Genomic DNA, 286,500 nt, shown 5'->3' with positions numbered 1-286,500 from the left:
CAGTTAAAGCTGATGTAATGTAGACTACAAAACTCTAGTTATTCAAAAAAAGATATTCTACAAAAGGAGTTCTTTATATAAAAAGTTTTTCCTTGTAGTACATTTAAAGTTTAAATTCACTCATAGGTCCTTATCCTGTGGGCCCTTTTTAGTCAGGGGACGTGTAGCATCTAACACATGACCCAGTAAGTGATTATTACTTCGAAATCAACTTTTCTACTTTAAAAAATCACATATGCCATAGGATAAAGATAAGAGAAAAAAATTGTCAGCTCTTTTTAGTTTGTTATAACTATGTCAATTTTTTTTTTTTTTTTTTTTTTTTTTAATGACTACCTATTGTGAGCTGTGCTGGGCATTGAAAATTACATCAATCTTCTCAAGCAATATCTGTTTGTTCCCAGGTAGACTTGTCACTGGAGAAGACTAGGTTTGTTGAAAGGCACAGGATGCTATGAGTTGAGTGGATTTGTTTACTTAAACAATGGTCCAAGTTTGGGGGCATATCATACATCATGTTCATAAGAAGCGAAATGCTTGTGCAGAGTGAACTGTGATCACAGGCTATGAACTGTATGTAGTCATTAGTACACAGGCAAAAAACAGTTAAGTGCTCCTGCTCCTCAGAGGGAACTGACACAGGGTACAGTGCAGATGGGTTGTTGGTTGAGAGCTAATAGAAACATTTCTCTTTAGAAAGCTCTCTTAGGTTGTTTCTGAGATACTGTCTTCTTTTAAATCCAGGTCTCTTGTCCTGAATGAGTTCTGAGGATGAGAGGAAAGGAGCCTATTTTGGGCTCATTGGTAAAATTTCTCTGACATTTATTCCATTACTCTTCAAAGAAGGAAAACCAGCTAAAGTGTTTATTTTAACAAGCATTTTAAGTCCTTTGGGAACAGCTTTTTCTCTTTATCTTTTTTTTTTTTTATAAATAGGATATTCTATAGCAATAAAAGAGAAAGATTAATGTTAGTTACCTAGTTATTGAATACTACAACTTAAGTGATTTTTCTAAAAAAAGCACAAAGTCATTGAAAAGTATTTATTGAAAAATAATTCATAGTTCACATTGAATTTGTGAAGGCCAAAGAAATTGAAGAGAATGATAAAGATATTTCATTTTGTGAAATCCACATATTTAGTAAATTTTGTGTACAAGAATGCCAGGCAGTGTTTTATCCACAGAAACAAATTTCAATTTTTACTGTTAAGAATCTCAAGTGTAGAGGTTTTAACAATAAATCTGTTTTTACCCACTGTATTTCAAGATTGTTAATATACATCTCAGTTATCTTCCTAGCTTGATGAATTTAAACATATCTTCAGATAAGGACAAAGACAGTAAGACTGATCTTATTAGCTTCAAACCAATAATATCCAGGGTTAAAATTATAGTGAGCTAGAAAGATTGTTAAGTTATGCCATATTAACTTGTAAGTCTGTAATAACTTCATGTGAAAATGTTATATAATACATGATAACTAATGGTTAATGAGAACATCTTAGAAATTCTCAAATTACCTTGCTTTCTATACTAGTTTTCAGAATGAATATAGAAGTGATCCTGTTAGCTTTTTGGATGTTCTGTGGTTGAATGTGTTTTTGCCTAAATAAAACTTTTGGTATTTGTTTAAATTATACTTCTTGTGAGGGGATGGGTTAGAATCGTTCTTGCTTTGTTTCAGTTTTGTGTTGTTTGAAATGAATGTTTAGTTTTCTGAGCCAATTGGTCATTTCATCTTCATGACTCGTATTTCAGCAACTCTAAGCTGGAACTGTGAATAGATTACCAAAAAGTTGCTGAGAATTTCATTTTGAAGCAGTCTGCCAATATTTGAAGCATATACATGTATGTAATTATTTTAAAAATTGTACTGTACTAAGAAATGTAGGCATTGTTTTACTTTAGTTGTAAGTAAACATTTATGATGTTAAAAGTTTACTCATTAACTTTTAAAAATAAGAAATGATTGCATAAATATCATCAAAAGCCACATTTTTCTATCCAAACTTCCCAATTGTTTTAAAAAGAATCATTAGATAAAACATAGTCTGTATACTCTTTCTGATATCACACTCCGTAAATAATATACTTTCTCAAGTCACTTTAAATTTTTTGCAGTAAACTGTTGTTTGTTGCAAATTTTCAGGATTTGTAGTAATCAGAAATTTTGAGTGAATTGATAGTTGCAAAGTAAGGATATATAAGGAAAATGAGTGACAAGACAATCTCAAGTTTCTGTAGTATCTGTCAATCTGTTAATTATAGAACAAAGATTCCCTTTATAGAATTCTTTTTTTTTTTTTGTGGTGCTGAGGATTGAACTCAGGGCCTGGTGCTTGTGAGGCAAGCACTCTAACAACTGAGCTACATCCCCAACCCTACAGAATTCTTTTATATACGGCAAGCTGTATGCTTTCTCCACTGCTCACAGCACTTGTGTTTCACAGGAGATTGCAAAACCGGGGTGGTTTGAATGAACAGATATGTGGAGTCTGTGAACTCTCCCTCCTCCTCCCTTCTCTTGCTCTCATTTTGTAAAACCTAACTTGCCTCATCAGCATGAATCATTTTTTTCAAAGGACTACCCTGTTGATGTAAAATTCAGCTTTACTTCTATGTGAACAATTTTCTTTCAGTTCTTCTCAGTTGACTATCAGTATTTACTGAGACTTTACTGAAGGCCTGGAAGTAATTTCTCTAAAAATTAACAGGGTACTTTTCATTAAATTGCATTTGGAGAAAAAATAATTCTTTAACTTTTTTGGATGAAGGAAAAAGTAAAGGCTAAGTTTCAATCATCTGAAGATAAACATGCTTCTTTCATTTTAAAAGATAATATAGGAGCTTTATTAACCTTATGAGCATCCTGGAAATAGAAACTAATCTTGTGCTAAAGCACAGAAGAGTTATCAGAACAAGTCATTTAATCAGCTGACTCCTTCCCAGGTGCTATATCTGTGATGAGTTCATCATTCTCTTTTTTGTGAGCATGTATACAGTAGATTATTTCCAAGATTGAGAGGTACTTTGTGAACTTATGTTAACATGCTTCATTGACTTGAAGTCCAAGTTTCACTAATATATTTTCTAGTAGAGACTGCTGCTACTTATTCATATTTTCCTTTTTACAGGAGATTTTGAATATGAACTTTGGCTGTGTAATTGAAAATATGGAATAAAAAATGAAGCTTTTTAAACAATTAGAGAAGTACCCTCTGGATAGAATTTTGTTCCCATTCACTTATCATTCTGTCTGTTTGTATAAACTTAAAAAAAAAAAAAAAGACTCTTTTCACTAGTTTGAATAAAAACAAGTGGTGTTATTTCCATGTTTTTAATTTATGCAGTATACCAGGTGATTTAGAAGCATCCAACAATTAAAAACCAGAGCTACCACATATGAGTTTTATCTTGGAACTCATAAACATGTAAAAACTTTAACAGCTCTTATGCATACTTGGGATCTTTAGGAGTTGATTTTTATCTCTGTCACTCAGCTTTGTATGTCTTGAGATGGAGATAAATACAGTGAGATCATGGGAGGAAAATTGCCAGAATTCCAAAGCACATAGTATGGTATTCATGGAGAATTCCAGATATATTATACCTAAAAGACAAACAGTAACTAATTAACCCCTTTGTTCTTAACTTACACACTCTTCATTTGTGAGACCTAAAGGTTGCTATTCATTAATTCTAGAAACACCCAGGCTGCAGAGACCTAGATGTATCAGAATCATTGCAGTTTGTTTCTGGCAATAACTCCCTTTCAGGTGACTTTGTTGTCCTTATTCTAGTGTGGCCTCAGTCATTGATATTTTACTATGGTGAGGTCAGTGTGAGATGAACCCATTAGAAAACTTGATCCACTGACTTCACATAATGCCCCTAGTGGATGGAAAATATCTGAGACATTAAAGACTTAATTTCTAGGCAAGAGAAATAAAATTGCATTACATTTGAGTTTGTTTCTGTTAGACTTGAATGTGTCTAGCCAGTTTTGATTTATGGAGGCTTTTAAAAATCATATTTTGTTTGTAGAATTATCTTAAAGTACCAAGCATATTTGCTTTGAATTTTATTGCCTTTCTTAATTTTTTATTCTTTGAATAAATGTAAACTAAATATTGATTTTTAAAAAAATTAATTTACTTTCACTGCTGCTATGTAGAAACCTAGAAACTGTGGGAAATCTTTGTAGGACTTCCATCTTTTGTTCTTAGTTGTTAACTTGGACCCATGTGTTGTTATTAAAGTTTAAAGCATTTCTTTGAACAAATCCAACAAATTAAATTCGAAACTTCTTTACATATGTAGTCTTTTTTGTTGGGGGGGGGTTGCTTTAAGTGAAGTGGGAAAACTATCTATGAATACAGAATTGACTTCAATGACACAATATTAGGAACTTAAATACATTGAATTATTTTGTCAGCAGGGACAGTAATGAATTTACACATTCATGGTTCTTCATGGAACAGGACACAGAATGAAGGAAAGTGACAGGTTCCCGAGGATGAAGAAAAGCTAGCTGATTTAGAGGCATGGTTCTCCAAAACTTGACCTTCCCAGCAGTGTGATGTTTCTAAGTAAATGGTTCTCAACTCCTTTGAACCGAGTATGCTGAAACTAAGTAAGAGCAGTTCTGAAAATGTTGAAGTCATCCTATTAGAAAATAGAGCTGATTTTTAATTTTATTATTTTTTAAATTAAAGAACTTAATCTTGACTTGGCTTGTGCCCAAATAGAGTGCCTCAAAACCTGAGTCATTATTTAAGTGGAAAATTATTTCACAGAATTTAGCAAATCTTGTTTTTCTATTTTCTTTGTGCTACCAGTGTACTGAGTACAGTGAGTACACTGGTCATCTGATAAATACAGCAAAACAATGGACTTTGGTTGAGCAAACAATGTAGTTCTCAGTGTCCAGGCATAAAGAATTTGCAATAGTAGTTGGATAATAAAATACTTGCTGACCTTGCTATTTAATAGTAATTACCATTTTATTATTTTTTTTTTCAGTAACTTCACCTGTTATGTGTTTGATCAAGAAATCAGAATTCTCTGAGGGAATTGCCAGTAGCAAAGAACTTAATAGGAGGAGAATTGGTCTTGCATAACTTAGAAAGCCTGAGGAAATGCAGATCAGGGAGGCCAGTATGAAATCTGCAACTGTAGGGATTACAGGGAGCTACCTGCCATGAGCGATCTTGGCTCCTGTGGCACCAAGTGTGAGTGGCTTTCAGAAAGATGCCTGGAAACGACCAGCAAATCCCACATTTAGCTCTAATGCCCATTAGCCTGATTGCAGTTACCACTGGAGAATATTTTTACCTTTCTTTACCTTCTGAATTGGGTACAAATGACTCTCATTGGTGAAATCGAATTGAATCTCTGTGGACAAGTATACAGTAGCAGGGTGAGAACAGTACAGAACCTTCAGCAGATATTGTCAAGCATGATTCACCCTTTGCAATACATAGAATCTACACTTAACCCTTGTATCCATGTTAGGTTTCCAAAGAAGAACAAAGACTATCATGATTCTTCCTCATATCCACTTACTTCCCTGTTGAAGACACACCAACCCTCTTTCCAAGAAGAGATAAGTTTCACAAGTTACCCATCCATCTCTATGATATTCCCCTTGCTTGATCACAATCTTCCTTGTTATAAAAGTCTTATATAATGTTAGATGAAATAATTGGAGGACAGGAGAGGGGGAAAGATAAATATATCAACCTTAATAATATAAGTATATAATATTTTGTATATGTGTATAAAATAAGGAAAGACTTATACATTGCTACTAAGATCCTAGTTTTTCAAGTGTGCATAGTTTATGTAAATATGTACATGAACAGCTGGGTGTGGTAGCACATGCTTATAATCCCAGTGGCTTGGGACGTTAAGGTAGGAGGATTGCAAGTTCAAAGCCAACCTGCACAACTTAGTAAGGCTCTGAGCAACAGGTAGACCTTGTCTTGAAAATACAAAATAAAAAGGGCTGGGGATGTGGATTGAACCTCTGGGTTTAGTCCCTGGTACTAAAAAATAATAATAGTAAAAAAATAAATACATATATGAAAATACATACAAATAAGTACATTGTATATACATCTATGAATACAGAATTGACTTCAATGACACAATATTAGAAACTTAAATGCATTGAATTATTTTGTCAGTAGGGACAGTAATGAATTTGCACATTCATGGTTCTTCATGGAACAGGACACAGAATGAAGGAAAGTGACAGGTTCCCGAGGATGAAGAAAAGCTAGCTGATTTACAGGCATGGTTCTCCAAAACATGTATATACAATGTACATAGGTTAAGCACAGAATTATGTGGACCAGCAATTTCAGTCCTATATAGAAAACAGGGACTCTGATACTTGTATACTGTTAATAGCAGCACTACTCAGAATAACCAAGAGGTGAAGCAATGCATGGGTCCATCTCTTGGATAAACAAAATATGACATATACATGCAATATAACATTATTCAGCCATAGAAAGGAATGAAGTCCTTTGCTGAGAAAAAGCTCTTTAGTTTGAATCTATCCCAATTATTGATTCCTGCTTTTATTTCTTGTGCTTTGGGAGTCATGTTAAGGAAGTCTGGTCCTAAGACAACATGATGAAGATTTGGACCTGCTCTTTCTTCTTTTTTAGGTGCAGGGTCTCTGGTCTAATTCCTGGGTCCTTGATCCATTTTGAGTTGAGTTTTGTGTAGGGTGAGAGATAGGGGTTTAGTTTCATTTTGCTGCATATGGATTTCCAGTTTTCCCAGCACCAGTTGTTGAAGAGGCTATCTTTTCTCCATTGCATATTTTTGGCCCCTTTGGCTAGTATGAGATAACTGTATTTATGTGAGTTTGCCTCTGTGTCTTCTATTCTGTACCATTGGTCTATCTGTCTCTTTTGGTGCCAATACCATGTTGTTTTTGTTCTCATTGCTCTGTAGTATAGTTGAGGTCTGGTATTATGATACCACTGCCTTCGCTCTTCCTGCTAAGGATTGCTTTGGCTATTCTGGCTCTCTTATTCTTCCGAATGAATTTCATGATTGCTTTTTCTATTTCTATGAGGTATATGATTGGGATTTTAATTGGAATTGCATTGGACAATGTGAAGAGAGAGCCTACAGAGTGGGAAAAAAATCTTTGCTACACACACTTCAGATAGATCACTATTCTCCAGAATCTATAAATAACACAAAAAACTTAACACCAAAAATACAAATAATTCAATCAACAAATGGGCTAAGGATCTGAGCAGACACTTCACAGAAGATATACAATTGAACAACAAATATATGAAAAAAAATGTTCAACATCTCTAGTAACTAGAGAAATACAAAACTAAGATTTCATCTCACTCCAATTAGAATGGCAATTACCAAGAATATAAACAACAATAAGTATTGGTCAGGATGTGGGGAAAAAGATACGCTGGTACATTGCTGGTGGGGTTGCAAATTGGTGCAGCCAACTCTGGAAAGTATGGAGATTCCTTAGAAAACTTGGAATGGAACCACCATTTGACCCAGCTATCCCACTCCTTGGTCTATACCCGGAGGACTTAAAATCAGCATACTACAGTGACACAGCTACATCAATGTTTATAGCAGTTCAATTCACAATAGCTAGATTGTGGAACCAACCTAGATGCCCTTCAATAGATGAATGGATAAAGAAACTGTGGTATATATACACAATGGAATATTATTCAGTCATGAAGCAGAATAAAATTATGGCATTTGCAGGTAAATGGATGAAATTGGAGAATATCATGCTAAGTGAAATAAACCAATCTCCAAAAACCAAAAGACAAAATGATTTCTCTAAGTGGATGATGATACATAATAGGTGACAGGGAGGCAAGAATGGAGGAAGGATGGATTGTACAGAGGAAAATGAGGGGTGGGGGAAGGAAAGATAATAGAATGAGACAAACATCATTACCCTACGTACATGTATGCTTATGCAAACGGTGTGACTCTTATTTTGTGTACAACCAGAGAAACAAAAGTTGTACCCCATTTGTGTACAATGAATTAAAAAATAAATAAATAAAAGGAATGAAGTCTTGATACATCTTTAAACATGGTTGAACCTTGAAAAAACTATGCTAATTGAAATAAGACAAACCCAGAAGGAAAATATTGTATCATTCCACCAATGTGAAATGCATAGATTAGGCAAATCCATAGAGACAAAGTAGTTTAGAGGTTAGCAGGTGCTGGAGGGAGAGGGGATGTGTAGTATTGTTTAACGGATAGAGAGTTTTCATTTGGAATGATAAGAAATTTTGAAAAAGTGGTGTTGACTACATAACATAATAAATAATTAATTCCACTGTATATTTAAAATTGTTAAAATGGCAAAATTTGGACTGGGGATATAGCTCAGTTGGTAGAGTGCTTACCTCGCAAGTCTAAGGCCCTGGGTTCAAATCCCCAGCACCGCAAAAAAAAAAAAAAAAAAAAAAAGGCAAAATTTGTGTTATATATTTTATCACAATAACATTTAAAAAGTATTACCAGATATAAAAATTTACAAAATTTATTATATCACCATGTAATGATAAAAATTTCAATTCAATAGATAAAATTTAAATTTTTGCCATATAGTGGATAAAAGTAAATTTTAAGAATTAGATGATCTTTTGTTTAATTTGTAGGGGTTATTTACATATTCTGGATTCCAGATTTTTATTATGTGTGTTGCAAATGTGCTCTCTTTGTGATTTGTCTTTTCATTCTCTTTTTGGTATTGTATAGAAATTCCTAATTTTATTATTTTTAAAGTTTTTGCAAGTGTATAATCCAATTTCCTGTTTTTTTTTTTGTTTGTTTGTTTTGTTTTTTTTTTGTACCAGGGATTGAACCTAGGGCACTTAACCAACTGAGCCACATCCCCACCCTTTTTATTTTTTATTTTGAGACAGGGTTTTGCATAAGTTGTTTTAGTGTCTCGCTAAGTTTCTGAGGCTGACTTTGAATTTGTGATCCTCCACCTCAGCCTCCTGGGCAGAAAGGATTACAGGCATGCCCCTGCGCTTGGCCCAGTTTCCTAGTTTTAACATGTTAAATTTATCAGCTTCTTCCTTTCATGACTGGTACTTTTATGTGACTTGTGATAGTTAAATCTTGGTTGTCAATTTGACTGGGCTGAGAAAACCTCGGAAAATTGGTAAAACATACTTCTGGGTGTGTCTGTGAGGGTGTTTCCAGACATAATTTGTGTGTGAGTTAGTGAACTGAGTGGGAAAGACCCACCCTGAATGCGGGCAGCACCATCTGTAGTCTGAGGGTCTGGATGGAAGGAATAATCCATAGGGGCCAACTTGTAAGCATGAGCTGACCCTTCTTCTGTGGGTGTGATTTTGGCACTTGTTAACATCAAACTCCAGATTCCTCAGCCTTTGAAGGCAGGCTGGCACCTGTGACTCTCCGGGAAGCTTCCAGGCCTTCAGCCTCAGATGGGGGCTGCATTATTGGTCCCTCTAGGCTTCCAGACTGAACAGTTTCTGTTTTCTCCAGTTCTCTGGCCTACAGGCAGCCATTGTGGTACTATTCACCTGATCTTGTAAGTCAGTCTAATCTACTTTAAAAATTATATATATTCTGTTGGTTCTGTTCCCCTGTAAATCCTGACTAATCCATGGTGGCAAAATCCTGTAATCCCAGCAGCTTGAGAGGTTGGGGCAGGGGGATAACAAATTCAAAGCCAGCCTTCAGCAAGTTAGTGAGGCCCTAAGAAACTCAGCAAGACCCTATCTCTAAATAAAATATAAAAAAGAACTGGGGATGTGACTCAGTGGTTAAGTGCCCCCCGGGTTCAATCCCCAGTACCAAAAACAAACAACAACAACAAAAACACCTTTCTTCCTAAGTCTTAAACATTCTCTTATAGTATCTTCTAAAAGTCTTGTAGCTTTACCTTTCATCCTTGAGTTTTTTAGTTTGCCTGGAATTGATTTTAAGTTTGGAGTGAGGTAGGGATTCACTTTAACTTTTTAAAATGTGGACACCCTATTTCCCAGCACTATTTCTTTAAAAACCCAGTCTTTCCCATTTTCTGTGCAGTGTCTCCTCTCATACCAAGTGCTTACATGAATGGATCTATTTCCTTGGACTATTTGTCTCTGCACCGATTTAACACTGTCAGCCATTGTAGTGGTTTGGATGTGAGGTGTCCCCCAAAAGCTCATGTGTGAGACAATGTGAGAAGGTTTAGAGGAGAAATGATTGGGTTGTGAGAGCCTTAACCCAATCAGTAAATTAATCAATTAACTGAGTGGTAACTGGAAGCAGGTGGGGTGTGGCTGGAGGAGGTGGGGCACTGGGGGCGTGGCTTTGGGGCATATATTTGTATCTGGCAAGTGGAGATCTCTCTCTCTTCCTCCCTCCCACCCTCTCCCTCTCTGTCCTTCTGATCACTATGTGGGCTGCTTCTCTCTGCCACATGCTTCCACTTGATGTTCTGTCTCACCTCTAGCCCCTAGGAATGGAGTCAGACTTCTATGGACTAAGACCTCTGAAACCGTAAGCCCTCAAATAAACTTTGCTTCCCTAAAATTTATCTGGTCAGATCTTTTAGTCACAGCTGGGAAAAAGTTGACTAAAACAGAAATTATATAACTTCATGAAAAATCTTGATATCTGGCAGGGCAGCTCTCTTCCTCTCATTGTTCTTCAAGAATATTTTGATTTTTGAATTTTTGTAGGAATTTTGTAAACAACTTGCCAAGTTGCACAACTGCTGAGAATTTTATTGGGATTGCATTAATTTTGTAGATGAATATGAGAATTGACAGTGGTAAACATTGAGTCTTCCAGGGTATGTACATGGTTTGAGTATATCCCTGCTTATTTAATTCTCATTCATAACTATGTTTCTATAATTAATCCACAAAGACTGTAGGAGACTAAATAATGACCTCCAAAGATATCAGGTGCAAATCCCTGGCCCTATAAATGCTACCAGAGTTTGAAGTCTTTTTACATATGTTAGAGTTAAAGATTTTAAGATGAGTATCCTGTATTATTTGTGTGGGGCCTATATGTATCTTTATAGAGGAGGCAGAAAGATTTATACAGAAGAGGAAAAGGCTATTTGACCATGAAGGAAGAGATTAGAGACCACAAATTGATCCACAAATCAGCCACCAGAAGTTGAAAAGACAGGAAATGAATTTCCTTGTAGAGCCACTAGAGGGAGTGGGGCCCTGACATTACCTCGATTTCTACTCAGTGAATACTGATTTCAGACTTCAGGCCGCCAGAACTTTGAAAGAATAAATCTTTGTTGTCCTTAACCACTAAATTTGTGAGAATTTGTTAAAAGAGACACGGGAAACGATTCTAAAACTTTGTCCATCTTTTATTGTATTTATTCCCATCCGTTTGATACCCCCCTCCCCCGCCCCTAGTACTGGGGTTAGAACTCAGGGCCTCAAGCATGCTAGGCAATCATTCTTCCATCAAGCTACCCCCCCAACCCAATTTGATGCCTTTTGTTATTTTTATAAATGATATCTTTTAAAAGACGCGTTTTCCAGCTCTTTGTCTCTGGTATAGAAAATGCAATGAAAATTTTAAGTTGATTTTTATTTGCTCCAATTTTACTAATCTCACTAATTGTATTTTTCTATGTGCAGAATCATACTACCTGTGAATAATAGCAGATTTGTTTCTTTCCTTCTAATCCTTACACATTAAAAAAAAAAAAAATAGTAAAAACTGTGCTGCCAGGGACATCCAGGGTGAGATGATAATGAAACTTCCTTGTTTTGTTCTTGTTCTCAGAGGAAAACTCTCAACGTTTTAGTATCAAGTGTTATATTTGCTGTAGGCTTTTGTAAATAACTCTATCTGGTTGGAGAAATTCTTTATTGTTAATTTGTGGTGCTGAGGATCTAACCCAGTGCAATCCATGCTAAGCCCCTGATCTCACACTGAACTACATCCTCAGCCCTAGAAGTTTCTTGGTTTGTTACTGTTTTAATCTTTTCCTTTTCATTATTTATGAGTTAAATTTTTTTCTTTTGTAAATTCTTAGTGACTTCTTAGTTTCATTAAAAACTTTTTCTGCATTTATTAAAGTGATCATATGATTTATCTCCTTTAATCTGTTAATGAATTGAATCACATTGCCTTCTTGAGATAAACTAAATTTGGTCATATCTGTGCTGCAAATTTCATTTTATGAGTTGCTTTATGTTTGATATATAATATTTGAGCTACTCAGTTCAAAATATTTTCTAATTTTCATTTTGAGTTTTTCTTTGACTCATGGGTTACTTAGAAGTGTTTCTTAATTTTTAGACACATAGTTTTAGTTACTTCTTTGTTACTGAACTCTAGTACGGTCAGAGAATATGTTCTGGATTATTTTAATCTTTTAAATCTCTTGGATACTTGCTTTCAGTGTGGTATGTGGTCAGTTTTTTCAAGTTTTCTCTGTGTATTTGAATTTAATATGGGTCTTTTTGCTGATGCTGAGAATAGTGTTCTGTATATGTCCATTAGGTCATTTTGCAATTGTGTTCTTCAAATCACATATATCCTTATTAATGCTTTTCCTTGTTCTATCAGTTACTGAGAGAGGTGTTTTAATATCTTCTATTATGATTATGGAATTATTTTTTCTTCTCTTATCACTATTTTATACATTTTCTCTGCTTTAATACTTTAATATTATATTTAGGCACATACACACTGAAAGTTGTAATTGATGATTTGGAAATTTTTTCTCATAAAGGAACCTTTTAATTCACTAGTCATAATTTTTACTGAAGGCAAACTATTTTTACTTGCTCATATATGTCTTTATTTTAATGGACTTTAAATTCCAGGTGGAAGTTATTTTCTTTTAGCATGTTGTCTCTTGGTTCCCACAGTGACTATTTAGATATCAGACTTTTCTTTTTCTTTCCCAACACTAGGGATTAAAACCAGGGGTGCTCTACCACTGAGTTACATTCCCAGTCCTTTTTATTTTGAGACAGGGTCTTGGAAGTTGCCCAGGTTGACCTTAAACTTGTGATCCTCCTGCTTCAGCCTCCAGAGTTGCTAGGATTAGAGGCGTGCACTATTGTGCTTGGCTACACAGAGTTATTTAAACGTCTGTATTTGATATTTCTAATATCCAGGTTGTCTGTTGTTTCTGATGACATTTATTCCTGGTGCCTTGTTTCTTTGTGTGCTTTTAAAATTTTTCATGGTGAGTTCTGTGGTAAATTACTTTGGGAAATTTTTTGAGGCTTATGCCCCTTTCTTCGGAGGGAGTTTGTGTTTGTTTCTGTGAGGAGCTTAAGCCTCTTACTAGTCAGCACTGCTTTCTGCATTCATGGTTTGAGGTTTGATACCATTCAGTATACGGATTTGTGATTAAATCTGCACAACTATAACTCTTAAAGGATCTTTTTTTTTATTGTAAACAAATGGGATACATGTTGCTTCTCTGTTTGTACATGGCATAAAGGCATACCATTTGTGTAATCATAAATTTACATAGAGTAATGTTGTTTGATTCATTCTGTTATTTTTTCCCTTCCCCCCACCCCTCCCACCCCTCTTTTCCCTCTATACAGTGCTTCCTTCCTCCATACTTGCCCCCCTCCCTAACCCTAACTCTAACCCTAACACTAACCCTTCCCTCCCCCCATTATGTGTCATCATCCACTTATTAGTGATATCATTTGTCCTTTGGCTTTTTGAGATTGGCTTCTCTCACTTAGCATAATATTCTCCAATTTCATCCATTTGCCTGCAAATGCCATAATTTTATCATTCTTTATGGCTGAGTAATATTCCATTGTATATATATACCACAGCTTCTTTATCCACTCATCAATTGAAGGGCATCTAGGTTGGTTCCACAGTCTGGCTATTGTGAATTGAGCAGCTATGAACATTGATGTGGCTGTATCTCTGTAGTATGCTGATTTTAAGTCCTTTGGGTATAGGCCAAGGAGTGGGATAGCTGGGTCAAATGGAGGGTCCATTCCAAGTTTTCTAAGGAATCTCCACACTGTTTTCCAGAGTGGCTGCACTAATTTGCAGCCCCACCCGCAATGTATGAGTGTACCTTTCTCCCCACATCCTCGCCAACACCTGTTGTTGCTCGTATTCTTGATAATCGCCATTCTAATTGGGGTGAGATGGAATCTTAGGGTGGTTTTGATTTGCATTTCTCTTATTACTAGAGATGTTGAACATTTTTCCATATGTTTGCTGATTGCTTGTAGATCTTCTTCTGTGAAGTGTCTATTCATTTCCTTGGCCCATTTGTCAACTGGATTATTTGAATTCTTGGAGTAGAGTTTTTTGATTTCTTTATAGATTCTGGAGATTAGTGCTCTATCTGAAGTATGATTGGCAAAGATATTCTCCCACTCTGTAGGCTCTTTCTTCGCATTGCTGATAGTTTCCTTTGCTGAGAGAAAGCTTTTTAGTTTGAATCTATCCCAGTGGTTGATTCTAGCTTTTATTTCTTGTGCTACGGGAGTCCTGTTAAGGAAGTCTGGTCCTAGACCAACAAGGTGAAGATCTGGACCTACTTTTTCTTCTATAAGATGCAGGGTCTCTGGTCTGATTCCGAGGTCCTTAATCCATTTTGAGTTGAGTTTTGTGCATGGTGAGAGATAGGGTTTTAATTTCATTCTGTTGCATATGGTTTTCCAGTTTTCCCAGCACCATTTGTTGAAGAAGCTATCTTTTCTCCATTGCATATTTTTGGCCCCTTTGTCTACTATGAGAAAATTGTATTTATTTGGGTTTGTGTCCGTGTCCTCTATTCTGTACCATTGATCTACCTTTCTATTTTGGTACCAATACCATGCCGTTTTGGTTACTATTGCTTTGTAGTAGAGTTGAAGATCTGGTATTGCAATACCCCCTGTTTCACTCTTCCTGCTAAGGATTTCTTTAGCTATTCTGGGTTTCTTATTCTTCCAGATGAATTTCATAATTGCTTGCTGTATTTCTGTAAGGTATGTCATTGGGATTTTAATTGGAATTGCATTGAATTTGTATAGCACTTTAGGTAGTATGGCCATTTTGACAATATTAATTCTGCCTATCCAAGAACATGGAAGATCTTTCCATCTTCTAAGGTATTCTTTAATTTCTTTCTTTAGTGTTGTATAGTTCTCATTGTAGAGGTCTTTCACCTCTTTTGTGAGATTGATTCCCAAGTATTTTATTTTTTTTGAGGCTATTGTGAATGGGGTAGTTTTCCTAATTTCTCTTTCTGAAGATTCATCACTTATGTATAAAAATGCATTGGATTTATGAGCATTGATCTTGTAACCTGCTACTTTACTAAATTCACTTATGAGTTCTAAGAGTTTTCTGGTGGAATTTCCAGGTTCCTCTAAATATATAATCATGTCATCAGCGAACAGGGATAGTTTGAGTTCTTCTTTTCCAATTCGTATCCCTTTAATTTCTTTGGTTTGTCTAATTGCTCTGGCTAGAGTCTCAAGAACGATGTTAAATAGAAGTGGTGAAAGAGGGCATCCCTGCCTTGTTCCAGTTTTTAGGGGGAATGCTTTCAGTTTTTCACCATTTAGAATGATATTAGCCATGGGCTTAGCATAAATGGCCTTTACAATGTTAAGGAATTTTCCCACTATCCCTATTTTTTCTAGTGTTTTGAGCATGAAGGGGTGCTGTATTTTATCAAATGCTTTTTCTGCATCTATGGAAATAATCATGTGATTCTTGACTTTAAGTCTATTGATATGGTGAATTACATTTATTGATTTCCTGATGTTGAACCAACCTTGCATCCCTGGGATGAAACCCACTTGATCATGGTGCACTATCTTTTTAATATGTTTTTGTATGCGATTTGCTAAAATTTTGTTGAGAATTTTTGCGTCGATGTTCATTAAGGATATTGGTCTGAAATTTTCTTTCCTTGATGAGTCTCTGTCTGGTTTAGGTGTCAGTGTGATTCTTAAAGGATCTTATTGGTATTCTGATCTTCATTGTTTCCCAGCAGAGTATAACCTTGCAAAAAAAGCTACTCTGTCTCCCTTAGTTTCCTTTAAGACCTTGGTGAATGCCGGGGTCCAGCCCTAGCAGCAGTCGGGGGTCCAAGGTGGATGAGAGGCGTCGGCCAGGAGGAGAAACAGCACACACAGACACCAAGTGTTCTGAGGCTGAGTCTGAATCTTTATTGTTCACAGAGTCTTTTTGTGTGTTTTTTCTTTGGTATCGATTATATCATTTCATGGTTAATACAAGGAAATGTTAAGTAAAAAACTTCAAGAGTATAATTAATGATCTTATTCAATAAACATGTTTTTACTGTATGATAGCTTATAAAAAGAAAAACACTATGCTCTATTTAGTTTTAATTTCCCTGAAAGAATATGACATTAAGATTCTGTAGAAGTTACCTCTTCCAAGAACTCTAATGTTAGTTATTAACAGTGGAATGTTTTTTGTTATTACTAACAGAGAATAGAGGAATCAGCTTATAGTTAATATTTATTCTATTTCATGTACTCAATGATGGACTAAAACTCTAACTAGACATAGGAAGAATACAAATTGTACCTATGATTAGCCTATTTATTTATTAAGTGGGAAAAATATCCCTAAACTTAATCATAAACACTAAGAAAGCAATGAAGACCAAACACCACATCAAAGCTCAGAGGAATACTCTCACATACTTATATACAACTTTTAGAGAGTTTTTACACGGAAAGAAATCACAGGCTCCCTACAAATTTGAGTAAATCATAATTGCTTATTTATAATTTCATCTAAGTATTAATATTAAACTTTATTTATGTTATTTTGTGTCCCAACACCATGAAATCTCCCCAGTATTCTCTATAATCTGAATCTAAGGATATATTGATTATTAGTATTAAAAGCAACTGCACATGGAGACATGCCACACCTATGGCCCCTAAGAGGGAGGATGATCTTTCAACAGAACTGTGTCAAGTGTTGAATCCTCTGCTCCAACAGAACCGTGTCAAGTGTCGGAGTGGTAGGAAATAGAAGTAGCTGTCAAATAGTAATGTGCCAGAGGATTCTGCTAAAAAGGAAAGATTCTTCTGAATGTGATGATGCGTACCTGTAAATCCCAGCTTCTTTGGAGACTGAGACACAAGGATTGAAAGTTTGAGGCCAGCCTGGGCAACATGGTGAGACCCTGTATCAAAAAAAAAAAAAAAAAAAAAAGGTAAAGACTCCACAGTCAAGCTCATTGGATTAGACAAAGGGGAAGAAAGGGAGAGTAGGGGGAATAAAGAAGATAGTAGAATGAATAATGAATTGGACATAACTTTCCTAAGTTCAAGTATGAATACGCCACCAGTGAAACTCCAAATCATGTACAACCACAGGAATGGGATCCTAATTAGAATAAGTTATACTCTACGTATGTAAAATAGGTCAGAATACACTCTGCTGTCATGTGTATCTAAAAAGAGCAAAAAATGTTATATGTATGTACAAATACGCCGTAATGAAAGTCACTTCTGAATAATTTGCACGCACTAACAAAAATTAAAAAAAAAACCACGAAAATAAATACTCTACTGTCATGTATGTCTAGAAAGAACAAACAAAAACAAGAAAAAAGATTCCCTAATCCACAAAGAGATTATGATTCAGTTGACGGGTTTGCAGGAATACACAGTTTTAGCAATCACCAAAGAGAAGCTGGGTGTAGGTGACAGACCTCATCTTGAGATCACATAGCTTCATTGGGCTGTGCACAACTTTAGGCGAGAAAGTGTAGGAGTCACAACTCTTGGTCCTCCTGTGGGGAAATGTATTCTTTTAAATGTTCAGGAACCATTGATCTCTTCAGATGCATGGACGGAAACTGCTCAGGGGTGTAGTTGAAACTGCACGTGGGACCCTGCAGATCTGGGTCTCAGTGAAAGAGGAGCAGAGTCCCTTAAACAACACTTGGAAGAAAGTAGCGATGTCGAATGGTGGATCTGTGCTCCTTCCCCCTGCTCCTCAGCTGGTGCGAAAACAAAAGAGAGGTAGCTGTTTTTCCTGGGATGCTGGGTTCAAACAGCAGGTAAGTCAACATGCTTTTCTCCAGAAGTCATTTTTGCTTGCCTACTACCCTCAGTTATATTGGAAATCTGTGAATTGAATCCTGAGCTGATTTTAAAACCGATAATGAACTGGGGCCTTGGAGCTTGTAAACACTATTACCTGAAAGAATACTTATAAATGGACCTTTAATGTTCTAATATGTGTAAAATATGGAAGCTATCACATGAACACAACAAAACCAAACCAAATAAAAAAAGACATCTCAAAAAAAAAAAAAAAAAAAAACAAACCAACAAACCCCAAAAACCAACAACTCAACGGAACTGAATGGGAAGTAGGTAATTGAGAGAGAAGACCTTATTCTCTATTAAATGAAGAACTTTAGAAACTTTTAAAAAGAAAGTAAAACTATAGCAAGCCAAGTAAGAAAAACGGAGAAATCCGAAATCTGACCCAACTTAATAAATAACTTGGACTTGATTTATTGCCGTGTCGCCATATCCCTGCGGGTCTGGTTCTGGGCCAGGCAGTTACCCTGGTGTCTCTAAGAGAACATGTCAGGTCAAAGCCATCCTTGATGCTCGGCCATAAATCTCAGGCTTTTTACACTTGCAAATAATAAAAGTTCTTGATTCCAGTTAATTTCACTTCTTTCTTTTATTAACGCTCCCATCCTTTTGAAAATTGGCATGTGGAATGCAATGTGGCAAATATCAAGAAGTGGGAAAAGCTGTAGGAAAACAATCTGATGTCTATTTGCTTTTCCCCTGGAGTGGAGCCATCCTTTCCCCCAGTGCTCAGACCCAGGTCTTCTCAGCTGCTTCAGACGGCCACACAGAGAGGGTAGCTGTTACTGCTGCATTCTCTGGTGGTCCCTCTCCTCTCATGGACAAGGGATCTCTGCCTGAGGATAAGTGAGTGGGACAGACCTGTCTGAATGAGGCAGCTGGGCTATCTAGAAGGTTCCTTGGGTGAGGGCATGAATGGTCATCTGAGGGGCAGCCCTGATGCACTGGGCCCTTAGTTGCTGAGGTAGGATTGCAAACCTGAGCAGGCACCTGGACTGGCCCCTGGGTTCACGATGGGTTTCTTGGTATGTGAGTCAACTCAGACCTCCTTGTGAAAAGACCAGTAAGACAGGAGGCACCACTGGCCGGGGCCTACTGAGTGTGACACAAAGGGAAGAGAAGCTTCGTTAGGCTGCCTCACACCTACCGTGTGCCCTGACTGCTGGGGAGAGCTCAGAGGGCTTGGAGGAGCCAGTGGACATCTCTGCCGAGCTAGGCCTTGGCGTAACTGGCAGTCGATATGGTTAGGCTGCGTCTAAGCACAGCCCCTCACGTACTCAGGAGCATTTGTGAGCAGGTGGGAGAAAAATCTAGAATGAACGGAATACGAGTTACCATTGCTCATATATTAATGTTATTTCATTGACCCTGCAACCTTATGAGGCCCAGGGAAATGAGGGTTACGTAAAAAAGGAAAAGCATACTGTAGTTTGGCGAAAACATGGTGTGTGTGTGTGGGTGTGTGTGTGTGTGTGTGTGTGTTGTGTGTGTGTGAAATGAGCTTTCATTTAGAAGCTTTGGCAGAAGTTTCCCCCAGTTCCCCAGTACTTTTTAAATGATATTTTCTGAGCTTGGAAACCAAGCAGGCAGATCATGGAATTTTGGCTAGAGATGTTTTTTAAAAAATGTAGGCAGGCAGAGAAAAAGAAGGCAGTAATTTGGCTGTGAGACCTGACTGGGCTGCAGAGCAAACCAAGCAGCGTTACCATAGTGGCACTTCTAATGTTTATATAAACAAAGGTTTTTTTCCTGACAAACATATTTCATATTTAATAATCCTCAATCCACAGGGGCCTCTTCTCTCTTTGTGTGGAGCTGGTTCATGCCATTTGGACTTGGGTAGAATTTTTTTATTGTGTGCAGCTCTTTTCTGGCACCCACAACACTTCAAAATTGAGTGTTAAGTCCTGATATCTTGAAGGGCAGAATGAAAGTTACTTCTGCGTTTGGGAGGTGATCAACCTGCTGTGTAAAAATGCAAAACAGGCTTTTCACTAATCCATAGTCTACCGGACTGGACCACACTGAGCATTTAGAAGGACAGATTTCAGGATCTGGGTGTGGTGGTACATGCCTGTAATCACAGCTACTCGGGAGGCTGAGGCAGGAGGATCACAAGTTTGAGGCCAGCCTCAGCAATTTAGTGATACTCTGTCTCAAAATCCAGATGGTTGGGGATGTAGTCCAGTGGTAGAGCCCTTGCCTGACATGTGCTAAGCCCTGGGTTCAATCCCCAGTACTGCAAAACAAACAACAAAAACAAATAAAAAACCGAAAGTATAGAAAGAGTTCCATTTTAATTCAGTTTGCATGCCAGATCTTCATAGCTCTGCAGCCTTTGTACTGCCACTGCCTGAGAGGTCACCCTCTTGCTAGCTCATATCCAATTATTGGAAGTTTTAACAAGCACCCATATTATAAGATGACTCATTTGGTTATGAGTAACAAAAACCCTGATCTTTTGAACTGAAGTACAAAAGGAGATCTATTATTAGGTCATGCAACTGGAACAAGGTTTATTTTTGAATCATGTAACTAGAAAGGCTGGGGAAGATCTGGTTCGGGAATCACTGGATCCAGCTGAAGTACCCGTATCTCCAGAGTCCTAGATTCTAGCATGTTTGCATTGTCCCTTTGTCCTTCCCAACCAAGGGAGTCTTTATAAAGACTGTTTCCTTCAGCCCCTTTCCAAGCTGGGGATCAAACCCAGGGCTTTGTACGTGCTAGGCAAGTGCTCTACTACCAAGTCACACACCCCTAGCTTAGAAATTTTGTCAGAGGGAGGGAATTTCCAATGCTACAGGAATCCTTTTCTCAGGAACATGAAGTGATCAGATAAAGTTGTTTTTATTTTTCCCTCTTGCACCCCCGCCACTTGTCTAGACCTGCCCAGGAGGATCTCCTCGGTTGTTCCATCACTGCCTCTGGGTCAGCTCAGGGCACCCAGGGTCCACTTCCATCTGCAAGCACCAGAATTCACTGATGCCACTTCAGGGTCTCAGAGCTCTTTGGTAAGCACCAGGCCTGCGATCTAAATGTCCTCATTCTTTGTCTTTTTCTTTTATACCCAATCCTTTCTCTGTCAATACAATATCTGAAAGGATTGGGTAAAAAACCAAAAACCAAAAAATCTTACCCTGAAAATAGAGCAGGAATTTTTAGTCTTGAGTGTCTTTAGTCCCAGACGTTGGAATGGGGGGTGGGGATAATACTGACAGGACTGTTTGCCAGAGGGGCTGAGAAGCCTCATGGGAAGAAGCTACCCAAAGAAAGAGTCATGTGTTGGTGGCACCAGCTTGAGCTAAAGAGAGTCACCTGCTGTGAGATGGAAAATGGCAGCAGGACTACGTAGGAGGGCCTTTGACAGGGGCCCCGGAAGGAGCAAGGAGCGCAGAACTGGGAAGAGGGGGAGAGCAAGAGGCAGAGAAAGGGTCATCTCAGCAAATGGTGACTGTCAGAGTGGCCATTCACGTCCTCATGGAACTCCCTGGAAATTTTTGAACTAATTGGTTGGAACTCATGGAGGTCCTCGGAACCCACAATTCCCCAAGTGAGCCTAATCATAAAAATGCTATTTTGTGAGTTCTTTTGACCGTCTTGTACCCACCCTCAGGTGGTTGCGACGGTGGGTAGAGAGAGGGTTGCTGTGCGGGCAGAAGCCACCAGGGGGCAGTGCCTCATCGCCCTGTGGGCACCACGCTGCGGAGCCCCGCCGGAGCCGGGAGGAAGAGCGGTGAGACGCAGCTCCAAGCCAGGCCCTCGATCCTTTACTTTTCTTTCTCTGCGAGGAGCAAAGCGTCCGCAAGAGCGGGCGTGCATGGCCCTGGGAGTGTGTGTGTCTCCCGAATCTACCCGACGCGGTCTTCAGGTCTCAATGGCACCTCATGCTGCAGACCCGGAGGCCCGCGGCTGGTCGCCCCTGAGCCCTCTGCCTGCTTCCTGAGCGCAGCCGTCCGCCATCCCTTACTCTTTGGGAGCAGACCCTGGGCTCCGGGCACTTCTCTGGGCCATGGGCATCCAGCCGTTCCGAGCGTCCATTCTGGAGCGAGAGGCAGTTCCTCCTCCGTGGCCACCATCTCCGCCTGTGCCTGGAGCCCCCGACCCAGCCGTCCGAGCCCACTGCGGAAGTGCTGCAGTCTCCCAGACCTGCTTTTGGGACGAGGGGTCCTAGAGGGCCTCCAGCCCCGCAGCATCTTTTGTCCGCCTCACCCCGGGTGTGGCTGGGATCACCCCCAAGGGAATGGTGGAGCTGCGGGGCGCGCGGCGACCACTAGGGGGCTTCCGGGGCACGAAAGGGGCCGTGATCTCCCGGACCAAATTGTTTCTCTGAGTCCACAGTAAGGTCACCTTGGCAGGGCAGGCACGGCTTTTCTTTGAACCAGTCCCTCCCCTTCCCCTCTGGCTCAGAACATTCTCAGGAGTACTCCCCAGCGACACCTGGCCACCCTACCTCCCACCAGGGGTTGGGAACAGGAACGCACGAGTGTTGTCTGGGGAGCATATGCACCTAGAGTGGTGGCTTCCCCTCCTGTCCTTTAGGTTTCTGTGGTTTCTCTTTCTGGCTCCTTAACTGGAGCCAGGAAGTGACTGTTGCCTGGGAGAGATGGGTTCCCAGTTCCAGCTTCTTGTGGGAAGACCAGCCGGGAAGTGCGGTTCTTGGCTGCGGCGCTGCAGTCGGTGGGCGTGTGGAATTAGGTGCCGGATTTACACACAAAACGTCCTCCTACAGCAATGCTCGTGGCCCCCTCTTTCCTGGTTTTTGATGGGTAAACCTATCTCTTGCTCACTATTTTAAATCTCCACGGGGTTGATTTTTAAGAAGAGAATTAAGGAAGCTGGCAGGACTCCATCCCCCAGCCAGAAGATTCTGTGTCTGACATCTGCTTACAAATTTGCACATTTCCAAGGCTTTAGAAAACCAGTGAGCCTATCTGTAAATAACATTCTCTTCAAAATTTGTTCTGTAGCTCTTTTTCTTTTGGTGCCTTTGCCTTCTCTGGGCATAAGGGATATAGCTGAGATCAGTGAGGTGAGGGGATATTTCCAGGTCCACAGCACATTAGGAACTAGCCCAGAATGTTGGTATCTCTAAGGTAAGTAAGCAGTTGGTTTCAGGGTCCTGGGCTGGGGCCGACCCGGACTACCTTGAAACAAGGGCTCAAGGTGAGTGGAATTTTTTGCCTTGATTTAAAAGTTGACGTTGGTGGAAACGATTCTGAATTCTTTGGTATGGAGGTTGCTTTGGCAGTCTAGGTCCCATTTAATGCTTGCTTATTCTCCCTGAGTGATGGGCTTGGTGACGAGGATCTGTCTGCCTGGGACACTTGAATTCCTGAGAGGGACAGCTGCCCACTTGTGCTCTGGTTGCAGGCTGGGTGGCACAGAGCTGCCACACTGTGGTGCACCTGGGATCCCAGAGCCCATCCAGCTCTCTTCCTCATGCGTGCCCACGAGATCCACATTCAGGTTCCCATGGCTTCCTAGTGCCCTACAGAGAGAACAAGTTGGACATTTGTATCATGCAACATGGTTTTCCCAGGAAAAGTCCAGTCTGACTCTGGGGTGATTTTTATAAGTATCAACTCCTTTTGTGGACAGAAACTGCTTGCAGCCTTGAAGTACAGCTTGTGCAGAGTTGAAAAACTTCTCCAAGCTCAAGTCCCAGCTATAGCATGACTTTATGTGAGTTTCTCTGCTCACATCTGTCTCTTGTTCACACCAGCTATTTTAAAGCTCTTTGTTCTCAAGTCTCCTACATCATAGCTTGTCCCTCTCTCCCAGTTCTTGGTAGCTGCTCTAATTTATGGAGAAAATGGAAGCCAGTGGTCCACCACCCCTCAGCTTCCTGTTGACATACCTGTGCAGGTAGGAGTGGTGCTCCCAGCCCTTTCTCCTTTCCTCCTGCAACACTGAACAAGGCTTGTTGCTCCTCCAAACTGGCTTTTCCATATTCTGGATGATGGCTGCGGAGGCAGCCTCTACAAGACTCTGGCTTTCATCTTGCTTGCCCTATTTTGCTCTTTGGCTGACTTGTTCTGGTGGAAGCCAGCCTTTTGGAGACGTAAGGTAAGGAACTGAGTTCCTTAATTCAAAAGATTGCAAAACTGAATTGGAATGAAGCTCAGTGGTAGAGCACTTGCCTAGCATGCATGAATCCCTGGGTTTTATCCCTAGCAGTTCAAGGGAAGAATGAGTTTTGAAAGCATGCAAGAAGCCAAATCTTGCCAACACTGTGAAAGAACCTGGCAATGAGCCCTTCTTCCTCAGCTGAGTCTTCAGATGAGACCACATCTAGCCCACACACTGATCATACCTCACAAAAGGCCCTGAGCCAGAGGACCCAGCTATCCCAGTGCTGATTCCCACTCACAGGAACTTTGAAAAAAGAAATGTTTATTATTTCCAACTGTCAAATATGGGAATCATTAATTATACATCCATAGATAACTAACACGACGGTTGTCAGACTTGCTAATTTCGCAGTCCTGAAAGTTTTGGAAAAATTTGGAAATTTACATAAGATTGCCATCTTTTTATTTTACCATTCGGTCTTGAAAAATGACAAACACTTTGACACTCCTTATTTTGTAAAAGAAACACTTTTTCATTTAGATTATCTTTTATTAAGGTATTATTTACATATAATTTATTTTAGATTTGAGGAATTTTCATAATTATAAACAGTTGAATTAGCACTTCCATAATCAAGATAAAGAATGATTTCCTCATTCTAAAAGATTTCCTTATGCTCCTTTACTGTCAATCCCCTCCTTTCAACCTGAGTTCCATATAACCCCTGATCTGCTTTTATTCTTTGCAGTGCTGGGGATCAAACCTGGGGTCTTGTGTATGCTAGGCAAGTGTCTACCCCTGAGCTACACGCCAGCTCCTGTCCTGCTTAAAAGGCAGAATATTTTAATATAAAAACTTAAGAAAGACATAATCTCAAAATGAAAGACAATCTTTGGATCAAATATATTTAAATTTTTAAATAAAGCTTTATTTAAACATAGCCTTATATATTCACATACTGAATATAATTTAGCATAACCAATGGAGACCTGAATGCAACTAGGTGTTACTAAGAAAGGAGGGGCAGACAAATGGGGAAGTAAGTAACAGGGCACCGTGCATGACTTTAATTAGCTGCAGACAGTTCAGAAATCCTGGTCTTTTAAACAAATGACCAATAAGTGCATGAAATAATGCTAAACATTACTCATCATTAGGAAAATGTGAATCAAAACCATGTTGGGCGCCAGGCATGGTGGCCCATGCCTGTAATCCCAGCTACTCAGGAGGCTAACTGGCAGGAGGACGGCTTGTTCAAGGCCAGCCTGGGCAAGTTAGGGAGACTGTCTGAAAATAAAACATAAAAAGGTCTGGGAATGTAGCGGTGTGGTAGAGCCCTTGAGTAGCATGTGTGTGACCCTAAGTTTCATCTTCAGTACCAGAAAAATGAACAAACAAATAAACAAGCAAACAAACAAACCATGTTCCACCATGGTACTTGGATTTTAAAAAGTGATGAAGGGAAATTGGAACCCTTGTGCATGGCTGATGGTAAGGTAAAATGATGTAGTCACTGTGGAAAAACAGTCTAACGGTTCCTACAAAAATTGAACATGAATTATCACAGTATGCAGAAATTACACTCTTAAGTATAGACCCAGAAGAACTGAAAGCATGGATTTGAATAGATATTGGTACACCCACATTTATAGCAGTATTATTCCCAATAGTCAAAAGGTAGAAACAGGAAAAATATCGATTGACAGATGAATGGTTAGGTACCATGTCATCCGTGCAAACAATGGAATATTGTTCAGCATTAAAAGGCAATGAAGTTGTCGTATATGCCACAACGCAGATAAACCTTGAAGACATTAAGAGAAATAAGCCAGACTTGAGAAGGTAACTATTCTATAATTCCACTTATGTGAGGTACCTAGAATAGGCAAATGCATAGAGACCAAAAGTAGAATAGAGGTTACCAGGGGCTGGGAGGCAGAAATGGGGAGGGGCGATGGTAATAATGAGGAGAAAGCCTTGTCAAGCATCCCAGGATCTTGCACAGCCCTTCCTGGGGACAAGAGCTTCCCTGGGTAGGACCCAGTAGCCAGGGTCCCTGCAGACCAGCTGTTGTTGAGTATACTATTACCACCACCCAGCCCCCGGATGTGGGTGCTTACTCTCTGCATGTTTGCAAGCAGGCACCTGCTGATGCCTATGAGAAGAAAGAGCTATGCCAAAGGGACTCTGCCTGTGTACAAGAGCGTGGTGTCATGTAAAAGTGTCTGCCTCACCCAGCACTTCTGCCCACAAAATTAAGGTGGTTCTCAAGTTGAACTGTGAGAAAACCTTGTTCTGAGCTCACTGGGAGACATTTTCATTAATAGGGAGGGTGGAAGAAGAGTTCAGATTCAGGCTCAGGACATTTCTGGTTGTATTGGACTTGGGCATGCGCATAGGCCTACACATGATCTCGTTTATTCTACCCCAAAGCCCAATTGGAAATTATACTTGTTATCTATTGCTGCAAAACAAATCATCCCAAGACTCAGGGGCTCAGAACAACCTTTATGATGTCGATTTCTGTGGGTCCAGACATGGATTGGCTTGCAGGATCCCAGAGGACGTGGTCAGGTCCCAGTGGGGGCTGCTGTCATCTCTGGACTCACCTGGGCAGCCTCCTCTTCCAGGTGCTCACCCTGGGTATTGGCTGGAGCCAGCTCACGGCTGGCTGTTGGCCAGCAACCTCTTCAGTTGCTTGCCAGGCAACTTCTGTATAGGGCAGCTTCAAAAATGGTAGCTGCTTCCTCAGAGGAAGTAAGCTGAGGAGCCATGTGGCAGAGGGAGAAGCCACGGGCTTCTGTAACCCAGTCTCAGAAGTGACATCCCATCACGCTTACTGTGTGTCTTCATTAGAGGCTCCTAACCAGGTCCAGCTACACGCAAGGGGAAGACCCAATGCCGGGGTACAGAGATGGGAAGTGGGGAATCATTGGGGACCCTTTCAGGAGATGCCCACCACAAGCTGCTAAAATAACCACTGAGTATTCTTTTGACTTGGAATACTTCATCTTGCAGGGAGCTCTGATCAATCAATCAGTCAATCAATCAATCAATCAGAGGTTAGGAGGTGGAGAAGTAAACTGACTGGCGTTTGAGCAGGAGTCCCTCTCTGCCCCCGTAGCTACCTTTCTCACTGGTGTCACTGTCAGTGTATTAAGACAGACGGGACATCGCTCATGGGTCCAAAGGCCAGGTGTCCTCCTCGGACATTTCTTTATTGTGATTTATTTATTTCTTTATTGTTGTTATTTCTTTATTTTTAGTTATACATGACAGTAGAATCCATTTTGTAAGAGCATGGATTATATCTTATTCTAAGTTAGTCCCTAGTACCTCTTGCTTTGCACTTTAAAGGAATAAAGTGCAATGGTTCTAAGTTGCCTTTCCTCTCCTTGGTCTGAGCTATTGGTGGTTTGGTCTTGCTCTATGGTTTGTTTTCCTAGCTGGATAAAAAAGATGAGTTAGCCCATCCAGGTTCCTAAGCTGCACAGAGCCCTGGCAGGGCTGATTTCAAAATGAATCATCCATCAAAATAAGCCATGACCAGTGTCATGAGCAGAACCCAAGTTGCAGGGAGAATCTGTCTTCCCTGCAGATCCACCATGACCTTTACCCATGCTGTCCCTGTCTGAATGCCCTTCCTGCTGCCTATGCCTCCTTCCTGTTCCCGCTTTGGGAACCTTCATGACCAGTGCTATGTACACATCTCTTTCCCATCACCCTCTGCGGTTTTAGAGTAGAATGTGTCCGTGTCTTGCGTTCAGGTCCTGTTACATCCTGCCCTTGGGGGGTTCTTCATTTTCCTCCTGTGGACCTTTGTAATGAGACAAGGAAATAACAGGAATTGCTATAGTTGTGTGTTATGCAGTAATAATAAGCTGTATTTGGTATTTGCCTGGACTTGTAAAACTAAAATAAAGGTGCCTGGTGACAAACTTGCTGTGAGGCAGGATGACACTCCTGAACAATGCCGATATGAACCTTTATCTATGATCTGAGTGGGGGCTCCTAGTCTAGTCGTGTTCTGGTCTTTATCAATGAAGACCAGAGCATGACTGGGCTGAAGATCACCACTTAAACCCCTGGACTTCTGGAGCAAACTGTCAGCAGCACTGCGACCAAAGGACTCCATGTCGCTCTTGACTGCTCCGGCTGCTGTCCACTCTATTGCTGATTGCTGATCAACCATTGTCACCGAGGCCAGACAACTGACCACCTCTCCCACCGTGACAACTGCCACCCAGCCTCCAGCTTATCGGACACCCGAGGACATCCAAAGACATTCTAGGAACTGAGAGAGGCTACTGCTGAGAAGAATCCCCTCGGTCTTGCTGACTGACTTCTTGGCTAAGAGACGTTGCATTGAGTAAGTCCATGGGGATTGGACTCTAGGTGAACAAGGGAATGAATCTTCAGTGTATACGTGACTTGCTATTATTAGGAGTGTTAAGTTGAGTGTGTGTTGCATGAATAAAATCCACTTGTTGGAACCAAACCTGATTCCTCTTTTACTCACTGCTCGCCACAGCCTTATGTCCTGCCTCTAAAATGAAGCCTCTCTGGGCAGGAACTTCTGTTTAGTTCCTTGAGACCCACCAGACTACCCAATCCTGAGTGCAGCTCATAAACATTTAAGGGTAGCGGCCAGGCAGGGCTTTTTCCTTCTAAAAACAGCATAAGAGAGTTTCTGTTCCTCCCTGTTTTACAAGGAAAACTGAGGCTCAGGAAGATACAAATCCTGAGTAGATTTAATTGGGCATCATATTTCTTTATGGCAAATATCACCAGGGACATTTTCAGATGATGGGCTTCTCATCTTGAATACCCAAAATTGTCTTTTTTTTTTTTTTTAATCACAAATAAAGTGATCTAGGTGCCTTTTGTGCTCCTTTGAGAATAATGGCACAAAGGATTGAGGAGACAGGCCAGGATTTTTTTTTTTCCATTTCTACATTTATTTTTATTAAAAACATTTTTTTACAGACTGCATTTTGATTCATTGTACTCAAATGGGGTACAACTTTTCATTTCTATGGTTGTACACAATGTAGATTCACACCATTCATGTAATCATACATACACATAGGGAAATACTGTCTGTTCATTCTACTATCTTTCCTTCCCCCACCCCTCCCACCCCATTTTCCTCTACACCATCCAAATTTCCTTCATTCTTCTCTTCCCCCTGCCCATTATGTATCTTTATCCACTTATCAGACAGAAAATCTGGCCTTTGGTTTTTTGGGCTTGGCCTATTTCACTTAGCATGATATCTTCCAGCTTCATCCATTTGCCAGCAAATGCCATAATTGTATTCTTTTTATGGCTGAGTAATATTCCATTGTGCATATATACCACAGTTTCTTTATCCATTCATCAGTTAAAGGGCATCTAGGTTGGTTCCACAATCTAGTTATTGTGAATTGATCTGCTGTGAACATTGATGTGGATGTGTCACTGTAGTATGCTGATTTTAAGTCCTTTGGGTATAACCGAGGAGTGGGTTAGCCAGGTCAAATGGTGGGTCCATTCCAAGTTTTCTGAGGAATCTCCATACTACTTTCCAGAGTGAAGGATTTCTTAAAATCATTAGATGTCCCAGTCAAGTCTACAATTGCATCAACCTGCTTAAGGGAAGGTCCTTTAAGGCAGGTCCAAAGCAGTGAATGAGGGTAGTGGAGAATTCCACAGGGTTTCCCTTTGTTGCAGCATTGACTTCTTTCTGTTTTAATATCAAGTCTTCAAGTAGAATACATGTTAACACAATGTTAAAGGGAAAGAATTGGTTGTAACAGGTTTTATAAATTAGCATGTCTAAATTTTAGTGTGCATACAGGCTACCTGGAGATCTTATTGAAATGTAATCTGATTCAGAGTCTCGACAGGCTGAGATTCTACATTACTAACAAGCTCCCAGGAGACATCCCTCCTGCAGGCTTTGGACCACCCTTTGAGAAGCAAGATTGTAAAGGAAATGGAGAAGTCAAAGGTGCCTGCTGTTAATGACAAGTTGAAGAGAATGGGTTTTGTTTGGGATGCATTGCACTTGAGGCACTCACATTCTTCCTGTGGGAAATTGTGTGGGGGTGACCAATGGGTTTAGTGTATAGTGAGATGTCAGCAAAGGTCAAAGTTCAAGGTGCAGGACTGGGTCATCATCACCTTGGAGTTTATGGATACCTTGAGGTAAATGAAATTGCAGAGAAAGAGAGAGAGAGAAGGAGAAGAAAGGAGGAGGAGGAGGAGGAGGAGAAGTTGTTTGTGAGAACCCAAAATTAATAAGGTCCAAGAAAAGATAGAAGATGCTGGTGGAAGACGAGAGAGGGGTGAGATTAGAACATCAGGAGGACAAGGAGAACAACCCGGTAATAGGAGCTTTGTAAGAAGACTCAGGAGGGGGGTGGGAGTGCGGGGTCCTTCTCTTTGACCCTGGACCTTCCATCTCATTCATTCTCACTGTGCTCTGTGCCAGGAAGAAGTGCGCATCAGGATTGCCAGCAACGGACTCTCTTGCTTGTGGACTCTGGTTGGGGTCCGGCCATTGAGGAGCACTACAGGAGGTTGGTGGAAAGGAGAGGCTCACCTTGGGGTATTTCTCCAACTCTTACCCCCTACCCCAGGCCTCATGTTGGGCAGTCCTCTGTTCAGAGCTTGCCCTCTATGGTTCTGGTAGTTCTCCTCTCTGTCGCTGGCCCAGTATGCTGCATTATTCCTTGTAAATAAAGAGTCTATTTATAGAGGTCTGTGCTGGTGTGGGTAAAGTAGCCAGCTTGTGCCATCTGTGTTCTGTTTGGGCTGTGACCAATAGAGGGGAGATGGTTTGCAGTGCTAGATGATGCAAGAGCAAGACCGGATCCAGGAAGGCAGATTTTGCAATTGAGAGCTCTCCTTGTTCCCCCAGGCAATTTCCCAACATGATGGACACAGACTCAGACTTGAGAAGGTATTAGACTATTTCTGCAAAAAAGTTTGGCTGTAAAGAAAACAAAGGAGGCAGGGCAGTAGGCAGAGGGAATGCTGGACTTGAGGAAGGGGTTTAGAATGGGAGACCCTGGAGCCCAGTCACACACAGAGGAAGGCACTGCCGGAGACAAAGATGGAAGATACAAAAGGGAGAGGGGAAGATGGTGGAGGAATCCTGGAGGTAAAAGGAGGAGATATCTTTGTAAAAGCTTTGTAAAAGGAGGAGACATGTTTCTTCTGTAACAGGAAGGAAGGACGGGGAAGTTGAGGGATGAAACAAAGACTTTGGAGACTGAGAGGCACTGGCAGATCTCTTCTTGGGTGATTTCATCTCTTTAGTGATGAAGGAGCAGATCTTCACCTGAAAGTGAAGGAGAACATGGTGGGTAGGGAGCTTAGGAAAAGATACTGTACTGAAAGGAATTAGAAATCTCTGGAGAAAGATGAAAGGCAAAGCAATAGCCAGGTGGCCTTTCCCAGGCGCTGCGGTCTGAATAGCAGTGCCCTGCCCCTTGAGCAACTCATGTTGGCACTTAATACTCAGTGGGATAGTATGAAGAGGTGGGGGCTTTGGGGAATTGATTAACATGATCTCTGCCCTCATGAACAGAACCAGTGCTTTTATAAAAAAGGTCGAAGAGAGCTGCCTGACCTCTTCCATCATGTGGTGATGCAGCAAAAGGTGCCATCTTTGAAGCAGAGAGTGAACACTCACTGGACACTTACTCAGCTAATGCCTCCATCTTGGCCTTTCCAACTTCCAGAATTGTGAACAATATATTTTATCATTTATAAATTACCCAGTCTAAAGCATTTTGCCATAGTAGCTTCAATGGACTAAGACACCTCATGGTCCTTAAGCCCTCTCACCACGCGGCTACCCTTCATGTATTTACCCGTTCTCTCTCTTCTCACGATGATGTCTGTGGCAGTATTCAAGACTAAATGCATTGTAATTGTGAGGGCTTTTGCTTCTGAGTGGGAACTACTTGTCCTTCAGAATTTCTTCTCCATCCCTCCTCTCTACCAACCTGGTATCTGAGTGCACGGAAAAGCACACAGGTCCTCATGTAGTTTGCATGCTGCCTCTGTCTGACCTTAGGGTGAGGGTGCAGCCACCTTCCCAGGTCTATGGGCATCTGTCTGCATCTTGCATTTGGCTCAGTTCACCCTGGCACAATTCTGGCCTGGTCTGGAATCACAGGTCCAGTGCCTAACTCCATCTAGTATAACTGCTGGGCCCCTCTCTTTAGAGAGGGAGTCTCTATCTGGTTCTGCCCAAGCTATGGATTGGTTTCTCTTAGGCCAAGTCTCCACTCATGTTTCAGTAAGCTCTGGCCAAGGTGTAGGATCATGTGTCACAAACATTGGCCCACAGACCCACTTGTCAAAAGAATTTACGAATAGTGTTCGAATAACCATAGGAGAGACTGTTATTGGGATTAACACCCTCAAAAGAGTGTAGAACATTGGGCTTTGGATTTATGGGAATGAAATTTTTAAGAAAATCCCTTTGGTTATTTCTCTGGGATGTCGAAAGATTCCTAAGGGATATCAGGAATTGGCTGATGACTCACCAAAGACACTTCACTATGAGGTTGAACTCCCTAACAGAAAAGAAGTGAATTTCCTCATAATTCATAATTTCTTCATAACTCTACCAGGCAGATGTGACTCGTGGGAGATATGAATTCAGAGACCAAAGTGGCAGAAATAGAAGATGGCATACTTATCATCACCGCCTGCCCAGAGCCGCCATACCCATAGGTAGAGAAAGCAGGAGATCACACATCCAACTGGGCCACAGCCCAGAGAAGAGGCTCCATCCCCTTTTTCCTAAGGAAAGAATTTGGGATTTGGAATTCAAAAATCTTGTTTGAGTCCTTACTTTGCAAATCTCGACTCGCTGAGATTATAATCTTCGAGATTACAGGCTTGAGGTGGATAATAGCTTGGGTTAAATTCACAAAAAGTGTGGATGACAGGTTACTCAAACTTTTCCTTTGAGCAACTTCTTACTCTAAGGAAGGTGTTCAAGACCCTTTGAAAAATATTTTTTTCTGCACCAGTTGGTAAAAATCAATCGGTAAGTCTTCTTTAGACTATTAATATGACGGATGACACTGATTAACTTCCCAACATTGAACAGTTTTATATGGCCACTATAAACTCCACTTCATCATAGTGTATTACTGTTTTATATATTGAAGGATTTAACTTTTTAATGTTATATTCAGGATTGTTGTACTTAGGTTCATGAGGCATATTTGGTGTAATGTGTTCTTGAGATTTTCTTATGCTGTCTTTAGTATCTGAGTAATGCCTGCATCATAAATTGAGTTGAGATTGTTCTTATCTTCTAATTCCTGGAAGAGATTACATGGAAATTGTGTTAATTTTTCTTAAAGTATTTGGTAAGAAGTTTTCAGTGCAGCAATTTGTGCCTGGAAATAGATTGCTGTTTTGGAAACTTAACTGCAAATTCGATCTCTTTAACAGGAATACAATTATTTGAGCTATCTATTACATCTTGTGTACATTTTGGTAGTTCTAATAAAAGGCATTTGGTGGCCCTACAAAAAAAAAAAAAAGAAAAATAGGTCTATTAAAATACCATGGAGGGAAGATGTCAATAAATTCAAAGACTAGGAAAGCTATCAAGGACATTTCTACACATTTAATGTTTTACTGATTATTCTCAAGTTTAAGTGCATAGTCATGGTGCCATTAACTGTTTGTAAAGGGTATGTCTTTCTCATGAATTTTAAAATCTGAACTTTGTGTTTCATAATTCTCCTTTCCTAGATACTTACTTTCTTACTTTTTTTTTTTTTCTTGACTTCACATAACAAACCTATTTGAGAGAGACAATTTTGGACCTGTCAGTGTGTTTAGCTATGACCCTTCACCCTGCTGACCCATAAGGTATATGTTTGCTCCATACAGGGCCAACCTGACTCATTGCTATTTTTCTTAAAACAAACAAAACAAAAATGCCAACAGAATGAAAACCTGAGGTGCTTCCTTCCCAAAGCATCCTCCTCCTCCTCATCAGCAGCAACAACATCAACAACAGCAACATCACCTCATTGGGTATTTCAAAGCAGAGGATCCATTCCCGAGTTTCCTTAAGTCTCACATGCCACATGCATTTCCTTTGTAAAATATTTCTGACTTAATACCTCCCCAAGGATCTTGTAAGGATGATCTCATTCCCTGAAATTGGCAGAGAAGAAGCATTCCGATTCTGCTCCAGCACAAGAACAGAAAGGTGGTTGTTAAGCAGAAATTATCCAGTCAATAATCAGACAGACTCAACCCTTTCTTCCCAAAAAGATTCTAGCCAAATTCTGGAGATGCTTTCTGCAGGCAGAATTTACCCCAGACCCCCCAGTCATCAGAACCTCATTTCTATTAGAGGTTTTAAGGTTTGGTTGATTCCAAGGGCCTCTGTGGAGGAAAAGGGACCTCAGGAGAAGCAGAATCAAACTGAACTTCCCCACTACAAACACACATAAGTGGAAGATGAAAGGAAAGCAAATTAGCCCTGTTGCTGAAACTGAAGAAGAAATGGGAAAACACGGTTGGAAGTGGCGAGCAGGCACCACAGCAAACCTGGAGTGTGCGTGTGTCTGTCTGTGCTGCTATTAGGCTAGTGTGTAGGGTGCAGAGATGAGGGGTAAGACACTGGGTTAGTGCAGTGCAGAAAACCAAAACAGAAAGCAAAAAGTTGGGGTAATTGCAGGTTTGAACCTCAATGAAAGGATGAGGAAAAATAATCCCCCCACTGAATTGGGAAGATGGCAAGAAAGTTTGCATCTGACTCAGTTTTTGGTGCAAAAAAGTTCTCTTGTTAGAAAGTAAAAAATTCCAAACTTGTATTGAGAGAGGTTTCAGAGAGTGAGTTGGTATTGTCCCTGAGTTGTGAACATCCTAAATTAAGAAATCCACATTAAGAGTGATCTTGGCTATGTTACTGCTAGGATACATGCAGACAGGTTGAAAAATCACTCTGGTCATAAGAGATTCCCACTGAAAAATAAAATCTCAGTTGAAGATGAGTTTTCAGTAAAAAATCACAGCATACATGGTAGAAGAATCCACCATGGAAAAGAGTTTGCAGACACACCAAATAGAAGGGTCAGTGACTCCAAACATGAAATCATGGAAAACAATCTGAAAGAGACCTTAAGATATAGGAATGTTTAAGTGATGAAATAGATAAAATGACAACAAAAAATAGAAGCTTCAATAAAAGACTAACATGTTGAAAATTAATGGAAATAACACTAACAATAAAACGTTCTTGTGTTCATGTTCAGATTTTAGAAATAAATACACTAAAATTGAAGAAAGCAGGTTGGCACCCTCAATAAAAACCAACTCCCTACCCCTCAAAATCCTCAAAGTACAAAAAAATTCCAAAAACCAGTCCTTCGAAAAAAAATAGGAGGCTCACATCTTGTTCTTGAGTACTTCAATCAATTGAAGTTCAGTGAGATTTATGTATTCTTGTAAAATATAGCAGCTAGCATTAGGTTTATCGTGAGGGAAAGAAAATGCAGACACCAAATTTGGTTGCCTAGGACATCAAAATAATCTTTCTGTTAAAATGATATGATAATGGAAGAAACTAGGAAGAATGAACCAGTAGCATTCCTGGATGAGGTAATTAGGATCTGTGGTAGGAGGTAATTAAATGAAAATTTGATTGTAATATGACATGGAAAAAGGATGTTTAAAAAATTAAAAATTTGTTCAAGTGTGTACATTCAAGCAGATATGTTGAAGAACCTGGGCCTGAACATACCTCATGATCAATCACCAATGATGTCATGAATCAGTACTAGCTTTATTTCCTCCATTCTGGCATTGCTGTAGAGTCACTTTTTCTTTAGTTCCTGTGAGCAGCACAGGAGAGATTGAGATGGAGATTGAGATTGTTGTGGTTATAGGAAAAAAAAAAGAAGTAAAAGTTTGGAAAGGAAAAAAAATTGTCATCATTTGAGATTATATGAGAAGCAACATGGAACATCTATGGGAAACTATAGGCAAAATTGTAGAAATAACAAGAGAGTTTAACAAGGTTGCTGGAAACAAGATCAATATACAAAATCACCAGTAAAAAATTTAAAAGATTTGGTTAATATCTTTATAATAACAACAACCAAACTCACAGAATTCTAGAAATGAATATATGAGTTTAAGACTTTTGTGGGAAAACTCAAAAACAATTATTAAGAGACATAAACCAAGATCTAAGTAGTTGGAGACAAAATACTATATTCATTGATAGAATGATTTACTGTTAAAGGTATCCATTTTATTAAAATTAAATTAAAATTAATTCAATTCTAATAAAATTCCCGAGAATTTTTGACAGAACTTGACAAAATAGATCCAAAAATTCACATGAAAGAGGAAATAATAATATAAAAACCTTAATCATAATGATGATGATGAGAGATTGTCTTATCAGATTTCAAAATTTTTTACAAAACTATAGTATTCAAAAATTATTTGAAGGGGATGGGGTTTTAGCTCAGTGGCAGAGCAATTGCCTAACGTGTGAGGCACAGGGTTCAACCTTAGCACCACATAAAGAAATAAACAAATAAAGGCATAATGGCCATCCACAATTATAATTTTTTTAATTATACAAAGATATAATAGTGTGGTATTGACATAGAGATAGAGAAATCTGTCAGTGGAACAGAATGGAGAATGTGGGGACAGACTTAACAATTATTAGGGATTTATGACAGAGGTAGCATTAGAAAGAAGTAAAGAAAGAACAGACCATAAATAAATTGGTCTTAGACAATAAACTATGGAAAAAGATAAATAAGATCCCTCGTTCACTCTACACACACACCCCTAGCTGGATTATAATCTAAGGGTAGAATGTAAAACTTTAAAAATATTAAAAAGATAGAAATAGATATATGTATATATATGTGTGTATGTATGTGTGTGCATATATATAAAATCTCCCACCCTACACACATCTTCCTTATTCTTTTTTGCTGTTTTTTAAATTTCATTTTATTGTTTATTATTAGTTTTTATTTGTTCTTTTTAGTTATACAGGACAGTAGATTGTATTTTGACATATTATATATACATGAAATATAACTTCTCTTTTTTTGTACATTAAAGTTATTTTTTTTTATTGTAAACAAATAGGATACATGTTGTTTCTCTGTTTGTACATGGAGTCAAGGCATACCATTTGTGTAATCATAAATTTACATAGGGCAATGTTGTTTGATTCATTCTGTTATTTTTTTTCCCCTTCCCTCCCACCCCTCCCACCCCTCCTTTCCCTCTATACAGTCCTTCCTTCCTCCATTCTTACCACCCTCCTTATCCCTAACCCTAAACCAAACCCTAACCCTAACACTAACCCCTCCCACCCCCCATTATATATCCTCATCCACTTATCAGCGAGATCATTCGTCCTTTAGTTTTTTGAGATTGGCTTATCTCACTTAGCATGATATTCTCCAATTTCATCCATTTGCCTGCAAATGCCATAATTTTATCATTCTTCATGGCAGAGTAATATTCCATTGTATATATATACCACAGTTTCTTTATCCATTCATCAACTGAAGGGCATCTAGGTTGGTTCCACAATCTGGCTATGGTGAATTAAGCAGCCATGAACATTGATGTGGCTGTATCTCTGTAGTATGCTGATTTTAAGTCCTTTGGGTATAGGCCAAGGAGTGGGATAGCTGGGTCAAATGGTGGTTCCATTCCAAGCTTTCTGAGGAATCTCCATACTGCTTTCCAGAGTGGCTGCACTGATTTGCAGTCCCACCAGCAATGTATGAGTGTACCTTTTTCCCCACATCCTCTCCAACATCTATTGTTGCTTGCATTCTTGATAATCGCCATTCTAATTGGGGTGAGATGGAATCTTAGGGTAGTTTTGATTTGCATTTCTCTTATTACTAGAGATGTTGAACATTTTTTCATATATCTGTTGATTGCTTGTACATCTTCTTCTGTGAAGTGTCTATTCATTTCCTTAGCCCATTTGTTGATTGGATTATTTGTATTCTTGGTGATTCTTGCTTTATTTCTTGTGCTATGGGAGTCCTGTTGAGGAAGTCTGATCCTAAGCCAACAAGTTGAAGATTTGGACCTACTTTGTCTTCTATAAGATGCAGGGTCTCTGGTCTGATTTCAAGGTCCTTGATCCATTTTGAGTTGAGTTTTGTGCAGGGTGAGAGATAGGGGTTTAATTTCATTCTGTTGCATATGGATTTCCAATTTTCCCAGCACCATTTGTTGAAGAGGCTATCTTTTCTCCTTTGCATATTTTTTGGCACCTTTGTCTAGTATGAGAAAATTGTTTTTTTTTGGGCTTGTGTCCATGTCCTCTATTCTGTACTATTGATCTACCTTTCTATTTTGGTACCAATACCATGCCGTTTTTGTTACTATTGCTTTGTAATAGAGTTGAAGATCTGGTATTGTGATACCCCCTGCTTCGCTCTTTCTACTGAGGATTGCTTTAGCTATTCTGGGTTTCTTATTCTTCCAGATGAATTTCATAATTGCTTGCTCTATTTCTGTAAGGTACATCATTGGGATTTTAATTGGAATTGCATTGAATCTATATAGCACTCTTGGTAGTATGGCCATTTTGACAATATTAATTCTGCCTATCCAAGAACATGGGAGATCTTTCCATCTTCTAAGGTTTTCTTTAATTTCTTCTTTAGTGTTGTATAGTTCTCATTGTAGAGGTCTTTCATGTCTTTTGTGAGATTGATTCCCAAGTATTTTATTTTTTTCGATTGTATTGTGAATGGGGTAGTTTTCCTAATTTCTCTTTCTGAAGATTCATCACTTATGTATAAAAATGCATTGCATGTATGAGCATTGATCTTGTAATCTGCTACTTTACTGAATTCACTTATGAGTTCTAAAAGTTTTCTGGTGGTATATCCAGGTTCCTCTAAATATATAATCATGTCATCAGTGAACAGGGATAGTTTGAGTTCTTCTTTTCCAATTCATATCCCTTTAATTTCTTTGGTTTGTCTAATTGCTCTGGCTAGAGTTTCAAGGATGATGTTGAATAGAAGTGGTGAAAGAGGGCATCCCTGCCTTGTTCCAGTTTTTGGGGGGAATGCTTTCAGTTTTTCACCATTTAGAATGATATTGGCCATGGGCTTAGCGTAGATGGCCTTTACAATGTTAAGGAATGTTCCCACTACCCCAATTTTCTCTAGTGTTTTGAGCATGAAGGGATGTTGTATTTTATTGAATGCTTCTTCTGCATCTATTGAAATAATCATGTGATTCTTAACTTTAAGTCTGTTGATATGGTGAATGACATTTATTGATTTCCAGATGTTGAACCAACCTTGCATTCCTGGGATAAAACCCACTTGATCCTGGTGCACTATCTTTTTAATATATTTTTGTATGCAATTTGCTAAAATTTTGTTGAGAATTTTTGTGTTGATGTTCATTAAGGATATTGATCTGAAATTTTCTTTCCTTGATGTGTCTCTGTCTGGTTTAGGTATCAGGGTGATATTGGCTTCATAGAATGAGTTTGGGAGGGTTCCCTTCTCTTCTATTTCATGGAATACTTTGAGGAATATTGGAATGAGCTCTTCTTTAAAGGTTTTGTAGAACTCGGCTGAGAACCCATCTGGTCCCGGACTTTTCTTTGTTGGTAGGCTTTTGATGACCTCTTCTATTTCATTACTTGAAATTGGTCTATTTAAATTGTGTATGTCCTCCTTGTTCAGTTTAGGCAATTCATATGTCTCTAGAAACCTGTTGATGTCTTCAAAATTTTCTATTTTGTTGGAGTATAGATTTTCAAAATAGCTTCTAATTATGTTTTGTATTTCAATCATGTCTGTTGTGATATTTACTTGTTTATTCCGAATTTTAGTAATTTGAGTTTTCTCCCTCTTTCTCTTTGTTAGTGTGGCTAAGGGTTTATCAATTTTGTTTATTTTTTCAAAGAACCAACTATTTATTTTGTTAATTTTTCTGATTGTTTCTTTTGTTTCAATTTCATTGATTTTGGCTCTGATTTTAACTATTTCCTGTCTTCTTCTACTTTTGGTGTTGGTCTCCTTTTTCTAGGGCTTTGAGCTGTAATGTTAAGTCGTTTATTTGTTGATTTCTACTTCTTTTGTTGAATGCGTCCCATGAAATAAATATTCCTCTAAGTACTGCTTTCATAGTGTCCCAGAGATTTTGATATGATGTGTCTTCATTGTCGTTTACTTCTAAGAATTTTTTAATTTCCCTCCTGATGTCTTCTGTTATCCATTCATCATATAATAGTGTATTATTTAATCTCCAGGTATTGGAGAAGTTTCTGTTTTTTATTCTGTCATTTATTTCTAATTTCAATCCATTATGATCTGATAGAGTACAAGGTAGTATCTCTATCTTCTTGTATTTTTTAACAGTAGCTTTGTGGCATAAAACATGGTCTATTTTAGAGAAGGATCCATGTGCTGCTGAGAAGAAAGTGTATTTGTTCTTTGTTGGATGGTACATTCTATATATGTCTGTTAAGTCTAAATTGTTGATTGTGTTATTGAGATCTATGGTTTCTTTATTCAATTTTTGTTTGGAAGATCTATCCAGTGGTGAGAGAGGTGTGTTAAAATTGTCTAGTATTATTGTGTTGTGGTCTATTTGATTTCTGGAATTGACAAGGATTTGTTTGACGTACATGGATGTTCGGGGTATAGATATTTATGATTATTATGTCTTGCTGATTTATGCTTCCCTTAAGCAGTATGTAATGTCCTTCTTTATCCCTTCTGACTAGTTTTGGCTTGAAGTCCACATTATCTGAAATGAGGATGGATACTCCAGCTTTTTTGCTGTGTCCGTGTGCATGGTATGTTTTTTCCCATCCTTTCACCTTTAGTCTATGGGTATCTCTTTCTATGAGGTGAGTCTCTTGCAGGCAGCATATTGTTGGATTTTTCTTTTTAATCCAATCTGCCAGTCTATGTCTTTTGATTGATGAGTTCAGGCCATTAACCTTCAGGGTTATTATTGTGATATGGTTTGTATTCCCAGTCATTTGACTCATTTTTGTTTTTTGACATGACTTGGTTTCTCCTTTATTTGGCTATTCCTTTAGGCTAGTTCCTCCCGTTGCTGATTTGCATCGTTGTTTTTCATCTCTTCCTCATGGAATATTTTGCTGAGAATGTTCTGTAATGCCAGCTTTCTTTTTGTAAATTCCTTTAGCTTTTGTTTATCATGGAAGGATCTTATTTCATCGTCAAATCTGAAAGTAAGTTTTGCTGGGTATAAGATTCTTGGTTGGCATCTGTTTTCTTTCAGGGCTTGGTAAATGTTGTTCCAGGCCCTTCTAGCTTTTAGGGTCTGGATTGAAAAATCTGCTGATATTCTTATTGGTTTCCCCTTGAATGTAATTTGATTCTTTTCTCTCACAGCCTTTAAAATTCTGTCTTTATTTTGTATGTTAGGTATTTTCATAATAATGTGCCTTGGTGTGGGTATGTTGTAATTTTGTATATTTGGAGTCCTATAAGCCTCTTGTACTTGGTTTTCCATTTCATTCTTCAGATTTGGGAAATTTTCTGATATTATTTCATTGAATAGATTGTTCATTCCTTTGGTTTGTTTCTCTAAGCCTTCCTCAATCCCAATAATTCTTTAATTTGGCCTTTTCATGATTACCCATAATTCTTGTAGATTCTATTCATGATTTCTTACCATCTTCTCTGTTTGGTCAACTTTGTTTTCAAGATTAAATATTTTGTCTTCAATGTCTGAGGTTCTGTCTTCCAGGTGTTCTATCCTATTGGTTATGCTTTCTATGGAGTTTTTAACTTGGTTTATTGTTTCCTTCATTTCAAGGATTTCTGTTTGTTTTTTTTTAGTATCTCTAACTCTTTATTGAAATGATCTCTTGCTTCCCATATTTGGTCTTTTAATTGTTGAATGGTGCGATCATTTAATGCCTGCATTTGCTCTTTCATCTCCTCCTTCAATGCCTGCATTTGCTCTTTCATCTCCTTATTTGCTTCCCTGATTGTTTTAGTTATGTACATTCTGAACTCTCTTTCTGACATTTCTTCTGCTGTGCTGTCATTGGGTTTTATTGATATAATATCTAGGTTTGTTTGGGACATTTTCTTCCCTTGTTTTCTCATATTGGTCAGATGTCAGTGGGACTCTGAGATATTGGAGATTTCCTCTATTGGCTTATAGTGTCTCTGTAGATTTCCAGTGTATCACCTCCCAGCCTTCAGTAGCCTGAAGTCTTGGAGGAACTTGATAATGCAGTGCTTCCGAAGAAAGTTGCCTCTAGCCCACTACTGGTTCCAGGGCTTGGAGCTGGCTCTGTCGGAAAGGCTCTCACTGGGCAGTCTGCTCTGAGAAGCTGGCCGTGGAAGGAGCCTGCCACTGGATGGAGCCGGGCTGCTTAGGGAAGTCCCTGGCTGCCCTGTCCTGTTCCCTGAAGCTGCCTGCAGGCCGGAGCTCGCCGCTGGTGGGTCTTGGAGCTGGTTCCGTGCAGAAAGGCTCTCACTGGGTGGCCTGCTCAGAGAAGCTGGCCGTGTGGGAGGAGCCCACTGCTGGAGTGAGCAGGGCTACCTGGGGAAGACTCTAGCTGCCTTGCCCTGTTCTGATAAGCTGCCCTTATCTGGGCCTGCCACCCAGGCTGAGCTTCACCCCGTGGGGGAGACTTACCCCGTGGCTCTATTTTAGTCCAAGTCTCTCAATCCCTCCCCTTCTTGAATCCTGGGTTCTGGAGCGACTGGAGATGCAGTCACCCTCTAGTCTGCCATCTTGGATCACCCCAACTTCTCATTCTTGTGGTTGTACATGATGTGGAGTTTCACTGGGTGTATTCATATTTGAACACAGGAAAGTGATGTCCCATTCATTCCACTATCTTTCCTGTTCCCATTTCCCCTCCCTTGCCTTTGTCTAATCCACTGAACTTCTATTCTCCACCCTCCACCTTATTGTGTGTTAGCATCTGCATGTCAGAGAGAACATTCTGCCTTTGTATTCTCTTGTATTCTTAAAATCATCTCTAAACTACTTAGAAAATCTAATACAGTATGAACGCTATGTAAATAGTTCTTAAATTGTATTGTTTAGGGAATCGTGATGAGAAAAAGTTTGTCCATGTGTACAGGCACAATTTTTTGAATGTTATCTATCTGTGTTTGGTTGAATCTGTAGATATGGGACTTGTGGATACAGAGGAGGCCAGGGGCATGCATATGTCTGTGTGTGTGTGTGTGTGTGTGTGCACGCGCACGTGTTTATGAGGCCAAATTATAAATGTATTTGTTAGATTGAATGTGACAAAAAAATTGAAAGTCAATGTTTTACATGCATTAAAAATGCCCAATAATGTTCTATGTTTATAAATTCAAAAGAGTGAATAAATACCAATATTGATGTAGTGGTTCCCTCTGAAGCGGGGTGGGAGAGGAAGAGATGCGGTCAGTGTGGTGAGGATTTTGCTGTATATTGATAAATGACAAAATTCATATGAAACTACATTCGAATGATGTTGACATCTAAGTCTAGTGTGTTCATGGGTGTCTGTTATAGTATTGTCTGTACCTTCCCAAATACTTATACTCTTCTACAATTACAAATAAGAAACTTTTAAACAAAATTTAACTAATGAAAAAAGACGTGGAATCCTGGTGAGCGCAGGCAGGGATTCATCTACTTCTCCAGACTCGGCGTTCAGTTCTCTGTGGGAATGACCTCGCAGGCTCTGGGCCAGTGGGCAGATAATTGGGAAGCTGATTGCCACATATCAATCTGGCCCTGCTGCTGTTGCTTCCCTCCTGCCTGGCATAGCCACTGATTTTATTCTTTTCCAATCAGGTCACAAACCACTTGAGAGCGTCAATTGATCTTAAAGTTCTCATTTTTCTTTTAACTCCCAACACCTGTCAGGCTCACGACTCTAAAGACAGGCAGAAGTTGATGCTTGCTCTTAACTTGCTTTCCTCAGGAACCTACTGTGTGTCTGGCCCTATAATTCTCATTAGAAAAGCTCTTACTTTTTTACTGTGAAACATTCCAGACTTATTAAAAGTTTAAGAAATAATTTAATGAATATCTTCTAGCTTAAATTTTAAAACAATACGTTTGAAACCTCAAATTTAAAAGCATACATATGAAACTGCCCCCCTCTCTGATGTTGGTTTTTATCACAGTCCTGCATATATTCATAGGTTTAGTACACATTCTTAACTCTAGACAATGCATGGCATTGTTTTTACACGCTTATAAATTTTATATAAATAATGAAATGAATGGCACGTACATCTTTCTATAACTTATTTATGTATTTGTGGTACCAGGGATTGAAAGCAGGGGTGCTTCACCCCTGAGCCATATCCCTAACCCTTTTTATTTTTTGAGACAGGGTATCCCTAAGTTACCTAGGGTCTTGCAAATTGCTGAGGCTGGCTTTGAACTTGCGATCCTCCTGCCTCAGCCTCCTGTGTTGCTGGGATCACAGGTATGCGCACTCATGCCTACCTTAACTTGCTTTTAAAACTCAGTATTGAATATCATGCTAAGTGAGATAAGCCAATCTCAAAAAACCAAAGGACAAATGATCTCGCTGATAGGCGGATGATGACACATAATTGGGGGGGTGGGAGGGGTTAGTGTTAGGGTTAGAGTTAGGGTTAGGGAGGGGGGCAAGAATGGAGGAAGGAAGGGCTGTATAGAGGGAAAAGAGGGGTGGGGGGTGGGGGGAAGGGAAAAATAACAGAATGAATCAAACAACATTACCCTATGTAAATTTATGATTACACAAATGGTACGCCTTTACTTCATGTACAGAGAAACATGTATCCCATTTGTTTACAATAAAAAAAAATAAGGAAAAGAAAAAAAAAACCCTCAGTATTATGTTTACAAGATTCATCCACATTGATCCCAGTGTCTCTAGTTAAGTATTATAGACATGCCACTATTTGTTACCTAGCTAGGTGGTTTTCATTTTCTACTATTACCGTTCACGTTGCAGAGCACGTTTTGGCTCATGTCCCCTGGAGCCCACTTATGTGCTTTTCAGGGTGCATCCAATGCATGTGGATTGCTCCGTTGAAGGGTAAGGTCACATTTCTTGTAACATCATTGTGCAATGCAAACGTTTTGTGATCTTACATTTCTGGTGGAGGCCTCTGTCTGGGCCCAGTCTTTTCTGATAGGCTGTTTTCTTGCTTTTACTGAGCTGAAGGATATGTATTTGTGTATTTATTTATTTGGATACCAGTTCTTTGTTGATCATACTCACTGCCAATGCATTCTGTGCTGGACTTGACTTTCCTCTTTGTTCATTTCTTCTACTTAAAAGAATTTTAAAAGCAGTTATCAAGTCAAATTTATAAATCTTTCCCTTACATTTGTGCTTTTTCGGATTTTGTTCATTAGAATTTCAAGAAACCCCGTGTAAGGGAGAGATTTTTTTCTCTGACTCCATTCTACTAGTTAAATTTTGGTGGCATAAAAGGTGTCACGTCCACAGCCCAGTTGCGCCAAGGTAATGGAGTAGGTGGCAGAAAGGCCAGTGAAAGTGCTGAGACAGTGCGGGAGGCAGAGGACAGAGTGGGGAAAGCCTACCAGAGAGTGACTGCTCCAAGGAGGGGTCACTGGCAATAGGCTGAACGGATGGGAAGGGATGGCATCTCTGTCCCTCCAGATGCGTTGCCGAGCAATGCCTGCTTTCCCTTGGGGAATTTTGTCCAGTTGGATGAATGACACATATCCTTCCCACACTGCCCTCAGTTCCTTGCTAGTCCCCACGTTGAGAGGGGTTTCTGTGCTAGGCTGCAGAAGCAGTGACATCATCTGCATCGGTTCCCTTAGTTAGCTTGTCTGACCAGCATCCTGAGGAGCAACCATCCTGGTGAACATGCAAGAAAGCCGCTTGTCCTTCAATTGATGAGTGGATAAAGAAGCTGTGGTATATATATACAATGGAATATTACTCAGCCATAAAGAATAATAAAATTATGGCATTTGCAGGCAAATGGATGAAATTGGAGAATATCATGCTAAGTGAGACAAGCCAATCTCAAAAATCCAAAAGAGGAATGATCTCACTGATAAGCGGATGATGACACCTAATGGGGGATGGGAGGGGGGCAAGAATGGAGGAAGGAGGAACTGTATAGAGGGAAAAGAGAGGTGGGAGGGGTGGGGGTGGAGGAAAAAAATAATGGAATGAATCAAACATCATTACTCTATGTAAATGTATGAATATGCAAATGGTATGCTGTTACTCCATGTACAAACAGAAACAACATGTATCCCATTTGTTTACAATAAAAATAAATAAAAAAAAAAAAGAAAGAAAGCCACTTGCTACAGACAAAGCCAATTTGCACTAGTTCCCAGCATGAGAGAGAGAGAGAGAGAGAGAGAGAGAGAGAGAGAGAGAGAACGCTCGAGTCCTTCAAGAGAATATGTTTTTGGACTTTCCAGCTCAGGCTTGCTCTGATTGTTTCCTTAGGTTGGCTGGGATTTTGGGAACAGAAAGGGGGCATTCAGGGACATGGTGTCTTACCGTCCCCCTTTTCTTGAGGGATGATACAAAAGATTTTAGTTCGCATGCTCTAATAGTGTCCTCTGGCCAGGCCCGGCTCTGTTATGCGCATGCAGAGTGTACTCAGGCCTGCAGAGACCCAAGATCTTTGGGACCCATCTGACCCGTTTCCATCTTGGGGATGGAACCATCTTCACCTGTCTGGCATCATAATCCTCCAAAAGAACGGCCACGGTCCCATTAGTGAGCTTGGATGGAATTTCTTCAACAAAGGCTTTTTGGCATTCTTTTTGGAATGGAGTTAAAAGGAAAGGAATAAATAGAAATTTGGGGTAAGTTCGGTATGGATTTTGGAGCAAGATGGAACTGGTTTTGGAATCCCAGTTACAGCACCAACTTTGAACCTTAGTTTCCTTTCCGCAGTATGGGGATAATGATAACTAAGTTGAAGAATTTGTGATGAACATTAGGCTCATAATGCTGGATATAGAGCAATCATATGAAATAAGAATATTTTGTTTAACACTTAATACATGCTTGTAATAAAGCTAAACTTTTAAAATGAATTGTCTCATTTGGTCCTTCTGAGAGTCTTGCAAACTTTAGGTGAAGGAGGTAGAAACTTAAAACCCTCAGGGGTGGGGTGGGGAAGGGAACTGAGGATGCTGACCTTTCTCAGTTTCCCTTTTCTGCCAAAGCTCCCCTGCCTGCCCAACATATTTGACAAACTCCTCCCAGGATGTGCCCTGCTGAACCCCGTAAAGCTCAGACCCTTGCTGTAGCCAGTCGCCATTTTCCTCTTGAAAATGTGCCCCTCCACTGCCTCATGAAGCCTCGCTGACCTGCTGAGGTCTCTGTCCCTTTTCTTTTCTTTTGATATTCTCTTTCACTAAGTACCACTGCCCTGGCAGTACCATGGTAAAGAAGGGATTAAGGTAAAGGTTTCTACTGGGTTTAATCGTCAGCTCAGCTCCTTCCTGCGTGTTTGGGTTCCATTGGCTGAAAGTCCAAGATCAAGGCGTCAACAGTGCCAGGCTTCCTCTGAAGGCGCACGGGAAGGGTCTCTTCTTAACTCCTGGGAATTCCTTCACATACGGCATTGTGACTCCAACCTTCACGTGGCATTTTTCCTGTAATTGTGTGTTTCTGTGTTCAACTTTCTCCTTTCTATAAGGATTCACAGTTCTTAACACGTTGGAATAGGGGCCTAACCTGCTCTAATACGATGTTAACTCGTTATATCTGTAGTGATTCTGTTATAAGGTCACACTCTGAGTCCTTGGGTTAGGACTATAATGTATGAATTTTGGGGAAATGCAATTCAGCTCATAACAATATAGACGAAAAGTTTGTCACGAGGATGAAAAGAGTTGACATATGCAGAGGGCTTAGAACATTAGTACGCAGAAAACGATCAAATAAGTGTTAGTTCTTATCACTACTTAACTTCAGCCAGATGGAGAAACTGGAGTTCAAAGAGATGGTGACTTTAGGGTTGGGGTCACATGACCAATGAATGGAAGGGTCAGGACTTCAACCCAGATATGGCTGATTCTAAAATGTTTGCACTATATATCCTCATTGCCTAAAAAGGAGAGAAGAGAGAAGTTGATATTTCAAGGTTCCATTTAGAGGAAGAGACTCACCTGAGCATAAAAAGGCAGAAAAATGCCCTAAAAATTATGCCCAAGACTTCAGGTGCATACTTTCATTATAAATGAATTTTCTTGTTCTCCAGTAGAATGGCTATAGATGAATGAAATGAAATAGATTAAAGGAAAAAGTGAATATCATGGCCTCATTTTACTTATATTTTCTTTTTCCCATCACTTATTTATTGCATCCTATCATGAATATTCCAGTTCCCTTCTTGTCTTCCACCTTCAGCCTCAACTCTTAAGTCTGCTGGGTAACTAGTCCCACTTCTCCATCAGGATCCCACCACAGGGTCTTCACCCTTGGGGTTCACTTATCCGGTCCCATTTGAAAAGCCCTCTCCCGGTGACAACATGTTTGGGGTCCACAGAGGAAGGTCTGGCTTTAAGTTTAGATGCTGTCAGGCCCTGAGGAATTAGGGTCTCCTTTTCCTTTTTTCCAGCGTGGTTCAGTGTGGAGCTCATTCTCACGGGTTCTGCTGAGCGAGGATTCGCTGGGATTTGGGGAGGAAATGTCTTCACATTTTCCATTCCTTCCTTCCCAGAGACATGGTGCTGGCAGAGCGACAGCCACTTTTCCCTGAAGCCAGATGAGAAACAGAGCTTCAGGCAGAGGCGGCGAAAACAGTGTTTATGTGGCCAGTGCTGTGTCGTGGCATTTGAAAAAAGCCAGTCCAACTCGGGGTCATTTTTCTGAAAAGCAAAAAGGAAAATGTAAAAAGAAAAAGACCTAATCCCCAGAGGATCGCAAACTGCCGTGTGGGGAGAGGTGCTCGGGCTGGGATGATAGGCGGCCGCCGCGTTTCTCTTTCCGCCTGGTCGCGAGCCTTCCTGCTGAGCCCTGGCCGGGGACCCTGGCAAGGATGCCTGTATGCTCCTGTGACCGAGGGCTGGTCCTCTGCCGACCTTCACAGAAGACCGATTCCCTGGTGCGTGCACCCAGACGGTCCAAAGAGTGCCTCTGTGGGCCAGCCCCGACTCACTCGTGGGTGGCGGCCACACTTCCAGCAGGTGTCACCCGCCACGCTGCGGCCCCTGACTTTGTGCTGTCCTCCCTCACCCAGTCCTGCCGTGCGGCGGGAAGGATCGTAGCTCCTCAAATATGCAGGCGCTTTAGAGTTCCAAAGGGCTTTGCAAGTGCTGTCACAGATACGACCCTGCCTTGCACTGTTTGTGTTCAAGGAACTGTTAAAACTTTTAAAGAAAATTATAAAATCGAAACAGTACATCTGTGTATAGACCACCTGAAAATGTTACAGAAAGGCTGACAACGAAGGGGTCCCAGCTCCCACGCCATGGCCACCCACCCGGGTCTTCTCCAGGGGGGTCTTGAGCTTATTTTGTTTGTCCATCTGCTGTTTAATTTCTGAAAATTTGTGACTCTTCCCTGTCGCACATTTTTTTCTTTTCTAGAAACAGATTTGTTGAGATGTCATTCAATACCATACAATCCACCCGCTGAACACACAATTCACTGGCTTTGAGTGTGTTCTCAGTTGTGCATTCACCACCACAATCAATTTTAGAACCTTCTTTTCTTTTCTTTCTTTCTTTCTTTCTTTCTTTCTTTCTTTCTTTCTTTCTTTCTTTCTTTCTTTCTTTCTTTCTTTCTTTCTTTCTTTCTTTCCTTTCTTTCTTTCTTTCTTTCTTTCTTTCTTTCTTTTATTTGTCTCTTTCTCTTTCTTTCTTTCCTTTCTTTCTTTCTTTCTTTCTTTCTTTCTTTCTTTCTTTCTTTCTTTCTTTCTTTCTTTCTTTCTTTCTTTCTTTCTTTCTTTCTTTCTTTCTTTCTTTCTTTCTTTCTTTCTTTCTTTCTTTCTTTCTTTCTTTCTTTCTTTCTTTCTTTCTTTTTTTCTTTTTGTATCAGGGATTGAATCCAGAGCCCAACCTCTGGGATCCACTCCTTCAACCTTTTATTTTTTATTTGAGACAGAGTCTTGCTAAGTTGCTTAGGGCCTCATTCAGTTGCTGAGGCCGGCTTTGAACCTGCAATCCTCCTGCCTCAGCCTCTAGAACTGCTGGGATTACAGGTGTGCACCACCACACCTGGCTCATTTCTTTTTCTTTGTGAATCTATGCCTTACTAAATTCATTTCTTGTATCTTTGGATTTCAGGAGGTTGTTGAGGCTGAAATTTGTGTCTTTAATCTGGCATCTTTTAGAATTACTATTATTATCATTATTTTTTAATTGGTTCTATTTTAGTTATACATGACAGCAGAATGTATTTTGATTCATTGTACACAAATGGAGTACAATTTTTCATTTCTCTGGTTGTATATGATGTAGATTCACACCGTTTGTGTAATCATACATGTACATAGGGTAATGATGTTTGTCTCATTCTATTATCTTTCCTACCCCCTGCCCCCTCCTACTCCTCATTTCCCTCTACCCAATCCATCCTTCCTTCCTTCTTCCCTTCCCCCTTCCCCCTTTATGTATTATCATCCACTTATCAGAGAAAACATTTAGCCTTTGGTTTTTTGAGATTGGCTTATTTCACTTAGCATGATATTCTCCAATTCTATCCCTTTACCTGCAAATGCCATAATTTTATTCTGCTTTATGACTGAATAATATTCCATTGTGTATATATACCACAGTTTCTTTATCCATTCATCTATTGAAGGGGATCTAGGTTGGTTCTACAATCTAGCTATTACGAATTGAGCAGCTATAAACATTGATGTGGCTGTTTCACTGTAGTATGCTGATTGTAAGTCCTTTGGATATAGGCCAAGAAGTGGGATAACTGGGTCCAATGGTGGTTCCATTCCAAGTTTTCTAAGGAATCTCCATACTTTCCAGAGTTGGCTGCACCAATTTGCAACCCCACCAGCAATGTATGAGTGTACCTTTTTCCCCACATCCTGACCAATACTTATTGTTGTTTATATTCTTGATAATTGCCATTCTAATTGGAGTGAGATGAAATCTTAGAGTAGTTTTGATTTGTATTTCTCTAATTACTAGAGATGTTGACATTTTTTCATATATTTGTTGATCAATTGTGTATTTTCTGCTCAGATCCTTAGCCCATTTGTTGATTGGATGATTTGTATTTTTGATGTTAAGTTTTTTGAGTTCTTTATAAATCCTGGAGATTAGTGATCTATCTGAAGTGTGTGTGATAAAGATTTTTTTTTTTCCCCACTCTGTAGGCTCTCTCTTCAGGTTCTGATTGTTTCCTATGCTGAGAAAAAAATATTTTTGGTTGGAATCCTTCCCATCTATTGATTCTTGATTTTATTTCTTGGGCTTTAGGAGGCTTGTTAAGGAAGTCTGGTCTGAAGCCCACATGATGAAGATTTGGGCCTGCTTTTCCTTGTATTTGGTGCAGGGTCTCTGGTCTAATTCCTAGGTCCTTGGTCAACTTTGAGTTGATTTTTGTGCAGGATGAGAGATAGGGGTTTAGTTTCATTTTGCTGCATATAGATTTCAAGTTTTCCCATCACCATTTGTTGAAGAGGTTATTTTTCTCCATTGTATGTTTTTGGCCCCTTTGTCTAGTATGGAATAACTGTATTCATGTGGGTTTGTTTTTGTGTCTTCTATTCTGAATCATTGGTCTACCTGTTTTGGTGCCAATGCCATGCCATTTTTGTTACAATAGCTCTGCAATATAGTTTAAGGTCTGGTATTGTGATGTCTCCTGCTTGACTCCTCCTGCTAAGGATTGCTTTGGCTATTCTGGGTCTCTTATTTTTCCAGATGAATTTCATGATTACTTTCTCTATTTCTATGAGGAAAGATGTTGGAATTTTAATTGGAATTGCATTGAATCTATAAAATGCTTTTGGTAGTATGGCCATTTTGACAATATTAATTCTGCCTATCCAAGAACATGGGAAATCTTTCCATTCTTTAGGTTTTCTTTAATTTCTTTCTTTAGTGTTCTGTAGTTTTCTTTGTAGAGGTCTTTCACCTCTTTTGTTAGATTGTGTCCCAAGTATTTTATTTTTTTGAAGCTATTGTGAATGGTATAGTTTTTCTAATTTCTATTTCAGAGGATTCATCACTTATGAAAAGATATGCATTAGATTTATGGTGTTGATTTTTATATCCTGCTACTTTGCTCAATTCATTTATTAGGTCTAGAGGTTTTCTGGTGGAATTTTTTGGATTCTCTAAATATGGAATCATGTTGTCGGCAAATAGTGATAATTTGAGTTCTTATTTTCCTATTCATATTCCTTTAATTTCTTTGGTCTGTCTAATTGCTTCTGGCTAGAGTTTCAAGGACAATGTTGAATAGAAGTGGTGAAAGAGGGCATCCCTGCCTTGTTCCAGTTTGTAGGGGGAATGCTTTCAGTTTTTCTCCATTAAGAATGATGTTGGCCATGGGCTTGGCATAGATGGCCTTTACAATGTTGAGGAATGTTCCTAATATCACTATTTTTTCTAGTGTTTTGAACATGGAGGGATGCTGTATTTTATCAAATGCTTTTTCTGTATCTATTGAAATGATCATATGATTCTTAACCTTAAGCCTATTGATGTGATGATGAATTACATTTATTGATTTCTGGATGTTGAGCCAACTTCACATTCCGGGATGAACCCCACTTGATCATGAGACAGGGTTTCACTATCTTGCCCAGGCTGGCCTTGAAATTCATGATCCTCCTGCCTCAACCTCTTGAATAGGGGGACTTGCAGGCACACATCACTATGTCTAACTTATTTCTGTTTTTAGTTCCTTGATGCTTATTGTTAAATATATTTTTACCACTATTTCTTGATTTCTTAAAATATTAAATGTAGACATTATTTAATGGCTTCTTAACAATAAGAAAAATAGAAGAAGATTTAATTCATCCATACTCTTCCACTTTCATTATAGTACAATTTTTGGTTCCATCGTGAACTAACTTTGCAACTTTATTTATTTGGTACTGGGTACTGAATCCAGGGTCTCTTTATCGGTGAACTACATCCCCAGTTCTTTTTTAATTTTTATTTTGAGACAGGGTCTTGCTAGGTTGCTGAGGCTGACCTCAAATTTGTGATCCTGTCTCAGCCTCCGAAGTCACTGAGATTACAGGTGTGGGCCACCCTGCCCCTATGATGGTCACCTTTTAATTTCTCACTTTATCAATTATAGATAGCATCTCTTAATACCATAATTTTTTATAAGAACATCTACCTTTATTCTCTTTCATATGTGAAAGCCACCTCCTGACCTCGTCACCTGTAATTTTTCATTTGCATACACATGCAAAGTATATTCATAACCATAATCATAAGTGTTGTGCTTTGCTTACATGTTGGAACAAAAGTTTAAAATCAATAATAAAATTTATGTTATGAACAGGCAAATATTTTCATTGCATTATTCAAGTAGAGAATTCTGATTATATTTCATTTCTTGTCCAGTTTTAACTTTGTCCTGCAATTTAAAACTGCCTTCCTGTTTTTCTTGCATTATTTGCCTGAATTACAAACTTAGATTTTTTAAAACTAATAAGGAAAAGTCTCAAATCTATAACACCTACCCTTTTTCTCAACTCTGCTTATCTGGAGGCCTCTCATCCTCACCAATCTGGTTGATTCCTCTCTTACCATACTGACAGCTTTTATCCTGGAACTTCTGTGGACTGGGTTGAATCCATTATGTCTTGGATCTTGTGTCTTTTTCTTTCTTTTTTTTAATCTCTTATTTTGCTGGAGTATATTCATGAGTATATTTGTTAAAAAATATTACATTTTTTCATTCCTTCCAGATCCCAAAATGCCTTTGTCCTAATTTTGCATTTGATTGAGAGTTTGGCAGAGTATAGAATTCTGTGCTGAAATTTTTTTTTTTTTTTTCCTCAGAAATTTGAAGCTTTGTTCCACGGTTTTCTAAGAACCTAGTATTTCTGGTGAGAGATCTGATACCAGACTGGTTCTTCTTCCCCTGCAGACAATTTCTTTTTTTCCCTTCCTGGAAACTTTTAGTGCTTTTCTCTTTGTTCTTGAAGGTCCTGCAATTTCACAATCTGTTTATATTCATTTATTATCTCTATCATCTATATATCTATTCTTTTGTCTAATGCTCTTGGTTGAGGCTTTAATGTTTCTTTTAATGCTGGGATTTTGAGGTATCATTTTAAAAATAATTTCCTCCCTATGTTTTCTATATTTTCTTACTCCACAAAACTTCTACAAGTCAGATGATGAATTTTTCTGAATGGATCCTCTAGGTATTTTATCTTTTTTCTTCTATTAAATATTTTCCTTTCTAAGAAGTTTCCCTAACTTTATTTCCCAATCATCCTGATAATTTTTTTTATTTCTTCTTGGGCTATTCCTGTTATTCATAGTGTTTTGTTGTTATTTTGTGTGACACTGTGTCAGATCTCTTTGAGGGGATGGGTTAAAGCCCCTCTGCCTGAATTATTCACTTCTTGCTGTTTGCATGTGTCTTTTTCTTTCACCATGTCGGCTTCCCCAAAATGTTCAGTGACTTTTAAGTTGTTCTGTTCTATGTAACCCACGTAATCCCAAGTTTTCCTTTCTGCAAATATAATACATATTCAAATATTATTTCAAAGTTACCATAAGTGGCATATTTGTTGCTCAGTTTAAGTTTTTTGGGAGTGTTCCCATCAGGGATAATGGGACAAAGTGAGGTGAGGTCCGTGTATGGGACAGAGCTTACTGACTGGCAGGCAGTCTGCTTTAAGGACCTTGACCTTCACCAAGGAGACGCCACATGCCCTTTGCTGACTGCTCTAGTGATTTCATTCTTAAAAGAGAAGAACCTCTTCTCCGTTTGGGGAGGACAGGGTTTATTACAGAATTCTAGACTGCACGGCAGGAGATCAAGTGTGGACAGCAGCTCTCTGTGCAGACTCTCCAGTAGGCTCCCTGTGCTTGGCCCTTCATCTTACCCCCACTCTCGAGCACCTGGCATTGCTGAGCCAGGAGCCTCTGGGGCTCCCCTCTTGGGCTGCAGTCCCCTCTGTGAGTCCTGGAGGCTGCAGCATCCTCTACCCTATTTCATCCCTTGCCAGCTCCTTATATATTCTATTTTTCAGAAATATATTGAGTATATTGTACATTGGTGGAGACTCAATTACTTATTATTATGCACTTTTAAGCACTTTTACTGTTAGTTTTAGTGGGGTCTGGATTTAGGAACACTCTGTTAGTTTCAGTGGGTAGAGTGGAATGGTCTTGGGTTTGCTGACCATTCAGGGCATTTTTATACCCAGCATTCCTTTTGGCTGTGGCATTGCTAGTCTGTGGGAAGACTGGAGAAGCACTGGGAAGAGTTAGTCAGACACTTCATCTTTCTGAGGCCCAGTCCCCCACTTTTAATCCTTTGTAGAATTATCTACCATGCTCATGGGTCCGTGCTAAATGCTGGAGAAGCAGAGATTAAACAAATCATAGTCTCTTCCTGTCAGGCAGTTGGAATAGGGGTTTCAAGTAGAGACAAAACAGTAAGATCTTCTGATCCTCTGGTGAGTGCTGTGTGCACACACAACAGATGATGTACTAGGATAGAAGAGGCTGTGGCAGGGATTTTTTTTTTTTTTTTTTTTTTTTTTTTTGAGTTGCAATTTGTTCCTGCAAACAGATTTAGAAGAGGAAGGAAAGACTTTCCAGGCAAAAGGATTAGCAAGTACTGAAGCTCAGAGTCATGGCAGAACTTGGTGATTTCAGGAAACATCTAACAACTGGATAGAACAGAGGGCACTGTGGAGGCACGGGGAGACTTTAGACTGCAAAGCTAAGGGCAGCTAATGTGTCTCACATGTGCTGTCTCTATTCACATTGACAGATGAGAAAGTTGGGGCACAGATTTACGTGATCTTAAGGTCCCTTAGCAAATAGGTGGGTGAACTGGGATTGGATCCCTAGAAGTCTGGCTCCAGAGCTCATTCTTTTTGTTTAGGGGTTAGATGAACAAGGGCTTTAAGAAATTTTGGGTTTTTTCCTGCAAACACGTTTTGAGACAGACAAGTGACATGATTAGTGTTGTGTTTTAGAGACATAGTTCTGGAGTCACCCTTGGGAAGAATGTTAGCCTAGAGTCAAAGATCTCAGAGAAAAACTTAGGAAATGATTGTACTATGCATCAGGCAATAGGTAATAACTTCTGAATTTAGAAGTGGAAATGGGGCTGCAATGGAAGAGGACATTATGAGAGTGTCTTCAGAGGTAGAATCAACAGAACGTAGTCACTGATTAGCCATAGTTTGGATAGATATTCCCCACAGGCCCATGTGTTAACTATTTGGTCCTCAAAGTGGGGCTGTTGGGGAAGGTGGTGGAGATTTTAGGAGGCGGGGCCTTATGGGAGGTACTTAGGTCATTGGAGATGTGCCTTTTAAGAGGATCATGGGAACTTGGTCCCTTTTTCTTTTTTATCATTTTTGGTTCCTGGTCTTCAGGTGAATGGTTTTGCTTCACCATAAATTTCTGCCATGATGTGCTATCTTGTCACAGGCTCAAAGAAATAGAGCTAATTAATGATGGTCTGGAACCTCCAAAACTGGAACTCCAAAACCATTTCTTTTTATAAGTTACTTATCTCGGGTGTTGTGTTATAGTGAGGGAAAGCTGACTCATTACGAAAGTTAGGAGAGGATGGGGTCAGGATTATGTGGTGGTGTCACTGGTGGCTTCTGTGGTATATTTGAGAGTACATAATTGAGCATGCTTGGGAGAGAGGAGAGAAGGAGGACGAAGGATGGTGGTATTGAGGTAGAATTGAACATGGTAGAACTGAGGAGACTGCATCATATCCAGGTAGTTAGGTCCAGAGTCAATTGAGAAGCTGGGTCTGGAATGCGGGGAAGATATCTGTGTTGGAGGTACAGATTTGGGAGTCACTGGCTTATAAGGAAAACTGAATTGTGGGAGTAGATGGTGAAGAGAATATGTGGCATGAAAAGAGAGCCAATGTGCAACCATAAAAATGGGAAGTTATATTCCATGTGTGCATGATATGGCAAAGTACATTCTACTGCCATGTATAACTAAAAAGAACACATAAAAAGATGGTCTCATCAACATATTGGGCTATGTTTTATAAAAATGTTTTTAGTAGTGCATTGTAGTTATATGTAATGTTGGGGTTCTTTTTAACATAATTCTATGAAATAAAATGAAATAGAAGGGATATAAAAAAAAGAAAAAGAAAAGAGAGCCAAACTCAGTGCCTGAGAATTCATGAGAACTGTGCCTGGAAATTTGGCTGATGGTGTTCCTGAGGCAGGGTGGAGGGCTTGGATGGTGGGAGGGGTGTGGAGATTTTCAGTACCTCCTCCAGGCCCAGGCTGTGAGGTTCAAGCTACTTGGGGCTAAGAGCTTTAAGGGAGGTTGCCCCAGGCAAGAAGCAGGTCTCAGGAGGAACTGAGGATCATTCTCAGCAACAAGGACTCCAGGAGGAACAGAGGACGGGGTGGCAGGGAAGGTGGCATGCAGGAGTGTTGGGGTGCAGAGAGGGCACCTGGCTGGTTGGAAGGTGGGCGAGGAATGGGTAGGAGCCACTTCCAACTGGCCTGTCTTCTCTCAGTTATTTCCAGTCACTAATCTGCTCTGTGGGCTGCCTGCCCCTGCAGGTGGTGGGCGGCCCTGATGGATCTGCAGGGTGGAATCCGGGTTCCTGAAGTGCTGATGTGCAAGAACTGTGGCTCATGTTTACATCGGCATAGTCTTGCTTCCCCTGACCTGTGGACAGATGTGGAAACAGCAGGCCTGGCCAGCCAAAGTAAGCAGAGAGGCTTAAATTCAAACCTTCCTCCTGTTTTAACTGGAACATCAGGATCCAGCTTCACTTCTCCAGTTGGTTCCAGTCCAGAGGAAAATGGGTCATCTCCAGCCTGTCCTTCAGAGCAAGGTGTGAGGGCTGTGTGCCAGGTCTGACTGATTGATCGGGATTACCGTACCTGATGCCCGGGACACACCCGAGGCGTCTGTTCCAGAGGCTGATTCCGTGACAGGGTCTTTGCCGAGGGTGTCACTTCTCCCCTGCCTTCACAAGAGCCATTCGATAGGTATCATATTGGTCTTATTTGCAATGAGAAGGAAAGGAAGCTCAGGATCGTACGAATACTAAGTGAGAAAAGTAGGATTTGTTTTATTAAAATTTTCTTTTGTTTCAGAATATTTTAACCAAATCGAAACACAACACCTCTGTACCCACCAACAGCTCCCAGACTCTAACACGAGGCTGTCCCTGCATTAGATTTCTAAAAGATGAAATATTTACACACACACAGTTGAAGCTCTGTGTCTGTCTTCCTGATGGCTTGCTTCCTCCTCCCTCTCTTCAAACGTCATTACTATTCTTTTTGTGATTCTGGGAATCGATCTCAGGGTCTTGCATATGCTAGGCAAGTGCTCTACTCCTGAGCTACCAGCCACACAACCCTAGAGGTTACTGCTGTTTGAAGTTGGTGTTTATTATTACCATGCAAATGTTTATATTTTTATTAAATATACTACCGATTATTAAAAAAATCTATGGTATTGTTTGCATGATTTTTTTTTTTTTTTTTTTTTTTTTTGTACTGGGGATTGAACTCAGGGGCACTTAACCACTGAGCTACTTCCCTAGCCCTATTTTTGTATTTTATTTTGAGGTAGAGTCTCAACGTTGCTTAGGGTCTCACTAAGTTGCTGAGGGTGACTTGGAACTCGCAATCGTCCTGCCTCAGCCTCCCAAGCTGCTGGGATTATAAGAGTGCACTACATGCTTTTAAATGTTGCATAAATAGTATCATACTCTGCATCCCCCTTTCCCAGTCTACTTCAGTATATTTAGGACATGGGTGATCGAAGTTGGTGTTAACTTCAGCTTGAAGTGGAGCAATTGCTTGTCAGTTCTGACATGAAGTCATCTGAGGCTCTGGAAGGTCAGTGTCTCACAGTTACCTTCCAGTCCTGATGACTCAAAGTTCCAAGTCCTTAGTTCCTAATGTGGATGTTTAGGTCAATATCCTTACTTCCTTGGATAATATTACAGGCTTTATTATTGGAACTTGGTCTTGGTCAAGAATTATTCCTGCCAAACCATTCTGCATAATGAATGGAACATGACCAGTATTTTCCACAGTGCAGAGGCGGGTTGGAGGGTGATGGAAAATGTAGATCAACCATAAAGCCAATATGACTTTAGAGGACATAGGAATATCAGGGTCTTCTCCACAATGTTTGCCACAATCTCAAGGTTTTTTTCACCCTTATTTCTTCCTGATGAGTCTCTTCTATTTGACACAAAGAACTTTCCCAGTATTGCATCCAACAGGAAGTGGAATGTTTGGGTTTTATTGAAGTCTATTTCCCACGTTTTCCCTAACATTTCCATGAGTCAAAGTCTATGAAACAAGAAGTTACAGCTATCTTTATGAATGATGAGCTCTTTGGCTTTTAGAGTTGTGATGTCCAGTATTTTCTGCAGAATTCTAGAATGTCCAGAGTTTTCTGCAAAGATAAAAATGCAGTAATGTCTTCAGTGGCCATTAACCACGTGTGGCTATTGACCATTTGAAATGTAGCTACTGCAACCGAGGAACTGATTTTAAATTTTAAATAATTTAAGTTAGAATAGCCACACAGCACTAGTGACTACTGTATTGGACAGCACAGAGTTGCAGGATTTATAGCAATGTGTGTTGGTGGAAATTCAACAAGTTTTAATAAATCAAATGAGTTCACATTAAACTGTTTGATTTGTTTGCCTTTTCTTTCCCCAAATTCAAAACTGACCTAAAAATCTGGACAGCACATACTGCTTTGCTTGATCAGGATACTGTTGGACAGAGTATTGCTTCTGCATAAGCTTCTGCCCCTCTCTTCTTTGTAACCAGCCTGACCTTGTGATTTTGAAGGTGCTGATGAGCACGAGGTATTGACGGTACACCTGCCTGCCCCCTGTTGTGACCCATTTTCCCTCATTTCACAGCTCACTCGGTCCACAACCTCATTTCCCGGCTCTGTTGGTTCTGGTCCCTTTCAATTCAGGCTGCCCTTGGCTCTTTCCACTCTGGACCAGCCTTACTCTGGGAGAAGAGCAGGCGTGGAGATCAGGACTGATCTGATTCTAATTCTGATTCTGGACTTTGTCTAGTGCAATTTTAATTTCTTCAAAAAATTTTTATTTTGGAATAATTTTGCACTTACAGAAATGTTCCAAATAGTAGAACAATACAAAGACTCCTGGAGTCTCTTCTCCCAGATTCCCACATGTGTATGTGGTTAAAGTTCCACTGTAGGTGTCACTCATCTTTATATCTACATCTGCAGCCCTCTGTGTCTCTACCTACTTCTATGCCTTTCTACCCCTACGGTTCTCTGTATCTGGGGATCGAACCGTATCTACATCCATCGCTTTCTCTCTGGGTGTGTATGTGCGTGTGCATGTGTTTGTGTTTGTTCTCTTATATAACTATAGTACAATGATAAACTGGTATATTCTCTTATAAAACTACAGTACAAAGATAAAATTCATAAAATTAACATGAACGCACTACTCTTCTTTAATCCATAGGCCTCATTCAAGTCTTTCCAGTTGCTCCCATAATGCCCTTTGTAGCCATAACAACCGAATGTTTCTTTTTCTTCATGTTCCTCCTCCTCCTCTTCTTCCTGTTCCTCCTCCTTATCTTCTTACTACAGCATTTGGCATCTTTACTGAAAGCTTTAAATTTTAGGGTTAACTTTCTCAAAAAGTCATCTTTAAGAAAATGGCAGTGTTCATAAATACAGATATTATTTTATCTAGCAAATGATATTCTACATAGTCAAGATAATGAGAGAAACTTTATAAGTCAAGTTAAAAATGCACACTGTTTTGATAATTAAAAGACTAAAGTCAGAAAAGTGCAGAAAATAGAAGTATTAATTGCTTAATACTTTGTTTTGAGAAAGTCAGAAATTATTCTTTTCCAAGAAATAAGCAATAATAATAAAAGATGTGATTAATATACTATCTCTCTTTGAAGTCAGGCTCACTTTTCATGTCAGAGGACAATTCTGACTTTTATACTCTAAATTCCCTTTTTTCCAGAAAGGAGTGCATTTAAAATTATTATTTCGATATTGCTCACAAGCTCCTCAGTTTTTCCTCCTTAGGATGTTTCATTTCAGTACAGAAGCTGCGGAACGGCAAGGGACTAAACCAGTTACGATGATTTTGTAGCGTATTAAATGCTAATTTAGCAAGCTCTCAACAGACCACCAACAAACTTCCACACCCAAGCCAAAAACTCACTACAGCATTGAGACCAGAACACGATTCATCCATACCCAGATTCTATTTACCAAAAAAATACAGTCATGAAATCCAAAAGAGAAATCTTAGTGGGTCTTTCTGGAGCGGCAGAATTTTCTAGACGATTCTCTTCTGGTTGCAGAGCCCGTTCATTCTCTTAATGCTGTTTTAGTCGTTTAACTTTTGCAATATTTTCTTAAAGTTCTTTTTTCTTTTACTTCTCCGCCTGAGGTCCATCGTCTAAGCTGATTTCCAGGACATTACAGTACTTCCTAGGAACAGGGGAGTAAAGGTCAAATATTCCATAATGTGCTCAGTTCAAGCCTTCACAGCAAACCTTCTGGAGTGGGCTTTGAAAACTGACCTTGTGTCGTGATCTCTAATTTGTCCTGCGGTTGTTAGCAAGCCAATGACAATGGTGGATAATGCTCCATGTTGGTCCTCTCCTTCTATAGTGCTCCTCTGAGAGAATGTTGGAGTTCCCACTTGGGTCACTGCTCATGGAGGCCACTTTCACTTTGCCCCTTGCCTTTGGCTGCTGCTAGCCCCTTGTCTGCCATGGACTTGGTGGGGCTCGCCAAGTGAATGGTCCCCAGGAGTGCTGGATATGTTCTGCTACGATTTATGCCTCCAGTGCAGTGGCTGTCTTCTCCGGGCACCTAGGTAAACCCATAATAACAGCTGCCACCATCCTCCCCTATAATTGCTCTGGAACCCCACTTCCCACAACAGAACTCTCTGATCCTTTTTTATATTCCAGGATCACTTGCTACGTTTGTCTTAGTGCCTCTTTAATCTCCTTTAATCTGGAAGATTTTGTAGTTTTTCTTTCCATGGTCAGCTATTTTATAGACTTTCCCTTGATTCATGCTGGATGTCTCCTCTTGATTGGATTTAGCTTGCATGGTTTTGAGCAAGAATATTACAAAAGCAACATTGTGTCCTTTCACTGGGTCATCTCCAGAGCACATGATTATCACTTTCTCATTTGCAATTACTTGCTGTATTCAATAACAAAGTACCTGAGGCTGGGTACTTTATAAAGAAAAGAGGTTTACTCAGTTCACAGTTCTGGGGGTTCACAGACATGGTGAGAACACTGGCCCACCTCTGGTGAAGGCCTATGGTGGATGGCAGCATACCAGGAATATGTGCAAAAAAGATAGATCATGTGGTGAGACAGGAAGCTCAATAATGCACTCGTGTGGAACTAGCTGAGGTCTCACAAGAACTTAATTATTTCTGAGGACAGGTCATTTAGTGACCCAATTGCTGCTCAGTAGTCCTTCCCTCTTAAAGATTCCGTACCACTATATACACAATGGAATATTACTCAGCCTAAAGAAGAATAAAATGGCATTTGCTGGTAAATATATGAAGTTGGAAAATACCATGCTAAGTGAAATAGGCCAAGACCCCAAAACCAAAGTCCGAATGTTTTCTCTGATAAGTGCATGACAATATATAATGAGTGGGGGTAATGGGGGGAACAGAAGAATGAAGGAACTTTGGAAGGTGTAGAGGAAAAAGGGGTGGGAGGGGGTGGGGATAGAAAAACAGTAGAATGAAACAGACAGTTTTACCCTATATATATGTATGATTACATGATTGGTGTGAATATACATTGTGTACAAGCATAGAAATGAAAAGTTGTACCCCATTTGTGTACAATGAATCAAAATGTGTTTGTAAAAATAAAAAAATATTTAAATTAAATAAAAAAAAGATTCCATAGCACTCCTCAACATAATCACACTGAGGACCAGGTTTCTAACTCACAAACCCTTGGTGGATACAACCAAACCACAGGCAAACCATAGTGCTTGCTCAAGGCGGATCTGCCATGTCTCTGCATGATAAAGTCACCACTTTTCCTTTTTGATTAATAGATATCTCTGATGAGATGCTTTGTATTTTAGTTTTTATTGCAGTAACCAAAATACCTGATGTTATGGTTTAGATATGAGGTATCCCCCACAAAGTTCATGCATTAGATAATGCAAGAAAGTTCAGAGGTGAAATGATTGGGTTTTGAGAGTCTTAACCTGATCAGTGCATTAATCCTCTAATAAGGATTCACTGGGTAGGAACTGCAGGCAGGCAGGGTGTGGCTGGAGGAGGTGGGTCATTGGGAGTTGTGCCTTTGGGGTATACATTTGGTTCTTGGTGAACAGAATTCTCTCTCTGCTTCCTGGTACCACGTCCTGAGCTGCTTTCCTCCACCACACTCTTCCGTCATGATGTCCTGCCTCTCTTTGGGCCCTGAGGATTGGAGTTGGCCATCTATGAACTGAGAACTCTGAAAATGAGTGCCACATAAACATTTCCTCCTTTAAAAAATTGTTCTTGTCAGGGCTTTTGGTCACAGTGATGAAACAGCTAACTAATACCCCTGACTAGAACAACTTAATGGAGGAAAAGCTTATTTTGGCTCATGGTTTCAGAAGTTCAGTCCATAGTTGGCTGATTCCATAGCACTGGGTCCAAGGTGATACAGAACATCATGGTGGAAGGGTATGGTAGAGAAAAGCAGCTCAGGACATGACAGCCAGGAGGCAGAGAGGGTGAAATCTCTGCTCACGAGGGACAAAATATAAACCCCAAAGTCTCACCCCCCCATTACCTACTTCTTCCAGCCCTATCCTGTCTACTGTTGCCAATCAACTAATCCATATCAGTGGATTGACCCAGTGATTAAGTTATAGTTCTCATAATATAATTTCACCTCTGAATATTCTTGCATTGTCTCACATATGAGTTTTTTGGGTACGCCGCATATGTAAATCATAATACTTTAGGACTATGTAAATATTCTGTTTCTTATACCTTTGCCCAGTGTTTTTAATGTCTGTTTGTCATTCTTACTTGAGGCAGTCATTACTACACTGTGGTTGTCAAAGGGTGATTTTAATTCTATTATTTTCTATTTTTATATCATTTATGGACATTCTACTGTAAGGAAGACTTTTTTTTTTCCTATATATCACCTGCATATCTATCTTTCTATCAATCAATCATTAGTCACTATGGACTCGTGAATTCTTATTTCTTTCTGCAAAGTATATTCTATCACTATCATTATTTAGTATGTTGTTAGGAATTTCCCAAATATGAGAAACAAGGGCTGTTTTTATTCTGGTCACTTGGTCCTTTTATCATCACCCTAATTTTGAACAATTTCTTACTTTCTGATAAAACAAAATATTCCAGTCTTATCTTGTATTTTGTGTATTAACCCTGGAATCAATTATTTCTTCAAGGAGTGACTTTTATTTTGATGGTCACCTATCAATAAGTGAACTGGAGGTAAAAACTGGAACAAAAAATTCCATAGATCAGAAAAGTTTTTAGATTTGGAAATTCGCAAATAAAAAATTTAAATTAGACATGCCTAACACTAAACAGAGAGAAAAATGGTGACTGAAAATTTCAGGTACAAGTGATTATGAAAGACACATCATCATATTCTAAAGCAATCAATTTGATTTTTTTATAAAGACAAATATAAATATTGAAACTAAAGTCTGAACTGATAGCTTAAAACTAAAAGCAGACAGAGTGATAAACTCACAAATAGGAAGATAGATCCAGAGTGTATAACAGACAATGAGGTAGAAGTAAGAAAGGTCATGAGCCAGGGAAGATAGATTGAGAAGGTCTAACATATGTCCAGTCAGAGCTCAAGAAGAAAAGGAGGATTGTGGAGAGGCAATTTAAAATTTTTAGAAGTTTTTATTATTAATGGATACATGATAACTATAATATTTACAGGATACAGTGTGATATGTCATAAAATATGATGATCAAATCAGGGTAATTAGCATATCCATCTCCTTAAACATTTATCGTTTCTTTGTGTTGGGAACATTCAAAGTCCTCTCAGCTATTGTGAAGTACACAATGTTAGTTTTAATTATAGTCACCCTGCTGTGCCACACACTGGAACATACTCTGTGTACATAACTGGTTTGTACGTGTTAACCTTCCACTATGCCTGCGTTCTCCTTAACCTCTCTAGCTTCTCCTGACCACTGTTTTACTTCCCACATCCATGAGATAGTTTTTTAGATGGGGAGAGGCAGTTATTGAGGAGATAATGAATGAGTTTTTTTTTTTTTTTTAAAGAACTGATGAAATTATACTTGCATCTTCAGATTCAGGAAGCCCAAGGAAATTATAGCACTACAAAGAAATTCCTTCTTAGTGAAACTGAAGAACATCGAAGACTTTGGAAAGGTCTTAAAAGTAACCAGAGAGTAAAGATGAATTAATATGAAGTCAGCATTTACAGTTGAATTTTCCACAGCAAGATGATATCCAGAGGACAACAGAACAAAATCTTCGACATTTTGAGAGAAAATAAGAGTCAATCTAGAATTATAGGGAAGAATTTTAGATGAAAATACAAAAGAATATCTTAATCCTGGGAAAGGAAATATTTTTAAAAAAGAAACAAAAAGCATGATTCATATGGGGAGAGATTAATATATTTGATTAAATTAAAAATCAAGGACTTTTCTGTTGATTAGAAGAACCTTTTTCCACAAATATTCATTTTTTTTTTTGAAAGTCATTATAGAATTATATATTTAAATTTTCTTCACACATAAGATCATAGCCAAGGAGGTCCACAATTTAAAATTTTATCACAAACTATTTTTGCCATTATTCTCATAACTGAACATTTTCATGCTTACTATTTCATCTCAAACGGTGACCAGTAAAGCTGTTTAGACAATAATAATAAAGTACTTTTTCTCTTTTTTTTCAGGATAATGAAATGAAATTAAGTAACATGCTAAAGATACTACTAAAGAGATTTAAGCCTCTGATTTTGGCCTCTGAAATGAAGATCTGTAGGAATTTTTCTAGTTAACTTTCAGATCTTCCCACAATCTTTCTGTTTAAAGAAATATCATCTTTGAAATAATCTGGACAAATACTCTTCAAATCAAAAACTGATTCATAAGACCCTAAATGCTAGTCTCTTCAATATGTCCTGTGTCAGTTTTCTTGATTATGTCAAGAACATGGAGACATTTTTAAAATAACAGAACATTTAATTACATCAGTTTCCCATCAGCCCGCAGAAGACATTTAGTAATTATATTGGCCATTTCCACTGGTTGGCAGGTGGCTCTTCCACTAATGGCTCCCATGGTTTCCACTGCAGCATTTTTCTTGCCAGACTTAGTTCATTTTCAGCCTGAAGAATCACCTCTTCTATTTGGCCAAGTTGAAGTTGGTCTTCTAATTTTTTAACATCTGATTCCGCTTTAACCATACCCAGTTTCTCATTTGTAATCTGCTCTGTATATTTTCTATATGCTGCATTTTTAGGGATATGCTCCAGAACATCAAGAATCTTTGCATACAATATTCTTAGCCTCTCGTGTGGATTCTCACTTACAGCCAACCCCACAAGGCCAGTGGTCTTCTTCAGCACACCCGCCATGACAGCACCGAAGACCCGACCCCGCGCAGCCCTCTGGGAACCTCCCAAATATTCATTTTTAATTAACTGATTCTTTTCTGCAGTGTTGGGGCTTGAACCCAGAACCTCATACATGTTAGGCAACCACTTTGCCACTGATTTATATACTCCAGCCCCATTTTTATTTTTAATAGACATAGTAATTTTACACATTTATTGGAATGTACAGTGTGACATTCCAATACATGTATATAGTAGATAATTATCAGATTGGAGAAACTGGCATATCTATCACCTCAGATATTTGTCATTTCTTTTAACCCCCTTTATATTTTATTATTATTGTTTTTTAACATTTGAAATACACATTTATTTACAAAATAGACAAAGATTAGAAAACGCAACAATCAGCAAATAATGCAATTAAAAATTAATAAAACACATAAAGGGGTATTTCACTGAAGAGGGTAATCAAATGGCACATGAGTATATGAAAAAATACCCAGCATTATTTACTGTTAGAGAATTTCATGTTAAAACCACAATGGGATACCTATACCTAAGAGATTGCCTATGGTAATATATATATATATATGTATGTATATATATTATATATAATTACATATATATGTAATTTCTTATTTGCAAAGTAGAAAGTATTAAACAATAAAATAAATCTGTTGCTGTATACCTTATGATAAATGAAAGAATGAACAATTGCAACAAAAGCATTCCAACAATCTTCTCTCTGAGCCTGACAGCAGGACATTTTCCCAAATAGTACATCATCAAACGTATCATTTACCCAGTTTCCACTGACCTTCATACAGGTGTTCTTTTTTTTCAACAATATTGATAATTAATTTAAATATAAATGATCCACATATTGTAATTAAAAGTTATAAATATTCAACATGTGTAAAAAGCAAATAATAACTATATGCTCTATACAATTGCCACACTGTAAATATCAATGCAACAATAGGTTAAAAGCAAAAGAAGAGGAAAATAAGCATGGGAAATCTGAAGTAGAGCTATTAATATAAAATAAATTTCAAGATAAAGTATTTCCAGAGATAAAGGGAAACATTTCATACTCATAATAGGACAACTTCTTCAAGAAAGTATAACAATCCTAAATGCATATGTACATAAGAACAAAATTTCAAAATATAAGAAGTAAAAATTAATAAAACTAGAAAGTCAAGTCCACAATCATATTTGGCAATTTTAAGACCCCTGGCTTTGCTGGAAGGAGTTTGATCTAGAAGGCTTAACAACATCATCAGCCACCTTGACCTATTTGTTATTTACAGAGAACTATACACAAAAATGACAAGTAGAAAATTAAGAGGGATAGACAATATTCTGTCATAAAATAAGCTTTGAGACATTTAAAAAATTTGAAATCATGCAGACTATTTACTGCATGATTTATTACATTAGAAATCAATCATCTTAATATATGTAGAACCCCACACCCACGTCTCAACTACTTCAAAATTAAATAACACACTTATAAATATCTCACAAATCAAAGAAGAAAGTCCAAGAAAAGTAAGTAAAAAGTGCTTTGAATTAAGTGATAATAAATATTTAGCATATCAATATCTGGGATGATATAGTACTCAGATGAACACTTATAACTTTAAGTATTTGTATCAGAAAGAAGCTAGATTAACAATAAAATTATTTTCAAATTAGGTAGTAGGAAGAAAAAATAGGAGCAGAAATACATGAAATAGAAAAGAAATGATACAGCTAAAAGTTGATAAAAATCTAAAAAGTCTAATCAAGAAAAAAGTAAGAAGAAATACCTGTGGAAAGGGAGCTATTGAAACAACCCTACACATGCTAAAAACATATTAAGATAATATTACAATTGTATAATTACAATTATATGGCTTACATAACTTGGTCTGTTTTAGAGGACAGAAACCCCTGCTTGTTTATGAGATCCATATGAGTGACTTTTTCTCCCATCCTTTCCCCTTCACTCTGTGGATGCCTTTCCCTATGAGGCGAGTCTCTTGGAGACAGCATATTGTTGGGTCTTGTTTCTTAATCCAATCTACCAATCTATGTCTTTTGACTGGATTAGTTTCTCCTTTGATTGATAATTCCTTTAGTTCTTCCCTTGGCTGGTTTTCACTTTTTTTTTTTTTTTTCATTTCATCTTCATGAAATGAAGTATTTTGTTGAGAATATTCTGAAGTGCAGGCTTTCTGGTTGCAAATTCTTTCAATATTTGTTTAGCAAGGACAATTTTTATTTCATCTTCAAATCTCAAGCTTAATTTTGCTGGATATAGGATTCTTGGTTGGCATCCATTTTCTTTCAGAACTTGGTATATATTATTCTAGGACCTCCTAGATTTTGAGGGTTTGGGTTGAGAAATCAGCTGAGATCCAAATTGGTTTCCTGCTATACATTATCTGATATTTTTCTCTCACTGCCTTTAAAATTCTATCCTTGAGGATCCAAGATGGCGGACTAGAGGGAGGCTGTGTTCCTTGTCGCTCCGTAACTCCAATTTCAAGCAGAGGATATCTGTTTCTTGGTGAGGCAGTTTTTGCTGCTTATCGATTCCCTGCTGTTTATCCCATTTGTTTACTGTGATCACCTGTAGTCTGCCAGCATATCGACACCATTTTGAGTGCAGATTGCTCACTGTCAGGTGCCTATCATCCGCCATTTATCTGCCTCTGGCCAGTCCATCGCCTGCCTTACACGTATCCATCACCCAACGCAGGAGGTTCACCTCCCGATCGTCCGACAATAGTCAGCAAACTGATCACCGACCACCAGTGGAGCACCAGCTGCCTGCTGTTGCCTGGAAGTTCTCTGTCACTGTACCTGCAGGTTTGATTACATGTGGTTGCCACCATCTTGAGACAACAGCCAGTTCCTGTAGGACCCCTGGCCAGACTGACTAAGCCCTGTCTCCAGGATCCCTCACCCCGACTGATCACTCCCTGCCTCCAGGGCCCTCACATCGACTGATTGCTCCCTGCCTCCAGGACCCCCAGACCAACTGACTGTGCCCTATCACCGGGAACCCAGACTGACTGATTGCACCCGGCCTCCAGGATCCCACAACCACACCAAACACACCCGACCTCCAGGACCCCTGGCTGACCAACTGCATCCCGCCTCCAGGACCTCCAGCTGACCACATCCACACCCTGAGCTGCATATCCCCATTTGCCAACACACTTGGAAGCCAGAGTGGCCATCTTGGATAATCCTGGAAGCCGTAGCTCTGATCTTTACATGGGGCAAATCCCATCCTTAGACGCCTGCTGGAGGCTTGAAGCTCATTGTCAGGTACCTCTCATGCATCAGGCTATTGAAGACTGGGAGGTTTGAATACAATATGACTGTTATACTGTAGATTTTCTTTCTTCTCCTTATTGAACAATTTTAAGTTTTTATTACTTTATTTTTTTGGCTCTCTTTTCCTTTTGTTTACCTGTTCCCTCAGAGTCTCTTTCTCCCTTTTTTGCATGCTAACATCCAATTTCTTTTGATTACACTCTTACACTTTCTATTATCTAGAACTTCTGTATAATCTTTTCTTATCCCATTAACAGCCACATTCTACTTCCCTCTGCATCCTCTTTGTCCTCCATTAGAAACTGTAGACCTTATTGCAAATATGTTTGTTTTATTGAAGATAATATTTTAACGCATTCTGTTTATTATGACAATTTTGTTATTGTCCTCATAGGGGCTATTTGGTCTAGGATTGCATAGTGTCTGATTTGGGCACTGCTAATATTGATCTCCCCTTAGAGAAAGGGTTTTGGAAACCTATAGGGCCATTATAAGCCTATAGGGGGAAATCTGCAATACCCCAGATCTGCACTGCTAGAGGGGAAGATACATGAACAACATGAAAAAACAAGGGAAGAAAATGATCCAAACAAATCTAGATTCTATATTAATAGAATCCAATAACAGTATGTTAGAAGAAATGTCAGAAAAGGACTTCAGATTATACATGATTAAGATGATTCACGAATCAAAGGATGAGTTAAGAGAGCAAATGCAGGCAATGAATGATAATACCAATAAGCTGAAAGAGCACATGCAGGAAGCAAAAGATCATTTCAACAAAATGTTTTTTTTTTTCTAAAAAAAAACCAAACGGAAATCCTTGAAATGAAGGAAACAATAAACCAAATAAAAAACTCAATGGAAAGCATCACCAAAAGACTAGACCACTTGGAAGACAGAACCTCAGACAACGAAGACAAAATATTTAATCTTGAAAATAAAGTTGCCCAAACAGAGAAGATGGTAAGAAATCATGAACAGAATCTCCAAGAACTATGGGACATGATGAAAAAATCAAATTTAAGAATTATTGGGATTGAGGAAGGCATAAAGATACAAACCAAAGGAATGAACAACCTATTCAATGAAATAATATCAGAAAATTTCCCAAACCTGAAGAATGAAATGGAAAATCAAATACAAGAGGCTTACAGAACACCAAATGCACAAAATCACAACAGGTCCACACCAAGGCACATTATAATGAAAATGCCTAACATTCAAAATAAAGATAGGTTTTTGAAGGCCATGAGAGAAAAGCATCAGATTACATATATGGGGAAACCAGTGTGGACAGCAGCCGACTTCTCAACCCAGACTCTAAAAGGTAGAAGGGCCTGGAACAACATATTTCAAGCTCTGAAAGAACATGGTTGCCAACCAAGAATCCTATACCCAGCAAAACTAACCTTCAGATTTGAAGATGAAATAAAATCCTTCCATGATAAACAAAAGTTAAAAGAATTTACAAATAGAAAGCCTGCACTACAGAATGTTCTCAACAAAATATTCCATGAGGAGGAAATGAAAAACAACAATGTAGGTCAGCAAAGGGAGGAACTACCTTAGAGAAAAACCACTCAAAGGAGAAACCAAGCCAACTTATAAACCAAAAATAAGCCAAATGATTGGGAATACAAATCATATCTCAATAACAACCCTGAACGTTAATGGCCTAAACTCATCAATCAAAAGACATAGACTGGCAGAATGGATTGAAAAGAAAGACCCAACAATATGCTGCCTGCAAGAGACTCATCTCATAGAAAAAGATATCCACAGACTAAAGGTGAAAGGATGGGAAAAAACCTACCATGCACATGGACTCAGTAAAAAAGCGGGGGTTTCCATCCTTATATCAGATAAAGTAGACTTCAAGCCAAAGTTAGTCAGAAGGGATAAAGAAGGACATTTCATACTGCTTAAGGGAACCATAAATCAGGAAGACATAATGATATTAAATATTTATGCCCCAAACAATGGTGCATCCCTGTACATCAAACAAATCCTTCTCAATTTCAAGAATCACATAGACCACAACACAATAATTCTGGGCGACTTTAACACACCGCTGTCACCACTAGATAGATCTTCCAAACAAAAACCAACCAAAGAAACCATAGAACTCAATAACACAATCAATAACCTAGACTTAATAGACATATATAGACTATTCCATCCATCAATGAGCGGATTCACTTTCTTCTCAGCAGCACATGGAACCTTCTCAAAAACGGATCATATGTTATGCCACAAAGCAGCCCTTAGGAAATGCAAAAAAATAGAGATACTGCCTTGTGTTCTATCAGATCCTAATGGACTGAGAATAGAAATCAATGACAAAATAAAAAACAGAAATTACTCCAACACCTGGAGACTAAATAATATGCTATTGAACGAAACATGGATAACAGAAAACATCAGGGAGGAGATTAAAAAATTCTTAGAGGTCAATGAGAACCACAATACAACATATCAAAATCTCTGGGACACTGTGAAAGTGGTACTAAGAGGAAAATTGATTGCATGGAATGCATTCCAAAAAAGAATGAAAAGTCAACAACTAAATGACCTAACATTACAGCTCAAAGCCCTAGAAAAAGAAGGACAGAATAACAGCAAAAGTAGTAGAAGACAGGAAATAATTAAAATCAGAGCTGAAATCAATGAAATTGAAACAAAAGAAACAATTTAAAAAATTGACAAAACAAAAAGTTGGTTCTTTGAGAAAGTAAACAAAATAGACAAACCCTTAGCCACACTAACAAAGAGAAGGAGAGAGAAAACTCAAATTACTAAAATTTGTGATGAAAAAGGAAAATCACGACAGACACCACTGAGATACATAACATAATTAGAAGCTACTTTGAAAATCTGTATTCCAACAAAATAGAATCTACTGAAGACATTGACAAATTTCTAGAGACATATGCTCCTCCCACACTGAACCAGGAGGACATACACAATTTAAACAGATCAATATCAAGCAATGAAATAGAAGAAACCATTAAAAACCTACCATCCAAGAAAAGCCCAGGACCAGACGGATTCTCAGCCGAGTTCTACAAGACCTTCAAAGAAGATCTCATTCCAATACTTCTCAAAGTATTCCAGGAAATAGAAAAGGAGGGTACCCTACCAAATTCATTCTATGAAGCTAATATCACCCTCATACCCAAACCAGGCAAAGACACATCAAGGGAAGAAAATTTTAGACCAATATCCTTGATGAATATAGATGCAAAGATCCTTAACAAAATATTGGCAAACCTTATCCAGAAACATATCAAGAAAATCGTGCACCACAATCAAGTGGGGTTTATCCCTGGAATGCAAGGATGGTTTAGCATCCATAAATCAATAAACGTAATCCATCATGTCAATAGACTTAAGGATAAGAATCATATGGTTATTTCCATTGATGCAGAAAAAGCGTTCGACAAAATACAACACCCCTTCATGCTCAAAACACTAGAAAAAATAGGGATACTAGGAACATACCTGAACACTGTAATGGATATTTATGCTAAGCTCATGGCCAACATCATTCTTTTTTTTTTTTTTTTTTTTCCCAACTCTGGCATATTTTTATTTATTTATTTATTTTTATTTTTTTTAAATTGTAAACAAATAGGATACATGTTGTTTGTCTGTACATGGGTTAAAGGCATACCATTTGTATAATCATAAATTTACATATGGTAATGTTGTTTGATTCATTCTATTATTTTTTCCCTTCCCCCCCACCCCTCCCACCCTTCTTTTCCCTCTAAACAGTCCTTTCTTCCTCCATTCTTGTCCCCCTCCCTAACTCTAACCCTAACCCTAACCCTAACCCTAACACTAACTCCCCCCACCCTCCCCGTTATGTGTCATCATTCACTTATCAGTGAGATCATTCTTAATGGAGAAAAACTGAAAGCATTTACTTTAAAAATTAGAACAAGACAGGGATGTCCTCTTTCACCACTTCTATTCAACATTGTCCTAGAAACTCTAGTCAGATCAATTAGACAGACTAAAGAAATTAAAGGGATATGAATAGGAAAAGAGGAACTTAAGCTGTCACTATTTGCTGATGACATGATTCTATATTTAGAGGATCTGAAAAACTCCTCCAGAAAACTTCTAGACCCCATCAATGAATTCAGGAAAATAGTAGGCTATAAAATCAACATGTATAAATCTAAAGCATTTTTATATGCAAGCGATGAAACATCTGAAAGGGAAATGAGGAAAATAACTCCATTCGCAATAGCCTCAAAAAAAAAAACAAAAAAACAAAAAAAACAAACAAACAAACTTGGGCATCAATCTAACCAAACAGGTGAAAGACCTCTACAATGAAAACTACAAAACATTGAAGAAAGAAATTGAGGAAGACCTTAGAAGATGGAAAGATCTCCCATGTTCTTGGATAGGCAGAATTAATATTGTCAAAATGGCCATACTACCAAAAGTGCTATACAGATTCAATGCAATTCCAATTAAAATCCCAATGATGTACCTTACAGAAATAGAGCAAGCAATCATGAAATTCATCTGGAAGAATAAGAAACCCAGAATAGCAAAAGCAATCCTTAGCAGGAAGAATGAAACTGGGGGTTCATCGCAATGCCAGAACTTCAACTATACTACAAAGCAATAGTAACAAAAATGGCATGGTATTGGCACCAAAATATACAGGTAGATCAATGGTACAGAATAGAGGACACGAACACAAACCCAAATAAATACAATTGTCTCATTCTAGACAAAGGTGCCAAAAATATGCAATGGAGAAAAGATAGCCTCTTCAACAAATGGTGCTGGGAAAATTGGAAATCCATATGCAACACAATGAAACTAAACCCCTATCTCTCAACCTGCACAAAACTCAACTCACAATGGATCAAGGACCTTGAAATCAGACCAGAGACCCTGCATCTTATAGAAGAAAAAATAGGTCCAAATCTTCAACTTGTTGTCTTAGGATTAGACTTCCTTAACAGGACTCCCATAGCACCAGAAATAAAAGCAAGTATCAATAACTGGGACAGATTCAAACTAAATAGCTTTCTCTCAGCAAAGGAAACTATCAGCAATGGAAAGAGGGAGCCTACAGAGTGGGAGAATATCTTTGCCACTCATACTTCAGATAGAGCACTAATTTCCAGAATATATAAAGAACTCACAAAGCTCTACACCAAGAATACAAATATCCCAATCAACAAATGGGCTAAGGATATCAACAGACACTTCACAGAAGAAGATCTACAAACAATCAACAAACATATGAAAAAATGTTCACCATCTCTAGTAATAAGAGAAATGCAAATCAAAACTACCCTAAGATTCCATCTCACCCCAATTAGAATGGTGATTATCAAGAATACAAGCAACAATAGGTATTGGAGAGGATGTGGGGAAAAAGGTACACTCATACGTTGCTGGTGGGGCTGCAAATTAGTGCAGCCACTCTGGAAAGCAGTGTGGAGATTCCTTAGAAAACTTGGAATGGACCTACCATTTGACCCAGCTATCCCACTCCTTGGCCTATATCCAAAGGACTTAAAATCAGCATACTACAGAGATACAGCCACATCAATGTTCATAGCTGCTCAATTCACAATAGCCAGATTGTGGAACCAACCTAGATGCCCTTCAGTTGATGAATGGATAAAGAAACTGTGGTATGTATATACAATGGAATATTACTCAGCTATAAAGAATGATAAAATTATGGCATTTGCAGGCAAATGGATGAAATTGGAGAATATCATGCTAAGCAAATCTGAAAAAACTGAAGGATGAATGATCTCACTGATAAGCGGATGATGACACATAATGGGGGGTGGGAGGGGGGCACAAATGGAGGAAGGAGGGATTGTATAGAGGGAAAAGAGGGGTGGGAGGGTTGGGGGTAAGGAAAATATAACAGAATAAATCAAACACCATTACCCTATGTAAATGTATGATTACGCAAATGGTATGCTGTCACTCCATGTACAAACAGAAACAACATGTATCCCATTTGTTTACAATAAAAATAAATAAAAAAAAAGAAAAGAAAAGGAAAAAAAAAGATTAAAGAAGAGTGGAGAGAGAACAATAGAGATTGTTAGGAGAAGAAAATAGAGCATCAAGGGGAACTGGAGAAAAAATATATACAAAGCAAAATTTTAAATAAAAAAATTAAAAATAAAAATAAAAGAATACAAAACAAACTAAAATATACAAATCAAATATCCTAGTTCACAAAAAAACTAATCCATGTAAAATAATTGGATTTAAAAATGCTAGAGATGAGAAGAAAAAAATGTAGGAAACTATATAAATGTCCATGTACCATTAAGGTCCTGATTAAACAGTGAAAAAGAATCTTAAAAAATCTTGATGAAAAGTTAAAGACTTCTTTCCGTTGGAGTTCAAAAGATTCTCAGTTTCTCTTCTCAGCAATTTTAGGTGGGGTCTTCTGGAATGGGATGCTCCCCGCTCTGGATTGTTGGAATGAGAAAGGTGATATTGCAGGTAGAAGTAAGTCCCGGAGGCAGGGTGTAGGCCTCGGTGGGCACCAGGTTCTTTGCTGAATGCCAGCTGGTCTGGAGATTTTAAGTCAGTGCACCTCCAGAACCTAGTACTTGCTTGTCCATGCTGGAGGACTTTACCCCAGGGCTTTCCTGGGTTCCACTCATGGTGGGGGAGCTAATTCTTAGTCCCCTACATCACCTGCAGACCCCACATTTCCTGACCTTGTGTTCAGTCTGCAAACAATCTCTCCCACCCCTGCCCTTCCCAGGTCCAGCCAGATGCATCTCTCCCAGCCCAGCCTGCAAGCAGTTGGATTGGAGGGGGTGGGTAGAGCTGGGTGGAATTCCTCGGCCAGTCGTCCTCTGTATACACCTCTCTCCCTGTTCGATTTTCTTCTGGTCACTTAAGCACACTCTGTGTTGTGCAGCGTGTGTTTATTGGGCCTCTATTTTGGGCCAAAGTCGGGTTTGCCAGGAATCGGCTTTCTCTGTTGCTGGCTCCCGTGCAGCTGCTGCAGAATGGTTCCTTCCTTTGTCCTCCACAAGCTGCCTGGAGAGATGGCGGCTTCTGTCCCCAAACGCAGGTATCATGCAGTGAGTCCTGCAGGTTTGTTGGGCAAAGTCCTTGGTCTTTAAACGCTCTGTACCCAGACACACCTTGGGCCTCCCAAAAATGGGGGTTCAATTCTTTATCCCTCTGCTCTGCTCATGGAAGGACCCCTCTGGCTAGCTTCTGACTGGGCTGTGCTGCTGAGGACTTCTTCCTTATTTTGTTGTATCCAACCTCCTGTGTCCCCAGTCTGCTTCGAAATGTCCAGTTTTAGGTTCCAGTAAAGCCTCCCTCCCTTTTTTGTTCCCCACCTTGTGGAGAAGCTGCCTGTCTGCTTTCTCAGCTCCACGCTATGGGGCAGCCAGTTACACATTCTCCTCTATTCCGCCATCTTGGATCTCCATCATCATTTTTTTTTTATGTTGGGACTATTCAAAATCTTCTCTTCCAGCTCTTTTGAAATATTCAGTAAATTGCTGTCAACCATAGTTATCCTACTGTGCTATAAAATGTTGGAAGTTAGCTGCTAACCATCCTCTTTATTTCCTCTCCCCTCTCTTCCCAGGCTCTGGTAACTACTATTTTATTCTCCACTTATCAAAAGAATCTCTTTTAAATTAAATCTTTATTGGTGCATTATAATTATACATGCTAGTGGGATTCCTTGTGGCATATTTGTCCATGTTTATAACATCATTTTGTCAATTTTATTCTCCAGTACCTCTCCTTTTCTTTTGCATCTACCTATCCCTCCTTCCCTTCATACATTCTAATGGTCTTCCTTCTAATTTTGCAAGACCCTGCTTTTTATTTGCCATTTTTCCCTCTAACTTCTACCTATGAGAGAAAATATAAGACGCTTGACTTTCAGAGTCTGATGTATTTCACTTAACATAGGCTTTCAAGTTGCATTCACTATACTGCAAGTGAAATAATTGTTTTTCTTTATGGTTGAATAAAACTTTTATAAATATATGTACATTAAAATTTTATCATATATATAACATAATAATTAAGAATTTATATGTGTATATCATATGTTCTTTATCCATTCATCTGTTAATGACACCTAGGCTGTTTCTTTACCTTCACACTGTGAATTGTGCTGCTATAAACATATATTACTATAAAACATATATCACTATAAAGCTGACTTTCATTCTTTTGGATAAATATCAAGAAGTGATATAGATGGGTCCTATGGTGGTCTCATTCTTAATCTTTTGAGGAACCTCCATACTGATTTCCATAGTGTTTGTACTAATTTACAATTTCACCAACAGTGTATAAGTGTATAAGCATTTATTATTATTTGTATTCTTGATGATTCAAACTGGAGTGAGATAAAAATTTAAGCGTAATTTTGATTTACATTTCCCTGCTAAAGATGTTAAGAATTTAAAAAAATATTTGCTGGCCATTTAAAATTCTTTTTCAAAAGGATCTGAAGGAGAGTGAAAAGACAATTCACAGAATAGGAAAAAATATTCACAGCCCTTGTAACTGTGAAAAATTAGTTCTGGAACATATAACCTCCCTTAAAAATGTGTACTAGAAATAAACAACACTATACAGAAAAAGAGCAAAAGATCTGACAGACATGGTAATGTAGAAGAGGAACATATATAACCAATAAACATTCAAAAAGATTGTAGATCTCACAAAAAACCAAAGAAATGCAAGTTTAAATTACAATGAATTGTCAATATGTACCCACAGGATTGGCAAAAATCAAAGGCCTTGTTTTGACAAGGGTATGGAATGACAGGAACTCTTAAAAAGGTTTTTTGGTCAAAGTGTAAATTGGTACAATAACTGGAAAAAAATAGTCATTATTGACTGATGTTGAAAATGTGCATATCTTCTGACTAGCAATTCTACCTTTTGGCATGTACTCAACTGTAGTGTTGTGTAATGCTGTAGCCACTAGCCACAGTGGTCACTGAGCCCATGAAATGTGTCTAGACTGCACTGAAATGTGCTGTAAGTGTAAAATACCCAGTGGATTCTGAAGATTGAGTATGGAAAAAGTTAAAATATTTCACTTAAATTTATTTGAATTTATTTATTACATGATAAAGCAGTAACATTTTGGATATGTTGGTTTAAATTAAACATAGTATTAGAATTAATTTTGCCTCTTTAGTTTTACTTTTTAACATGTGACTAATATACAATTTAAAATGACATTTGTGGTCCTCCTATGTGATTCATCTTGTTTTTCTACTGAGGAGGGCTGCTCTAGAGACATTCTTGCATGTACATACTTGGAGACAAATATAAGATTGCAAACAGCAGCATTGTTTGAATTATAAATTTACACAAATGTTCATTGAGCCAAGAGTGGAGAAATATATTGTCATTAATCTGGTGATAATGAACATATATATATATATATATATATTTTTTTTTTTTTTTTTTTTTTTTGGTGGTACTGGGAATTGAACCCAGGATCTTGTGCATGCAAGGCAAACACTCTACCAACTGAGCTAGATCTCCAGCCCCATAATGAATATTTTATTCATTGAGTGCCAGTAAATGAAACATGACCGTTTCTTAAGAATATCATGTGAAGGGGATGATGCAATACTTATGGTGCAATTCCATTGATGTAAATTTTGAATTAAATGCAATATTGCAAATCTATTATTTAGAGATATGTCTCCAAGTGGTAAAATTGAAAGTGAAGGAGGAAGGTAGATGGAAGGGGAGTGGCAGCAGGGGGGCTACTTCCAAGGAACTGAAAATCCTGTTCTCCGCAAGGCGGGGTGCAAAGTCTACCTTGTAGCCACGTTCTCGAGTTAATCTATATTTTATGAACATGACAGCTGGAGAATGGACATAGGAAAATGGCTGATGTTAAGCCTGTCACTGTCACAGCTCTGCTTGTTAGTGAAAACAGCCAGTGAGTTTGTGGAACATGGCCTCTGCTTCATTTCTATATTCTGGCTTTTCAATTGTTATAACCAGATGTGTACTTAACTTACACAGAGACTCTGGGAAATTCTGTTTCCAGTATTCTAGCATATTCTAGCATCTCTAATCTTTTTTTTTTTTAAAGTGAAGAACTTTTAATTAACTAAATTTGTATTTGTACAGTTAAATATCTACTATGAATTTTTTTGGGGGGTGGGTACCAGGGATTGAACTCAAGGGCACTCAACCACTGAGCCACGTCCCCAGCCCTATTTTATATTTTTTTTATTTAGAGACAGCATCTCTTAATCTTGAACTCTTGGCTTCCTCATTTCCTGCCTTCTGTCAGACTCATAAGATTATGTCTCTTTGTTTTTTCTTTGCTAATTTGGAAGGTATAGATTCTAATTCTTTTCTTTCATGGGTATCTTAATTTTTTTCGTCATTAACTTTTTTTTTTTTTACAATTTTTAAAAAATTTTGTACACAAATGGGGTACAACTTTTGTTTCTCTGGTTGTATACGACACAGAGTCACACCACTTGTGTAATCACACATGTACATAGGGTCATGATGTTTGTCTCATTCTATTATCTTTCCTTCCCCTCACCCCATCCCCACCCCTCATTTTCCTCTGTACAATCCATCCTTCCTCCATTCTTGCCTCCCCCCATTATGTATCATCATACACTTGCATCAACTTTTAAAAAATTTGTTCTTTTTAGTTATACATGACAGTAGACTGTATTTTGACATATTACATGTAAGTGGAGTGTAACTTCCCATTTTTGTGGTTGTGCACGATGTGAAGTTACCCTGGTGGTGTATTCATGGGTGAACATAGGAAAGTTATGTTGCATTCATTCTACTGTCTTTCCTGTTCCCATCCCCCCTCCCGTCTTCACATTCCCTCCATCCAATCTGGTGAACCCCCCTCACCCCCACCTATTGTGAGTCAGCATCTGCGTATCAGAGAGAACAATTGACCTCTAGATTTTGGGAGTTGGCTTATTTCACTTAGTATGATAGTCTCCAGTTCCATCCATTTACAGGCAACTACCATAATTTCATTTTCATTTATGGCTGAGTAATATTCCGTTGTGTATATATACCACATTTTCTTTATCCATTCATCTGTTGAAGGGCATCGAGGTTAGTTCTATAGCTTTGCTATTATAAGTTGAGCTGCTGTAAACATTGATGTGGCTGCATCAATGTAATATGCTGATTTTAAGTCCTTTGGTTATAAACTGAGGAGTGGGATAGCTGGGTCAAATGGTGGTTCCATTCCAAGTTTTCTGAGGAATCTACACACTGCTTTCAAGAGTGGCTGCACCAATTTGTGGTCCCACCAGCAGTGTGTGAATGAACTTTTCCCTCACGTCCGCGCCAACATTTATTGTTACTTGGATTCTTAATAATTGCCATTCTGACCAGAGTGAGTTTTAATTTGCATTTCTCTAATTGCTAGTGGGGTATGTTAATTTTTAAAGTTAAGTTTAATTATTTTAATTCTTCCAAAGTTACTTGGTATGTAGCTCATATTTATAACAAAGGCAAGAATTTTACCATGGTTAATGACGCACTGAATAACTTTTCCCCCCAATTTTATTAGTGTTGTAAAATTTTATTCTTACGTTTTTAACTTTTTTTTTTTTTTTTTACACTGAACAGTTGATTAAATTTACACTGTTTTAAAATATGCTGTTTTGCTCACCATTGTTTATGGTAAACTGTGCATTTACTTTTCTTTCTACTGAGTATATGCTTTAGGATCCCCAGGAAAAGAAGCCAACATGCTGCAGAAGCTGTCCCTGGCCATCTGTATTTGCTCAGTTTTCATTACTGAAATACCCAAGGCTGGGTATTCATACAGAAATGAGGTTCATTTAACTCACAGTTTTGGAGGTTGAAGCCCAAACAGCAGAGTGCTGGCTCTGGTGAGGGTCCAACTCATGGTGGATGGCACCACAATACTCACGGTGCATCAATATTCACGGTGGATGGCACCACAATGACAAGAGATCACATTGACAGACAGGAAGCCGAAGCCAGGGGGAAGGGCCAGACTTGTGACTTCCCCAAAGGCCCCGCCTCTTAAAGGTCCCACCACCTCTCAACACTACCACCTTGGGGCCCACGCTCCCACATAGGAATATCAGTATATCAGTGATGAATTTTTGAGACTATGTCCCTTGGGGGACTCAAACCATATCCAAACCATAACATAGTACCAAACATTTGTAACTGGTATACTGACCTTGCAGAGTTATTGTGAAGATTTAATGAAGTAATAAATGTTCAAGAGCCTGGGATGGTTCTTAGGACATAGTTAGAGATTAGCACATGTTCAGCTGTTGGAGAGTGAGTCTGTGTTGTCGGTATTAATAATTTTACAAATCATTGCGAATGTTTTCCCATACTGGGGACATTTGGTTAGATTGAGTTCTTTGGAAATAGAGTTGAGTCAGATGGTTGCATGAGGCAACTCATTTCTTATTAAGCAAGGAAGTGCGAAGGCAGACCTGCCATGCAGTTGACACAGAGGTCTCAGCTGATCCTATAAGGAGCCCTGGAGCTGAGATAATCCTTCAGAGCCATCCCAAATCAAGGCAAGTGATCAGGTCTGTATCCTTTCATCACCAGGCCATGGTCTTGGGCTGTCCCATTGGAGGGGGCAGTAACCTTGGCCAAAGCGATCCTTTGTGGCTAGGAGGATGTCTCAGAAGAGGGTTAGCTATGAACCATCAGTAGCTGATACGGTTGGCAGCCTGGAGTTGGCCTTCGAGAGGGGCTCTGAGCAGAACATCCTGGTGTTCACCACTGACCACCCTTTTGGGTACTCAGATCCACTTGCCACCACATTTGGGTACCTCTTCTCCAGCTTTCTGGTTTGTCTCACTTTCCGGGGAACTTGGAAGGATGATGGAGGAATGGACTACAGCTGCTGTGGCTACGATTGATCTCAAGCCTGAATGGATACACCCCATTTCCTCTTTTGCTACTCGTTCTACATACTTGTTCTGCCTTCTCACTCTCAGTCAGTATCTCTACCGGTCTCCATGGTAGATGGGGTGATCCAGCTGCTTATTCCCATGGTGCCCAAGCCCTGCTTCTTAAGCCCTCGCTGCATTTCCCTCCCACTTACTACTAAAAGTGGATACAGGAAACCCTGAGACGCACCATGGTGGATCATTTGAGCTTCCAATGTGAAAACCATGCCCTACCTCTTCCTGATGTTTAGTGGCAACTACCTCTGCCAGGCTTTCTGGCTTTGGAACTCCAGGACTCTGACCAGCAACTCTCTCCCTAGGTTCTCAGGTTTTTGGTCTTGGCCTGAGAGTTATACTCCTGGCTTCTCTGGTTCTGAGGCCTTCTGACTTGGACTGAGTCATACTGCCAGCATCTCAGACTGTCCAGCCTACAGGTGACCTGTAGTGAGATTTCTCAGTTGTCGAAATTGAGTAAGTTGATTCCCTCATACATCCCCTCTCGTGTATCTATGTGCATAAAGATATGCACGTATATTGATTTTGTTTCTCCAAGGACACTACTGCACAGGGGTGTAAGGGGTGAGGGAGGGGAAGAGGGATGGATGGGTAAAACCCAGGGGATTTTTAGGGCTGTGAAACTGTTCTGAATGCTCTTGTATGGTCATGACGGTTACATGCTCGAGTGCCAAAACAGGCATATTTCCCATAGAACTGTAGAGCACAAAGTGCACCCTAATGCCAGCTGTGAACTTCAGTAAATGAGGTGCCAGTAAGGATTCATCAAGGATAACATGTACTCATGGAAGCCGTTCATGAAAGGGAAGACTGCGCGAGCCGGCGTGGGAATATACGGGAACTGTCTGTATCACCTCCTCCCTTTTCTGTGAACCAAAAAGCATCCTAAAAATAAAGTCTACTAATTCAACAAGAAAAAGGGAAGTAAGCATCTGCTTTTGTACTCTATCAGAGGCAATAACTTTAGCAGTAGCTCTGACTGAATTAAATGGAAAACGTGCTCAGCAGGAGAAGAAGACCTCATCACAGTGAGTGAAGCCCTTTGGGGCAGTTTTGAACGATCAGAGCTTCAATCTTCAAATAAACAGCTGCTTTATTTATGGATGCATTAATAGGTGCATAACAACTTGACCCTTGGTTCTGAATCCTCGTGTTTGTGCAGTGAGCCAGAACACAAGCATACTGTCTTGTTCTACACGTTCATTGAACGGCAGGGGCTCTGACCGTTCAAATGACAGGACATTTGATAAACAAACAAAGCAAATTGGAGTTGATTCTTCTGATGATGGCCAGTGCTGGTGTTCTTTCTTCTGGCATCTACCCTAAGTTCCTGGCATCTACTGTTATTTTTCCTTCAAAGTCAAATGCAAAAAGGACCAGACTTCAACTGACATAGAATGTGGGAGAATGTGCACACATTGAAAAGTCATCCAGTAAGCTGACAGAGTTAAAGAATTTTCAGAGGAATTCATTCAAATACACCAGGGAGAGTTCACACTTTGACTTTTTTTGTTTGTTCTAATTAGTTATACATGACAGTAGAATGCATTTTGACACGTCATACGTAAATGGAGTATAACTTCTCATTCATCTGGTTGTACATGATGTAGAGTTACACAGGTCATATAAGCATGTATACATATAGGGTAATAATGTCTGATTCATTCTAATATCATTCCTACCCCCATATCCCCTTCCCTCCCTTCACTCCCCTCTCGTTAGCCCAAAATACCACTATGCTCCTTCCCCCTTATTGTGAATTAGCATCCGCATATCAGAGAAAACATTTGGCCTTTGGTTCTTATGGATTGACTTATTTTCCTTAGCATAATATTCTCCAGTTCCATTCATTTAGCAGCAAATGCCATAATTTCATTCTTCTTTATGGCTGAGTAATATTCCATTGTATAAACCATAGTTTCTTGGTCATTCATCTGTTGAAGGTACCTAGGTTGGTTCCATAGCTTAGCTATTGTGAATTGAGTTGCTACAAACATTGATGTGGCTGCATCACTGTAGTCTGCCACACTTTGAATTTTTGCTCAAAGGCTATGGGGAAATGAGAACTAGTTTATTACCTCTGGTTCTTGAAAGAAAACATCGTCTCAGATATAACTTCTATGTCGATTGCTGGTTGATGAGAATATTTGGATACATGGAGATTCTTCATTTACGTGTTTACTCAACTATCATTGGTGGAGTAACTACTGTGTGGCAGGCAGGCACTGTATGCATGCAACAGTCAGGGGACAGTCCCTGCTAACACGTGTCCTTCTGCAGTACCAGGTGGGGGGGCAGTGAGAGGACCCTTTCTCTTCTCCTTATTCCTACCTCAACCATAAAGAGGTCAACTCATTCCTGCCCTTGCACTTCTATCTCCACCCTTTCGTGCTCCTTGCTGGGAGATGAGTCCTGTCTGGTTAGCAAGATTATGAGAACCTTCCATTCGCAAGACAGTATTACTAATGGACGCAGTTACTCTTAATTATAAGCAGGAAAATTTCTCTTGAAATCTTTTTAAAAAATTCATCTGGAATTTATTTTTCTATGTAGCAGAGGACTTCCACCTTATTTTTCCAGATTAGATAGTCATTTTTAAAGAATTAGTCCTTGGCAATGCCACCATTGTCTTAAACTAAGTTTCCATATATTTACAGTCTGTTTCTGAATATTGTTCCATTATATTACCATATACTGAGTGTATTTGTCTACTTTCTTTTTTGATTAAAATTTAGAATCAGCATTTGAGATCACCTAAAAATCTTGTAGGTTTTTTTAAAATTGACATTGATTTGAATTTGTAGATTCTAGAGAGAACAGACATCTTTTCAACATTAAGTCTTCCTTTTCAGGAATGTAGCATGATTCTTCATTTATGTGTTTTTTCATTTATTTGTTATTCTTTATATTAGTATGCTTACACACACACACACACACACACACACACACACACACATTCATGTTATGAATGGCCAACTTTCTTTTGTTTTTCTAACAGGTCATTGCTAGTGTTGACCATGTCCTAGCCAACCTGCTGGTCTTTTCAAATTTGTATTAATAATACTTTAATTACTTCAAATACTGAATTCTCATGGAATTTTAGGTAGTTTATTATTTAAAATTTTTTTTTTTTAGTTGTAGGTGGACACAATACCTTTATTTTATTTATTTATTTTTATGTGGTACTGAGGATCAAACCCAGTGCCTCACATGTGCTAGGCAAGTGCCCTCTCTTAGGCAGTTAATTATATTGTTTCTAAATAATAACAACTTTTCTTTCTCATTGTTGTCATTACTTTTTAATATTGATGGTTTTATTGCACAGGGCAGGACCAAATGTAGGTGAGCCTCACAGTAATGGTTGAAATCTCTTTCTTGTATTGATTTTAAAGGAATACTTTATTTATTTATTTATTTATTTTTTGGTATTTGGGATTGAACCACTCAGGGACACTTTACCACTGAGGTATACTCCCACCCTTTTAAAATATTTTATTGGGAGACACAGGATCTCCCTAAATTTCTGAGACTTGCCTTGCTCTTGGTATGCCCCTTCCCAAGCCTCCTGAGTTGCTGGGATTACAGGCATGGGCCACCACGGCTAGCTTAAAGGAAATACTTTTACTATTCAAATGTGAAGTAGAATATTTTCTATCCATTTGTGGTGGCTACTTTTTATGAGGTTAAGAAGTTTTTTTTCATGATTTCTATCTTGCTAAGGAACTTACAAAAATTTTAGGTCAATTTTGCTAGGACATAATGCCTAGATAGAGTACACCACCAATTTTTCTTTTTTTTTTTTTTCACTAATGGTTCAAGATTGGATACTTATTTTTTAAGGATAGCCTAAAAGCAAATACAGAAAGATCACATAAAAATGCTGATCACTGCATTAGAATGCTGTGTAAATCAGCAGACACAACAATAACAGGTAGAGAGACCAGGGCTCATTAAAACAGCACTTATTTCAGTAGGTCAGCCCCCCAACCCCCACCCCCATCCCAGGGTTGAACTCAGGGACTTGCAAAGGCAGACAGACGCTCTACCATGGAGCTAGGTCACCTGCCCTATTTCAGTGTCTTTGACACGGGTAGTGAAGAGATCTGAGAAGTCCCTCTGAAGCTCTGCAGATCTTATTCCTCATAGCAATGATGTCACTGAGACAGATAGAACATAGACACCAGCAATGCCCAGGAAATATTCTTTACACCCATGTTGCCCAGAGAGGAAAATTCATCTAGGGTTTGGCATGAGAACGGATTATTCGTTGCAAACATATGCATGCTTGAAGGAGTAAAGAAAATTTCTTTTCCTGAAAAGAGTTTGGGACCTACATAACTCCCCTTCAGAATGGGTTTGTTGACTCAGGGTGTGAAATCCACCATCTTTGCCACCATTTGGAATGCGAAGAAGTGAACAGGATCCAGCCCAGGCAGGAGAAGCCCGTTCCTGCAATTTCGGATGAATGGGAATGTTTTTATATCTCCCAAGAACTGCTCTTTGAATTTATATGAGATATTTATCTCATATAAAGAGCTTGGTTGGAAATGTGGATTAATTTCAAACTTGTCTTTTGTAGTATTTATGGGTGTTCTGTAATGCTAAGAGCAAAAGATATGAGCACTGAATTCTACAAAGTTAGAGTGGCATTCACAGGGACAGAAATGTTGAAATGGTTGTATTTTAAAGATATGCAACAGTAGGGACTGAGTAGATTTGCATAGGCTATTCTTGGGGGTGGTTTATATTTTTGGAAAGAGTTGGTCACGGGCGGTGGACAGTTCTCTTGCTTTATATCTTTTCCACGAGAAGAAAGTCAGCTGTGCTCTGTACTCTTAGCATTCACAGCTAACATTTCTGTACTTAAAAAAAAAATCTTTTGCAAGAATGTAAACTGCTTAACCACGTTTTTTATGAGTTATATTCTTCTTAATGTTTACAAGAAAATCCCAGCTAAAGATGACTGGTGAAGTACTGACTGTGCACAATTAATTGAACATCTTAGAACAGAGTTTTGCTTGGGGCTCTAAAGTGACAGACAAAATTTTATTTGCTGATGTCACTTTATAAGTACACTGTGAAATGGCTCTTAAAAGTAGTTAAAGGAGGTGCTGCACAGTTTTGAACTCCCCAAATTAAAATAAAATGTCCCAAGTTAAGTAGGAAAGGAGGAAGCTATATAACGTGGTGGCCATTTGATTGTTGTGGGCAAAGGAGAGACATCCAAGATGATACCAGGTGGGAGGAGAAGACTTCTGGTTTATTTAGCTAGAATTTACTTCAGGATGGGGGTGCAATGGTTCCAGTGAACGCAACACAACCGCAGTCAGAAGAAAAACCATCTGTTTTGCACATGCCAACTCTACACCCTTTTATCAAGTGTTTACTTGCTGTGAACTTGACCTTGTTGACAACGTGTTATTCTGATTGTTTTATATCTAAGTGATCAGCCACAAATCACAGATTTATCTGAAGACAGAAAATGGGGGTCAGTGATGAACAAGTGTGGGTCCCAGACTCTGGCTCACCGTGGGCAGCCAGGAAATGATCTTATTCCTGTCACTGGTGATCTTTTCTTTAACTTCATACATTGGCGCACTACTCAGGGTATTTAAAGTGATTTCATAAGAAAGCTAATTGGTCATGCAAGCAATATGTGGAATTTCAAAATTTGTACCATAGACAAAACATTTTTACCACTTCCAGAGCTTACTTTCCTGGTGTGGTTACACTTAAATATAACTGGGACTTATTTTGATGTAAGGAAAAGGCTAGGGCTCCAGCTTTTGTTTTACCTTCTAAGTTGCTAGCTGATTATCTCAAAAATGTATATTAAAGATGTCATTTAATTGCAAATGAAAACCACCCTAAGATTTCATCTAACTCCAAGTAGAATGGCTATTATCAAGAACACTAGCAATAATAAGTGTTGATATGGATGTGGGAAAAAGGTACACTCATACATTGCTGGTGGAGTTGCAAAGTGGTGCAGCCACTCTGGAAAGCAGTGTGGAGATTCCTCAGAAAACTTGGGATGGAACCACCATTTGACCCAGCTATCCCACTCCTTGGTTTACACCCAAAGGACTTAAAATCAGCATATTACAGTGACTCAGCCACATCCATGTTTATAGCTGCTCAGTTCACAATAGCTAGATTGTGGAACCAACCTAGATGCCCTTCAGCAGATGAATGGATAAAGAAACTGTGGTCTGTATACACAATGGAATATTATTCAGCCTTAAAGAAGAATAAAATTATGGCATGACTTTCTGTTTACAGATAGTTTTATTCCAAGTAAGATGAATTCGATGCTTAAGAGCACTTTAAATAAGTAAATTCAGGAGCTAGTAAGAAATGTTCTTCCTATGAAAAATTTGAATGGAGGAGCTTAAATAAAGCTGCTAAGAGGAATACAGTTAGGTTGTATCAGAAATGCAGAAACAATAAAAATATTTTGAGTATTTATTACCACATTATCTATGATGCCATGTTGCTTCTTGGGCAGCTGCAAACCTCTGGACTCTGCCCCGTCAGTAGAACCATAGCTACCTTTCTGCCACCAAACATAATCCTAACAGACACGGTACATTTTTTTTGTCTGTGTTTCTCTGTCCTCACTTTTTATTTTTATTGTTTCATTTAACAAGCATTCCTTTTTAAATTTGGAAATCATTACCATAAATAAAGAATATTTTAAATGTTGAAAGAAATGACTAATCAAGGTAGTTAAGTTTAGAGAAGGGTATAAAATTATTTGAGAAATGTAATTTAATGTACAAAGTGACAATTATTTTATTATTATGGCTGCATTTTATTTCTTTTAACACACAAATAACCAGCAAAAGAGTTGATTTTAGGAATTTATTATTATTGTTTTTTTAAAAAAGCAATTTCCAGGGTTTGTCACTATACAAGTTCAGCCCAGTCTCCTACAGCATGGTACAGTGATAACTTTTTTTTTTTTTTTTAATAACAATGACACTGAAGATCCATAACTGAATGATCACAGAAAAAGAAAGAGAAGAAGAGTTTAATGTTAAGTGTATTTAAAAAAAATCATATTCTAATTCTTTTAAATTGGTTATCCAAGTATGATAATATAGCAGAGCTCAGATAATTAGGAAAGGCAATTGACTAGAACACTCCATTCCCACCTGGTGTGCATTAACAGGTTTTTTTGCTGTATATGTATTTATATAGTTTGCAAACTAATTCAACCCATTTTACACAGCATTAATTTTTTATTGAATTGGCACTGGGCCAAACTGTTGCTTATTATCTCATAATCATTGTTATTTTCTATTTCTTTGACAGATTATCCCCCATCTGATAAATTGCTTGCAACTTAGTATACACATGACAATTCAAGATCTTTCTGCTCATTCTAATCACATTTACAGTGACATTACCCATGGCTAGATATCAAGACTATTAATTAATTTATCCACCAACCCTGTTCTTGACCTTGTGTCTCACTGAAGTGCGTTACCCAGTTCCAGGAAGAAACTGTGAGCTGGATGTCAGCAGAAGGGACCACGCTTCTTAGCAAGATTCTTACTAATGCTGTGCAAACATGGGTTTCGTCATGCCAGTAACTATTTGTACATTTATAAAAGCAATACGGTCATGGGAAAAACCAACAAGCACAGCTTGGTAGAAAAACCTGCCATGAAATATCATTGGCTTTATAATAATTTACTACAACTGTTCTTTTTATTCACACTGGATAGGAAATGCTTCCATCTAACACATGGAATACGAATATGTACAACAAAAATTTGGCTTTTATATAAAAAAGAAACTTCATAAGGACAATAACACGGGGGTTGAAAATAATAATTTTGTGCAGTTTCCTGATCACAATCATAAGTCTCCTATCTTTTACAGGGACTGACACAGAACTGACAGATTTTGTAAACCAGTTAAAGAATTTTCCTGCCTGGAATAGCCTATTACAAGAATATTACCTTGTTCATACAGTGTATAGAAATTTCTCCTTCCTAACTGTAATTGTGAATGACTAGGGATGATTTAATGGGTCTGTTTTCAGAACAAACCCTGCTAATTCTTTTCAAAATCATCATATATTTGCAGTTCCCTATTTCATCAAAACAGTTTGCCACGACCTCTTGGAAACTGCACGGGGCATCTGACTAATGCTGTTGAGATCCTGAAAGTCGCCTTCTCCCCTGAGGCCCGCCATCTTGATGCACAGCAATGTCAGCTACTTGACTTGAACTTTCTGTTGGCCGCGTGAGTCACGCGGTAGTGGTGTGGGGTGGACTGTTTTGTACTGCCAGCAGTCAAAACAGTTGCCGTGGGCTCAATATCTTTATGCTGTGAGCCCAGGGAACCCATTCTTCTAAGGAATGGTTTTCTGGGGCTCAGTCATGTCTCTGCAGGTAGCTGAGACATTCTGACCCCTGTTTCACCAGGGACTATCCTAAGAGAAAGCCCTGTGCTCTAAAAATAGACAATGTGGTAGGGCTGGATGACGGGAGAGGGTTTGCTTTCCTAAGTCTTGAAGATCACCTCTGATTTTAATTCTGTGAGAAGGCTGAGAGGTTCTCTGGAAGTGGCAGCCGTGGAAAGCGACAGGGTCTGAGGTACAGCTTGGAGGTGTCAGTTTGGTGTTGGCCCTTCAGATTCACTCTGCTAGGCCTACTTTTCCTGACTGTACCTTTTAGGCTGGTGGGCTTCCGTTTTCCCCCACACAATCCCTATTTGTTTTTGCTTTCCAGGGTAGGAGTGGCGAGTAAGGTTTCTCTCTCTCCATTCCGCCTGGCGAGTGGCAGGTCTTTAGCGTTGTGACTTGAGAAGGATTGTGAAGAAATCATTACGTTTAATGGGAAATCATGCTGTGATGAGCAACGTCTTGGTGGGCACAAGAATTGCTGTTAATGGGAAGCCCACCCCAGCCTGACACCTCTGTTCTCCACCAGGTGAGGGAATGAGGCTGGCTTGATGAGTTCTCCAGGGATCTCTGGAGACCACAGCCCAAGGCACTAATTTTATATTCTGTTTTGTTCCAGAGAAGTTTTAAGAATTTGAGGGCATTGGGACAAAACTTTAAGGACCTGTGGAAAGCTGGAGGGGGAGATCATTTTGAGCAGGCTGGCACAAAAGGCCTTTGACAATGACCTTTTTTTTTTTAACTCTGGGTGATACAACTTCATGTTCAGCAAGTGACTCCAAGACTTACAGATTAAACAGATTCCAAAAGACTTGGAGGAATGGGTGAGTCCCAGGCATGGTGGGTGTTGGCAGGCAGAGTGACTCTGCGTTGTATACCTGCTGTTTCTCCTGGCTTCGCGGTGATATTATTTGTGAGCATATTGAAAAGCCAAGGAGAAATGGATTTGCATCTACACACGTCTTTTTTGAGAATCTGGGAATAATTCCCTTATGTCAGGACTGTTGTTTCTTAGCTCTACCGCGACATCTCTTTACCAAGAAATAAAAAGTGAAAAAAAAAGAAAAGAGAGAGAGAAAAATTGGTGATGTCATGTGCGGTAGGTGCTAATGATGCTGTTTTGGGAAGATCAACTCATTTGTCTCTGGAAAACAGGTTCGATCACTTCATCCTATCTCTAGTGATTTAAACCAAAGCCAAAGCTTGATTTTCAACATGAGTCATTAACAGGTTGCTCTGTGACATGCCATAGTTTGTTGATTTAGGGGGTCACCTCTGGCCAAAGCCACCCACCTGCAGCTGCTGCTGGCCTGTGGGTTTTAGAAACTGTCTGATGCTCCCATTGATACTTCCCTGTCAATGCACACGACTGATTTCACTTACTCAGCAACATGGTAACATACCTTTCCCATCCATAAACACCTGCTCCCTTCCTCACCTGGAAACCGGGAGAACTTGAAAGAACAGGGCATACGTCTGTATACGTCTGCGAATCCCGGGAGAACATCCTTTAGGATGCCTGTCCGATGTTGAGTTTCTTGCCACCCTGGGGACTCCATACCAAGTGTTTCCAAAGTTGCAGGCAAACACGGCCACCTTCCAGGGTGGTGCACAGGGGTGAGGGTTCCTTGGTTCCTAGGCCAAGGGTTCAGGGTCGAGTCGTTGAGGCGGAGTGGAGGAGGGAAGGTGGCGTTTAGAAACCCAGCAATGTCCTTTCCTATCTGACTCTGCAGTTCACTCAGCATTTTCTTACTGGTCTCCGTGAGACATAATCCCGCTGAGAGCATCTTGGCAGTTTCACTGCCTCTGGAACCTTCGAGAGGCGATGGGTGGCTGGCTATAAATGTGGCTGCGTGGCAACATCATTGTTTTCAGGCAATCAACATTTCTATTTCTTTCCGCTGATCACAATTGTCCGTGTGTTGGCATTGCCAACCGATTTTTAAAGTGTGTGGGCATCAGTGGGCTTAATCACCACTCTCTCCTCTAGCTGGAAAGACTTGTTCTAACAGCACAGAGGAGCCTCCTCCCTGAAGTCTCTGAGACAGCCCAGAGCATGGACTTTGGGTCCTAGACTGAAGGCCTTGGAGGAGGTCGGGAGGGGGGTGGCGCCCTGTTGGGAGGAGGAGCCTGGGGAGGGGGTGGAAGGGTGGAAGGGGGGGATGGGATGGGAGGGGTGGGGGCGCTGGGGGGAGGGGGAGGGCAGTGGGGAGCAGGGGGTGGGGGCGTGTAGATGGGGGCAGGGGGTGGGGAGGTGGTGTGGTAGGCGTTGTTGAGGGGGTACTTGGCTGGCTGGTTGTTCTTGACTCGGGTGAAGTTGATACAGCGACCCTAGAAGAGAATTGGAGAAAGATGTGTGAGCTGATGGCCTTTCAACAGGGCAGGTGGGAGGCAGCTTGAAACAAGTGTGTCGGTAGAAAGAAGAGCCGCTGTCAGTGAGGACGCTCCACTCGCTTATGCTGGAACTTAAGACAAAGTAGTCTCCACCCCCCAGTTCCTTAGGCTGTGTGGCAAAATTATTTGTTAAAATTCATTTTTACTTGGAGTCTTTAACTCTCTCAAGGTGGTGGTGGGGAGGAGGGGAAGAGGATTGGCCTTAATTGGATGCAGGGGGGTCAAGGTGCATATAGAGGTCTCAGCAACCTTGCCAGCCAGCTGTTATGATCAAGTGTCCCATTTCATAGATGAGGAAGCTGAGGCTCAGAAAAGTCAGGCCCCTTTCCTAAGGCCACACAACCCCAAATAGACTCCAGAACCTCCATTCTTCCTGTTATACTATATTGCCTTCTGAGGAGGGGACCCTAAATTTTACAAACAAAAGAAACTCTAATCACACTCCTGGAGGCAAGAGAAGCCTCCTGAGTAGTGGAGTATTACTCAGCCATAGAGAAGAACGACTTTATGACATTCGCTAGTAAATGGATGAAACTGGAGACTATCATGCTAAGTGAAATAAGCCAGTCCCCCAAAATCAAAGGTCGAATGTTCTCTCTGATATGTGGGTGCTAACCCATAATCAGGAAGCAGGGAGAATAGAAGTTCAGTGGATTAGACAAAAGGGAATGAAGAGAAGAGAGGTGGGGTGGATAGGAAAAGGAAGACAGTGGACTGAATCTGACATAACTTTCCTGTGTACACACATGAACACGCCACAGTGAATCCCCATGCTGTACATCCACAAGGCTGGGTCCCAATTAGGATATGTAATAATATATCAAAATGGACTCTATAATCATGTATGAGTAAAAAAAAAAATTAAATGTTCGAAGTCTGAAGCCACCCCTAAGTTGCCCTGTCTTCCAGGGGTATCACTTTCCACCCTCCCTCACCAGGCGTTCAGAGCCTTCTGCCTAAGGCTCGCTCGGCAAGGCGGGTGTCTCTGGCTCACTGTGCTTTCCTTTTAGGGTGCAAACTCCCTTTTCGTTCCCCCTAAGGCTCTTCCTCCTTGCAGGAGCAGGATATGTCCACCCTGTGGGCTCCTGGCCTCCCCTGGCTTCTCAGGCTTATGGGGAATCAAACTGTTGTCTCTTTGGTGTGTCCTGGATGCTGGCAGAAGCCCTCCCATGGGGGCCAGTTGGGTCACAGCTCTCTGAGACTGTGTCCCCTCTCTCCTTGTCCTGATCATTTAAAGCTCGTTACTGTGATGGAATACGTCAGAGTCTGGGACCGTTCCTGGTCTTGTCCTCTAGATGGATGCTCATCCTGAGGTGGGGCATGTCCAGAGAGCCCAGAGGTACCCTTTTAGGCCTTGGAGAAGTGTCTGAGGAGAATGAAGAGAGAGGCTGCAGAATTGAAGGAACAGAGGGACACGCGGGTGTATCATGGGAGACTTGGCTCAGGGTGTGCCACAGCAGAGTCAAGCTGCATGCCTGCGGGAAATGACAGGGTTGAGCAGACCCTCCCTCACCAGCGTCCCTCCCCACTCATCCTGCAAGTCACACGCCAAGTCCCTGGTCCTCCACACTCTTCCCCGAATAATTCTGGCTTCCACTGACCCTTTGCTTCCTTGAGTCCTTCTCTAGGTATCATCTACACCACAATTTGTGGGGTGGACACTCTAGTTGTTTTATTTGCAAATGCCTTGCCTCCCTGGCCAGGTGGGAAACTTCTGGAAGGCAGTGGTCTTGTTTTGGACTTTGATGCTCTTCATGGTAGGGAGACTTCATCAAAATGGAGATGTTGGAGGAGACTTGGGAAAAGCAGGGGCCTGGGCGGCACAAGCAAAGAGCTGAGCCTTCCTTACCAAGACACAGGAGGAGTCCGAGAATCTTGGTGAGGAAGGGCCAAGCTTGACTGGGCTGCAAGTGGCTTGGGAATTGCGAGTCCCTGTGTGGATGTCAGCACCCTGGTTCATGAGATTAGGCCAGGGCCTGAGCTCGCCGGGTTCTGCTTGGGGGTCCACTAATGGCAGAAATACGTTGCCATCACCTTCTCACGGCTTTGCCCAGAACTCCCAGCTCAGCTTCAACTTTTTTGGCTTCACATTGATTTTGTAACCAGGAGTATAAATTCCCGGCTGTCCAAGCAGCCGTCTTTCATAGCTTTATAAATCTAAGCCATGGTTATAGTTTATTTATGATGCAGGATAAGCTCTTTCCTTCAAGATGTTACTGTCTGATGGTTACCATCTGTGATAAATTCCTGTAATGACAACTCAGAGTGGGGATTTACTGTACTACCTATTCTGTCCTTCATTCCTAGACATATAACTTGTACCAAGAGGCTCAAGAGATTCATTTCCTTTAAGGATGAAAGGAAATTCTGAGTCTGGGGAAGGAACTACCTGGGGTCGGGTCCCCATCTGGCTGCAGATCTCCTTCAAAGCTGGTGACTGGGCTGGGACAAGCAAGGAGGCTGACAGGTCCAGAAGCCCAGTTACCTGTTCCATGTGATTGTGACCCTTCTCTTTTTACCAGAGGCTGTTTTGGCCATAGACAGATAAGGAGCTCATAACCCATGTTAGGATCCCCTAAAGGATTCACAAAATAAAAGATGAGCTCTCTTATCTGTCGTCTGAAGATGGAATGACAGAGGGCTGTGGGAACGGGGGCACAGGAGAGGCACGGGTCCCCCTTCCTACATCCACAGGTTCTTGCACCACACCACTGGTATGCTGGTTATTACAGACCCTAGGTCATTAAGCTGAGTGGAAAAGCCCACAGCTCCCACGAACAGATGGGGGTGGGTGGAGACAAGCTCACAGCCTTGCTGCCTTCCCTTGGGGGACACCCCGCAGTGTGATGTGGGTGGGGGTCACCACACCACCTGACACTTGCAGACATTCTGAGGGCTTCCTAATCACTGCTGGTGAAGGGTCTGGAACAGTGCCCTGCACCTCATGTTTGGTAAATGCAGTCGAGTCTGCATTTGCAGATGCTCAGACACAATAATGACTTTGTTTACAGTAGACAGCCAGTTGGAGGTCTTATCAGGCGTTCTGATTCCTAGACTCAGCAGATGTGCCCCTGGGGCAATTTAGCACTTTCTGAGTGATTTGCAGTCTATAGTGTCTGCACCCTGCACCTGGCTTCTCTAGTAAAATTGGTAAACAGGAAAAAACAAGTGGCGTGGATGTGGCCGAAGCAGCCCTGGAACCTGCTTCTTGTGCTCCCCTTCCCCGCTCCTGTAACTTAAGTCTTACAGGACCTCCTATAGTGCTTTGCTCACGCAGTTGAAAGGATGACACATTTGCATATATTTATCTTCCTGAAAAAAGGTGCAGACTCAGTAGATGCACCCCTGGGGCAATTTACAGTAAGACACACGGTCTCCATAAGAGGGGTGTGGCTACAAATTAAGTTCTTAAAACCTGGTGCCAGAGGCGCCAACGCGAACGCTGTAACACTTAGACCATATAATTGGCCTAAAGATCAGTTTACACGACATCATTTTTTGCTTGTGAGAGGATAATAGAAAGGCCAGATGTTCTCGGTGTCCTATATGCCAGCAAATCTGCACCAGTGTTTGGTTAAAAGGTTGCTAGGATGATTGGAGCGCTCGCTGCACAACACTGGTCTTTGGAACCCAGTTAACAGGACTATTTTTGGGTGGTTTGATTCAGATCCAAGATTAGGCTCTGACCTCAGTTTACCCTGCCTTCCTCATTTACAAAGCACGAATGTTGATTATTTTCACACACTAGCAACAAAATACTCAGATAAAATTCTAAGGAGAAAATGCAGTATCTCCTAAGAGGTCAGCAGGATTATTAGAAATGCCCAGATACACCATCTTCTTTATTATCAAAGCCATGTGTGCTGAGCGTCATCCTCTTTATTGTACAGAAGGAAATATGCCCCATACCCAATTTAAATAACTTGCCAAAGACTACACAATGTCAGAGGTTGAGTGGGATTAAAACTTAGCTCTACTTGCCTTAGGAACTCATCTTCTTCTTAACTGTATTAACCTGGCTATTGATGATAAGTGCAAATAATTTCTTGAAGGACTTGTAGATAGTATCACACAACATAGCACTTAGCCACAACTGATCAGCTCTTGACACAGCTGTCAAGAGAAATTTCCAGAATGCAAGTCTGTAATTTACTCTGTAGCACAAAATTCTTCAATGACTTTCCTAACACCTTTAAAACAAAAGGCAAACACCTCCAATAGCACATGTGACCTTTTTGTGATCTGGTCCCTGCTTACAACTTTCAATTAATTTCTTACTCTTTTACTATAAGATGTCCCGCTGGGCCTATCCTAAACCATCCGCAAACACTTGTTCAATAGAAGAATGTCGCATGGCACTTGATACTATTCTCTGGCTGTTTATGACTATTAGTGATTGGTGAACATCTCTGAGGCTCAAGGTCTCCTCTTGAATCTAGTGCTGCTATAAACATTGCAAAGTTCAAGTTTAAGTTGGCACTTAACAAACGATGCTCACAGACCTGCAGGTCTCTGAGTTGGAGCAAGATTTCTTAGAAAGTTCGGATTTCCTCTGTAAGTTTATGTTCTTAAAATTTCAAGGGTCCATTAACAAGATTATGAGTTTAAAGACCCTTAAGTTACCTCTTAGTGCCCTCTCTGAACATTTCTAGGCTCTTAGGGGAGGAGGGCTAAGGATCCTAGGTGCTCCTTTTGTTTTTCACATTTCAAATGTTAACATGTTACCTTTAAAAGTACTTTTTGGATTACTTTTTATTGATATACCAAAGAAAATAGCCCTTCCACAAAATCCTGCTCCCAGATTGGAGGGGACACACTCTGAAACCAGTACGGCAGAGTTGGGATGCAAGATCTTGTTGGCCAGGTTCTGGCTCCTTCCAAGTTTGGACTGCAGGCACTGAGGGTCCAGGGACACAAAGGAGACTGACCGTGTGGGACTGTGGTCTGCCTGAGGGTTGGCTGCGAGGTGATCTGCCAGTGACGCCCATGGGAACCTTGGGCAAGACACTTCTCTGTGGGCCTCACCTCCTTCATCTGCAGAATAAAGTTGTTGCTCCAGTTAAATGGTGTCCAAGGCCTTTCAGCTCTAATATTTTATGATTTCATCAACATTCGAGTGGCTTTGGAACCCTTAACTTGGGTATGTTAATTTGAATTCTTCTGGGGCCGCCAGTTTGCACATCTTTTTGTATTACTTAGTTTGGCTAACTCTTTGTATTGCATATTTCCCAGTTGTTCATTTGATTTGGGAAATAGTAATAAATTGGAAATTCAAAATTGGAAGCTTCATCTTCTGCTGTTATGTTACTGTAGTGAGGTTTGAGACTGACCGTGAGCTCTGAATTGGGGTTTGTGGGACGACAGGGGCATGTGGGGAGAGCTTGGGGGCCAATTGTGTGCAAGGACTGGCCAGGGGTGAGCTCATGTGTGCTGAGTGTTATGAAACATCTGTTTGGGGATCAGGCACGCTCAGTGGAGAGGGAGCTGGCCTTTGGAGATGGTAAAAAATATGCCATGGCTCCCACAGATTAAACCAAATAGTTTCCTATGAACAGAGGTCATTTAAGGAAATTGGATTGCATGGGAAGAATACTAAAATAATCAGATGGAAAAGGCATAATATATATGCCAAGTTTCCTCTGACAAATACCTTTTTTTCTCCTTGCCGAGTTCTCCCATTGATTGTCTTCTTTGGAGGGCTATAGGTATTTCTCAAGTTGCAAGGGGATGGGGTTTCCAAAGTTTGTTAAGAAGCCAGTTGTTTGAAATTAGGAGCATAGTTCCTAACTTAAATCACTCTTGTAAGTGGGGCGCAGTTCTCAGGCTAGACCACAAAAGCTCATTGGTGTATGGAAGGCAACTGATGTAATCTGCTGAAGTTGGTGCTCTAGTGATGAATTAGGCTCATGAGAGGATGGAGGGATGGATCGGGTGACTTAATAGTGCTTTCTCACCTGCATATAATTCCATGTTTGGTTTTTTTTTGTGGTGCTGGGGATTGAACCCAGGGCCTTGTGCATGTGAGGCGAGCACCCTACCAACTGAGCTATATCCCCAGCCCCCTACCTGCATATAATTCTCTTCATATTTTAAGGCAAAGTGCCCTTTGATCAATGGCTTCCGAGTGTCAACTACGTCCTAGATACCTCATAAGTTACCGTAGACGGTGATGAGAAGGTGTCATTGTTCTTGCCCTCATGAAGAATATAGTCTAGAGGTGGAAACAGACAGTAGTCAAATGATCTCACAAACAGATAGACCCCAGCAGCCATATTTGTGATCTGTGACCCTGATCTTGGCCATAGTTGACTGAACCAGAGGTAGACACCTAACCTGAGCTGGGCCCAAAAGAGGCTTTAGAATGACCACAGCCGATAGGCAGGAAGGCAGTTAGAACTGACTTTTTGAATAGAGGGAATGTAATGGGGACTGGGTGTGTGTGCGTGGTCTTCTGCCAATCAGGGAGAAGCCGAGAAAGTTCTGATTCTACCTCTAAAAGATCCTTCATTCCCACTGGCTCCCCTCTCCTCTCACTCTTGCTCATCTTCTGTAACTGAGGCCACCAAGAAAACTGCTCTTCCTGCCCTTGGCCTTTCCTTTCTACAGTGACATTTTGGCTTCTATGTAAAATGTACACACACACACACACACACACACACACACACACACGCACACACACGCCCTTCTCTCACACTCAAAGCTATTTTCCTGCTTAAACCCCATCCTCTGTGGGATAATGTCCAACTTCCTCGGCCTGAACTGGCCTCTTTCCCCTTGCACTTCTCTCAGCTGTCCCCTGTTCTTTTCTTTCTTTGAACCCTACACTTTAGCCTCAGTCCATCATTTGAAAGCAAGCCACCACACTCTGGCTTTTCTTGCAACAGCATTCATGTCAGAGGCCCAATTTCATGACAGAGACAAAATGGCACAGACACCTGCCTTGCCTCCTCCCCACCACCGAAGCTGGAGCCAAGGCCGAGAGATGGTGTGTTGTGAGCTGTGATGCCGGGCCCTTCCCTCCACTCTCTTTTCCCCACCTCAAACTTGGCCTTTCTGTGAGCCTCCTATCTAGCTCGCCTTTTATGTTCTGTCCATGGAAAAAGATCCAAGGGCAGAGCTTTGGTTATTTGATTCATTCTGCTGACACACACGCTGGCACGCGCTCCGTAATAACGTCTTTGGATGCCAGAACGAAGGGCAAGATGAAAGCGCAAAGGAAATATTTGGTAACATGAGGAAACTAGAAAGATGAAGGAAAGGGGAGAAATAAAAATGGCTTGTCTTTAGTGGGACACATATAAACATAAGGTTTGTCAAGACTTGCTCCTGAGCCATGTCTTAACAATAAAATCCCCCTTTTTCATCTGATTACAAAGTTTCTTATTTGTTGAAAATTTGGAAAATGCATCAAGGAAAGAGGAAGGGGAGGAAAAGAATTCTAAGTAATAGCACAAAGATTAACATTTTGTGCTTATTTTTTCAGAACACGCACATATTGGCAAAATGGGGATCATCCTGCATAAAAATTAAAAGAAAATATGCTATGACTATGTCTCCCCTGCTGTTTTCAATGGTTGCATAATCTTCTATCACATGGAAGCACCAAATGCAATTATTAAATTTTAATTGTTAGACATTAAAAATGTGATTTGTCTCTATTATAAACAATGCTATGATAAAGTCACACACACACACACACCTATATACATATATATATATATATAAATATTTTCATATTTAAGGTAGAATTTTGGATCAAAGTTTATGAACATTTTAACAGTTTTTGATTATACTGTCGAATTTTCTTCTAAAAGAAAAAAAAATATTCATTCATTGCTCCAATACTATTTATGACAGCTTCTATTTCCCTGAAGTTTCAATGATAGTTTTCTAATTAAAAGTTTCTCCAACCTAACCCTCAGAAGGGACGTATCCTAATGTCCACATTTGTTGTGTTGTTATGAAATGCTGTTTACATACCTGCAGGTTAATCCTTTGTTATTGACCTTTAATGGCTTGCCTAAATCTTTCAATCTTTTTTTTTTTTTTTTTTGGCGGTGCTGGGGATTGAACCCAGGGCCTTGTGCTTGCAAGGCAAACACTCTACCGACTGAGCTATCTCCCTAGCCCTCAATCTTTTCTTGTTGATTTTAAGAGCTCTTTATAGAATAAGTGAGAGTAATCATGAAACCTTACTATGTAAGCTATTTTTTTTTGGCTCACAATTTGCCTTTTAATTTTGTTGATGGTGTTTTTTGATATATAGAGGCCAAACATTTTTATAGGGTTGGCCATTTGTATCAATCCACAGAGTCTATTTATCATATCCAGAAAGGCCTTCTGGAGGCTGGGCTATGGCTCAGTGGTGGAGCACTTGCCCAGCAAGTGCTAGGCTCTGGCTTCAACCCCTGAGATTGAAAAAAGAGGCCTTCATCATTCTTTTTCCTCGTAATTTTACAGTTTCACTTTTCTGTTTGTAGAATGTAAACTCTAAAGTCAAACTACTAGGATCCAAAACTTGTGATATCTTAGAAAATTAATTAACCTCTCTAATTCTTTTTTGTTGTAAATTTTTATAAATGGGATTAAAATAACTGGTTCTATCTCATAAGATTATTGTGAAGATTAATTGAAATTATGAATAACTCTGAACAGTGTCTGACACATAAAAGTACTCATTAAATGTTAATTATTATCATCTAGAATATATTTGAGTAAAAGGCAAGAGATACAAAGTCAATTATATTCCATCTTGTTCTAAATGGTAACCAACTGTGCCAATCACATTTACCATCTTCCAACCAATTTAATGTTACCCTAATCAAGTGGCAAATTCTCATTAGTTCTTGCATTTGTTTCGGTCATCTCTGTTCCATTTTTCCAATGTATCTATCCATACCTATAGCAGCAGAGTTCCAATTATTATAGTTACACACTATGTTTTAATATTTATAAGAATAACTTTATTATTTTTCCTTTTCAAGATTATCTGTACTATTCTCAGTGTTCATTCCACCACTTTAGCTATTCAGAATAACTTAATTCATGGATTAAGTTAGATAAAGGGGACTTTTATATTATTATATTTTCTTGTCTATAATGAAGGAAAGATGTGTGGTTTCCTTCTCTCTTTCTTTTTTATTTTTTGGGGTACTGGGAATAGGATTCAGGGTCTTGTGTATGCTCTACCACTAAACTACACCTCCAGATGCTTTTATTTTCTTCACAACTAGGGATTAAACCCATGGGCACTCTACCACTAAGCTACATCCCAAGTCCTTTTATTTTGAGACAGAGTCTAAGTTGTAGAGGCTGACTTTGAACTTGAGATTCTCCTGCCTCAGCCTCTTGTTTGCTGGGATTACTGTTGTGTGCCACTGAGCCCAAGTTCTGTGGTTTTAAAAATAAGGTCCAGACTACTTTTTTTTTTTTTAAAATAATTTGTTCCAATGTCTAAAAAATCTAAGTGCACAACTTTCTGCATAGGCACATCCAGTTTTTAAGTCCGTTACTATTTGGTCAAGAAAAAATATGCTGCATCATAAACATACCTTGGAGAAAAGAGCCTCTTCCACAAATGGTGCTGGGAAAACTGGAAAGCCACATGTAGCAGAATGATATTAAACCCCTATCTCTCACCCTGCACAGAACTCGGCTCAACGTGGATCAAGGACCTAGGCATTACACCAGAGACCCGGTGCCTACTAGAAGAAAACGGAATCCCAACTCTCCATCATGTCATCTTAGGAACCAAATTCCTGAACAAGACTCCTAAAGCTCAAGAAGTGAAATCAAGAATCAATAAATGGGATGGTATCAAACTAAATCGCTCCTCACAGCACAGGAAACAATCAAGAACATGAAGAAAGAGCTTACAGATGGGAAAAAAATCTTTGCCACCTATACCTCAGAGCATTAATCTCCAGGATATACAAAGAACTGAAAAACCTTAACACCAAAAAACAAAACCAAATAATGCAATCTCAAATGGGCAAAGGAACTGAACAGGCATTTCACAGAAGAAGAAATAGGAATGGGCAACACATATATGAAAAAATGTTCAATATCTCTAACAATTAGAGAAATGTAGATTAAAACTACACTGAAATTCCATCTCACTCAGGTCAGAACATCAATTAACAAGAATACAAGTAACAGTAAATGTTGGCGAGGATGTGGGGAAAAATTTCCCTCACACATTGCTGGTGGAACTGCAAATTGGTGCAACCACTCTGGGAAGCAGTATGGAGATTCTGGGAAGCAGTATGGAAAACTTGGAATGGAACCACCATTTGACCCAGTTATCTTATTCTTTGATATATACCCAAAGGACTTAAAGTCAGCATACTATACTGATGCAACCACATCAATGTTTATAGGAGCTCAATTTACAATAGTTAAGTTATGGAGCCAACCTAGGTGCCTTTCAGCAGATGAAAGGATAAAGAAAATGTGGACTATATACACAATGGAGTATTATTATTCAGTCAGAAAGAAAAATGAAATCATAGTTGCTGGTAAATGGCTAGAACAGGAGACTATCATGCTAAGTGAAATAAACCAATCTGAATGAACCAAAGGTTGAATGTTTTCTTTGATATGTGAGTGCTAACACACAATGGGGGGAGGGAGGAGGAAAGACTAGAGGTTCCTTGGATTAGACAAAGGGGAATGGAGGGGGGATGACAATAGGAAAGACAGTAGAATGAATTCGAAATAACTTTCTATGTTCATATATGAATACATGACCAGTGAAAGTCCACATCCATGTACAACCACAAGAAGGGATCCTAAGTTATACTCCATGTATGTATAATATGTCAAAATCCACTCTACTGTTATGTATATCTAAACAGAACAAATAAAAAAAATGCTGCAGCTTCTTTTTCTTGGAGACTTGCTAGTTCTATATCTTAACATATTTGAAAGCAAAGGTTTTGATGTTCTTACTACCCAATTCCCACCTTACAAGTCACTGTTCCTCCCATCTTAGTAAATGGCAATCCTGTTCTTCATGTTGTTCAGACAAAAGATCTTGGTGCCTTTCTTGTTTCCCTTCCTTCTCTCCACTCAACCTTGAATTCATCAGCAAATTCTGCAGACCTACTTTAAACATATATCCACAATCTAACCTCCTTCTCACCATTTCTTCTGCTACCGAATTGGTCAAAAATGCTGTTATTTCCCCCCGGATTAGTGCAATAACCTTATAACTGTAGGAATAGTGCTAAAAATGGAGGAAATCAAATATGATGAAATCCTCACATGGAGGATTTCCACTCTCATGGGGAGGCCAAGGTGTAAGTTAGTAATTACAGTGTGACACAGCACAGGATGTAACAGAGAGGTGAAGAACATGCTATGACACAGAGGGTGGAGAGGTAATTAATGCCAAGCAGAAGAGAAAAGAACAGGGGTCAAGGAAGACTTCAGAGATTCTTTGGTTTGGGATTTTTTAAATTTTTGAAAAATTTTTAAGATTTTTTGTTTTTGGTACCAGGGATTGAACTCAGGGGCACTCAACCACTAGGCACATCCCCAGCCCTATTTTTTTGTATTTTATTTACAGACAGGGTTTCACTGAGTTGCTTAGCACCTTGCTTTCGCTGAGGCCGGCTTTGAACTCTCAATCTTCCTGCCTCCAGTCTCCCCAGCTGCTGGGATTACAGACACCACTGTGCCTGGCCTGGTTTGGGTTTTGATGGAAAGAGCAAGGTTTTCCAATTAGAGAAAAAAAAAAAAAAAAAAAAATGGAAAAAGGTCTTTCAATGCAAAAGTGACAACACTTACACAGGTACAGAAATATAAAACAACAAATGTGATAGCTTAATAAGAAATGTGGGAGGGTGCCAGACCCAGGATGGGGTGCCTGGAGGGACATGGAAATGGGTAAGGCTGGTCATCACCTGGAGTCAGATAGTGAAGTTTGATGTTGTGATTTAAGTTCTCCCCAGACAAAAACTTCAGAAAGTCTACAATTCATTAATGTTTTGTTTGTGGAGTCATTGGCCTGGTCAGCCTACCTTTAAATTTTTATTCCTAGACTTATTTTTTTTTGTTATTAAATTTAACTTTTATCTATCCTGGTATCCTAGTCTTAGTATATTTATTTTATATTGAAAATTTTATTTTTTTTGATATAGTCATTTAATTTCTAACATTCATCTCTTATTTTTCGTGTCTTATTGCATAGGTTAGAATGGCTGAATTTTGTTAATAACAGAAGTGATGTCAGATGTTCTCACCTTATTCTAGTCTTTAGTGACTTCATAAATAAAGAAGCTATATATGCATACTTGTGTTAAGCACATATTTCAATTCCTAGTTTGAGTTTAAATAATTAAAAAGATCAAACAACGTTTTGATATAAACAAAATAAACATTACTTTTAAAATTCATGTTAAAATTTTCTACTCACAGTTGACAGTTTTGAAAAGTAGCATTTTAAAATTCATTGGACATTACTTATATCAATGACGATCATCATATTTTTCTCTATTTTAACCTACTTTTATGCTGAATTTTATAAATTTTTGTATTAAGAATTACCTGCACATTTTTGAAATAAGTTGAAAAGTTCTGAAATCAATCATTAATCTTCAATGTAGGATTTTTTGTGACCAATGTCATAGGTGAGATTGGCCATTTTCTTTTTGTGGTGTTCTATTTGTCATCGGGGTTATGTTAACTCTATAAAACAAATGGGAATGTTTTCATCTTTTAATGTTATATATTTCTGAAATAGCAAGAATTACTTTTTCATTAAAAGCATAAGAGAACTTTTCCAAGAATTTTCTAAATAGGCTGTTTTTCCGGATTGTAGTTCTTTGATGTCTTTAAAAATTTTTGTCAAAGGTATTGCCCTATTTGGGTTTTGTATCTTTTCTTGGGTTTGTTCCCATAATGTATTGTCTCTTATAAAACAATTGCATAGATTTGTATTTTGTTCACAGGTAAACAAATCTTTTTACTTGTGGTAATACTCCTTTTGACAGTCTTAATATTACACATATTATGTTTTAGATTTTTGATCTGTTTTTCAAATATCTATCAATGATATTGCTCTTTCCAAAGAAGTTTTAAAAGACTAATTTCTCAGTTCTACCGATTTTGCTTTGTTTTCATTAATTTGTTCCTATATTTATAGATTCTTTGCTTCTGCTTTCTTCATACTTGTCTTATTCTTTTCTAAATTGTAATTCATGCTTACTTCATTTGTTTTCACTTTTTCTTGTTTAATAATGAAAGAATTTAAGACTATGACTTTTTCCAAATCCCACAAGTTTTTATTATGGTGTTCCAATTGTCAATATTTTTTAGAATCTTAGTAAATTGCAGTTTTGATTTCCCCTTAGACCTGACAGCAATTTATGAGAGTGTTTTAAGACTTCTAAGTCCTTTTTTTTTTTTAAAAGAAGAATTTAAATCTCTTATTGTTAACTTGCCACTTCTTTGTGTGTGTGTGTGTGTGTGTGTGTGGTATGATGGGAAAATGTGGCCTGTAAAAATTACACTTTATCCTTTGTTTTTCAGGTTTTCTTTGTGGGCTGTTATAGTCAATTTTTACAAATTAAAAAAAATAATGCGGATTCTCTATTTCAAGTTTTCTTCTAACAACTTCTCCATTAATCACCTTTGGATTAGGTTAAAACCTCTGTGTCTTTATTTTTTTCACCTGTTTGATTGAAGTCCAAGGGTAGGATGGGTTTATTAAGTTTTTCCCCTAATATTTTACACAATTATATTTGCTCAAATTTTACTTTGCTTTTTCAATAGTTGGGCCACCCAAGAGCAGCAGGGAGGCACCTCTCTCAGAGCCAACTGGGCAGAGAGAATTCCTTCTGTTCCAAAGAATTCTTGCTTCCTGTATTGGTACCTTGCCCGCAAACATGGCTGCCTTTAATTCCTTCCCTCTTGTGTGCCCTGCCACTGCCCCATGGTGAGGAGGAATCTATGCCTCTACTCCCTTAAATTGGGTTGGCATGTGATAAGTTTGAATAATGGAATATGATGGGAGAGATGTGTGAGATTTGAGCCTGACTCACGGAGCCTACCATTTCCTGCTTCCATGGAAGAAGTCCAGGTTATTCTAGAGAGAGGTCATGTGGAGGATCCGTGAAGGACAGACAAGTGAGTGAAGAAGTTCTCCTGGATGTCTAGCCCAGTCAACCTTCGCATGACTTCAACTCCACCCACTATCTGCTGGTAACTCCAAGAGAGACCCCAGAGGGCAACTACCAGATGGAACCCGGTCAATCCACAGAACTGGGAGAAAAAAAATAACAGATTGTGGTTTAAGTTACATGTTGGAGTGGTTTGTTATAAAGCACAACTGAAACAAGTAATAACTCATCTCTTTGCCTTGTAGGTCCACTCATGGTTTGTGGAAGCTGGAGGGGGGGACCCCCCCTTTTTTTTTTAAACAGTCTGAATTTGGCACTTTTCCAAATGGTGCTGCTAAGGATTTAGATGTGTGCTCCATTCACTGCTTGAGTGGCTAGGACTTTGCACCTCTAGATCGAAGGGCCCCCAGGAGAAAGGTGAGGTCCTTGGATGACAAAAAGCTGTAACTCCAAAGGTAACCATCACAAATTTCCCTTTCTGTTCTCCTGATATTTGCCTTTAGTATTCACTTTGAAATGGAGGCTGTCATGGTAATGATAAACCTGAGCTGAAGACAGACAGGGAAAGGTGTTGCAGTATGGAAAGGCTTTTCCCTGTTCACAGTTGCACATGCTCACTCTTGTGAACTGGGTCTCTGGCATTCTACCCCCTCCTTCCTTGCTGCGGTGGGCAGCTCAAGGTTGAAAAGGCTCCCTTGATTCTACACTCAGGTGAAGCACATATTCTCAAATTGCCAATTTTACCTGAAATTATGTAAAAAAATTTTAATAAATAGTTTGACAGAGAGGAAACAGTAACCACTCCAAACAGGGATGAAAGAACTGTGTCCTTAGGTTATGTGACTGTAAAGTGCCATGTCTGACTTATGCCTCAACTTACAGTTAAGTACTTCTCATAGTAACAAATATAAACATAAGTTGAGAAGGAAGATCAATGAGCCACACTGTGGCTAACAATAAAAAACTTCCTGGGTGACATAAGAAACCATTTTCCAAATAAAACTTCCCTGATGCCTAAATCCCCCCTTTTAAATCTCATCATTATACAAAATGATGGTATGTTATTTTATACTTGTGTAGTCCTGACAAATCTTAAAAAAAAAAAAAAAAAAAAAAAAAGAAACAAAGTAGATTTAGAGAGAAGAAACCCAGAAAAAGAATCAGGTGACCAATTTGTTATCACTAAACAGGAACTAGATTTAAAAATTCAGACCTTTCAGGGTAGCAAGACGAAAACTTATGCAGAGATACTTGGGGTATCCATTTAAAAATGGAAGGTTGATAACATTTGTTGGTTCAAGAGCAAGAAAGTCATGCTGAATGGTGACCTGGTGTGGCAGACCCTGAATACTGTTTCATAATTTTGTTCTTCTAAAACCCAGCCATTGGCATGGATCACCTTCTCTTCATTGGTGACATGAAATCCAACGTACACTCTGTGGGTCCTGCCAAGCAGCATAGCAATTACTTCTCCAAAGAGCCTGGTTTTAATCGACAGTTTGGATAGGTCTCAGCAAAACTATTGCTTTAATGCACTTTTCTAAGATTTAGAAAAAACACTGTGGCATGGTCGTGCTGAGTGGGTAAAAGTCTGACCCAGGACGAATTAATTTTATCCAGTCTTCCTTTTCTCCCTTTCTGTCTCTCCCTGTTAATAATCTAGAGGGTATTTTTTCTGCCCTCATTCATGTCTCCAGTTAAATGACTCTAACTACTTAGAACCATCATTAGTGTAGACTTTCTATTTATTATTTCATTTATGTTGAGGTATTTGCCTTAAAAAACTGGTGCCAGAAGATAAACTGACTAAGATCACTTGGCCAAGAGTATTATTTAGCTTGGATGTGAAAAGGTAAAATTATGAAATTACTTATTCATCTGGTACTAGCTCAAACCTCATCCTATTCCTTACATACAAGATCATGGATGAAGGTTTGTTTCCTTTGCATGATGTGGAGAAAGCCATCTTCAGGATGAATTCTTTTCCTATCCCTGTAGCTGTCAAAGTGCTTTCCCCAATGGAGATAATACTAATGACAAAAAATAATCATTCTGCTTTTGTGATTTCTACATTGTTGCCAATGGGTGGCTCTGTTATGGACTATATTTTTGTGTCTCCTAAATTCATATGATGAAGCCCAAATCCCCAATAGGATGGAATTTGGAGATGGGGCCTTTTGGAGGCAATTAGGATCAGATGAGGTCATGAGGGTGGAGCCCTCGTGTTTAGGATCCTTGTTAGAAGAGACACCGGAGAACTTGCTCTCTTTCTTCATATGCACGCACTGAGAGAGGGCCCTGCGAACACATGGCCTAGGAGACAGCCCTCACCAGAACCTGACCATGCTGGCACCCAGACTTTGGAATTCCAGCATCTATAACTGAGGACATAAACATCTGTTGTTTGGCCACCTAGTCCACAGTATTTTTTTATGGCAGCCTGAGCAGACTAAGACAGGCACCCCAAGTGGGGGTGCATCTGCGAGGTCCTCAGCACCTCACTTATGACCATTTTCCCATTCTCTGACCTTTTCACACTGGCCGAGCTCCCTGCTCACTCATTTAAGGGACAAATGGCTTGCTATGAGGTAAAAAGTTTCATACTAATCTCATCTACCTTTCACTGGGTGCTTACAGTAGGCCAGGCTTGGTACCAGCTGCTTTGCATACATCATCTCATTTTGTCTTTCTAACAGCTCTGGTGGTTAACATTACTATCCTATTTCAAAAAATGTAGCAACAGGTTCAGAAAGGCTCCTTTGTCCAGCATCTCTTTATAAGTGAGTGACAGTAGAGATCGAAGTCCAGGTCTATTTATTCTCTATGGTCTTTCTTTTAAGTAACATAAGCTTTTAGATTGGAATTAATATAGGGCAGAATGTATCAAAGAAGCACAGCTACTTAGAGTTGGCCACCAAAATTTTGATGCATGCGACAATGGCTTTGGGTTCCAATGCTTCTCAGCTCCTGTGTTTCTTGCCCAGATTTCCATGCCTCTATTTCTTTTTTTCTACAGAATTAGTGCCCTCTGGTTTACCTTCCTGGAGAAGGGCCCTGGGTATCCCTATCCCTCCTTCCAATCCTTGCTTGTCCTTGTACCTCTCCTTTACAGTCCTTCTCTGTGCTAAGTGACAAAATGCTAATCTGGCCTGTGAGCCAGATTCACTAGGGTAGTCTCTTTCTTTTCTTTTTTTCCTTTCCTTTCTCCTTCCTTCCTTCCTTCCTTCCTTCCTTCCTTCCTTCCTTCCTTCCTTCCTTCCTTCCTTCCTTCCTTCCTTCCTTCCTTCCTTCCTTCCTTCTCTCTCTCTCTCTCTCTCTCTCTCTCTCTTTCTTTCTTTCTTTCTTTCTTTCTTTCTTTCTTTCTTTCTTTCTTTCTTTCTTTCTTTCTTTCGGGGGAGGTTAATTTTTTGAGAGGCTCTATCTTCCCATTGATACAAAAGTATACTGGGAAAAGGTGGATAATTATCTCTTGTATCTATTTTCATTTTCTTCCTTTGATAGTAGAACCTGAGTTTCACTGGACCATGGCCATCTAGTATGACTACATTCCCCACTCATAAGGTGGTTTGAGAGGCAGTAAATGATGCTAAAATGCCTGACCTCATTGGTACCTGAATTGCCGATGGGTGTGGCCTTTGCATCAAAGTGTGGCCATGAACTCTATTCAGGTTAGTTGGATGTGAGCAGAAGTGATATGTACAAATTCTAGGCTGTGCCTTTCAAGAAAGAGGCATATCATCCCCTTCTATTTCCATTGTTGGAATATACAGATAAGGACCACACTCTAAAGATGCAGGAGAAATAAGACAGAAGTAGCCCGGGTCTCTGACAGTGCGGGGCCACCATATTGACCCTGCACAGCTTACATTTGGAGGGTCACTTTTGTGAGGAAAAAAAGTTCTACCTTGTTTAAGCTTATATTATTTTGAGTTTTCACTAGATTAGCTGATCTTCTAAACCAAAATCATATAACTCAGGAATAAAATACCATTATAGATGGTGTTTTATTCTAAAGGAGTGGCTTCCATATTGGGCATCTGGGGACTGCGGCAGGATCTTGGAAGCAAGTGGGCTTTGAGGTGCCTTCTAATTTTGACCAGGTAGTTGGCTGCCCACTTCAACATGAAATAAGTGACAGGGTCCAGCTGGCCCCAAGGAGCCTGTTGATTGTTTCCTGGATTTGTCTGCTTTTCAGGTAAGGGCTACGAATTTCAGAAAGCCTCTCAAACTGAAATGAAAGGAACACAGTAGCCAAAGACCTGAGCTATGATGGCTGATGCCTGCGATCAGTCAGTCGGAGCAATGGAAAATCTATAGCCTCACAGTCTGGGATTCATTTAGGAGTAAAAAGCATTAATTTAAGTTATCCAACCTCAAAATTGTTTTCAGACCTCCACTGGGCCCCAGTACTCTTCCTAATTATGAAACCATGTAGAGTTGGATCTGAAATGAGACCGTGACCCAGTATAAAAAAGACTTCGTTTCTATGGGGCAGGAAACACCTTGCTAATTCAATATTTGTGATACTCCAGCCTGGGCCGGGCTTATGTTCTGTATGATTTGGGAAGAAGTGGTTTATTATACTCAATACTATATAGGAGGAATCTTTAAGAGGGAAAATGTACCATAAGTCCTTTGGAAAGAAGCAAGGCGTAAAGACAGTAATGGCTTTTTAAAATGAGGAATAAAGAATGTTGCTAAATTAATTTTATTTGCTCAAGAAAATGGACTCAGCAGAGAGTTCCACTTGGAGAGACTATGAGTGGTGTTGCCTACTTCATTTATATTTCAGTGGTCCCTCCTGGTTATACGAATTCTTTCCAGGATGGCTAAAGTCACAACAGGTGCCTGTCTGGGCTTTAGCCTCCCCTCACTGGTTATGTGACTGCTCTTGACTTTCAGCATTCCTTATTTCTTGGCCACTGTTTTGAGTCCCAAGTTCTCCTATTCCTACAGACTGATGAGAACTTTGGAACTATCTGGACCTTTATCTATTTATTTATTCAGACATGGTCTTGCTAAGTTGTCCAGGCTGGCCTCAAACTTGCAAGCCTCCTGCCTCAGCCTCCTGAGTAGACAGGTTACAGGCATGTGCCTATGCTCCCCATGGGACTAGTTGGATCTTTGCCTCTTCACTGGCTTCATGGCCTACTCTGTGTCTTTCTTCAATTGACTGGCTCTTTACCAGCCCCCAACCTGCAGGGGCCGGGAATCCAGCTAGTCTCCCAGGGACTGGTCATAGAAATCAGCCCAGGAGTGAACACAGCGAGAGAACCAAGTCACTCTGCGAATTCAGGCAGTCCAGGGAGAAGAAAGGTGACCTCATGCTTAGTAAGAGCAATCTTTGTCCAGCCTTCAAAGACCCTGCAGTGAGTGGGGGGTGCTGGTGGTTTGGCACAGTCCCCCTTCCAATGCCACAGCCGCCTGCCCCCTCCCAGTTCACTGAGGGAGAGGATTCATGAGGCTGAGAGATGTGGCTGGGACAGAGGTGGAAGAATGCAGCTGTGAGGCAGTGTGGGAAGACACCACAATCCTGAACCACTCATTCCAACGTTCTGGGAGCTATAGCTGTGAAGTGGTAAAATCGCAAATAAACAATCAGCCCAACGGCAAGAGCACTATGTCCTCTTCCTGGACATCACCATTTCCACCTGGTCCTTGCATGTTTCCAAGCCTTCTTTCTTTGAAGCCAGAGGCTTTGTTGTATTATTTGGTCTAAAAGAAACTTGTAGAATAGCATGAGACCCTTGCTAGGTGTTCAATACATGGGCTGCCGACAGGGGCTGAAAAACCACATTGCAAAGCTGCAGATGCAGCTCTGGAGTTTGTGCCCTCACTTTTTCTGAACTCCTTCCTTTTTCTCTGCTCAACTCTCTCCTTCATACTATCTCCTTCTTTGCACCTCCCCTGCCCATGGGGTTAATGTCTCTGGGAGTGACCTCAGTAGAACCCCAAAGCTTCCCTTACCTTGAGACATCCTCTCCCTACTTCCTATACAACGCTAGGGTCTTCTGTGGGCATCTCACGGAGACCCCTCTTCAAATGTCAGTTCGTCACCCTGGAGGGAAAGTTCCTAGTCATGGACACTGAGCAACATGTGGATTTACTCACATAATCATCTCTCTTTCCGAGGTCAGGGAAAACACTGTTAAAATTGGGGTTGATGGTGGTCTGGAGAAAAGGATGCAGGAAGGTCAAATTTTCATGGTGTTGGGGAAGCAAAAGAATCAAAGAAGAGGCTGGAGGGGCTGGCTGGGGGGTTAGCACAGGCGCTCATCTACTCAGATCAGGAGAAATACAGAAAAAGGAGGGAGGTGGCACCAAAGATCTATGCAGGCCTCCTCTGGCCTGGGGCTCGCCTTCCCACATTTGTGCAAGGGGCCCAAGAGAGACTTGTAGAATCCCCATGTAGATTTCTATTCACATAATATGTAATGTGGACTAATCACAAGGTTTTTAATGTTCTGGGGAATACTTTCTTAAAAGATAGTGGAGTTGAACCCCTCTGTCTCTTGTGTCATAATCAGAAGAAAAGATGTTTTCAAAGTTGCTGGAGACGCAGATTTACATGTTTGGGGACAGGGAGCAGCTGTATGGGATCTGAACCAAGAGGCATGCGTCTGAGGACTGCTCTACAGGACCATGCAGCACACCTGACACTCCTTTGCATTCTTGTGCAAAGAGTGCCCAAGCGAATGGAAGGCAGGCATGGCGGGCACTTGAGAATGGGATGCAAGCTCTCGTGCAAATCTGAAGAAGGACAAATCCCTACATAAGTAGGGATTTGGGGCAGGAGAGGGGTGTGGAGAGGGAAAAGTTGATAAAGCTTTAGCAGTAAAAGGACTCAGTCCTTCATTTTTCTTATGAAGAGAATAACTTTAAGGCCAATTGCCATCTGAATTACCTTGAGTCCACTTTCAAAGTGTGCTGACACCATCTAAAGTCAATCAAAGCCAACAGGTACAACCTGACAATTGACAAGGGCAATATCTTTTATTGGAATAAAAGGAAAATCCCCAAGTCTTAAGGCCTTGAAAATACATTCTGAGTTTTTTTCCCTCATGCTATAAATAACCTACTTAGAACCCATATTGATACAGGTCATCTCTCAAAGGCTATGGGCACAGTGGTTTTTAATGCCGATGCATGGCCGATGCATGGCCGTGTTGCTACTGTAGAGAACTATCTGCAGGACTAGTTGGAGAGTAGAACAACATTTATGTTCCAGTGTTTAAAACTTGAAGGGGATGAGTAGAGAGATGTGTCTTTCTCACTACATACCCAGCGGTTAACTGAAATTGAGTATGCAGCTACATCTGAGATGAAACAAATCATCTAAGTTTTAGCTACTTTTTCCTCAAGGCAATTTACGTTTCCCTAGGTCTTGCTTGATATGCAAATATTATTTCTTGACCATTTCAGTTTATGGTTTGGTTTAAAGGGTGCAACCCACAATCAAAACATTAAGGTATTTTTCACGTTAGACGAATCTCAAAAATTAAAACTGTTTTTGGTCATTTTGGTGGTGATGATGATGGTGATACTACAAGAAGTGCTGGACCTTGTTTGAACGAAGCTTCAGTGGTGGCCTTCCTGTTTGGACTGGCCTTACTGGAGCTCCAGGATACAATCCTGAGTTGTTCTGCTCATGAACTGAGAGCTGTCCCCTGTCCCTGCAACAGTAGCTTTCCTTAGGTACTTCTATTTGTGTAATCATGAAGTGGGAAAATGCAGAATTTTCATCTCTCCAGGTTGGTAAATTAGGAGAAAGAACATTGACCAGAGGGAAGAGAAAAGATCAGGAGAGGAAGGCAGCAGGGGACCTGGAAAGGGAATGAGCTCAAGGCCCAGGAGGAAGATGTCATCTCAGGAAGAGGAACGGCTTTGAGGAGGGCATGGCATTTCCTCTGCCTTGCTAACATGCCAGTTGTTGGTCACATGGGACTGTACAACTTTCCTCCTTATTCATGCACCCTTAAAGCAATTCCAGGTCCTGGGCCATCTTCCAACAGGCTCCCAGGGGCCATCAGAGTAGAGGTGGCCTGAGGTCAGCTCCGAGCTGCTCTAGGTTAGAGGGGAGACCTTCCCTTGCTTCTTCACACTGGAACCACAGGGAACTCAAAGGTGTGGCATATACTAAGGCTGCAGTAAAGGGCAAATCACCCTTTTGTCAAAGCAAATTACCAAGGCATTCATTCATTTTTCTTTTTCTTTTTTTTTTTTTTTGGGTGCTGGGGATTGAACCCAGGGCCTTGTGCTTGCAAGGCAAGCACTCTACTGACTGAGCTATCTCCCCAGCTCCTCTTTTTCTTTTTTAATTGTTAATTTTATTTATTTATTGCTGAGGATCGAACCCAGGGCCTCATACATGCTAGGGAAATGCTCTACCACTGAGCTACAGCCCCAGTCCAGGGCATTCCTTCTTTAAATAAAGGGATGCCCCATTCCCCTTCATATCTGAACGTGTATTGAAGAGCACAATACGGAACATAAAAGGCATAAAAATGATTATGAAACTGTAATTTATGCAAAATGCAACCTCATAGAAGGTTCTGGGCCATGCAAAAGTGTTTCTAGAACAAAAATGTCAGAATGTAACCACTCCAGAACACAGCCCTTCTTGTGAACGAGGAGGAAGCTATGGATTTCTCATCCTGTTGTGCCAGGGCCTGCGTAGTGGCCCTGGTATGCAGGGCTCTAAGGAAGCCTAGTAGAGATGCTTCTTCCTCCAGTCCCCATTCTCCCTTCACCCCTCTCCTAATCATCCAGTGCCTTCAAGATCATTCCTCACTCCCTTCTGGCTGGCTGATAATCCAGTTGATGCCAGAGTAGCCTCCTAAATAGTCCCTCGGGGAAAAACAAGTTTTCTTGGGTTTTTGTTTATAACTAGAGAGTTATTACTATCATTATAGAGAATGAGTAACTCCAACTTTGCAGCAGAGACAGATGGGGGCAATGATGGACCTGTAACTTTGGAATCAACATCTGGGATAACATCACCGTCCAATCAAGTCATTGAAGGAATACTGAACACGGGTTTTTTAAATTCTCAATGTTTTTCACTTTTAAAGTTCCAAATCTTGCGCTAGTCTGCCAGAAAACATTACCTCACCATCCTCTGTCACTGGGTAAAGAAAAAAGAAACATGAACCAAATGAAGATTGAGTTTCATACCAAAGGTCTGAGTCTCAAAACCCTGGGAGATCACTAGACAAGGAGACAGCCAGAAGATCAGAGAACTTTTTTTTTCTGTTTTTAAACAACGGTGAGTTTGCAAATGGGTGTCGTTGGAGACCTAGGCTGCAAAGGTGAAGGTGATTTGGACATAAGAGAAGCAGAAGTGGCCACTGCAGAGAACTCTGTGTCCCTGAATGACCAGCCACTCACACCTCCTCACTTCACTTTAATATAATGAGCCAGAACATTTTCCCACCTAACAGGGAGTCTAACTCAGACACCATTGATCTGGTTTTAAAGTCATATTTAAAAGTGCACATCTGCTTCTTTTTCTCTTTTCTTAAACTACCACTTCTTTCATTACATAAAAGCAATTAGGGGTATTAAAACATTTGTGGGAAAAAAGAAAAAAGAAAAGAGAAACCTGTTGGCTCACTACCAACAGGGCCATGGTTAATATCTGGAAACCATATATCTATTTCCACATTTTACCATTTCCACATTTTAGTGGGTTCTCTATTATCTCATGATTTGATAGGAAGTAGGGTTGTCCTCACCTCAGGCAAAGTTTAACTGACTCTTCGAAGAGTCTTTGAAGAGTTGCCCCATGATCGGAATTAAGACTTCACTGAATTCCTTTTATTTCATGCATAGATCTGCTTTTACTCTCACTTACATTGAAAGTTGAATTATGTGAGAGGGTCAAAATGGGGTTTTGTCTAGAAAACTGAAAAGAAATAATCTTCCACATTGGTATGTGAGCTAAAATATCCCCCAAACTCTAATATCACTTATGTGAAATATTACTGTATTTAAGTGCATAAAATTATACAGATTTTTTTGAAAGGTGTCTTTAAGTGGGTCTCAATAGAAGGTGAGTATTTTGGAGAACTGCACCCACTGGGTTCTGAGCCTCTGTAATTGGAGGGCTCTTACTAACTCCTGGTCAACACGCAGCTGTTACAAATGTGTGGTGTAATTTAAGAGTTCCACACTGTTGCAAAAAACCAAATGTCTTCCCCTATGTTTCCACTTTGCAGTGAATAAATGAATATTGATAAAGTCTTTTCTGTGACATTCCATTCATCTCCTTTTATTATTTAAACAATGTTTTATTTAATAGGCCTTCACTTTATTTAGATGGTTCTTATGAACTGTGTGCTCAGTACACATCAAACAAATTCACCTTTTATGTTTGAGGTAATGATGATCTTTTAAAGAGATTCAAAACAAGTATGATAAAGGGAAGGGAATCATTGGAATGTGGGGACATCCAGGAGACAAGCTATAAGCCAGGACTGCCCTCCAGCAAAGTCCACTCAGAAGGAAGACAATGGAATCTGTCTTTATAGTCCAGCAGGGGAGTTGACACGCTACTTCCATCCATCCTAAGAAGTATAGTCAACTTAAGCTAAGATGTGGAATATGTGTCCCAAAAAGTTAGAGATAAAGAATAATACATGCATATCTGCTTTATGAGCAATTATCATAATTCGTCATTATTATATGGTGCAAAGAGCCTTTTATGCTATATATAGGCTGTAAGTTTACTAGAATCACAGGCTCAGAGACTTCCAAGTGATAATTTGGTGCCCTACTCACAACACAGAAAACTCAGTATTGCTCCTGCCACAGATGGACAACAGGGTTCGTGGGCAGGTTGTACCTCACATTCTGATGACTCCTAGCTGGAGGGTGCCTGACAGATGCATGGGAGTGTGGGGTCAGGGTGGTAAGGAGAACTGGATAAGCTGGAAAAAGAGCTTCCATTAAATGAGATGGTACTTAGGATTAACAACCAGGTCTGGCATCTAAATAAAGAGAATCAATTGAGGCACTACTGAGCTAGCGTGGGGGAGCCCTGGCCCAGTTACAGCCTATGTGAACAGGACTGGAACCTACAGACCATCTGACCAAAATGAGGTAGCTGGGTTAAGTGAGGGCCCAAAGAAAGCAACTGGGTTCTCTCCATCTTTAGTGGCCAGCTCCTCTCTCTCAGTGGGGACACCATAGTCAGTCTTTGGAAAACCAGGAAGACTCTCCAGACAGTAACCTGAGAATCAGTCTCAACTAGGCTACTTGCTAAAAATAGCTGACAAAGTCCCACTCTGCACCTACTGAATTAGGGTTACCAAGAGAACCTGCCATTTTAATATATGCTGTAAGTGGTTCTCAGAATCAGAGAGTTTGGGATATGTGAAGATAGTGCCTGGCTTAGGGTGAAGGACCTACTTATTAGCAATATGAATAATAAAGAACTTAAAAGATCTATAGAATAAAAGATCTACTCCTAGCCAGCAGGTTAAGGGAGACAGATATCTTAATTTTCATCAATGGTGTGTGTGTGTGTGTGTGTGTGTGAGAGATTCTCCTTCTGGTGGGTGCTAGGATATTAACTAGGTGTCAAGGTCCTTAAATCAAAAGGATGAACCTTCCTCCTCTTAGGAAATTTCTGGCAGGTAGGTTGGGGAGATACTTATTCCCAGAGAAGTCTTTCTAATCACAGCAAAGAACTACAGCTCATTTTTCCCAAGCATGCTCTCAATGAGCCCCAAATTAATAGTAGGATCACCAGACCCTGATAAAACTCTGGGGACTTCTTTCCAATAGACGCTGGCTTTGGGAGAAGATGTCTACTCGTGGCAGATGCAGAACTTGTGATGTTGGGTCTTACTGTGATTTAATTCTTTTAAGCATTAAGTTCATTAAATATAAATATATATATATTTAATCATAGCCATCAGCAAAAAAAAAAAAAAAATATATATATATATATATATATATATATATATATATATATATATATATATATATATAATCATGGTCATCAGCAAAAACTATGGTTTTCTGATGTCGAAACAGAGCAGCTATTAAGGCTCCTGGCTTGTTTTGACTGGACCTGAGCCTTTCAGAGCAAAGTCATTCTAGCCTTTGGCACCATGTATATTCCTTCTGCCTTGAGGCCCCCACCCCAATGAGATGGTGAGTCTAGGTGGGGCAGGGATATTTAATAGGCCTTTGGTTTTCTGTAAGCCTTTTATTAATGCTGTAAGTTACAGCAGCCAGATGCTCTGGGCCGGGTTTCGCCTTCTGCTGCTGGGTTCCTGGCCGTCCTGGTTTTGTTCCCAGGGTGATTTCTGACTCCTGCTGAAAGCTGGTCAATGTGAAAGTGGGACGCGCTACCCTGAGGGGGATAGGTGCTTTATGAAAAAGTGGCCTGGCTGCACCCTTGCCCTTCAGGGCTCTTCTCTGCAGCTTCCTGCTTTTTATTCACCGTGTCACTATCATCCAGAGAGGAGAGCCAGATTCTCTAGATTCTGATTTTCTGAGCAGTTTGAATCTGTGACTACGGCAGGTTGGATCTGTTATTTTCAGACCAACAAACACAATGGAATCTCCCTAATGACTTCCCTTTAGTATGAAAATATAAAAGTATACTCAATCTTTACTTTTTTTTTTTTTTTCAGAACTGAAAATAAAAGCTGTCACTTAGTGCTATTGCCTTTCAGCTCAAGCACTCTGAAAAGATACTGGCTTTCGAAAGTGGTCCAGAATATCTAAAACCCACTACAGCTGAATCTGGTCAGTTTAATTTTAATCAACAAAGGCATGGGGGTGACATTTCTGCAGTTTTTACCTGAGGACTGGGAGCATGAAGTCTTTGCCTCCCGGTTGTATTGTTCTTTTGAGGGGCCTCCGTCTGTCCCTATCTCCTCAGAACAGGAGACTTAAGGAGACTCTGAATTGCTTCTAGTTAGTTCTCTGCAGGTGAGGAACCACCTCAAGGAAACTGGCCATGAGATAACCTATGTGAACTTCTGTAAAATCCTTCCACGAGGAGAGGACCAGCGTGGGGGCCAGTCCTCTAAGGCTTTGGTCTGACCTGGGGCAGCAGATTCACAAACTAGGTGACTGAGAGGGGAAAAGCATTCTCTCATGACTTCTTTTCCATGAGAATTCAAGCTCTATAGGGAAGGGACTCTTTTCTGTCCACCTCCTAGAACCTAGAAAAGCCCTCGTACTGTGTGTGTGTGATCATCTCTCTCACAGACCCGCCCTTCATCGAGGCCTGCTCTCTGCCCATTCCTCCCTTGGCTTGCAGTAGTGGATCGATGAGGTCATTTTCTTATAACAACAAACATGCTGATATGCATCAGCCACAGTGCTGAGCACTTCACGCACAAAACTGCCTGCAATCCTCACAACTCTCTCATGAGCTCGTTTTCCAGGTTCAGAGGGCAATTAGCCTACACTGTGAGAGGTAGGGCTGGGTTGCAAACCCAGCTCTGCTTCACTGTAAAGTCTCTGTTCTTATACTCTGAGCACTGAATAGGTGTGACTGATACAGAAATAATTACACTGTATTGTGCTTTCAACAGTAGAGTGGCCTGTATCCTTTGATAAAACCTAAAGGGATTAGGGACCAAGGAGTCATTTCTGTGACCTGGACACTGGCCAGCAGCAGGGATAGGAGACCCTGAGGCCCTAAGCATTTTTGGTGGGAACTGCTGACTGGAGAGAGGCATGTCAGGAATTGGCAGGAAGCAAGGACAAATTATTAAACAGATGGCTTCTAAGTTCCAAAGACAGGAAACAGTGGTCATCCTTGTGAGCAAAGGTTCACAGTGAGTGAACTGTGCCAAACCTCATTTTTTCTGCAAGTCTTACTAGATTCACAGAGGAGGGCTGACAGATGTAGTTTGTCTACATCTCAGCAAATCATCTCAAACAATGTCTCAAAGAACATGCAGGGGAAAGATGGAACGATGTGGATTGGATGTTTAATTGTGATTTAGAAGGCTCAGAGAGATTGAATGAACAGCACCCTAAGGGTTGGTTAAATGTAGCAATGACAATGGTCATTTGTTCTGAGTGCCAAAAACAGAGTCAAGGACACAGCAAGGACTGAGGAAATACTGGTTGGTGGTACTGAACTCATGGGGGAGTCTTTCATGGCCCCATGAAAGGGTCTTCCTTTGATTTAGCAAATGTTTACAGAATAGACGAAGAGTTGGGGAATAGAGGGGACAGTCTGTTCCTTGATTGAGGGAGGAGGAAAGAGTGCCTAAAGTCCATCTGTGCTGACCTCTGCAGCCCAGTCTCTTAGGCATGGAGATGGTTGGGGATGACCATGGGTCTTCCACAGGACACACTGTCACATGAGCACTTAGGAGTTTTGAAGAGGACGTTTGGAAACTATTGTGGGAAAACTGCGTTATGTGAGTACATGTGTGCAAACGTGTGCATGTATGCATGTGCGTATGTGCATGTGTGTGTAGTATAGTGGGATATGGGTATGTTTGTATGAGTGTGTGTGTGTGTCCACTGCCCACCTAGGGCCAGATCATCTCCACTCATCTGCTGGGTTTCTGATAAGATCTCATTTAAACAAAGATTCTTCTTTTTGGCTCAAGCTGTTTGAAAACCACAGAATTTGATACTATTTAAGACTCCCTCTAGCTATAAAAATTCACTGATTCTTAAAAATTGCGTGGGAGGATGGAGTGCTAAAGGCCAACTTTAAAAATTACTGGCCATATCTCCCATTTCCCTGTTACCTCCTGACACACACGCTGTCCTCGGCCAGTCCTCAAACTGCGCCCGTCGTGGTCCAGCGTCTCCCTGCCTGTCAGGGCTCCTTCCTAGCTCCCTTCAGGCCCCTGGCACTGGTTTTCCAGAACCTTCCTTGTATCCAATTGCCTTATGTGCAAATGGCTTCCATTTACCCAGTGGAGATGTGTGTCCAAAAAAAGACAAACAGGCAGAGAGAATCTGCAGGTGGCAGAGTTGTACGCAGTGTGGCCAGGTGAAGAATTAGAGGGAAGGTGGAAGGAATGCTTTGGGCCAGTGGGGCCTCCTTGAATCCTGCCTAGAAAAAAATGGGGTCTTTTGCTCAGGTTTATTAATTCGTTAAGAACTATTTTTTTGGAGCTGAAGAAATAGCTCCTGTTGGAGAGCGCTCGCCTACCATGTGAAAGGACCCCGATTTGAATCCCCAGTCCCTCAGTGGGGAGAGGAAAAAAAAAAACAAAAAGAACTATTTTTTAAAAGTACCTACTATGGGTCAGCATTCTACCAGACCTTGGGGAGAAAAGGAGTAAAAATAATCTCAGTTCCTACTCCTAAAGCTTACAGATTGGGGGTGAAGGGGCTACTTTACTTAGTAGTTAATTCATTAACTTGATATTTATTCAGGAAGTGCCTACTATGTGTTAGGATATAGTAGTGAATATACCAGATGAAGTCTGTGCCCCCGTGAGGCTTATGTTTAAATGTGTAGGTCATAAAAATTTGAGATCTGTGTTCAATGAATGTTTGTTTGGTGTTTGCACAAGAACAGAGGGCTGGGGACTCGAACCTGGGCCTCCAGCATGAGAGTCAGGCACTCTACTAGATGACCTATATGGCCGGCACTTCAATGAATGTTAAAATGGAAATTTTGACTGGACTCCAGGATGTAAGAGATTCTAATGAGTTGCCTAACCAACCAAAGCAGATTTCTGGGGTAACATCTACACAATGGTTCCATGATGCTTCAACTTCTCAGTCAGATGAAGTTTGTATAAAGGGCCAGGACAGGAGAAGGATCTATGAAGGACCCTGGGAGAAAGGATGCTCTGTGTTCTGCGTCTCCAGTGGCCCTCCCACTAGGGGAAAGAGGGAGGGTCTATAGACTTCACCTCAATAAGGAGGGCCTCTCCATGGGTTGCTTGCAGAGCCAGGAAATGAGTCCCCTGAAGATGGTGAACATAGAACCCCATGCCTGAGAGAGTGAGCTGGCCTGTGGGGCTAGGATCAAGGTGGCTGCATTGTGGCTGGCTGTTTCTGGGTTATAAGAGTGACTCCTGAGGACCGGGTGTGATCCATGTAGAAAGGGATCCTTAGCGGGGGTCACCTTTGATCCGCCAACGAGTCTTTCAGTAGGACAGGGGGACTTCAGGAGCAAGAGTCTGGGGGTGATGGCTAGACCCTGAGGCTGTGGAAGCAAACACTGGGAATAAAGCCATGCCTTTCCATGTCAAGGATACTGCAGGAAGGAGGAACCCAAAGATGCTTCAAAGAGCAGCCTGTGGGGAAAAACGAGGCAGCATTAGGCCTGGCAAGGGCCCTGTTCAAAGAAGATCCTCTGCCCACCTGGCCCTGCCTGGGAGGGGTGATAACTTGGTTCACAGGCAGTGGTGGGGACTGGGGAGAAGAGCAAAGTAGAGAAACAGAGGAGACAACCCCACCCTCCCTCTTCACAGTGTGGAGGGTCCAGTTTGGCTAGGGGCAGAGTGAAGATTTAATTCTGGATCAAGTTTGAGGTTTTGATTTATCTCCTGGCTTGGACTTGCTAACAGCTGAATTCAGAGTGTTTTTGATGTAGGACCTGCCAACAATCTACAAGAAGGCCGAAGAGTTCTGGGGCCTGCTGTTTGTAACTGGTGGTAGGAGAAAAATTCCTCTCAGTGAATACAATTTACAAGGAGCCAAGGGAAGCACAAACTACAGCCACATTTTGACCAAGTCTTCTTGTCCCATAAACTTGGGGACAAGTGATGTGGAAGCTGGGAACAAAGGAACTCTGGGCAGGGAGAGCTTGGTTACCCTAAATCCCCAATCCCTGGGGATTCCAGGGTTGCTTCCTCTTCTTCCCCACACAGATCCCAGGAACACTCCTGCAGCAGGCTGTCACCCACACTCAGTGCTCTGTCCCCTGTTGGGCTGGCTGTAACTCGGTGTGGAGTTGCTGCTGTTGCTCTGGCCTCAGGCCTGCCCTGGCCAAGCCTGCCTTGCTTTGGGCTGCTTTGTGGACCAGAAGAGCTGGGCCGGCCTTTTCCCACGCCCATGCTGGCTCATTATGTTTGTCGTTCACTGCTGGCACCTGGGACACCGTCATCCGCTCACAGCTTATAAAAGTCAGAGGGAATGTTGACTGGAACCCAGGACTCCTGGCATCCAGGCCACCGGCTCTTTCCATGAACCACATTTAGGAGACCGATTTAGGTGTTGTCCTGACACTTTGAAATGGAATTTATGCACAAGCATGAAAGAAATACATCTGGGCATTTCACAGAGTGTCAGAGATGGGAGTCTGATGAACCCGCCCAGTTGTGCTTCCATAGGATGAATTTTTCCAGGGTGGAGCTCTGGCGAGGCCTTTGCAGAAGGTAACCAAGTCAACAGAAATGCATTAACATTCCACCTCTTACAAAGAAAGGGCTCGTTTGGGAAATGTCTGCTTAATCTTGTTGACAACATGTGCCATTTTGTTTTGTATTTTTTAAATACACAGGGAAAAAAAAGAATTCTAGTTCCTTCAAGAAAACAAGTATGTTAAAAGGGGTGGCCATTTTGTGTGAGTTAGAATAATGAAGTGGAAATGTTTCTCTGGCAACTGGCCATCCGCCTGAGAATAAGATTACCTACTGCCCAGAGTAAGAAGACAAGCTTCAAAGAGTTCACACGGGGAGTGCACTGGCCTGAAGCTGCTCTGAGGGCTTTGGGTCTCTCCTCTGCAAAAGTAAGGCACTGGCTTTGGAGTTGGGCCTCTTATAGCAATAGCTTGGGGCTTATTTAATTTGTACTTTGTAGATATTAATTTTAACATTTAGTACCGCTGTATAGTACAAAAACCAACAAAGAAATGAATACGAGGTGCTGTTCTCTTAATAATGGAAATATATAGCTGTTACAAGGCACAGCTGGGTGAAGGGTCACTGTCCATACCTGCTGACCTGCGCTTAGTGGACCTACCATTTAGAGTTGGTGCCCTGCAAATGGGTACCACCCTTCAACCAAGTACCACACGGGGCTGGGTCCACATGATGAGAGTCACCTTGGCAGGTCCCGTAAGAAGAACTTTATGAATCTTCTTTTTCAAAAAGTAGTCGATGGGGTTGGGAAGATAGCTCAGTTGGTAGAGTGCTTGCCTTGCAAGCACAAGGCCCTGGGTTCAATCCCCAGCACCAAAAAAAAAAAATGGACTGGGGTTGTGGCTCAGTGGTGGAGTGCTTGCCTGGCATGTGGGAGGCACTAGGTTCACTCCTCAGCACCACATATAAATAAATGAATACAATAAAAGATCTATCAACTACTAAAAATAACATTTTAAAAAAAGTGTTGAGGCTGCTTCCCCTGGTGTTTGCCTCCCACCTACACTCAGCAAAAAGCATCATGTCTAAGATCCTGTGAAATTCTCTCTGCTTATCACCTCCCTGGTTTCCTCTCCTCTTCCTTCTTCTCTCCTACCTTTCTTGGAACTCCTTCTCCTCTACCTCCTTCCTGTTTCTCCTCTTCTTTGATAGGGAATTTACTGAGCATCTACCATGTGCCACATATTAGAGATAGAAAGGGGTAGAAATCAGATATCAAATGCACGTGACATTAAGCAACGTCACAATGGTTCTGAGGAGGGAAGCATCTCGAGCTTTCGAGTGAGGGGGGAGGAAGGGACATGGTAACTGGGCTGGGGGACGATGTGAGCAAAGTGCAGAGGCAGGAATAGATAAGATGTGGGCTGGAACAAAGCTTTGAGGACTCCGAGAGCCAGAGGGGTCTGACTGTCTGGAGGGCACCAGCAGAAACACTGCTCTGCTCAGCATTTCCCATACTGCCTCCCAAAGGACATTAGTCCTGAGTGACACTCTATAAAAACAGATGAATAATTTATATATTTGGGAAAAGTTGTAAAGATTGAGGCATTCCAATGCACACCAGCTTATTAAAGCATCTTTGAAGTCCCACAGTGAGAAAAACCCACTTTACATTGTGAGTGCATTTCCCAAATTTACCTGATACTCATGAACAACTGTGGAATGAGTGTCCTGCAAAACACACCTTGTGTGGGCAGGCCGCGGGAGCCAGTGAAGGACTTAGAGGGAGTGTAGCTTATTGATGTGAAGGAGTAAAAAAAATCCCTCATGCCAGAAAGAGGTGGGTGTGGAGTGTATGCAGATGTGCTTAGCACCTGTTATCATGGCTGATCTCTCTGTGTTCCTGGGAAGAAACTGGCTGTGTCAGTAAATGAAGGAGGGCGAGTTCTCATTCCTTAGCACTGACAGCATTTATTGCCCTTGGGGTATTAAGAACCTCAGGGGCTCATGCCAAGAAAAAGTTTTCGCTGGCTGGAGAAGGAGCGGCACATACATCTGCATGCACATGTACACTTTTGCTGACTGGTAACCCGTTTTGATCTCATACCCTTCCTGTTTTCATTGTTTAGCCAAGGTCTGAGAGCATCCTCTAAGGAAAAGCATAAGTCACACCTCTTCTCTACAGTCTTTTCAGATCAACCCTGGCCTCCAGCTTGCCCTTCCATCCATGAGCTCTCTCTTCATCTTACTGTCAGCAGCAATAAACAAACAATCACTTAATGACTCACCATCTGGTTCTCTTTCTCTCTTTTTAATGACACTGGGTCTGTGTTAGGTTGGCCTCAAACTTATGATCTTTCTGCCCCAGCCTCCCAAGTAGCAGGGCCTATTGGTGTGTACCACTGCACCTGGCTCCTCATATGGTTCTTAAATACACCCCCTCCTTATTTGCTGTGTGCCAAGCTGTGCCTAAGGATGCTTGGTCCGTTTGCAGATGACTGGCATATATGACACTGCATTCCTCTGCCTTCTCAGTTTCCCAATGGCAGCAGGGCAAGTGAATGTACCAAGAGCTCATCATCCTTCTAGCCAAAATGAGACTGAAAGGACGAATCCCTTTGCTTTAATGTCCATCAAATAGATTTGAGAATACACCAAGGCCTTATTATTTACTCTGGATGTGTTTCTAAAGGTCAAGAGGAATAAGAGGCTAATAGCTAGGCAGGACGATGAGTTAACAAAACAAAAGGAAAGGGTGATAAAGAATGACAATCTGCCCAAGATGCATTCTGCTTTCTGAGCATTAGTATGGAGTGTTTGGGGAAAGACACTGCAGGAGGTGAAGTAGGTGTCAAAGGGATGCAGTGTCTGGCAGCCTTGGCTGTCTCTCCACATGCTTTCAGAATCTACCTGCTTCTCGCCACACTGGCCCACTGCGTAGCCTCCACCCAGGACTGGTGCATCAACCTCCCCACGGATCCCCCAGCCTCCACTCTGGCCCCCTACAAGATTCTTCCCAGTGCTTCAGTGTCAAGGGCCGTCTTTGTAGAACGAGCATTCGATCATGTCTCTCCTCTACCTGCCCCTCCACTCTAGAAGCTTTCATTTACATTCAGAGTAGAAGCTCAATGCCTTTCCTCAGTTGAAAAGCCCTGTTGCCTCCCTCTCTGTGCCCACTGCCCACCTATCTCCACTGGCCTGGGCTGGCCTCCGCATCTCCAGCACACCAAGCTCTTCCCAGGCTTTCAGGCTTTGCCTCACCGTCCCTTGATCTTAACGTGGCCAGCTTCCTCTTGTCATCCAGATCTCATGTTCAAAGTCACTTCTTTAAAGACTGCTTTTCTGATCACATAGGCTAGACATCCACCCTGTTCCTACTCACTGCCCTAATTTTACTCAGTGGAGCACTTGAGGCTTGGATGCTGTGGATCCCAGGGAGCAAACTCTATGAAAAGACACATCATCCTTGTTCATCGGTGCTCAGCACAGCAAATAAATATGTATGGAATGAATAAATGCTAGTTTCTCCACTGATCAACTGTGAGGCCTGAACTCTGGAGCCCTCAGTAAAGAATCCCTCCTGTATAAAGTGGGAACGAGAATACCTACATCGCAGGGTTATCAGAAGAAATGCATTTGAAAATAACTGCAGTAGCTGGTGCAGGCCTGTAGTCCCAGCAGGTCAGGAGGCTGAAGCAGGAGGATACTGAGTTCAAACCCAGCCTCAGCAACTTATCAAGGTCCTAGGTAATTTAGCAAAACCCTGTCTCAAAAATGAAAAGAGCTGTGGATGTGGTTCAGAGGGTACATGCCTCTGGGTTCAATCCCTGGTACAAAAAAAAAAAAAAAAAAGGAAAATGAATGCAAATCATGTGGCTCCTGGGAAACACTAGCTACCATTAGTGCTCAAGTCATTTTTCCTTTTTTGATGAAATGGAGATAATCACATTTTTGTCACTGCCATTGATTAATAACTTTGACTTTTAAAAATTGTTTGAAAATAAAAATATTAAAAAACCAACTCTCTGGAAACTTACTAGCCTCATGTTAAGCAAATACCCTAAGAATGAATTTGTAATTAGTGTTTTTCCATTTTTTCCTTTTGAGAGGAAAGTTATGTTCAGAACCCACAGCTGCTCATAACATTTGCTTGCTTTCCAGGAATTTTTCAGATAAAGTAGAGCATCTAATCCAATAAATATACAATTATTTAGAACAAAGTTTTCAATGCTACAAGCCCTTTTTTCTCTAGGGTGGTGTAGGAAAGAAGCAATAGAAAGACTTTGTTAAGTTCTGTTTCCTTGAAACAAAACAAAATGAGCCCTACCATGCTAGTTTGGAGCATGCAAGACCTCTGGCTAACAACAGAAGTTTGGGGTGAGAATTGCTCAGAAAGGCAAAGTCACAGAAATCCAAGAAGAGCGGTGACCATAAGTTCTGGAATTCTTATTGCATCCACAAAACAGAGATGGTTGGAGGACCCAGCATCATGTCATCCCCTTTCTCACAGGGTCTTCAGGCAAGTCCTCTGGACCAGCGCTGTCCAACAGAGACATAAAGTGAACCACATGGGTGGTTTAAAGTTTTCTGGTGGTCATATTTGCAAACAGGAAAAGAAACGGGTGAAATTAATTACAGTAGGAGATCTTGTTTAACCTAATCTATCCACCCGATGTGTTCATCTTGGAAAATCCGGATGGGGTTTCGAATTTACAGCACCTGTCCTTCCTGACTTGCCACATTCAAGGGCCCAATACCCATATGGGACTAGTGGCTCCCTCCTTGGATAGTCAGCTCTAGATTTTACTTTTGAGGTGTTCTGGATCTGAAAACCTCTTTTGATGCTTGTGGGAGAGGAAAGAGAGATCACAAATAAATTTTTAAACCATGAGTTCATTTGTAACCACCTCAGGTTGCCTAGTGTTATACTACATACCAAAGGACAAAGTCCTGGCTGATGTTTCCATTGGCCAGTGGAGAGCCTAAAAGAAAGTTCTTTTTAAGACTTTAAATTCCTATCATGGAAATAATTGTATCCTCTGGTCTCCACAGATTCATGAAGACATGTAAAACTGTATTTGGAACTGCATCTCATTTTTATCTATCTATCTATCTATCTATCTATCTATCTATCTATCTATCTATCTATCTATCTATCTATCTATCTGCCTGCCTACCTACCTATCTTCTAGAAGTGATAGTTAGGAAGATTGATCATTTAAAATCAAATCCTGTTTCCCTCCTCTAATCCTAGTATTTCTGAGGAAGATTTATGAAAAGCTCTGTTTCTTCATAGAGGAGCAGTTTTTGCCACAGTTTACAAACTAAAGAGTTTCAATACTGAAAGTGTTGCCATTAAAACAAAATCAAACTTGGAAATGGATTGGAACTAAACATGTTATCAATGGAATGGGCTTGAGAATGCAAGAGAATTATCATGGAGTAAAGTGGTCCAAAAATTATGTCCTCTCCTTTGACTCATAAATCCATTATCAGCCTAGTCTTGGACTTTTTTTTGGATATGGATTGGATGAGTTTTAGAAAGGACAGGCATCAAAGCCTGGCTGTGGATGACACTCTGAGGGTCAGAACATTCAGTACAGTACTGGAGTCTCCAGTTATCTGGGCGTAATGTTGCTTGGTAAAACTGGAATTTTAGTACAGGCAGGTTACCTCTTTTACAAGCCTCCATGTTGCTTATGAATGTCCTGGTGTGGGATGTTGGCTTGATGCTAATTACCTGTAAGAGCCAGTTTTTGCCAGGAGATTCTCTTTTGATCTAGTATTAAGCTCATTTGCAATTTCTGTGAGTTCTTGTGTGTTTTTTTCCCTGGTTTATTTTGGGGGATGGTATACTTACTGTTTATAAGCATAGAAGATAGTCCCAAATCTGCCTTGTCTATTTCTGGAGGATTCCATGGAATCCCCTAGGCCTATGGACAAGATGAGGGACTGAGGCAATGGTCTCTTAAATTCTGGTACACTTGCTTTTACTTCTCACCCTCCTTTCCATTTCTCTCTACCACTATACCTAAGAACCATAATCTGGTCTTAACTACTTCTCTTGCTAGAAAAAGAAAGGAGGGAAACACTTTCTGTCTTATGCAGCAATAGGGATGACTCTACTGTGGACTTTCCATTGGGGCCATTTTATTAGTTATACCACAGAAGGGAATCTTTGGTTGTCTGTTATTATGTTCAATTTTCCAGACTCTGACATTTAGAGTTTCCCTTTATAATTCACCTTGGGTAACAGGAGAGTATATGGAAAAACTTATACAAGTTTTACTCTCATTTAAAGCTTGTATTCAGATTGAAGCTTAGAGTCCTCAAAAAAGGAGGAATGCCAGTTCTTGACACCAATGCTTGGTGTCAGCTGCTATGGCCACAATATTCAGTGGGGCAAACCAATCCAGATGTGGAGTGAAATCTGGAAATGGACAGGGGTGCTGAAGCCTAGGTAGATGGAATGAGCACCCCCAAAGCTAACTCTGTCATCACTGTGGGCTCTGAACATGACTTTGCTCTCAGTGGTATTAGCCAAAAAGAAAAATGGAAAAACACTTAATATTCCAAATTCATTCTTAATGATATTTACTTGAAGTGAGACTAGTAAAGTCTCAGAGGGTTATTTTATGAATTAACTTTCTATTTTCAAACACATTTTTAAAAAGTCCAAGTTATTAATAAGTGGCAATGAGAAAAATATGAACAGCAATTGAAATGAAAGTTTCGTGTTCTACAAGCTTCCATCAGCCCCATTTTACCTACAGGTGCCCCTGTAGACTTTGTGACCTTCTCTCCTTATGAAAAGACACAGGATTTATGATATGTCTTTTTTGCCCACTACCATAATAGAGCTGCCTGTGAAGGTACCACTCTAAAAGTTTACCAACCGCTTGACCTGGGAGTTGCAGAAAAAGTCACAATCCCTGAAACAAGGAAACAAACAGGTACATTCTCAAGGTTGTGAGAAAAATATATGAGCTATAGTCCTTTCCCTCAGATTGTTTTCAAGGAGTGAAAAGTCAGTGTTAGCTAACATTAATTTGGTGCTAACCTTGGTGGCACTAGCTATAAGTGTAGGAAGAAGGAGCCAGACAATGAGCAGCAATTAGACTAGGTCTTGGAGGAAGTGGGACTTCAGCTGAGTACTGAGACCTGAAGGATGTGACGGGACAAATGGATGGAAAAGGCAAAGGCTGCTCTCACCTTCCTCTCTGGAGTGTTGGCCTGTGCCTTCTCTCTGCTCCTCTCCCATTTGGACCCTCACACATGCTGTTCCCTCCAGCCATAAGTCCTTTCCCTCACCAAGAGAGCTCATCCTTCAGGTGTCAGCTGAATAGTCTCTTCTCTTTCAAAGTCTTCCCTGAAACCCTGGCATGGGTTAAATATCCTTGCTCTATGTTCCCATAGAAGCCCAAATTGTCCCTCACATCACTTACCACATAGAATTATAATTTATATTTTTATAACACATGCTTGGAAAATACTTTACCATCTAGGTACATCCCTAACCCTTCTTACTTTATCATGAGACTGGGTCTTGCTAAGTTGCCCAGGTTGGCCTCTAACATTTGATATGAAATTGTAATTTAGTGATCTTTCCTGACTACTCCAATGTACACACCATAAGGCTTTGCTTGCTCATGTCAAGTCCTGTCTGCCTAACCTGGTGCCTGATGAAGAGGAATTAATGAATTCCTCTTCACTGAATGAATGAGTGTACTCTATTGTAGACACAGTGTGGATGGTTAAAGTGGAAATCAGGGAGAGGTGAAATCCAGGGAAAGCAAAAAGATCATTAGGTAATCTGAAATCACAACACACAGTGCAGAAAAGCAGGCCAATGTGGAAGGCCTTCAGCAGATAGGGCATGTTGGGCAGGGTATAAAAATGGGAAGGTATTGGAAAATGGGAGAAGGGAAGAGGACAGGAAGGGAGGTGATTAGGTGGCAAGGATAGCTCTGCCTTCTCAAATTGGATCTGGTCCTCTCTTCTCAAAACATCAAACCAAAACTCAACTGCCCTTTTATCCCCAGGTCTCTGGTGAGGACTCAACAAGAGACAGGCAGTGTAGGGTTGGTGGGTTCTAGACTTGCCACTTTCACCAACCCCCTCTGTGATCTTCAGCAGTGCAGGAAACTTATCTAAACCTCATCTTTTTTAAAAGCAAGAGAAGGATAAACTAAGGTGTTGATGGAGAACAAATGAGATAATGTACCTGGGAGGGCTGGGGGGTCTCCAGATGTTGACTTCCTAACTCCTAAAACTAAGGGACTGGGATTATGAGAAATTGCCAGCCAGTTCATCCATGGGGTTGTGGGTCAGGATGAAGTGAGGTGGTCATAGAAATGTCAAGACAAGATGCGTACATGTGGAAGAGTACGGCAGGACGGCTCTTTCCTACATGGCTAATTCCCAGAGTTTCTCTCCTGGGTCAGGTCTTGAGATTTATGATTCAACCCACCATTTTCAGGCTAGAACAGAACTTCCTTCTAGCGATGGTTATAACAATTCTCATTTGAGGCCTGTCACTGAGTAACAGAATGTCCCTAGAGATGATCTTTTTCAATGCCATCAGCTGAAGGAAAGAGGCCCACAGAGGCCAAGTGGCTAGACATAAGCATTATGTTTGGATAAAGTAGCAAACTTCTTAAAACATTATGCACTTGGGTGAATTTTTTTTTCAATTTTTTTTTTAGTTGTTGATGGGCTTTCATCTTTTATTCATTTCTTTATACGTGGTGCTGAGAATTGAACCCAGTAACTCACACATGCAAGGCAAGTGCTCTACCACTGAACTACAACCCCAGCCCAGCCCCTTGGGTGAATTTTTGACCCTAGAGTCTGACTTCCCTCAGCCCTGATTGTGTTTGGAAGGAAAAATAAAATAAGGTCAAAGAATTTGAACAGGATACTTTATTACCCAGCCCTTTCTTGTTCGGCCTCTAGCATTTACTTCTCCCCTGTTTGCTATTTGCAATTTGATACCAGAACTTGACCTTTCCTTATTGCAGCTGCTTGGGAGATGAGGCAAGTTGAAGTTAAAAGTCCTAAGAGAAGCTGCAAGATGATGATGATGGTGAGGAGGAGGAGGAGGAGGAGGGTGTGTGAATGCATATGCCTGTAGAAAAAGGGAGTTTGATTATGAGGCTTGGAAGAGAGGGAGAGAGAAGGTGGGGAGGGAGGGAGGGACGCAGAGGAGAGAACATTGAACACTACCCATTACCCACACTCAGACACACGTCCTAGTATGGAAGGAAATTGGTACAAGAAAAAAAAATTGCAAGATGTTGTATTTTGCCACATCAATTTTGGGTTTGACTTCTCTGAAATAAGCTAAGGTTAGCAGGTTTGGGGTGTATTTGGTTTTTGCTGTGGACAGAGGGTATTTTCATCTTGTTCTTTTCAAATTCAGGAAACCAAGCCAAGAATTCTAAGTACTCATCACTCATGTTCCCCTTCCAATGAGACAATGAAGGAAAGATTTCCAGGGGTGAGAATCGAATGAATACTACTGAGAATTCAAACATCCAGAGAAGGTGCTGTGCCAAAGTAAATCACACCCTCTAGGAATATTTCCTATAATTTGCTTTTTTCTTTCCTTTTAGTTAAATGACCCACTTGTTACAAAAGTTTATAAAAGGTCAAGAATCAGTGGCCAACAAACTGGACTTCCCCTCCAGATCTGTTGGGGCCTTACAGCCTGGTGTTAGATACCGACAGAACTTCTGAAGATCTCTGTTTATTCAAAGCCAATATAAACGTATTATCTTTTGTGCAAGAAAAACTTGACCTTAACACAACAATTTCAATTTGAAGATAACTTGATTGTTGTCATTATCGCTGATTTGAACATAAGAAAATAATCCTGGGAAAAAGTTTTTCAAGTGTTGAGATGTTATTAAGTCTCTGAGATCAATTGCCCTTTTTAGGGGGAAGGAAGGGAAGAAACGCCCACATCTATTTCAAAGTCCTTGTGTGGAATCCAGACTATACCATGTTTCCTTCATACAGTGGAGATGTCTGCTCTGACAGGTTCCAGGCATGGCTGTTTCCCCCTGTTCTCCCTCCTTAGGTACTCTGCTCTAGTTGTCCTGTGCCTCCAGTCTCAGTGCAGAGATGGATGTGACAAAGGGTCCCCTCTGCTCCCTGTGCCCTCATCCATACCTGGGTTCTGCCACTGAGGTCACTAAGGAAGATGGCACTTTCTGGCTGCAGGATCTTTACTTTCTCCCAAGGCCTCCTGCATGGTTTCCAGGAGCTTCTGTCCTCAACCCCTTCCTCTGCTGGCATCTGTCACCAGCACTTAAGCACACTCAGGTCTCCCCATCCTAATTAGATGAAGGACCCTTTCCAATCCAGACCTCCTCCAGTTCCTGCTTCGGTTTCCTCTGTTCTCTGCTGCTAAACTCACTAGGACAGCAAGATCATCATGACCTCCTCACCGGTCATCTCCTTAGAGGACTTCTTTCAGTTTGCATCTTAATTTTCCATCACTTGACACTGTTGACTCTGACCTCCTCCATGATGTATCATCTTCCAAAAGCTTCTATGACACCAGATTCACCTACTGCAACTTATCCTTCCTTGGGTGGACCTTCTTACCTCTCCTTCTTGCTCCCCTTTTCCTTTCTCCACTCCACTTAGAGGATGTGACCTTTGGAGTTCGAGGTTTAACCCGGTTCTCCTTTCTCTGTCTACTCTGCCTGGTTTCCCGTCAATTCACATTGTTCTCCACTACCATGCGATGACACCCGGATCTGCACCTCCTGCTCAGAACTCTCAGGGGAGCAGAGCTGCTTCCTCCACAGGGCAGGGTGAGGGCGAGGCATGTGGGTGTCCAAGGAACAACATGCAAGGAAGTATTTACTCCTAGGTCCCTGTTGGTGCTGACCCTGAATATGCATGTCCCTCAGAGTGAGCAACTCAGAATTCCAGCTGTCGATGCCTCCCACTCCTCACCCCAGTCCTGGTCTGCTCTTGGCCATCTTTGTTGAATGTCCCACAGGCATTGCCAACTGCAAAGTTAAAAAGCAAAGTCTGCTTTGCCCTTCCAACGCTCTCCTCCCCTGGTGAATCATAGCATGGCCGACTCAGACCTCCTCCAACAGACCTCTGACGTCGCCCTGAAGGAGCTGAGAGCAGATCTTTGCTCAAGCTTCCCTCTTCCTAGAATACTCCCCTTCCCTGACTCCCTTCTGGTCTCAGCTCAGATGTTACTTTGAGAAGCCACGTTTTACTCCAAGGTTGGTAAGAGGACTTCTTGGGAGTATCTCTCACCCCCCAAGTGCTCTGTTCCATCACAGCACCTGTCAAACTGAGTAGTGCTTGGGGACTTGCCTGTCCCTACTCCTTATTCATCACTGAACACCCAGCACTAACCTGGTGCTCAGCTCATGGAAGGTGCTCAACATGTGTCTGCCAAATGAGTGAAGAAGTGTAGGAATTCCCCTGCAGACATTTGAGTCTGGAAGTCCTAAATTCATGCCTCAGATTCTCCTCTTACCAGCTGTATGTCCTTGGAAAAGTTAAGAACCTTTTCTGAGCTTTAGTTGTGATCCATGAAATGGAGATCGTAGTTACCCCCAAAGTTATCATGAAGGGGTCTGTGCTTCTGGAACTGCTTGCAGTTAATAGAATGCTTGACTCTCTTCTCATCCACACCACACACTGAACTCCAGGAAGCCAGATTTAAGTTCTATGCTAAGGGGTATCCTAGAGCCCAGCCCAGAGATGGATTCTTAGTGGGAGTGCAAAATATGTTTGGTTGTTTGAAGGAAGGTAGCTATGGCAAGCCTTAGAAATTGACAGTGAAGAAAAAAAAAAAAAAAGTTAAAAGGAAGGAAAAAAGAGGGAATGCCGGGCAAAGGAAAGGGGAGAAGAGAAACAGGGTGCACCCGCTTTCCCTGAGGCCTGCACACACTCCGGGAGGCCCATCTGCTTTGGAAGGACCAGGCTAGGGATGCTCCCCTGGGAGATAACCTGCTCAGGCCTATTCTCGTCTCCGCGACAGCCGGGCGACAGGGTGCCCATGTGACTGGCCTCCTTCCCTTATTAGAAACAGCTGTGCAGAAGGCGGCCCTGGGGCTGGAGCTCGGGGAGAGATTTCACAACCTCTGGGGCTGTGCTTCAGTTGCGTTTCAAACATTGTTTATGTGCATTTATGTGTGTGTTTCCTCGGGTCTCTTCTGATTGCGAGGAGACTCAGCCTTGCAAAACAAGCTCAGAGTGTGTCTTGTGTTGTGTGTGCAGATAGTAATGGAATGTACCAGCTTCCTGATGCCAATTCTGAGAGCAGCTAAGAAGCTGAAAACAAAAGAAATCCAGCCCCAGGGGGTCAGCCAGGAGCATGCAAAGGAGGTGGAGTTCAGGTTGGAGCTAGAAGACTGGGGAGGGCTTAGGCTGGTCTATAGAGTCCATCCAGAAAGGACATAAAGGAGAGTTGTTTTCCCATTTTTATCCTCTTTCCCCAAGCAGTAGCAATAAGAGCTGCCAAAATCAAGGTTAACTATCTTCCTTAGAGGAAAAGGGCTGCTGATAGCACATGCAGATTACGCATATCCATTTCCCTCATGCCTTTGAGACTCTTAGGGGTCCTGAAGGAATGTCAAGAGTTGCCTTTAAATTGTTTCAGGGAGGAAAGAAGAGATGCTGCCTGAGTGAAAAATTGGGATTTGGACCAGCTCACTGGCTCCCAGGTCTTGCTGCCCCTTAGAATCCCTGGGGAGCTTTTAAAACTCCAATGCCAAGACCTCATTCCAGACAATTCAGTAGACTCTGTGGGTGGGACCTATTCATCAGTGCTTGAAAGCCAGGCTGAAATCACTGGAGTCCATGAACTCTGATCTCTGAATTTCCTGACCTTTCTGTGTCTGAAATTAGTCATCTACAGGACTCTCTGCAACTGGGAAGGATTTCACTGATTGTGGCTTAATATTTAGAATTAAGCTAGACTACTCATTTTCCAGACATGTCAATAGGTATTCTATGGAGAAATACAGGAGAACAGTAACTTAGTGGTCAAATGAGCAGAGAAATGTTGACATAGAAGCCCAAGCTCTCAGGCTTAAAGGGGTCTTGAAGTTCATCTAGTTCCACCTATCTCATTGGTTCTTGAAGTGTGGTCCTCAGGCCAGCAGCATCCACATCACGTGGGAGCTTATTAGAAACTCATGCACAGGCTCCACCCCAAAATATGAATCAGGGGTCTGAGTTTTGACAAACTTCTCAGGTGATGCTGATGTTCAAGTTTGAGAGTTAGCCACTGATCTGCTATAGGAACTGCCTACTATACCCCGGTCTTCTGGTCGAACTTGTGGTGGTAAGGTTAGTTACTAGGGCACTGGTCTCTGGTGTAGCCCGTCTTTGTTAAAACTCACATTCTTCAGTTCCTTAAAATGAAATCTGCTTTGCTAGAGCTTCTACCCATAGTGCTGGTTCTGTCTATTGCAATGACTGAAAGTAAGTCCTTCAACACATCTAAGGTATAAGGTATTGTTCTGGTTTGGCATAACATCATTCTATTATGGTTTCTAGTTAATATAACTAGGACCTCTAGTTTAACATGACACATAGCAGATAGCTCTCAAATTTCCTCTAAAACACTCAGGAAGATACAGAAGAAGTAACAACTTACATTATTGTCCCAAACTAATACGGAGGGGTAAGTGTAGAAGAAAAATTTTGTGAAAATATGTGTTCAAAATTAGAGTATAGAAGATTATTTTAAGTTTGACATCAAAGGTGGAAATTACAAAGATTTATACATTTGATGAAATTACTAGATAACTTAAGAATGAATTTAATTAAACTATCAGATAAATTATCTAATATTTTATTATCTACAACTTTAATGTAGTGTTAAAAAGTTAAAAGATAAATGACAGACTAGAAAAAAAATGGCTCTGTCTCTATATAATGCTAGACTTTGTTTCATAAGTAAGCAACATATACTTAATACATAGCATAGGATCTAACACACAGAAGGCCTTCAAAATACTTACTGTATGAATGAAGATGAATTAGGAAAATAACCATGTGAAAATCAACCCTAAAATATCTAATAGGAAAATGGGCCAACAGCATATATAGGCAATTGATAAAAGAGAAAAAAAAATTTAAAAATTATTCCACTTTACTAGCAACAGAAAGTGAAAAATAAATGAGCATCTATCAAACAGCTATGTCTAATAATGCTGGTGAACATCTGTGGAAATGAGTTTCTTACAGATGCTGGTGTGAAGGTTAATTTGTATAATCTTTCAGGAGGGCAACTTGGCAATACATATAAAAGCTTTAAATTTTTCCACACCCTTTGATCCAGTAGAAAGCTGGACTCTTACCTAAGGATACATTCATGAATGTGTACAACAATTTGACAATAAGGATACTGACTGTGTCTTCCTTTACAAAAACAAATACTTGGAGATAAATATCCAAGAAAGGCAGATACACAGTGAAATATGAGCCCTTAAAAATGACATTAGGTGAGGACATGAGATGGTGTGAAAGCTTACTCCTTGTATGTGGTGAAGTGATTAAAAAACAGGGTTGAGTTGGGAGGTCTAACATGACCACCAAGAAATCACCAATCAAAGAAGTTCTCATAGTTCCTTTAACTCTGCTTTCTCAGATTGGATATTCTAAATTTCTTCAATCACTTGTCCTTGGAAGGTGGACACTTTTTCTAAACTCAAACAGTGGCCCAGGGGTGTAGGAAGCCTTGGGGACCATCCTGGAAAGACACTTCCTTGCTTAGTCTCTGTTCAGTGTGTTCTGCCTTGGCATAGGTCTAGCCAGCAACTTTAAATGTTTACAGAGACACCATGGAAATGGTGAACAATAGTACCAAGTTAATAGAAACTCATTAAGTGGAGAGAATTGCAAAGAAATTCCAAGCAGAAAAACTGGAATATGAAAAGGTACAGAGACATGCAAGGTCTGGAATGTTCAAGGCTCGTGAGCAATTAATCCCTCCTAAGGAGGGTACCTGGGGTGAGTAGCAGACTAAGTAGAATGGTAGGCCTTTCTAAATCAAGTTGAGGATTTGGGGGCTTTTCTCAATTTTTTGCAAGTCTGAAGCTGAGAAGGGCTTGTTGAGATCCATGTTTTAGAAAGAGTACCCTGTGGCTTTTTATTGGAAGCAGCGGGATGTTAAAGGACACCATATGCTTGGTAAACTTGCAAAATTTTAAACTTGGTAAACTTGCAAAACTTGGTAAACTTGAAGAGATGTGTTACTGGTTTGCTACTTAAGTAACTCCACTTAAGTTTCTCCTGGTGCTTTCTCTTTTATGTTGGCTCTGGGATTTCCTGGTGGGCTCTAGGAAACACTGGGGCCATGAGCACACCCAGCTGAAAAGAGGAAAACAGGTGATGTAGAGGGGAAGCTGTCACCTCTTCTGCCCTTGTCCCATTCATTCTTTCCCTGACATGGGGCTTGGTCCACTCTGAGGAGGTGGGTGCCAATCCCAGGGAAAGGCGGAGGCTCTGGGCTCAGGCCTCCTCAGCCCCCTGCTCTGGGGTGGGTGCTGGCGACCCTCAGGCCTTTGGGCTGTCTCAGAGGCTCTGTTGGTGGACCGGGCCCACATCCATAGTTCGGGTGTGTTAGCTGGGAGGAGGTTGGAGCAGACAGGAACTGAGGAGGAAGAGCTGCCAGGTTTCTAGGAGGTCAGCATGTGTTTGAAGCAATTGGGAATGTCACTGAGAATGTAATTAGGTGATTTTTGTTTTTGTTTTGTTTTGAAGGAAAAATTCAGAACCTGTGACTCTTGTTCACAAGCACGTGGCTGGAAGTAGTCATTGGAGTTTATGGAAAATGTGGTCAGCCCCATAAATCAGAGCTGAGGAATTCTTCGAGTCATCACCCTGTGTGACATGCAGGTCTGTAACAAGTCTCCTGAACTTATGTAAAACAAAGCAGAGGGAGTGTGTGGACCAAGCTGTACTGTGGACCTCCTCGCCCCTGAATCCTTTCCTGTATAGCCATATGGCAGCTTTGAATTCCTGCTCCTACTTCCTCCGTGACTGACCTTGTGTAATTCCCTGTGCCCATAGAGAAGTCTATGGCAGTCGCCAAGAACACATGGACACAATTCTCTGCATCTGTTTCCCCCATGCATCTTGCAATTTTGGCAGGATTCTATAAAGAAAGCCCATTTTAAAGTAAACTGGACAGTCATAAACTGTGAGAGTGCTAAGAATAGGTTCAAATCTATCCTGGTTCTTAGACTTCCTGCTTCAAATCTATTATTTTGTGTGACTGGGAATGAGAATTCAAGGTGGTATTTTGTTTCTCAAAAGCATTTGGAATGCATTCAAATGTTAATACAGACGTTCATTCAGAATTAGTAAAGAAGAGATTCAATTTAGGTGTGACTCATTAGAGGAAATTTTGTTTTCATTTCATTGTTCTTGGATTTACACGATCAGTCTTGCGCCCTAAACACTGTTGGTTCTTATATCCTATTAGTGATATTTCTTCTTATCTTTCCTCTTTCCAACACTCCTTCCACTTCTTGACCCAGTTTGTGGATTTGTTTCTGCCAAACTGATCATTGGGGAATGGAATGTTTACATATTTTAGGGGAGATGTTTTTTAGTTGCTCAAAAAGAAAAAATAAAATAAAATAAAAAAGGACTGTGCATTAAATCAGCATGTTTTGTCACAAAACAGTACTGCTGAACCCTCAGGTATTTTACTATTGTTTTTCTTAATCTGTTAGATGAGTCTCACGAATGCTAAAAATATTTCATTTTCCACAGAAACTAGATGCATCATTTATAGGACCAAACTCTTCCCTGAGTACTAATGTTTTCACCTATGTACATTTCTGTTAATTGTAGAGTTTTCACTTTACAATTTGCTATAGAAATTGGTTCTTGTTGACGTGCACAGAAAAAATACAAATTCCATATGCCACTGAAGGCCAAGTCGACCCAACACTTATATAAACTGGTTTCATAACACCTTCCTGTTGTCCCAGTTATAACTTGGAGCATGGACAGTTAGCTGGTGAGTAGCTTGCACAAACAATGAAACTTCAGATCAAATTCCTTCAGCCTCAAACTGCCCAATGTCACCAGGGGCAAGAGACCTGTCTAGTAGGCTCCACCCCACTTTGTTGGTGATGTCATATTGAAGGGGGCAAGACAATGATGTGGCATATCTAATATACACCGAAAGTAACATGGCTGGAATTTGTGCATCAAGCATCCACAGACAGCAGAAAAGCACACTATAAATAATCATAATAATATTTGTCACCCATGGAGAGTTTTTGGATGCTCATCAGGGGGCCAAATGCATGACACATCTGCCACACTAGGAAGCAGTTATTGTCATCTACTGCATAAAAATGAAATACAGAGAGGCTGGGTGATTTGCTGGAAGCTTATCCGTAAGTCAGGAAAGAAGTGATATTCAAACCCAAGTTTGACTGATTTGGAAAGGGTTCAAAGTTAGACAGCCTTATTTTGCTTTTGGGTAAATGGGCCTGATTTCCAAGGATGAGGATGGAAGGTGCAGGTTGCTGGCAGTTGAGGAGTTTGATCCCAAGCCTCACTCTCTAACAGTTATGGAGGAGAAACTAGCTCTTGCAAGAAGAAATAGCAATGGTATGATTTCAATGGAACTGAGTTTGTTTCCAGCATTATTATTTACTTTCTGAACCAGTACAAGTTATGTGAGTTTTCTTGTCTGTTTTCTCATTTCCAAAATGAAAGCATGGGCTGGATGGTTTCTAAGGTCTCTCTCTGTCTCCTCCTTTTAAAACACTTCCTAGTTGGAGACACTCCCAGTTTAGCCCTATCAGTTCTGGATGAATCCTCATCCAGGGTATTAGACCCCTCTGTAGGCCCAACACCTGCTGGAAAGTGGCAGGAGTTCTTTGTGGCCCTTATTCCCTCACCTGTCTGTGTGAGACTGTCACCCTGTGCCTCACCCCTGGCCAGTGTGGCTCAGGAAGCAGGCTTCCATCCTGGGACAGCCCAAAGTGCAGGCCGGCCCTGCTCCATCACTCACTCCCTAAAAACTGAGAAACTCAAGTTCTAGGAAGATAAACCCAAGATATTTCTGTCAAAATCCTTTTCAGAAAAGTAAAGCAAAATTCGAGGTCTCACAAAAACCAGAATTTTGAAAATTGGTATCTAATTTGTCACAATTTGAAGTGATAGTTGGATTAACATACATGGAGTTCTAGCTGTACCAAGACAGAGGAAGAGAGGGGAAGAAACTGTGCGTGCATGGGTGTGTATGTGTGCGTGTGTGCATTAGGACTAAGGAATCCTACCGTGTCTCCTGGCTGGGGCCGCATCACAGACACACGATCATATCCTTTTCTTAGGAGGACCCACAAGGCATCGAGTTTTCCCTGAAATAAAACAAATGCACGAGATTAAATATGAAACCAGATGAGCAGCCTGCTCCTGTAGACACACAGGCCCTCCCCTGCTTCTTGTCACATGCACAGCACAGCTCCAGCAGCATGGTTGTGACAGGACTAGTGACTCTGGTTCCTGAACACAGGATTCAGGCTCCGTAAATGTGGGACAAGAGACACACGGAGGACCCTGATGCTCGTGAGGGATACACCCTGAGACCTGGGTGTAGCCTTACACTTGCAAACACAAAGTTCCTTCAGGTTCTTGGCTTTTGTCCTTCCACATTTCTGGGCATATTTTCATATCACAAGTCAGTATTTTCAACTTGCATTAAAATTTCTTCTTCCCACTCGGTGTCTAGAGTTCATAGATGATGACAAATTCAGGAAAATTCCTAACCATAAGCATGGACAGGACAGAGGCCCAGTGGAAGGCCCTTGGGGTACAGATTCCCTGCTATCTGCTAGACTCACTCATCAAGGACAGTGAGTTCAGGAGCCCCAGGCTCCAAGACAACCCTTACGGGGAGGCATGGAATTAGTTCAAACTGGGAAGAACCATGTCAGGGTCATTTTCAGTTCATGATAAAGCACACCCCTAAAAGTGACCCCTGCTCCTTGCAACCTGTGAATATGAAGATGAAGATGTGGTTAAGTTAAGGATCTTGAGTAGGAGTTACTCAGATGGGCCCAATGTTGCCATATGGGTCCTTCAGAGAGGGAGGCAGGAGGATCAGGGATGTGCTAAGAGAAGCAGGCAGCGCCCTTCACTGTGAGAAGGACTCAACCCAGTGTTGCCAGCTTTGGGGATGGAAGGGACCATAAGCCATTGAGTGTGGTGGCCTCCAGGACCTGGAACAGACAAGGAAATGGATTCTCTCTATGGCCTCCCAAGGAGCACAGCCCTACCAACACCTCGATTTTAGCCCAGTGAGACCTGTTCTGAGCTTCTGCTCTCTAGCACTGTGAGATGGTGACGTGTGTTGTGGTGAGCCTCTGTTTGTGGTAATTTGTTACAGTAATGACAGGAGGCCAGTGCAGCCCTTATCACTGAAGCTAATATGATTAGGGGTGGGGAGTACTGCGGATTGAACCCAGGAGAGCTCTACCACTGAGTTGCACCCCTACCCCATTTATTTTTTATTTTGAGACAAGGTCTCACTAAGTTTCCCAGGCTGGCCTGAAACTTTCGAGACACTGGGATTACAGGTGTGCCCCATCAGGCCTGGAGCTTATACACTTTCTGTTTAAACCAATTTGCTGATTCTGCCTCATACAGGTCTTCTGGCTGGAATGCTTTAATATAAGCCTTTAGAACAGGGTTTAGAACAGGGTTTCTAAACTGTGGTTTGCCTCCCTTTTAACTCTCATGAGATCAGTTTTGTGTGTTAAGACTAGAATTTTTAGGAACTAAAAAAGAATATGAGGGTTAATTGCACAGAGTGAGAATAAATATTGTTTTGGGATGATTTTGCTTCCTCTTGTGTGTGTGTATGTGTGTGTATGTGTGTGTGTGTGTGTGTGTGTGTGTGTGTGTGTGTGTGTGTGTATGGGGGGGAACTGAATGGGCATATTCTGGATCACAATGTAAAATATCTTTCCTATGGGGGTGTTAGGAATGTTTGACAACACTAATCTGGAAGAGGTCTTCCTGTGGCAGGGCTGGGAAGCCTGTGGATGTCTTTAGAGTTCAAATTCTACAACACAAAGCAATTACAGTGGCAGCATTAACTTCTGAATCATCTCAAAGACTTGATGTTCTGAAATTATTCTCTGGCAGGTTCTACACACATCTGAAAATTATACTCTTGAAACCTATCAACTGTTCTTCAAGCCCCTGTGGGTTAAACTTCACCTTGCCAAGTGTAGTGTTGTGTTTCTCATCTCCTTTGGCAAGGAATTTACAAAAGCCTTTGAAAATATTTTGAAATGACTTTAGAGCCCAGGCTGGAATTGTTGCCGTGATAGGCATGGTTTTCTGCATTAAACAATTTCAATCATCAGCTGAATGTTTTCCTCCAAGCTTCTTTGGGATAAGCATTTATAGTTCAGGATATAAGCAGGTGGGTTTTCTGGATGAATGCTTCCCCCATCCCCTTTTTTGGCAGGGGCAGGAGGGACTCCCAGTATTGGACTTTGTGAACCAGCCCACCCACAGTGTTGTGTGCACTGCTCACTCAACTTCCTGACAGAGGAGGAGCGATGGGATGGAGCTGCAGGAAGACAATCTGGCTGTTGAAGAAGCGTATTAAGTAACTCAGCAGAAATTTAAACCGATACGCACAGCGGAGGAGCGGAAACCACTTAGATGAGCGGTACCAGGAGAAAAGGCAGTGAATTGTGCTCAGTGGTTAAGAGCCCCTGGGTTCATCCTGGTACCAACAAAACACAACAAAACAACAACAAAAAACCAAAAAGCCTACACACCACATATTGAATGAACTTTTTTCTCTCCCAACCTATGCTTGCTTTTGCACACCCTGCCTTGGTTCATGGACGTGAAGTCTGGACATCAAAGGATCACTCTGACCTCTCTGACACCTCCTCATGTCCAAAACAGACTAGGTCTTGGGGATGGTCTCTCTGTAGCACCTCTCCAGTCACCTCTTCCTGTCCAATCCCCCCCACTCTGCCTGGACCCAGGCCCTCATCACCTGTCACTCATTCTGTGAAATATCCTGATTGGTCTTTTACCTAGTCTCCTTGTCCTCTCTTATCTATTGATTAATATTGGATTTCATTGCTAGCCCAAATGGATGCTTTGCAGTTTATAAATAAACCATGAACTATTACTAACAGTGTGGATTTGGGCAAGTATTTAACCTCTTCATGTGCAAAATGAGAGGAGTAATAGTTTCTACTTTCAAGGCTTATTGTGAGAAAAAAAAAATAACTTGTATTTTGAACTGTAGCATTTGGAACTGCAGCCCACCTGCAGTGTGTACGTCAGGTGAGCCACTGTCGCTGAGAATTCTGGCCAAAGGGAGACTAGCTAGTTCCATTGCATCTTTGGTGTTCTGACTGTCCCACAGATTAACCCCAGATTCCCAGTCTGTGCCACAGAAAACAATGCGGGTAGTCTACTCCTTCATCAGATAGGAAGTGAGCTTCAGAGAAAGAGGGATACAAAAAAGAGGGTAAAAATAGTTGACTAAAGTCAAGGAGAGGTGCACCACAAAGGCACTTGATTTTCTGAATGAAGACAGAAGTCTGTCATTTAATGACAGGAGCATTTAAAGTAGCAAGTGGGCTTGTTCATAATATCCGTTTCAGGCCAGAAGTGTCTCAGGGGATTTTTCCCACTGGTCCCCAGCTTTCCCTATAGTCTGGAAGGAGCCTTCTGGGTTGACGCCACTTCATTTCTATAGGTCTGGGTGCAGACCCTTCAGGATCCTCTTCACAGGATGTGTTCCAGACACTGGTCCTTACTCACAGGCGAAATGCCCAACTGCTTCTGTGACACTATGGCAGAGCTTTGTCCACAGAATCCGGAACCCTCTGCCAGAGTGTATTAAGATGACATTTAAAAATAGCTTTCTTTCCTATGAGGTTGATACAGTTTGACTACAAAATGAAAAATTTACCCATCCCAGACTGCCATGCTGCTTTGCACTCAGCTTCAGACAATAATTTCACAAAGACAAACTGGAAGTTGTATATAAACTCTGGCTTTTGCCTCTTTCTCCACAGTTAGTCTGGACTGGAGATGTTTATATGGCTATCATTCAAAGCGCCCTGCTGCATGGGTGTTTGTGGCTGGGTTTTTTTTCTTTCTTTCTTTCTTTCTCCAGCCCAGCAACATCTGTGTCTTCTCTTCTGGTGCGTCTGCCTTAGCTAGTTGGAAGTTAGTCAGACATTGAGAATTTTGAGGGTAGTTCAACTAGTAGGCTCACTATTGACAGGCACCTGAATTTTTATACTCTTGAAACAAACACCTGATAGATAGTATGACCCAGGCTCAAATGGAATTCATGAATACATTTAATGGATTTAAGTTAATGGCTAAAGTTGGAAGCTTTCCCTGCACTTGCACACACAATATTTTTCCTAGTTTTTTTTTTTTTTTTTTTTTTTTTTCCCCCTTTGGGTCTTTAAGAAAAAATTGGAATCATTCTAAAAAGGAGCCCAAGAGGGATGAAATCTGTTCAACATCAACAGTGCATCTGACATTCAGTGCTTTGAGAGGTCTTGCTTAGCTACATACAGCTTCATCTAGTGCAGTGTCATGACAGAATGCTGCTTGACAAGGTCAAGGTGTTTTAGGTCAAGGACTAGGGACCTGATGGGAAATAAACAGAAGACCACCCCGCTCCTGGGCCCCTGCAAGTGGGGCAGGCTAACCCTGCCTCTCGAAGTCTGCCTATCTTATAGGGAATAGCCTGCCTGCCTGGCAGGCCAGATTCTGGCTTTTGTCATTTCAGCTGCCATTTCTGTCATATCCAGTCATGTGGAGGAGCTACTGGAGAAGGATTAAAATGGTTTCTCTGAAGACTGCAGGCCTTCCAACAAACCTGCAGTTGCTTCTGGTTTTAATCTAGCTGGTGGCCATATATACAGGCATGACTTAACTTGTCTAAAATGGTCAGTCCCAATTTAATGAGAAGCATGGGGTGCTGTAAATCCAGGGGGTGAAAACCAAGCAAAGGCAAATGCAGGCTAAATATCAGGGAAAATTTCCTGATCATGAGCCTGGAATGAGGATGGGGGAAGTGTGGTTGGTGTGGTCAGTGCCTTAAATTAGACTTGGGGATGGTGGGGGGAGAAGAGCCCACTGTGGCCCTCTTCCCTCGCTGAGGACCCCCTGGGCTTAGCCAGCAACTGCGCTCACCTGATATTTCATGGAATACGTGAAAGGCAATCCCCTGACATGTACGATTCTGGCCACTTTTGCTGGGGAGCTAGGAATCTTCCCAGGCCTGTGGAAAGTTTTGCTGGATGGAGATGTTCTCCCCGATTAGAGGGAATGAAGGGAGGGCACAGTGTAGATGGTTCTTTCTCCATGAGCTGCCTGTCCCCAGTCGTTTGTCTGAATTTCTCTGCCTTCCCTGCTCCAAGTCTTGGAAACCTACTTCTCCACCAGTGGGATTTCTTTGGCCAAAAGGTGGCACCAGACTCAGAAAGAGATGAGGGCAAGCGAGGTGCTCATTCCTCTGCTCCTTCCATCTCCTCAGCAGTGGCTGCAATCATATAAGGGCACTGATCTGAAAAGATTTTCAGGGAGGGGTCAGAGAGTAAAGATTGTAGGCTTTCCAGGTCAAGAGGCAAAACTGAGGATAGTATATAGCTACAAAATACTTCACAATGTCAAAACCATCCTTTGCTTGAGGACACATCCCAGGTGATGGAGCAGGGTTAGATTGCCAATTCCTGCCTATGACCACAGCTCCAGATGGGTGCTTTCTTCTCTAGGTCTGTGGCTCTCACTGTGCTCCAGTGCCACCATTTCCTCCTCACCCTGCAGGCCTAGGGGTCAACAGCTCTCCCTGTTACTGGTCCCTGGGGCCTCACCACCTCTGTGGGGTCTTTTACCCTGCCTACCCTTTGTTAGCTCAACCCTTTGGAGTGTGCCTTGTTTTAACAAAGCACTGGGATGAACTCCGTGAGAAGGTTCAAGAAGGGAGAACAGAATTTATAGGGCCAAACAAGGCTAAACGCTTTGTCCCAGTATCTACATCACTAGAAAGTGATGTAGGCACTGTAGCCAGAACCAGGCTCACTATGGAGCATACGTCTTGTTGAAATTCTATGAGGCTGAGATTCCAATGGCAAATCTTCCTTTCTTCCAGACCAAGAGTTCACATTATTCCTTTTGAATTCTTTTCCACACTTCTATTCTTCTTGTTCCTGCCTTTCCTCATGCACCCAGCCCAGACAAACAAATGATCTCTTTTTCTCTTCCTTCCTCGGAGATGGCAAGAGGAATGTCACCTTCCTAGACAGAGTATTACGTGAGCTGTGTGGTTGGATGCTCTGGGAGTGGCTTCATAATTATATCCCACGCTTCAGCTCTTTAACAAGGGATGGTGAAATCCCTCTCTCTGCCAGGCACAATGCTGTTTAATGAGGCTTCAAAGCATAATTAATTGATGCCTGCCAGGGGTGAATTCTGGTGGAGAGAAGACCCATAAACACGAGTAATCACAGCAATGGCCCTCTCCCATCTCCCACCTAGCGGAAGGAGTGAGTAAGCATTGGCATCGCCTGCTCCATAGGCAAAAGGGACTCCACACTTTTCTTGTGTCTTAATGAGGGAGTTCTGCCGAGGTGCTCAGCAAGTCCACCAGCGGCACAGGCTTCTTCCATGAGGCTTTTTAGGAGATTCCACGACACTTGGATTCCCAATCACTTAACATTAATCCATCAGTTGTGTTGGTGATAACAATGGCCCCACTGTGAAATCTCACATGGATCTCCTTGCTGAGATTCCTGACAAATCACTGAGGTCTGGCCATGGCCGCTTTACCTATTTTAATAGTCCACAGTTCCTGTCCTCTGAGAACTCCCTATGGAACGCTGGCTGAAACCTTTGGTGACAACTTCTCCACTGGCTTATTGAAACCCAGGTGACTGGGCTCTGCCACTGGAGTTTCTGACTCAGTAGATCTTGGGTGGGGCCCCAAATATGCATTTCTAACAAGTTCTTGGGTGATGCTAATGTTGCTGGTCCCAGGGACCACACTTTAAGAACCAGTGATTTGACAGAATGACGAAGGAGGAAATTCAAGAGCCAGGACTCGGGAGGAAGTGGTTAATGAGGTGACCAAAGACTACCACTTAGGGAGTTTGGATGTGAAATCAGAAAATGGAGGCATTGGGGAGCAAAAGGAGTTTCATTCGATGAGAACATGGGCAAATCATGAAGGCCAATATGCTTTTGAGGATTTTGTGAGATTCTGAGCAATGAGGCCTGGGTATCTGTATTTCAAAAACACTTCCAGGTGATTCTGATACGCAGATTTGAGAACCTCTGTATATTCTGCATCTGGTGCTTACTAGGCACATGACAAAACTCACTGAGCTACTATTAATTCCAAGAGGATGTTGGGAATGTTTTGGGATTTTTTTTTTTTTTTTTTTTTGGTACGAGGGATCAAACCCAGGAGTGCTCAACTGCTAAACCACATTTCTAGTTTTTTATTTTTTTGTATTTTATTTAGAGACAGGGTCTTATTGAGTTCCTTAGGGCCTTGCTAGGTTTCTGAGGCTAGCTTGAACTCGAGATCCTCCTGCTTCAGCCTCCTGAGCCACATATTTTGGATTTTGAAATGTATTTGTCCATATCCTTATTTATTTCATGAATCTCAGTCCTAAACCACATTTAACAGAGAAACGACATGCACTCAGGCAGAAACTGGATTCTTCAAACAAAATTCATGTTCTCTCAACATGCAAGATTACAGAACACAAATTTAGCTACAAAGACACAGTATTAGTCACAAAGTACAGATTCCTGAAAACAACATAATAGAAAAATCCCCTTTCTTCTTCATCTCTGACAATCTTCTTGGCTCCTTCCTGTCTGAACATGTCCACATACCACTGCATGTTCCCCATTAGAAAAGAATCAGGAGCAAACAGCTGTTCCTCAAGCAAATTGCATCCCGCCCACATCTTCCCAGAGTTCAGTCCATTGCCTCAGAGGGCTTTTATCTTAAAACAGAATCTCACTGCTTTAAACATGGCAAACCAGAATGGAAACGTATTGCAATTCGTGGGGAACCTGAGTGAACTTGGCTGAGAAAAGATGACTACCAATAAGGTTTCAGCCACTGTTTGAAATGGTATTTCTTTTGATTTTGTAGAAGTGCTGATCCAAAATTAGCATATAACTCAGTGAATGATAAAAATTATTTCTCTTGTCACTGGGCAGGGGTAAGGCTGTGTGTGTGTGTGTGTGTGTGTGTTCATGTGTGCACGTGTGTGCGTGTGCATGGGGTGGTCTCAGAGGCTGGCTCTCATATTCCTTTACCTAAGGTTTTGGAGTGGGTCCAGGCTATTTGTGGTATGGAACTAGAGGCTGTGGCGCTGAACTTGGGCCTTGAGTTCTAGCCCTCAGCACAGCATGAATTTTGCCTATCTTTGTGTATGAAATGAGGGCGTTGAGTCTTTTCAATGATATTTTCCAGGGCTTTCTGGAAATTGGCACAGATGCTTAAGGCCAAGGCTGAAGAGAAGGGTTGATCCAATTATATGAATTCAAAGTCATTGGCACCCCAGAGGAAAACGGGCCCTCAGGGAGCACTAACTGCTTCCTGCAGCTTAAACTTCCCAAGAAGCCAAAAAGGATTTTAAGATCTGAAGCTGTGGTGGAGGAAAAGGGTGGAAAACTTTCAAAGGAGATTTGCTCTCAACCAGGAAGGGTGAGTCCTAGAGGGCATTTGGAGTAGAGAGCCATACCTTGATGGGAGAGTACCACTTCCGGGGCGAGGAGGGCCGGCGCATATTGTTGTTGAGATTTCGAGGCTCAGGGAACTCATACTCCTGCTCTGGCATCTTGACTCTCGCATTCTTTGCCTTTTCCAACTTAGCACCTTCTTCTGTGGATCCCTTTTCTCCCCAACGAACCTAATACAAACAAAATAAAATAAGACAGAGTGAAAAAATAAAACAGGCTGCCCCTGGGGAGCAAGGCTGACAGACAGCCATGTGATGTGCCTGCATGCGCTACCCATGCCTCACTCCCTCTGGGTTTTGAGGGCCAGGGAAGAGGAGGGCCATGGAAAGAGGGAAAGAAGGAGAGCAGAAGGAACAGAGAACCCAAGCCATGTGTGGACACTGAGGGGAGTAACTGTCCCTCAGTGGGACAGTGGGACAGCATGTGTAAAAGGCCCCGCAAGGCCAGGCAAGAATGGATGCTATTTCAGTCAGAAAAGAAACCAGTGGGGGAAGTCAGCATCTGTGTGACCTGTTCTGATACATCGGGGCAAGGCGGGGAGGTGCACAGTTAAGAGGCTGCACCTCTCATCTCTGAATCTTCCGGCCTCACAATCCACATTCCCAGCAGGCCTTAAGTAGGACTTGTCATCATTTGCTTTGGGTCCCCATCATGGAATAGACAGAATGTGAGTCAATGCACCCAGGTGTCCTCTCACCTCCATCCTTTTAATGCCTCCAACGCCTCGCCCACCATAGTAAGAGGCGTCTACCGTGGGCCATTTTTTCTTAGGTAGACCATCATCATCTTCTTCCTGCAGAGAGATTGTGATACATGAAGGACAAAGCACGGTTGCCATGTGCAGGTGTCCACTGTGGCAAGGTAGGGCTGGGTAGGAGCACAGGTTGTGGACTCTAGGGTTAAATTCTGGTGCTTACTTGGGAAAGCTGCATAACCTATCCACAGGCATTTTTTTTTTTTTTTTTTTTTTAAATCTGTAAAGTGGGAAGAAGAGCAGTGCTGTCAGGGAAGGCTGTGATGCGCTCCTGGGACCTGTCCTCTGCAGCTCCATTCCTTTGAAGGGTGCTATGGTGCTATGAATGTGTCCTCCAAAGCTCATGTGTTGGAGGCACTCCCCAATGCAAGAGTGGTAGGAGGTGAGGCCTAACAAGATGTAATGAGGTCCCTAGGGCTGTGCCCTCAGGAACAATGTTACCTGGGGAAGGGGTTAGTCATCACAAGAGTGGCCGTGTTAGATAGGCGAGTTGGGCCCCCTCTTGCTCTATTATCTTTTGCACATTCTTCCTTGTCCTTCTACCTTCTACCATGGGATGATGTAGCAAGAGGGTCCTCACCAGATGTGTTTCCCTTGACCTTGGACTTCCTAGACTTATAAATCTCCAGCACTGTACAAAATGAATTTCTCTTCTTTATAAATCATCCAGTGTCAGGCATTCTGTAACAGCTGCAGAAACCAGACTAAGACAAAGGGCTTCTCATCTTATCCTGTCCACATGCTGATGACTTAGGTATTTATATCCTTAGTCCTGACTCCTCTGAACTCTAACTTGACTTCACAGTCATGTTTTCTCTTGAGAGCTCCTAAACATCACAAGGACGTTATGGCAAAGAGAAGTCCTGATTTCCCTACCCAAACCCACTCCTCCTTTACTCTTCCCCACTGCCTGAGAATCACTCTTGAATTCTCCCTTTCTCTCTTTACCCGCCTTACACACCCTCCTGATTATCAGCTAGTTCTGTTGATCCTATTTGTAAAGGATCCCAAATCCACTGACTTTTCCACCTCTGCCTCTACCACCCTGGGCCCAAGCCCACGTGAGCTTCACCTGGATACAGTGGAGTCCTCCTGTCTGATCACCCTGCTAATCTCTTACTTCCCTATAATCCATTCTCTGCACAGGAACATAGCACGTCCAAACTCTGCCTCCGCCCTGCACGCTGTGCCTCCGCTCACCCCTCCGACCTCTCCCTCACCAACACCCTCTGCTTGCGTTCCAGCCTGCTTGCCCTTTTCTGCTCTTCACATACTCTGAGCACACTCCTATCTCGGGATCTGAGCACAAGCTGGCCTCTTGTCAGGGAACGATCTTCCCTGTCTTTTTTCTGCTCACTGTTTAGAGAGGCCTGGACATTCTTGTGAAGTAGCCCCAGTCTACTGGTTTTATTTTTAACTATGGATCTTACTATGGTTTGAGGTTTTCTTTTCATTTTTTAAAAATGCTTTTTAATTGTCGATGGACCTTTATTTTATTTATTTATATGCAGTGCTGAGAATCGAACCCAGTGTCTCACACATGCTAGGCAAGTGCTCCACAACTGAGCCACAGTCCCAGCCCTGGTCTGAGGTCTTCGTTGTCAATCTTTCCACACTAGAAGGTGAGTGCCACAGAAATTTTGTTGGTTGTGTTCACTATCATAGGATGCTCCTGGAGTTATGATGGATGGACTCACATTCAGATAAACCCACAGTGAGACGAAAATCTCGAGTTGAAAATGCACCAAACACACCCAATCTACAGCCCGCCACAGCTCAGAGACACAGTGACCGGTAGAGTAGTGGTATTTCCCCTGGTGATCGTGCGGCTGACTTGGAGCTATGACTTGCTTCTGCTGCCCACGTTGTAAGGAACTATCGTATTGCACATGGCTAGCCGGGGAAACATCCAAACTCAAAATTTGGAATATAGTTTCTACCGAATGTGTATCACTTTTGCATCATTGTAAAGCTCAAAGATTGTGAGTCGAACCATTGTAAGTCAGGGACCATCATTATCTCTGCTCTTGAAACAGCACTAATTGGTAGGAGGTAGGTGCTCAAGAATATTCTGCTGAATCTGTAAAGAAATAAGCTGCCTCAAATAAAGCAGCCAACTCAGTGTCATGACTTAGTTCCGTGGCAGGAAGTTGGTCCTTATATCTTTTAAGATGAAGGGCGAAAACAAGAGGTTTTATGGGTGGAAAGGGAAGGATAACTAGCAAAACTGCTTTTCACTTTGGCTCTGTAATTATTTGTGTTGTAGGAGAAAAGTGTCACTGTTCATAGTCGCGGTGGATTATGAGGAAGTGCATGGTTTCTCTCCTGGGTAGAGAAAGGAAGGTGGAAAAGGAATCTATAAAGCACAGGAATGAGCCCTAAAGGATCACATTGCTCAAAATGCCTAAGCCTGCTTCTCACAGTCTTGTTTGAGTGGCCATTTGAGGACTCAAACTCAGGGTGAAGTCCTATATAAGGCCATCACCGTGTGAAAAGGGGCATTCTATACCAGAGACAAGGCACAAAGCAAGAGAAAGCAGAAGGGAGGTCAGGACCCAAGGCACCAAAGCAAGATGGGACACATTAACCCCGTGAGACTCCTGGAGTCAAGTGCTGTGCTTGGGATGGGCTGGCTTCTTTAAAATTTTTTTTTGTTTTATAAATTTAATATATCTTTTCGTTGTTGCTGTTGTTCTGGGGATGGAACCCAGGGTTCTTTACCACTAAGCTGCATTCCCAGCCCCCATCCTTTACAATTTTGAGACAGGATCTTGCTAAGTTGCTTAGGGCCTCACTCAGTTGCAGAGGCTGGCCTTGAACTTGTGATCCTCCTGCCTCAGTCTCCTGAATTGCTGAGATTACAGGTGTGTGCCACCATGTTCAACTTTAAATTTAATATATATTAAAGGACAGAGTAAACATAGCTGACTGGAGATTTGCAATATTCAGGTAGATGACACTTGGGTCTCTTCCTCTCTTTTTAAAATAGATGTGTACTTCTTCCTCATGGGACTGTGATCCCCCTGCAGGCAGAGTGAATTTTCTTGACCCTTGTATTCTAAGTGCCTAGTAGGTGCTCAATAAGCACACACTGAATTCATGATATCACACAGCTGAATTTATGCAGCCTTTACCACTTAGGTACCAATTACTCTTCTAAGTGCTATTTAATCTCACCAACGGCTAGGGAGAAAGGCAGTGTTATTATTCCCATTTAAGAGACTAGGAGTAGTGAGGTTAAGTGCCAGGTCATCCAGCTTGCAGTGCTGGGTTTGAACTCAGGCAGCCTCACTGCAAGTTCTGGATTTTGTCCCTTTGTGTTTTGCTTTTCTAATCATTTGATGGTATTAGGTAAATGCTAATTTTCTACTTCTCACTCCGTGTACCTGCCTATTGTGATAATTTATGACTAAAAAATATTTCAAAATAAAACCAAAACCTTCAGACAACAAAATACTACTTGAGTATTTTACCTTATGATCTAAGTTCAGAAGGTTTGTCAAGGCAGGAACCTTACATATCTTACACATATGGCTACACAGTACCATAGAGGTGGGCCGATAGCTCTGCCCAGATACATAAACAATATTGTGAATCCAGGAACCTGGCCTCCCTGATTTAGGACAGTTTACTGAAAGAGATGACAGAAATTCTATCTCCTAAAATGGAACACAGCAGCATTAAGAATCTAAGAACTTGCAAAAATAAAGCTGCTTTATTCAATAGGGGACTAAAATGAACTGCTGAGTCTTCTAATTTTTTAGATTACAGGAATGCAAACTTCAGAGACCATCGAACTGGGCCTTTTCATTGCACAGATGAGGACCATAAGACCTAGAGCAACAAAAGCGACCAAAGCAGGAGAAGTTCTGGTCTGGGCTTCTGATGGCTTGTCCAGGGATAGCGCCCGACCTCTGCCCCCCGCCCCGCATACTTTATTATGAACTCCAAGAACGATTTAGAATTGTTTTCCTCTAATTCACAGACTGCCTGAAGGTACAACAAGAAGCATAAAGACGGCTCCCTAGCACACCACAGCGCCCCTCCCCTCATCTTTCCACTCTCCAGCGGGGCGGGGCCCCGGGGTAGGAGGGCGGGTCATCCCCGTGAGCATGCGCAGGGCTGCTGTTCATAACAGGAAATGCCTAGATGTAGAAAGTCTGCTCCACATGCTCATGATCACCAAGCCCATCCTTCACTCGTCTGGCCAGAGCTTGCCTGCCAAATTCAGCAACAACAGCACAAATCAACACAAAGGCCGGGGGTTTGACCAAAGGGAGAGTCAGAGTTTCCCCTGCAGCAAGCATGGGCCTGTTTACACATTTTGGAGACCGGAGGGTTTTGCAATCCCCAGGAAGGGAAGGAAATCTTTGATGTTTCTTTTCATTTGACCAGAAATGGATGGAATAAAATTTCAGACCCCAGCAAGTCCACTAAAGCAACAGTAATACCTGGGGGTGAATTTCTACAACTAAGTAAAATAGAAAGCCTCTTGGGATATTTCCCCTACTCTACCCTTTAAGGATGTATCTAGAAATTCTCAGTTTCTCTCTGTCTCTCTGTCTCTCTCTAAGTAAATAACAAAACACAACAAAAATACTTTGATATCCTCAGTGGGTACTGGGGACAGGACTGGCTAAGACAAATTGCTTTATATGAGCAGGTAGCAGGAATCTGGGGTTTGGGCAGGAGCTGAACAGAAAAGAGCGGAACTGAATTACCAGCTAACTGCCAGAGGACATTGGAGGAGGTGACCTTGAGATCCTCCCAGTAGTGGGAATGGCCGGGATGGGAAAGAAGAGACTGTCAGAAGTTATGTGTGGTCATCCAGCCCCATACTTAGGTGAAAGCCCCTTTATAGGATTCTGGTTTGTCAGAAGGTATCTAGCAAATGAGGAAGATGACCTAAAGCAGAAGCAGCAAGGAATAGGAGTCAGCGGTGCCTGACTGGGAGAAACCACAGAGATCGGGGAGGGATGCTGGTATCCCATCAGGGGAAGTTGAGTTTAAATCTTAAAGGATGTGGTGGCCCCAGACAACCAGTTGGCTAATGTTTGGGTAACCCAAGTGGTAGCACATTCCTCGGATGGTAGAGACTGATTCTAACCTGCTAGTCCTCAGGCAGATCTGGGTGTGCCCTCTGGCTTGCTCCTGCTCAGGAAGAATCAGCTGTAGAATATGAAGTCTGGTGTATGCACTTGGTTAGCCTATAATTGGATTAGTCATGTGCTGTCTTCAGACACTGAACTTTTCCATCTTTCCCCATTGTGCTAGGCTTTTGTACATCTCCATGCTTCAACATTTGGGATTCCACATGCCTGGAAAACCCTTCCCCATTCTTCCACCATCCCTTAAGACATCATTCAAATGTAACCTATTCATTGAAGAACTCCGTGATTCCCCAGAGAATTCAGTTTCCCTTCTTGTGTTCTCATAACTCCTGGTACTGACCTCTACTCACCCAAGATATTTAACTGTGAGATAAACCATGAGGTAGAAAGGGTGAAGTTTCAGATCTTGGGGTTCCCTTACTCCTCCACAGAGACTGTGCACTGGGCAACTTTACCGAGTGTGAATAATGACGCCCCCCACCTCCCCAATATGGTGTAGTGTGCCTGGTGGCCCTCAACTCAGGTTCTGTATCATTCTTGCTTCTCTAATATCCATTTGCTAGAAGAGCCAGATAGCCAGTTTGACCCAAGAGGATTCTCAGCCCCAAACTCATCGTGGGCACCAATAGAAGAACATGACGGAAACAGAATCTAGCCACAGGGAAATCATTTGAAATCAACTTTTAAATTAATTTAAAATTTTCTACAACTGTAACACACCTTAAACCCATATGATAAGCCCTCTGTGGCTACAAACAAGGACTTTTATTTGTCCATTCTCTTCCTTACTCACTCAGGCAACTGTAGTTGAGTCCCCAATTCTTGCCAGCAGGGTGATGTATTTTGAGAAAAACAGAGACTGCAGCTGTCAACAACATGCTTTGCATTTATAGAGGAGTAAGTTTTGTGAGGTTGGTGACATGAAATAAAGGACTAAGGCCACAGAAACTTCTAGGCCTGGGAGGCTCTGGCGGGCAGAACTATACTAGAACTGGCTGGACTGTCTCATCTGATCTTTGGAGATAAGCCAGAGAGACCCCCTTCATGTCAGTTTTGGTGAATTCCAAGGAATGAATTGGCAGATCAGGAAAATTCAGCACCACTTCTTGTTTGTACACACAAACAATTCCATAGGATTTAAGATTTCCTAGTTCTGGGTGGCATTTAGCATGTCACGGTGCCAGGGGATCTGTTCACTTACACACAATGATGAAGGCCAACACAATGATTGTCCTCTATTCTTTTTTCTCTTTTTGGTACTGGGGATTGAAACCAGAGGTGCTTTAACACTGAGCCACATCCCCAGCCCTTTTCCTTTTGATTTTGAGACAGGTTCTCGCTAAGCTGCTCAGAGCCTTGCTCAGTTTGAGGTTGGCCTCACCGGTCTCCTGAGTGGTACTGGCCCATCCTGTATTATTCAATAATGAATACTGTTAATTTTCTTAGGAGAAATGTTCCCTTAATAAAAATAGGTATTGAGTACTGTATTCTGGGCCTGTTCCAGTTGGAGTGTACAAGTATGTGAGGGTGCATTTGTGTGTGAGAGAGAATGGGTATTTGATGTCCACTAGGAAGAAGACCCTTGGCAGGACCTTTGACCCTCCAGGGTGGAGGCTACTCAAGCGTCTGTGCAGACGTCGCTGGAGAGGTGCCACGCCTGCTGCTACTGGGGAGTCCAACGTATCTGGTCCTAGACAAGTTATATAATTTCCCATTACTCTGTTTTCCTATCACAAAATTTTTTGCCACAGAAGAATTGTTAGGGATCAGTGAGCACAATAATAAAACTGGAAATAAGTTCAGCATTTCAAGCCAGGTGCTCATTTTCATTGGATGTCCCTCCAGTGTCAGTGTGTTCAATATACACTTCTCGCCCTTTGGATACAAAACACCAGCCTAGAGGAGTCCATGCTCACTGTCTCTCCCTTCTCCGGCCCCCTTTCACTAACCCAGAGAGTTGCATTAATTGGAGGTAGGGTCTTGCTAAGTTGCCCAGGCTGGCCTCAAGCTCATACTCCTCCTGTCTCAGGCTCTGGAGGGCCTGGATTATAGGTGTGCCCTACTGCACCTGGCTTCATGTCAGTCTTAGAAGGGGCTGTCAACCTTGTCTGAGGGCCACCTGGCTCTAGGTGGGGTTACGCTGCTACTCAGGAAAGGAACTCCTGAGGCTCCTGCTGGATTAGAGGCTTTGCTGCTGATGGCAGTAGCTATGTACTCCCCAGGCTCAGGTGAGAAAGGGCTGTACTCTGCTTCCTCTCCAAGTTCAAGTTCAAAGCCAAGTCCCATCACTTAATTACTGTGTAATCTTGGATGAAATATTGGTTTAATTTGGTTGTGGAATGTCCCCAAAGACCCATTTATTAATGACTTGGTCCCTAGCCTGTGGTGCTGTTGTGAGGTGGTGGAACACTCAGGAGGTAGGGCCTAGTGGGAGGAAGTTACATCATTGGAGGTTTGTCCATGGGGGTTATACTAGAACCCTGCCACAGAGGGTTCCTGCTACTCTCTTTTGTTTTCAGCCACCATGTACTTCTGCCACAGGACCAAAGCATGGTGGCCAAGCAACTATGGACTAAAACCTCTGAAACCAGGAATCAAAATAAACCTTTTCACTTTAAAGTTAAATATCTCAGGTATTTTGTCACAGTGATGGAAAGTTGACAAATATAACTATGCTAACCTCATACCTCATCTTTTCATCTATAAAATGGGGGTCATAATAGTGTGTCTTTGTATTGAATGATTGAATGAAAATATTCCAGAAAAAATTTTTTGTGTAGCTTCTTGGATAGTTATAAATGCTCAGCAAATGTTATCTGTTGTAATAACTATAGTATTAATTTTGATAGAATCTCTGACTTTCTTCCCAATTAGGGCCAATTAGGTCAACTTTGTAAGCCTGCTGTTATATACTCCCTTAAGTGTGAGATGGAATCTCACACTAGTTCTCACAGCACATAGCAACACTCATTCTGGAGTTTCTGAAAGAATAAGAATTTTAAGTATCTATGAAACATGGTGGCTACCCACAGGTCTTTAACTCCATCCTATTTAATTTTCCCAATATCAGAGCCTACAGGCCTTAATTTATCTGATGTTAGAAAGTAGAACATTTAAACTTTCATTGCTGAGGCCTCTAATTTGGGTAGTTTCTTGGTTTATTTATGACATTACATTTAATTGATTAAGCCAGAGAGCTTCAAAAGGAAATGAGGAGGTCTAGGTTCTAGGAAGGGACTGTTTTGTTCTCATCATCAAATCAAATGTACTATTACTCTGTCCAGCCTGTGGCATGATCAAAGTTAGAAAACTGTAGGTGTTCATGTGAGCTACATATTTCACTAAGAAAGAGATGGGAGTGAGGAAGAGTCTTCTCTTTCCCAGTATGTTTACTTCATATGTGGGGCTGTGTGTGTCTGAGACACATAGCTTCCAGAACCAACTTTCCATTTAGTCATGGGGCTTCCTGTTATGTCTTCCCTGTCAAGTGTGTGTGAGGTTGTGAATAGTAGGCTCTTTGAGAACCCATATGAATGGCAGGTGGAATAAGAATATGGCATAAATTTTTTAGCTGTAGTTAGCTGTATTGTGTGTGTGTGTGTGTGTGTGTGTGTGTGTGTGTGTGTGTGTTTGTGTGTGTTTCTTGGGATTAAACCCAGGGCTCTGTGCATGCTAGGCCAGTGCTCTATCCCTGAGCTGCATCCCAGCCCCGTAGCTTAGTTTGTAATGAGACTGAAGTTTAGTTTAGTAAACCATATACACCAGAGAGTTTATGGTGTCTACCCTAGGTCCACATCTCCTTCCAACCAAGGGAATTTATTCTCTCCTTGCTCAAGGGGGTTGTGGCCTGTTAGGAAGCACATGGCTCTTCTCTTCAGCCACAGCTAACTGGATCAGGAGTGGGCACTGGACCCAAGTACTGCCAGTTCACTGGTTGGTTGTGATCTGAGGTTTATGATCTGTGGTCTCAAGTGAAAAGATGAGTTGGACCAAAGGTATTCCCATGTTGGGAACTGGGAGATAGAAACTGAGAGATTGAGGCTCCATTTTCTGGGGACAGAGGTTAAAATAAGGACCCGGAAAATGCTAGCAGGGAGAGTCAGAACAGAAGGGGCCTTTGCAAACCAGAATTATGAAAGTGTGGAGCAGGTTGGTTAGAAAGAGCAGAGGAAGTACAATCCGGGAGAGGGGCAGAGATGTTGGGAGTGAGGGAGAGTGAGAGCCACGAGGAAGTTGGTGCACGGTAGCCACAGTCTACCCTGGTCCTTTTGTCTTGGACTGGCATTGAACTGGTCCCAATTAACAGCTCAAATGGTCTCAAAATGATTAATAGGTTTACAAAGTCAAATCCTCTCTGTGCCATAAATATGAACAAGTTAAGTATCAATTACCAAAACTTTCATCAGTTCTGTAACCATAATGTCCTAAGGGAGGTATGTCTACTGTTTAAATAACAAAACTTAGAGAATGAAGACAACTCTGTGAACATTTCTAATGAGCTCTCTGTGGTCCTCTTCAATAGGGAATATCAAAATGCATAATGTAAAAACAAACAAACAAACAAACAATGAATTGAGTGTTTTGCAGCCTAATGAGTCTGATAAAAAATATAGTTAGGGAATTCATGGAAGGGTCTTACATTTAGAATGAAACCAGCAAATGAAGTAGTTCATTATTACATTCTCCCATCAACTGCCAATTACTTGGAGTAGAGACTTAGTGAAGAATTCTCACTCTGATGCCAAGAGGAGAAAAGTCTTAACCCAGGAAGTCCCTCTCTTAGTTGTTAACATTGAACTTCCACGCTGTTTTTGAGATCTCTGAATTTCAGAGAATTACTCTCTTCATACATGAATTACTCTCTTCATACAGCAGTATCATTGTTGATTACATGGAATCTCAGAAAGTCATGCTTTTATTATATATTATGCATGTTTATATTCCCTATTAAAAAGGATTCCACATTAAAAGGATCATAATATTTGCCAAAATTGAATACCCATTTATATTTTAGATATTCGATAAAAATACTAAAAAAAAGAGCCATAAGGTTGTCTTCATTCTCTAAGTTATTTTACAGTAGGCATGCCTTCCTTAGGCTGCCACGGTTAGAGAACTGACAAAACTTTGGGTGATTAATACTTGTTCATATCGAGTGCTTGAATTCAGAGCTTGAGCCTCAGACACCGTGTTAAGCCCTTCGATGACAAGTCAAAGATTAATTAAATATAAACCTTGACCTTCAAGTAGCCGGTGGGCTTAAACTTTGATGCAGAAGGAAGACTTCATGAAATACCCTGGATTACGGAGAAGGAGGAAGGAGGAATGAGCTTGAAGGAAGGAATTCCAGTGTGTTTTGTGGCAATAGCTGCACAGGAGCCGCGCTTGCTGCAGTGGTGGGATCTGAACCCAGGAAACTGGAGAGGGGGTGGTCTAGATGCAGACTGCCATTTCCAAAGTATTGTATAAGGAATTGTGCATGGGCTAAGTTATGTTATTTGTTTCTGTGGGATTTCTTCTTTTTCCTGCCAAAATATATTAGGAGAGAGATTTGGGCCAACATACATGCTGAGGTGATCAGCACAGCTGGTACCTGTCTTGGGCCAGCCCGGCGCTCCTTGAAGCCTCATGCAAGCTTTCAGGTCTCAAGTGTTCCAAGACTGTCATTCTGTATCAGACAGCAGGTTTGCTTTCTTTGGTTAAAAGTGCAACTTCCATAAAAATATTTGCTTCAATTGGAAAAACCCAGTGATTTCTCTTTTCTTGCTTTTAGCTATTTTTTTCTTTTTGGGGGTTCCAGAATTGTGTAGCTGGGTATAGTGCTGCATCCTACAAATATCTGTTGAGTTTGCACTGTATGTGGAACTCCATGCTAGGTGTTGGATTCCTGGGGTAAACTAGACTCTCACAGTCTCATACCTGAATGGTGCTGGGGCCCCAGTGGCTGCCACATCACCTTCTAAAGGTAAATGCAGAGCCAGCATCAGAAGAAAGAGCAACAACTTTTAATTGAATGTAAGGGAGGGAGGGAACATTGTTCACCTTGGGGCCAACAGAGCAACCCCATCAAGGGAGCTTCTAGCTCTGTTTTTCTTTGGGAGTCTAAGAGACAGCTGCACATAACAGAAGCAAAGCCAAACTGGAATCATGGAACCAGCCATGGTGCCTTTTCTGGAAGGCTTTTGTGGACGTAAGGAGAGTTTTTTCCTCCTTTCTCTTTGCACAGCAATATAATTTCCTCCCTTGATTTCTGGGCAGAAAGTCAGCATTCCAACAAGATGTGCTTTAATTGATTGCAGCTATTAAATCCCTGGGCTTACATGCATATGGTCCAGGGCATAAGAGACACATGGAATTTAAAATTTAATCATCTTCCTTTCCGTATGTAGGAAACTTGACAAAGGCATTGGGAAGGGAAGGGTGAGGGGGTGGTGCTCGATTTCCACACAACGAGAGTCTTTAGGGATTGAGGTAAGAACTTGAAATCTCATTAATATAGCTTTTGGTCCCACTGAATTTTTGGATCTGTATTCTGGTTTCTAAATTGGCAGGTGCGGCTTCTAGGGAGTCCAGCTCTCCCAGATTAGGAAAGCCACTTGCTATGCACTCCTGCCTAGCGACGATCTTTCTCACGATATGCCTCAAACGCCTCCATTGTATCCTACCCCAGGCTACCCTTGCATCAGAACGACTTATTGGATGAGTTAGTGGTAGAGTTTGAACTTGTTTTTTCTTTAGATGATGAGGATTTAAGGCCAGGATATTAGCATATCCTCCTCCAGCATATTTTCATTACTGCCTGGCACATCTTTAGGTAATACTGTTTTAAATTAAAGAAAAATGGAATGTTTTAGCTTTGGGCTGTTCCTGGAACCAATGATTATTTGAAGAACGTGGCAAGTTTGCCCTGATCTATACGCATACGGTGTAAGTCTGCAGTGAGAAGAGAATCCTAAAATGTTTAAGAGGAAAAATTGGAACCTCAGAGCTCTAAATAATTGTACTGACAAAAACATTTATGTGTAAACCTCAAATTTTATCTTTGTATGAAGATATTCTGTCTTTGGCTGCCTGCTTAATTCAGTTCCTGGTATTCATGGTTAGGAAAGGGCCAAAGGCTTCACTTCCTGCTGCTTCACACGCTGTGGGACCCAGTTCTGCTTGCTCTCCACCCCACCTGCCACCCTGCCCACCTGGCTGTACCCTGCTCTGGTCACTTACCTCGCTCTCCTCAACAGGGGGTGGAGGGACCTCCTTGATAATCTGAAAAACAAACAAAGACTAGGTCAGTGAGAATCTCTAGCTACCTGCTTTCTATAAGGTCTGCTTTCAGAGATTGCCTTGGAAGTATGGCCACATTACCATGGGAATGGCTGTAAGCATGGCAGACGTACTCAGTGCCATGACCTATCTGGACAGAATAGCTCAGTTAGTTAGAGCATTTATCCATTCTTAATGTAGTTTTGTACAGAGAAATATGTTTAACAGGTCAGAGTTTCCCTTCTTCCCCAAGTAGCTATCTTGCAAATGCATTCACTCATTTACTCATCTTTCATGTATTGAAGAATTCTTCCCTTTATCCAACTGTCTAACAAACAATGGTTACATGACAGAAGTTAAGATGGTGTTGCTGAGAGGAGCCAGGTATGTTGCTGGCCTCAGTGGATACCCATGAAGAGAGGATGGGCTGATCAGTCAGAGCAATCCCTGACGGAAGGCAGCAAAAGTGGAATATCTCCTTTTCACTGATGTTTAGGGTCACAAACATTGATTAACAATTTTATAAGACAGTATTTTGCAGTTGCCCATCATCAGGGTTGAAGAGACACACATGGACATTTTGGGCAGGCAAGTAGTTGGGAGCCCCTTTTAATCTATGAGAGGATGGATGACCTGGGGGAGAAGGACAGGGGAGGATGGCTGGATGGCATGCTTGTCCCCAATTTGTTTACTCTACTCATAAAAAGAAAGTCCTTGAAGTTAATTGAATTTAGAATTTCTTACATGGTAGTTTGGCCTTTATTATTGTGATCCACTCTGTCCCTCAGGAACTCCCTATCCTCACCCATCAGGATTTTGGGTCTTCTACATGCAGTGTGTTCTCTGGAGGGTTTCTGGTAAGTGCAGAGCTCCTCATATATCTCTTTTGATGTCTTAGCATCAGAACTGACCACTTTGTAGATGGGTACTCAGGCACTATCCATGGGACTCGTTCTTTAGGCTTCCAGAAAGACAGCTTGTCCCTGGCTGTAGGCCAGGCTGCCTAGCTGGCACCAATCTCCTCACCTCCTACCAAGCATATATCTCCTCTGGTTCCACAATTCTGAGACCTCACAAAGGCTCTGATCTCCACTGCTGTCCCTTACTCTACCCTCATCTGCAATGTCATCTCTGCATGATGAGCCCCACCAACTTCAGCCTGTGGACTGAGATACCAGTCATCTGAAAGTACGGTATTCAATTAATTGAAGAGGCAGAGATAAAGGCCTCCAGGGGTTTTGAGCTATCATTTCATCTGCCTCCACTTCCTGGCTGCTGTGGGAAGCCATGATTTTGCTCACCCACTCAACTTTGGCTCAGAATTTCTCCAGGAGGTCTCTGGGGAGGACTTGTGACTGCCCAATGCTAATTTCCCATCATCCCAGAAGCAACAAATTATTTTAAAACAGGAAATGCCTGGAAACTGGAGGGGCAAGGAGTTAGGGATAGTGATTTGAGATGAAGAGAGGAGACTGAGAGGGAGAGCAGGACGTTTGGGGACAGAGGCAGATGCTGAAAAGGGTGCTGTTCACATGTGCATGCCAAGTTCCCTGGCTATGAAGAGGCGGGGGCAGAGCAGACAGGCTGTTGTCTTCACAGTGCTGTAATTGCTCCCTCCCTGCATGGAAACACAGTGTAACTGTCAAACATGAACCTCAGGCTGCCTTCTCCTGACTGTCAGCATTTGGAAATCCCTCAACCTCTCTGAGCTCCACTGTCCTCATCTGTTAAGTAGGGACAGAACATTACCCTTGCAGGAGCTGAGTCATGATGAACACTCATGTGTGTCAAGCTCTTGGTATAGGTAGTGCTTTATAAATGGGGCAAATTATTAGTACTCTTCCTTTCTTGTCTGCCTCTTGCCTTTATTACATCTTTAGTAACCCCTTGCATATACCAGATGGCTAGGTATGGTGGGTTCCAGATGGAAGTGCCAAGAGAACAGAGCTTCATAAAATGAGTGAGAAGAGAGGCTGGTGTCTAGAGAGTGTCCAGGGGTTGAAGGGGAGCCAGCAGTATGTATCAGCACATGACAATGATCAGGAAGTACAGTACCAAGTGGCCTACCACTCAGACCAACCCATCTGTGGGGTGGCTGCTTCATTTAATTTATTAAATATTTGTTGAATTATCTATACTATATCCTACATTGTGCCAGACTCTTAGGGGAACCCAAAGACAATGCCAAAATGCATGATTTATTAAATATTAAACAAAGGAGGACTAGTTTGTAATTCAGATTCCATATTGACACGTTGTAAGTTGGATACTTCAACTTCTGAAAAAATGCCAATGTGTTCAGTGGAACAGGAATTGGATCTCTCTGATTTGGTCTCATTGGTTGGGTGTCAAGAGGTCTTCCCACTGCTTCAAGTCCATGCACCATCAGCCTGCCCCTGGGGACAGGGAGCAGTTTGCCCATAGGATGGCAAGAGAACTTTTAGTGTGATCCAGACGTGCTGAACTTGAAGTCATGAGATGATTTATTTCCAAGTAGGGAAGCTGGATGGGCTCTTGGTGAGTGGTCCAAATTCTCATGCCAAGACTAACACATGGGCCACCCAAAGGAGTGTTCTGAGCACAGGGACATGTCAGCCCCTTGGTGCCTCCCAGGGACAGCCAGAGCCTGTGTTGCCTGAGAGCTGCTTGGGCAACAGCCTGTATCACTCTCAAGCCTGCAGCACCACTGCAGCCAGGCTGACCACAGAGTGGCCTTAAAAACACACATCTCGAAGGTCTGAGCTCAGCATTCACCACTTAAAACCTGACAATGGCTTCCTGTGGGGGCAAGAAGAAAAGTGCACACTGGCCCCATCACTTCTCCACATCTTCTCTTCTCTCCTCTTCACTGTCCACAATTCCTGCTCCTTCCACGTCCTCAGCTGCCGTGTCTTTTGCCTCACTGTTCACCTCCCCCTCCATGCTCAGTTGAACCCCTGCATGCTCTGTTCCCAGTTCATTGTCAATCACCAGTAAGTGCGTCTCCCCCAGAATCTCTCAGAATGAGCAAAGTCCCCATTGTGGGCTTTTACCGTGTGTGTGTGTGTGTGTGTGTGTGTGTGTGTGTGTGTGTGTGTAGCATGTTACATCATAATTAAAAGGTAAATTGTGTGATTCTTTACTTCCAACTAGCATGATCAGCAAGTCTTGAGTTCTATCTAGAATGCAAGCTAGCATCTGCTATAGAACTCAGGCTGGGTTTGACCCATTTCCCGCTCTGTGCAGGTGTGGGGAGGTTCCTCTGTTCTTCAGCTCCTTCCTCATTAGGAGAGACAAGGAGAAGATGGTTAAGATTGAAGAGATCCTTAATAAAATATTTAAAAGGAAAACTCCCCGACAAGTATATTTATAGGCCTGATGTGGGAGAACTGAATTTTCAGGCAGTGCTGAGGGTGGCCAGCCCCGCTTCCCCACTTAGACCATCTTTAGACTAGGGTGGTCAGGAAGTGACCATTTGCCTCCATGGCAGAGCTGCCCTAGAGTCCCTTTTGCATTAATATTTGGGCTGGTGAAGTAAAGGGGATAAGGAAAATCAGATGGATGAAACTTCTGGATCCTGTTAGTGTTTCTTTGCTACCCGAGAATTTCTTGAAATTTCTCTAAGTTGGGAGAGGCATCTCCTTGCCTCTCTTATCAGTGACTTGAATTCTGAGCTAATCTTTCTCTGCTCAGGCAGACATGGGGTGGGGCCAGATCCAACAAAGACTGTTATACAGATTTAAAAAAAAATCAGAAAAGTCCAGATAAAATTAAAAATCTTGTAAAATTGAAACATTACTTCTAATTGATTGAAAACATTCAAGTTTTTACATGCACCCCTAAGTGTGGCTGTTGGAAGCGGCAGTGATGGAAGACATGGAGATTTAGATAGAACGGTATAAATAGAGCAGAAAGACCCCATGAGGCAGGGCCTATCTGATACCTGCAGAGTTAAACCACTGGGATTTATGAATCAAGTTCAACTGCGGGGCGTGAGTTTGTTTTGCTTGTTATGTTTTCTTTCTCTTAAAGTACTGAAGTTTTGCTCCTAATTTGAAGTTTTGTTGCTTGTCTCTCTTTGCTCTTGCTAACTCTACTGCTGTGGTCTTGTGCAATTGAATGCAAATGTGGTCCATCCACATTTTAACATGGGTGCTCCCTCCTCCAGCTGATGGGCACAATGGCTTACTCATTTAAAGCTGAGGGACAGGCTACATGAGGAGCAGGAGGACAAACTGGGTCCCTGTTTTGTCTCTGTCACTTTGTTAAGAAATCCCCCACCTTGACTTTATAGCTGTCCTCTTCCTCTTACCTGTCTCTTCCCTCTGTGACAGGGGTTGGTTATAGAATAATAGTGACAAGCTCCTGGAGAAGATGTTCATCTTGTGGCATTAGATGTGGGTCTAAACAGGAATTCTTTATTGGCTCTTTTCCTCTTAAACTGTATTTAGCATCTAATGTTCCTTTTGCATGAGCTGCATTCAGGACATCTCCTGTACCTCCTCTACGCCAAAGCCCTGGTCTCTTGGTTGCTGCAAAGGAAAAATTCCTTCACACATAGGCAACTCTGCTATTTAGATCAAGCCCAAGAGAACTGCTTGAGATTACTACTCTATGAACAAAATTAGGTACCTGTCTTCTAATTTTCGTTAGTGAGTTCAAACTTTTTGAGAATCAGAATCACCTGGCTGGTTTCTTATGCATAAATGTTCTGGATTGCACTGTCTGGGGTCTCATTAGCAGCTCTGGGGCCAGACACTTGCATTCCTAAGACGTTCCCAGAGGATGCTGACCCTGCTGGTCTGTGGACCACATTTGAGAAGTGTGAATTAGCTTATTTCTAACAACACTACACATGAATTAGATATGTAGGGAGGTATTATGGTTTGCCTCAAACCAGACACTTCTACAGATACTCTGCTGATAGTTGCTTATGGCCAAGAAGAAACACCAGCTTTGGAAATGTTTCATTCTAACAATGGTCCTTGTTCTGTTGTCAGGAACTCTGGGCTCTCCAAGACCTCCAATGTCCCGCTGTGAGGAAGACAGAACTGCAACGGAGGAGACTATGGGCTCTTCTTGTAGGTACCCCTTGGCTTCCTCCAGTGAGCATTTGTATTCACCTGTGTGCAGAAATGGTATGGCTTTGCATCCTGGACCCAGTACTGAGAAAATTCCAGCTAAATGGTTCCCTGGGAATCGGGGGATTGGATCTTTCACTGGCAGTACCATTACCAATTAACTTCCTGAGCTGTTTGCATCTCTTTCTGGATTCTGAGCCTCTAGAAGACATAGGTATATTTGTCAGTTTTTTTCTTTGACACATAGCTTAGTTCTTGTTACTCAGTCACTGTATTTGGAATGAATGAATGAGGGGGCGTTCTTCTTAAGGGAATGGGAAAGGAAACATTTCTGATGGCTCTAAACTTCCTTGCCTCTCAAGTAAGCACTTAATACATGATGCATGACTCAATTCTGATCTTTCAATCCCCCATCTAAATGATTCTTTAGTAATTAAGCTGCATTTAGCCCCAGCTGCCAATTCATTAGTTTCATGGGTTGGACTTAATGATTAATCACAATTATTTTCTGAGCACCATCTATGTCCCATTCTATGCCCCTAAGCCCCAGCTGTCAAGTAAATTCACTGCTTTGAGGGTCAAGATTCCACTTCCCAGCTTTGTGTCTCAAACTAATTTCCAAGAAAGCGTCCTAAAAATTTGAAAAGTATGTGTGGTCTCTATTACCACACAGTTATGCAACATGTGAATTTGATCACACGTGGTAGGTGAACTGGGAAAGACACCGAACTGTGAATTTGTGTTAGTTTAAAATAGGGCTTTTGGATTTTTTTCCCCCTCCCAGAGGTAAAGGAGATGTAAATACATATTTTGGATTTTTCATTTGTTTGTTTTTTAGTGGTGGTACGAAAATTCACATTGCATAATGTTAACCATTTATATGCTGAAAATCATGAGGTGATTATATTTGGTGCCACTGAGTAGCATCAGGTTAATGTTAAGATGCTGTCCAGCTCCCACTAAGGACCTGGGGAAGTCGATGCAAAATACACACACCTGTCATCAGTTTCTCACGTCTGTTTACCCTTGTGCAATGCAAACAAAGGTTGTGCTCCTGGGTGTGATTTCTTGTCTTCTTAGAAGTTTTTATGTAGCATCCTCGATATGAGGGTATGCCCTGGTTATAGCAACCAGGGACTGGAGAGAGGAGGAGAACCTTCAGCTTGGGGAGAGTGAGAAAGCGCAGGAGGCTGTGAGAGCAGCAGGTGTAACGAAGCTTCACAGGAGACCCTGCCGGAAACCAAAGGAAAGATGGGGAACTCTGGAGGCTACATTTGCTTTACAGGGGAGGAGAAGCTTGTGAAGAACAGGCTGGAATGCTGAGCAATGGCATGGTGCTTTCGTAGCATTTGATCCTATTCGGAACCACAAAGTTTTATTATTATTAATTATTATTATTATTATTTTAATGAAAAAGGAACCTGGCAAAACAACAAAAGCTGATTTTCTATTTTAAGCCAGTGCATTAGGAATAACAAGACAGTGAGTCACAGTCATTCACCTCTAGTTTTGTGACACTTGGTCCTAAGAATCTCATTCCTAGACTCATCTGTAACTCCAAGAACAGTACAGCTCTACACTCGTACCCACGCGGACAGTTTGTGTGTTTATTTTTTTAAAAAAATCAAGGCACAGGGCTATCTTAACTATAGCACTTTTATTAAGAATTAAGATATTAAAAGAGCAGGATGTTTTATTGAGTTTATTATTCTTTTAGCATATTGTTTTATAAGACTGTACGGTTTCGAATATTCTGCTCTGAACCATTAATTCTGTTATTTTCATGGGCCCAAATTCCATAATGCAGTGATATTTTTAGGGATACACTTCATGTTATGGGACAAATAGTGACATTTACAGAACTTTCAGTACATCTGCTATTTAACAACTATTGTTAACTTTGGAGAGAGCAAAGGAAATACTGCTGACAGGGCCTGACTTCTTTATCTGATTTCTGGTTTTTGGTGCTTTCCATATATATAGTACAACCCTGAGGAGTCTGAGCAATAATATTCCTTGGGTTTTGGGTAACTTTAGATTGTTTGCTCATGTGTTGTTTGCATTTATCCTGAGAATCTGATGAGGTTTGGGTTTAGGGACAAACCCACCAGAGGATTTAAGATTCCTCCTGCTGATTCCTAAGTTCTTCTCTGCTTATCATGTACAGAACCCCAAGTTGTATACATTTGAACTTTAAAACTCTGAGAGGTTATGGTCAGGAATTCTCAGGGTCACACTTCAAACTCTTCCTTTCACTCAAGGATCCAACTTCAGGCAGAAGACTCAATTCCAATTCCCAAGTTTTGTAAACCAAGGAAAGTCTATTAAACCAAATTTATAGGTCACTGTGATCAGAAACTCTCCCCTTAGACAGCCACTGCTTAGGGTCAGCTGCTCCTCTGATTTCCAGATCCTTCTTCACTTTGGGCCTGGAAATGTCTCCTATTTTCTTGTGAGTCTGGCTCTACATTTAAAACAACTCTTACTTGATTTATACAGGTTATGTTTTTTGCTTTTGTTTTGCAGTGTAGTCAAGCATAATTGATTTTTTTAAAAATAAATGATTATTTCCTGCATTCCCTGTGGGGGTTAGCTCAAATAAATGATGGTATTCTGATGGAAAAAAAAGAAAAAAAAAATTGGAGTCTCAAAAAAATCCATTGCTTATCCTTGAACTTCTGGGTTGATCTCTTACAGCCAACTCAGCCATTGCCTCCCTTCCCTTGCCAGGTAGGTTCCATGTGAGCAAAAGCTATCAGAACAGAGTTGTTGGTAGAAGAAATGCCAATTCAGATCAAAAAGCCATCAGCAAAGGCTTTAGTATCACAGACTGAAGGAATGCTTGCTTTTTATATTCTAGCCTTCCATTCGTATTCCCAGCTTTATAGGTAAAATTCTAATAAACTCAAGAAACCAAGGGAAAATGAGCAATGTGATATGGAAAATGTTCAGGAAGGGTGAGAGGCTAGCTGATAGGTGATGAAGGGCTCTTTCTACTGTATAGACTGATACATTTTAATGGAAACCTCACAAGTGATCGAAGCTGGCATGGGGGGGGGGGTCAGTACTGTCCCAGATCTGCCTGAACCTAGTACTTATACTCTGTAAAAGTTTAGCAAAGGCTGTGCCAAGGGTGTTGATCTGGAATAAAGAACAAGATGTTTTCAAAGAAATGAGATCAACTTTTTTTTTTTTTTTTTTCCATTTGGAATTCGAATTTCAAATGATTTTTGGCCTCTTATCTTCATGAAGCTAGGATTATTTAAAAGGCTACATTCATCAATACTTAAGTGAGAATCAGCAGGAATTTTAACGTGATTTGATGAGCCCTAAGTGACTTAAATGGTAATTTAGAATAGCAGCCATGCATAGTCTCCCTTTGATGACATTCAGGGTTACTGCAAACTGAAATTGTAGAATTGTAGAATAAATCCATGAATTCAGAATTTCTGAGGCTTGGTAGAGGAGTCTTGGACTCTGCCTGGGTTATGGGCAAGCTTGTTCCAACCACTAGCAATGCCAGTGGAATCTGAGCAGGGAATACAGAGAACCAGGATATGTTGATAATGTTCACAGTATTTTCAAGCTTGCTAGCATTGGTGCAGCCTCTGAGGAGGGCAGGAAAGAGGCTGGAAGTTCCTCAGAATTCAGAGACTTCAGCTGCTTCAACATTCTGTAGGATTGTGTTCACCAAATATGTTTGGTAGAATACCAGTGTCCTTCCAGATGTCAGTTTGGGAGGGTTGGGTAGGGATAGGCTAAGAAAGAGTTCCAGGGTCAGAATAAGTTTGGAGATTTACAATGCAACCTATCCTATTTAAGGCTCTGACAAGTCCTGCAACCAATATAATTATTTAACTTAGTCTAATGGTGTCTTTCAAACTTACTGCTTCACTACCTCTTGTTCTGAAGTGTGCCTGTTCACATTTGTAAGGTATTACTGTCCTGTGGACGTAGTTTGGAAAAGCTGCCCCTGTTTACTTGCAGCATATTAACCCTCAGGTATTTCAATATATGACCAGATTTGAGAACCACAGACAGAGAGTCTTGGGACGGGGGAATAGATTCACTTACAGAAGGTAAGAGGAAGGAAGCAACCATAGACATGATATCATTGCAATTAGAAATGGATGGATATGCTCATTCCTTTAACTAACAGAAGACTGGTATTGGAAACTATCATCTTTGATGAGAGCTTGCCCTCTTTCTAGTGCACCTGCAGGCCTGAGGACAGCGGTGGGTGGGTTAGAAGGCAAGGGATGAGGGGAGCCATCAGGGAGAGGCGGGAATGAGAGAGCACTGGGCGTGTGGGGCGTGAAGTGCAGGTCCAGCAGGGAGGGCAGGGCAAGTTACAGCAGAGCTGTGCGTAGTGAAAACTAAGCTCGTCAGCTGCCGAGTGGAAAAGTGCCCAGATGGGGACTGGGTGGAGGCTGGCAAGGCATCAGGAAAGCACTGTTAGGCTAGGCCCAGGATGCTTGCATGAAGAACTGCTTGTATGAATCATGTTTAATTAAACAAACTGACAGCAACCCCCCTTGGTGAGTGTAGGCTTGGTTATCTTCCTGGCCCCATAAATTAAATGTTATGCTTCAAGGTGTGGAGAACATGATTTGAGGACTTTATTTGTATTTCGATTTAAGGCATATCAAGTGCTCAATTAATTTTTTCCCCTTGCAATTTGTCACTGGAGATGTCCAATAGGCTTATTTGTTGAACTATCCTTGAAATTCAATAAAATGAATTAAACATGATCCTTTATATAATTCTTTCAAAAACTATTCATAAGATACCAATGAGGCCATTGAAAACGAAAGGGAACAGAATTTTGTTTATATATATAGGGGGAAATTCTGAATGCATGATCATCTCCTAACAGACTGAATAAAAATATTTGCTGTAATTTGAACAGGAAAATGTTGCCTTGATTTGACCTCAGCAGCGTGGAGGTTTAATTAGTTGCAGAAGAACTGCAAACTCATAGCAGAATTTTTTTTTTCTTTATAGCTGTGGAAAATACCACAAAACATAAACTTTACCATCTTACTATTTTAAGTGCACAATTCAGTAGCATTATGTGTATTCAAACAGTTGTGCAACTGATCTCCACATTTTTTCATCTTGCAAAATATAGTAAGATCTTTCCACTCATATTCCCGATATACAATTACCCTTCCAATAAATTGGGCAAGTTTCTAGGACTTAAAGAAATGGATATGTTTTTTGTATGAAATATTTATGTATATAAATATTGCCTCTAACATATATGTAGATTTTGAAATAAAACAATACAAACACTCAAGAAACCATCATCTAATACAGTTCCATCAAATTATGTGTGAATTTCTTTTGTATCTAAACTGTTCTCCAAGTTGACAGCCTTTTAGTATAGTTTGGAAAACAAATAATGTACTAAGCCCTGTACTCCATTTGGGAATTATTTTTTTGTACTCCTTTTTCCCTGAAGGAATTCAGAGTATAGTGACAGAAATACACATAAAACATAACTACTGTGATAGGATGAACAAATGCTCTAAGACAGGTGTGAACAAAGTGCTCGGGGAACCAACTGAAGCAGCAGCTAATGTTCCCTGGGGTGGGGGAGGTGTGCAGGAAGCTCTGAGATGGAGTGAGTAATCATTGAGATGACTTTGAAGACAGAGGAATTGTTGACAGACTCGAGAAAGATGAAAATATTTCAGCAAAAGGAAACACGATGAGTCAAGAGATCATGGGAAAGAAGCATGTGGTATGTTCAAATATCCCCATAGAGAAGGGTGTGCCTGGAGATGACCCTCCATTCATTCAACTTCTCAATGAATTCTAAGATTTACTCAGAGTTTTGAGCCAAGCACTACGTTATGCTGTGAGGGTCTACGGCACTAGCTTCCAACAGCTTCACCTTGACTGGTGAAGACAGAGAGGCAGATGGTTATAATAACATTATCAGTGCACAGTGCTAAGGTAGTCCATGCACAGGAGGGGGAAGGGACAGGCCAGGCTGGAGAAGTAGGAGAAGAGTCTACACGTGCCATATCAAGGAGGTGGAAATTTGGGAGCAACTGAGTAGTCAAGAGGATTTGGACAGGGGAAGTGAGTAGGACAAATGATCTGATTTTCCTTCTGTAGAAAAATCTCTACAGCGAAGATGAGAAAGGCTGAAAGAGCAGATAGAAAGAGCGTAAGTGGGAGAACCCTAGATAGACTAAGGCAGTGGAATTCGTTCATTCATTCCTCACTGTGTTGTAAACAACTGCTCAGGGTTAGGTACTGTGCGTGTTCTAGAGGAGGGGTGTGAGAGGCAAGACGAGGTGTGAGAGGAGGATGCACTGAAGACACTCTAAAGTGACATCAGATGAAGCATGACCGAAGGCATCAGTGGTCACTCTGCACTGGGTAGCTTAGTGTCACTTCCGTTGTTGAAGAGCAGGTTTAGAGGATACTGTGATGAGTTTAGTTTGGGACATGTTGAGGTGAGATGCCTGCATGTGAGATGTCCACGGGGCCCCTGTCATGTGGTCTGGTCCTCTGGAGCCAAGGCTGGTGATGGTGTCACATTAAGTAATTGAAGTCATGGGAGTTGGTGATTCTGCCCAGGACAAAGCACAGAGAGGAGGGTCAAAGACCACAACCGGAGATGGAAGGCAAGCAGAGGCAGAAGAGACCTTAAAGGGCACGGGGTAAAGCTGAACAGAGATGGAGAAGACTCAGCAAAGGCCAGCAGAGGGGAGAGTGCAGAGAGGAGAGAGGTCACAGTGTGTAACTGCTGAAAGAGATAAAGTAGAATGAGAATCGGGCAGAGACCACTGACTGGGGAATGTATGCTTCCAACAGAGGATTCGAGAAATCATGGTGACAGACGTCAGGGTGCCGCTGCTGAGGAGTGAACAGAGGAATTGTGAACTGTGGATGCTCTGAAAACAAATGGAAGGGAGGAGGGAGAAGTGAGCTTGAAGGAGAAGTAAGGCAGAGGCATTTTTTTTTAAAGGGTGAAGGAAGCTGGCATGTTTGTAGGCAGAGCAAGGAAGCCTAGATGCCAGGAGAAGGGCTGAAGTGAGGGACAGAAACCAGAAGACACATGGAAAGAGAGGGTGGTCCCGGCCGGGGAGCAGAGGGAGGTCGAAGGTGGCCGCCCAAAGGAGGGTGCTGGGAGGGGAAGGGTGGGTCATGGGACAGCCTTTGTATTTTCACTGAGATAGAAAAGCAGGTTGTCTGCTGAGCACGGAAGGCCAGAGGAGGAGGATGATCTCCAGGAGAAGGGGCACAGTTGCGGGGGATTCTTATCTGTCAAGATGAGCTTGGGGTTTGCTGAAGGCCTCATCAAGGCATGCCGGCCCATCAGCACACTGGGGCAATTCTTTCCCAAGGCGATCAGAGTCTTGGGAGCAGGAGAGAACACAGAGTTGTGGGAGTCTGGGTGTAGGGATGAACAGGCCAAGTGGGGGTGGAGGTAGGGAATTGAGGGTGTTCCTGCAAGTGTCCCCCAGGACTCAGTAGATGAGGAGACCAGGAAGCACTGGTTTTTGGATGCGGAGGAGCCAATCTCTAGTGCTACGCAGAGTTGACCCCTGTCTTGCTGCCTGCTGAAACGGGGGCAGGATGTGATGGATTTTGCATCATGCTTTCAGCCTGGCTGGGCTGCAGGTTCACCCTGGCAGCAGGGTGAGGGTGAGCTCTCAGGGCAGCCTGTACTTTCTAAAACAGTGTAGTGCCCAGTGTCACTGAATCATTGCTGACTTTTATTTTTTCTGTAAATAGCTAAGTTATTTATAACATTTACTCTTCCAATACATTTTAACTTTCTTCCATGATCCTCTTCTTGTTCATATTTCCTTTTCTTCCTCTTTGAAAAGTTCAATTTGGAGATTCCCATAATATTGATCCTAACTTGTGAGTTGATGGAGTGGGTCTGGCATGACCTGAGGAGCTCTGGCAACAGCCCCTGTGCAACTGTGGTGAGCATTTATTTCTGGTAGAACAATGACATTTGAATTTTCATTTTGGAACTCAAGCCCAGAGAGTGCCAAGTCCACTGCCTCTCTCCCTTTCAGTGTTTTTTTTTTTTTTTTGTGTGTGTGTGTGCTAGTGACACTAAATGTTGGACTCTTAGAAGCCAGAGGTACATCTTGTGGGTACTGAGAGCCAATCTGGGAAGCAATGAAGGTTTTGATCCAGGTCATTTCCCTCTCTTTCCATCAGATTATACTCTGCTATGCTGATAATAAGTTAACTCAGGTCCCATTCAGCTGGAAGTTAAGAGCCCAGATGAGAGTGGGGTCCTTTAAGAGAAGCAAGATGCGATGGGGAGTCACTACCAACCACACTCCCTCATTGGACTTCTTCCAGGCAAGATCTACTGGAAGCAAAAAGCATGCCAAGGCAGAGGGCAGGTCTGACAGCATCCACTACACCTAGTCTGGTCATGCTGGTTGTTGCATGTAAAAAATGCTCTTTATGGTCAGTTAGAAGGTACCTGAGGGCCTGCTCTGCCACCCAGCCACCCTCCAGGACCTTGTGTCCCTTCCCCATATCCAGCCACTGAGGGGTTGATGTTTGGCTCAGTTGGGGTGGGCCTTGCAGACTGTCAAATATTTTGAATGACTTCTGAAGAGAACACCACAGCAGGGGACAGACTGGCTTCATGCAGCCTGCAGCCCGCAAGTTGCAGGACCTTCCTGCTTTCTGGCTTTGCCTGTGACACCAAGACAGTTTTGGTACTATATCATGGGGCATTTCTCATACTTGATGGAGGGGCAGGGAGAGCAATGGAGATTTGGGGACCACTGTTTACAAGGACAACAGTCCTCTCTCAGTCAGAGGACTGGTGAGGAGTGCTGTCACTCAGGGTAGAAAAACTTTCCAGAATCTTCTGCATGGGGCCTGTGGGGAGGTTCCTGCTTGCCCTCCTTCCTGATACTCTCGTCCAGACAGCACATGATCGATCCCTCAGAACATCATCGCTCATCAAGGAGACAAGTGATCAACAAGTCCTTCTGGGGGCACATCAAGCATCGGAGCCCAGGCCAGCTTTCAGAAATAGAAGGTGGGGGCAGTTTTTATGGACATTATAAACAGGAAAATTAATCTCCAGGATCTTCCCTCATAAAGAAATCCTCAGGGACTTACAAAATCAAACCACATTAAGACATTTGGGCTGCTTTCCAAAGCAACCGGGACTTAACTAGATAAATTCATTGAAAAATATTTTGAATATTGCAAAACAATCTGACCTTGGGTAATACTGCTTCCAATAATGAAAGGTTTATTTTGAGAAAGAGTTCCTACCAATATATGTTGAATGCTATAGAACATAAATAGATTCCTATTGCAGTTAATCATTTTTTAATAATAATAATAATGATACACAGCCTTTACTCCACACTAGGTGCTTTCTAATACACACAGACTCCTTAAATCTTTGCCATCTACTTGTGAGGTCAGATTTTCATTGTCCTCACTATACCAAAGAGGAAACTGAGACACAGAGGTTAAGTAACTTGCCCAGGAAAACAGCCAGAAGCTGGTGGAGCATTGCTTGGCTATCCTATTGTTCTCAAGTGTCCCCACCCAGAGGTAACTGTACAAACCAAAGGGCCTAGGTGAAGAGTACTATGGTAGATGTCCTGGTGTTCCCTGATTGCTGCCACCATTCCTGTCCACCTGCTTCTTTAAGAGCCTGCTGCAGACTTTTTTTTTTCCCTTCAGAATGAGGGACTTGAAAATGTGCCTTTTTTTTTTTTTTTTTTTTTTTGTGGAGCTGGGGATTGAACCCAGGGCCTTGTGCTTACTAGGCAAACACTCTACCAACTGAGCTAGACCTCCAGCCCCTGTGCTTGTTTTTGAATCATCATAGAAAGGGTTCTTGCTGACTCATGGGGATTTTTTTTTTACCTCAAAATAAAATGGTTGTATGGCTTTAAGTATTTAAAACTCCATTTAACTTCTGGAGCTGCTGTGGTGAGAATCTGTCTAACATCTTGGGAGGATCAGTCCGGTTGGATGGTATCAATTGACGGGAGACTTGTGTCTGTCCTGAGTCTGTCTCTGCACACACGGGTTCTATCTGCCTCATCATCCCTTTCCAGAAGTTTCTGCCACATGGTCCCCATCCTGGCTGCCTGGGTTGTTCATCACATTTATTTGCCACCTCTTTAAATGTCGTTCGAAGGCATCTCCCCTCCTTTTCAAGTCCGGGGCCCTACGTGTCTGGGGTCTGGGTTCAGTTCAGTTCTGCACACTGACGTGAGTCCTTTGCCTGTGTGCTACATGCTGGAGTATCAGAGATAAAACGAGACAAGCCCCTGTCCTGAAGAGGGTCCCTGTCTTTACCCTGCCGGCTGCTGCCTGAAAGGACTAAAATACAGGGAACAGATGATGCCCTGGCAGCCAAGCGGGATGGTGCTTCCAACTCACTGTCCAGCACCCACCCCGACTCCCAGGGAGGGTGCAGGTGGACTAGATGTGTCTGAGTTCATATGTTACTCGTTAGTTCGATATTACTGTATTGGGGCTTTTTCCAGTCTAGGGACCAGGGACTAGAAACTGATGATCAGACATATCCTTTAGGCACTGAAGTTCATCAACAGGGCAGGTTATTGCAGGTCCTAAGCTCTTTAGGGAGACACTGTGACTCCAGATGACAGTGATGGGAGGAGGTAGGTTCTTATTGATCTTTTAGCCAAACTCCTTAGAGCTGTGATTCTGAGACAGGAAGGGTGTCCTATAAATGTTAGCTAAAATTAATGAAATAAAGGTGGGTGCCCCTCCCCCTCCTCCTCCTTCTTCTTCTTCTTGTTCACCAGAGATTGAACCCAGGGGTGCTTAACCACTGAGGCACAACCCCAATAATTTTTAATATTTTATTTTGAGATAGGGTCTCACTGAGTAGCTCAGGGCCTTGCTAGGTTGCTGAAGCTGTCTTTGAAATTGCGATTCTCCTGCCTCAGCCTCCTGAGTCACTGGGACATGTGCTACCATGCCTGGCTGGGTGCCTCTCTCTCTTGATTGGAAAAAAAAGAAGAGGCACTGAGGCACTCTCTCAGGTAGACAGAATAGGCGCTAAGATTATGGCGGCCCTGGAAATATCAGTAGAGGCAATCAACAGGTGTGTGTGTATGTGTGTGTGTGTGTGTGTGTGTGTGTGTGTGCGCATGTGTACCATACACACACATACTGTATATTTATTACATGTCGAATAGCACTCATCATTTGGGATATCGTGTGCATGCTATGGATCATTCCCAAGCACCAGACCCAGAGTGGTCCCTCCAGCAGCCCTACCAAAGGGTGAGCCTAAGAGCAACTCACATCCCAACCCACACTGACTACTCATGGTTTCCAGTGATCAATGACAGTTTATGTTGATTTTGTACAAATTGCATACACTATGTAAGATTTGTCCCCCACTGCTACAGTTCTTGATCCTTTTCTCCCTACTTGTGGCCCTGGGAACTTCATGTCACTGCTGCCTTTCATGACCTGAGGTTGGGGCACTTACCACAGTGCAGCAAAGGGGCCAGAACCACCAAAGCAATGCCAGAGCCAGGAGCAGGAACAGAATCAGCAGGGCGATCGCCAGGATGGAGCCATCTGACTGTGGGGCCAAGAAAAAGGCGGTCAGCAGAGGATGGACCCTGGGTGGTCTGCCCTTCCCAAACTCCCACCACCAAGGGCAGAGCTGAGGCTCAGAGAAGAGTACAATTTGCCAAGCTCAAGCCTGAAACTGCCCAGCACGTTGGGTGAGTAGCTTCATAATATACTTATTTAGCCAATTTTTAAGTGAAATGGATTTGCCTTTTCAGGAAGGCCCTCCTCTTCTCTTTAAGTAAGAATCTGAAGATTCCAGCCTACAGGGCACTGAGTGGCCTACCACTGCCCTCTGCCCCTGAAGCATTATTCCCTGTCCAGTGACAGCCCTCAGCTCACTGGGACTGATGTTCTAGCCACTATCTGGGCTGACTCAGGACAGTCCCACTCCGGGTTCTGCCTTCTCCCCCAGTCCCAGTCTCACAGGTCACGTAGCAGACTCCCAAGGCCGTGGCTAGAAAGCCGAGCGCCCTATGCTGAGATGCCAGCGGTGAAGGAGGGCGACTGCAGCTGACCTGGGAGGTGAGGGTGGGGTGGCTGAGTCAGATCAAGTGGCTGTCAGGGCGAGGAGGGAAGCAGACACGCAAGAACAGTTTCACCCATTTCCAAGCATGCCTAGGCCTGTCTGGAAAGTAGACAGGGTTGCTGCAGCCTGAGGTGGTGGTTAACGTTTTGCAAACAGAAGTTCCTTTACATGTCAGCACTATAGGTCGCTGATTCAAGGAAGCCACTTGAGATCACAGGTCTAAGTCTTCCACCTTCCCTCCCTACCAGCTACTGGGAGCACCAATGGGCACAGCTTTCTGGGGAGCGAACCTAGGGACACATTGTTATGGGTCTCAAAAGTTTTCTAAGTAAAACTGTCAGGTAAACTTTTAGCCCCCCCAAATGTTTGCACAAATACTAATGCTAATAAAAAAAGGAAAAGAACACAAATGTTTAACAATCTGGGAAGACTAAATAATGCGTTTTGGAATTTCCATGAAATTAGTTCCTATGTCACCACTATTTTGTCAAATAATATTTAAATGACTTGGGAAAAAATCTTGGACTGAGGAGAGGATTTCTATATATACGGGTCAAAAGTGAAAGGACAGAAAACCTGTCTGAGTATTTACTGAAGTCTTACTAAGAGTTTATTGATATTTACTCAATATTAGTAGTAGTTTCATTGGTAGTAACTTTATGATAATTTAATTCTTTTTTGAAAATGTGTATTTTCTTTCTTCCTCTTTTATCATTTCAGAATGAGAAAACCAAATTGCCGAGGTTACTCTTTAAAACTCTGGTGCCCAACTGGTGCCTGAGCTCACTGGGTCCAGGGATTCTTAAGCAGGTCAGTGGATCGGGTCTACAGATGGGCTCAAGAGGATGGAAGCTTGTGACCTTCCTGAAATGACACCCACAGTCTTCAGGGCCTCCCGGGGAGCCCGTTCACAGCACTATCGGATTCTCAAAGCTGTTACCCTGCCCCATTTACAGAGGAGGGAGGTTAGGTGGCCTTTCTAGGGTAACAGAGCAGGTTAAGTGGCAGAGCTGGGTGTGAGTCACTTCCATTTGAATGCTCATCAGGGGCTACTGGAAGAGGTTTAAAGGCAGCTCTTACTCCCTGGAACTCTCTGGAATGTCTTTGACTAAAAAGCCAGGGAATTAAACACCCCCAGTCCCAAGCAAGAAGCCAAGGTTTGGGAAGGCCAGATTGCCCCCGAGGGAGTCACAGTCTTGGAAGCACAGGTGCCGGGCTGGGCTGAGGCAGGGGGCGGAGAGATTGCATGGGGGCCAGACCAGTGGTCATGGCCATGGTAGAGGGAACTCTCCGGTCCTGTAGCATCATAACATGAGCTCTTTTTTTTGTGGTGACAGGAAGAAATCACCTGTGTTTTCCAAACTTACTGTTAGTCAAGGACAACCCTCCTGATCTCTGCCTCTACTTTCCATTAAATGGAGGTAATAACCTCATCTGCCTCACTGCACCAGTGAGGATAAAACAAGCAGTAAGATGGAAACAGAAACATCCGGGCAATCCCATGTAAGCCATCTTATCAAACTCTGGGCTGTGATTTTCTCTCCCTCTGCTTCCCTGGACAATGAATACAGTGAGCATCTCAGATCATAAATCTGTTTGCACTTGGAATATAAACGTGGGCATAAACACTTCAATAGATCCCAAGTGGTATACGAAGGGACTTGAGGAAGCCACATGTTGTCACTGAGTCTCCATTTTCCTTACCTGCAAAATGAAGTGATTCTGGCCACTGAGAAGCTTATAAAACAGTAGACTTTTAGTACAGATTTGGCATGACATTTATTCATATTACACACAATTTCCCTCTTTTTTTCCCCCCCCCTTTTTTTTTTTTTCTTCACTTCAGAGAGAGAAATTGAAGCTGCTAAACTGTGCGGACATGTATTTATGTCCTTGTGGAAGAAGAAGGTTCCTAGCGAGTGGCAAAGGTGAGGGATACGCTCACTGAGGTGGCGGGAAGAGACACAAGGGGGATTTCTTGAATTTGCACACAGTGAGGCTGGTTGGCTTTTCTTCAGTCATGTCTGGTCTGCTCCTCAGGAGCCATAGTTCTGCCTGGCTGTAGGGGAGGAGGAAGCATGGGGCTCAGGAAGGGGCAGGTGCGGGGAAGGAGGCCTTGGGGGGTAAAGTAGCCTTAACTGCTGGGATTACAGGTGAGCACTACCGGGCTAGGCTCTTTTCTTGAAGAGCTGACATTCTGGTCAGATAACAATAATGATAACAATAACTGTCATTAGTTTAGCTAATATTTATTAAGCACTTACTATGTGCAGGGATTATTCTTTCTGTGTAGTACCATGCTTTCCATATGCCAGGTCATTTAATTTTGAATTCATTAATTGTATCTTTCTTATCTTCTGAATAAAAATACTTAGGCAAGGAGAGGTGGAGAAACTTGTCCAAAGCCTCACAGAGAAGCCAGAATTTGAATGTGGGCAACTTGGCTCCCAGTTTAACTAGCAGGCTATTGTTATTAGCGCCTGGGAACGAGCACTTCGCAGAGGAGGTGACACTGAGGAGCTGCTGCCCTGCAGGCACAAGGACAAGCTGGCATTCCTGCACATAGGGGCAGGCATAGAGCTCTGGGCACATGCAGGTGGGGGGTGGTGGAGTAGCAGAGAAGGTCCTTGGAGCCTGCTGGCTGTAGAAAGGAAGTAGAACCCCTCCTGTGACAGGCTCTGCAAGCCAAGTGTGGCTTCTGTCCTGAGTCAAGGGGAACCCTTGTGGCTTTAAACTGGGGACACTGGGACACTGCTGTCCATGCTGAAGAGGAATAGGACCTGAGGAGGGAAAGGAGTCTTTAGGGATGCCATTTTACAGTGTCATTCCTGAGCCCTAGCCTTTTCAGGAAACCACTCGGTACTCATTTCACTAACAACAGCTAACCCCTCCTGTGCTCCACACCTGGAGCAGAGTTCCTGGTTTTGGGCAAAGCGATGTCTCGTGTTTCTCCAGTCATGTTTGATCTGCCTCTTAGGAGTCACATTTCCACCTGTGCTCAATGCTTTCTAGGCATCCTCTCGTTAATTAAATTAGTGAATTAATTAAATGAGCTTCATTTTAAAAAGCCTGATAGCAGTCAGCGCGGTGGCACACACCGGTAGTCCCAGTGACTTGGGAGGCTGAGGCAGGAGGATGACAAGTTCAAAGTCAGCTTCAGCAATTTAGCGAGGCCCGAAGTCATTTAGCAAGGCCCTATCTCAAAATAAAATGTAAAAAGGGCTGGGGCTGGTGTTGTGCTCAGTGGTTGAGTGCCCCTGGGTTCAATCCTTGGTACAAAAAAAAAAAAAAAAAAAAAAAAAAAAAAAAGCCTCATAGGAACGATTATTCCTTTTGCAGGTAAGGAAAATGGGAGATTTACTGAAGGTATGTAACCTCCACATGCCACTTATGGACATTTGGAAGTTTAAATGCCCACAATTTGCACATTATAAAACTAGAATTTGAATCCTTATCATCTGATTTTAGACACTTGTCCCTCTTCCATTTCATCATTACATTACAATGTCAGAATCTGTTAAAGTTCGGTAAGAAATATCTGCACTTTAAAGACTAATCAGCTGTGCCACAGACTGAGGCTGTTTGTAATGGGTCCGGTCCGCCTGCTCTGGTGGAAGGAAACCCCTCACAGGGCCCAGGGAGGTCAGGGAGAGCAAGGGTGCAGTGCGCCCATTCACAGTGAGGTCCAGGAGGGACATGGGCCTCTGCAGACCCTGCCTCCACCTTCCACTCTTGGCTTGGGGTTTTAACCAATAACCCTGTGATAGGGGCTGACAACTAATATAAGGATGCTCTGTTATCTGTAGACTATACATCAACATGTAGCATGGAGACATATTTTGCATTGTTCAATTTGCTTCATTCATGAAATTCGTCCATTTGTTCTAAACCAGTCCTGTTGCATTTCTACCAAGTCCCAAGATTGAAAACCTTTCCACCTCCAACCCCTTCCCCACATGCTAAGTAGTAGGCTTTGCCTAGGGGCTGGCAGGCATATGGAATGTTCCAGGGCCCACAGAGTGTTGCCTGGCACCCACAGAACTAGTTCTATAGTCTGTTCTTGTGCCCCTGGCTCATTACTGGCACACCCTGCACTAGCTGCCACCTGTTCCTGAAAGCTTCTTCCTGGATTAGAGCCCAGGAGGGTGGTGGGCTGACATTGCTCACAGCCTGACTTAGAACCAGTGTGTGGGCTTAGCCTCTGCGCTACCCTTTCACAAGGGCAAAGAGTGTGCAGGACAGGAGAGACCCCAGGCCCACATAGACAGCACCCTGGGGCTAAGTGGAGCCATTTGGGCCAGTAGTTCTCCTTATAGAATTGTGTCTGCCCAGGCCCCATCTCAGAGAGCTGGCGGGGATCGAGCTGGCTTCTGAGAACTCCTGGACTTCCAGGTTCAGCAGGAGCAGGCCTCCCAGCCTTAGAAGCAACTCCACACTCCAGGCTCTGTCTGAGAGTCCTCCTGGGGCAGGAGGAGCCTGCAGAGGTGACCTGCATGGACAGATTTCATGGCACAAACCCTCAGTGCCTTACACCTGCTCTTGCTAGGCAGCCCCTGCAGGTAACTCACCACAAAGCTTTGAAAGAGATTCAGAGGGAGACAAGAACAACAGATAAACAGCCAGAGATCCTTTCCTACCATTGTTATTTCTCCAATAGCTAAATACCAACACAAGCTAAATCCTTAAGTTTATTTTAAAAATGGAAATAAAGCTTAAAATATCAACTTGGCCCCTTAATTCCAAAAAAAATGTTGACAGGAGGTGGTGGGGTATGTGGGGAGGGGAGGGGCGGCTCTCAGATTGGTAACTAGGGCTGAAAAGTTAGCACAGAGTCCAGTGGGCAGTCTATGGGTGGCACACCTTCCAGCTGAAGGGACACTCCATTTTCTTCATTGAGGAATTTTAAGCCTTCTTCTACACCATCAAAGGCTGAAATATACTGTGCTCACCCAGGGGCCTGCTGTAAAGGATGCAGACAGGTAATATTAAATTCCAGGGCAGGATATGCTCAGTCCTGCTCCTTCCTCTGGGCATTTGTTATTTGGGGTGTCAATCTGTGAAGACTGCTTTCCTTGAATAGCCAAATCCCTGCCTGATGGCTTTTTTAATGCCTTCTATTCCAGCTCCTGAAAGGAGGACATCACTTTTAAGACAAGGGGGGCATTGTTCTCAAAGGTATAGATCTGGGAACTTGAATAACGAAAACTTCTCCCACTTGGTGGGTAGGATCTAGGGATTCTGGATTTCTGACACATGGCGGGGGCTGGGGGTGAGGAATCCCGTCTGGGCTTGTTTGCAACATGATAGGAGAGAGCCAGGCCTCTGGACGATAGAAACTCAGACACTGCTGCTCTGTTCTGTTTTGTTTTGGGGGTTGCCATGGAAAAGGGAGGAGGATCAAATGGAGAGGAATTAGTGGGAGACCAGGCGGAGTCCAACCAACGTAAAGAAACTGTGAAATCCTACGTCTCCAGGTTGGGCTTGCACTGGGTTCTGCCCAATGCCCATGGCATGGGGTGTAGCCAAGCGACTGTCCTGCTGGACTTGAAAAGCTGTCTGTCAAGAAGGGACCAGCTCTCCACTCCTGCTGCTTCTTTCTATGTGGGGGCACAAAGTGTGCCTGACCCCAGGCCTGTCTCTTCCTCTTCACTCATTCAGTAAATAAGGAAAGAGTAAACTGAGTATATTGGGATGTGCTCTCTCCTTTCTGGGGAGCCTGAAATCCACAGGAAGGGTTGTCCTCAGTTACCCCACGAAAGGTTTTATGAGGCCTGCTGCTTACAGAATTTGGAGGGTAGGGAGAGCCTCTTAAAGAAAAACAAAAGCAAAATTTTAAGGGTTCCTCCCTGGGCCTTAGAAAGGTCTAGAAGGGGACTGTTCAAATGAGGGTCCCTAAAGCTTAAGCTAATCAGCTCCCAGAAACTTGGCCCCTGGCCGTGCATCTTCCTGGCCAGGCCCCAGGCCTGTGATGAGCTGGTAAATCTATTTAATTCTGGGCTCCAATTTCTAACCCATTTGCTGCCACACTCTGCCAAGGTCTTCAGCTCAGTCATAAAAGCAGCACTGAGACTTTCATATATCATATTTTGGCCTCATGTCTCATTTTATTCAGAATCAAGGCAGGAAAGAGACACATTCCCACCTATGGTGGCACCCCCCACCCCTCCACACCTGGGGTGTCCAGAATGAGTCCTGGTAAGAGTAACAATTACATTTTGACAGCAACAGCATGCTCCATCTATTAATAAAGGGTCTATCCAAGCCCTTGCTGGCACGGCCCCGGGTTTGTCATAGTTTTGGGGTCTAGCTTGGATAGATTTTTGATATTCACACCGAATTACTGAGGCCAGTTGGATGCTTTCATATGCATGTACTGCCCTGTAAACATTTAACATGAAAGAATGAATTAGGAGGTTTATTCTGCCACATTGAAGGGATATTAGCCAGTCTCAGCCAAAAATATGACAGGGAAATAGCTGATGATCCATGAAGGCTCTCGAGAGCTGGCAACGCTGCTGCTTTGGATTCTCCCCTCTGCAGGGCACCCAGGGACGTGGCAGATGACGTGGGGCTTCCTGTGGTCCCCATCCTTTCCTCTTCCTTGTACTCCCCCCACCCTATGTCCATTTTTCTAGAACCAAGTGAAGTCTTTGGAGCACTGTTGGAAGCCCTCCAGGGAAAGAGACCTTGTGGCCAGGGCAGCGCTGGTCTACCCTTCTTGTGACTTCGCAATCGTTTGTGAGAGGGACAGGGGCAGAGATTGGGGCCTAGGAACTTGTTGGCTTCACCCACTCCAACAGGAGACCCTGGGGGCAGACGGAGTTGGAGAAATATGGCAGCTGGGCAGAGGGAGGGGGCAGGAGCCTGCTTAGCTGCTCCCCCTCCTCCCTCTGGGCCAAGGCTGGTGCTTAGGAGGTGTCACATTCCAGTGCTATGAAGCGGAATTCAGACCCATCTGAAGCAGCTGCTCTGAGCTCTGTTTCCTGCCCAGACAAAACTGGCAGAGCACGGGCAAGTTTTATTTTGAAAGGTGAAATTTAAGTCATTTTATTGCTGCTGAGAAGTTCTGGATGGGCAAGCTTGGAGACCAAAATTATTCTCTCTCTGAGCTTATATATTCTGACGGTTATTCCTGGAAGCCACCTGAGCGATTCTCTAACTCACCCACCCACCCCACCCTGTATTTTATTGACACTCTACTCCCCTGGCATCTGTGACAGTACTCTCCCACCCGACACCTATCCCATTATTCCTTTCCACCTTCCTCATGGGCTTCTCCTGGTACCAGCTCCCTTAAATGTCAGTATGCCCTAGGGAGCCATGCTTTTTAAAATTTTTCTTCTTTACAATTGTGTGTGTGTGTGTGTGTGTGTGTGTGCGCGCGCGCCTGTGTGTGTGACTTAACCATTTGTAAGAGTCTTCATTCAGCAGCATTAAGTCTATTTACAATGTTGTGCAACCCATGGATCCATTCTTGGTTCAGGGTTGTTCTCCTTTCTAGCACTCTCCATGGTCTGCCTCATTTCCCTTCATCTAGATTTCCATAAATTCAATCTTTATTCGCAACCTAGATCTCTCCCTATTCCAAGTTCTGGTGATATCTCAAACTGACAGTTCAGGTTGAGTTCATGTTTTCCCCTTTAAACCTTTTTGTTCTCATTTAATGGTACTACTGAGCAACCCTAGTTGGAAATCTGGAAATTAGTCCGACTTTTCCTTTTCCCCCACTTCTTCCTTGCCCAGTGTCGTAACCTCCATCAGCATGTCCTGCTTCTCTGACCTAAATACTTCTCAGCTCTGCCTCTGTCTACTTCATCTCCAGTCTCATGGGTCAGGTTTAGAGTCTGTTTATTCCTTTCCTACACACTTGCAATCATCTCTACTGGTTTCCCCAGCCCAGTCTTCATACCAGCGACTCCATCCTCTTCGCTGCAGCTAGACTCAGTCACCTTAAATGTTATTTTGATAACTTGCTCAACCACAAACTCTTTATCAGCTCTTCATTGCCTACAAAAGTTCTTAACATTTGGGAGTTCGGTGACAATACATCTCTTTCCTTAGAAAAGTACCCATTCACATGTACATACAAGCTCACAATTTTTTTTATTACAATTTCAGGGGGTTGATCCAATCCCTGAATCCATACAAGGATCCACTAGGTACAAGATTTTGGATCCTAAGTCCACACAAGGCCTCTCTTATTTCTCTAATGGCCTCTCTCACCCCCCCTCTTTAAGCTTTGTGCTTTGACAAAACTAAATGACACAGAGTTTCCCATATACTCCTTGTCTTCTCTGATGTTCTTCCTAAACACCCCCTATAACTTCCATTGTTTGCATAACTGACTTTTTATCTTTCAAGTCTTAGCTGAGACACCAACTGATTCATTCATATCTAACACTTATAGTGCACCTACTATGTGCTAGGCCCCCTCTAAGCACTGGAAAGCAATGGCATAAAGGATGAATGTGATTCCTGCAACCACAAACCTTGTAGCCAAGTGCAGAACACACACGGGCAAATATCACCACTGAACTCTGAAGTTGTGCTCTTCTCTTATTTTATCCTAATTATATCTCTATCTTTACCTTAGTTTTTACTATAGCTTATGAGAATTATATCATTATGCTCTTGCCTCTTCCACTAACTGTAAGCCCCTAAAGGACATGAATCTGCTTTACTCATCTTCAAACCTTTCAGACATAGTATAGTGTTCCAAACAGATTGACTTAATAAGCAGGGATTTAACCATTAGTTTGAGGGAAATGAGAATTTGGCAGGCTAATGCCTCCTACAGCTAGTGGGTGTCAGAAATGGTCCTGGAGCTAATACCATCTGAAGTTGCTCCCCCTCTAGGGCACCACTGCTAGAAACAGAAGCACCAAACTCACTGCAAAGAGTCTGGGCTCAGGAACCAGAAAAAGATGATTAGAATCTTAGTATTTCCACTTGTGAATATGTTATCCAACCTCCCAACCTTCCTTTTCTCTATATATGTGAAATTGAGACAACCCAGTTCTTCCTGGGATGGATTCTGTGGTTTCATGAGAAACTGTGTAAATATCCTTGTGCATTACCCTTCTTCAACCTTTGGGACCCACCCCCCCGCCCTCCGGTCCCCCCCCCCCCAACCAACTTTCATTTTCTTCTTGCTTCTATGCCTAACCCAAGTTTCTGGTGATGTATCCGGACTTGGACCAGGTAAATGAATTTGATTCCTGGGAGCAACTTCATGCTAATTGGTACTGGAGCTCTGGTGTTAGTATGGGGTTCTTGGTTACATATTTGAGCAATTAAAGTCCTTAAGATCATCACTGCAAGGTCAAGGAAAGCCCAAGTGAATTTTCTAATGGTAAACTTAATAGCTTTCATCAAATTTGATCAAACCTTAAAGAGGGTAACATAATTGAACATTATGATTCATTCTTGCTACCCAAAGAGGCAAGAGATGGCAATAAGATTGACAAATGCTAAAGATACTGCATCCCTCAACCCAACAAGTGGGCAGTATAGAAAAACTATCAGCCTTTGTGGATTTTTTTCCAAAAAGCATGACTATTAAATAATGAGACTGTTCATGTAGTGAACATAACAGAACTCCCACATCCAAATGAATTGAATTTCCTCCCCTAGTGGCTTTGGAGGTTGGAGACTTCCTGCAGTCAGGCAGTCATTGATCAAGGCAATTTGGAAACACACCCCTCATCCTAATGTTACTAAAGCCAATTTACAGGTCACAAAAAAGAAAATCTTAGAATTTCTTTTGTCATTTTTCTCACCAAGAAGGTTCCCAGTTTGATAATCTACCACTTGCCAGAACTGGTCCCAACAAGTGAAGGGATTTTTGAAATCAAATGATAATGAGGTTCCCTTATTCCCCTATTGAGGATATACCATGCTGTCAAATTCCAGCAACTGTAAAGCAGGAATGCAGAAAATAGTCAGAATAGTGACCATGCTGTTTGAGAAAGTGAATAGCTTTCCAGGGTAAATACTTGGAAGGAGCAGGAATGATTTGCAATGTATAAATTCTAGTTTGCTGTAAATCTTAATACTTCATCCCCCGTATGAATAATACCAAGAAGAACTTAGAGAAGCCATCGCTGGTAAACTGCTAGGGTGGGATCAATGCCATATCCCTCCAGACTCAAGCTCTGAGGCCCTCACTATAGAAAAACAAGGTTTTCCGGCATCATCTTGATGCTTTTGTTGCTCTGACCCAGTAATGACAATGCGTGTCACTTACAATGACAAGGGTGTCAAGAGTAAATCTTGGATTCATTTAGCACTTTTCTTTCCATAACATGCATAGTGTGTATTAATCAAAACCAGTTTTTAGAGAATAATGCAAACAAGATGTTGCTCGTTACTACTCAGAAAGTCTTGGTTCTTACCAGTGGGCTACTGAAATGGAATTATAGAAGTACCTCAGTAAGGTTCAGATGTTGTGAGAGTGGATGAGGAAGGCCAATTTCTGATTTTCATTTTTTTCCCCATTCAATGTGGTTGTCTGTCTGCTTACCTTAAAGGTTGCTGTTTATTTGATAGTTATGCTCAATTAGTCTTACTGATTGTCCTTCAGATCTTAGTCAGTATCACTGTTACCCATTGTTGGTAAGTAAATATCACCTACTATATGCTGTTGGCTGCTGTTTTAGATTATGAATTCGGTAGGGTGGGTTTGGGTGATACGCATAAAGATAGATGTTTACCAGGGATGGCCATAGTCACTTCCTTAAAGCAAATGTCTTTAAAATACATAACAGTATCAGAAAACCAACAAATCATTTTCTACTGAATTTCTGCCATGAACTCAATATCAACAGACCCAGAAAAATGAACAAAGTCAGTTTTCAACCCTGAAAGTGGTCATTGCAGTCCAGCTGGATAGTCAGGACCAAAGTACAGGGCTTGCTCAGAGAGCAGAGCAGGCCAGATGCAGGTTAGCTCTGGAAGATGTGACAATCCATGAGGCCTGAGCTCAGAGCAGAGGGAGGATAAAAGGCTTGTCCAGGCCAGTGATGCATCCTGGGGCAGGTCCAGACAGCACTCGGCAGGCCTATGGCCATGGTGAAATTGGGTAGGTGGAAAGAAGAGAGGGTATTCCAGAAAGAAAATAAACTGTGATCAAAGGCACAGAGGTAGGGATGGATAAACTTTTGTAGAGAGTGAGGAAATATGAACTGCAGACTCCTCTCCACACATTTTTATCTTTTGGGGATCAGTGATACAAACATTTTAAAGATAGTAGGTAGGGTCCTACCAGGGTTGCAAGGTGCAACTATCATAAGCAGCATTTTATAGCTATTTTGACCAAGTCTGTACCTTTTATAAATAATCTCAAGAACCTTGAGCTTTGCCAATCCCTTTTCTAAGTTTATGAATTTGGGTGATGCAAGTAAAATAAAATTGCCTTCTCTATACCTTTCATACTTCCTCAGCTTGCAAAGGAAGCAGTTTTCCTGATGTTGGGTTGTGTGTAAAAGAATACCAAGAATATTTTAGTTGTCACTTATTCAAGTGCTTTAAAGTTAATTTTTTTAAAAAATGAAACAAAACATTGAGGTCTCTGCTTTGGGCACTGAGTTAACTAACATCTGTTCTAGCAACTATGGTGACAGCAAAAGAATGCTAGCTATGTATGGCTTGTGGCACTGACCCTTGTTGGGGAGAAAGAAATTAAATTACTGACTTCTGAATTTCCTTGGTGCGCTGAATTTCCTTGGTGAGAAGATGGCTGTTTTGCAAAAGGAAAGGTGCTAATATACACTCTTAGGACTTTATCATTCTATAGTGACCAGAAGGAAGAGTTTGCCTGCTTTTGGGGAACACAAAAGATACAAATCACTTTTCTCTCAAATAATATCCTGATTAGAAAATTCACATAATGACTCTGGGGCAACTTGGGAGTTAGTGCAATGTGACATTGCCAACTAGGACCATATGATCTGGTTCAGGATGGGTCGCCTCTCTTCTGTAATAGTCTAGCCCACTGGTTTTGCCAGATTTGGACTTTTAAACAGTTGGCAATTATTTCAGTGTTGGTAGAAGATGCTCTTAGGCTTTCTGTGTTTTTGGTCCCTTTTGCCAAACTGTTAAGGTCACTTCTTCCCTTTCCTCTTTCTTCTATCTTTCTCATCCTGCTCCCAAACTTAATGAATCCTTCTTAAATTGTACACTCCCTCAATCAAGTCTCTTTCTTAGATGGAGTCTCTAATCTAGAAGGCTCAGCCCCAAAGATCCAACCATTTGGAATGACTCCAATAACCCAGGAGCAGGCATGCACAGACCTGCTGGTCATTCAGTAGAGTCTGGGTACTCAGGGTATATCTGCTTTCTCTCAAGTTCTTATTCAGAGGCTAGAGGTTCTTATATTAGATACAATTTATATGAGCTTGGTTGTCTGACATTGGAGGACCCAGAAGCCTTAAGTTGTTGAATTGGAAGGGGGTTATCTAGAATGGATAACACATGTATAATACCAACTAGTGAAGAACCAGAAAAAGCAGAACCATAAACTATGCATAAAAAAGCATAGTAATTAGAGGGTTCTAGGGACAAAGAGGATCATCAAGTGAGAGTTTCAGAGTAATCTGGTAAATTTTATTTGGTGATAGAAATGGGAGAAGTGAAATGTCAATCTAAGATCCCTCTGGGTACAAAGCTTCCCTAGGAGAAGCCTTGGGAGGAGGGCAGGGGTGAACTCAGCCGGTATGTGTCTTGATTTTCTTGGTTAGTGACCTCCAGCACTGTCCTTAACCTGTGGCAAAACTGCAATTGGCTCATCTTCCCATTCAGCTTGGCCAGGATGACGCACTTCTTTGGAGACATGTCAGTTGCTCTTTTTCATCTCCTTCACGTTCAACAAAGAATTCCTTCCTTGTCTCTCTATCTTGTTTTCTATTCTGTTCTGACTTTATTATTTTGGTCCTTCTGTGTTTTAGAGGTGTTTACTCTTGTTCTTCTCTGACTGGTCAAATTCTATGTTTAGCTAATTGACTTACAATTTTTCTTCTGTTCTAACAAAAACACTTAAAACTACAAGTTTTCCTCTAAGAACTCCTTTAGCTGCATCCCAACTAAATTCTGGCATATGGCATCTGGGTGGTTGATCAGTTCTAAGTATTTTCTCATTTATATTATGATTTTACTTTGACTCATAAATTATTTGGATGAGTGTTTAAAATTTTGAAACATTTAAGATTTTCAAAATTGATTGGTAACTTGATTGGTTGTTGCTTTTCAATTTTTGTTTTCATTCCAGTATGTGGTCTATATGGTACTGTCTTGATATTTGTTGACACTTGGCTTTGGCCTCTAAAAGTACATGACTAGTTTTGTGAAAACATAAAAGTGTGCTTGACAAGGAATTGGTACTCTCTGTTGGGTGCAGATTTGCTGTAGACAGTAAGCCATTCCCCAAGAAAGACAACCTAGAGGTCTTACTTTCCACTGTGCGGAGGGGTGAGTGGTGGAGAGGAAATGACTAATCGGTTCTGCTTAGCACATGTTTCTTATCCTCACTTTGAGTACAGTACAGATTGACGGAAAATATTTCACTGGATTTCAGATTGGTCCATTGTAGGATGCCTCATTATTTTATGAGCCATTAGGGGAAAACAGTGCTCATTAGATTGTGATACATTATTGATGAGCTGAGGCATCTCAATTTCAGAGATATTAAAATGTGGGAGGAAAAGTGTCTTAGAATTGATGAAATATGTCCTTTTTGTCATTAATGCACAACCTCTCATTTTATGCAACACCAGACTTTTGGAGTGTTATTCTGGAGCTTGATTGTGTGTCTACTAGATTATGTTTAATTACATTACTGAAGTCATTTATATTTGATTAATTCTTTTGTCTGGTTGATCTATTAATTACTGAGATGTATGCATATCTCCTTTCATGATGGTGCATTTATCAATTTCTCCTTTCATCTCTCTCAATTTTTGCCTTATATATTCTGAGGGTATGTCATTTAGTGAAAATGAGAACCATCTAGATTAAAAGTACTATTGACTTTACACAGTGGTTCTCTTTCTATCAAAAATTCTTTTTTGCCATAAAATTTATTTTATCTAATATTAATATAGTCACACTAGTTTTATTTTCATATTTAATGGGTACAACTTTTCCACATTTTTATTTTCAATCTTTAGGTTTCCTTATTATTTTATTGAGTGCATATTTTATTGTAAATAGCATATAGCTAGATATTTAAAAAACACAATCTGTCAGTCTGTGTTTTTTAACTGCTGGGTTTGTTCCATTACATTTATTTTTCTTATGGATTGTTTGGATTTAACTTTTATTTCTACCATATTACTATATTCTTATTTCAGGGTTTTCTAGAGCTTAGTTTCAGAGAAACATTTTTTTTTTCTCATTTACTCTCAAAACAAGGAAATTTCAAACTTAGGGCAAACATTCTTTAAAATACTTAGCGATAAAAATATTGAAAAGTCAATTTCTCAAATATCCAAGAAAAACAAATCAGCATGAATCCTCCAAAATATATTTAAAAGATATTTTTATGCACACAAGGGTTATCAAAATAGAGATGTTGGCAAACTGCTTTTATTTCATTTCATAAACAATATTTGAGATCTGAGTTCTGCATTTTGATATTTCTGTGGTCTTTTGCCCTTTCCAATGACAGTACATGAAACCACAGGCTATCTTGTTAAAATAACAATAATAAAAAATACCAGGACTTTTTTTTTTTTTTAATTTGAATTCCCTATGGTTGTACTGAGACTGGTTAATAAATAGAGGAGAATGATTTGTGACTGTTGTACCAACTGTTTGTTAATGAAAGGGTATGTTTTGAGGTTACTTGAAAACAGATTATTCTCAGGAGGAGTTTCAGTCACTCTGGTCGGAAATGTGATCTCACTTGTGTTAGGTAGAAGTTGGCCAATCTGAATACCACTACAAGCAACTGCCTCCAATAGCACCAACAAAGGTCTCTCATATTTATTTTCAAAATGTAAAAGCCAAATTCATTTGTTATACTCTGGAGGACTGATAATATTTACCCTGCTCCTTTACTAACATATTCTTAGATCTGCAATCACAGACTTTCAGCATTGGAAGAAATCTGAAACTTTTCTACTCAGATCACCTATCTGATGCAAGAAGGCCATTTACATAGTTGTGCCAAGTCTTGAGAACAGGGAGAATAGGGAGCTCACCCCCCACCGCACCCCCCCCAACCCCCACAAGCAGCCAGATAGAAAGACCTTTTTAAGTAAGGTGTGATGGTACGTGACTGTAATCCCAGCTACCAGGGAGGGGGCTGGGGCAGGAGGATCACAAGTTCAAGGCCAATCTCGACAATTTAATGAGACCCTGTCTCAAAATAAAATGAAAGGGCTGAGGATGTAGCTCAGTGGTAGAGTCCTTGCCTTGCACATGTGAAGGCCTGGGTTCAATTCTCCCAGTACAAGAAAGAAAGGAAGGAAGGAAGAAAGAAAGAAAGAAAAAGAAAGAAGAAAGAAAGGGAAAAAAGGAAGGAAGGAAGAAAGAAAAAACTTTAAAATAGTGAGAAACTGTGCCTTTCAGCCTATTCTACCTCTTGGATCTACATAATAAATAATTTATAGAGTTGGTGTGATGGCAAAACCAGACCCGATTATAAAATGAAATTATAAAAACGTTATGGTAAGAAACCAGTGCCTGGGAAAAGGGTCAGTTCCCCCCTTCCGCTTCCATCAGCCTTTCTTCAGGCAACCTAATTAACTACAGGTCCTTACCTTTCGGATGGCAAGTTAACTGTCTCTAGGGATCTAACTACCCCCTTCTGAAATGTAAACACCCCTGTGTCAGGCTTTCAAGGCTGGAGAGTTAACAGATGCCTATGAAAAGAGTCCTTTCCTTACCTGTTCCTGTACACATGCTTTATGTGAGAGACCACCCCACCTCTCCCCTGCACCTTATACACACAAGGCCTTCAGATAAGGAATTAAAAAAAATAAAAACAAAAACAATGATAGGGCAGGTATAAGATGACGCCAAATAACATAGAAATGTTATGAGAAACTGTGGATGGGGCTGTGAATGTGGAGTTTGTTCTCCTCTGGGCCCACCTGAGTAAAAGCCTGGAGTTCTCTCTGAGTGCTGCCAGCTGCTTCTCCACCACTGTTTCCCACAACACTGGGACTCTACATGTGCAGATGTACTTGTTTCAGAACAAATGTTGAATGTTGTCTCCATGCTAAATATGTATCCGAGCTAAAGCGCTCCAACTCTATATTCTACATAAAGTACCATATTTGGTAATATTTCTCACACATTCAGTGTCTCTTGGTTCTCCCTAGAGAATATAATCCTCAAATGAAGATTTTTATCTTCACTCAGTAAAGAGCTCCTATCACTTCCTTAGTTTTAGATACCACACTTCCATTAATTCTGCCAGAAGCCAGAATACCACTGTGCCAGACTTACAGAGATTATCACATCAGTGCAAGAAAATGAACCTTGGGCATCTACTGTGTACCAGGCCTTGTGCCCCTATTCAGTTCAAGTCACACATTCAGTAAGCAGCAGAACAAGAATTTTAGCCCCACTGATCTGATCCCAAAGACTGTGCTCATTCCCATTTTTTTCTGTTTTGCTAAGTCACATATTTCAAAGGACATATCCCTTTTAATTACAGCAGGAAAAAGTGTATACCTGGCCACCCTCTCTCAAGGGCTGAGTATGACGTTCTAACGATTGATTTGCAGCCCCAGGGCTGTGGACTTGGTGCTGTTTCTTCAGTTCAAACAATGAAAAAGTGAACTAGAGCCTATTTCTCTTCTAAATGATCAAATTTATAAGTCACTGGCATCCAAATTGATGCTATTTTATTATATTTAATACACCTGGAGCACACAAATGCTGTGCATGAGTTTTCCTATAATAGTGCTTGTGCTTCCTTTGAGTGGCTTCCTTTAGCCCAAACTCCCCATCATGTCATTCAAACTCTCTTCCAGCACAGCACCTCTCTCCCCTTCAATCCGGACATCTCTTACTCTTCCAGGTTATGGGAAATTTAATGAGTAAAGAGAGGGGCAGGTATGGAAAAGTTGGACAGGAAGTGGAATAATGTTTTTGGGGTGAAGAAAACTACAGGAGAAAGCTGTGTGTGTGTGCCTTGGTTCTGCCTCTTCAGTTGGTTGTTGGGGAGAGCATTTTCTCCTTTACGGGTTGATTCCTGGTATTTAGAAACAGTCCAGGAAGGGTCTTTTTGGGGAAAAGACACAGTATAAAGTTTTGGAGCTGAGAAAATCATGAACTGTCAACATGTTATCCCTGAATTTCTGGAATGAGTGGTCCATTCCCCTTTGTAGGAAGGGATGAAAAGCCTTCTTGGGTAATTTGGAAGTAACTCACAAGGCCCATTAAGTGACACTCCTTAGAGTGTGCCACATTTTTGCTTATTTATTTATCCAAAGACCTACATGGAGGCTCATGAATCTTTGGAATAGTTGGGGAATTTCACAATACCTGTGTGATATTTACCTCTTGAGTGTATATCTTGCCTTGACAACCATGCAGTAGGTTTCTGGAGGGCAAGCGCTGGCTGTTCTTTGAGTCCTTAACAGGACTGGTGTAATAATACACATCTGTCCTGATTGTTATATCACCACCCTGAAGCTCCTCCCTGTACTTCTTTCCTTCATGAGGGGCTCACACACTTAGAGCTGCTGGTATGTATTATCTATCCAAAAGACAGATACCTATTTTGATTAATGGACTGTTTTCCTGAGTTTGGAAAAGAAATAAAAGAAAAAAGTCTTCTCTAAAGAGTGCACAATAATTTTTTTATTATGTTGGAAGGCGAGATTACCACTCAGAACAGGCTACTGGATTTATTTCCCTACCAGGCTGGTGAAATTCAAGAGATTTTGGCAAAGGTGGCCATGCCAGCTGTCTGTTTACCTAGAGAGCTGTCTGACTACAAAACCAGGCTGGATTTGTGTGTTCCCGAGTTCCTTTAAAACAACTGGTAATGGGGAATTGAACTAACATAGCAAATGGACCTGGGAAGAAGCCCTGGATGAAACTCTGCAGACAGGCGGGAGTGGTCCTGCTATCCCTCTGTAGCTTCTTACCTACAGCCATGGCAGCCTCCATTGGGAGTTCCAGTGCATTCCCTTCTGAGCCAGCCCTCACTGGGTACCCCCAGTCTTGGTGGGTGGCATCTGTATTAGTTGTACTGCTGCAGTCTAAGTTTCCTGGTATTCCAGGGTGAGCTCAGGCCATGCCAATATTTCTGGAGTCAGCTGTTTCATAGTGGCCTCCATTCTCAGTCTCTACAGTTCTTCCTGGCTTCCAGCCTTGGACTGCACAACCTCACAGACCAGGGCCTGCTCTGAATCTTGATCCAATTGAGCTTGAGCAGACTATTTCTAGACCCTTTCTCCAGGTCTGCATCCCTGGCAGGAGTTTAAGGGGAGCTGGTGTTCTTCTGGAGAGGTTTTGACTATTGCCCTGCTTGGGGGTGCTGGTTAAGTTTCTCACCTGGTAGACACATCTCTCTTAAATTATGTTCAGTATCCTGGGATGTGAAGCTTGAACTCTTGGTCATCCTTTTTGGAGGCCCAACCTCCAACCAGCTCAGAGTCTCCTGCTCTAATCCTACCTCAGGCTGGTCCCTTACTCTCTTACCGGCAGGTGCCATCATGGTCTCAGTTGGAAACTCGATGGAGTCCATTTGTTCTTTTACTTGATCATCAGTTATTTTCTGAGTAAATATGTGGAGATATTGTGCCAGGTACTGGACTATAATAGTGGACAAGACACAGTCAGTTTTTCCTGAAGAAGCATGTGGACTGTATTCTACCCGAGACACTTGCTCTTTCCAGTGGCTGTGCTCTCTTTACCAAGTCTCCAGGTGTTTCCAAACCTAACTGGGCCACAACTGGGCAGCTGGAGGCTCACATTCTTGAAAGTCACCAGGATTCACAAAGCGTTAGAAACAATGCTGCTAGTAACCGGGTTCTTTCTTTCTGAAATAAACAAGCAACAGGCACGTGGCTTTCTAGGCCTTGGTGTGAGAGGAGGACAGGAAGGGACGTGGAATATAGAAGAGGAGAATTTAGAAAGGAAGTTTTCTAATCTTTGATAACACAAAAGTGAGAAAATCTCTAATCTGATCATATTGGGGTAACTTATTCTTTTAGGTAAATTCCTTTTTTTTTTTTTTAGATCAGAACAAGGAGCATATAGAGTAGGTTCTGAATTTAAAATCTTGGAATCCTTTACATGAATGGGATTACGAGAGAATCAGGAGAATAACTCATGTTTCTTAAATGAATTTCAATGGTTTTTTTTTTTTTTTTTTAACTTTGAAGGACAAATTAGAATTAGAGAATTACAGGATAAGAGTCCTATGTGTTTAAGATTCACTTGGCAAACTTAATAAAATGCAGAATCCTAGACTCTCCTCCAAGGAATTTTGATTCTTTGGAATTTTTTAACCATTGCACTATTGACACCTTAGACCAGACAATTCTTTCTGTTTGGAGGGAGTATTGTGGGCCTCTTTCTGTGTCTGTCTGTGTCAAAACAAATATCTAAAGAAAATATCACCCATTTGGGGGAAAGAACAGTCTGCATTCATAAAAATCTGAATAATAAAATGATTTAAAAAATTCTAGGGAAGTGAGTTGGCAGCAGGTGTGTCTCCATAGTAATCAAACTATACTGCAGATATGGGGAGGTGTGGCAAGCTTGGTGCAGCCTCTACTGAGACTGCAGATCTCATTTGCAGGAAATGGTTACCTGCTCAGGTAGAAGGCCTCCAAATATGCTCAGTGTGACAGATTATTTTAGAGATAATAGGAATTTCCTATGTTCTAACTAATAGTGCATCCACTTTAATAAATACTTGTTTTAATTCATGCTTCTCATTAGTCTAAATATTGCTCATATATTCTTATCTACTAGATTCACTTAAAAAGTAGCACAGAGAGGCTGCAAACCAATCTTGTTTGACTTATCACTGAATCTGATTTATTGGCATTTTCTTTCCCTTATCCTGCAAGCAACACCTTCATAGCCAGCCTATTCCTAAAATTCAGGCTTATTATGTACTCAAAAGGGAGTATGCCTTTTCATCAGGGGGAAAGAGTCTATTTATAAGCCACAGGGCATGTACAGCAAATCTTTTAATGGGACAGGGTACATTTGGTTGACAAGGAAAGAGAATGAGGTCAATAAACTAATAAATAACTGTCATTCTTAGATTATTATGGACATCAGTTCCTTTTATATATTACATTTAATCTCCATTATAATCATGCAAGAAGAATTCTGAGACAGGCAAGTTTAACTTGGGCAAGATCATCCTAGAAAGTAGAGGGGCCAGGATGTGAATTTAGGAGTTTTGACTGACTATCCTATATTTTTAATTCCTCCATTGTGCCATAATTATAGTTGAGTGGCTCTTGATTTTTTAAATTTACTGGTTCTTTTTAGTTATACATGACAGCGAAACCCATTTTGATATAATGATAAAGCATGGAATATATCTTAATTCTAGTCAGGATCCTGTTCTTATGTACGTACTTTGATGGTGGGATTCGCTGTGTCGTTTTCATATTATGTACATGGGAAAATTATGTCAGGTTCATTCCACTGTCTTTCCTTTTCCTATCCCCCCGTTTCTTCCTTCCATTCCTCACTGTCTAACCTACTGAATTTCTATTCTTCCTCTCTTTCTATTCTTCCTTCCCTCATTGTGGGTTAGTTTCCACATATCAGAGAAAACATTTGACCTTTGGCTTGTTTGGACTGGCTTATTTCACTTAGCATGATTATCTCCAGATCCATCCATTTGCTGGCAAATGTCACAGAAGAAGAAATACAAATGGTCAACAAATGTATGAAAAAATGTTCAACCTCACTAGCAATTAGAGAAATATTAAAACTATACTGAGATTCCAACTCACTCTAGACAGAATGGCAATTATCAAGAACACAAGTAAAGTAAATACTGGAGAGGATTTTGGGGAAAATACATTGCTGTTGGGACTGCAAATTGGTGCAACTACTCTGGAAAGCAGTGTGGAGATTCCTCCGAAAACTCAGAATGGAACCACCATTTGGCCCAGGTATCCCACTCCTTGGCATATATCTAAACAACTTAAAATCAGCATATTACAGTGATGCAGCCACATCAATGTTTATAGCAGCTCAACTCACAATAGCTAAGCTATGGAACCAACCTACGTGCCCTTCAACAGATGAATGGATAAAGAAACTGCCTATATACACAATGGAGCATCCTCAGCATAAAGAAGAATGTCTTTATGACAGTGGCTCTTGATTTGATGCCTCAAGTTTGTTGAGTTTTTATCTTCATTCAAAAAGGAATTCTCTGAACAGTGATATCACGTAGGTATTCTCAAACTCACTAACCTTGTTGCTGTTTGTAGTCAGACTCTTTTCATATAAATTAGAGGGGAAAGACATAGTTTCCCATTTATTTAGTGCTGAGTTTAGAACCTTAGGATTTTCTTTAGGTCACCTTGCTTTATTTGAAAAATGTGCTTTTTCCAATCTGGTAACCAGTCCAAATCAAATCCTGATCATAGTTAGCAGCAATAAGCACCTGCTGTGTCTCATTGTCACATAGGGGTGACCAAGATCAAGGACATGGGATGTAGATGGAACTCAAGAAATAGCCTCCCAGTCAAAAGGCACCAGAAATTGATACCAAATGAGAGGAAAAGAAGAAATGGAGTCTGGGAGAGACCACAAACAAAACTATGCGAGAGACACATCTAGCCCTTGCTCAGCTTTTTTTTTTTTTTTTTTTTTTTTTTTAGGGTATCGTCTTTTCCAACCTCTTTACCTACGGGTTGTCATTTTGGCCCCACGTCTCCTTCTCCTCTGAAAGCCTGTAGCATTTATACCTGATTCATACAATCCTGTTCCTTCTAATGGGCCTGTGGGACTCATCTCTCCAACAGCAACTTTCTAAGATATGAGTGGGACACTTGAGCATCCCAAATATTTTCAAAGAAATATTTATGAAATGATTCCCTGAATTTTATATTCTTTGGGTGAGAAATTACAGAATTATAAAATATTTATTTTAAAGAAGAAAGTGTTCATGGAAAGTTAAGGTCCTAAAATATGCTTGCTTTGTTATTAAGCGGACAAATTTCCTTATCTCCTTCAAGCAGCACCATATTACTGATTTTCTCAATCTGTGGCAAGGGGTTGGAGAGGAAGAGAGAGGCCAGTCAAGATGACAGAGATGGAGTGTATCTCTGGTGACAGAGGACTCCGGGCAACTGACCATTTTCTAGAGTCATGAAGTGTGACAAAGTTTACCATTTGCATAGGAATCTTTTAGCTCTTAAATGGAAAAATCTCTTTCCTGTAAAACTTCATGGAATTTCTACTTCTGGCAGGGACAACAATTATTCACTGTGGATCGTGAAAACTTGTGACGCAGTTGTCCAAATGGGCACCAAATAAAGTGAGAAAAGTCTCAACTACATATTTTAAAATGATTTTTGGTTCCAGGTGATGGATTGGGCAGGTTGCAACTGGCATGGACAAGACTAACCCTTTACTCAGACCCAGGGGATCATTTCTGATCTAAAAACCGTGTCTTCCAAACAAACACACATCCAAGACCTTACTTCATCTGAGGGACCACACCTTCCACCTGCCTCTATTTTGCCCAGTGATGGTTTCAGTCTTTAATTTGAGCGTCTGTGTAGGGCCTAGCTAGGGACTGGAGTTTTATGTTTGAATGCAAGTCACTTTCCCTGGGTGATTTTGGCCATCTGGCCTGCTCCCCTTTCCATCACTTGAGCTTGTTTGAGTGACAAACATATATTCCCAAGGATGCATCTTATCTCAGAAGAGCCCCTTTGCTATTACAGAGCTCTGAATCAAGGAGCCAAGTCTCTGGGAGGAATCTCCAGTTAGTTCAAAATTTTTGATTAAGCCTCCACTATAAAACAGCTGACATTTGTTGGGTACTTCATACCTGCCAGGCCTTATGCCAGGCACTTTATATGTATGTTTTCATTTAAGTTCACAATACTGTAGGAGATGTAAACTATTACTATCTTTTTTTGTATCGGGGATTGAATCCAGGGGTGTTCATATCCAGGGCCACATCTCCAGCCTTTTTTATTTTTTATTTTGAGACAGGGTCTTGATAAGTTGCTGAGGGACTTACTTACTTTAAAACATCAGGAAATGGAAGTACAAAGGGGCTAAATAACTTGGTCAAGGTCACATAACCAGTAAACAGCAAAAACAGATCCCCCGATTCCCCTCCTCACCCCAGATCTTCTCCTTTAGTCTTCCTCCCATCTGTCAGCTGTTGACAGCCCCATTCCTTCAGTTACTGAGGCCCAACCCTTGGGGCCATCTTTGATTCCTTTCCTCTCAAGCCACATCAAATGCTCCCAGAAATCTGTTAGCTCTATTTTCAAAATATATCTCACTCACTCTGACCACCTATTTCCAACTCAAAAGCCCCCTCTTGATTTAAGCCACCTCTGTCTTTAGCCTAGAATATTGCCAGAACCCTCCTAACTGGTCACACTGCTTCCATCCTTGTCTCCCCACAGGCTGCCAGCAGCCCAGGGTCATCTTTCAAATATATGTTAGAACTTGAGGCTCCTCTGCTTGCAAGTTCAAGTCCTTACAAAGCCCTGCCATCAACACATTACCTCACTGCCTGCTGATGTTCTCGTTCACTGTCTTCTAGGGACTGACTATGAGTCTTCTTGTTCTTCCTTGAACGCTGGGGCTCTCTGGCCTCCAGGTCTCAGCAAAATGGCTCCTGGTTTGGAATGTCCCATTCTCCCATAGCTGCATGGTTAATTTCCTTGCTATCCCGGTATCTACTGAAATGACACCTTCTAAATGTATCCATTAGTTGACTGACACTGAAACACACTTACCAAACCCTCAGTGGTGAGAAGTGTCACCACTGAGAAATGTCCATGTCTTGGCCAACTGGGTAATACTGAACCCTCTTACTCTATTTTTCCTTTGGCATGTGTTACCTTTTAACATAGGTACGTAATTTATTTGTCCTATTTACTGTTGGCTGTCCAACCTCTCTCTATACCTGAGATTTCTCTCTGTTGTATTCTCTGATGTATCCCAAGCACCCAGGAGGGTGCCTAGTCCATTGTGATCAATGAGTATTTGTTGAATCAATAAATGAATGGGCGTGGAGCACAAATCTTAGGGGTAGGAGTTATAATTTTGTTGTAGACTAATACAGAAAAGGAAATAATGCAGACTATATAAGGTAGACTTAATCAAGGGTCAAATGAACAGAAAACTTACTGAGATGCAATCAGATGAGGGTGATATAAGATGTAAACAGGCTGGAGTCAGGAAAATACAGTGGGAACTTATTAGGAATTCTTATAATTTTGTAGCACATTAGGAAGGCACCTTTTCTTTACTTAGAAACCCAGGTTCAAATTTGTAGCCTTGCATTTGCCATACCACAACTTAGTCCTTGGATGTTCCCTCTTTCCTCTTCCTCTGCTCTTGTGGTCTCAAGGGCAGTAGCTATTTCTCTGTGGTAGGGTCAGACATAATGAGAAATACAGGCACGTATTGTTGGATAACTCAAAAGCTGGGAGGAATCTGGAATGGAGTTATTGGATTTGGGGTATTTTAATCATTTCCTGCAGGTTGCCAGATTCCAAAAAGAGTCAATTTCCAAAAGATTCAGGTAGGGTATGCTTTATGAAATTTCATTGCTTCTGCACACAGTCTTTGGTGGTATACTGTCCAGGCAGTCAGTTTTGAGGGTTGATCAGATGCCTGAGACATGGACAGTTCTCAGTGGCAACACTTCTTTTGATAATCGTAGTTTCTTGCTTTGGTCAAGTTAAAATTTTCATCATCTATATCCATTATACTGGCTTTCTGGGCTTCCAGGAAAATAGATTTGGCACCAATATAGGGTGAAAAGGATAGTAGAGGGAATTAGGAAGGAGTGTTCTCCATTATGAGGCCTGACTTTCTGTTTATCAGATAACCCATTTTTATCTCATGTGGAGGGGTTTAAACAAGATGGATTCCAAAGGCCTACCAGGTGGTGACCAGTGCAACTACCTGAGCTGACCAGATACCTCAGTTGCTTTAAATGATCTAACAAAGAAAGAGCATTTGTCAAAGAATCTAAATATTCAGACAAAGGTTGATTTAGAATGCTCATGTTAGGAGCTGAGCTCTGTGACAATGGCCATGGGCAGGAGCACTACTGAGGCTGAAGGGTTCCCAGCTGGGGCTGCACCCCCACTTCCCTAAGGAGGTCTGAAACCACCAAAGCTAGGGCACATGCCAGAGATTTTGGTTCAATTGGTCTGGCATGAGGTCGACAGCATTACTTGTCTTAAAAAGCTTCCCAGATAATTTTATGTATAGCCAGAAATGAAAACTACCTGACAAGAAGGATCCAGAGAAGTGCTGTCTGAGGAAGTGGTAGAGAGAAAGTAGTTCCTACTCCTACTGCATCATCCCTAATGCAAGGGTCCCTTCTCGCCCTCTCCAGCCCCATCAATTTTCCATTTTCCTCAGGATTATTTCCATGATCATATAAACAGCTTTTAATTTGTCCTGTAGAAAATCAAGGTCTTCTATAACCTCCATATCTTCTTCCAGCCAGTGCCCATTTTCCTGTTTCCCTTTAGAGAATAACTCCCTAGGATATGCTTTCTGAATATGTTGTCCAATCTTTTCTGCTCGTTTTCTCTTAAGAGTGCCATCTCTCCAAGCAGTACCCTTACTGCTGGTCAGACTTGGTGCATCTTACCACTTGGCCAGGTCAGAACATTCAGGGCCCTCCCTCTACACCAGAAATGGGGAACCCAGAGGACCCGACAGGCATTCCTGATACATTCCAGAGCACAGCACACCCTGATCCAGTTCATGGTTGGCCTTACAGTGCCAGGATCATGGCTCTGTGAACAGAACAAAGAACCAGAAAACTTCCCAGGGACACATGTGGAGATTGGTATTTGAGAAATACTGGCCATGATAATAATGAAGCCTTTAGTGTAGGGAGAGGTTCTGACTTACACAGTGCGTGGTGGTGATGATGACTGAGCTGGAGATGAAAGAGAGGCCATCGTTCATGCTGACCTGGAGGGCAGCTTTCCTGAAATGACAGGGGAAACAGACCGCGATGAACAATGGGTGGAAAGCCAGACACACAGGTCTCCTTTGGGCTCTGCTTGTAACCATCCCTGGGCCTCCAGGCTCTTCCCTACGGGGCCGAGTTTTCTCCTTGTAAAATGTGGAGAATGGTCTCTCTGGCCCATCCACCTGTAACACTCTAGGACATGCTTGGCTGGTGTCTCAGGTGAGGCGTTGAAGCCTTGTGTTGTGGCTGGTTGCATTGAATGGGCAAAGCCTACTTGAACCTACTCGTCACACTGTAATAGGACAAAGTAGTATTAAAAAGTGATCCAGTCAAGGGAGATAAGCTGGCTGGATGTTCTGCTGTCATTCATTATCTGGACTCTAACCATTTGATGGGGGTAGCTTCAGAAGGCACAGAGGTCAAACAGTAGAGGAACTAACTTGCCTTCAACCTCCTCCGCTTTGTAAGAACTCAACCATGAGCTCACATTTTGCAGCAAGGACCCTGGCTAGCTTGGGAAATCTGTGGTATCACATGTTGGTGTCAGGCAACCAGAGTCAGAGGGTTTACAATAAGAATAAGTGATTAAAAGCAAATTCAGAAGAACAACTTCCACTTTTTATTCCTTAAAGCCACATCTATCTTCGGGCAGTCATAGATATGATTTTGGAAGTGCTGTTCTCTATCCTCTGCACCAACACCCTCTATTTCTCCACCTACTTCTTCTCTTGCTTGGGATGATAATTCTCTTTCTTCTGCTTGCGATTTTTTTGCTTTTTTTTTTTTGAGACGGGGACCGAACTCAGGGGCACTTGACCACTGAGGCACATCCCCAGCTCTATTTTGTATTTTACTTAGGGACAGGGTCTCTCTAAGTTGCTTAGCACCTTGCTTTGCTAAGGTTGGCTTTGTACTCACGATCCTCTTGCCTTAGCCTCCTGAGCAGCAGGGATTGCAGGTGTGCACCACCGTGCCTGGCTTCTGCTTGGGATTTTGATCACATCCTTATAAGCATTTACTATCATGAGATTTCCCCCACAAAAATAGTTCAGGGAGTTGTCTGGTGAGCCCCAGTGCTCTGCGGAGGAGAGAGGAAGGGGCATTGGGGATGACAGTGAAGTCTGAGCCTGGGGTCTCAGTTTGTCAGGAACCAGTTGAGGCCCCACTTCAAAGCCTACTTGAACCTACTTTTTGAATTTCCCTATCCCTCAGAAGGAGATAACAGCCATCGAGCAGATGATTAGGATGACAGGGTAGGGGTAATACATGTGTGAACTTTCTAGAAACGTAGCTGTGATTCAGTCAGACAGACCTGGAGTTGAGCCCAGGTTCTTCCTCTGACTACTGTGTGACCTTGAGCAAGTTGCTCAAATTCTCTCAGCCTCAATCTTCACATTTGTATAATGGGAACATCTGCTCATGGAGAACTGGGGAGGATGAAGAGAGATACCCTCTAAACAATAATCCTGGTGCCTGCCTCCCTGTAGCCATTGGTGTCATTACTGGAGGAAATCTAGAGAAAGGTTCCATCAGGATAATGGAGAAAGTAGTTTTCTTTTCCCTTTGTCTGGTCCACCTCCCCTCTCCTCTCTGTCTGAGATTACTGCTGGCAAAAACTTACATGCCAACTTCTTTTAAGATAGGCGCGGGACACAGCAAGTAAGTATCTTCCACAGTGAAGGGTTTCTCATCTGTAAAAAGGAAGTCAATGGATTAAGAGGAGTAAGACACACTTATAATTTCAAATTTAATAACTTCTAGAGATAGATCATTGACCAAATCTAGGGAGACGCGAAGAAGACCAAAACTTTCTGAAATACAACTTGTGCCGTAAAATCCACTAGCAGTGAACTCCAGGGCTCCTGCCTGAACACTACTAGTTTTCTGACCCCACTGTATCCAGTTGAGTCAGTCAGAGCAACTGGAGACTGACCTTTTAAGTTATAATCTGAGTTTACCTTTTGCTCAGAACTAACAGCGGGGAAACAGGAAATATTGGATTGTTCCTAATGGGCTTCCTGTCTAGGACTAGTTTGAGAGAGAAGTCATATTCATGGAAAAAGTGTGTGATAAATACAAGAAGCAGCTAAACCAAAATATCATTGAGCTTCCAAAGACATGGAGCTCCCTTTACATGGGTGACCTGGTCAGGTCACAGGAAAATTCAAATCATGAGCCAAGCTAGTGGAGAGATGGGAAAGAGACATTCCTAATGGGGATACTGTCATGGACTAAAACAGGGCAAACGAGGGTGTGTCCCAGGGCAGGGGGTTAAGTAGGACTTGAAAAGATAGTGTAGAAGGAAGTGTGGTCCAAGTTCTCTGAGTTGGTCTGAGGGATTTGCTTTTAGTTCTATAAACTATGAGAAGAACTTGGAGGGTTTCTGAGCAAAACTGAAGTGACAAATTTGGAGGATTTAGCAGATATAGCTGTGGAAGATGGATCACAGTGGAGAGGGGGACTCAGAGGTGAACAAATTCTTGCTCTTATACTAATAGATGACCAAGAAAACACTTAAGTAGCTTTAATACGAAGTTCCTTAAAGAACTTCATTGTGTCTTGGGGCACAGAGGCAGGGCTGAGAAGTTAGTAGCCTCAGTTGATAATAGTCAATCAGTCCTTCACTCCTCAGTGTTCACAGGGTACACAAACTGTACAGAAGACTGCGGTACGACCCAGGATGAATGAAACTTATCCCTTTAATCTACCTAGAAGATACGAAATGGATGCATATATTTTTGAAGGATGATTTTCTGCAATTGGTTGTTGCTGTGAAATTGTTGTCTCCTAGGATATGTGCAAGTCATGACTGCAGAACACGTTGACACCACATGCTTGCTTGAGTGGAGATTAGGGTTTTCTTCATGCCTGGATTTATGGACAGCGCCCCCTGGGATGGGAGTTAGAGAACATAAGAAAGCCCTGTGTCCCTCTTGGAAAGAGGAAGAGGAAGAGGATGCTGTCCAGGGAAATCTTCCTATGGTGAAAAGCAGAGGTTCTTCCTAGTCATTCGTTCACCTGTTCATTCATACGTTCCACAAATATTTGCTGAAGGCCCACCATGGGCTAGAAATAATAGCCCTGAGAAAAGAAACAAGGACCCTGCTTTCATGAATTTTATAGGAGCTACAGAAGAGATAGCTATTCAACATATTTCTTTTATTATTTTTTGTTTTATATATTTTATTAAAAATACACACACACACACACACACACACACACACACACACATACACACATGCTCCTTGTGTGTCTTTAACATGTTTCAAGCACTTGCAATGAACAAAACAGAAGAAGCACCTTGCCCAAGAACTGACAGGCTAATAATCACATGAATTAATATTTAATTATAATCATGATGAGCACACACAGGAGCAGGGGAGCCAGTCCTCATCTAGTTGGGCAGGACATGCTTCCCTAAGGAAAGACTATTTAAACTGCAACCTGATGGTCAGGTGTGGAGGTAACTCTGCAGAGTTCCTGCCTGGGGCAGGAAGGAGCCCAGATCTTTTGAGGTAAAAGGCCAATAAGATTGTTGAATTTGACTGAGACACACAAGGGCTCAAAATGAGACTAGAAAGGGAAGTGGGGTCAGATGACCAAGGCCGGGTGTGACATGGTGGGACTTTCTGGGATTTTTCTCCTAAAAGCAACAGAGTACTATTGGAAGTTCTCCACTATATTTAGAATCAACTATTGGCAGATTGTGGAAGTACTGGAACGGGAGTACTGTTATATAAGATCCTGAAGCTGAAGACAACAGTAGGGTTGTGCAGGCCTGAACTTAGCACTACTGTTTTTTTCTGGCTATAACAGTGACAGCTGGACTCACCTGGGCATGTCATGTGCGGGTGCTTTGTAAGTGCTTCAGCTGCATCACTTAGTCAGAGCTAACCTTCTGGCAGTGCTAGTGAGGGGTATTGCTCCCTTTATTTTAAAGGCAAGAACACACACGGATTAAGTAGCTTGCTCAGAGCTGCATGTGGGCACCTAAATCTGGACCCAGGCAGCCTGGCTGCCGTCCACAAGCTTATCTGATAGGCTGATTATTCTGCCACCCTGGATAAGAGCTGTGCTCACTCTGTCTCACCTCCTGACAAAGGCATGAGCTAAGGCAGGGCAGGGATCATGGGGCTCATATTTCAGACGTAAAATGGAGGCTCGGGGAGACAACTGTGACGTCGGGTTGCTCGGCAAGTTGGAGGTAAAGCCAGAACTATAACTGAATTCTGCATTATTCTTTCTTCACTGAAAGACTCTCCGTTCCAGGAAAGGCTTGCATTAGAGAGCAAACCAAAGGGGGGACAGGCATCTCTGAGCAGAACCTATATTTATTTCCTCATGGCCATGGCTTATCCTGTTGCACATGCCCTCGCAATACCTGGGTGCAGCTTCCTGCCCACAGAGCCAGCCCACAGAGCTTCGGGCAGCCACAGGGCAGCCACAGGAGGCCTCGTGACTCCAGGCTGCATTCTGTGGGAAGAGCTGGGACACACTGAGGAGGGTGTCGGAGGTGGCACATGGTAGGGACATAGCCAGGGGGGCTGCCGGGGTGCAGGCCCATGTTCCTGCCTCAGTGAGTATCTGAGCTCACTTCCAGGCTTCCTCTGGACACCTCCTGTCTCCTTCCCTCCATTCCAATTGGAAAGGAGCAGGAGGAGGAACATGGCCAAGACAAGTAGATTGTTCTCACTTTCTCCCTCTTTTCCTTTCCTGCCTGGAGACCCAATGTTTCTAGGGTAAGGCAGAGGAACACCTCGCTGGGAGGATGGAGAGCTCTCGCAATGGCTGCAGGACAGCTCTGATACCTCCTCTCATCAGTTTGTCGGCTCCAAGATTTGTGGGTTGCTCTGTGAAGCTGGCATTTTCTGCTCTGAGAGGGATTGTTTGGTTTGGAGCCTGTTTTCACTTTACCACAAAAATGAGTGGCTTTTTTTTTTTTTTTTTTCTTTTCCCCTCCTCTTTCTCTCTAAACAAAGGAGGGCCATTTGGTTTCCATAACTCAGATCATCTGACTCCTTCCTGGAATGTCCACTTGGGAAGCAGGGCACAAAGCCTTCCTCGTCTGCTCCCTGGCTGGGCCATGCTGGTCCTGCTGCAACCTCTGCCAAAGCCAGCGTGTCGCGCAGTCTGTGGGGCCATAATCTACTGTGAGGACAACCCAGGCCCTGTCTCTCTGCTCACTGGGCAGCCATTTCAATGCTTGTTAGCAATCACTGAGTGGCCAGGAGAAGTGGAGACCAGGACATCGGACAGCCTGTTGGGCTTTTGTTTGCAACAGAGGAGAAAATGAAGGAAGTGCAAGGAGTTTGAGGCCAGAAGTAAAATGGAATTACTAGATGATCTTGAAATATAAATTTTATTGTCTATTCTTAATGATATTTTAGGATTCTGTGCATCCCCATGACATAGGTTAACCTAAAGCATCTGTCTACAGGAGTCTGAGAGTCAAACAGGAGCTGGATTTAAATCAGGATTTGGGGATCATTGAATGTGATTACATCAAACTACCAAGCACCCCAGACTGAGGAGGTAGGCATCCCAGAACCTGGATTCAGAAGGCACAGAGAGGGGCAGGGGAGACTTGGGAACCCACAGATTGAGATCAGAGTCCCAGATCTTCCCCTAATTAGTGTCCAACTGGGGAATGACTTCATCTGTAAATAGTGGTGATGGCCTCATTGCACAGAGGTGAAGGAGAGAGTAAATACGAGTGTACTAAGCATGACACTTGGCACTTGATACGGACTCAGGAAATGTCACTATTGCATGGGTATTCACATCTTTAAAATAGACTACATGAGAGCTTGGGTGGTGGCTCAGTGGTATCGTGCTTGCCAAGCACATGCGAGGCACTGGGTTTGCCCCAGTACCACATAAAAATAAATAAATAAAATAAAAGTATTATGTCCATCTACAACTAAAAAAATATTAAAAAGAATAGACTACTTGGATATGTGGTTCAAAGTCAGAGAACTGAAGATTTTGAATTTCAAAATGTTTGATTGGTTAATACATTGTTCTACTAAACTAACGTATTCTTAGACTTCACGAATTTCTAGAAAAATGAAAGGCTTTAGAAAATTGTGTGTGTGTGTGTGTATGCCTGTGTAATGGATATGCCTATATATGCATATGTGTGTATCTACATACACAATGATTTTGTCTACTGTTACATAGCCATGATCTCATTGGATGCTTCCACAACCCTCTGAGAGAGACATTGTTATAGTTATTTGCAGTTTGGGAAACTGAGGCTCAGAGATGTTAGTGGAGTTAGTGCTATACCGCTAGAAAGCATCAGAGTTAGAATGAGAATCCAGATATTACTGAAATGACTAGTGGGGGCCAGCCCACAGGTCTTAAGATGTAGCCAAGAACACTCCAGAAGCTAAGGCTTTTCACACTGACCACTGTGGAGATGAACAGTCAATACTGCTAATGGGCCAGGCTGGATACCACCAGAGCTTAGTTTTCAGGAGACAGGAAGAGCTCTACAATAGAGTCCAGGAGTCTTCTGAGAGACCCTGATCTAACAGCAACAGACCCATGTTCTGAAGTATACACTCAAGTGTATACATTCCCAGGTTTGGACCTGGGGACTGGAGAAGAAGGACATTTCCAGAATTCTTCCCCGTAGTTTCATAACTGTCTAATGGATTGGGATAACACCAGGGTTAAAATTCATTAGTCAAATCAAACACCAATTGGAGTGAATCCTTTTATAGGGCTGATTAAATAATTCAAATACTTTCCAAGTCTTGGCAATCTTTCCTTGATATAAATATTTATTTCTGGCAAAAAGGAAAAGAAAAATAACCCCTGGTCTTATCTGGGGGAGTTTGTTGAAATCCTCCAAAAGCTGATGTAAGACCCAAAGTAGAGTTTACATTCCTACTGTGACATTTGCATTAGGTAGTGGGAAAAATAGTAGAGGTTAGGAACCAAATGAGCTCACCCTGCTGTGTCTTCTAATGTCCCCTGGGCCTAGGGAGCATTTTCATGGCATCCCAGAGCCAAGGATAACTGTCCAGCACCAAATTATCAACTGGTTTGGGAATGTGGCTCCAAATGAAGGGAGAGCAGACAAGCTAGACTAGTTGTTTCCACCTTCCTGCTTGCCTTTGAAAGTAACCAGCTTAGAAAAAAGTTATGCTTTTAAATATTATGCAAAATATTGTACAAAAATATGAAGTAAAATTATGTTCAGTAGGACTCCAAGTTGGTGAAATCCAAAGCATCTGCGTTGAGTTTTCTGGAACCCCAGCCAGAAAGGAGGTGACTGTCCTACTGTGGCTGCTTCAATGATAATTCACAAAGGTGGGAGTCTCATCAAAAGCTCAGTGGGCTCCAGTCCTGAGAGTAGAAAGCAACCAACAATGGTTAGGCCATACTATGTGTCCAGTCCTGGGCTGGAAGGATTTCATACACAGGTGTGACATGGAGCTAAGGATTCTTTTGACAGAGATGTTAAATTCTACATCAGAGGACAAAGTAGAGATTTTGAAAGTCTAGCGAATGATTTCTACTTAGAAAAGCTGAACAGTGGTTGTGAAATCAGAGGACTGAGATATGAGAGTCGAAACAAGAGAGGGCTGTAGGTGCGCGTGGTTTGGACCACCATGGGAACATTCTTTGGAACACAGTATGCCTGCTGTCATGTGCTCTTATGCTCAACAGAAGCAAGAGGGATGCCTTGAAAGTGGTAGAACCAGGCTGGCCATCATCCTTTTCTCTGGATGTGATTCATATCCACCCACCCCTTTCCTGGCCTGGAGTTGTTGTAGGGTTTCCTTGGAAGACCTTGCTGGCTACTTGCCATGATGTAAGAGAATGAGTTTGGCTAACAAGTTCCAGGTGAATTCCCTGGGTCTACACAGAACTAGTTCACCAGTTCCTGTGTGCTACAGGTATCCAGGATAGGTTTCTTGCTTTCTCATCCTGTTCTGTGGGGTGGAGTAGAAGAGGACAGAGAACAATGACCACATAAAGAGCTTGTGCTATGGTGATCCATCATGGCTCTGCCGCTCACTGGCAATGTAATCTTGGCCAAACCTTCTCATCCTATTCATAGCTCAGAGTTCCTTCCTAGAAGAAGGGACTAATACTCATTTCATAGAGTGTTGTAAAATTTAATGGGGTGATGGTATTAAATGCTTAGCATTTAATTACCATTCAACATACGTGAACAATTATTACTAAGGTGGGGTACTGTTGGCCTCATTGTCTGTATAACACAAGGTGTAAATGTGTTTGTAAATTGAGTGGGTCTTTTCAAAGCATTTTTTATCTACTTTCCTTGTGCTTTCTTCATTGACCTGTGAGATATTTATAAGTATGGCATTTAATTTTGAAGTAGTTGACATGTGGGAGTGGGGTTCTATATATCTTAAGGTGATTTATCTCTAATGTAATGAATCATGCAGGAAACAGTCTGCATGATTTCAAATTAAAAAACTCTAATGGAAATGTTTTTATATTGACTGTATTGGTAACATATGTGTCAAAACATGTCAAAACTGGTCAAGCTGCACACTTCAAATATGTGCATTTTATTGTACTTCAGTTTTACCTCAAGAAAGCTATGAAAAAAAATTGAGTGAGTCTTGCAACTTGTTCACCTGGTATGTTAGGACTATATGGTACGGTGAGACAAGAGGCAAGTCATCCATCCAAATAGGATCTGTGGACTTGTATACAATGCAGTGATTCTCAAATGGGGGTGATTTGCCCTTCAGGGGACAATCAGCAATGTCTGAGACTTTGGTTGTCACAACTGAGGAAGTAATGGTATTGGCATCTACATTGCACAGGAGAATCCACCCTGCAACAAAAAATCATCCAGCCCCAAATGTCAATACTCCTGAGGTTAAAAAAAACACTGGCATAATGTCCACCAGGGCCTAATATCTTTCTTTTGCTTATTTTAGAGGGACCTACAGATGTTACTGGGTGGTTCACAGCCCCCTGGGTACTGTTGCAATATCCAGAGACATCCAGAGGTATTATAGGATGATGAGTAAAGGAGTTGAAGAGGAACTGGAAGATAAGTCTTGGCTGAGTGAAGAGAGGAGTTGATAAATTCCTCCATGTAGGCTTAGCTGGTCCAGGTGTTCTAAGAGGTAGATGGCATAACATCTGAGCCACCTTGCTTTGTGGTACTTTATAATAGAAATGGGGGGTCTCACGTTGCTGCCTGGGCTCTGTGGTGATGTGGGTGCGAAGGCTGGGGAGTCAGAACACCTTGTATTTAAACGTCAATGAAGGATGCAAAGCCAAGGAGTCCCAGATGGACTATGGGCTATCTTGGTCACTGTGTTCAAGAGCATCAAGAATATATCATGGAACTCAAAAAACTCTACACCAAGAATGCAAATAATCCAGTCGACAAATGGGCTAAGGAAATGAATAGCCACTTCACAGAAGAAGATCTACAAGCAATCAACAATCATATGGAAAAATGTTCAACATCTCTAGTAATAAGAGAAATGCAAATCAAAACCACCCTAAGATTCCATCTCACCTCAATTAGAATGGCGATTATCAAGAATACAAACAACAACAGGTGTTGGAGAGGATGTGGGGAGAAAGGTACACTCATACATTGCTGGTGGGGCTGCAAATTAGTGCAGCCACTCTGGAAAGCAGTGTGGAGATTCCTTAGAAAACTTGGAATGTTTGACCCAGCTATCCCACTCCTTGGCCTATACCCAAAGGACTTAAAATCAGCATACTACAGAGATACAGCCACATCAATGTTCATAGCTGCTCAATTCACAATAGCCAGATTGTGGAACCAACCTAGATGTCCTTCAATTGATGAATGGATAAAGAAACTGTGGTATATATATATACAATGGAATATTACTCAGCCATAAAGAATGATAAAATTATGGCATTTGCAGGCAAATGGATGAAATTGGAGAATATCATGCTAAGTGAGATAAGCCAATCTCACAAAGCCAAAGGACGAATGATATCGCTAATAAGTGGATGATGACACATAATGGGGGGAGGGAGGGGTTAGTGTTAGGGTTAGAGTTAGGGTTAGGGAGGGGGGCAAGAATGGAGGAAGGAAGGACTGTATAGAGGGAAAAGAGGGTGGGAGGGGTGGGGGGAAGGGAAAAAATAACAGAATGAATCAAACAGCATTACCCTATGTAAATTTATGATTACACAAATGGTATGCCTTTACGCCATGTACAGACAGAGAAACAACATGTATCCCTTTGTTTACAATAAAAAAAAAAATATATATATATATATATATATATATCATGGCCCCAGAAGGACAGGGAGTAAAAGACCAAAGACCGTGAGTCCCAGAGGAGTGTGGGCACAGGATGCAGCAGCCCTGCCCCTCTCTGGATTGTCTCTGTTGGGTTTGTGCTTTTCCCAAGTTCTATACAAGGGTGTGACCCCACAGCTCTGGGCACAGTCTTTAGAATTGGTTGTTGGTACAGTTAGTCTGACTTCCTGGGATGTATATTATCATCTATTCATATTGTTATTTTTATTAACTACAAAAGTAATATGCATTTAGTATAAAACTTTGGGAAATGGAAAAAAGTTGACATTTAAAAAGAAGAAAAAATATAAAATCCTTGATAATCCTAACTCCCAATGATAAACACTATTAATGCCTTGGAGTATACTATTCCAGATTCTTTTCTATGTGTATTATTTTTTATATAATTGGGATCATAGCATACACAATTTTGTGGTATTTTGTATTTACATCTACCTGAAATTAATAGAGAAGTTTTGGGTATTGTCAACTACATGAAGATAACGGGGCTCAGCGTTCCTGCAAAGCATTTTATCCTCTTAAGAAACCCACACCAAAAAAATTCTTGACTGCTGACATCTGTAAAACTTACAAATTATCTTCTAAGTAAAGTATCAGCCTTTTAAAATTTTGTAATCCTGAGGTCAGAAAAACTGCTGCACTCAAAACAGCTGTAATTTACTGAGGATAAATATATTTTTAAAGCTTTGTTTTTACTTGCTAAAGGACAACTCAGGATTCATGTACAAGGTATGTGTCTTCTGACACATGAACTCTTGCAGCTGTGCACAATTAGGTTTGGAAGCATTTTACCTTTGGGATTGGGATGGAGGGGTAAGTCTACCAAAATGGCTGAAGACTTCCCTACAATCATGACCTCAGATTGTAACCCACAGTGACTTCTCTTAAAAGACTAAACCTGCAGAGAAATTCAGAGGAGGCATGGAAGGAGATCCCAGGGACCCACTTGATTGACAGAGAATGGCCCCTAAGCTCTTGGGGCATGCAGGATAAGGGCAGAGCTGAATTAAACAGAGGAGAGATATACCAGTAGCGCTCTTTCTTCCTTTCTTCATTCTGAATTACACAAAGCATCATCTCATCTTCTTCTTATGACCCCAAAGCTCCAGGGATGCATCTAATTACATTAGTGTCTTTGACCAATATAAGCAATTCTATAACCCATGACAAAGCAAACAATATGCTTCTGTTTAGGAAGTTTACAGCTCCTCCTTCCCTCTGCTTTCCCCACTACCTGTGACCAAGCTATATTAATGTTCTCTTTAGAGGGTCCTCGGCGACCCTGGAGCCCAGATATTTTCTAAGATGCAGTTTCCAGAAAACTGGTCAGATTTTTAAAAACAAACACACTGGAACCTCCATATTTAAATGAGTGTTGTTTCTTTCCCTTGGGGACACTGAGCCCCTCTTTGGAACTCTTAGAATTGCCTTTGTGACTAATGTTCTGTTGGAGAAAATATCTTCAAAGGGGGCAAAGCTTTATCCTTTGGGACTGAATAAAAGTAAACTGCAACCAGGCCTGGTGAAAGAGTTTGCCTACGAAACCCTGAAACAGATTTCTTGTATGGCCTATAAATGAAATCTTAGTGAGTTTGTAAAAAATCAGTTTCTTTTGTTTATAGTCATACCTCCTGTGTCTCCATGCAATACCAGAGGAGTCTGCAAATGTTTCATTATTGCATTAGTAAAACGTCCTTTTTTTTATTTACTGTGCATAAAACAGATCAATTCTCAGCTCAAACCCCAGTGTCTCCATTTTAGCATACTATCGCTCTGCAAATGGACTTTCAGTTGAAAGTAGATCTTTTCTTGGCGCAGTGTACCGAATACTAGAGTAGGAAAAACTGCAGCCAGAATAAATAAAATTTGTGTGAAGATTTCCAAGATATTTTCTTGGCCAGCAGAGAAGTTGGCCTGTTGATTGGAGAACCAACCAAGCACTAAATTTAAGATGAATGCTAGGTCAATGTAATTAACAAGGATTTTAAATTAAATTTAAATAACTTTAGTAAGCTCTTTTCTTATTATATAAGGGACATATGATTGTAGAAAACTTACAAAACACGAATAGAAAGAAGAAAATAAAAAAGATAGCATTCTCATTCAGAAGTAACAGCTGTTAACATTTTGATATATGTTTTCCGAGTTTCTTTCTGCATGTAAATGTGTGTGTGGAGAAACAAAAAGAGCATCCATATCATTAACATTTTCCACATCAGTGATTATTCTTCTACAATATTATTGAATTATTTAGGGGTGAAGTATAGCTGGTATTAGATTATCTATTGTTAAACATTTATAGTACCATTTAGATGTCTCCCCCTCTTTTCCATTCATTTTTTTCTTTTTCTTTGTAATATCATAATAAATATCCATGTCGCCCAGAATTGTAAACATTCCCAATCGTGTCTTCTGGTGAAGTTGAAATTGAAATTCTGGGTCAAAAATGTATAAAAGCAGTTTAATTCATTTTAAGAACTGTAAAAAGTTTTAAGTGGTGTCTCACTGATGGTGAGTGAAACTTTCTTCTCCACATCTTTACCAATACTAGGCATTGTGTCTTAAAGACACAATGTTTGATAAACTGAAAAATGGCACTTGATTATTTCAACTTGCATTTCTTTGGTTACATTGAGCATTTTCCATATGTTTATTGATCATTATTTTTCTTTTTAATTTCCTTTTCATATCTTTTATCCATTTTCTACATTCTTTTTTTTCCACTTAAAAAAATTTGTTCTAATTAGTTATACATGACAGTAGAATGCATTTTGACACATTCTACACAAAAGGAGCTTAACTTCTCATCCTCTGGATGTACATGGTGCTGAGTCACGACAATAGTATAATTTTACATGTATATAGGGTAATGTCTGTCTCTTCTTTTAAAAAAATTTTTTTTATAACTTTGTTTTATTTACTTTTATGTGATGCTGAGAATTGAACCAGGGCCTCCCACGTACTAGACAAGTGCTCTACCACTGAGCCACAAACCCAGAATACCCCCCCACCCCCGCCTCAACTTTTTAAAACTGATTTTAGGAGCTATCTCTGTTTACTCTTATTGATCCTTTGTTCGTTTTTGTATAATAAATAATTTTTCTAGTTTTCTGTTTCCCTTTTCTTTCCATTGGAGTGGGTAACAGTAGAATTAAAAAAAATTTGCTTGAACTATCAAAATTTCCTTCTTGGTATGTCCCTTTATGCTCAAAAAGTCTTTGACTGCTGGGCAATTATGCAAATATTTATTTTTGTTCTAGAAAATTTTACAGTTTTCATGTTCACATTAAAATCTTTTGCTCATCTGGAATTTGTTTAATGTAAAGTATGAGATAAAAATCAAATTTAATTGTTTTACTAAGTGGTTAGCCAGTGGTCTCAACAGTGTTTCTTGAAGAATTCACTCATTCATTACTGATTTGAAAGATCACTTTATTTATCCAGAATTCTCATAAGTACGTGGCTATTTATGGACCATGTTAAGAAGTTTCAGTTTGCTGAAGATGATACATGTGATACATTGTTTCAATTACTGCAGCTTTTTAAATATCCTGAAATTAGTTAGGGCAAGTTTCCACATTTTTTTCTTGGTCCTTTTTTTCCGTACAATTATTCTTCCATATAAACTTTAGAATTATTTCATTAATCTAATAAGCACCACCGAAATTTTCATTGGGATTGAATTAGAAGTAAACATTCATTTGAAGACAGCGGATGTCTTTACTACACCTAGTAACTGCTCCACTTAAAAATCGTGATAATGATAATAAGTCATACCAGCAGCCAGCATCCACCACTGCTTACAGATGCCAGGCCCTGTTCTAAGCCCTGTTGAACCTTATGACGATCTATGATAAAGGTGTTATTGTTACCATACTGATTTTATAGGAGAAACTGAGGCATGGAGACATTAACTAACTTGTCATGGTCACAGAGCCAGGATTCTTTGCCTGGTGCTATGCTCTGCCTTCAGTCTCTACCACTTCTCTATTTATTCAGGTTTTCTTTATATCCCTCACAAAGTTTTGTAACTTTCTTCTTATATATCTTTACAAATATGATCAAATTAGTTCTTACTAGATTTTATATTTGTTGTTGCTACCTTTTTCCTAGGATATCTTTTTTTTCCCCCTTAGGATATTTTCTAACTGGTCATTATTGGACTTTGGTAATTGTTGTATGTGAGGCATTTATTTTGAAAACCTTCAGCTTGATAATCTTATTTGTCTAGTAGCTTTGCTGACTCTAGTTTCTAGGAAAATACAATTATTTTAACAAATTTCAAAGCAATGACATTTTCTATCTGTTCTCTTGTGTTATTATAATGCTCATGGCATTGGCCAATATGGTAGTCACTGTCGCATGTGGCTAGTACACTTAGGTTAATTAAATCAAAGAAATTAATAATTCAATTCTTCAATTGCACTAGCCCTAGTTCAAATGCCCAACAGCCACCCATGACTTGTGGCTACTACCATCTTAGCTTTTAGAACATTTCCATCATTTCAGAGTTTTTATTGGACATGATGTAACATTTCAGATCAATGTACATAACAGTGGTGAACAGCTATTTTCTTCCTAACTTTAGAGTGAATACCTCTAAATAGTAGTTTATTATTAAATGATGTTACTTTTTGAGTTCAAATATCTAGATAAGTTTTTATTATGTTAAAGAAGTCTTATTAGTTTTGCTATGGGAAAGGCAAGTTCTCCCTATTTTTGTCAAAATTTTCTTAGCTATCCTAGTTCTTTTTTTTTTTTTTAGTTGTAGATGAACACAATGCCTTTATTTTGTTTATTTATTTTTTATGTGGTGCTGAGGATCAAACCCAGTGCCTCACGCATACTAGGCAAGCACTCTACCACTGGAGCTACAATACATACCTATTCTGGTCCTTTTAAAATGCATTTGTATTTGCCAATATTTTATTTAGATGTTTATCATCAGTGAGATTCAGCTAAAATATTCTCTATTTCTAGTGCCCTTATATAGTGTTTTTTAAAAACTGGCATTATATTACTGAATATATGAATTAAGAAGCTGTTTATTTCTTCTCTGGTAAAAAAAGGTTGAAAAGTACGTATCAGATATGGGTCACCTGCCCCATAGAATTATGGTGAAAACCAATCTGGGTCTGTTGCTTTGGTTGAGGGAGTATACTCTCCTGTCTTTTAGTTCATGCATTTTGTCTTCACGTATGTCTAATCATGCTGGTTCATTCAGCCATGCAGTTGTGTTTTAGTGAAGATGCTTTTTCGGTTCTAGAATTTACACTCAGTTCTGCACATGGGTGCTTGCCAGGGTGTTCTTCTCCTATGACCTCTGTGATCTCTTTACACATTTTCAATGTGTTTGATTTACAGTCTCTTTCAAATTGTTCTGCAATTCTCCCTTCTTGGTTGTTCTACTGTTTATTTCACCCATCTTTTTATGGTCTGTCTTTTGTGCTAAGGGCACATCTTAGAGGGGGGTTATTTGCTGCAGAGGGCCCATGGGCTTGGGGGGAGTGGAGGTTCCCATAGGGTGGATGTGCACAGCCTTATGAGAGCCACAGAGATCAGGGTGCTCATGAACACACTGGGGATTGGTTTATAGGTTTTATGCTTCTGTATCACATGGGTGGTATAACATCATGACCCCTCTGGACTAGGTTCTGCTGCTTGATTACTTGCCCCATTTGATGGGCTCTGTAGCCCTTTGAAGCCTGAATTCTGCAGGGGGTTCTACTCTTGTCCAATGCCTTGCAGACACACAGAATCAGGGGTCCCAGATCTCAGCCTGCTGACCCAGAGCCTGGAGCCCCATGGCTTCACTTTCTGCTTAGGTTTTAATTCCTTTTTTTAATGCTCTGTACTTATGGATTTCCCTGTCTTTCCTTGAGCAAGACCAAATGTGACAATTGAAAAAAATCATATTTTACCCAGAATTTCTGGATTTGTTAAATTGACTACAAGTCCAGAAATGGTTTAGATTTCTAAATGGGTGATGTTTGAATTTACTTTTAAGAAAAAGCAAGGAAAGTGGGACAAGGAAAGTGGGAATAGATATTTTCTGGTTATAATTATCATCAGAATATATTAAAACAATTTCTACTTTTTAATATTAATGTGTTGGCCTTTTATTTATGTCTTAGTATGATAAATTTCCTAGGTTGTTCACAGTCATTTAAAAGGTATCATATATATACTCTAAATTTTTACTTTTTTTAATAAGCTCATTCAAAGACTTGGGACATCATTAATATCTACTACTATAAATAAAATATTTCAGTTTGTTCTTTTAACCTTTTTTTAACTTCGTATCACTTGCTACTGTGTTACTTGTGGAAGACCCAGAAACCCACATCATGTTTTTTTAAAAATATTATTTTAGTTGTTAATGGACCTTTATTTTATTTACTTATATGTGGTGCTGAGAATTGAACCCAGTGCCTCACACATGCTAGGCAAGCTCTCCCACTGAGCCACAATCTCAGCTCCCACATCATGTTTGAAGTAGCTACAGCCACAACAGCCTTCGTCATTGGGCCTTCAAATAGTCTTTTTCTGAATAATAACAGCACTTACATTCTTTTTGTTACACCATGTAATGCAACACTTACAAAAAAAAATCTCGAGAAAAGGAAATTTATAATGTCAAAATAAAAACAGAGAGCATTTTATAACTTGGGATACAGAGCTAGGAAAAGAGAATAGGAGAAGAAAAAGATGGTAGTATTTTATTTTAGAAGGGGATGCCAATGGGGATTGGTATATTCATCAGGTTGATAGAAAAATGGAGATGTAAATATGCTGCATTTTAAATTTTGTTTATAATTTTCTGTTGTCCCCTGTTTTGGGCCACATTATTTACTGATGGAAATGAATGGATGAATTAATAAATGAAGATCAATTGTTTTCTCGAACTCTAGTGTTCCTCCTTAGAGCGGTTAATAACTATATGTTTGGGTTTAGGAGTGATGCTTACAGCATATACTTGGATCAGTTTATGCCTTCATCTTCTTCAAACTATCCCTGCTGTGCTACAAGTTAATTAGGTTTGTGGTTTAAGCCAACTGCCTAACCCAATGGCCTTTATTTCTTTTTGAATATGAAGAGACTAAGAGCCTTTGCATGTATTAGTAAGTATATATAAGGAGAGAAAAGAGTAAGAAGATGAGCTTGTTTCCCAAGAAATGAAATTTCATGGAAAAGTTGGAAATAAGTCTTCAAAATGTTACTCTCCAAGTCCTTAGTACATTTGCATTTCATCTTATCCTAACAGAGCGTCTGGTGGGATTGTTCAAGCAAAGGACTATAGGATAGGCTCTCCCTTCCCACCCTGTGACTTCCATTTATTTTCACAGAAGCTGAAATCCAAAGCACTCTTGTCTGGGAGGCGAACTAAACCCTCAGGAACTTCTGATTAGATTTGGGATTTTGGTTTCAGGACAGGAAATGCAGATTTTAAGTGACATCACAATTGAAAGGAAAAGAACTCTGCAGGGAGCACGCATCCAACCATCACACCGGGACTACTCAGGGCCATTGCAAATGTTTTCAAACAGCACACACTTTTTGGATATGTGAGACCATTTCCAATTTTTAGGAAAACTTATTGAATGCTTCCAATGTTTGATATTATTCCAAGGCCAGGAATTCCAGATGTTTGTAAGGAAGCCACTGAATAGCTCTGTTTAAATATTCAAGTGAGTTTTAAGACCTCAGGGAGGAGAAAAAGGCATATCTCTCAATTGTTCTTTAAAGACCTCCCTCCTCCGGCTCTAAGGAGGATGAAACTAGTGCGAGGTTAGTAAATATAAGTCCCTCACCCTTCTTGCTCTTCTCTCCCTCTTAGAGTCACTGTGACAAAAAGACACAGCATTGAGAGCACAGAGCACTTAGGAAAAGGCAGTACATCATGACTGGTGTTTATCATTGCAGATGCAGCGTCGATAATTATCCGTGTGACAGATGCCAGATGCAAATAATAACCAGGGCTCCTGGCATCTGCAACTCCCACAATCGGCCTCCCCATCTCTCCTGGACAGGCCCATGAATCACACATGGCTTTAATTAGAACTTGCCTGCTGCAAAGTCTCCTGCAGGTTCCAATGTTATGACAATTCATTTTTCTCATGAAATGCACTTAGTTTTTACTTCCATATTCTTGTATTTCATGTAAGGTATTCACCACGATGAGAGTTTCTTGGCTACTCCAAGTAAGAATCATCCAGATGGAAAGGTCTTCCAGAACCTATGCATGCAAACCTAATAGTTGGCTTTTGGTTTATTCAGGATTAATAAGTTTAGAGCATTTCTTTTTCACTGGAGAGTCTGCAATGCTTTGTGAAGAAGCCTGAAGCTCCACAGTCCCTGACTAATCAGTGCCTGCACAGTCTACTGGGAGTGACTGACTTTGCAGATGGAAATGGACAAGGAAGCAAGTACCCCTCTTCCTCCTGAGGGGCAGGGCTGCCACTTGCAGCAGTGAAGCTAACTGGAGGCTCATGTCCAGGCCTGCCCTGCTGCCCAAGCTGGGCACCCTCCTCAGTGCCCATTCAGAGGGGCACCTTTTCTGATCAGGACCAAGACACTGTAGGGCTAGCTGTGCCCTACAACTCTTCTTTGCAGGTTACATGGGTGTGGCCTTACTGGAAAATAAGCCGGGAATTCCCTCCTTTGAAGCAGGCTGAAAAACCCACCAATTCTGCAAGGACTTACTGAGTGTGACCGAATCATTGATCTTGAAGCTGCAGAGGACTCTGTCCACATTGCGGGCATGCCGGAAGCCGTTTCCTCTCACCACGACTTGAAATGACTCTGAAATGGAGAATTGACAGGACACATAACTTAACCATTAGCCTTAAGCTTCCTGTCTGCTCTGATTTACAGCATTTGTTAGCTATTTCACCAGCCTTAAAATACTCAAATATTAGATCAGGTTGGAAACCAAAAGCAACCACATTTGTTCTTTTCCCACTGACCCACTGGTTCTTACCAGGTGTTCCCAGCCAAGGCTTATTACCTGGTCCCCTGAATTCCCGCCTTCCTACCTTTCCTCTTGAGGATCCGCCTATCTGGATTACCTTCCTCCCTCTTCTTTCCATTCAAATCTTACCTCTATTTTTGAGCCCAGAAAGTTTTTAAAACAGTAAGAAGGGGGCCACAGAGAGGGGTTCTCCATTCCTTCTGCAAAACTCAACTCTCCTCGGGTCTGTTTCACATTTTGGGTCCCCCTGAAAGAATTTCTCTAGGGCCCAGGGTGCCTAACATTTTTTTGGAAACCACTCTAGCATTTTCAGCCAGTGCTGAACAGTGCAGCATGTCATTATGTAATGTCTGCTCTTGTTCTTTTGTCTTTTTTCTCCCCCAACTAGAAAAAACACCTCTTTAGGTTGGTAGTTTATTGGATACTGCTAAGCAATCCCATCTCTGCTAGGAACACAGTGGTGGTGTGCAGGTTTATGTAGGAATAACTGTTCTTAGCAACCACATGCAAGTCTTGTTCATCTGCGGTCAGTTGTGAAGCAAGACCTGTTTAAACTAACACTGGTCCTTGAGTGTAGAACTTCTTTCTCTCTAAATAGAAGAGATAATATATCTCACAGGCCTGCAAATTATTTTAATAATGATGCACATTCAATGATGCATATTAATACATGTGAATAAAATCCTATTCTTTACCATAGTTATACCAAAGGAAAAAACAACCTAACACATTAGCTAAACACTTAGGAATATTTGCTCAAGTTTGATGACATCTAATGACCAATGCTCGACTTTCTTTTATTTTTATCATTCCTATGTCTATAAAAATCGGGGATTGGGATAAAGCTATGTGGTATATAAAATAAAAATAGACTAAAAGTACGAGGGGAAAAATGTATCATTTGTGCAAATTGATCTTTAATTGTAAACTGCTATCCAAATGGAGACTTTGTTGGAGGAAGAATGAGAGAATTAGCATATGGGACTTTTTCGTAGTTAAATAAATGTCGAGTCTATGCCACTTTATTCCCAAAAAACTAATTTAGACGTCATGTTTGCAAAGATATTAATAACTGATGGTTTAATTGCTCTGTCGGTGTGTGCTAACCTTGAATATATTTGAAGTCATTTCAACCGCACTGCAGCCCAGGGAGGAACAAACGACAAACTGATCTTAGTGAGGTCAGGTACTTTGTCCAAGATCACACAGATAATAACTGTCAGAAACAGAACCAGAATCCAGGACTGCCAGGAACCAAATGCTATGCTCTTAGAACTCAGTCATTTTCCTCCTAACTAGTATGCTAAAATAGATACTCATTGTCTTGTGACAGATGAGTAAACTTAGAAGTTGGGGTTAAGATTTTTTTTGTAACTTTATTTTATTTTAATTTCAGGCATGTTTTGCTCATTTTGCAGAAAAGTGGAGCTGGCCTGGATCGTGAAGAAAAACTGAATCTAAGTAAAAGAACCCAGAGGCACTGGGGTGTACCACAAGAAGTACAAATAAGAACAGAATGCTTTTAGAAGTATAAGAGACCTTAACAATAAGGAAATTGAAGATTTTGACATTTTAATGACTTTGCTAAGAGTTACGTAATTAGTAAACAGCAAAATGGGACTTATAGCCAAGTGTTCGGAGCCTAATTTGTGAACTTTATTAATGAAGGTCATGGGCATATGATTTTTCAGGACCATAGGTCTTATTACATATGCATGTTGATGCCTAGACACAATTGCTGCATTTAGAAATCAGAAAGATAGATTTACTATTTTTCTTCATATGCTTGCCAGGCATGTGACTGATCATTCAGTTGGTTCAACAAGCATTTATTAAGTGTTAAGCATTATGGAAGAATCTTATTGCATCTTACTTGCTCAATTAAGCCTAATAGAAATCAATTTCTGTTTCCCGTTTGCATGCCTAGACATATAGAAGTCTGCAGTTTGACATTTTTGCTGATTCCAAATGCTTTCTGCCTTGCTGCCTACTACTCTTCTTTCTTCAAAGATCAGCACAGGAAGAGAAGACTCTGGAAATGCAGCCTGGGTGCCAAGCTCTCTTCCCTAGCACCATGTTCCAGCATTACCAGTTCAGCTGCTGAATCCTCTATAAAAGAGACTGCACACATGTCTGCTTGGCCCAATCTCAGGGAGTTTAGGAAAAGACGACAGCAGGGATCCATGATTTGGCCTTGCTGGAAACCAAAGTATGCAATCCCAGGCCTGGGGACGGTGGAGGGAAAGGAGGCTTTGGGAAGCACAGGAGAGGCAAGCTCCCAGCCTGCCTGGTACAATTTCTCTGTCAGTGCACACATTTGGTTTCCAGAAACCAAACATTTGACCCGGCAGCCCAACCAGAGTGTCAGCTCTTTGCACAAAGATTTTATGTAACTAAATGCTGTTGAATGAATCCTCAGCAAGTGAGAGCCAGGGCACATTAGAACTGGGATATATCACTTTAACTCCATTAATCCACAAAGCCCTGGCTCTATCTTTCAAAATATGTATGACTCATTGTTTTTAGCCAATTTTCATTTTGGATTACAGTTCCTGCAAGAAATGTCTAGGGACCATAGGGCTTTAGGGAAGAATTTTCTACCTGATTTAATCTTTTATGAAACACATCCTTTAAGGGATTTTTAAAAGATATAAATTCATTATAATTCTTTAGTCATTTTTATTCCCAACTCAATTTAAGTTTCCTGATGGCAGAATCTAGCATTTCTATTTCTTCTTAATGTTTGACTTGACTGTGCCTAACCCAGGGCTGAGCTGGTTCTCAGTATAGGATCACTGAATGACACTAAATAACACATCTTGACATAGGGGATAAAAGGGAAGGACAAGATAGTTATTTACTCAGGAATCAGCCAGTTTAATAACATTTATTTTATGAAGTTAATGAATAAAAAGAGGGTTCAACATCATTAGTCATTAGAGAAATGCAAATCCAAATCACAATGAGGTATACTTCATAGTCACTATGACAGCTACATAAAAGAAATGGATAGCCAGGCATGCTCCTTGTAATCCCAGCAATTTGGGAGGCTGAGACAGGAGAATCCCAAGGTCCAAGCCAAGCCTTAGCAATTTAGTGAGGCCCTAAGCAACCTAATGAAACCCTGTATCATCATTTTTAAAAACCTAAAAATAGGTCGGGGATGTGGTTCTGTGGTTAGGCACTCCTGCATTCAATCCCTGGAATAATAATAAAAAAAAAAAATAATAATAATAAATTGTATAACAACAAGGACCGGTAAAGATATTAGAAGCCATGAACATTTTTGGTGAGTATGTAAAATGGTATGTCTTTGTAATATAGTTTGGCAGTTCCTTAAAATGTTAACCATAGTTACCCCATGAATCAAAAACTTTCACACCCCAGATAAACACTGACAAAGTGAAAATGCATATCCACACAAAAACTTAGACATGAGTAGCATTATTTATAATAGGCCCAAATTGGAAACAACTCAAATGTCCATTAGCTGATGAATATAGTATTTCTATAAAATGGAATATTATTCTATATAATGGAATATTATCCAGCCATAAAAAGAAATCAAGTTTTGATAACATGCTATGACATGGATGAACATTAAAAACACTATGTTAAATTAAAGAAGTCAGACACATAAGGCCACATATCTCCTGACCCATTTGTGTGAAATGGCCACATTAGCTCGTCATAGAGATAGGAAGTAGATATCAAGGCCCAGAGCTGGAGGGAGGTAGAAGAGGGAATGGCTGCTTGATGGGTGTAGGGTTTTTTTTTTTTTTTTTTGGGTGATGAGCATATTCTGGAATCAATAGTGTTTATGGTGCCACTGAAATGTCAAGTTTAAAAAGGTGTATTTTACAGTATGTGAATTATAACTTAATTAACCCAAAGGAAAAAGTCAGTGGTTTGATAAACTTATTCCATTCGTGTTCCTTCCTTTTCTTCCTTTACTTTTCTTCCACTTTTTTTTAAAAAATGTGGAAACATAGCTTTGAGATGACCTCATAAAGATTGCCTATTAGTCACCGTATTGGAAAATGAGACATCGACCTCTCCTCCAATGGCTCTGCTCACTTAAGACTTTTCGGCCAGTGACTATGGTGCAACTTCATCTTGGAGGCAGTTTGGATTTGCTCTCCTAGTGAATGCCTAATGTGGCATGTAACTTCTAACGTAAATATAGAGAATGGTGTTTGACAGGTGCTTCTGATGGCTGATGAAATGAAGTTTCCCTGTGCTGCTATCAATCTCTCTTCCTGCTCCTCCTCACCTCAATTCCATGCAACCCCCGGATCTGCTCTCTGTAACTGTACATGGGTTTGCATTTTCTAGAATTTTATGAAAACAGAATGACGTCATAAGTAATTTTCTGATCTGGCTTCTTCTACTCAGTATAATTATTTTAAGACTCATCTATGATTATTTTGAGGTTTATACATAATTGATTGCCTTTTGATTGAAATCTGATACTGAATTTTACTGATTTGAAAAGTACCCATATAGAAAATGATTCTTTTAATTTTTTATCTGTTCTATTAGTTATCTATGACAATAGAGAGCATTTATGAATTTGATAATCACACATGAATGGACTATCAATTTTGATTGTACATACTGTAGGATCACATCGGTTCATGCAGTCATACATGCACATGAGGAAATATATGTCTGTTTCACTCTACTACCTTTCCCTACCCCTGTACGGCCTTTCCCTCCCTTCACTTCTCCTCTACCTAATCTAGAGTAACTATTCTTCCCTAGTGCCCCCCCCACCCTTATTATGACTTAGCATCTGCATATCAGAGAAAACATTGTCTTTGGTTTTGTGGGTTTGCTAAGTGAAATTTATTGCTTTTATTGCTGAGTATTATCACAATTTGTTATCCACTGATGAACATTTGAGTTGCTGACAGTTTTTGGCCCTTACAACAGAACTCTTAAGGACTTTTATATACAAATCTTTTGGTTATAGATTTCCTTTTCTCTTTTATCTTGGGTAAACGCCTAGGGGGTGCAATGGCTGGATCATATGGCAGGTATATATTTAACTTTTAAGAGACTGCCCAAACTGTTTTCCAAGGGTGGTTGTGCCATTTTACATTCCAACCAACAGTGAATGAGCATGGAATATCTTTAAATGAAAGCCCTAGTAGAGAATGAAACACTCCATCCAGAAGGGGGACCTAGTGGCCAGACACGACCACTTTGAAAAGTAAGAAATGAAAGAAATGGAATCACCACTACCTGATGATGTTGCTGAATGTGTCTATTTTAAGCATCTAATTTCCAAATGTTAAATATGAAGCCTGAAACTATTTCCCTGTGAGCTCACTGACCCAGCTCTATCAGAACCAGTGGGGACACAGTAGGAGTGACGTGACTGTCTCTGATGACCATGTGAGGAGCTCATTATAACTTCCGTTTCTGGTCGATCTTATGAGAACTTCAATACAGAGCAGTTGGCAGGTTGCACACTGATTCCAATTAGTTCCTTCCTGGAGTACTTGTTTACACAGCAAATTGTGATCTGTGCAAGTCTGAGGCCGAGTTGGACCAGAATAAAACTGTGCTCATGCACAGGGTGCATTTCCTAGAAAGAAGCTACATTAGGTGGAGAGCCAATCTATTGATGGGCCAATTTTCCTAACTACACAGAGGCTAATCTGTACAAATACCTAATAGGAAATTTTTATTTTTGCTTTTATGTTTTGGTACTGGGCAATTGAACCCAGGGGTGCTTTATCACTGAGCTACCTCCCCAGTCCTTTAAAATTTTTATTTTGAGACAGGGTTTTCTCTGAGTTGCTGAGGTTGGCCTCAAACTTGCAATCCTCCTGCCTTAGCCTCCTGAGTGGATGGGATTATAGCATGCACCACTGCACTCAACTAGGAATTTTTTATTAAGAGTCCATATTGGGAAGAAAACAGAATTAACTTAAATGCAAATAATGCCAAAGTTGCTGAAAAGGTTCTCCACTAATAGATGACTTCTGAGTGCTTAGAAGGAGGGGCTGTGAGTCAGGGATGTAAGCTAAATGGCAACCATATAATTGGTCTGGTTTTCGGGTGAAAACAGGGACTGGTGGGGACTATGGTAAACTGGAAAAAGTACATGTGTCTTTTAGAAGAATTTATTCAGTCCTTAATACTCAATTATCTTATAATAAATACAGGTCGATATGACTAGATCTGATTTTTCAAGACAAGATGAAAATATGAATTTTTAGGCAAAATCAGATTTTTCAAATGTTGGCAATTAATTAAATTTTTTAAAAATGCAGTGTGGATCAAAAAGAACATATGTGCAGACCAGCTAGGGTCCAGAGGTTGCCAGTTTCAATTCTTGAGAGTGGAATTTTGAGGAAGGCTCCCTCTCCCCAGATTAATTTCATCAATGATGGATTTTTTTCTTTTAACCAGAACAGATTAAATATTCTCCCCACTGTCTCTCTGCATTAGAATCTTCAGTTAAAATGAAAAATAGTTTCAGGAGTCCTTGTTTCTTCAGTCATTAAAAATAATCAACCATTAAGATCTTAGCCAAAACTGAATGGAGTCTTTAGAAGCTTCAAGTTGTAAAAGAGACCCAAAGGAGGTTTTCTCCAGAGAGCATCTGGTTACAGATGGCCATTCTGCCACTGCTCACATAATTCTAGAGGTGGAGACTTCAGACCATCCACTCCATTGTTGGAAAATTTTAGTTGTGAAAGTTTGCCGTATTAAGCAACATTTGCTTCCCTGAAGTCCTCCCAGCCTCTCTGTGGTGGTCTCTTGAAGCTTAAGCATAATACATCTCACATTTCCTTTCTGCATGGGAATCCTCCCAGCATCTGAAGCTACTCTTGTGAGTCTCAATTCTTGGTCTAATTTTTGGTTCTTTCTATCTTTCCTCATTTCACAAAGCTCCCACTGCTCAGGAGCAGACCTCTGCTATACTGCTCAGTGCATGATTTTGTAATTTATTTGAGCACATAACTACCTCCCAGAGCAGACTGCATTTCACGGGGGATTGGGAGCAAACCCTGTGAATTTTGTATTCATAGTTTTTCATATTGCCTGGAACATAGTAGATTGTAAGAACTGGTGGAAAGAAAGAAAGGAAGAGGGAAGAAAAAAGCTAGGAGGGAAAGAAAATGGAAGGAAAGAGGGAAGAATGGAAGAGAAAGAAAAAGAAGAAACACATGGTTTTTAGATCCATCACTGCGTCTCTGGTGGATATGCAGATGTTACTGCCATTCCTTAAGTAGGGTACTTGGAACTGTGATCTGAACACCATACTAGGACTACTAGCTGTCTTGTCTGGACCTAGATGGCTACCGAGGCACCCTAGGATTGCATCAGTTCTTCTTGGTCAAAGGCCTTCTTGCTGGCTACCAAGAGAGCTGTGATTGTCCTTGTGTTGTCTTTTCCCCCTGCAAACATTTTACGAAGTCAGATTTGCCTAAAACTGCTTGCTTGTGAAACTGGCTCTTTGAGGCCAGGTTTGACGCTTTTATATTTGTCCCATTAACTTTCACTTGATTTGCAGCCCCCACACCTAGAGACCTGCATGGTATTGTGGTTTTGTTTTCCACCCAGTGCATTATCTTGCTGCCTCTCTCAAGAGCGCAGTTTACTGTCAGAACCACTGCTGATGCTGAGTTGGGGCGAGAGCCAGGTGAGATCATTGTCTTGGGGGAATGCAGTCGTCAGCAGAGGAAGACCAGCAGGACAGACTTGGGTGGGGCTCCTTAGCCGGGGTTGCTCTGGGGACCAACAAAGGCATGTAATTCAGAGAATAGGGGAAGGGGGCTTGGAGACAATGTTTTGGATGAAAGCAAATTCTGCCTCCTTTAAAGATCTGTCTAGGGCTTGGTCTGACCATTTTACTTTAGAAATGGGAACAGTTGTTTCCTTGTTTACCCTCTCCCACAACACATATTGAATTAATTAGTTATTTAGCAGATACTCTGATCTGTATCAATGTCCTCCCCAATTTTCTTTCAGTGGAGAAACACACACGCATGTTTTTCTCATCTAGATATGACATTATTAGCACCATATTTAACACTGACCTTTAAATCCTCATTAAAATGAGGCTGATGACAATAATGTCACCTTGTTTTATGCAATAGTTCATGCTTTCTGAAACACTCTCATGTAAATCCCTGGTAAGCCCTGGATCCTCCATTAGCCTAATGAAAATCACAGAGGGGTCTTGCTTAGTTTTTTGCTACAGGTGCTCAGGGCTATGGACAATGGAATGGGCTCCAAGGCTTCCTGAAAGCTTTGCTTACCACAGAGAACAGTCAACAACAGCCCTTCAGGAAACCCAGGGAAGAATTTTGATGTAAGGCTATCCTTCAGAGGTTTGATTTTCTTCTTAGAATGTTATTCTGTAATCAGCATGTTTTTAAAATGCTTTTTTATATGTGCATTATAATTATACATAATAGCAGGGTTCCTTTTTAAATATTCACACATGCATGGAATATCATCAGCTGCATTACAATCTCCAGAACTTGCACTTATGCTGGCCTCCCTTCTCCTGCTTCTCTTCCTCAGAGGTCTTTCTTCTATTTATTTAGGGTTTTTTCAATTGGTGCTTTATGGCCATACATACAGGTGGAATTCACTATGGTGTATTTGTATATGTACATAGCATAATTGGGTCAAGTTCATTTTTCAGCTTCTTCCCTTTTTCTGTCCCTCTTTTACCCTTATAATTCTGATTCAAGGGAAGTAGATTTCCTATTTTGTTCAAAACTTAGGGCTAGCACCCATCACTGTGTCTTGTATCATTTTTTTTTTCTTCATTAGAAATAAAGAAAACAGTTTGGATGGTTTGCTCTGAACCGTAGGATAGTTTTCTATAACTATGTGATTACTACAAACATACCAGTGATGTTTAAAAATATCTGAAAGAAAGATCCTTTAGGTTGAATTTATCAGAGATTTATCTATTTTTTTGGTTCTACCAAGGAAATGGCACTGGGAATAATTTATTGGTTAAATTGCTTTTAATTTGTTTAAATTTATTAGTGCATTTTTTGGTCTTTTTTCCCTTAGCTTTTAAATAACCTTTCAGTAATTCTTAATTCTTTTTTATTTTTCATTTAATAAGAAATGTATTAAGCCAGGTGTGTGGTGGCGCACGCCTGTAATCCCAATAGCTCAGGAGGTTGAGGCAGGAGGATCAAAAGTTCAAAGCCAGCTTCAGCAGCTTAGTGAGGTCCTAAGTAATTTAGTGAGACTCTGTCTTGAAATTAAAAGCAAACAAAATAATAAAAATATATAAGAAGTGCCCCTGGATTCAATCCCTGGTACCAAAAAGGAAAAAAAAAAAAAAGTTTTCAAATATCTACCAATTTCTGAGGATCAGGTATTGTGGGCCTCACTTTTCTGTTGCCATATTCAAGTTTATACATGCAGTTCTTTTATGGTCTTGAACACCTTAATGGTATGTGAGGGGATTCTGGTTTACTTGTTGAGTCTAGGATTACAGAGAAGCACTTTTCCTCTTGTCCTTGTGGTTAATATTTTTACTTTTATCTTGGTCTTGTTCTATCTTTGGCTATGAATTTCTAATTGTGTCATTTTCATTAGCCAGTTCAAGGTGGGACATTGACTTCTTATGAAAGGAGTGAATGAGGATCAATAAGCAAAAGGCAGTGGCTCTGTGCTTTGAGGGAAGGCATGAATCAAGATGCTCAGCCAACTTTTACTGACGACGTGTTAAGTGCCAGTACTTGGAGGGAAATAAGTTTCCTCCTGAGTGTTCAGGATGCCCACAGGAAGGAGCTGATGCATGCCAGTGAATTAGAGATTGTGTTCGTTGACTTCAGACTTTCTGACGTATCACAAGGTTGCAACATACCCAGCAGGATTGCTAAACTGGAAGTCTGGGTTTTCTTCATGAATGGATAACTGCACAATTAAAGGGCTTCCTTGTTTTCCACTTGCTTTAAATTAGGGAACTATAAAAGTGAATAAACTCCACACACCACCATACACAAGATTAATCTATAATAACCCACCCATTTACTGTAACAGAAGCACACAGAACCCAAAGTGATTTACCTTGAAGCTAACGGAGTCTCACCGAAGCTTCTCCTGCACAGCCCCTTACAAGGTTCTGGCTCTGTTTATGTGGTCATATGTTTTTATCAAATTTGTGAAGTTTTAAATTTTTTTCCTTCGAGGGGTGAAAAAACATAGATACCCCTGCCATCTGTATGCTAGGTAGAAATGTATTTAAACATCAATAGGTAATTTTAAATTGCTTTTCTTTGGAAAATTAACACATTTCTGAATAGTCATCAAGTATTTTGCTAACATATTTATACATATATGGTGACTATATGCATTTATGTATGTATATATTTATGTAATAGGTAATTAGATGCAAGGCCAACTTTATGTAATTACATGCATACTTAATGTTTTTCATGTTGGTAGATTATTTAGTGTCTAACTCCTCAGGAGTCTTTGATTTGTCCTAACATATGGAAACTGGGAGACAATCCTCAAGCAATTCCCTCATTTGTACCAATAAAACATACCATAATCATTGTAATGTATAAGGTTTGATAAGGCCTGAAAGGTCTTCCTTTATGCTAACTGTCTTATCAGGGTGGCACATCATATTTTCTGTTGGCAAATAATGACCAGCACTTGGTATTTTGGGAGGCCAGACAGCTGATAGCAACAGGGAACTCCCGACAGTGAAAGATGCAAGTCCCCGGGGGACAGAGACTCATGCAGACAGGTGGTCCTTCTTGTATCTCCAGCACCCAGCACAGTCCCTGGTGTGCAGCAGATGCTCAACAGTGCTTTTTAAATGAATGAAAGAAGAGTGTTGGGAAATCTGCCTGGAATTATATGAAGAATGGCTTGGAACGGCTGAAGTTTCAGGCAGCCTATGATAACACACAGCAAGAGTGAGACCCCGTTTTTATCACTTAGAGAAAACACTGTGACTCAGAAAAGGCTGCTTCTGAGTGTAAGCAGAGATTTCCTATATAATGACAAAATCGTCACAGCTTTTATCAGTTTTATGAGGACTGGTGGATTGAACAATAGGTAAATAGTTAATTATGTAGAAAGGACAGCACCCACTAACCACTTCAATGTAATAACATTCAGTGATCTGTTGTCACTGAGATCATCTGGTATCTGTGGGGTGACATGAGAGGAAGGGTGATTACACTTTCTTTTTTGGGGGGTGGGGTGGGTATTAGGAAATTGAACCCAGGGACGCTCTAATCTATACTGAGGCACATCCCCAGCCCTTTTATTTATTTATTTTTAAATATTTTATTTAGAGACAGGATCTTGCTGAGTTGCTTAGGGCCTTGCTAAGTTGCTGAGGATGGCTTTGAACTGCACTCCTCCTGCCTCAGCCTCTGAGCTGCTGGGATTATAGGCATGCACACTGTGCCTTGTGGGGGAGGTCCACTTCTGTCCAGAGGCAGGCTGGTGGTCAGTCTTCAGCAATGGTGTGGGAATCAGCATTTATAAAACTTCCTTGTATATTTTGGTACCACAAAAGAGGACAGAATTTGGATAGACTTTCCAACCTTTAAAAGTACTGACGTGTTACTTCTTTCTTTTCTTTCTTTCCCTTGAAGCCAATCAATTTGTTACTCCCTTTTCAACCCACCCTTCTCCTGCCCTGTCTCCACCATGCCACATCAGAAAAGTAAAACAGGTGACTTGAATTTAAAAATATCAATTTGTGTGAAAGCAATTAACAATTTCAATTTACCTCCTGCACATATGGTAGATGGTTCAGCTGCTAGAATTTCAAGCAGGACTTCTTCCAAATCTAGTAGAAGAAAATAAAAAAAAGTCAATGTCCTGCGTAATCTGTTAAGAGATAAATGAGATAGAGCTAGGAAAGTTCAAGGCCGTTAGATAGCAGTAGCAGGTGAGAGGGAGGGTAAGATCTTTACTAGTATCATCAATACCAAACATTAATGAGCTGGGATTGTGTTAGATGCTGTTTGTTAGATACCAAACATTAAATGAGCTGGATTGTGTTAGATGTTGTGGTTAGATGTCCTATAAGCCATAAAAAATTATTATGAATAAGAATTATCAGCAGCTGGGAGAGGTGGCACACACCTGTAATCCCAGTGGCTCAGAAGGCTAAGGCAGGAGGATTGAAAAGTTCAAAGCCAGTCCTCAGCAAACTTATGGAGGCCCTAAGCAATTCAGGGAGACTCTGTCTCTAAATAAAACACCAAAATGAAAAAGAACTGGGGATGTGTCTCAGTGGTTAAGTGCCCCTGGGTTCAATCCTTCAATCCATGGTACCAAAAAAAAAAAAAAAAAAAAAAAAGAATTTCAGCAGATATTATTGAGCCTATGGTATGCCAGTCCCTAGTTTGGAGAGGCTTCATAAAGAGTTGCTGAAATGTGACATACACTTGACATGATAATGATAATGGCCAGTCACATGTGGTGGAGGCAAGGGTGAGGAGACAGGTAGTAGGAGCTCTGAAGTTCTTGGGGGGAGATAGTTTGGGGCAGGTACACTTCCAAGGGCTTCATGGAAAAGGTGGGGAACTGAGGGTGGAGAGGAGGTGGAGAGGGGGTGGGTTTGGGTACGTTAGGGTGCAGCTTGGGGATTGGCAGGAGCCGAAGTGGGAAAAGTAGAATACACAGACCTCTTCAAGCTGCCACAACAAAAGAACTTGAAAAGTAGAACTAAAAGAGCGATAATAGATAAGATGGAGGGCTAAGGTGCAGATGAGCCAACTGTCTCTAGGTGGCTGCATAGTCAGATTACTCTTTTTGTAAGAAAAGTCTGGAAAGAGGATGTGCAACCTGCGCCTCACTCTTCAGGAGGCCCTGAGCCTTAATGAAGTGGAAATGTACTCTGCTCTGTAAATGAGCTGGCAGGATCCACTAGAAGTCTGGAGAACCCAGTGACCATGCAGGGAATTAGTAACAAAAACTTCTGGCCAGAGCAGGGTATCTGACTGGTAGAACTTCTCTCCACCAGTTATGAATCCTACCTCTTGTTGAAAACAGATTCTAAAAGTTTAAACCAAATATTTTAAACAAGTAAGGAACAGTGAGTTAATTTGCTAACCAAATGTGATAACTTTTCTTGGGGTTTACTTACTCTGAAATTGGAGATGGTTCAGGGGACTGAAGGAAACCATTTTTGTTCAATTCATGAAAAGGACCTTGGTTAAAACAACTAATGATGTAGTTATAAAATTTAAAGTCTGTAGAAGAAACCATCTTTTTGTACTGGGAATGTCCCATTTATTTGCATGGATACATTTATTTAGATATGTTTCTTATTCCAACTTAAGCAACACATACACCACAGACACATAAAATAAAAGATGCAATAAATTATAATTGGTGGAATGGATTCTTAAACAAAACAGGAGAAAGATGATACAGTGAGTGAGGAAAAGCACACCAAAATATGCTCTGAGGAGTTTATTTCCTGGCTAGAAGTGGGACTTAGTTCCAAGCTTTCTAGTAGCAAATGAAAAAGTCAGACATTTATGAGTGTTCAATCTGTGAAATAAAAACCATTTCTCAAAAGAGATATATTTACCCATTCAGAGAGAAAATCTAGGCGTCCTCATAGAGAAGCATTGTGAAAGGAAATGAACAAACAAGCTTAAGAAATACTATCTGTCTGATGGGCAGATGATAAGACATTCAAAGTTATCCCAACAGTTCCCTTAGGTAACTCTTGTAGACCTAAGTCATAAAACGCAGCATTTCTTTATTGGTAATTCACAAATTCACTCTGTAAGAACTCCATGGCATTTACATATGTTTTGCTTCCCGTTTCCTGATTCTGCATTGGGAGAAAGTTCCCTCAGATTTTTGCCTTATTTCTTGCCTCTGCTCACCTGCCCCCCTGCCCTTCTCCAGCAATGTTCCAGGACTGGGGATTACTGGAATTCTGGGGCACTGTGACTTGTAATCCAAGATGACGACTGCCCCAACCTGAATGTTAGGATCTCCTGACCTCCCCAGTTCCTGTCTCATGGGCCATCTCAGCCACAGGCTTGCCATGACTGAGGGAGACAGTCACTCCTCCTGACATGTCTTCAGGGCGTGAGTGTCCAAACAGGCCCACATTTGAAGAATTAATTCAGAGGCAAAACCTTGGTGAATAGTGGGCATTGGAAAAACATAAAGCTATTTGTTTGATGTTGTAAATAAAATTCCTCAGGCATTTGACATCTCCCAAATAAGTCATTTTATCATCCATGACTAAAGGATTTCAAAATAGTCCAAGAACAAAAACTGAATGGTTAGCTTTATCCTGTCTCCATTTCCCAAGACACATACATGAAAATTTCAGGTACATAAGTTCCTGGATTTGGATCAATGTTTTTGAACCAACTGTAATATTTAACCAGGAATCAGTAAAAGAAATGCCAGTGAGTCTTTGACCACTGAGACACACTAACAGCGTTTGTCAAATATACACACACTATATTATTCTCTCAAAGTGTCTGCAATTAGCTGATAAATCTAAGGAGTGCATGAAGGGCCAAAAAATGTCAGCCAAGTGCTATGATTTCAATCAAGTAAAAACCACAGCTTTCCCAATCTTAATTGAAAACATCTGGAAGGATGTATTACAGCCAATAGAGTAAAATTTATCAGTGAGGGGATGGGCAGGATTTGTCTGGGACAGTGACTTCTATTGTTTTCAAATGTCTGCTTCCAAAAGGTAGAAGTCATAATGGTACTGAGTGCATTTGGGGGTGGGGTTTCCCTTGATTATTAGCAGCACAGTCATAGGGCAATCAGTCTGTCCTGAACTGAGGCAGACAGCAGATCATTGTAGGGACTGCAGACTGTAAGTAGCCATGGAGGAGGACACAGCTCTGGGGAATCACTAAAGGGAAATCACTGGATGGAATGGAAGAGACTCACACAGCGTCGAAGTAGTGACATCAGAAGTGAGGTATAATTGAAGACCAGGCCAAGACCACCATATTCTTCAGATACAATTTCATGTGAGGAGCTGGTTGGCCCTGACCCTGTGCTTCCCTGATCTATGCTCCTTGATGATTCTTTGAACTTTTCTAAACTCCATTTTGGGAAGCATTTAAACACACTGAGTAATAGTTTGGAATTTGGAATCAAATTTCTTGGCCTAACTCACTCATGAGCAGTGTGACCTTGGGCAAGCCCCATGACTTCTCTGAATCTCTTTCCTCATCTGTAAGAGTGGGATCATGATATCTTACCAAAAGAGTGAGCATAAAGTTATTGTGCTGGGAAGATTCAATGAGATCACACGGGCAGAGCACAGCACTGTGTCTGGAACCTGCTTATGTGCTTGATGAATGCTACCTATTATTACCAAGAACTTGGGCTCCAGAGACAGAGAAGAGATTTGAGCTCTGAATGTATTTATATTGAGATCCAAGCCCTACCACTTACTGGCCATGTAGACTTGGACAGGTTATTAAACCTCAGAATCTCAGCTTTCTCTTCCATAAAACGGAATAAGGAAAACATTGACTTCAAAGGGTCCAATGAAATAAGAGATGTGCATGCAGAGATATTGAGTTTGTAAATCAATTGAAGGTAGGTGATAAAACTCATGGGGGATTGGAGGTGAGGGAGAGAGTAAGATCAAGGCAAGCTGTAAGGTTTTTGTCTCATAGACAGAACTAGGCAAAATTGATTGCTCAACAGAGAGTTAACCCTTTGGCCACCAGCTGGCCTGTGCACTTCATGAAAATAAGGCACCGAGAAACATGCTCTGAACAACCTTGGTAAAGTCAGCAGGAGGACATTGGATGCATACTCAAAGAATGGTAGCTGTGTGTCATTAGTTACCACTGCTGCTAGGACCCTTAGACAGGAACTGCAGTTCACATATGTTTCTATCTCATCACTTGCTGTTGGCCTTGTGCTTAATCATATAGTGGAAACAAACTGAATCAATGTTAATGCTATTTTCCTGCCAACTTCTGGATAGATTTCAATAAGAAAATAGATGACAAAGCAGGTTTAAATCCATAAAGAACTAAACTCAATGTGTTGTTACTGGTAGGGTTACTTTCACCAACCTCATTGAATTATTGGGGGAGCAAGAGAGGCAGCAGATGGAAAAGGTCTTTGCAAAGTTCTAAGAGCTGTTTAATATATTTAAGTGAAATCCATTGTGGACCAGTCCAGGTTGTATTATAGAATTTGTTTTCTTTGGAGTCTAAAAATCTAATGTCCTTTGTCATAAAGTTCTCAGTTTATGCAGAGATTTATCAAGAATCCTTAAAGAACAGTGAATTTTCGCACAGTTATTAGGAATCTTCTTCCTTTTGATGGACATGTCCTTTAAAATTACTCTGCCTCTTTTCCCTATGAACAATCGGTCCTTACTTGGCCGGTTCCGTTGTGGTGTGGTTCATAATGGACCATCTTTATTCATTCATAGTATTGGGGACCTTTGCTTTCACATGTCTGCAGAAAGTCTTTTGGAGGATGTTCCTTGGTGTCTTACTGTGAGAGGAACATTCCAGTTTTAAGATGTCTGGAGCTTGAAGCAGGCTGGTTTGAGGATGGTTAGCTATCTGTTGGCAGGTTGCATCTGTTGAGTTCTCTTAAGACTAAAATCCTAGCAGCTCTTTTCTGTCCTGCTATCTCTGGGGTGCTACTAATTCAATGTAAACTCTGCCACTAAGTCCTGGTACTCTGACCAGTGCCGTATATCCCCATGCCTGCCCACAATTTAGTACAAACTACCATCCGTCAGAGGATTTATCATAGTTTATAATCATATATTTGCTTTTGATTGTTTGGTTGTTGTCTTTGTAGACTGTGAACTCTACCGGGCAAGGACTGGATTTGTTTTTACCCATTGCTATATCTACAACGCCTAACTGGGCACAGGTAGGCATTAAATGACTATTTATGGGTAAATAAATGAATAAATGGCACACGTTCTTCAGGGCTTTATAAACTGGCATTATAGCACATTATGTATTAGCTTCCCTTTTTTGTCTTGGAAGTAGAATCAGAAGGTAATCTGAATGCAAGGCCGTAGTCTGCATCCTGTAGGGACTGGCTCTTCATGTTAAGTGCAGTCACTTTGGAGAACTGCCTTCGTGGGAGGACTGCTTCATTTCCTCCATTTCTTCAATGGTTAATCTCTTCAACAACTATGGTAAGGGTATCATTCCCCTGAAGGTCTAGGTAGGCCTGCTTTGTAAAAGGCCTTGACCCCTTTACTTGAGAAAAAAATGTAGAAGTCTGTGTTAGGTGGGTGGGGCCCAGGCTCCCCAGAAAGTCCACATGTACTATCATAGCCAATGGCAGAAAGCACGTTGGATTAGCCTGGGGATCACTGCTTTTAGAAACATCCACGTAGCGTGGGACATACAAGTGGCTCCTCTATACATTCAAGATTCTCAATGTTGCTCCAGTGAATTTTGGAACAATTTAATCTATAATTTATTAGTAAAATGTTAAAAAAAGACATATTCACTTTTCCTAATTAAATTCCACTCTGCGCTTCAAATTCCACTCCACCTCTATTGTTAACAATGGCCATTATCCTAAGTTCATGTCAGTTCTACGGAATCTGACTCTAAAATAGAAATCGAAAATTACCACACACATCTCTCTGGGATTCATACATGCTTTTATGTATGCTGGGGTCATTATACCAAATAAAGACGCTTACATGCACAAAGCACATTGGTCAAGGTTACAGGATTTTAAAACAAAGCTTTTTTCTCAAAACGTGCAGAAGTTTTTGCTGAGGAAGGGTGCTCCAACTCGCTTAAACAAGGGCTGTTCTTCTCTCTTAGTTTCACACCCAATGAGTCTGGAGAAGTGAAGGACAAACAAGCTTTTTGAAACTGAGGAAATTCTTCTTTTTCCCTCTAAACTATTTTTTCTTTCCTATTTTCAGAAGGAAAGCTCAGATAGCTGTGAACTCCAAAACGTGGTTTATTAGTAAGATGAGCTTGTGGAACTTGTGCTGGTGAAGTGGAGGTCCTTCCTTGGAGCTGATTTTATTCTAAAATGCTGCTGCTGCTTTTACAATGGTGCTTATCAGATTCCTAGTCTGAGGAGGAGCTGCAGAGGAGTGGGATAGGCCCCCTCTGCATCTTTGGGCCTCACATCTTTGGACCTCTGTCAAGCTATGGGAATTTGTATTACTCTGGGGCTTTTTTTTTTTTTTTTTTTTGGGGTGCTGGGGATCGAACCCAGGGCCTTGTGCTTATAGCACAAGCACTCTACCAACTGAGCTATCTCCCCAGCCCCATGGGGCTTTTAATAAGCTGAATAGAAACAATAGCTTAGGAGAAGTGCCTGGCCCAAGCATCTGCAAAGTCTGAGTCTAATTAATGACTGCTGAGGCAAACGACTTTTTTTTTTCTTTCTTTCTTTTTAAGATTTTTCTGCCCCGCTACAGAAACTACAATTGATTCTATTATGTTTTGTATCCAGGCCTGGCAATGTGAATCGAGTCCCGAATGCCATCTTTTCTAGATGCAATCTTGGAAGAGAGAGTGGGGGAAGGACTGAGGGGATTTTTACAAGAAACAGAGCCACTGAACTGCCCATCTGTTATGCAGGGTAGGTCTTCCATGGGTCACGAATACCATGCAGTTCTCTGGGCTGCTTTATAATTAATAAACATGCCAAGCACAGTGCCGGAAATATGAAACATGGGCAGACTCTGCAATTGCACCATTTAGCATCTGTCTGCAGGGAACGGTGTATGGCATGGCAGTGATCCAAGTGTCAAGCAAGTGACTCCGAGGATGGATGCTACTGAGGTTCAAGGCATCAAGAGTAGGTGGTGGAGGAGAGACCAGGGCAGGGTCCCTGGAGGAGACTCTGAGCAGTGCCCTGGGGGTGAGACAGGCCTTGAGACAGGATCAGGATGTGGCAAAGGGGCAGGGGATTTCCACCAATGACAGATTAACCTGATTTAAGAGAAGGGCTGCCACCGCCAAATGTGCCTGCCTCCTGTCTGCTAATCCTGCAAAGAGCACCAGTTCCATATTCAGACACATCTTGGGAATGTGACATGGATTTTGATTGGAAAGAAACTCTTATCAGTGCCTGGTGGGGTCTTGGAAGGTCTGGTGGGAGGCAAGGCTGGCAGACAGACTTTGCCTTTCGTCACAGTTTTTCTAGGGCCTGGGCCAGAATTTGGTGGGTACATTCCTTCTAACCTTCCCACCAGTGAAAGGGAGAAATCAGCACAGGATCAAGTTTTTATTAAAAAAAAAAAATTATATATACCATGGACCAGACTTCTCCTCAGTTTTGATGATCTTACAGATTTCCTGATAATAAGGATGTTTATGCCAAAGCTTGCAAAAATTCTTGCAGACGCTGTTGTGTTTGCTCAATGCTAGCTGTTGATTGTAGATCAAACATGCAGAAAGCTCTACATGCTGACTCACCCTTTTATTAATAGGAAGCCAAACCAGGATTAAATAGGGCAGGAAAGTCCTCTAGGTGGACATGGCTTGGTACCAGCAGCTGGGTTCTCCATGATCCCGGTTCCAGGCACTGCCCTCAACTGCACACAAAGTGGGACAGCTGAGAGAAGGCATCATGGTAATCGGGTCAAGTGTAGGGATTCAAAGCTGCCAACCCATTTCAGTGTTATCTGCACCCAGCTTTCATGCAGATTCCTGTTTCACTGCCCACAGCACTTTAAAAAAGAGACAAAGACACTGGAACCTTTGCCTCATATTTTCATATAAGGGTTGGTGCTAAATTCACCAGTTGTGGTCAGTGGAAATTCCCTGAAGAAGCCACAAAAGGCAAAGAAATAGCTTCTTCCTTTATAGCTTTATGGCTTATAGGGCTATGAGCTTCCAACCATCCACATTTTTCCTTAAAATTTTATTAATCTATTCTGCAAAAGCTCATAAGAGGTAGAGTCCTGTGCATGTGTGGGAGGGAAGGTGTTCCTTTCTGTCTGAACGTGCCCCTCCATGATCTTTGTAGCCTTTTCGGGCTATGGGAATTTTTATTACATTGGGACATTTTCATTCACTGAATAGAAATAATAGCTTAGGAGAAATGCCTGGCCTGAATGTCTGCAAAGTCTGAGTCTAATTGTCAAATTGTCACCTTCTCATGATGATGGAACTTCATCCGGTGAACAGTAGTCGAGATTTTTGGAGGTGCTTTCTACCAGCAGCAAAAGGCAAAGAGCTCCCTACCCACCCACCATGCACCCAGACCAGGCCGCAGGGATTCTGGTCCTGCCTCTGCTGGGGGACTCTGAATTGTGTCAAGCCATTTCACATTTCTGGGTCTCTGTGTCTTCCTCTTTGAAATGGAGCTGCTTCCTGGCCTACCCACATTATTCAGTAGAGCTGTGTGGTCTCTCCCATCATTAGAGACAGACCTGGTCTATTCTGGGTCATGACTCACTGTGCTGGGTGAACCTGAAAAAGTGAGTCAATCTCTTTGAACTTATAGTATCTACTTTATAACAACAGCAATTGGTGCTTGTGAGAATCTGATGATTATGTAAAATGATTTGCATGCTGCCTGCCACTCACTAACTGGTGGGTTTTATTATTATTTTTTTACCTTTGTAAGGAAACAGAGGCAGGAGAAAGCATGGGCTCTGGGGTCATGGAACTGGGTTCCCTCTCTGCTCTCCCCTGTAGAGCTCTGTGCTCTTGGATGGGTTTTCTGGCTTTAGTTTCTTCACCTATACAATGTGGATAAAGATATTTACCTCAGGGTAATGGTGAGTTTTATAAATGGAATAGTAGTAAGTGGGATAAAGGGTGAATTCTTGATCTCCAAGTAAAATTTTGGTTTCCTTCTGCCTTTTCTCTGTCTTCCATCAGTGAGAGATTAAAGTGGAAAACAATCAACAGCACTTTGAAAAATAACCCATTCTATAAAGCTGACATCGATGTACTTCTGCCTTAGAGGAGAGAGGATTAAGAAACTGTGAAAGACCAAGAAGGCACCAGATTTAAAGCATTAGGAGACTTGAGTTTATCCACCTGGATGACCATCCCTGGATAATCAGCTCCTGGTGATCCAGTGGTGACTTCCCATTTCCTCAGAAATGCACAGCTGAACATCAGAGGGGGCAGGATCTCTGGAGCCAGACCTGGGTTCAAATTCTCCACTCAGCCACTATGTGTGGGCAGACAAGGAGGTTTATCCAAGCTTCCTGCAGCTCAGTTTCCTCACCTGTACGATGGGGATATAAATCTTTCTCCTGGGAGTGGCTGGGGAGATCCAAGCTGAGGAGCCAGTGGAGAAAGATGCTCAGTAAGTCAGTGGTGTCTCTTCACACAGGCACAGACCTGGTGTCTACGGATTCTGAGTGCTTGGGTGCTCATCATGCGCAGGGGACATGGACAAGATGCTACAGTGTCTAGATTTCCTGAGCCTCGACTGCAGCCACGATTGCTCTATTGTCAGATTCTGCATCTGGCTGTAAGTCCCAGCTGTTCTTAAAGTCAGTTCCATGGCCTCTAGTTCCATCTGCTTTTTCACTTCATCTTCTGTCATTCTCCACCTTTGATATTCCTCTTTCACTCTTTTGCACCGTCTGAGGACGGTGTTCTGACAAGAACATCGTAGCTATGCTCTTCTGATGGATGGCTCTGTTTCATCCTTTGGTTTATCCCTTCAAACGAGCCTGGCTTCGTTTGAATATTCTCAAAATACTCTTTTATACCATTTATCACAATTGTAATTTTATACATTTATTTAGTTGTTTTTATGTCTCTCCCATCAGATCGTAAGCTCCACGGGAAGGGCCTCTACCTGACTGAGTTGTAACTGGATAGCCAGGAAGGTTATCAATGAGTCTGTGATGGTATATGAATATTCATCCCTGCATCTTCATTTGAGGTTTGAAAATACAATCTCTGTGGGCAGAAAACTTCGTGAACAGTTTGAGCATATTAGAAGCTCCTCTGCGATCTTATTTTGAATAATTAAGCCCAGTCCTATTTTATTATGAGAAAATTACCAGCCACAAAACAACGTCCATGGAAACAAGCTGGAATAGATGCTTCAGATGGGAAAAAATGAGGGCTTTCTTTTCGGTATCCAGAAGGGGAAATGAACCTACTTCTTAAAAATAGTTTAGCCTGCTTTTAGGCAATAATTATTTCTGTCTGACTTGAGAAAGATGAGCCCCGCTGTTCCTGTCCCTGTTTCTCTGTCCAAGCAAACCAACTAACGACTGCCATAAACATGGGTTGCAAGTACCGCGAGGATCAAAACCACTAGTCTAACTCCCAGATAAACGCTTGCAAGAATGTTATCATTCAGCTAAATGTTCAGAGACTGAAGTCTCAAATTATTTTTCTTCCCTTTCTGGGACACTCTTGCACTCAGCTTCTAACACATCCTTGGAGTTATTTCTGTTTGGGAATGAGGGGATTTTTACAAACATCCGGGCTCACGTTGAACATGAGTGAGCTATTAAGCTAAAATATTCAAGGACAACACTGATTTATGCAGATAAAAAGATTCTGATTATTTTTGTAGGAACCAGCTCTTGAACGTTAGGCACATGGCCCATAAGAAACTTCAAAGAGATAAAGAGATGTATAAAACGATGTATCCCTGTCATCTGAAGGTAGGTCTATGTCACTTCCCGATACTGCTGCTGTTGTGGCCAATCTCCTGCCTATGTAAACAGACACTGCCAATAATATTCTCCTTAAATCCACTTGTTGCGTGTTTCAAATGTACCAGTTACTTTGTGAAGGACTAGAAGAAAGGCACTCAAAGACTCCAGACATGAAAAAATGAATTGGAGGTAGAAATGCAAATTATCCTGATTTGATCTGTACATGTTATATATGTGTAGAAAATACCACACTGTATCCCGTAAATAAGTAAAACTGTTACATGTAAATTGGAAATAAAAAATAAAATTTTAAAGATGTTTCAGTGATACCACCCACTGCCTATAGGTCAAAGTAAAACCCTTTCAAGGCTTTTGTAAATTTGCTCCAATCCAATCAATGTCCAGATTTATTTTCCATTATTTCTGAAACTTTCCCATAAGCAGTCAGGTATTATCACTATTATCTCCTAAAGACTCCCAGCTCTTTTCCAGTGTCTGGGAAAGAGAAAGGTCCTGCCATCTCCTCTGGTGCCACCCACCGACCCCCTGCTGAGCTTTCAGTGAGCTAGGTACTTTCTCATGAAGATTCTCACCAAAATAATCCACCTCTGAGCTTCTAGAGGACTCATGGTCAGCCCCCAAGTCCTGCTGTCAATCATATTTTGCATTGTTGGATTGTTCTTTTATATGTATTGTAGTTCTTGGTGCTTATAACCAAGTGTGCTACAGTGATCCTGTAAATTATTTGGAGCAAGACACATAACTGGACCCATATTGGGTCTGATTCTTTTCTATCCTTTGAATAATTTACACTTTTTGGCTAAGGTAGTTTGGGCTTTTGCTCCTCGCCAACAAATACATCTTCAATAAGAAAACCATCATTTGTACACATTTAAGGTGAGAATTTCCAATCTGAAATGGGATTACTTTTCAGTTTTGAAAACTTATGGTCACATAATCAGAGTTCTAAAAGTACACTTGGTGCACTTATTCTTTAAAAATGAGATTTAAATATGCAGATTTCTTGGATCGACCTCCGCTGACTGCAATAGAATCTTCTGGGAATAGGGTCCAGGGATTGGTATTGATTCTCATGTGATTTTTATGCACATTCAAGAAAGCTTTGATGGGGATGGAAAATGGGAGAAAAAAAATGATTACTGTACCTTGAGTACCTATTATATGCATGGAGAAATACTAGGTATGTCACCAATATCCTTAAAATCCTCCAACAAGACTATGATGTAAGTTTAATCATCAGCCCCTTTTTACAAATAAAAAAACAAGTATCCAAGGATCTGTAAGTGGTGAGTGCTTGGGTCAGCATTGAAACTCTGGACTGACCAGCTCCCAAATCCTTTCTTCTTGATTTGCTGTCCACTCTGCTGAAGCTCCTAGCAATCCTTGGAGGCAGGCAATGCTGGAGACATCTGAGGTTGCTCTGGGGGAGCTGGCAGATCCTTAGGGCCCATCTAATAACCCCGAGATCAAGATGCCCTTAGGACATCTTAGGAGGACGGTGCTCCTCTGAGCTCTAAATTTGCATCCTGAAGCCCAAGTCTGGAGCCTGGTGAGCTTCCTCTGATAATTAGTATACCAGTCTGGTCACAAACTAAAGGTATAGGCTATAGCACTCTAAACCTCATTACAGGTGCAGCATTACAGGTACACACTGGCCTGCCAGCGGAGGCTGTGAAAATCAGCGGCATCTAATATTCCAGCTGGACCAAGGGCCTGACCTGTGCGTGGAAGGTGGAGAAGAGAGGCTCTTGGATCCAGTATCCTGCTCATCCTCCAGGAGAAGGGCTACAGAATACCATATGTGTGTGAAGGAGGGCTGGTGACTGTGCAGACTCCGGACAACACTGAAGCCCCATGAGAGGTCTAATGCAGGGGTTCTCAACCTTGGCTAACCATTAGATCCAGCTTGTGTTCAGTCACGGCTGGGAAAGCTGAGGTCAGTCAAGTGCTAACCAATAGTCTGTCCAGTAGGACAGGTGAGAGGCTGCGTAAAGTTTGCTCACTGCCAAACTTTTGGGTAGGGACCTCTTCAATCTTTAGTATTCCATTTTAGAGTAGAATGGGCACAGGAGAATGAAAAGAAGCATGCACGAAAAACCAAAGGGAGACTTGGGACTTGGCAGACCCAAAGATCACATGGAGGAACATGCTCTCAAGCAGAAAAACACCAGCCTCAGAAAGAGGGGACAGGGGTATCTGTTGCAGATTGGGGATGGAAAGTGCCGGCATGTCCACCTCAGAGGAAGAGCCCTACTCACGGAGTGTATGATGCCCTGCAGTGCCTGGAAGCCGTCATTCACTGGAAACACGTGATCCTTACTGTCTGCAATGCGGGCCAGCTGAGAACACAGAGAACATGAATCACACGGAGCCATGTCAGGGGAGCATGTGGAGAATTTAGGGAAGCTATTGGGTTTAGGGGCCCCACTTATTTCTAGAACCCAGAGGAATGTAAGGGCCCCAGCAGGGTCATGGGCGTTTCTGAAGAGCCTTTGGCAGTAATGTGCTTACCAGTGATCCTTCTGGAGCAGACCTGAGGGGCAGCTCCAGTCTTTACATTTGTTTTAGTACTTTTCTCTTTGGGAGCAGAGGTAAGATTGTCCAGATGGATGAACATTTGGCCTGGGTTGATATATTTATGTACTTGGGGACATGCCATTGGCTCATTTTTCTCCCATTCACCCAAATTCCTGTTGGCAACTTTATTTGAATCAAACAGACTCAAGTTTCCTTGCAGAGCAACTTTGAAAAGAAATTCAGGCTTTGGTGTTGGGTTAGATCAATAAATGTGGACCCCAAAATTTCACTCAAACTGCTCACAAAGGAATGGCCAATTGCTTTAACTACTCTTGCTTTATGAGGCAGAGGGCGGAAGGCAAGGAGAAGTTGATCTGAGAGCTTTATCAACCCCCATCTTTGTGTAGTTTGGGGAGTGCCCCAGTCAGAGTCAGTGCTGGTGTGCATGGTTTTAAAAATAGCTCTTATTTATTTATTTTTTTACTGATTGCAAAAAGTAACATGTATTCATTGTGAAAACTTGGGAAAAACCAAGAGAGTTATAAAAAGAAAGTAAACATTACTCATAATCCTTCTATGTGTATCTATATTTTTCTATCTGTATCTATCTTTATTAACAATTACATATATCCATATATAACTTTTCATACCTTTTCAGTGCAAATACAAATTTATTCTAAAAGTAGGCATTTACTATTTTATTCTTTGCAATCCTGTTTAATTTACTGAACAATCATAGGCATTTTCTTATGCCATTATAACAAAAAGAAATTAGGAACTATGTGTGAGGCACATTTATTTCAGTCATTAGCGAGTTTTCATGATTTACTTGTGTGTACTTGTGCACACCTTTGGGCCTGCTGATCCAATTATTTCTATTTTTGTATTGACAATGCATTGTATTTTTTATAGCAAAAAAAATGGTTGTTATTTTAAATGTTCTAAAAAAAGGTTTTCAAGTTAATTCAGATCTGTTTTGACACCTTGGCAGTGTAATGCTTACTCCGATGTCAACCAGGAAAGACGCTGCTTAAATGGGTCATGTTGAAGACCTCAAAAAATGATTTCACATTCTTTACACATCCAATAAATCCTTCCTGCTTAGCATTTGTGGAAAAATAACCTAAGGCGTATCTATCCTGCTGATGCACCCTCTATACTGAGTACATGTTAGAGATTCACGAACATACCTGTGTTTCATTGAAATCTTTGACACCAACACAGTAAACAATTGCACCCAGATCTCGGGATCTGTTAGCCTGGGCAGGGAAACAAAGGGCATTAGAAAGAGAAGCAGCAGCAAGCCTACTTCTCTTGGATTCATCAGACTAGCTACAACAGTTAGGAATTTATTGAGCACCTACTATGTGCCAGGTACTACACTAGAGATCACATTCTAACTTAATGCACAGTAGACAGGGGTGGGGGGTGATGGCTCCAATGGGAAGTGCTGGGAAAGATCTCTGAAGTGGAGTCTTGAGAAGGACTTTGAAAGGCAAGAGGAGGAAAGGGAAACTGCTGGCTAAGATAAGTCATATTCAAAATCCTGGCATATGAGCACCTTTCCATGCCTCTAATGGATTTTTATGGAAACATATTTCTTTGTAATGGCAACATAGTATCACAAGAGAATGTCATATTTGGAACCAGATATACCTGAGTTGGATGGTTGACTTTACTTTGAAAAGTGGTTTGGGGATTAAACGAGATAATATTAAAAAAAAAGCAGAGCTTATTCTATAAGGCCTTGATCAATGTAGATGCCACATACATCAGCATCCCCTGTGAATAAGGCTTTTTTTATTTCAATGGAATAAATTGGTTTAATAGTAAGTCCATATTTGGAAAGTAAACCCAATTTATTATGTTGTCCTCTCACTAATCAATCATTGAAAGGGAAACATAATAAATAACATTGGGGTTTAGGCTTGACTTTAATATTTGATTTATTAAAGGCTCCAATATTTGATTTCCAGCTTCTCCCATGTTTCACAACAGAAAACAAAACTTGGAAATCCTTGGCCTATACAGTAGGTGCTCAGCAAGTAATCAATAGTGAGCATATAGTAAGTGCTCAATATGTGCATGTTGATTTGTGTTATCCCTCCCTACCCCGATACGCCAACCTATTTGTATCTAACACTGAATTCTAGAAGCAATAGAAACATCTCTTTTTAAAATTCATGTTAGAAACATTGGTGGTGGCTTTACGGATACAATAAATGTTTAGACTTAGTCTAGTACCAACCTTATGTGCAACAACTCTGCTCTCCTCTAGCTGGGTTTTCCATAGAATTATCAACAATGGGAAAGTTTAATTTCTTTGTATCTTGAGTTTTATCTCTTTTGTAAAGTTTTCTTCTATTGGCATTGGCATTCCAAATATTTTTCCAAGTCTGTATGTACCATACCTAAAATTCTTTTCTACTAACCCCTATTTTAAGCCACGGACACTCATTATTTATTTTATTTTCAGTTCTTCCCTTATGAGGGTTTTTACTTTATTTGGCTGTTATTTAGTGCCCAAATAAGCCATTTTGCATTCCGATCACATATTTTGACCTTAGAATATAGAAATGTATCATTTCCCAAATACGTAGGGGTGTCTGTCACATGAGCTTGAGTCTCTCCCCATGCTGAGCCATCCTCTGTTCCAGCCGGAGGAGGGAGCTAATGAAGCCAAACATTATTGCACTGTGAGACCCATGAGGGCAGCAACAGCATCTTGCTCACCCATGTCTCTCTTGTCTAGACGACAGCCCAGCACATGCCAAGCTCTGAGTGAGTGAACGAATAGATACTTCACACTGGCAGGGGAGCTAAAATTGAACTCAGTTGTAGTCAAGGGCTTGAGGCGAGCATAATGCTACAACAAAATCCTCTCCAGACCCGGCATCTCCCGCCCTCACTACCTTTTCCCCACCTGTGTTCCTTTCTACCCTGGCCTGTGTCACTAATGAGGCTTCAGTTCATTCCCACAGCTAACGTGATTCCTTCGTATACAGTTCAAATCCAGAACATGAGTGAAAAGCATTTCCTAAGTGTAAATATAACTACAATTCCCGAGTAAACCTCTTTTTTAAGTCATCTGGAAGCTTCATTTAGAGAATTCCTTCACTTGCTTTGAGGAATATTTTGAGAAGACATCAAAGGGAAAAGAGAAATACAGACGGAGAGATTACAATGAACTTTGTCACCGATTGCTGTTTAAATTTGGCTCTTGGAGTGATAATCTCAAAGGTTAGCACCTTTAGACAAGACTGGCTCTTACATATTTTGAGCAGTTCTTTCTCTTCCTCTTATTTTAGTAAAATAATATAGGGTTATGTCAAAACTGCTAAAGCAATACAATGTCTCGAATAAAGGCACAATAGATATTTTTTATCCCTCAAAGCACAAAGCAATATGCAAAATTTTGAAAGGGGAAAAACATTCACCATGTGAAAGACATAAAAATTCACTGTAAAAAAATGAATTATTATGATTGTTTTTACATCTGAAACTATTTCATTCAGAGGTTTTACAGGGAGCATCTATCGCTTTGCCTGAGTAAAGAGGCTCATTTCAAAGAGTGTAGCACACTTCAGAGAGAAGCCGTTTCAAGATTTCTAGATTTTGTTTATTTTATTGGGGTGCTGCAGATTGAACCCAGCGCCTTGCGCATGGTAAGCACATGCTCTACCACCGAGGTACCTCCCTGCCCCCAGGTATGTGTTTGGACACAGGCGGGGCCATTACTTACCTCCCTCTCTGAATAGAAAAAGAGATCTTCATGGAGTTCCCCATCAGTCAAAGCAATGATGACGCTTGCTGTCCTGTACCCTGCTCGAAACAACACAGGGGTACTCAGTCATCCTGCCTCCTTGGAAACCCCCTCTCAGCCCTGGGATTTGATCTCTTATAATCTGAACTACCCAGAAGTCAATATTGTGAGAACCACCAGCCTCTCTTTTGGGCCTGGAAGCAATTCCAGGTTGGAGAATGCTTCATCAGGATAGCCTCAAGGAGGAATAAATTTGGCTTCTGGTTTCTCAGTCCCATCTCTACAAATGTTCAGAAATGGTCACTGACTCAATAGCTGGTAACAGCTCCAGTGAGCCACGGGTGATTACTTTTTGCTAGCAGCACACGTGACTGTCACCCAGGCCTCTCCCACTGGGCTTTACTGGTCCCTCTCACATGCTGTAGTTGACCACATATACCATCCCCTGAACACAGTTTGGCAAAAAGTAATAGGCATCATGATTTACAGGCTGACAGAAAGTGTTATGGCAGTGGGCAAAACTTACTAGAATTTTGTTATTTAGACTTCTAGTAACAATGCTCATTGTTGACTTACATTAGCAAGTTTTGGTGTTGATTCTGGGTGCCTTCTATTTCTTGCAGTTTAAAGTCAAACAGGAAGTGGATATTTCTACAGGCCTAGCAGGAAAATCCCTACTATAATACTGATTCTTTTTAAAGAGATTTGCTTGAGATAAAGCATACCCCTGAAAGATACTGTAGATATAATAGCTAAAATGATAACAAATTTTATCAATATTTCTATTGCTAGACACTCTACTAAGTATATTTTATGCATTTTTCATCATTAAATGAAAAAAATGTTTAAACCAAACTAGCATCTTGATCGTAATATATTCAATCACAGTAATGAAGAGGCCTGGAGCTCAGAGAAGGACAAGGGAACAAGATTTGACATAAAAATCCAAGACTTTGCTAACCCATTCAAGCATTTACTACTTTAATGAACTCAATATGCAAAATCATTCATAAGAATTACAGACTGTGGTCATAATGGGATCTTAATTACTTTTATGTAACTCTATTGGTACCACCAGGACAGTAGAATTTGATCTGGTATGTATCATTTTTCTATGCATTCTTTTTTGGTAATGAAGTATGTGTCCAAGGATTATAGACAATATCATACAAGTCTTTTGAAACATGAAAAAATTACTAAGACATTTTTTTCAGAAACACAGAAAAATGTTAAATATTTCTTAGTGGTAATTTATACCACAGTCTTACCTTGACTGTTTTCATAATAAATCTGCTCACTGGCCTGAAAAACACATGAACAAGTTATCAGACATACAATTACTATTCGTCACTACAAAAACCATGATGTGTAATAGGCTGTAGTGTTGGCTATGCAGCCAGGGTCCAGTCTTGATTCTTTGTGTAATTCACCCAGGTCTCATTCAGATATCAATGGATAATATCCAAGTAAAGTTACTCTAACTCTTAAGAGATGGAATTGTGATCATGGATCAATGTCTTGACTTCTCAGAGTCTAGCACAGCTAGACAGCAAGAAAATCCCTACCATAATACCCATTTGCTTGAGATAAAGAAAGGCTTTAACATCACTTAAAGTTGAAGGCACTGAAATTCTCTCTCAATCACTAATGCTGCCATCCAACTAAGATCCCTTTAGGAATTAGGGGACTTGGATGTGGCATGAGTCATGAGTGACATCTATCGTTAGTTAACAAGGCCTTCATCAGTCTTAGTGAAGAAAGAAGGAAATTCATTTCCTTAATTCGGGATATAGTTACCAGTGTCCAAGCTTATAGGGAGAAAAATTGCCTCATCTTGCCATTGGGTGTTATTCGATCCCTCTAAGATATGTGCTTTATTTCACCAGTCATTCCTATGTTGATATTTCAACATCACACTTTATATTTGAGGTTAAAAACGGTCTTAAAATTACCCTTTCAAATCCTTCATGCATATAAGTGTCTCCTCCTGGCAGAACCTTCTGGAGTTCTTCTAGGCCTTGACGGATCTGTTCTCTGAAATCCAAAGATACCCTGTTAGTCTTCTAACAGCACTGCTTACTTTGCTGTTGACAGTCTTAAGGTGCTGGTCATCTTATTTCTGCGACCACTGCTGTATTGCCCCAACAGTCCTACAGCAAACATCAGAGGGAAAGTCTTTGTCTTACATTGTCCATTCAGGGTTGGCCACAGCACAGGATGAGTGAGATTTCAAGGACTGAAGGAAGGGCCCCTTCGGCAAGAAGCTCGGTTTGCTCCTAAAAGTTTCCTTTCCCATAACAGGGGCAAAGTTTTCATCCTGTGTTGGAAATGAGTCTTAAAACACAACTGCCCTGGAGGGGACACACAGCAACACACGCAAAGGGCAAGTCGCTCATGTGAACCAGAAAAAAAGGCAGCTGGCGGAAGGCCACAGCAAGGCCACGGGCGGGGTTGGGGGAGGCGTCCAGAGCAAATGCTGCCACATGCCGGTTGCGCCAAAGGAAACCATGCAGTCAGCTTTGAAAATAAAGACCCAGGAGTCTATGCTTTCCAGGATGAGCCAGAGTGTTTTCTGTGGGCTGGTGCCTGTTTTCTTACTCTGGTCCTTCAAGGTGATGGTGGGGCAGTCGGAGGAAATGGGACATGGCATGGGAAAGAGCAGGGCTGGCACTGGGAAACGTGAATGGTTTGGGATCCAAGTGGAACCTTTGTGGACCATTCTCTCCAGAGTGTAAGATGCCCATATTCACGTCCCCGGCTTTTACATAGCCCCACACTGTGCTACAAATGGCCAGAGAGTGTAATTTCTGGAAAAAAAAATATAACCTTATTCATAAACTCTAAGCCTATGAAAAGGTTTGAAATTGCCTTCCTCCCACTGAAGTCTCTTTAGTGGCAGAGGTGGAGAGGCAGCATTTAAATTAGGAAGGGAAGCGCCTTCTGAGTAGGAAAAGAACCTAATATTTATTGAGCATCTGTTGTTTACAAGGCATTTATTGAATGTCACTATACATAAGGTATTTATTAAGCATCTCCTATGCACGAGAGGCATTTAGTGAGCATCTGCTATATTCAAAAGACTGCTCAAAGAGTTTCGATTTTGCCTTGGGATAACCACTCAGTGTGGGGATTATTGTTCAATGTGGGTGAGAGAACTTGGGCTTGGACAGGTTTAGTAGGAGAGCAGACACTTGCAGTTAAATCCATCTGACCCCAAAATGCTTTCTACTGTGCAAAGCAGTGTCCTAGCAAGGAAGTGTTACAGAAGAAGGCTCTCTTTAACATCTGTGTCAGTGAGGAGCAATGGCCTTTTCTAACATCAGCTAGGTACTTAGGGTGTTCCAGGCTCTGTTCTGAACACATGGAACGTAATTCATTCACTTAAGCCGATGCCAGTCCTTTGAAGTAGATACCACTGTAAGCTCCATTTCCCATATAAGGAAACTGAGTCAGAGAGAGGCTAAGAAACTTGCCCAAGGTGTCTCAGCTCATCAGTGGCAGAGGTGGGATTTAATTTCAGTGGTCCGGTTCTCAATCAGTGTGAAAAACTCGACCTTGAATGAATGAATTAATAATGGAAATATTACCAGTTCATCCTGGTAATGCCTAGGGAGAAATTCTTAAGGAAAAATTAACCTCATGTGCAAACAGATGTGATGGGTGGCCATAGATGAGGCTGGATGGCCAGGCTGGTGGAGATTTTGAAAGACAGACTGAAGAGGGCTTAGCGAGGCCTGCCCCTCGGCCGCAGATACTTCTCTGGTGGAATATTTAAGACCACATCACTCAGACTTTGGGAAATGTACTGATTATCGTCTGGATATCTTATCAGCGCCCAGATATCAGACCACATTCCTAGCTGACCCCGTCAGAAGCTTGGAAGTCTTCCTTGATGCTCTGGTCAGACTCTCCTCTCTGCTCTTCCCCAACATTCGCCAGCAACACACTATGTTGTTCTACATATCTAGACGTGGGTTGCTTCTCTATCTCTTCTGCCAACGACATGGTCTGGGCCATCGTCACCTCATGCTTAGATTGCTGGGATAGTCACCTGCTCTCTTGTCCCCTTTTAATTCACTCTATAAAATACACGTGGAGTCTTCTTAAAATACACATCACTCATGCCTTTCTCTCCCCTACGCAAAATGCTTTAGTTACCGTCCATTATATTTGGGAGCACATCCCAAATCTTTGTTGGGGTTTTGGGACTGCCTACACCGGCTGGTTCCTGTGTCCCTGTCCAGCCTCATCTTGCAACCTCTTGGCCCCCATCGCCTTCAGTCACTTTGGTCTGTCCAAGCTCCCTTCTCTGACAGATCCTTCACATCAGTGATCACTGCTGCCTGACATGCAGTTTATGGGGCTATTTTTATTTTCCCTCTGTGATGCTGGGAATTGAACTTAGGGCACATGGTAGGCAAGCACTCTACCACTGAGCGACACTGCCAGCCCCCTGGGGTTAATTCTTACCCAGATTTCAGTTCCAACTTAAATGTCAATTGTTCAGATTAGCCTTATTTGACTTCTCCAATCCAAAAGATCTTCCTCTATTAGACTTTCTCATGGGGCCCTATAACTTTCACATCATGACACTTTGGACATTTTATAACTGATAATATTTGAGTAGGTAATTATTTGTATAGTTTATTTCCCCACCCAATTTAAACTTTAAACTCCATCAGGGCTGGACATTTGGGTCCCCACTATATCTTGTGGGTCCACTGGAGTGCCTGAAACAAAATAGACATTCAACAAATATTGACGTGGCGGATGGCGGGGAATCAGCATCTCTGCTATTAATCACCCTGGGAAGAGGTCGGTCTGGGGAAAGGGATGAACTTTTCTTGGCCATGTGGAGGAAGGCCAAGCAGAAGCTGGCCTGGTAATTGGCCTCAGGACAAGTCTGGGTCCTTCTGATGGCTAAAAAGCTTTGTATGGTACTCATTATGTTATCTCCAATATTTCAGTATAGTCCAACAAAAAGCATAGTTTAATTTCAACTCTGTTGTTTGGTAACGAGAAAGAGGAAATATCCCACACAACCATGAGGAGAGATAAAGAAGAGAGCGATGTCTTTCCTCAAGGCCACGGGGCGGGCGTGGTGGCATGAGTAGTCACTTGGCAGAGGCAGCCCTGTCCTGGCAGTTCCATGAGGGGTCTCAGCAGCAGAGACAGTGACAAGGTGACATGAAGGTAAGCCTGAGATAGGAAAATCAGGGTCTGTTTCTGTTCCTGAGCACACAGAGGTGGCACCCTGATACCCTGCAGAATAGCCCTGGGCCCTATTGGAGAGGGGACTAACTTCTGACCAATTAGGTATGAGAAAATTGGGCACTGAAAGAAGATATGATCTTTGGCCACGGACTAGGGAGGTCTAGGACATTTGGTAACACTAAAACTGGAATACAGTATTAAGACTGAAGCTTTAAAAAGAGGACTTAAGGAAAAAAAAAAGGCATATTGGGGGTATGGAAAAGGTTCCTTGGCTTCACTATCATTTTTCTCTGCCAAATAAAGTCTGGGAACTGGGTATTTTTCTCTAAGTCTATTTCCTTTCCTTTACAAGTATTTTCTTGAGCTTTCTTTCTTTTCTTTTTTGTACCAGAACAAGCAAAGGCTGTTTTGGAAAATGTCTTTATCCTTGATGCTTTGGTGTCTGGTGAGATCTGAGCTCACTAGCTGGGAGTAGCCATCACAACTTCCTGATATACCAGTTTCTTCAAAGATCATGTAGCTCGTGGCCCCGCCTCCCTCACTCCCTGGCCCTTCTCTAAACACCCACAACATTTAGACACAACAAAACAGATGGTTTCATGGGAATCGTAGGTCTGCTTTAATTCTGGGGCACTAGAACTATTACTAAGCGTCTATTCTTTGTACTCTCTTAGAACAAGAAAATCGGGAGAGAGATCTTTTAAAGGATGATAAGAACCTCTCTGAGAACTCAGTTACTTCCAGATGCAATATTATCTCCTGGGAAATGAGACAGGCTGGGAACCCTAGGAGAGAAAGCTGCAATTAAAAAGCCCCCAATTTCCTTGGTGGTTTCCCATGTCTGCCACTGTTCTTACTTAGGAGTGAAGGGTTTTCAGGTCACTGTCTTGAGTTCCTTTTGCGACTCCCACAACACTTAATGATGGTTGCTAAATGAATTATTCCCATTTTGGTGCATCTTTCATTCCTTGCCCCTACTATTTGTCTGAGCACAGGTTATGAACCAAGCATGTTGGCTCGTAGGGGTAGTGGAGGGGGAGAATTAATCACACTAACTTCTGGGCTTTTGATGATCTGGGAATTTTTCTATACTTTAGGAAGATTACTTTCTGGGATTCTGGTTGTACTGTGACATTTTGATAATATTTGCTGATGAAAACCTTGAAGGATTAACACATACATGCATATCAAGAAGCACTTCAACAAGCTTTTATCCCAGTATCGTACTCATACTTCCGCTGCCAAATCCCCCTTGGAGTGTTTATCATGTTTTTGTTCTACAAAACTGCCTCCACCACCACCCCAGAATAACCCGACATCAGCTCTGCATTTTTAACGTCCTTGTCTCCTTGTTACAAGAGCCTTTGAGGAATTGCACTTTTCTGAAATACCTCACAGTTGTTGGCGTTTGGAGTCTCAGCTTATACAGTAAACATAGGTCAATAGTTACTACCACTAACGCTTCACTCATAAATGTTTCTAGATGGCCGATGGCTGCGGATCCATGATTGAAAATAAAAAATGTAGTGAACAGAATGGAAAAAAAACAGACTAAAAGCAATTTGCTGCTACTTTTGGAGTAATAAAGGTCTGCACAAACTGTCTTTATTTGTTTATAATTTATGTAAATCATAGTTCTTTGGAGGCTTTTACTTAAGGATAAACCAAGATGATTTATGACAAGGTGCATGCAGAACCAAGTCTTTCTCTATATTTTTCAATGCAGTGGTAATTTACATGTAGCGTTATACATGCATGGAGGTCTATTTTATTTTACTCTATAATTGTTGTGTTTATTTCTGTGAAGGTGTTCATGGTATTCCTTTATCTTCCAACATCTGTGGGATCTGTAGTAATATCCCCTTTTCCATTCCTGTATTATTGTGAATTGTATTTTCTGTTCCTGCTTTAAAAATCTAGGAGTTTGTCAATTTACTCTTTTAAAATACTCAACTTTATGCTTTGTGGCTTCTCTACTTGTCTATTTCAATTTTCTTTTCTTATTTACTATGATTTTGATGTTTTTTCATTTTTTAGTTTCATAAACTAGAGAAAGAAATCACTGGTTTCAAATCTTCTAAGCTGTTCTTTCCTAAGCACTGTGTTAGTCATAGCCGACAATGCTGGCATAGTAGAGTTTTATTATCATTCGGTTGGGAACACTTTCCAATTTCCCTTGTGATTTTTCTTTGACCCATGGCTTGTTTTTGACACATGGCTCTTCTTGATTACTTCTTATCTCTAGTAAATTCTTTTGAATCTTGGCATCAACTTTGTCTAAAAATCAATGCAGCCATTGCAATGTTACCCATGATTAGCATCTACACAGTGTATCTTGTTCTATTCTTTCACTTAACCCTATCACCATACTTATATTTAAAGTGAGTGTCCTATAAATCTTAGGTAATAGAGGTGCAAGTTGATTCTTATGCTAATGTCCCCAGAGACCAGGCCTTCCAGAATTCCCCTCTGTGGAGAGTCTCCTCCTACACTGGCTTTGCACTTGGCCGTGTTACTTGCTTTAGCCTATGAGACATCAGTAAACATGACAAAAGTCAAGACACCTGTCCATGGGAGTTTGTCTTTTTGGAAGACATCAAGGAGAAAACCTGGTCTTCTAACCTCCTTGGGAATGGAAGCCCATATTGAAAGAGTGGTCCTCCGCTATGCCAGATGTAATATCTTTCCTAGCCCAACCCAACTTCCTCACCAGCTAATCCTACAGAAAAGGCAGCTTCATAAATAAATCCAGGTGAAACCAGTACAAGATATTATGATTTCAGACTAATAATATATGTGGTGTTTTTTAATTGATGAAGGATACATTGGCTCTTGCTTCTTTATCCAGTGCGACATTCTGTTTTTCAATTGGCATATTTTGTTCATTCTACATCTACTGCAAATATTTACAGGGCTGGAATTGAAATGACCATCTTGCTATCTTGACATTTATTTCATAATGGTCACTTTGCTTCTCTTTTCCTCTGTTCTTTTGTATTGATTAAATATTTCTTGGAATTTCATCTAATATCATTAATGGACTTTTTAAAAACATAAAGCTCTTCGTAGCCATTGTTATCTACTTCTCCTCCTTCTCCCTCTTCCTCTTCCTTTTCTTCTTTAGCAATTGCTCTGTGGATTACAATATGAATACTTGTTATATTACAGGTTACCATAAGTTAATATTTTGATACTGCTCAGATAAGAGACAACTCTCTAATATTATATTCATCTACATAACTCCCTCTCATCCTTTGTGCTATTATTGTCATACATTTTATTTCTATATTTGTAATGGACCCCAGAATACAGCAGTCCCTTCTTATCTTCCAGGGCTTTGCTCTAAGACCTGTAGATGCCTGAAACCTCTGACAGTGTTGAGCCATAAAATATATGAACCATGCATATATATATACATAGAGATATAGATATAGATAAAGGTGTTTTTTCCTCTGCATCTGTCTAGTATATTTATATTCTTCAATCTAAATTTATTCCTGAATCCATGCAATCATCTCTTGCAGTAAGTGGTATGGTGTCATTCATTTCAGGAGATCTCTTGCTGAAGTCTTCATATCTTCATATAGGCTCAATGCTTTCTCGCACAACATGATGTCATCATTTGGAATGCATTTTCTGTTTGTGTCTTCCACCACTAAATTTATGCCCTTTCCATCTTAACTAAGCACTTACGCAGGATGACTGTAACATTTGCAATTTGGGGTACAAAAGCAAGACCAGCAAAAATTTTTTCTTTCTTCACAATTTCACATGTAGAAGATTTGTTCTTACTATAGATCTCAGTAATCTCAGCATAAAATTTTTTTCTCTTTACTTGTGAACTTTTAACTTTTCAACCAAAGGCAACTCTTTAATGGCTTCTCTTGGGCATATTTCAAATAGCCAGCATGACTATTCTTATACTTTGGGGCCATTATTTAAATAAAATAAGGGTTAGCTGGAAAAAAAGCAGCGTGATAACCTCTACAGGCAATCTGATAGTCAGAAGAGCTAAGTGACTAATGGGCGGGTAGTATACACAGTGTGGATACACTGGACAACAGATGATTCACATCCTTGGCAGGATGGAGCAGGACAGAGCAAGATTTCATCACACTATTCAGAAAGGCACATGATTTAAGACTCGTGAATTACTTCTGGAATTTTCCACTTAATATTTTCAGATCATTTGACTGTGGTAACTGAAACCAGGGGAAAACAAACCACAGATAGGGTGGGGGCAGGGATGACTACAGTACAGTATTTCTGTTTTAAACAGTCAATTGTCCTTTTATGAAATTAAGATAAACAATAGCCTTTTAGATTTTCCTAAGTATTTATAATTTCTTTTACTCTTTCTTCTTCTCCTTCTCTTTCTTCTCTTCTCCTTCTTACATCTAATTTTCCCCTGGTGTCACTTTCCTTTGGCCTGAAAAAGTCCTTAATTTTTTTTGTTTTCTGTAGGGCAGATTTGCTGGTGATAATTCTGTTGTCGGCAAATGAAAATGTGTTGTTATTTTTTCCCTTAAAATGTTTTAATATTGCCTTCAATTTTAAAGATATTTTAGCTGAATACAGAATTCTAAATCGACTTTTTTCTTTCATCCTTTTAAAGCCATTTGTCCTTTGTCTTTGCATTTTTTTTATGAAAGTAAGTTATTATTTTCAATATTGTTCCAGTTTGCAAAAAGTCTTTCCCACTTCTCCTCTGACTATTTTAAAATTTTTTCAGAAATCTGACTCTGGAACACTTAGGTGTTGTTTTCTTTGCATCTGAACTGTGTAGAAGTCTCTGAGATTCTTGGATCTAGGTGGGGAATGCCAGGTTTGGTATTCTGATTATGCAAATACTGGAACACTGATATCAACCCACAAATCACAGGAGCTGGTTCATTCTTTCCTTCTACGGCCCAAACTATTTCCCTTTCCTCTTTCAGTTTGGATAATTTCTATTTACTTGTGCCTAATCTCACCATCCCGTCCCTGCAATAGCCAGTCTGCTTTGAAGCCCACCTAAAGACTTTTTTTATTTCAGATGTTATATTTTTCTGTCCCCCGCCCCGTCTGAGGGTCGGGGGATTCGAACTGTGGTCCTTGCGCATGCTTGGATAGTGGTCTCCAAGAGGAGCTATCTCTTCAGCTTCAGATGTTATATTTTTGAGTTCCAATTTTCACTTGTTTCTTTGAGTCTTTTTTTATAGCATGTACCTTCCCTGGTTCTAGTCACCTTTTCTGTGAATTCTTCAGTATTTGGAATGGTTGCTTTCAAGTCCCTGTCAGCTAATGCCAATACTGAGCCATCATCCGTGGTTTGCTTCTATTACTGTGTTTTTCTTTACCATGGGTCACATTTCCTTCCTCTTTCCCACCCTCATAATCTTTTAATTTGTGTTTTATACACTGTGCATAAAAAAGCAGTGGGGGTTTGTTTAGCACATTGATTTGTCTCATTTCCTGACTGCGGATGGAAGCCCTTATTCTTTTGTGAGCTGGGCTGAGGGGCTGGCCACTTAGGCTCCTTCTTGAGTTAGGTGGAGCTTTCCTGGGGCCCAGCTCTAATTAGGGTGTGCTCTCTGTTATTAGCCCAATGCCTGGTCTGCTGCCCTCTCCTGTTTTTGTGCTTTTTTTCAGTATTTGAGTTGGGGTTGGGTTAGGTGCACTTCAGACGTTTTCTTCCTGACCTTGCATTTCAGCTCTGCTGGGACTCTGGAATCTAAGTACTATAAGAATCCATGTGACCTTGCGATGTCTTTCTGTTTTCATCAATTCTTTCACTGTTATTTTCTTTGAAAACATGCAGAGGTCTGCATGGGTAGGGGTACGGTGAGGCTGAGCCTTTTTTTTTCACTTCAGAGTCTGACCCACCCTCGAGACATGCTGATTTTTCTTTATCTCTGTTCATGGCAGACCTACTCTCTCAACTGCCCCTACCCAGACTAGCCATCCAACCTCAAGTATGGTGGCTTCTGTGGATCTCTGATGAGCTATAACGGGCTTGTTTCCCTCTAATTCACTTCATCAGTGCTTCCTGTGTCTCTGCCAGCCCCATGGAAACATATGAATTTTATTTTGTCTGAGCCGTTCTGGTTGACCATGGAAATGAAGGTTTTTCACATCTCCATATGCTAACCAGAAGCAGACGAACCGTACAGGCTACTAAATATTCGTGACTGCACATTTGCTTCAAGGGAGGAGGCAAAACACTAGGGGCTGATTACCAGCATATTAATATACTTTAGTATGTCTCATCTTTTTAAAAAAATCCTTTTTGACCCCCACATAAGCATGCCTCTTCACGACACAGTTTCTTAAAACTCACTTCCTTACTTCCCTGCCTCTCCTGATGGTCAAATGTTTAGCGATGTCTGGCTCTTCACACTGAAAGAGGGAGACCAAAAGACTTGTGGGAAGCTCCGTGGGCTGGTGGGGCATGTCAGTGGGTGGATGACTGGCTTTTGTCAACAACCCTTTTTCACTGAGGTTCTTCAAGTAGCAGTGTAGGTACATTTTTTTTTTTCCTCTATGACATTTATTTTTATAGGGAAGTAGTTTTCACACTCTTTCCTTAGGTGTCAAGTCTGGAATTGGGCAAGAGGGGAGGCTGGAAGCAGTGACATTTGTTATGCAGATGTTTCCATGATCTGTCTGTGTCTGGTGTCCCTGACCATGAAACAGATATTTCTTATGCAATCTGGCCAGGGGATATACTTCTCCTCCCTGGTGGAGGTAGAGAAGGGGTAATCTTTAGACTGTAGCAGCAGGAGGTGAGGGGTTGGTGGCCCTGCAGTTTGACAGCTTCTTTGGTGAGCCTTTATGCAATATCCCAGTTTTCACTCTGGTCCTTCATTGTCCTCTGTAGCACCTGACGGTTGTCAGTTCTGAGCTTTGCGGGTGTCTGGGAGGCTTCACAGTTTACTCCTCTTCTGCAGGGTGACATTCGACTTTTCTCCACACTGCCCAATCATTTAACACTCTCCCTTCTCCTTCCCCCTCAAATGTAGGGTTTTTATAATTTAAATATTTCTCGGCTCCTTCATGATCAGCTTGTGTGTTTTTGCTTCAAGTTGTTAGTTCAAGTATTACTGGTTTGCGAGGGTGGTGCTTTCTTTTAGAGAAAGGAGTGAAAAATGTCTTTATTCCTCATTTTAAAATTCATAGTTTTTGACTCTTCTGCTGTCTTTTGTCTCCACAGCACTGCTAAGACTTCTCCTGCCAAGGTCCCCACATTGCCAACCCAGTGGTCACTTTTTGGCCTCATCTTAAGCCACCTCTTGCAGCAGGGCACATGTGACTCCTCTATCACCTAAAACTGCTTTCTTCTCTTGATTTCCATTACACCATGCCCTCTCTTACCTCACCAGTTCTTTCTCAGATTTCTATGTAGGCTTTTTCCTTCCCTTTTAGAATTTTAAAGGTAAGAATGTTCTAGAACTCAACACTGCCCCACCACCACCATTCTCACACCTACACTGTTATGCAAGGTGATCTCATTCTTCCCAGGGCTTCAATACCAAAGTCTATTCAAAGCAGCACCAACTTGGGTGGAAGATTTGTGACTGAATTTCAGTTCCGTCACTTCCTGGCTATGTCAGCTAATCTCCCTGAACTTCAGCTTTCTCCAATGTGCAACAAAAGTGTGGAACTCTAAGATCTATCAAGTCTCAGAGGACTACATCTAATATTAGGTGGAGACCAAAGAGATGAGAAGAAACAAAATCTGGCCATGTGCTAGGAACTGGAAAGGTCAAACTGAGCAGATAGGAGTAGCCCAGGATGAGGATCTTCAGTTCACCAAAAGAGCCCACCAAGGAATTTCCAAGGGTTGCAGCTTAAGCTAACACAAAGGTCAGGAGGCACAGTTTACTCTCAGGGTGATCATTTGTTCGAACTCCTCTTTACTCAGCTCTGTTAGGTGCAGTGGTTTCACCATGTGGTTTCCTGTGGTCCCTCCCATTTGGCTTTTGAAACACACTCTATAAGACCTTCCCCATCACTGACTCTTTTCCTCAGCCAAGCCATGTTTTGCAAGAGATGGGAATATTGGAGAGTGGGCTTTATTTTCAGGACTGCCCAAATGTATAGTTTTCTCTTATGAGAACCTTCAGTTCCATGCTCCTGTGAGTTCAAGAGAGACTGGGTCTCTCCTGGTGCTGGTGGGCATCTAGAATGATCAGCATGATGGACTGGAGTTCAGTGCCACTGACCACAGTGAGGGTTGGAGGGGCACAGGAGACTTGTGGAGCCAGGACCACCTTCTGGGATGGAAGCTGGGAATGGATACTCTCAGGTGGAGGACAGGCAAGAGCCTTCTGTTGTGGCCAGGTCATATCTGTTTAGTGTAGGCCAGCATAGACTACAGTTCTCTACTAAAGATAAGTATTCTTCTATCACCTTTGCAGCAATGCTGGACTGCAAAGATGTGGGAGTGGAAAGCAACATACTAGATCCACATCAGATAACCCAATGCATAAATCACATGTGGGCATGATCTGTTTGTGAAGAAGAGTTGGGAGATAAGATCTAGATATTGAGGGGATGTGGGGCGACAAGAACTCTTACAAATCACCCCGGATGTGAAAACTGGTGCATCTCCTTTGGAGATCAATTAAGCAATATCTAGTGAAGTTATGTATTCACATACGCTTAGACCTAGCAATTTTCTAGTTATGTAACACACACAAAAAAATTCTTGCTTCTGCCATTCCACTCTTCAATAGGACACAAGTACAGGGATGTCCACTGCAGCATTGTTTATAATAGTAGAAAGCAGGAAAAAAACTAATTGCCCACAAATAAAAGAACACAGAAGGTACATGGTGGTACATCCCTCACTGTGGAATCTAAAGCACTGGAAAAGTATGCAATAGTTCAAATAAGCCAAGCACATGTATCTACATGGAAAAGGTCTCAGAAACATGACATTAAGTGTGAAAAATAAGTTCATGAAAAATACATGCATTATGAGCATATTCTATGAAGTTTCATCTGAAAATGTTTATGGGCATATAAAAGTATACATCTATGAAAATGATAAACCCCAAATTCAAGATAGCGATCACCCCTGCTGAAGAGAGAGGAGGGAACATGTACATAGGAGTATTACCTGTAACATTTTATTTCACAAGCATGGTGGTGGGTAAAGGGGGTTCATTAACCTTTTTTCCATACTTTTGTTACACCTCAAATATTTAATAATTTAAAAACACTTGTTGAGGTGAGGAACAAAGGTGTGGGATCTGGAGTTTGTGAGGAGTCACTCAGGGTATCTCTAAGGCAGCACCAAGTTCAAGGCTCACAGGCCACCCCACTGGCTGCTAGACGTGAAGATCAGGTGACAAGGGAATATCACTGTCTGATGTTGATCAAAACCAGGATCATTGTGTTGGGCCACAGAAAGTTTCCTGGTTTGGGGTACCACCTTTGGATATGGGAATGCCATCGTGCTTTGGTTCTGTTGACCACTTCTAAAGTTTGCTTTGCTGCCTTCAACCAGACAATAGGGATGTTTCTGTATGCTACTCTGTCAGTTTTTGTCCTTTATTAATCTGTATTTGCCACATGAGGGATAGTAGGTGGATCCATGAGAAATATTTCCTGAGCACCTCTGAAGTGTCAGGGTCTCTGCTGGGCACTTTCCATACATGTATTTGCAGAAGCCTCACAACACCACCTGATGATGGGCATTGTTATTTTCACTGAACTGTGAGAAAGCAGATTCAGAGAAGTGCAGTAACATGCACAAGATGGTGGAGCCCAGATTGGAACCCAGACTGGGTCATGGTGCAAAGTTTGTATTCTTGCTATTTCGTCTGCAGTGCCCAAACTTGGTATATAATAATGCCCTGTATACAAAGACACAGAGAGCACTTTTTTTTTCCTGGAGCATAAATTATACTCTGAAATTTGAGAAAGAATTCAATATAACTTGTATATCATATCAAATATTGGCATATTAAGCAACTGAATATAAATGCGTATGAATTTTTGAGATGAAAGAACTCTGAAGAAATTCCTTGCTTTCAAAGCTCCATCACAGGATACCCAGGGGCCCCAAGGGGTGCCTTTGCCCTTTCTTCTACTAACAGAAGCACTCCAGAGGAAGAGTTTGGGAAACACAGGACCATAACACCCTCACAAGTCACTGTGTTCCAGGATCCATTCACCTACACATAGGTGGGTTCTTGTTAAGTTAGTCATGATTCAACCTGGAGAGCTCTTGGACAAAAGGTCCTCTGAAGACAAAAGTCTGCACATTCTTGTCTAGAAGAACTTTTGCAGGAACCATTAGACCAAGGACACAGTAATTTTTATCTGGCCTCATGCTGAAACTGAAGCAGTACTTTCCACCACTATCTCTACACAGGGACAGACTGCAAAAATGTTGAAACCTTCAGAGAAGGGCAAGAGCCAAAGAGGGCAGGGCCTTGCTTTTGGAATAACTGTTGGATATGCTGTGATAACTGATGATGGGGTTTGTCTAGCTACTACTCAAAATCCCTAACAACCACTATAATAGTAACAATTGCTTATGGAGCACGTACTGCATACCTGCATTACTAATTCTTCCAATACTTCTGTGGGGTAGGGACAATCTATCATCATATTCATTTTACAGATAAAGAAATGGAGAGCACAGAGAGGTACAAAATTTGCCATGGACTTAAACCACATGCTATTATCTTTCAATAGCCAGGACAAGAGAATAAATCCATTCTTCACTACTTTGCCATTTCTCTGAATTTCACCATGAAGCCCTCTCACAACTGAGTGCATACTACCTCAACCTGGAATGAATCCCAGTTCTTTCAAGCACCACATATGTGCCGACTCTTCTTTCTCGTTGTTTTTAAATTTAGAAAAGGCTTTGAGAACTATGTCTCTTGGTAATGGCAACCTGTAATCATTCTGCTCCAGGAATCAAGTGATGCGTCCAGAATATGTCATTTTCCCCTGTGACACAGGTTGCTCTGTGAAGCTGGCATTTTCTGCTCTGAGAGGGATTGTTTGGTTTGGAGCCTGTTTTCACTTTACCACAAAAATGAGTGGCTTTTTTTTTTTTTTTTTTTCTTTTTCCCTCCTCTTTCTCTCTAAACAAAGGAGGGCCATTTGGTTTCCATAACTCAGATCATCTGACTCCTTCCTGGAATGTCCACTTGGGAAGCAGGGCACAAAGCCTTCCTCGTCTGCTCCCTGGCTGGGCCATGCTGGTCCTGCTGCAACCTCTGCCAAAGCCAGCGTGTCGCGCAGTCTGTGGGGCCATAATCTACTGTGAGGACAACCCAGGCCCTGTCTCTCTGCTCACTGGGCAGCCATTTCAATGCTTGTTAGCAATCACTGAGTGGCCAGGAGAAGTGGAGACCAGGACATCGGACAGCCTGTTGGGCTTTTGTTTGCAACAGAGGAGAAAATGAAGGAAGTGCAAGGAGTTTGAGGCCAGAAGTAAAATGGAATTACTAGATGATCTTGAAATATAAATTTTATTGTCTATTCTTAATGATATTTTAGGATTCTGTGCATCCCCATGACATAGGTTAACCTAAAGCATCTGTCTACAGGAGTCTGAGAGTCAAACAGGAGCTGGATTTAAATCAGGATTTGGGGATCATTGAATGTGATTACATCAAACTACCAAGCACCCCAGACTGAGGAGGTAGGCATCCCAGAACCTGGATTCAGAAGGCACAGAGAGGGGCAGGGGAGACTTGGGAACCCACAGATTGAGATCAGAGTCCCAGATCTTCCCCTAATTAGTGTCCAACTGGGGAATGACTTCATCTGTAAATAGTGGTGATGGCCTCATTGCACAGAGGTGAAGGAGAGAGTAAATACGAGTGTACTAAGCATGACACTTGGCACTTGATACGGACTCAGGAAATGTCACTATTGCATGGGTATTCACATCTTTAAAATAGACTACATGAGAGCTTGGGTGGTGGCTCAGTGGTATCGTGCTTGCCAAGCACATGCGAGGCACTGGGTTTGCCCCAGTACCACATAAAAATAAATAAATAAAATAAAAGTATTATGTCCATCTACAACTAAAAAAATATTAAAAAGAATAGACTACTTGGATATGTGGTTCAAAGTCAGAGAACTGAAGATTTTGAATTTCAAAATGTTTGATTGGTTAATACATTGTTCTACTAAACTAACGTATTCTTAGACTTCACGAATTTCTAGAAAAATGAAAGGCTTTAGAAAATTGTGTGTGTGTGTGTGTGTATGCCTGTGTAATGGATATGCCTATATATGCATATGTGTGTATCTACATACACAATGATTTTGTCTACTGTTACATAGCCATGATCTCATTGGATGCTTCCACAACCCTCTGAGAGAGACATTGTTATAGTTATTTGCAGTTTGGGAAACTGAGGCTCAGAGATGTTAGTGGAGTTAGTGCTATACCGCTAGAAAGCATCAGAGTTAGAATGAGAATCCAGATATTACTGAAATGACTAGTGGGGGCCAGCCCACAGGTCTTAAGATGTAGCCAAGAACACTCCAGAAGCTAAGGCTTTTCACACTGACCACTGTGGAGATGAACAGTCAATACTGCTAATGGGCCAGGCTGGATACCACCAGAGCTTAGTTTTCAGGAGACAGGAAGAGCTCTACAATAGAGTCCAGGAGTCTTCTGAGAGACCCTGATCTAACAGCAACAGACCCATGTTCTGAAGTATACACTCAAGTGTATACATTCCCAGGTTTGGACCTGGGGACTGGAGAAGAAGGACATTTCCAGAATTCTTCCCCGTAGTTTCATAACTGTCTAATGGATTGGGATAACACCAGGGTTAAAATTCATTAGTCAAATCAAACACCAATTGGAGTGAATCCTTTTATAGGGCTGATTAAATAATTCAAATACTTTCCAAGTCTTGGCAATCTTTCCTTGATATAAATATTTATTTCTGGCAAAAAGGAAAAGAAAAATAACCCCTGGTCTTATCTGGGGGAGTTTGTTGAAATCCTCCAAAAGCTGATGTAAGACCCAAAGTAGAGTTTACATTCCTACTGTGACATTTGCATTAGGTAGTGGGAAAAATAGTAGAGGTTAGGAACCAAATGAGCTCACCCTGCTGTGTCTTCTAATGTCCCCTGGGCCTAGGGAGCATTTTCATGGCATCCCAGAGCCAAGGATAACTGTCCAGCACCAAATTATCAACTGGTTTGGGAATGTGGCTCCAAATGAAGGGAGAGCAGACAAGCTAGACTAGTTGTTTCCACCTTCCTGCTTGCCTTTGAAAGTAACCAGCTTAGAAAAAAGTTATGCTTTTAAATATTATGCAAAATATTGTACAAAAATATGAAGTAAAATTATGTTCAGTAGGACTCCAAGTTGGTGAAATCCAAAGCATCTGCGTTGAGTTTTCTGGAACCCCAGCCAGAAAGGAGGTGACTGTCCTACTGTGGCTGCTTCAATGATAATTCACAAAGGTGGGAGTCTCATCAAAAGCTCAGTGGGCTCCAGTCCTGAGAGTAGAAAGCAACCAACAATGGTTAGGCCATACTATGTGTCCAGTCCTGGGCTGGAAGGATTTCATACACAGGTGTGACATGGAGCTAAGGATTCTTTTGACAGAGATGTTAAATTCTACATCAGAGGACAAAGTAGAGATTTTGAAAGTCTAGCGAATGATTTCTACTTAGAAAAGCTGAACAGTGGTTGTGAAATCAGAGGACTGAGATATGAGAGTCGAAACAAGAGAGGGCTGTAGGTGCGCGTGGTTTGGACCACCATGGGAAATTCTTTGGAACACAGTATGCCTGCTGTCATGTGCTCTTATGCTCAACAGAAGCAAGAGGGATGCCTTGAAAGTGGTAGAACCAGGCTGGCCATCATCCTTTTCTCTGGATGTGATTCATATCCACCCACCCCTTTCCTGGCCTGGAGTTGTTGTAGGGTTTCCTTGGAAGACCTTGCTGGCTACTTGCCATGATGTAAGAGAATGAGTTTGGCTAACAAGTTCCAGGTGAATTCCCTGGGTCTACACAGAACTAGTTCACCAGTTCCTGTGTGCTACAGGTATCCAGGATAGGTTTCTTGCTTTCTCATCCTGTTCTGTGGGGTGGAGTAGAAGAGGACAGAGAACAATGACCACATAAAGAGCTTGTGCTATGGTGATCCATCATGGCTCTGCCGCTCACTGGCAATGTAATCTTGGCCAAACCTTCTCATCCTATTCATAGCTCAGAGTTCCTTCCTAGAAGAAGGGACTAATACTCATTTCATAGAGTGTTGTAAAATTTAATGGGGTGATGGTATTAAATGCTTAGCATTTAATTACCATTCAACATACGTGAACAATTATTACTAAGGTGGGGTACTGTTGGCCTCATTGTCTGTATAACACAAGGTGTAAATGTGTTTGTAAATTGAGTGGGTCTTTTCAAAGCATTTTTTATCTACTTTCCTTGTGCTTTCTTCATTGACCTGTGAGATATTTATAAGTATGGCATTTAATTTTGAAGTAGTTGACATGTGGGAGTGGGGTTCTATATATCTTAAGGTGATTTATCTCTAATGTAATGAATCATGCAGGAAACAGTCTGCATGATTTCAAATTAAAAAACTCTAATGGAAATGTTTTTATTGACTGTATTGGTAACATATGTGTCAAAACATGTCAAAACTGGTCAAGCTGCACACTTCAAATATGTGCATTTTATTGTACTTCAGTTTTACCTCAAGAAAGCTATGAAAAAAAATTGAGTGAGTCTTGCAACTTGTTCACCTGGTATGTTAGGACTATATGGTACGGTGAGACAAGAGGCAAGTCATCCATCCAAATAGGATCTGTGGACTTGTATACAATGCAGTGATTCTCAAATGGGGGTGATTTGCCCTTCAGGGGACAATCAGCAATGTCTGAGACTTTGGTTGTCACAACTGAGGAAGTAATGGTATTGGCATCTACATTGCACAGGAGAATCCACCCTGCAACAAAAAATCATCCAGCCCCAAATGTCAATACTCCTGAGGTTAAAAAAAACACTGGCATAATGTCCACCAGGGCCTAATATCTTTCTTTTGCTTATTTTAGAGGGACCTACAGATGTTACTGGGTGGTTCACAGCCCCCTGGGTACTGTTGCAATATCCAGAGACATCCAGAGGTATTATAGGATGATGAGTAAAGGAGTTGAAGAGGAACTGGAAGATAAGTCTTGGCTGAGTGAAGAGAGGAGTTGATAAATTCCTCCATGTAGGCTTAGCTGGTCCAGGTGTTCTAAGAGGTAGATGGCATAACATCTGAGCCACCTTGCTTTGTGGTACTTTATAATAGAAATGGGGGGTCTCACGTTGCTGCCTGGGCTCTGTGGTGATGTGGGTGCGAAGGCTGGGGAGTCAGAACACCTTGTATTTAAACGTCAATGAAGGATGCAAAGCCAAGGAGTCCCAGATGGACTATGGGCTATCTTGGTCACTGTGTTCAAGAGCATCAAGAATATATCATGGAACTCAAAAAACTCTACACCAAGAATGCAAATAATCCAGTCGACAAATGGGCTAAGGAAATGAATAGCCACTTCACAGAAGAAGATCTACAAGCAATCAACAATCATATGGAAAAATGTTCAACATCTCTAGTAATAAGAGAAATGCAAATCAAAACCACCCTAAGATTCCATCTCACCTCAATTAGAATGGCGATTATCAAGAATACAAACAACAACAGGTGTTGGAGAGGATGTGGGGAGAAAGGTACACTCATACATTGCTGGTGGGGCTGCAAATTAGTGCAGCCACTCTGGAAAGCAGTGTGGAGATTCCTTAGAAAACTTGGAATGTTTGACCCAGCTATCCCACTCCTTGGCCTATACCCAAAGGACTTAAAATCAGCATACTACAGAGATACAGCCACATCAATGTTCATAGCTGCTCAATTCACAATAGCCAGATTGTGGAACCAACCTAGATGTCCTTCAATTGATGAATGGATAAAGAAACTGTGGTATATATAATACAATGGAATATTACTCAGCCATAAAGAATGATAAAATTATGGCATTTGCAGGCAAATGGATGAAATTGGAGAATATCATGCTAAGTGAGATAAGCCAATCTCACAAAGCCAAAGGACGAATGATATCGCTAATAAGTGGATGATGACACATAATGGGGGAGGGAGGGGTTAGTGTTAGGGTTAGAGTTAGGGTTAGGGAGGGGGGCAAGAATGGAGGAAGGAAGGACTGTATAGAGGGAAAAGAGGGTGGGAGGGGTGGGGGGAAGGGAAAAAATAACAGATGAATCAAACAGCATTACCCTATGTAAATTTATGATTACACAAATGGTATGCCTTTACGCCATGTACAGACAGAGAAACAACATGTATCCCTTTGTTTACAATAAAAAAAAAATATATATATATATATATATATTATCATGGCCCCAGAAGGACAGGGAGTAAAAGACCAAAGACCGTGAGTCCCAGAGGAGTGTGGGCACAGGATGCAGCAGCCCTGCCCCTCTGGATTGTCTCTGTTGGGTTTGTGCTTTTCCCAAGTTCTATACAAGGGTGTGACCCCACAGCTCTGGGCACAGTCTTTAGAATTGGTTGTTGGTACAGTTAGTCTGACTTCCTGGGATGTATATTATCATCTATTCATATTGTTATTTTTATTAACTACAAAAGTAATATGCATTTAGTATAAAACTTTGGGAAATGGAAAAAAGTTGACATTTAAAAAGAAGAAAAAATATAAAATCCTTGATAATCCTAACTCCCAATGATAAACACTATTAATGCCTTGGAGTATACTATTCCAGATTCTTTTCTATGTGTATTATTTTTATATAATTGGGATCATAGCATACACAATTTTGTGGTATTTTGTATTTACATCTACCTGAAATTAATAGAGAAGTTTTGGGTATTGTCAACTACATGAAGATAACGGGGCTCAGCGTTCCTGCAAAGCATTTTATCCTCTTAAGAAACCCACACCAAAAAAATTCTTGACTGCTGACATCTGTAAAACTTACAAATTATCTTCTAAGTAAAGTATCAGCCTTTTAAAATTTTGTAATCCTGAGGTCAGAAAAACTGCTGCACTCAAAACAGCTGTAATTTACTGAGGATAAATATATTTTTAAAGCTTTGTTTTTACTTGCTAAAGGACAACTCAGGATTCATGTACAAGGTATGTGTCTTCTGACACATGAACTCTTGCAGCTGTGCACAATTAGGTTTGGAAGCATTTTACCTTTGGGATTGGGATGGAGGGGTAAGTCTACCAAAATGGCTGAAGACTTCCCTACAATCATGACCTCAGATTGTAACCCACAGTGACTTCTCTTAAAAGACTAAACCTGCAGAGAAATTCAGAGGAGGCATGGAAGGAGATCCCAGGGACCCACTTGATTGACAGAGAATGGCCCCTAAGCTCTTGGGGCATGCAGGATAAGGGCAGAGCTGAATTAAACAGAGGAGAGATATACCAGTAGCGCTCTTTCTTCCTTTCTTCATTCTGAATTACACAAAGCATCATCTCATCTTCTTCTTATGACCCCAAAGCTCCAGGGATGCATCTAATTACATTAGTGTCTTTGACCAATATAAGCAATTCTATAACCCATGACAAAGCAAACAATATGCTTCTGTTTAGGAAGTTTACAGCTCCTCCTTCCCTCTGCTTTCCCCACTACCTGTGACCAAAGCTATATTAATGTTCTCTTTAGAGGGTCCTCGGCGACCCTGGAGCCCAGATATTTTCTAAGATGCAGTTTCCAGAAAACTGGTCAGATTTTTAAAAACAAACACACTGGAACCTCCATATTTAAATGAGTGTTGTTTCTTTCCCTTGGGGACACTGAGCCCCTCTTTGGAACTCTTAGAATTGCCTTTGTGACTAATGTTCTGTTGGAGAAAATATCTTCAAAGGGGGCAAAGCTTTATCCTTTGGGACTGAATAAAAAGTAAACTGCAACCAGGCCTGGTGAAAAGAGTTTGCCTACGAAACCCTGAAACAGATTTCTTGTATGGCCTATAAATGAAATCTTAGTGAGTTTGTAAAAAATCAGTTTCTTTTGTTTATAGTCATACCTCCTGTGTCTCCATGCAATACCAGAGGAGTCTGCAAATGTTTCATTATTGCATTAGTAAAACGTCCTTTTTTTTATTTACTGTGCATAAAACAGATCAATTCTCAGCTCAAACCCCAGTGTCTCCATTTTAGCATACTAATCGCTCTGCAAATGGACTTTCAGTTGAAAGTAGATCTTTTCTTGGCGCAGTGTACCGAATACTAGAGTAGGAAAAACTGCAGCCAGAATAAATAAAATTTGTGTGAAGATTTCCAAGATATTTTCTTGGCCAGCAGAGAAGTTGGCCTGTTGATTGGAGAACCAACCAAGCACTAAATTTAAGATGAATGCTAGGTCAATGTAATTAACAAGGATTTTAAAATTAAATTTAAATAACTTTAGTAAGCTCTTTTCTTATTATATAAGGGACATATGATTGTAGAAAACTTACAAAACACGAATAGAAAGAAGAAAATAAAAAAGATAGCATTCTCATTCAGAAGTAACAGCTGTTAACATTTTGATATATGTTTTCCGAGTTTCTTTCTGCATGTAAATGTGTGTGTGGAGAAACAAAAAGAGCATCCATATCATTAACATTTTCCACATCAGTGATTATTCTTCTACAATATTATTGAATTATTTAGGGGTGAAGTATAGCTGGTATTAGATTATCTATTGTTAAACATTTATAGTACCATTTAGATGTCTCCCCCTCTTTTCCATTCATTTTTTCTTTTTCTTTTGTAATATCATAATAAATATCCATGTCGCCCAGAATTTGTAAACATTCCCAATCGTGTCTTCTGGTGAAGTTGAAATTGAAATTCTGGGTCAAAAATGTATAAAAGCAGTTTAATTCATTTTAAGAACTGTAAAAAGTTTTAAGTGGTGTCTCACTGATGGTGAGTGAAAACTTTCTTCTCCACATCTTTACCAATACTAGGCATTGTGTCTTAAAGACACAATGTTTGATAAACTGAAAAATGGCACTTGATTATTTCAACTTGCATTTCTTTGGTTACATTGAGCATTTTCCATATGTTTATTGATCATTATTTTTCTTTTTAATTTCCTTTTCATATCTTTTATCCATTTTCTACATTCTTTTTTTTTCCACTTAAAAAAATTTGTTCTAATTAGTTATACATGACAGTAGAATGCATTTTGACACATTCTACACAAAAGGAGCTTAACTTCTCATCCTCTGGATGTACATGGTGCTGAGTCACGACAATAGTATAATTTTACATGTATATAGGGTAATGTCTGTCTCTTCTTTTAAAAAAATTTTTTTTATAACTTTGTTTTATTTACTTTTATGTGATGCTGAGAATTGAACCAGGGCCTCCCACGTACTAGACAAGTGCTCTACCACTGAGCCACAAACCCAGAATACCCCCCCCCCCCGCCTCAACTTTTTAAAACTGATTTTAGGAGCTATCTCTGTTTACTCTTATTGATCCTTTGTTCGTTTTTTGTATAATAAATAATTTTTCTAGTTTTCTGTTTCCCTTTTTCTTTCCATTGGAGTGGGTAACAGTAGAATTTAAAAAAAATTTGCTTGAACTATCAAAAATTTCCTTCTTGGTATGTCCCTTTATGCTCAAAAAGTCTTTGACTGCTGGGCAATTATGCAAATATTTATTTTTGTTCTAGAAAATTTTACAGTTTTCATGTTCACATTAAAATCTTTTGCTCATCTGGAATTTTTTAATGTAAAGTATGAGATAAAAATCAAATTTAATTGTTTTACTAAGTGGTTAGCCAGTGGTCTCAACAGTGTTTCTTGAAGAATTCACTCATTCATTACTGATTTGAAAGATCACTTTATTTTATCCAGAATTCTCATAAGTACGTGGCTATTTATGGACCATGTTAAGAAGTTTCAGTTTGCTGAAGATGATACATGTGATACATTGTTTCAATTACTGCAGCTTTTTAAATATCCTGAAATTAGTTAGGGCAAGTTTCCACATTTTTTTCTTGGTCCTTTTTTTCCGTACAATTATTCTTCCATATAAACTTTAGAATTATTTCATTAATCTAATAAGCACCACCGAAATTTTCATTGGGATTGAATTAGAAGTAAACATTCATTTGAAGACAGCGGATGTCTTTACTACACCTAGTAACTGCTCCACTTAAAAATCGTGATAATGATAATAAGTCATACCAGCAGCCAGCATCCACCACTGCTTACAGATGCCAGGCCCTGTTCTAAGCCCTGTTGAACCTTATGACGATCTATGATAAAGGTGTTATTGTTACCATACTGATTTTATAGGAGAAACTGAGGCATGGAGACATTAACTAACTTGTCATGGTCACAGAGCCAGGATTCTTTGCCTGGTGCTATGCTCTGCCTTCAGTCTCTACCACTTCTCTATTTATTCAGGTTTTCTTTATATCCCTCACAAAGTTTTGTAACTTTCTTCTTATATATCTTTACAAATATGATCAAATTAGTTCTTACTAGATTTTATATTTGTTGTTGCTACCTTTTTCCTAGGATATCTTTTTTTTCCCCCTTAGGATATTTTCTAACTGGTCATTATTGGACTTTGGTAATTGTTGTATGTGAGGCATTTATTTTGAAAACCTTCAGCTTGATAATCTTATTTGTCTAGTAGCTTTGCTGACTCTAGTTTTCTAGGAAAATACAATTATTTTAACAAATTTCAAAGCAATGACATTTTCTATCTGTTCTCTTGTGTTATTATAATGCTCATGGCATTGGCCAATATGGTAGTCACTGTCGCATGTGGCTAGTACACTTAGGTTAATTAAAATCAAAAGAAATTAATAATTCAATTCTTCAATTGCACTAGCCCTAGTTCAAATGCCCAACAGCCACCCATGACTTGTGGCTACTACCATCTTAGCTTTTAGAACATTTCCATCATTTCAGAGTTTTATTGGACATGATGTAACATTTCAGATCAATGTTACATAACAGTGGTGAACAGCTATTTTCTTCCTAACTTTAGAGTGAATACCTCTAAATAGTAGTTTATTATTAAATGATGTTACTTTTTGAGTTCAAATATCTAGATAAGTTTTTATTATGTTAAAGAAGTCTTATTAGTTTTGCTATGGGAAAGGCAAGTTCTCCCTATTTTTGTCAAAATTTTCTTAGCTATCCTAGTTTTTTTTTTTTTTTTAGTTGTAGATGAACACAATGCCTTTATTTTGTTTATTTATTTTTATGTGGTGCTGAGGATCAAACCCGTGCCTCACGCATACCTAGGCAAGCCTCTAAACCACTGAGCTACAATACTACCTATTCTGGTCCTTTTAAAATGCTTTGTATTTGCCAATATTTTAGTTAGATGTTTATCATCATGAGATTCAGCTAAAATATTCTCTATTTCTAGTGCCCTTATATAGTGTTTTTTTAAAAACTGGCATTATTTACTGAATATATGAATTAAGAAGCTGTTTATTTCTTCTCTGGTAAAAAAGGTTGAAAAGTACGTATCAGATATGGGTCACCTGCCCCATAGAATTATGGTGAAAACCATCTGGGTCTGTTGTTGCTTTGGTTGAGGAGTATACCTCTCCTGTCTTTTAGTTCATGCATTTTTGTCTTCACAGTTGTCTAAATCATGCTGGTTCATTCAGCCATGCAGTTTGTGTTTTAGTGAAGATGCTTTTTCGGTTCTAGAATTTACACTCAGTTCTGCACATGGGTGCTTGCCAGGGTGTTCTTCCTCCTATGACCTCTGTGATCCTCTTTACCACATTTTCAATGTGTTGTTGATTTACAGTCTCTTTCAAATTGTTTCTGCAATTCTCCCTTCTTGGTTGTTCTACTGTTTATTCACCCATCTTTTTATGGTCTGTCTTTGTGCTAGGGCACATCTTAGAGGGGGGTTATTTGCTGCAGAGGGCCCATGGGCTTGGGGGGAGTGGAGGTTCCCATAGGGTGGATGTGCACAGCCTTATGAGAGCCACAGAGATCAGGGTGCTCATGAACACATGGGGATTTGGTTTATAGGTTTTATGCTTCTGTATCACATGGTGGTATAAACATCATGACCCCTCTGGACTAGGTTCTGCTGCTTATTACTTGCCCATTTGATGGGCTCTGTAGCCCTTTGAAGCCTGAATTCTGCAGGGGGTTCTACTTCTTGTCCAATGCCTTGCAGACACACAGAATCAGGGGTCCCAGATCTCAGCCTGCTGACCCCGAGCCTGGAGCCCCATGGCTTCACTTTCTGCCTTAGTTTTAATTCCTTTTTTAATGCTCCTGTAACTTATGGATTTCCCTGTCTTTCCTTTGGAGCAAGACCAAATGTGACAATTGAAAAAAATCATATTTTACCCAGAATTTCTGGATTTGTTAAATTGACTACAAGTCCAGAAATGGTTTAGATTTCTAAATGGGTGATGTTTGAATTTACTTTAAGAAAAGCAAGGAAAGTGGGACAAGGAAAGTGGGAATAGATATTTTCTGGTTATAATTATCATCAGAGATATATAAACAATTTCTACTTTTTAATATTAATGTGGTTGGCCTTTTATTTATGTCTTAGTATGATAAATTCCTAGGTTGTTCACAGTCATTTAAAAGGTATCATATATATACTCTAAATTTTTACTTTTTTTAATAAGCTCATTCAAAGACTTGGGACATCATTAATATCTACTACTATAAATAAAATATTCAGTTTGTTCTTTTAAACCTTTTTTTAACTTCGTATCACTTGCTACTGTGTTACTTGTGGAGAACCCAGAAACCCACATCATGTTTTTTTTAAAAATATTATTTTAGTTGTTAATGGACCTTTATTTTATATTACTTATATGTGGTGCTGAGAATTGAACCCAGTGCCCTCACACATGCTAGGCAAGCTCTCCCACTGAGCCACAATCTCAGCTCCCACATCATGTTTGAAGTAGCTACAGCAACAACAGCCTTCGTCATTGGGCCTTCAAATAGTCTTTTCCTGAATAATAACAGCACTTACATTCTTTTTGTTACCCATGTAATGCAACACTTACAAAAAAAAATCTCGAGAAAGGAAATTTATAATGTCAAAATAAAAACAGAGAGCATTTTATAACTTGGGATACGAGCTAGGAAAAGAGAATAGGAGAAGAAAAAGATGGTAGTATTTTATTTTAGAAGGGGATGCCAATGGGGATTGGTATATTCATCAGGTTGATAGAAAAATGGAGATGTAAATATGCTGCATTTTAAATTTTGTTTATAATTTTCTGTTGTCCCCTGTTTGGGCCACATTATTTACTGATGGAAATGAATGGATGAATAATAAATGAAGATCATTGTTTTCTCGAACTCTAGTGTTCCTCCTTAGAGCGGTTAATAACTATATGTTTGGGTTTAGGAGTGATGCTTACAGCATATACTTGGATCAGTTTATGCCTTCATCTTCTTCAAACTATCCCTGCTGTGCTACAAGTTAATTAGGTTGTGGTTTAAGCCAACTGCCTAAACCAATGGGCCTTTATTTCTTTTTGAATATGAAGAGACTAAGAGCCTTTGCATGTATTAGTAAGTATATATAAGGAGAGAAAAGAGTAAGAAGATGAGCTTGTTTCCCAAGAAATGAAATTTCATGGAAAAGTTGGAAATAAGTCTTCAAAATGTTACTCTCCCAAGTCCTTAGTACATTTGCATTTCATCTTATCCTAACAGAGCGTCTGGTGGGATTGTTCAAGCAAAGGACTATAGGATAGGCTCTCCCTTCCCACCCTGTGACTTCCATTTATTTTCACAGAAGCTGAAATCCAAAGCACTCTTGTCTGGGAGGCGAACTAAACCCTCAGGAACTTCTGATTAGATTTGGGATTTTGGTTTCAGGACAGGAAATGCAGATTTTAAGTGACATCACAATTGAAAGGAAAAGAACTCTGCAGGGAGCACGCATCCAACCATCACACCGGGACTACTCAGGGCCATTGCAAAATGTTTTCAAACAGCACACACTTTTTGGATATGTGAGACCATTTCCAATTTTTAGGAAAACTTATTGAATGCTTCCAATGTTTGATATTATTCCAAGGCCAGGAATTCCAGATGTTTGTAAGGAAGCCACTGAATAGCTCTGTTTAAATATTCAAGTGAGTTTTAAGACCTCAGGGAGGAGAAAAAGGCATATCTCTCAATTGTTCTTTAAAGACCTCCCTCCTCCGGCTCTAAGGAGGATGAAACTAGTGCGAGGTTAGTAAATATAAGTCCTCACCCTTCTTGCTCTTTCTCCCTCTTAGAGTCACTGTGACAAAAAGACACAGCATTGAGAGCACAGAGCACTTAGGAAAAGGCAGTACATCATGACTGGTGTTTATCATTGCAGATGCAGCGTCGATAATTATCCGTGTGACAGA

At 41.1% G+C, this 286,500-nt stretch overlaps 2 protein-coding genes across 2 annotated transcripts; both read right to left on the bottom strand.

Annotated features, from left to right (window-relative positions):
• Positions 1–66,218: 66,218 nt before the first annotated feature.
• On the bottom strand, positions 66,219–67,088 carry LOC306643579 (NADH dehydrogenase [ubiquinone] 1 alpha subcomplex subunit 5). Its single transcript, XM_079109805.1, has one exon. The coding sequence runs from the start codon at positions 67,048–67,050 to the stop codon at positions 66,700–66,702; it is 351 nt and encodes a 116-aa protein (XP_078965931.1). The 5' UTR covers positions 67,051–67,088; the 3' UTR covers positions 66,219–66,699.
• Positions 67,089–90,201: 23,113 nt separating this feature from the next.
• Positions 90,202–259,124, bottom strand: ANTXR1 (ANTXR cell adhesion molecule 1). Its single transcript, XM_079110856.1, is given in 16 exon segments — positions 90,202–94,098; positions 143,833–143,913; positions 152,320–152,487; positions 153,015–153,110; positions 165,404–165,445; positions 181,997–182,092; positions 208,682–208,760; positions 210,367–210,436; positions 227,758–227,856; positions 239,775–239,816; positions 239,819–239,834; positions 252,881–252,961; positions 254,330–254,398; positions 256,882–256,961; positions 258,171–258,204; positions 258,855–259,124. Coding segments are annotated over 16 exon segments (1,335 nt in total). The 5' UTR covers positions 258,876–259,124; the 3' UTR covers positions 90,202–93,837.
• Between the last annotated feature and the right edge of the window lie 27,376 nt (positions 259,125–286,500).

Source organism: Sciurus vulgaris, assembly GCF_902686455.1.
Source record: "Sciurus vulgaris genome assembly, chromosome: 14".
Lineage (NCBI taxonomy): Eukaryota > Metazoa > Chordata > Mammalia > Rodentia > Sciuridae > Sciurus > Sciurus vulgaris.
This window is presented reverse-complemented; position numbering and strand designations above follow the sequence as displayed.

Bases quoted from the DNA above. Each gene is read 5' to 3' on its own strand.
- LOC306643579 (XM_079109805.1), bottom strand. From the start codon at position 67,050: ATGGCGGGTGTGCTGAAGAAGACCACTGGCCTTGTGGGGTTGGCTGTA.